Source organism: Phascolarctos cinereus, unplaced genomic scaffold (genome assembly GCF_003287225.1).
Source record: "Phascolarctos cinereus isolate Bilbo 61053 unplaced genomic scaffold, phaCin_HiC Scaffold_4;HRSCAF=312, whole genome shotgun sequence".
Lineage (NCBI taxonomy): Eukaryota > Metazoa > Chordata > Mammalia > Diprotodontia > Phascolarctidae > Phascolarctos > Phascolarctos cinereus.
Window position 1 is genome coordinate 673,974,743 of NW_027555847.1, and position 247,028 is coordinate 674,221,770.

Sequence of the window (247,028 nt, forward strand, 5' to 3'; positions counted from 1 at the left end):
GACAGCTCCTTGCTAAGCGTGTATTATTAAGCACAGACTCTGCCCCAGGCTCCAAGACCAGAAGTGGCTGCTTAGCAGAGGCCAAGCTGCATTTATTGGGGAAGGGGAGCGGGGAGGTGTTCCCTTCCTAGGAGTTTCTTAGACAATGAAATCACAGGTTTGGTTCCCCCGCCCCCACCCCACAATGTGCTAGTGCTGGAAATACAGACAAAACTACTGACACAGGTCCACACAGAGTTAACACTGACAAAAATGACCTGGTGGTATTTAAAGTATGTCATGGGCCATGCAATGTATGCACCATCTGGGACAGTTGAGGGCCCCCAGGGCAGGAGTTCCAGGGTGGAGAGGGTTAAACTCCCCAGAAGAATGTAGCATCAAAGCCCAGAGATCTGGAGGACACAGCAGCAGCCAGGGCAGTGGCCAGAAAGTAGCCGGGGCCGGGGCAGGGTAAGGGGAGGTGAAGCAGGGTATGGGAAGATAGAATGGGCCACTCACTCTCCACTCAGGACAGCATGGGCCCCACTGGCAGTTCCAAAGTGGAGAGGGTTAAGTATCCCTGAAGGCTGTACCAACAACCCCCCACCTCTGCAAAGAAGAAAAGGAGGCACATTCTCATGTCTCTTTCCCAGGGCTGAGCCATCATCATTGCTGTTCTGGTTCTGCATTCACATAACTCTTCCCATGATTCTCTGAATTATTTACTTTATTGTTTCTCACAGCACAACAATATCTCATTATATCCACACACCCCGGTTTGTTTAGCCATTTCCCAGTGTGTGAAGGGCAGTGACATGTTGGGACCGGCCCACGCTGGCTCTCAAGAACCAAATGTTCGATTTTTATGCCTTAAAAATCAGCAAACAAGATAAATAAGGTTCAATTTGTTGGTTGTCTAGACTTAAGAAAGTGATAGACAAAGTATTAATGCATATTGTACTTAAAAATGGGTCCTGCTGTACCTTCCTTCCCCCAGAAAGTCAACATTCAAACATTGACCAGCACACACCTGTGGAAAGCCCATCTTTTTTAATATCAATAGTTTGGTTATATGAGAAATGTGCACGGTGAGTGTGAGCTGGCTGCAATACAAATAATCAATCAACTGACAAATATTTATCAAGCACCTTTATGTGCCAGGTACCATGCTCGCTCTCTCTCTCTCTCTCTCTCTCTCTCTCTCTCTCTCTCTCTCTTTCCCTCCCTCCCTTCCTTTATGTCTCCCTCCCTCCCTTCCTTTATCTCTCTCTCCCTCCCATGCTCTCTTCATCTCTTCCTTCCTTCCCTTCCCTTCATCTCTCTCTCTTTCTCTTTTTCCCTCCCTCCCTTTCTCTCTTCCTCTCTCTCTCTCTTCCTTTCTCCCATCCTCTCTCTCCTTCCCTTCCCCCCCTTCTGTCCTCTCTCTCTCTTTCCCTGTGAGTGCAGAGTGAAGCTCAAGGAACTTATATTCTAATGGGGGAGAAGTATATAGAAAAATATGTGCGGCATAAATATGAAGTTCTATAAACATATATATATGTATGTACATACACGCTATAAACCTATATAATTGTGTGTATGTATGTGTGTATCTATATATTTGAATACATATGAATATATACATATATAAATACATATGAATATATATATATAATTATATATAAGGTCAGTTGGGAGAAGGGGCATTAGAAGTCAGAGGGAATAAGATAAGGCTTCATTCACTGGAGTATGAGTAAAGGTTGGCATCAAGAAAATGTATTCTCAAAGAGAAGCAGGGCTGACCGCAAGAAGTGGGTGAGGGATGGCAGAGGGATGGCAGAGGGATGGCCTCAGTGCTTCTCTGGAAGCCTCACAATGAAAGCAGGGAAGTCTTGTAGATTCATTGGAGGACATGGAACAGAATCCCATCGGAAGGGTGGGTATGGCTGAGATCCCATCTGCATCATCACAGGAAATATCCAAATGAGTGAAGTCACAGATGTATTTGAGTGTTGAGTATTTACAGAAGATGGAAGCCAGGCTAGGAAATGGAGGATGAAGAAAGAAGCCTCACAATGCATGTTCTTAGAAAAAATAACCTCAAAAGCTAAAGCTCAGAATGAATGGAGGCTGCTGGGGAAAACTGAGAAGCACGAAGGGATTTTTAAAAATCTTTGTGACAAAGAGAGGCAAGGGTGTGTAGTAAACAGAAAGCTAGCCAGGAAGATCTGAGTTCAAGTCCTCTCCCCCTGCATCTGACACGTGTATGTTCATGTGTGACCCTAGGAAAGTCATTTAGCCTCTCAATGTTTTAGATAAGACCGTAAATTATAGAGAGGATGCTGACCTGCATGGGTAGAGGGAGTTTCCCACCTGAAAGTTCTCCAGTTCTAAGAGGAGAATCATTGAAGGGAGGGGGCACTACTTGGGATGGATGACATGGTGATATAAGAGAAAAGGACAGAGCTGCTTAATTATTAGTCTGTTTTTCCTTTCTTTGCCAAGAAAAATGACTGGCAGGCTGAAAATTACCCGAATAAAAACCCTCAACAGGGAGTAAATATCCAACATTAGTGAAGAGATAGCCAAGATTAGTGAGAGACAGCACAGTACAGTGAAAAACACTGACTCTTCCAGTAGAGGGACTGAGTTCAAATCCCACCACTGATGCTAATTGCCTGGGTGACCTCGGGCAAATCACTTGACTGCCTTAGAGGTGTTTCTCATCCGTGATAGCCTGAAAGAAGATAATGAGACCACCTTTCCTATCTTGGTTGGAGAGAAGCTGGAGAATAGAGAAACAAAGAAGATGAAGAGGCCTTCTTTCTTGAAGGAACCGTTTTTAACCTTTAGATTTTGAAGATAATTCTGGAGAAGAGACTTTGATTGATATCTTGAGTGAAGTAATTGGTATGGGACTGTTCTCAGAAGTGAAGAGGAGTCAACTGTCAATACAATGAGAGTTTGAGGTGGCTTTCATTGTGATAATTCTTAGCTAAAATATCATAAATAATTATGATATTTTTGTCTTATTATTGAGTTTGTAGTTAATAAATTATATATTCATTGTCTTTTGCCTCTTTCTTGAATCCCCAGAACTTAGCACAGTGCCTGGCACATAGTAGGTTCTTAATAAACGTTTTATTGAATATATTGAGTTGAATTTAATATTTATTTAATCCTAAAAGATTAAAGGACTTAATAGAGTTATATGAGTAACTATTCTCAAATTAAACTGCAAGCATTCAAACTCTATTGCAGAAAGCTGGACTGGCCACATTGTTTGAATGCCAAATATACACTTGCCAAAAAGACTATTTTATGGAGAACTCACACATGGCAAGCGCTCACATGGTGGTCAGAAAAAATGATACAAAGACCCGCTCAAGGTCTCTCTTAAGAACTTTAAAATTGATTGTGTGACATGGGAGACACTGGCACAGGACTGCCCAGCATGGCGTGCCCACATCAGAAAAGGTGCTGTGCTTTATGAGCAAAGCAGAATTGAAGCAGCTCAAAAGAGACGTGAGATGCGCAGATTTAGAGAACCCACCCCAGGTGTTCACAGGGACTATTTGCGCCCCACCTGTGCTAGAGCCTTCCGAGCTCATATTGGGCTGATCAGCCACAGTCAGACACACTGTAACTTGACTCTAACAGTGATGTCACTTTGGTCCTCTACAAGAACCAGGAGCCATAACCAACACAGCTATCAGGAAAGAAGATTTCTCCAATTTGCTAAATGACATTATTGTTTGCACAGGCTGGAATGTTCGTCTGCCTACCCTTCACAAACAGAATCCCCAGCTTCCTTCAAAGCATAACTCAGGTCTCACCTCCTACAGGAAACCTTTCTTGATCCCTCCTTCCCCCACTTGATACCACTCTCTTTTGAAATGACTTTGCCTAAACCCTGTATCATTTCTGTGTTTGTATCCCTAGCATCTAGCAAAGTGCTTGGCACACAGCAAGTGCTTAATAAATGGTCGTTGAATTGAACTGAAGATCTAGGAGGTGAAGTAGTTATTAATTTTGGAGGGGAGATTTCAAACCTGTCTCTCCTTCCCCCTCAAGGTGAAATCACATTATAAAGTAGATGTTAAGAAACTCTCAATCTCCAATCTCACAACAATGTAATCACTTACAAACTGTTCTCTGTGTCAAGAAGGGATCGGTGGGGTTGGCTAAAAGAATCAGTCACACTCTTTAGGTATATATAAGTGTATACATACATATATTTTAATATATTATATATTGTTATATATAGTTACGTATATACACATGCACACGTATACATGTATGTATTACATACATGAATGTATATATGCATGTATATATGTGCGTGTGTGTACACACACACACACACACACACACACACATTCATTTAGCAGTTTGAGAGTTGGAAGAGTTCAGGTTTGGGTGGAGACAGATCCCTTTGACAGTACCCAAAAACACCAAGTGGAGAGAAGACTCTTGCCCCTGAACTAATCATATTATTGTAACTCCTGGACAAGTAGAAAATATTCCATTCAGCTTGGAGCAGACACATAAATTATGGATGGACACACCTACTCCGGACAGTCACTGGAGAAAAGAAGCAGCTTCCAGAAGTGTGACCTTACTCCCAGCAAAGAAGAATACCAAGTATAGATATGAGGCAACTGAGTGTCACAGTGGATAGAGCACTGGCTCTGGGCTCAGGAAGACTGGAGTGCAAATCCAACCTTAGATACTTACTAGCTAGTTGTGTGAACCTGAAGAGTCAAGTAATTTCTGTCTGCCTCAGTTTCCTCATCTGTAAAATGAAGGTAATAGGGGCAGCTAGGTGATGCAGTGGATAGAGTTCTGGCCTTGGAGTCAAGTCAGGAGGACCTGAGTTCAAATCCAGCCTCAGACACTTGACACTTACTAGCTGTGTGACCCTGGGCAAGTCACTTAACCCTGATTGCCTCACCAAAAAAAAAAAAAATGGAAGTAATAATAGCACCTACCTCCCAGGGTTGTTGTGAGAACCCCATGAGATAACATTTATAAAGTTCTGATTGGGAAATAGCCTTTTCCACCTCTAAGTTTTTCTGTTACAATACTAATTCATATTTCTGTAGTCCTTTACAATTTACCCAATGTTTTCCCAGTTACAATCCTATGAAGTAGATAGGATAAATATTATTGTCCCCATTTTGCATGTAAAGAAACCTGTCCAGAAAAGGAAAGTGACACAGTCACACAGTAGGGGGGCAGAGACAGAATTTAAGCCCAGATTTCTGGCTCCAAGGTCCATGCTTTTATTCATACGATGTTCTATATTTTAGGGGCTCTTTTGGCATTGACAGTCTCTGTTTTACACCCTAAGAATTCTTTCACCTCTGACATTCTATATTCTAAGGTTATTCCCTCTTGTGACACTTTGTGATCTATATTCTAAGGGCACTTTCTAGCTCTAATAGAGAAAATAGATATTTTCTATTTTACATGGACCCTATGTGCATTTTGGGGGAGAGTATGTCCCTGCAGCTTGGGGGAGCGTGGGGGAAATATTTCACACAGACTGTTCTTACTATAGCATCTTAGTGATGCCCAATGAAATGCCCAATGGTGGGCATTTTACTAAAGACTAAATAAGTCTACTAGCTGATTGTTCACGGGACACACCACTAGTGGAGGCTAATGGGCTCTAGTAGGAGACTGTTGTAGTTGTTTGTTCAAGGTGACCATTAGGAAGACGATGTCTTGATTTGCAAATGAATTGGATTTAAATGAAGCAGGGCTGTGCAAAGTCACCAGCCTCACTTTCTCCTCCAGAGCCATCTGAGTCCAGCAGCCAGATATAGATCAACACTGGACATGGCCCCACAACACCTTGGCCTTTTTTCTCTAGTAGTAGGAGTAGCCAACCAAAAGGTGAACTCTGGAACCTGAGGATAGTCATTGCCTTGGGGACCCAAGTCATAAATTCAAGTGCAAGTTATAGGGGAGTTGCGTCCAACTCTTTCCCAGCCTTAAAAACAACAACAGGGAAGCTAGGTGGCTCAGAGGATAGAGCGCTGGCGGTGAAGTCAGGAGTACCTGAGTTCAAACCTGGCCTCAGACCAAATACTTGACACTTACTAGCTGTGTGACCCTGGGCAAGTCACTTAACCCAAATTGCCTAAAAACAAACAAACAAACAAAAAACAACAAAACACAACAACAACTCAGTGGACTACCATCCCCTCAAGCTATCATCTTATATCTCTTATCCCTTTGACAGCCAAATTCCTAGAAAAAGGTATCTATCCCTGTTACCTCCCCTTCCTCTTTCTCCTTTTTCTCTTCTTCCTCTTTCTCAACCTCTTACAATCTGACTTCAACCTTTACTCATGACGAAATTGCTCTCACCAGAGTTACAAATGACCTCTTCATGGATATATCTGACGGATTTCTCAGTCTTCATATTTCTTATCCTTTCTGCAGCTTTTGACACACTGTTGACCAACCTCCCCTGCTAGATACTATCTCCTCCCTGGGTTTATGACACTGCTCTCTCCTGTTTCTCCTTTGACCTGAATGACCATTCCTTCTCAGTATCCTTTGCTGGATCTTCATCCAGGTCACACCTTCGAATTGTAGGTGTACCCTAAGGCTCTGTTCTTTTCTCTTCTTTTTCTATGCTCTCACTCCTCAGCTCCCATGGTTTTAAGTATCATCACCCTGCAGTTGACTCTATCTCAGTGATCTCATCAATTCCCATGGGTCCAATTATCATTGATATGCAGATGACTTCCAGATCCATATATCCAGCCCTAGTCTTTCTCCTGGGCACTAGTCCTACATCAACAATTCACCACTGGGCATTTCAAACGGGATATCCTGTAAATATCCCAAATTCATTATGTCCAAAACAGAACTCATTATCTCTCCCCCTCCCCACTTCCAAATCCATCTCTCTTCTGGACTTCCTTATTTCCATCCAGGGCACTGTTATCCTTCCTGTAGCTCACATTTGCAGCCTCAAAGCCATGTTCCACTCTCCATTGTCCTTCAACTCCCCCCTGCCCTCGGCTGTTAAGTCTTGTTGATTCTATTCCTGCAGCTTTTGCCTTCATCCTTTCACTCCACTCCCAGGGCTACCCTAGTGGCTTCACCTCCATCACTTCTGCCTCCTAATTTTCTTCCCTGTCTCAAGCCTCTCTTCTCTCCAATCCATCTTCCACAGAGCTGCCAAAGTGATTGTCCTAAATGCAGGTCTGATGATGTCACTCCCCTGTTCAAAAGACTCCAGTAGCTCCCTATTTCCTTTAGCATCAAAGACAAAACTCCTCTGGTACGTGAAGCCTTTCACGAGTTGGTTCCAACCAACCTTCTTCAACTTCCTGTACATTACTCCCTTTCATATGTTCTATGGTCCAGCCAGACTGGCCTTCTTCGTGTTCCTCACACCCAACCCTCCATCTCCCAACTCCATGCTTTTATTTTGGTTCTTTTTTTTTTCGAGGCAATTGGAGGTTAAGTGACATGTCCAGGGTCACACAGCTAGTAAGTATCAAGAGTATGGTCTGAGACCAGATTTGAACTCAGTTCCAGCTCCACGCTTTTGCACTGGCTGTTCTCCGTGCTTGGAATGCACTCTTTTCACAGTCCTGCCCCTCAGAATACTTTCGTTGTTGCTTGGTCACGTTGAGTCATGTCCCACTCTTCGTGACCCTATATGGGGTTTTCTTGGCAGAGATACTGGTGTGGTTTTCCATTTCCTTTTACAGATGAGGAAACTGAGACAAATGTAATTAAATGACTTGCCCAAGGTCACACAGCTAGTGTCTCAGGCCAGATTTGAACTCGGGAAGTCTTCCTGACTCCAGGCCCCCCCACTCTATCCACTGTTTACCAACCTCTATCAACTTCACTCTAGCCACTGCATCACCTAGCTGCCCTAGTTTCCCTGGTTTCCTCCAAAGTTCAGCTCAAGGACCATGTTCCACATGTATCCCTCCTTATGCAGTGCCTCCTCCTTCCATACACATTACTTCATATGTATTTACAAACTTTAAAACCCTACATAAGCTATCATTATTATTATTATGTGTATGATCATATGAACATGTTGTCCTTTGATGGAATAGATGGCTCTTTGTGTAACTAACACCCTAAACAGTGCTTAGCGTATGGTAGTGGCTTAATAAGTGCTTGGGGACTGAGTGAGTGAGTAAGTAGGGGCTGAGGTGGCCCAGAGATGAGAAGCCTTGGGGTGGGATTGGGGAGATGACATGGTACCTGCATTCAGGTATTTGTAAGGGAGATTACAGGTGCTGTGCCTGGCCCCAGAGAATAGGACAAGTTTGCTTCTTGCTCAACGTTAAGAACTTTCCAACAAAAATGCCATCCCACACTGGAACACACGGCCTTGGAAGGTAGTGAATTCCTATTCCTTGGAGATATTCAAGTGCAGGCTGGGGGATTTCTTATCCAGGACAAGCCAGGCGAGATGACCTCTGAGACCTCTTCCATTTCTGAGATTCTGGGGCTGTCTAGACTGGGGAGGGTATTGGGCCAGGAGATTTTAGGGGTTTACCTGTCTCCATTTGGAGCAGAGCCTGGGCTTTCATGCAGGGGTTAGGTGGGGAGAGGATTCTTTCTCTTCCTATTATCACCTTCTTCCAAGAGTCTTAGTTTCCCCAAACTCAGAGGAAAGGGAGAATACAAACGGAGAGAGCAGGTGGCAACTAGGCCCAAGTGGATCCTTGTAGTCACGGTATTAATGGCCTGGCCCTTCTTCCCATTAGCTTATGATTTCGTAGTCAATGAGCCTAGATCGAGTGATTACTGTTGTCCTGCTATGGGGGAGACAGTAGAAATTAATAGAGTGCAAAAGAGAGGGACAGATTGATCACTGGGAATGGAGAAACAGATGAACGGATGGACAGAAGGCTTCCGGATGGACCAGGGAGATGAATGGGAAAAGGGTATAGGAGAGGGGCAATTAGGCAGAGGACAGATGGACCAAGGAGCAGGATGGAAAAACAGACAGATGGAGAGGGAGGGATAGGAAGAGGAAGAATGGACAGACAAACAAAAGGATGACAGACAGACAAGACAGAGGAGCAGGGCAGGACACCTAGGGGTGGACAGACAAAGTGGTCAGAGGAAAGGGACAGGAAGATGAAGCACAGACAGGTGAACAGTGGAGGGAGACAGACTGAGGACAGATAGACAAACCAACAGATGGGGGGATGGTGCCTGGAGGGGCAGAGGAGGTTTCTTCTGGGCTTGGCCGCTCCCTCCCTCTCCTGCCCTCTGGCGCCCCTGCGTAGGCACGGCTGCACTGGAGGAGGCTGCGGAGGGGAGGCGGAGCGCCTGGGCAGCCGGGCGGGCGGGCACGGCGGGCGCCGGAGGATGCAGTCTCCATGGGGCTGCTGTGGTTTCTCTCTTTCCTCCATTCCACCTTCTTTGGGGACGAGGTAGGAGCTGCCAAGGCTTGGGGTGGGGTGGTGGGGTGGTGGGAGATTACTGCGGAGGGTGAGGGGGGAGGGCTGTATTTTTCCTATCCTGCCCTGCAGGATTGGAAAGGGAGGAGATTTAGGGGGGAGGGCAAGGTCTGGGCCAAGAGGGAGGGTTAGGAATAAAAAGAGGGGAGAGAAGTTTGGATGCCAAGGGGATAGGGGCATAAGGATTAGAGGATGGGGAGGGAGGAAGAGTATGGCGATGAAGGGCCAAAGGGATGTGATGGGGGAAGGAGATAGGGAGAAGAGGGGTGCGGAGCGGGATGGGATGGGAGAACAGGAATGGGGTCTAGGGGTGCCTCTGATGGAGGTAGCTGGTGTCCTTCAGACCTGACAGGGTGTGCAGATTCGGGGGGAGAACCTTCCTGGAGGGGGGCGCTGCGGTGAGTCCCACAGAGAGAGGGCGGGGCCCCTGTGCCCCGAGATCTTTTGGGGAAGGAAAGGCTTAGTTTGGGGGTTGGGTGGAGGAAGAATGTGAGGGAATTTGACGAGGTTTCAGGGCTGGAATGTGGGGGCATAGTTTGAGGGGCTTTAGGGGACTGGTTTGGGGGATAATAGGGGAGGGTTTCAAGGAATTGGGCTTGGGGGAGGATTTTAAGGGGAACAATGCAAGGGAGGGTCGAGGGAGGGTTTTAGGGGAAAAGAGGGGGACATTTTTCAAGCCTGGATTGGAGATTGGAGCTCAGTGTGTGGATTCTTTTTCAAAGAATTATCTAGCCATTTCTGATGCTTCTAGCCCCTACCACCTTGAGAGGTTTGGGGGGTGGGGAGGAAAACAAGGCTGCTGCAGAGATGAGGCTTCACCAGGCCTTGGTGCTAGGGCGGAGCTGGAATGGACATCTGGGCCCCCCAGGCCAGAGGCTGGCACCAAAGGCTGGCACCACAGCCTGGAACCAGCCGTGGGAGAGTCTGTCCCCAGGAGGCCTGGTTCTCCATTCCTCTTCTACCCCAGCCTTCCCTACCGCTCCATCCCTGGCCCTGGCACTTCCCCAGCCAATTGGCAAGGGAGGCCCTGTCCCCATGGTGACCGTTGCCAGGGAGCTGCTTCCTCTGTCTTTGGATTCTAAGTCCAAGGCCTTGCCTTGTGGGAAGGAGACGTGCTAGGGGCTGATGGGGGCATGTGGAGGATGGAAACATCTCCCCCCGCCAAAGCGTCTCCTTCCCCAAACCCAGGTCAGACTACAGAGCATCACTTTCTCCAGAACATCCTCCTATATTCCTGAATCTTGCTTGGCAATCTGGCTTCTTTTCCCTACCCCCTCACATCCCTTACAATACTTCCTGAGTCCTGGCTGCCCTCAGTACCTCCAGCAGAGAGAGGCCAGCACATTCCCTCAGAATCACACAGCCCAGTCTGGGAAGAAACCACAGGGGAGTCTCTGGGAGCAGCCTACTACTTCATGGATAGGTCGCTGGTGCTGCGGCCTCCTAGGGAAGAGGGGTGGCCGTAGGCTGGGCTTGTAGGATGAAATTCTGGGTTCCAGGGGAGCAGACAGCCCAGGACCTCTATGCCTTCTCCTCTCCATCAGGTCCCTCCCTAAGAGGGAGGGTAGGCAATGGGTGACAACTCATCTTGGGAGTAAGACAGAAAAAAGACACCTTGAATATTCACATTTCTCTCCATGGTTACAGAGTGAGAGGGGTTGGGGTGTGAGGTGGGTGAAGTGCTGAGAGACCATCTAGTCCAAACTCCTTATTCTGTAGGTGGGGAAACTGAGGCCCAGAGAGGGGAATAACCTTCTAAGTCACACAGTGAGGGAAAGGAGTGAGGACTAGCATCTGGGCGCATCCTGACTCTCAGTCCAAGAACTGATGCATAGCTCTCCTTCCTCTGACCCCTCCCAGTACTTCATTTTTGCCTTTCCCCGGCTTCCAGGCGGCCTTTCCGGATTACAAAGTGCCTTTAACACATGATCTCATTAGATTATCACCTTCCTCTGGGAGACACATTGTGCAATTGTTATCATACCCATTTTACTGAGGTGAAAGCTGAGCCTACATAACTTGCCCAAGTCTACATAGATACTAAGTGGCAAAGCAAGGAAATGAACCTAGGTTGTTTGGCTCTCAGGCCTGGACTCTTTCCCTAAGGATTGCCTTGTGGCCCTTATGATACTACGTAGCTTATCTTCCCTACCAGGCTGTGATGGGAAATCTATTAGGGCAGGGACCTCAGTTTTCTTCTCTGGAAAATGATGGCATCAGACCAGATGATCTCTCTCTAAGATATTTCCCAGCCCTGGCATCCTGTGTTCTAAGGGCCCTCCCAGCCCTGACATCCTGTGTTCTAAGGGCCCTCCCACCTCTGACCTTCTCTGTTCTAAGGGCCCTCCCACCTCTGATCTTCCATATTCTAAGGGCCCTCCCAGCCCTGACATCCTGTGTTCTAAGGGCCCTCCCAGCTCTGACATCCTGTGTTCCAAGGGCCCTCTCAGCTCTGACCTCCTGTGTTCTAATAAATAGTTTTAGAACCGATTTGAAGATCAAGTCATGGGTTCATAGATTTTTAGCTAGAAGAAATCTTACGTGTTATTGAGTCCAACTCCCCAGTTTTACAAGCAGGGAAAGTAAGAGGCCCAGAGAGGCTAAGTGATTGTCCTACATGACAAGTAGTAAGTGATGGAGCCAGAATTTGAACCCAGATTTTCTGGATTATACAAATTTGATACTTTTCCAGTCCATCAGTCTGTTTGGAAGACACGCCAACCTCCCCCTGCCACCAACTGTGTTTAGCCCTGGGCTCATTCATTCACTCTGAGCATGTAGACATGGTCATTGCTCCCCACAAGAGAATGTAAACTTCTCAAGTAGGGCTGGAGTGTGTATATGTATATGTATGTCTATGTATATATGTATATGTATGTACATATGTATAAATATGTGTGTGCGCATATGTGCATATATGTATAAACACACAAATATATAAAAATGTGTGTATGTATAGACACAAATGTGTGTGTATATATACACATACATATACACACACACATATAGTCATTGTACCACCAGCACCTCACACAGTGCCTGGCACATAGGAGGAAGAAGGAGAGGGAAAGGGAAGCATTTATATAGTGCCTATATGTCAGGCACTGTGCTAGGTGTTTTACAAATATTATCCCATTTGATCTTCTCAACAACCCTAAAAGGTAAGTGCTGTTACTTTCTCCATTTTACAGCTGAAAAAACTGAGGCAGTGGTTAAGTGGCCTGCCCAAGTAACACAGCTAGTAAATGTCCTTAGAGCCCTTGAGTCCCACCCCCCCACAAGAGAGGAGACTGGAGCCCAGAGAAGTGAACTGATTTTCCTTGGGTGGCACAGGTTGTAAGTGACAGGTGGAATTTGAATTCAGGTCTTCCTGATGCCAGGCCCAGTGCACTATCCATTGTGCTACCTGGCTGCACTTAGGGAATGCTTCTTGAATTGAACTGTTTCTCAGTAAACAACTTACTTTGTCTGTGATAAAGAGGAAGAGCACTGGTTCTGGAGTTCTGGAGTCAGGGGTCCCACTTCTGTATGGGACCTTGGGCAAGTCAACTAATTTCTTTAGTCCCCAGTCTCCTCACCTGTAAGATGAGGAAGCTGGATTCAAGGGCCTCTGATGACCATCCCATCTCTCAATTTCTCTCTAACACAGACTCATAGTCTGGATACAGAGAAAGGCCCCCACATGCATAACAGAGCCAAGAGACAAACAAACAAAATAAAACTGACATTGAATCAGATGAGGAGTGGGTGGGCTGTTATTTGCATCACTGAAGGGAGAACCCGCATGGATGAGATCACAAATCCATCGGAGCATGGAAATAACTGATATTTCTATAGTGTCTGATGGTTTGCCAAGCCCTTTCACACTCTTTCTCTCCTACAGCTATATTTTACATCAAGAGGGCATTTATTAAATATTTGTTTATCCTCATGACCAAAAAAATGTTACTCCTATTTTTCAGAAGAGGAAACTGAGGCAAAGAGTAATGAAGTGACTTGTCCAAGGTCACACATATAACAAAGCTCAATTGGAAGCCTTAGTCTTTTGGCTACAAATCTGCTGCTGGTTCCACTGAACCCCAGCTGCTTTCCCATACATATGGTAATGAGACAAACCTTATTTCAAAGACTGACCAGGATAGGGCTGGGGTAGTTTAAGGAGGGCTTTCTAGAAGAAGTCACTTGAGCCAGGGAACATCCAATAAAGGCAGTTATGCAGAGACACCAGCTCACTCCAACCCCACCCTAGCCCTACTTCAATTGAAGGAAAGGCAGGTCTGCTTCCCATATCTCTGGGATGCTTTGAGAATGATCCTGCCACAAAGGCAGGGGGCTGAACTAGATGATCTTTCAAGGAGCAGGGTCCAGGAGTGCAGCTTGAGAGAAATAACCACAAGAAATAGAAATGGCCACCATTCCCACCACTCTTAAAAATGTACTTACACAACGCAACGCAGGCACTGGTGAACTGCTGAGGCTCTGTCCACGGTGCTGATCTCTACATAGTCGGCTGGAATCCTGAAATAGTAGGCTATAGATTATAGAATGTCAGTGATGGACTGGACCTTAGAACACATCTGTGGAGGACCTTAGAAAATAAAACATAGATTACCAGAGTTGTAAAGGGTCATTAGAATATAGATTATAAAGTAACCTTAGAACATAAAATGGTAGAGATGGAAGAGTCCTTAGGATATAAAGCAGGGAATGTCAATGCCAGAAGAAACTTTAAGACATAGAACATTCTATGGAAAGAGCATAGAGAGGAAAGAACTTGGAGTCAGAAAATCTGGGTTTAAATCCTATTTCTCCACCTACTGTGTAGCCATAGTCCTTCTTTGGGCTTTTTTCTTTATGTGAAAAATGGGAACAATAATACTTATCCTATCTACTTCATAGGATTGTTATGGGGAAAACATGTAGCAAATTGTAAATCACTGCAGAAATAAGAGTTAGTATTATAACGGAAAAATCTCAGAACTGGAAGGGGCATATGTAGAACATATGTAATCAGAGCTTATTGAATAAATGAATGAATAAGGAGGACTTTAGAGCACCAAACTAGGATATATCAGAGCTGGGACTAAAGAAGATGGAAATTTATGATTTGATGGACTCTTAGAGACAATTTGGTCCAACCACTTTATTTTATAGATGGGGAAATCAAGGCTAAGAGAGAAGTATGATTTGTCCAAAATCATACCATGAATTGATGGCAGAGCTGGGAATAAAACCCAGTACAGTGCTTCCTCAAACTGCCCAGTCTGCCCATAGGGAAATCTGGGAAAAGGAACAGCAGGGAGGAAATCATATTGAGGCATCAAGGGTCCCTTTGGGAGGGTCTGGTCAATGTGTCATCCCTCCCACAGGCTGGAGTGAGAGGGTGACTGGTTTCAGATTCATTAATCCCTCAACCAGCCCCAGGTGGCCCATATCTGAGCTCCAGACATGATAGATGTGCTGGGAGGTGACGTCTGTCAGAAAATGTTTATTTGCATCAACCCATCACTTTGCTCATCAGAATGGGTTGGGGGCTGAGGCTGAGCTCTCAGGAAGGGGATGGTTTTAAAGCCTTTTCAGTTCAGTCAGAGACAAAGGCTTCAGGAGGAATCAACAAGGACTGACTTGGATCTTTGAGGTCTTCCCTTGAGGGGAGGTAGTGTGAGTTTCGGTTCTGGCACTAACTGTGTGACCTTGGGCACTTAAGTCCCTTCTCCCACTCTGGGACCTCAGTTTCCCCATATATAAAATGAAGAGAGGATGGATTTGAGAATATCTAAAGTCCCCTCTAGCTCTGATGACCCCGATAATAAGATTCTGATCATTAGGCTCCATAAATTCTAATCTTTGAAATTGACTTTTTAAGGTCAATCTTTCAAGTTGACCTTTGACTTCAATCTTTGACTCTGGTCTTGGAGATCAATCCTTGAGGTCCATTTTCCATTGGCTGATTTTATATGCTGAGTTGATGGGGCTACTCTTTGTCTGGGTGCCATTGATTGGCAACATACCTAGACCTCAGAGATGTTCTGACTGAGACGGGAATTTGGCTTCCATCTTGTGAACTCAGTCTGAAGTGTATGTGTATTTCTGTCCTGTAAGCACACATCTGCATGTATAGACCTAGGCATTGTACCTATGTGTGTACTGTTCTGTGCCTGCATGTACACGTGCTTAGAGAAGTGTGGTCTTTAGGAAGCTGAGGGCTGTTCTGGTTTGGCAAAAGGAAGGCAGAGCCACTGCCTGGTGATTCAGAGGGGCAAGCAGAGACAAAGGGACAGAAGAAGCAGGGAAGAACTTGGGGGCAGACAGAACAACAAGACGTTGCAGGAGAATCTGGGAATATTCTTCTCATGTACAATTCAGCATAACACTGCTTTCCAAACACATATACCTCTGCCCCAGAGCCAGCTAAGGAGAGTAGGGGACACATCTGTGCATTTTAAGGGAATACTGGTAAAAGTGCCCTGATTTGAGAATCAAGAGGCCTGGATTCAAGTCCTGTCTCTGCCACTGAATGACTGTGTGTAGCCCTTAATGAGGCATTTCCCCTCTCTGGCACTCAGTTTCCTTATCTGTAAAAGGAGGGGGCTGAACTGGATTATTTCTAAGGCCCTTGCTGGCTCAGATATTCTATAATTTTTCTTCTCAGGGCACAGGCTGATGACTGGAGCCTGAACACAGAAACTAGAGGTTCTTAGCTTCCAACCTAGGGACTTTCCAGTCTGTCTATCTTAAGAACCTTGCTCATCCACTCCTGAAGCATCCTTGGGGTTCAAAGCAGAGGAATGGCTGTGGACTCCCTTGTTGTGCTGGGGAGTGGGTCAGGGAGGGTCTTTGAGAATAGGGAACCCCAGCTTCTCCCATCCATGGACACCATTGATCTTTTCACTTATCTTTTACAAATCCTATCATAATTCAACATGTTCACTCAGAACCCAGATTCAGATAACTTGTGGGTATAATCCTAAATCCTAAGTCTTCCCTATCCAACCTTAGAGGCTCCTTCTTACTCGTAAAATCTTAAAATTGTAAGACTTTCTTTTTTCTTTCTTTCTTTTTTTTTTTTGTGAGGCAGTTGGGGTTAAGTGACTTGCCCCAAAGTCACACAGCTAGTGTTATGTGTGAGAGGTTGGATTTGAACTCAGGTCCTCCTGACTTCAGGGCCAGTACTCTATCCACTGTGCCACCTAGCTGCCCCCTAAGAATTTCTTTTTCTAAGATTCTGTGAGTCTAATATTTTATGAATCTAAGCTCCTATAACTCTACCTTTCTATGATTATTTCATTTTAAAAACCTAAAATTTGATGATTTTAAGGTTTTGTGAATATTAAATTTGGATTCGATGATTCTAAGAGTCTGATTTTCAAGTTTATGATTCTATGATGCTATGCCTCCAAGCTGAGAATCTAAGATTTTTATTTTATGATTCTGTGATTTTAAGATTTTTGATTCTGTTAATCTCTGACACTAAGATCTGGTGATGCTAAGATTGTCATTCTGTGAATCCATTTTGCCTGAAACTAAGGGAGTGTGTCCTGGGCCCCAACCCCAACAATCTTACAAGGGGATTCTTTATCTGCAAATTAATATTTCACCACTGTCCCTACCCCTCCTCCCTCTGGCCCCCATTCAGGTTTCAGAGCTAGTACCATCATCAGATTCACAGCAGTGGGGCCATAGTACCCAGAACAGAGGCAGCAGTGGCTTCTCCTGATGATGGTGAGAATGGTGGGGTAGGTCCCCCCTCCCCAGAGCTGCCATTGGCTGTTGCCATGGTTCCAGACAGTCTTCTCAGGCCTGCCATTGGCTGCCAGCAGCCAGCATCCCCGCATCCCTCCTCCTCCTCCTCCTCCCCCCTCCTCTGCTGAGATTCCATCCAGTGCTGGGGATGTGGCTGACAGACTGATCGGCCCCAAGCCCAGGCCCTGAGCAGGGCTTTGTTTCCGGGCTGAGCCTACAGCAGAGCTACTGGCCCCAGGGAACACACCATCCAGCTCAAAGTTCTGTTGACTGGCTTCAGGGCTTGGAGCTTGGGGCCCAGGACTTGGGATTTTTGGCCACTCATTCGCAGCTGGCCCTGGGCCTGGCTCTGCCCCTTCTTCGCCATCCTGGGGATGAGCTCAGGGAGACTGAGGCGGCCACAGGCGACCCAACAAGTGAAGTAAGCGGAGACCCTTCATTTGTCTGTCCCTTGCTACTGTCTCTGTCTCTATCTCTGTCTGTCTCTGTGTCTGCCTTTGTCACTGTCCTCCTCTTTGTCACTGTCTCTCTCTCTCTCTGTCATGCCATTGTCACACACACAATCCATGCATATCTGGATGGATATCCACAGTTTATGCACACCTGGACACAGATGGAACTCATATATACCTGGACGCAGACACAGAGGTCGTACACACTTGGATGGACACAGACACACACACACACACACACACACACACACACACACACACACACACACACTTTATCTCTTTCTCCAGTACCTGCTTTCAGAAGCTGAACAGATCAACAGCCCTTTTTTTTTATCCTTTGTGCTGATGGAGAAACTGAGGCACAAGGAGATGGGAATTTGTGCCTTCACAGAACCATGGGTAAAGGACTTCTCTCACTCTCTGTCTCTCTCCTTCTTAAAGGATATCATCAGCACTTTCTTGGATCCCACCTGGCCCAGCTGAACCCCACCCTGTCTTCCTGTCCTCTCACCTGCTGAGTTCATATTTGCGTTTAAAGACTCCGTCACCTTCCTCCTCCTCTGTGTGTGTGGGGGTAGGGATCTCTGCATCACCGCATCCAAACCAGTGGAAGCTGGACGTGAGGGAATGGGCATGGGCCATGTTGAAGGAGTAACCGATTCAGTGGGAGACCTCTCCTCCTAACCTAACCTAAGGTCTGGCACATATTAGGTGCTTAGTGGATGCTTGTTGATTGGCTGAGGTCTTATTGGTTCTGGTGACAGTCCCAAAGTTGGGTGTGAAGAGGAGGAATGGGTGGAAGGTTTGGGGAGCAGGAAGAATGAGGGTTCCTAGATCAGGAGTGGACAGGATTTCCTTCACCTCTCCAAAACCTGGGTTAGGCAGGATGAGGTCCAGAGGGCTCCCAAGTCAAGGGCATGGGGAAGATTTCCTTTTCTGTGGCCCCAGGCTGGACAGTCAATGAAGCTAGGTGAGCCCCTAGCAATGGAAGTGGTTCTGAGGGTAGGGAATGGACTAGGACAGAGTCACGGGTCATTTCTGGGTCTTTAGCTGCAAGGTTGTGCCCAGAGAGGTCCAGGGGCTAGAATGGGCCTGTCTGGAAATTCTTTTTGTTTTGTTTTGTTTTGTTTTTTTAGGCAATTGGGGTTAAGTGACTTGCCCAGGGTCACACAGCTAGTAAGCGTCAAGTATTTTGGTCTGAGGCTGGATTTGAACTCAGGTCCTCCTGACTTCAGAGCCAGTGCTCTATCCACTGCGCCACCTAGCTGCCCCCCTGTCTGTAAATTCTTAAGGATCTAGTGAAGGAGAAAGAAGCCCCTTGAAATTAAAAAAAAGGTCTTGAATCTGGTATATAGAAGCCTCTGTCCCACGTGGGCCCGTAAGCTGCTCTCTGTTCCCTGGCCTTAGGTTGTACCTCTGACTCAAGAGACGTCACACGGGCCCTAAAATGAACCCTAATGATCTGGTCAAGGTGTGGCCCAGGTGAGGGAGCATGGCTGACTGCACAGCCTACCCAGGCCAGGGGCCTCCTCAGTGCCCCTTCTGTGGTAAATGAGCTAAGGTGAATTTATCCTGCTCTCCCAATGAAGAGAAGCCAGTCCACCTGACCCATTCTTGCCTTTGTGCGTTGCTTTGTGCATGCCTCCACCTGGACAACTCCTCCTTAGTAATAGCTGGTATTTACATAGTGCCTGCCACATGCCAGGCACTGTGCGAAGCACTTTACAAATATTATCTCATTTGGTCCTCACAACAACCCTGGGAGATAGGTTCTATTATTGTCCCATTTTACAGTTGAGAAAACTGAGGCAGGCAGAGATTAAACAGCTTGCCCTGGGTCACACAGTTTGTATGTATCAGAGACCAGATTTGAACTCAAGTCATCCTGACTCTGGACCCAGCTCTACATCCATGCAACACCTAGTTGCCCCTGACATCTTCCTGGAAGTTCAAGGCTAGGCTTAGGGGCTACCTTTTGCAGAAAATCTCCCTGGTTCCTCCCAGTCCCTCTCTCTCCCTCATCTCTTCTTTCCTGTCCCCACTCCTTTTCCTCTCTCTCTCTCTTTCTGTCTCTCCTCCTTCCCTCCCTCCCAGTCCTCCTCTCTTTCCTTCTCTATCTCTCTCTGTCTCTCACTTTCTCCATCTGTCTCTTGCTTGCTCGCTCACTCACTCTGACTCTTTCTGTCTCTCCCTCCTTTCTCTCTTGCCCTCCCACCTCTCCCTCTTTTTTCCCCTCTCTCTCTTCGTCTCTGTTCTGGTCTCTGTCTGTGTCTCTTCTCCTTCCCTCCTTCCCAGTCCTCCTCTCTTTCCTTCTCTATCTCTCTCTGTCTCTCACTTTCTCCATCTGTCTCTTGCTCGCTCGCTCACTCGCTCTGACTCTTTCTGTCTCTCCCTCCCTTCTTTCTCTCTTGCCCTCCCACCTCTCTCTCTTCGTCTCTGTTCTGGTCTCTGTCTGTGTCTCTTCTCCTTCCCTCCTTCCCAGTCCTCTTCTTTTTTCCTGTCTATCTCTCTCTGTCTCTCACTTTCTCCGTCTGTCTCTTGCTCGCTCGCTCACTCACTCTGACTCTCTCTGTCTCTCCCTCCCTTCTTTCTCTCTTGCCCTCCCACCTCTCCCTCTTTTTTCCCCTCTCTCTCTTCGTCTCTGTTCTGGTCTCTGTCTGTGTCTCTTCTCCTTCCCTCCCTCCCAGTCCTCCTCTCTTTCCTTCTCTATCTCTCTCTGTCTCTCACTTTCTCCATCTGTCTCTTGCTCGCTCACTCACTCGCTCTGACTCTTTCTGTCTCTCCCTCCCTTCTTTCTCTCTTGCCCTCCCACCCTCTCTCTCTCTCCGTCTCTGTTCTGGTCTCTGTCTGTGTCTCTTCTCCTTCCCTCCTTCCCAGTCCTCCTCTTTTTTCCTTTCTATCTCTCTCTGTCCCTCACTTTCTCCATCTGTCTCTTGCTCGCTCGCTCACTAGCTCTGACTCTTTCTGTCTCTCCCTCCCTTCTTTCTCTCTTGCCCTCCCACCCTCTCTCTCTCCGTCTCTGTTCTGCTGTCTCTGCCTGTTTCTCCTTTCAGACCTTATCCTACCTGGTATTACACGTGTGTGCATCCTAGTCTTATCTTGTCCCTTCTCCTAAACTAGGAGCTGCACGAGGGTGAGGAGAAGTTTTGCCCTAACAAATAGTGGAAAGGGCACTGAGCCTGGAGGCCGAAGGCCTGAGTTTGAATCCCAGCTCTGATAGGTATTAGCTAGGTAACCTTGGCCAAGTCATTTCCTTTCCTCTGGGCCTCTGTTTTCTCTTCTTTAAAATGTGGCTCCTAATACTTGCACCCTTGCCTTTGCACCTGCTTGGCATGCCTTCCTCCTTACCTATGCCCCATGGCTTCCCTGCAGACGCCCCTCAGATCCCAGCTTCAGTAGGAAGGTTTTGGGATCCTATCAGTTGTATCTCCCTTTGGAAATCACCTTCCATTTATCCCGTTTCTATCTTGTAAATAGCTGGTTATTTGCATGTCCTTTTCCCCTGTCCCCCTCCATTACAATGTCAGCTCTTTGAGGATGGGTGCCGTGTTTTCATGTTTCTTTGTGACCCCAGCACTTGGCACAGTGCCTGGAATATAGTAGGTGCTTAATAAGTGCTCATTAACTGACTACCTCACAGTGTGAGCACAAGAAAAGAGCTTTGGAGGCCATTAAGTGTCAAAGGAATGGAAACTATTTGTTACCAATTAATAAAAATCGTAAGAGTCTCCTAAGCGCCTTGAATTTACAAATACCTTTCTGAACAACACTCAGTGAGGCAGGTAGCACAAGTACGATTGTCCTTTTTTTACATATAGGGAAACTGAGGCCCAGAGAGAGGGTAGTGATTTGCCCAAAGTCATGCAGCTAGGAAGTGTTAGGGCCAAGACTTGAACCCAGGTTCCCTAACTTCCTGACAATTAGAGCCAACGCAGAGTGGCAGCCTCTGGAGGTGCTGAGCTCCCCCTCCTTGTCTGATATGCACTGAGGGATTTCTTATGCATGTATGGCTTGGATGAGATGTCCGCTGAGGTATTGTGTGATTCTGAGACTCCAGATTGAGGCCACTTTGCCCTCCACGGAGCTGCTTCTCATCCTAGTCCAACTTGAGGAGGCAACACTGAGTGTCTGGTGACTGACTGGTTGATGGATTCGTGGGGGTGGGGCATAGGAGGGCAGGGGAGGCCACGGGCCCTAGGACTCAGAGGAGCCATGGCTGAGGTCCCATGGTAGGGAAGGTTCATGTGAACGGGTCACAGATTGAGCTTAACCGGCTAGGGCAGGGCTGCTGGTGGAGACGTGGAGAGAGTTCTCAGTGTCGCTTGGAGCTGAAAACAAAGACAGGGAGAGAAAGTATGAGCAGGGAACAAAGAGGGAAATGGAGATGGAGTCAGAGCCACAGGGGGAGGAAGGAGGAGGGGAGAAGGAGCAGTGGAGCTTAGAGGACAGGAGAAGAGGAGAAGGCTGAGAGGCAGAGGCAAGAGGAGATAGAGACAGCCAGAGACAGACGGGGAAGAAGTGAGAGACACAGTGATGGAGAGGAATACAGAGACACAGATGGAGAAAAGAGACACACAGAGAGAGGGAGGCAGACTGAGACGGACACCGAGAAAGGAATGGGGAGAGAAAAGAGATAAAGACAGAGATGGAGAATGGAAAAAAGACAGACATGGGAAAGAAAAGAAGCAGGGAGTGGGCAAAGAGGGTCAGAAGAGAGGAGGACTGAGTGGTGATCGTCCAGGAGAATGGAGGAAAGGAAACCATGACTGAAAACAAATCGAGGGGGGGAGGACAATAAAGAACTGAGGAACCTGAAGGAAACAAAGGGATCGGGGGGGGGGGGACAAGGCTACGCTGGAGTTGGGCCAGGATGACCAAGACAGAAAACTCTGGGCTTGAGGGGGGCAGCTGGAGACCAACCCCATGTCTCCCCACAGGGATCTCGGGCCATCTGTCCACCAAAGCCATGGGTCTGTCTACCTGTCAGATTATTGGTCCATGTATCTGTCAGGTTGCCCATCTCTGGCGCCAAGCTGTCTGTCCCTGATTCTCTCTCCTTTCTTGTCATCCCAGGCCAAGCTGCCCCTCCAGTGGGGGCCCCTGGAGGCTGTCAGCTCCGCATCCCAAATCCTCTGCCTTCCCTACTCTCCCAGATCCTCTCCCAGGCCAGTAGCTATCACCAAAGAACCAGAGAATTTTAGCGTTGGAAAGACCCTCACGGGCCATCTATTTCAATTCATATCTACAAGGTGTCTCCACTAACATACACCCAACATAGGAGACAGCTCAAATCAGAAGGAAGTGTTTCCTTGTATCAAGGCTTTTTTTTCAGCTTCCACCCATTGACCCCAATTCTGCTCTCTGAGGCTGAATGGAACAAATCTAATTCCCCTTCCACATAACGGACCTTCGAGTACTTCAATCAGCCAAGCAAGCAACCATCAAGCTTTTACTGAGTGACTACTGAATGCAAGGCACTGTTCCAGGCACTGGTGACACAGACAAAAATAAAACAATTCCTTCCCTTGAGGAGCTTACATTCTATCAGTAGAGATAATATTATATAAATGCATAAAATGTATAAAAAATAAGGTCATTTGGGGAGGGGAGGAGGCTGGAGAAGCTAGGGCATCAGGAGAAGCCCCATGTAGGAGGTGGAACTGATGGAAGCTAGGGATGGTAAGAGGAAGGGGTGAGGAGGCAGTGCGTTGCAGGCTGGCATGGCCGACAGCCTGACCAAAGGTCCAGAGGTGGGAGATGCAATGTTGTAAACAAGGAGCCACGAGATTGTCAGCACAGCTAGACCATAGGACACATGACATACACAGAACACATCACTTCCTGTCGAGTGAGTGATGATAAGCCTACAAAGGCTGGTTGGAGCCAAGAGGGCTTTAAATATCAGATATTGGAGTTCATTTTTAGTCCAAGATGTAACAAGGAGTCACTGGAATCTATCATTTGGCAGCAGAATGGAGGAAGGATTGGAAAGGGGAAGAGACTGGAAGCAGGGAGGACAATTAGGAGGCGACTGAAGTAGTCCAGGTAAGAGGTAATGAGGACCCAGGAGGTTAAGTGATATGCCCTAAGTCATACAGATTGTATCAAAGGGGAGATTTGAACCCAGGACCTTTGACTCCAGAACCTATGTTCTTCCTACTGTACCATCCTGTCTCTCTCAAGACAACCAAGAAAACCAGTGTTATAAAAACTCAGAGAGGAGACAGTATCCAGGAGGAGAGGGTGATGGCGTGTGAGTGGAGAGAAAGGAATAGACAGGAGAGATACTACAAAGGTTGTTGTTCAGTCTTTTTTCAGTCATGTCCAACTCTTCATGACCCCATTTGAAGTTTTCTTGGCAAGGATACTGGGGTGGTTTGCCATTTCCTTCTCCGGGTGATTTTATAGTTAAGGAAACTGAGGCAAACATGGTTATGTGATTTGCCCGGGGTGACACAGCTAAGTGTCTAAGGCCAAGTTTGAACTCAGATCCTTCTGACCCCGGGGTTGGTGCTGTATCCATTGCACCACTTAGCTGCCTGTTGTTGAGTTGTTTTCAGTTGTGTCCTACTCTTTGTGACCCCATTTGGGGTTTTCTTGGCAGAGATACTGGAGTGGTTTGCCATTTCCTTCTCCAGCTCATTTTACAGGTGAGGAAACTGAGGCAAACAGTCAAGTGACTTACCTGGGGTCATGCAGCTAGGAAGTGTCAGGCCAGATTTGAGCTCACGAAGATAAGTCTTCCTGATTCTGAGCCCAATGCTCTAACTACTGTGTCACCTAGATGCCCCACAATAAAAGTAAAATGGACAAAACTTGGCAACCAGTTGGAACTGGAAGGTGGGGAGAGTTAAGGATGGCTCTAAGGATGGGCTGACTGGAACAATGCTGGTGTCCTGGACAGAAACAGGGAAGTTCTTTCACAACATGACTAATATGGAAATATGTTTAATATGATTGTACATTGTAACCTATATCAGATTACTTGCTCTCTTGGGGAGGGGGGAGGGGAGGGAGTGAGGGAGAAAAATTTGAAATTAAAATTTTACAAAAACGAATTGTGAAAACTATCTTTACATGTAATTGCGAAAAATATTGTTAAGTGCAAAAAAAAAAAAAAGAAATAGGGAAGTTCAGAAGAAAAGTGGGTTTGAGGGAGAAAGAATAGGTTCTTGTTTTAGACTGAGTTTGAGATGCCCGTGGGACATCCAGTTGGAAATGTCCAATAGACGGCAATACTCTGGCAAAAGTTCAACTACCAGTTCTCAAGGTAGGGGACGGGGGATTATGTGCAATACTCTTTTGAGTTTAATCTGCATCATTAATATTTTTTCCATTCCTGAGTCTAGAAACAAAATTGTAAATCAAGCCCTGGTTTGTAGTGTTGGCTGATTTCTGGGTATAAATGTTCATATGAAATTTTAACAATCAGCTCTTACAAGCTGGTACAAACCGGCTCTAGGATACCTCTGCCAACACGTGATGTAAGAATAGAGCTCACTAGAGAAAGGAGGGATGGATACTTAGGTCTGTGAGTTATCTGCATAGACATGATAATTAAGCCCATAGGAGGTGATAAGGTTACTAAGAAAGTGTAGAGAGAGAAGAGGTCCCAGGACAGAGCATTGGACTATATACACAGTCAGGAGGCAGGGTGATGAGCCAGCAAAGACAGTGGGAAGGAGCCATCAGATAGGTAGGAGGATCCACTTAATATCATTCCCTCATTTTACAGATGAAGAAACTGCCCAGGGAGGTTAAGTGATATGCCCCCAAGTAACACAGATAGTGTAAATGGTGGGATTTGAACCCAGGTCCTTTGATTCTAGAACCAACAGGGAGTTATTTCCACTACACCATCCTCTTTCTTAGGCAGCCAGGAGAGGTCAGTGTCATAAAAACTCAGAGAGGAGATAGCATCTAGGAGAAGAGGGTCCTTGACAGAGTCTTGTGCTGCAAAAAGATCAAGAAGGATGAGGATTGAGAAAAGGCCATTGGATTTGGAAATCAAGAGACCATTGGTAGCTTTGGGGGGAGTGGTTTCTGTTGGGTGGTGAGTTCTGAAGTCAGGTTACTTGAAGACAGCCATCTTCTCTTCTTCTTGAGTCTTCTTTTCTCTAATTCATGTTTTTCCCAGTTTTCCCCAGTTCTTCCAATTTATCCTCATACAACATAGACTCGAGGTCCTTCTTCAATCTGTCAGTCATTCAGTAAATATTTATTAAGCATTTACTATGTGCCAGGCACTGTGCTAAGTGCTGGAGATCCAAATACAAATAAAAACAAAGACAGTCCCTCCCCTTAAGGAGCTTATGATCTAATGGGAAAAGACAATGCATGAACAGAAGCTGAGAAAGGGAGGAAGGGAGAGCAGGGGGAAGGTAGCAGGCAAGGAGGCATGATGGAAAAAGTCCAAAAAAGTCAAAAGCAGTGTAGCTGGTGGGAAATTGGAAGAAGACTGCTGAGCCCTGTTAAATACCCTCTAGCCATAGCACTGCCCTCCAGTCAGAGGCTGACCTCCTCTGGATATTCTGGATTATCAATGTTCTCCTTTCTCTGTGGTACATAAAAGGAGGGAATAAGCACCATTTATACATCAAGAGCTTTTTAAAAATCAATATTATCTTGATCCTCACAACAATCTTGTGAGGTAAGTGTTACTATTATCTCCATTTTACAGCTGAGGAAACTGAGGCAAACATGTTAAGTGACTTACCCAGGGTCTTACAGCTGGTAAGTGCCCGAGGCCAGATTTGAACTCAGGTCTTCCTGACTCAAGGCCCAGTGCTCTAACCAGAACTGGATGCAATGTTCTAGACAAAATCTGACAAAGGTCAAATACAGAGAAATTAACACCTTCTTATTCCTCAGAAGCTTTTCTTAATGTATCCCAAGATCATATTAGCCTTTTTTTTTGTCTGCCACATCATACTGCTGATTCTTATTGATTGAGTTGCCAATCCGTTAGGATCCCAGGATCTTTTTCAGAAAAAAAAATGTTGTCTAATCATGCCTCCTCCATTCTGTACCTGTGAAATTGATTTTTTGGACCTAAGGGTAGCACTTTACATTTGTCACTATTGAATGTCATTTTATTAGATTTAGCCCAAGGCTCTAGTGTAAGAGCCTGTAAAGATCTTTTTGGATTCTGACTCTGTCACAGTGTATTAGCTATCCCTCTCAGCTTGGAATCATCTGTAAATTGAATAAGCATATCATCTTTGCCTTCATCACTGATAAAATTGCTAAGCAGAACAAGTCAAACACAGATCCCTAGGATATTATACTGGAAATCTACTGCAAGTTGACATTGAACCATTAATGACTAGATTTTGAGGCTAGCCATTCAACCAGTTATGACTCTATAATCCACATATCTCCATCTCCTCCAAAAGAATAGTGTAAGACACTTTTTTTAGAAGCTTTGCTAAAATCAAGGTAAATGAAAACCCCAGAATTTTCCTTATCTCTTAGTTTAATCCTCCCGTCAATACTCCTAACCTCAAGGAAATGAGGTTCGTCTGGAAGGACCTTTTTGAGGTCACCTTGCTGGCTTTTTATAATCACTGTTTCCCTTTTTAGATATTTGCCAACCATCTCTAAACAATCCATCCTAGAGAGTTCCCAGGAATCTAAGTCAAGCTCACTGGCCTGTAGTTTGCTGACACTGTTCTTTTCCCTTCTTCGGACACTGGGGCCACATTTGCTCTACTCCCATCCTGTGGGACCTCTCTCATTCTCCATGAGCTTTCAACTGTCACTGACAGTGGGATAGCTGTTACCTCAGCCTGTTCTTTCAGGATCTGAGGACGTTACTCGTGTGGACCAAGTGACATGAACTCATCAAGGGCACTTAGGTTTCTCTTACTATTTCCTTACTTATATGGGGGCATCAAATGATAAAGTTATACCAGATCATAGCCCTTCTAGCTCTGATTCTCTGATCCTGCGATAGATGGACGGTGTCTAGAAAGTCAGACTCTTGAGTTTCCCTTGTCACTCCCAAACTTATCTTCAATCTGTGTCTCCCCCACTCCTCATCCTGTCCCAGGTGCTGGAGGAATTAAAGATGTCGGGGCCGGGCCCAACAGCTTCCTATGAGCAGCTGGTGAGGCAGGTGGAGGCCCTGAGCCGGGAGAACACCCACCTGCGGAGAGAACTCCAGGATAACTCCAGTCATTTGTCGAAGTTGGAGAATGAGACCTCTGATATGAAGGTATGACTAGGGGGGCACAGAACCTAGAGAGACAGGGACATTGGGATGAGAGAGATGGGGTCACAGACACAGGATATGGAAAGGGGGCCATGGGACATCAAGAGCTAGGGACACAAGGATATGGGACCCATGGGCTAGGGTTGGGGGGAGCAGACCATAGGATTAAGGGCTATAGAGACAGAGATTATGACTGAGTGGTGGCAAGGCTAGGGATTGGGGGAGGAGATGAGGTGGGTCTGGGACTGGGATCTGTTGAGGTAGGAAGCTGGAGATGGAGTGTTAAGGAAGTATAAGTTGAGTTGAGATACGGTGAGAACAGTTCTGGGAGCTAAGCAATGGGGAGATGAAGGGGGGAAGATCGTATAATGGAATCCATTGCTACCCACCCACCCCACCCCCGCCCCAGTCAGATTTCAACTGCCACACTGACAGGCAGCTATGTTGGAAAGAACAGTCCATTCCTTCCTCTCTCTGGGCCTCAGTTTCCCCATCTGTAAAATAACAATCCCAGGTAGCAATCTTCCTTGCTCCCAGGGGCTGTGGTGGGGGTGGAGGAGTGAGCCCTCACTCTGGAAGGTGGAACCTGACCGACCTGGGGTTTGCTTTCCTTCCTAGGAGGTGCTGAAGCACCTTCAGGGGAAGCTAGAGCAAGAAGCCCGAGCAATGGTATCATCTGGGCGGACTGAGTTATTGGAGCAGCTGAAAGGTAAGGGGGAGGGGGAGGGAACCCTGGGGCTCCATGTCTGGGGGAAAAGCTACGACAAAGCTCCTGTCATCCTGGAACATCCAGGCTAGTAGGAGACATGGGTCGGGAAATGGGTACAGTGTGGAGAGCTCTGGATTGGCTCTGAGGAGACCCAGGCTCCGACTCTTTTAATTCATCTACTCACTTAGAGATATTTCACTCTCTTGGCCTCAGTTTCCCCATCTGTACAGTGAGAGTTGGAATATGTAGTCTTTTGACCTAGTTCTAGATTCTATGATTCTGTGACTGTGGTTCTAACCTTGAATGAAACAAGGAAAGGACAGAGTGCTCAATCAATCAACAAGCATTCATGAAGCACCTACCGCATGCCAGGCATTGGGCTAGATCCTAGGCACACAAATATGAAAACAAAACAGTCCCTGCCCTCAAGAAGCTTACATTCTACTTGGGGGAAACATGTATGTAGGCAAACACAAAATATACACAAGCCAAATACAACCCATTTTTTTTTCCGGAGGGGAGAGGCACTAGCAGCTGAGTGGAGGGGTTGAAACAAGGTCTCATGTAGGAGCTGGTGTATGGGCTGAGCTTTGAGGGTGGTGAGGTGGTGAGGGCCTGAATTAGGACAGTGACTGTGGAAGCGGAGATAAGGGGACAGATGCCAGAGATGTTATGGAGGTGAAATAGAGACCTGGAAACTGTTCCCATGCTAATGATGTGGGAAAGTTAATAATTGAGGAACATGCTGATAAATGCTCATGAATCTGGATAATGATGGAAAGGATGGTAGTGTCTTCAGCAGAAATAAGAGGCTTAGGTTCAATTCTATTTCAGACATGTTGAGTTTGAGGAACGTCCATTTTGAAATGCTCAATAGACAGTCAGTGATGCTAGACCAGAGCTCATGAGAGACACTATGGCTGGAAATGTAGATCTGGCAGTTGTCTGAATAGAGATGTAATTAAACCCATTGGAGCTGATGGGAAAGAAAACATGGAGAAAGAAGAGAAGAGGTCCTGGGAGAGAGAGTCTTGCAGTACAGCCACAGTTAGCATGGATACTGAGGAGGGGGACTGAGAAGGAGCAGTTAGACAGTTTAAGGAGGAAGAGAATCGAGTTGAGACAAGTTTCAAGAAAACCCAGAGAGGAGAGAGTATTCAGAAGGTGGTCAGCAATGTCAAATGCTACATGGATCAAGGAGGAAGACTGAGACACAAGTGTACAGGGATCCTGAGATTTATACAGTTGGATAAACTCAACTGATGGCTTTATATAGTTCAGCCAAGTGCACATCCCCAAGGTGTAATGTCAGGGGATTTGGTAATTCTATCTCAAAGACTCGATCTGGTAACTTTGGAGAGTACTTGTGATGAGGTTGGAAGATAGATTTCTTTTTTTTATTATTATTTATTTTTTGATTCTAGATTTCAAGGTATTGAGAAGCGAATGGTATTAAACTAACAAAAACAATCCAAGTAGGAAAAGTGAAGCAGTTGACTGGGGGGGGGGGGAAATCCCTGCATCAAGTATCTCTGATAGAGGTCCGATATTCAATATATGTAGAGAACAAAAGTAAATATATTAGGCTAAGAGCCATTCCCCTAATAGATGCATGGTCAATCAATCAACAGGTTTATTGACTGTTTGCTCATTGCCAGGCACAATGCTAAGTGCTGGGAATATAACAGCTCTCCGAAGAAGAATTACAAACCATTAGCAAGTATGGAAAACATTGCTCCAAATCGTTTATAATAAGAGCCTTGCAGATAGAAAGAACTGAGTGAAGTGAACAAAATCAGAGGATGTGGAAGCAGTGAACCTAAAGAAAGCTTTTCCTAGGAGCTTGGCTATGAAAGGAAAGAGACATATAGGACCATGGGGATGGTAGGATCCATTGAAGGCTTTTTTTAAAGGATGGGGCCCCCTGGACACATATGTAGACAGTAGGGAAGCAACTTGTAGATAGGAAGAGACTGAAGATATATTACTGTGAGTATTGGACAGAAATATATAGGGTTTAAAAAAATTTTTAAATAATATTTTATTTTCCCCCAACTACATGTAAGAACAATTTTTACCATTTAAAAAAAAGTTTTGAGGCCCCCCTGCCCGGGCTTGTGCTGGCTGCAATCAGGGGTTCCCTGGGGTGCACACTCCACAACTCGGGCTCCAGCCAGGCTCGAGGTTCTGCCTATCTCAGCCCATGGGGGTCCCACCCCCCCAGCTTGACATGCCTGTGGGCGTGTCGTGGCCCTTGTACCTGAAAACGGTCGCAGCCAGCATGGAGGCCATGCTGGCGGAGGCAGAAGTGGTGCACAAGTACTACTGACCCAATCTGACTATACCTAAAGTCCCCCCAAAACGTAGTGAACTCAAGATAGCTTCTGGGGCTGAAAACCAGAGAAGAGCAAGATCAGATTTGTCAGCAGCAGGGGTCTACATGGTCAGCATTTGATACGGGGACTTTTATTGCATTTTTATATATGTGGACAATCAATTTGCTTGTCCCGATACCCTCAGGGTTCTCCATGAACATTAATAAATTCAGCTGTGTTTGTGGTTTGACTTGTGTGACCTGAGAATTATTTGAATGAACTCTTCCCAGCCTTTGGAATGTAATTTGGAAGCTATATAAAACATTTTGGAATTTAAAAAAAAGTTTTGAGTTCCAAATTCTACCCCTCTCTTCCTCCCCTCTCCCATCCCTGAGACAGTAAGCAATCTAATATAGGTTATACATGTGTAATCATGTAAAACATTTCTGAAAAATGTGGTTTTAATCCCAGCCCTGCTATTCATTAGTCATTAAAGTCATTTGGGCCTCAATTTCTTTATCTGTCAAATTAAGGAGTTTGACTAGATATTTCCAGCTTCCAGTCCTATGACACTTGTGTGATCCTGAACAAGTCTTTTTTCCTCTCTGGACCTCTGTTTTTCCATCTGTTCAATGGGGAGAATGATCCCTACTCTCCCTACTTTCTAGGGCCATGATGAGTTGCAAGTAAGAAGCCATTGCTTGGATCCTGGGTGCAGGGAAGCTCACAGCCCCTGCTTACCTTCTGTCCTGGCCTCTCTCTCCTCTCCCAGCCCTGCAGATGGATATCACCAACCTGTACAACCTCAAGTTTCAGCCCACAGCTCTCGCTGCAGAGCCAGGCAGCCAGAACCGGAGCCGGAGCCGAAGCCCTGAGGGCAGCCCCCTGCACTGTGCCGCCCCTGCACCTGCTGTTCCCGGGCTGTCCAAGAAAAGAGAAGAATCAGGAGAATTGAGCAGGGCCACTGTCCGGCTGCTGGAGGAACTAGACAAAGAGAGGTAAGAGGGAGCAGGGAAGATGAGGCCCTTCAAGAGTGTTGACCAATATGAACAGCCCTGGAATCAGGAGGCCTGGGTTTGAGTCCTGAGTCTGCCACTAACTCGGTGTTCTGCCTTGAGCAAATCTCTTCCTTTCTCTGAGCCTCCTTGCTGTGTGACCTTGGACAGGTCACATATCTTCTCTGGGCCCCAGTCTCTCCATTCAGACAATGTGAGTGGGCAGCACAATCCCTGTCCCTCTGAGTGTTGTCATGGGAAGGGTCCAGGGCTCTGGGAACATGCTGGAGGTCTTTGGGAGAAAGAGGTGATTCAACATCCTGCTTTTTATCTCTTCTACCTCTCATCTTGGAGGGTGGGAATGAGTCAGGAACCTCTCTGGAATTTATAGAACCTTTGCATCAACTGCGAACAGCACAGTGACCATTTTTCACTTTAGTTTTTGGTCCCATCTACCCCCTCAGTATCTGACTTTATTTGCCTTGTGTCCTATTTCTTCTCTCTTTGCCTTATTTCTCTCTCTCTCTCTCTCTCTCTCTCTCTCTCTCTCTCTCTCTCTCTCTCTCTCTCTCTCTCTCTCTCTCTTTGGCTAGGCAATGGGGTTAAGTGACTTGCCCAGGATCACACAGCTTGTAAGCGTCAAGTGTCTGAGACCAGATTTGAACTCAGGTCCTCCTAACTCCAGAGCCGGTGCTCCATCCACTGTGCCACCTAGCTATCCCCTCATTTCTCTTCCACTATGAGTTTTCTGTCAAGTCGATTCAACTCAACCATCATTTTTATGTGTGCCTATTGGAGCCCCAAAATTGATGTTGGGGAATATATTCAAACAAGAGAAGATCCCAGACCTTAGGCACTGTACAAGGAGCCCTAAGCTTGGAGCCAAGAGACTCCAATCCTTTACTAGCCATGTGACCTTGAATAAGTCAATTCCCACCCTTGAGCCTCAGTTTCTCTATCTGCTAAATTAAATTAATGACACTTGACTAAAACTCACTTCCTCCCGGGCTTGTTGAATGGAAAGTCCTTTGCAAACAATGACACAGACAGAGAAGAGAGCTAAGGTTGTTACTGGGAGATTAGTGAGAGAGAGAGAGAGAGAGAGAGAGAGAGAGAGAGAGAGAGAGAGAACACTGATGGCATCCTCTCATCTATGTCCTTCCCATCTCCCACCAGGTGCTTCCTGCTGGCAGAGATTGAGAAGGAAGAACAAGAGAAACTCTGGTATTATGGGCAGCTCCAGGGCTTGTCCCAGCGACTAGATGAGCTGCCTCGGTCGGAGACGGTGAGGGGGAATGGGGCAAGGTGGAGGGTCCAAGGGTTTGAGTTCTACATCTGAAGAGTTGGGGAGGGGACTTGTGTGGCTGGACTGTTCAGCTGTCATCTCTGGGAGAGAGGAGGAATCCCCCTCCAGCCCTATGGTCCACCCTCACCACCCCTCCAGCTTTATTTGTTTTTTGGTAGTTTTAATTCTATTTTCAGTTTTGAATGCTCTCCCTTCCTTCATGCGTTGAGAAGGCAAGAAAATCTAAACCCCCTACAAATATGTACATTCATGCGAAATAAATTCCCAGAGCATCCATGTAAAAAAATAAAGAGAAAAAAAATCTGCTTCAATCCATTCTGAGTCCATCAGCTGTCTATCTGGAGGTAGATAGCATGTTTCATCATGAGTCCTTTCAAACTGGGGTTGGTCATTGTGTTGATCAGAGTTACTGTCTGTCACAGTAATTATCTTTACAATATCGCTGTTGCTGTATAAATTGTTCTGATTCTGCTCACTTCACTCTATATCAGTTCATACAAGTCTTCCTAGGTTTTTCTGAAACTACCCCCTTCATTATTTCTTACAGCATAACAGTATCCCATCACATTCGTAACTTGTTCGGCTGTTCCCCAGTTGAGGGGCATCCCTTCAATTTCCATTTCTTTGCCATTACAAAAAGAGAGGCTATAAATATTTTTGCACACATGAGTCCCTTCCCTCTTTCTTTGAGCTCTTTGGGGTATAGACCTAGTAGCAGAATCCCTCGGTCAAAGGGTATACACAATTTAATAGCATAGTTCCAAACTGCTTTTCAGAATGGTTGGACACAGCCCCACCAAAAGTGCTTTAAAGAACTCGTTTTCTCACAGATCCTGCCGCGTTGTCATTTTCCTTTTTTGTTATATCCCTTTCAGTTTTCCATGCAGACAGACCTGATCCGGCAGCAGCTGGAGTTCGAAGCTCAGCACATCCGAGCGCTGATGGAAGAGCGATTCGGGACCTCGGACGAGATGGTGCAGAGGGCTCAGGTGGGGACCGGGAACCTGACACTAGAAAGACCTCCCTCCACCTTTATAAAAACACACACGGTCAGGGAGAGCTTTGGGCTGAGGACTAGAGGTGGAGGGAGGACTAGACTGAAGAGAGGGCGCAGAGCCAAGGACTGGGACTGGATTGAGGGCAGTGATGGAGCCAAGGATTAGGAGTGGGGCCAGACGCAAAGACTCGATTGAGGGCACTGATGGAGCCAGCGCCTGAGGTCCGAGTCACGGACTGGGGCCGGCTGGTGGCAGGGCGTGAAGCCAGGGGGCGGAGCCGGGGTTGGGGGTCGCGCTTGCTTGGAGACGGACCCTAGCCCAATATTTTAACACCGTAGATCCGAGCCTCTCGCCTGGAGCAGATTGAGAAGGAGCTTGCGGAAGCCCAGGCTCAGACCCAGACCCGGGAACGGGCGCAGCAGCCGCAGCCAGAGCACCAGGTACCTCGGGGTGGTGACATCCGGGCTCAGGAGACGCCTGCCTCACCTCCCCACTCCAGTTTGGTCACCACTGTGCTCTGGGTGCTCCCGAGTCCCTGGGAAGTGGAAGTGAGGGATGGGGGGGGGGAGGCCAGCCCCAAAACCGTTACCTCCCATCTTCCCTAGAGGACAAGCCGAACTATGAGGGAGGCACAAATGAATGAGATCTAATGGTGGAACTGTTGGCATCATAGGGGCGGAGAGGAGAGGAGAGAACCTTGGGGCAGGAACTGTAGGACAGGGAGCTAGGAACATTTCAAGTTAGCCTCCTTGCCCTCTGCAAGGGGTGTGTGAGTGTGTGTGTGTGTGTGTGTGTGTGTGTGTGTGTTCAATTTGATAAGCATGTTTGTGTGCCTACTATATGCTAGGCACTGAGCTAGGCACAAGGGCAAACATGAAATAGACTTTGTCCTCAGGGAGCTTACACTCCACTGCAGGGAAACACCATGAACTCAACATGTAAGTAAATAGGAAATATTTTTTGAGAAGCCAGTCAAAGTAACTGAGGAAATCAAGAAATGGTAGCCTGTGGGAGGTGTCACTTGAGCCAGACATTAAAGGGGACTGAGGGTTCCAAGAGACGAGAGGGAGCCTTGGAAGGAGAGCTTTCCAGGCCTTGGGGGGCAACCCAGGGGGGAGGTGGGATGGAAGGGGAACCAGGAGTGGGTGAATTTGCCTGCAGTGTTTATGAGGGGGAGTCTTGGGAAATAAGTCTATAAAAATAGCTTGAAACCAGATTGCAATGGCTTTAAATGCCAAACAGAAACTTGCATTTCCTCCTAGAGGCGACAGGAAACCACTGAAGTTTCTTAAACAGGGGAATGACAAGGTCAGATGTGTGCTTCTACAAGGTGTGCTGGAGCCAGCTAGACAATGCGAGCCAGTTGTTAAATGTTCATTTACACCTCTAAAATCGGCAACATCTACCAATCAAGGCTTGATTGACTTTTATTGATTGTCTAGATTTAGGAAAGTGTTTATATACATATATATATATATATATATATATATATATATATATACACACACACACATATATACACCTATATATACACCTATATCTACATCTATGATTTGGCAGCTGTATGGAGAAATGGAAGGCAAGAAGCCCAATTAGGGGCTGTTTGGATAATTCAGGAGAGGTGATAACAGCCCAGACTGGAATGATGCCTTTTATGAGTAAAGAGGAGATGGAAATGAGAGATTTTATAAAGGGAGACTGGACAGCTGGTCGAGTGTGAGGGCTAAGGGAGAGTCAAGAGCTTAAGATGATTCATAGGTTGTAAACCTGGGTGCCTGCAGGGGTAATGGTGCCCATAATGGAAACAGAGGAGCTAAGAAGAGGGGTGTTCTTTTTTGTTGAGGGGAGACAATGAATTCTCTGTTGGACGCATTAAGTTTCAGTTGCCAATGGGACGTTGAGGTGGAGATATCCATTGGGCAACTAGTTGGTGATACAGGTCTGGAGCTCAGGAGAGAGATGAGAGCTGGGTATATAGATCTGGGAGTCTTCTGTGTAGAGGTGATAACTGAACCCATGGGGTATGATATGATGAGAGAGAGACAGAGATGAGAGACAGACAGACAGGAGAGAGAGAAATGGGAGAGAGAGACAGGAGAGGAGGGGGGAGATGAGAGAGCGAGGGGGGGAGGAGAGAGAGAGAGAGAGAGAGGGAAGGAGAGGAGAGGAGAGGAGAGGAGAGAGAGAGAGAGAGAGAGAGAGAGAGAGAGAGAGAGAGAGAGAGAGAGAGAGAGAGAGAGAGAGAGAAGAAAAGAGGGCCCAGGACAGAGCCCAAGGCATACCTATATTAGAGGGCAGTACATGAAACAAAAGCTCCCTTCTTCCCACAGACCTTGCTAGGGGCAAAGCCAGCAGGAGCAGAGGGGGATGGGGAGGCAGAAATCCCCACACACCCAGAGGATGGAACCAGCCAACTCAGCAACAGCAAGGTAAGAATTGAAAAGCCGTGCCCACACTTCCAAGAGCTGGGACAAAGAAGACCTGGGTCAAACAGGGGTATGTGGGCTTGGTTGGTCTGGGGATGGTGCAGCAGGGGTGGTTCCAAAAGGAATCATCCCAAGATGGGGAGAGGGGATGGATGGGTTCTCAGGGCATCTAGGTAGGGATGAAGAGCAGGGCTTAGGGATCTAGGAGGTGACAGAGAACAAGGGTCCCCATTGGAGACTGAACACGTTCATCACCACCACAGGTGGAAGTGGTGTTCTGGCTACTGTCCATGCTGGCCACGAGGGATAAGGAGGACATGGCACGGACCCTCCTGGCCATGTCAAGCTCCCAGGAGAGCTGTGTGGCCATGCGCCGCTCTGGCTGCCTGCCGCTCCTGCTGCAGATCCTCCATGACGCTGACCGTGAGGCGGGCCCCGCCGAGGGGGCCAAGGATGCCCGCATGCGGGCCAACGCAGCCCTACACAACATCATCTTCTCCCAGCCTGATGAGGGCCAGGCCAAGAAGGAGATGCGAGTGCTGCACGTGTTAGAGCAGATCCGCTCTTACTCTGAGACCTGCTGGGACTGGCTTCGGATGCAGGGCCGAGATGGGGGCCAGGGCCCTGAGGGGGGTGCTGGTGAGTGAGTAGGGGGTGGGAAGGGAGGGCCTAGAAGGGGAGGTACCTGTTGGAAAGAGCCAAGTGATCTGGGTTCTCGTCTCATCCTTATCATTGACTTGTCCTGCCTTAGACACTCCCTTGCTGTGTGACCACAGACAAGAGCCTGTTTTCTCATCTATAAAATGGGGATAATAACATTTGCCTCTCCTCCTCACAGGATCACTTTGGGGAAAGCATTTTGCAAGCCTTTCTGTGCTTTAGAAATGTCAGATATAATTATTATTGACTTGAATGACTTTGCATGAGTCACCTCACCTCTCTAGGCCTCAGTTTCCACACCTGCCTCTGAGCATTGGGTGACCTTCTCCTTCCTCTTTCCCTCTCCCCCAGGGCCCGTTCCTATTGAGCCGCAGATCTGCCAAGCCACATGTGCAGTGATGAAACTCTCTTTTGATGAGGAATACCGCCGGGCCATGAATGAACTTGGTGGGTATAGAGGGAGGGAGGAAAGGAGGGAGGACAGTAGATTCACTGCTGAGTACTGGGAGAGACTCCAGGGAGATCTGTCAGCTGTTCTTTGGGAGAGGCCTTGCTACATGCTTGGTGAAGGGGAGGGGTGGGGAGAGGGAGGCCACAGGGAAGAACTGGGCTCCTCTCCTCTTCTTGGATTCAGTGGATGACACCCATCCTCACCTACACTCATGCAGAAGGATCTCTTAATGTACTAGGAGTGCAGAGAAAGTGCTATGAGAAATTTGAAGAGGGAAGGGTCATTTTCACCTGTTCAGTGGAGGAAGTAGGTTCAGCAGAATCCTAATCAGGGTAGGGTGGAAGGGGCTTTGTCCCAAGGTGCCAAATTTAGAGGGAGCTGACATTACCAGTGGTCTGTTAGCCAAGCAGAAATAACCAAGATTAGCACCAGTCAATCAACAATCATTCATTTAATGTCTGCTTATGAGCCAGGCATTGTGTGAGGGGATGGGGATACCAGTACAAGGACTGAAATAATCCCTACTCACAAGGAGAGATAAGAATTGATAGAGATAGGTAGATAGATGCACATGGTTTTATCTATCAGTCTATATAGATAGATATAGATGGTGTACTTATCTATAGATATGTACATATAGGTATATATGTATGCAGGATAAATATAAAGTTAATAAAATGCAAAAAGATGCAATGCCATTAAACACAAGGTAGTCTGGGAGGAAGGGAGGACACTAGCTTGTTGGGAGGAGCCAGGAAAGGTCTCCTGCAGAAGATGGTGCCTGAGCTACCTCCCAAAGGAAAAGGGAGGCACGCCAAGGCAGGGGTAAGGACAGAATACATTCCAGGCATGAGGAATGGCTATTATGCAGGCACAGAGAGAGAAGATGGAGTGTTATGTGGGAGGGGCAAAGAGAAAGCCAATGCAGCCCTGGATCACAAACTGTGGGAGGGGGAGTGAGGTCCACAAGCCTGCAATGATAGCTTGGGGCCAGACTGTGAAGGGCTTTAAAAGCTGAAGAGGGTTTATGTTTCATAGTTAAGATGCGATAGGAAGCCACTGGAGTTGACCAAATAGGGAAATCACAGAGTTAGATCTGCATCTGAGGACAATTACTTGGGTGGCAGGGTGAAGGGTGAACTGGAATGGGGAGAGATTCAAGGCAAGGAGACCAGTGAGGTGATTGCAACAATAATTGAGGTGAGAGTAACTGTGTGAATCTGGGCAAGTCACTTAATGCCCGTCTGCCTCAGTTTCCTCATCTGTAAAATGTGGTTAATAATAACCTACCACCCAACACTGTGGTGAACGTGGGAGGCTATGTGAGAAGGGAGAAGGAGCTGGATGTGAGAGGTGTAGTGGAGGTAGAAATGGTAAGATTGGGGAAAGGGAGAAGTCAAGGAGAATGATAAATCTGGGAGACTGTAAGGATGGCGATACCTTTGACAGAAACAGAGAAGCTAGAAGGGGAAAATATAAGAAATTCAGTTTGGAATATGTTGAGTTAGAGATGTCTCCGGTACATTCGTTTTGAGATGTCCACTAGGCAATCGGTGATGCACAAATGAAGCTTAGATGACAGATGAGGGCTAGAAACACACACACACACACACACACAAATACTCACATGCATACATACACACATGTATATACACACATACACATCTATATGTGTGTTGTACAGATGATACACCATGTAACTGTGTATATGTGTATGGACAGCTAGGTGGCACAGTGGATAAGGTGCTGGGCTTGGAGTTAGGAATACCTGAGTTCAAAATTGGGCCTCAGACACTTACTAGCTGTGTGACCCTGGGCAAGTCACTTAATCCAGTTTCCACATCTGTCAAATGAGCTGAACAAGGAAATGGCAAACCACTCCAGTATCTTTGCCAAGAAAATCCCCAATGGAGTCACGAAGAGTCAGAAACTGGCCTCAGACACTTGACACTTGCTAGCTGTGTGACCCTAGGGAAGTCACTTAACCCCCTCAGACACTTGACACTTACTAGCTGTGTGACCCTAGGGAAGTCACTTAACCCCGATTGCCTCACCAAAAAGAAAAAAATAAAAGTAAAAATAAAGAGGGGGAGGCTTGGGCATGTCTGAAAGCAGTAAGGAAGGAACCACTTGATAGGGAGAAATTGAAGATTAGAGATATGAGGGGGGGATGATTGAGGGGTTAGGAGCAAGCACACTTATGGAGCCTTTGGTCCTAACCAGGAGAAGCCTTTGTTAGATACACCCTAGGGAAAAGGAGGAGAGTGTGGGAGATGCCAAGGGGCTTTGGAATGAAGAGAGTGGAAGAAAAGGGAAGCCAGGCCAAATGACCTCAGTTTTTTTCAGGAAAGTCTAAAAAGGGTCTTCAGCTGGGGTGGGGGTGGGGAGGAGGTGAGGAAGGTTTGAGGAGGGAAGAGAAGGCTTGGAATAGCTTCTGTGGGGAATGAAATAGAGAATGGAATAAGGAGGAAGAAAAGGACTGCCTTGCTGTGGTAAAGACTTAGTTGAGCCTTGCATACCATGCATTGGGCATGTGCCCAGTTGGTGTGGCAGCAGCTTGTGGGTAGGATCAGAAGGAGGCCGGGGGAGGGAATAGGGTTTGGGGACAAGATGATGAACCAGTCTTGGACGTGCTAAGTCTGAGAGGAGGGCAGGGCCACCAAGGGGGATGCCCAGCAGGCGGTGGTACGTTATGCTTTGCCCCTGAGCGGGAGCTCAGAGATCATTAAGGGGAGGCTGGATTGTCAGGGTTGTGCGCAGTCAATTCCTGCTCAGCTCCTGGCAGGCTATGTCTCCATGCCCTTGGACATCCCTTCTGCTCCAGGATTCTATGGCAAGGCTGAAGGGAGAGATAAAGTTGTTTTGGCTCTAGGCTGGCAGGCGCCATTACTGGTGTGTGATGTGGGTTTGCTGTTGACATCCTGGAAACCTCTGCCCCTGAGGGATGGTGTCCTTGTGAAGCAATGGGAGGGGAAACATCTGTGGGCATGACTATGTTGCTGTGTCACTTTATTTGGGGGGCGGGTGTTAAATGTAAGCATGAGGTCAGCGTTGAAAACCTGTAAGTATTTCTGCCTCAGCTTTAGACTGATGAAAGCTGTAGGAGTTAGGAGACAGGATGGGTTTCCCTTGAGACAAGATAGTGGTGAGAAGGAGGAATTCAGGCTAGGCCAGGCATGCAACGGTGGTAATAGGAGAAGCAGAAGGGATGGTCCCTTACACACCCCAGGGGGCAGGGAGTGAAGGTAGATCAAGGCAAAAAGACAGAACAGTGCAGGAGAAATAGGAAAGGTTCAAGTTCCAATTTTATTATTAACTAGCTGTGTGACCTTGGACAAGTTGTTTAAACTGAGTCTCAGTTTCCTGATCTATAAAATGAGGATGATAATACCTGCACAATGCTACTGAGGTTCTAAGCCCTAAACACCTAGGCCATGCTCTGGTGGAGCCTGCTAAGAGAGAGTGCATGATGGAATGGGAAGAGCCCTGTACTTAGAGTTGGGAGACTTGGGTTTGAATCTTGGCTCTGATGCTTACTGGCTTTGTGACCCTGGGCGAGTTGCTTAATGTGAGCTACAGTTTCCTCTTCTATAGAAGGGGCTAACAACATTTGTGCTCCTCACCTCAAGGTAGGATGTGGAGGAAAGTGCTTTGTAACTCTTAACAGCATTGTAGAAATGTAAGTTATCTTTACTGTAAGTCAAGGCCTGGTGGAACCATTTGTGTTTAGCCCAGTTAAGTACATACAGGCATATCACCAGAGGCTTGGCCATCATGGCGGGGGGAAGTTTTTTTGGCCACAGCAACTCCTTTGATGTCTTTTAAGGCACAGAGAGTTTGGGATCTTCATTGTTGGCCAGAGGCCTACCACATAAGACTTATTGATGATGAAAGCATGATTTGTTTTTTTTTCCTGGTTTTTGTTTTTGTTTTTTAAGAAATAATAAAATAATAATAAAAGAAGACAGAGACAGAATGGGACAGTGGAAAGAACCCTAGGCTAAGAGTCAAGATGCCTGGGTTCTAATCCCCTTGACCTTGAGCAAGTCTTTTTTCTGGGCCTCAGTTTCTTTTATAGATCAGCTTCCTGATCTATAAAATGGAAATAATAACCTGTGCATACCTCAGAAGTCGCTTAGAATGTAAGCTCCTTGAGAGTAGGGACTGTTCAGGGCAGCTAGGTGGTACAGTGGATAGAGCACAGGGCCTGAAATCAGGAGGACCTGAGTTCAAATCCAGCCTCAGACCAAACAGTTGACACTTACTAGCTATGTGACCGTGGGCAAGTCACTTAACTCCAATTGCCTTTAAAAAAAAAAAAAGAAAAAGAGATTAGGGACCGTCTATTTGTACCTCCAGCACTTAGCACAGTGCCTGGCACACAGAAGGTGCTTAAGAAATGTTTATCGATTGATTTTCTGGTGCCTCCCCTTGCCGTGGAGATGACTGAGCTCTTAAAGTTCAGTGTATTTGCCTAAGTTCCCATCCAGGGCTGCTCTGAGGAAAGCATTTTCGTGCGGCCTGCTATTGTCCTCGCTGAGGAACACGGCTGCCAGGCCTCACCTGGGGGTGTGACAGCTCTCTTCTTGCAGGTGGGCTGCAGGCTGTCGCAGAATTGCTGCAGGTGGATTATGAGATGCATAAGATGACCAATGACCCTCTGAACCTGGCCCTGCGGAGATACGCGGGCATGGCCCTCACCAATCTCACCTTTGGCGATGTCGTCAATAAGGTGCGTGTGCTTGTCGGGGTTTGGCTGGGGGGGGACCTGCCCCAACCCCTGGCCCAGGACTCCACTACTGAGAGGGGAGTACAAAGGGATAATGTGGGAGAATTTGATGTCGCCATCATTCTAACCCTGCGAAAGGCTAGGGGCACCCTTGGGACTTCCTCCTGGGTACCACAGGATGGCTTAGCACTCATCCCAAAAAACCAACCAGCTATGCGACTCTGGGCAAGTCCCTCCCCCTATCTGAGCCTCAGCTTCCTCATCTGGAGAATAAGGGGTTGCACAGGAGTGTCCCTGAGGCCACATGTGGTCCTCCAGGTCCTCAAGTTCGGCCCTTTCACTGAATCCAAACTTCACAGAAATCCTCTTAATAAAAAGATTTGTTCTGTATAACTTGGACTCAGTCCTCAGTCAAAAGGCTGCACTCAAGGACCTAGAAGGCCACATGTGGCCCTGAGGCCGCATGTTCCCCGCCCCTACGTGACTAGATGATCGCTAATGTCTCTGTGGCACCTCCAACATTCCACATACTACGTTCATTCACTAAACTGTAAGCTCCCTGAAGGTAGGGACTTAGGTTTTTGTCTTTCTATCCCTAGCACCTAACAGTGCCTGGAACTTAGTAGACTCAAGTGTTATCTCTTGCTGAATTCTATGGTTCTTTCCGTTTTTGAAGGCAGCCATCGCTGGTATGGACATGGTCTGGAGTCTGGGGTACCTTTCCATGTCCTCTTTTTCCTATAACCCAAATTAGTTCCAGATTATTTAGCCTCTGTTTCATAGAGGATGAAACCAAGGCTCAGATAGGGGAGGTCACGTACAGGTCAACGACAGAGCCAGGAGTAGACCCTGGGGTACTCCCCTTGGGGATTGGGGATCTAGGAGACCCTACCCCTGAAGGTGAATTAGAATCCCTGGGTGCACATAGATAGTACAAGCCCAAGATAATAGCAGGAGATGCTCTCAGACTGGACTTTCCTTTGATGTCTAAGTAAGACATCACTGAAACGCCCTCTCCCGTTCCTTGGCAGGCCACACTGTGCGCCCGGCGGGGCTGCATGCAGGCCATCGTGGCCCAGTTGGCCTCGGACAGTGAGGAGCTCCACCAGGTAGGTTGGTTAAACTCTCTGGGCCCAGAGCCAGAACCCAGGGGAAGGCAACGGGCAGCTGTAGGTATTGGGGATTGGATGGGTCTAGGCCCCCAAGGAGGATGTTAGCCCGGTGCTAGGCCCCATCTCTGTCCTTAGAACTCTTTTTCGGACAGGTTTCCAGTTCCCTCTGCGCCTTGGTCACCCTTCTGCAGGCGCTCTAGTTTGCCAGTGCTCTTGCCCACGTGGGATGTCCAGAACTGAACATAGTACTGTAAACTCTTATCAGGGCATTAGCTATTCATTCTCATTTATTCTGGACACTGCGCCTCTGCTTGCATTAACTTTTTTGATGCCAATTCATATTGTTGACTCATATTAAGCTGGCAGTCCACTTAGATCCCCAAATCTTCTTTTAAAAAATTCTAAATTTAGGAGCCATCAATAAAAACAAACATTTTAATATGTGAACAAGAATAAAAAAACACAAACCTTCTAAATTTATTCTCTGTAGTTTTTCTTTTAAAAAGTATAGGCCCCAGGTCCTTTTTTTTTAATCTAATTAGCCACATCTCTTCCATCCTGTTTTTTGCATCATTTTTTTTTTTGCTTTAACACATAAGCCCAGGACTTTACACTCTTCTCTTTTGAATATCCATCCTTCTCTATCCCTGTCCTCCAGGTGGTGTCCAGCATCCTTCGCAACCTATCCTGGAGGGCAGATATCAACAGCAAGAAGGTCCTACGGGAGGTGGGCAGTATGACCGGGCTCATGCAGTGTGCTCTTCGAGCCACCAAGGTGAGCCCCAGACCAACAAGGTGGCACAGTGGATGGAGCGCTGGGCCTGGAGTCAGGAAGATCTGAGTTCAAATCCAGTCTCAGATACTTACTAGTTATGTGACCCTGGGCAAGTCAATTAACTTGTTTTCCTCAGTTTCTTCATCTGTAAAATGGGGCCTACCTTGTAGGGTTGTTGTGAGGATCAAATGGGATCATATTCATAAAGCACTTAGCACAGTGCCTAGCACACAGTAGGTGCTACGTAAATGCTTATTCCCATGGTGACTTGTCCGACATGACCTAGCTGCTTCTGCCATCTAGCCCCTCAGCAGTGCTAAGGGTGGTCTGTCCCCACTCCATGCTTCAAGGGAGCATCCAGGCACTGAGAGAAAGGTGAAGAGGAAAAGGTTCCTAATATGAGGACCCCTTTTGAATGACAAAAAAATTCACCCCCCCAACTACACACACACCAGTAGCTATATTATAAGTATCTGATGATTGACAAAATAATGGATTTGAATGGATTTGCATTTTGTTGATCACATCAGCATCTCTATATATTTGAAAAAGTCATACTTTATGCATGAAACAGATGGAAAGAAAGTAGATCCCCATTGCCAAACCAATCCTAAGAGTCTCTTTCCAACCCTATCTCATTCAGCAGACCACCAAGGTGTTCATTTTTTGCACTGACCATAGGGTACAGTGACTTAAACAAAGTGTGTCTTGGGGGAGGAGGGTCAGTGGGCCATTGAAGGCTGTCCTCCCTGTGGTCTCTCTGTCATCTCCCCCTCTAATCTCTGTTATCATTCTCACCATTGTCACCCTCTCCTGCAGTCTCAACATTACGGAGTCTAGCTAGCGCTAGAGGTTGTCCCACTTGGAAGAGGCCATCCCAGACCTAAGGCTAGAGGCTCTCCCGCCCAACTGTCTAGGGATTCGCCTCTGTGCACTTAGTAGAGATTCTGTGAAACCTCTTCTGGAATGAGGACCCCTTCTGAGTGACAAAAGGCTCCATTCCTCTTCCCAGCTCCCCAAACCCAGCAGGGGCTGTGCTCTGAGTATCTGTTGAGAAAAATGCACAGTGACAAAAGGCAGCTGTGAGTTCTGTAGTGTTTTTGAACAGATGCATATTTTATTAAACACAACAGCGTCCACATACATTTGAGAAGTAGCAATACTCTGAGATGTGTGAGGCACATTATTTATTCAGCCGGCAGAAGAAGTGTACGCTTGTGTATTATACAGTGACTGTGCAGGTTTTCTTGGTGCTAATTAAAGGTAAAAAATAAATTAATTTTAAAAAAAGGTAAAAAATAGTGGCACACGTGGATGAGCTTGCATGCACACACACATAGGTATGCGTATATGTACACATATATAATACATATATGTACAACATATACCTATATAATACATATCTATACATCTCTACACATATACATATATATACATACACATACACATACATATATAATATATATATATATATGTACACACATACATATAAACCCCTCCCTTGAAATAGAAAATGCTGGGGCCTCTACTGTGGAAGCACTGATCTAGTTAAACTTCCTTATTTTACAGATGAGGAAACTAAGCTGGGGTGGGGGAGGGGATACTTGCCTAAGGTCACCCAGCTAGTTAGTGGCAGAATGGGACAGGGATTCTTGGCCTTCCCTGTCCCCAGCTCCTCCTATTGCATCACTCTGACCTCCTGGTTACCATCTAATCCTACGATAACACACACATTTACTAAATACTTTCTATGCTCCAAGTGCGGAGGGATAGTTATAAAGATGCTGTTTATCCTGTATGTGTCTTGTATGTACACAGTTGTTTACATACTGTGTTCCCTCTCCCCTCCCCCACCATTAAATAAGAGCTCCTTAATGGCGGAGACCATGCTTTTTGCCTTTCTTTCTATCCCTAGCACTTAGCCCAATGAGCACAGAGTGAGCATGTGATAAATTTCTTGATGATGATGAAGAAAAAAACCACAGGTCTTACCCTCAAGGAGCAATCTTCTACAGTCATCTCTGTCCCTTCTTTCATCCCTGTTTCTGCCATCTCTAACCTCTTCTTCCATCCCCATCTCTCCAAGTCAAACCTTGTCTTGATTAGAGAAGACACAAGGTCACACAAAGCAGGAGAGAAGGGAATAGAGCAAGAAAAAGGATAAACAAGAATCCATTCCAGGGAAGCAGTGGTTGGGAGTGGTAAGGAAGGAGCCCTCGGTCCCAGGAGTGGGATTGGAGGTTGGTGTGGCTGGGAGAGGATAGACTTGGGCATGAATGAGCTGGTACAGTCTCAGAGGTGGAAGGTGGTAGTGCCAGATGAACAGGGAATGACTTCAATTCTCCCCCTCCCAGGAGTCCACACTGAAGAGTGTCCTCAGCGCCCTATGGAACCTGTCGGCCCACAGCACAGAGAACAAGGCCGCCATATGCTTGGTGGATGGAGCCTTGGGCTTCCTAGTCAGCACTCTCACCTATAAGTGCCAGAGTAACTCACTAGCCATCATTGAGAGCGGCGGGGGCATCCTCCGGAATGTGTCCAGCCTCATCGCCACCCGGGAGGACTACAGGTCAGTCAGCTCTCTCCCTCTACTCTTACTATCCCCTCCCTCCCCTATGCTGCCTGGCTCCAAAATTCTAGGACAGCGAGCTGCTGCTGGTTTGGAAACCAATGCTAACATTGCTTAGAAACAGTTTTTATTCTCTTAGGTGGGTTAACCCTTCTCCTGGTTCATTCTGGTTCCCATTCCATAACAGCCCAGGTGACATTGTCATAAGACTCTCTGAGCTGAAAGGGATAACTGAGGACAGGTAGCCCAACCTGTCCCATAAGTGCACGTCTACTAGGATTCAGGCCTCCACATGGAGATTTCTGGCGAATGGGGTGATCACTACCTTCAGAAGCAGAAGGATCTATTTCGGGATAGCTCTAATCACTAATCTGTCTCCCTGACCCATTGTTCTAAGCCCTGGGGCCAAGCAGAAAAGGTCAGACTCCTCTTCCTCTTACTATTGCTAGTTCTCATTTAAACAGCTCTTTAAGCTTTACAAAGGGCTTTTCTCTCAGAACGCCCTCTTCCCTAAGCCATCCACATGGTCATCATGGCATGTGGAGATCATCCAGTCCGGTTCCCTTATTTAAAGCACCTGAGGCCCACAGCCCAAAGTCATAACAGGAATCTGGAAAATTCTGACTCGACAGATTCCCCCAACAAATGGGCCTGGGTCATGACTCCAGGAAGGTGGCCTATTTGGAGAGTTCTCTCCTCCAGCCCCCTTGTGGACTCCCCACAAGCCTGAAGCTGGGGAGGTGTTTAATGGGGGTCCCCTCCCTTATCTCCTCCCTCCAGGCAGGTGCTCCGGGACCACAACTGCCTTCAGACGCTCCTCCAGCACCTGAGGTCCCACAGCCTGACCATCGTGAGTAATGCCTGCGGGACCTTGTGGAACCTGTCAGCTCGCAGTCCCCGCGACCAGGAGCTGCTGTGGGACCTGGGGGCCGTGAGCATGCTGCGGAACCTGATCCACTCCAAGCACAAGATGATAGCGATGGGCAGCGCCGCCGCCCTGCGTAACCTGCTCACGCACCGGCCCCTCAAATACAAGGACACGGCGGCCGTCATCTCCCCAGGCTCCTGCATGCCCAGCCTCTATGTACGAAAGCAGAAGGCCCTAGAGGCCGAGCTGGACGCCAGGCACCTGGCCGAAGCTCTGGATACGATGGAGAAGCAGAGCCTGAAGGGTCAGGTTGCCAAGAAGCCCCCGCTACGCCACCTGGACAGTCTGGTCAAAGACTACGCCTCCGATTCTGGTTGTTTTGATGACGAGGATGTGCCCGCCCTGGCCCCCGGGGTGGAGGTGGGTAATCCCTCCGTCCTCTCCATGTTTCTCAACAGTCCTTACCTGCAGGGTCAGGCCTTGCCACGCATGACGGCCCCACGCCGAGGTCCCGAAGCAGAGAAGGAGGACGGCAGCAGCGGCAGAGGCAGTATGGATGCCAAGAAGGGGGTGATGGATGGGACCGCGGCGGCGGCTGAGAAACTGGCCACCAAACTCTCTGTGGCCGTGGCCAAGATCGATAAACTGGTGGAGGACATCTCGGCCCTGCACACCTCCTCAGAGGACAGCTTCAGCCTCAGTTCGGGTGACCACGGGCTGGACTGGCCCTCAGGGCCCGGGGAGGTCCGGGAGGCCAGGGCCCAGTCATGCTCACCCTGCCGGCTGCCTGAGGCAGGGAGGAGGGAAGGGGTAGGGAGGGCCCACCCGCTCCTCAGGCTGAAGGCGGCTTACAGCAGCCTGTCCAATGACAGCTTAAACAGCAGCAGCACCAGTGACGGCTACTGCCCCCGAGAACACATGAATCCCTCCCCAAGGGCCTCGTTTGCCAGCTATCGAGAGGAGCTTCAGAGGTACCAGCAGCGCCCCAGCCGGCTGGACCTTAAGAACATCGTGGCTACCCAGCCAGACAGGAGAGAGCCCCCTTCTCAGGAGTCCGCTGCCCCCCAAAGGCCAGAAACCCAGGATGGGCTGCAGAAGTCATCCGTATTCCCTGGGGAGTGGGCCCTGAGGAAGGAGTCAGAGTGGCCCAAAGACAGGGAGGGCAAGCTTGCCACTGATTCTCACGTGCACACCATCAAACTGTCGCCCTCCTATCAGCATGTGCCTCTGCTGGAGGGTATGGCCAAGGTCGGTGCTGTTCCCTTTCCCAGCAACGGGGCCGGTCCAGCAGCCAGGAAGCAGGCCTGGTTGCCCACAGGGACCCTGAAAGGCACTGAGGGTCTGAGCAGGATCCCTGAGAAGCTGCCAGCCCCAGCCCCACCTGCTCCGGCAGCAGAAACCTTACAGAAGTATTCCGTGGAGGACACACCCATCTGCTTCTCCAGATGCAGCTCCCTCTCCTCCCTCTCCTCAGCCGACCATGGCATGGATGGGAGAAGCCGCAGTGAAGACAACGGGCTGGACAGTGACTCTTCCCTGGAGATCCTGGAGGAGCCCGGGCCCGGCGAGGGAGAGGATGACGGGATGGAGGATTGGAGGCCCCGTGGGACTGCCTCCCTGCCTGTGGCCATCCCTGCCCCACGGGGCGACCAGGCTTTCTTGTCCCAGGCCCGGGGGGATGAAGGCGCCTCTCCCTCCCGACAAGAAGACATGACGCCCTCCAGTTCCTCCGAGAACTACATCCAGGAGACCCCCCTCGTCATGAGCCGCTGCAGCTCCGTCAGCTCCCTGGGCAGCTTTGAGAGCCCCTCCATTGCCAGCTCAATCCAGAGTGACCCCTGCAGTGAGATGGTGAGTGGCACCGTGAGCCCCAGTGAGCTTCCCGACAGCCCAGGGCAGACCATGCCCCCCAGCCGGAGCAAGACCCCGCTCCCAGAACGGGAGACCAGCCAGTTCAACCTGCAGTGGGAGAACAATGTCAAGAAGTTCATGGACATCACCGACTTCAAGGAGCGCTTCCAGCTGCCCCCAGACCTTGACAGCACCATCTACTTCACGGTGGAGAAGCCGGACGAGAACTTCTCCTGCGCCTCCAGCCTCAGCGCGCTGCCCCTCCACGAGCACTACGTGCAGAAGGACGTGGAGCTCAAGCTCTTGCCCCCTTTCCCTGAGCGCGGAGGTGGACTTCACTTCGCTGGCCACGAAAAGCGGGAGGATCCTGGGCGGGAGGAGCGGGTGGAAGGACCCCGTGGGGGCCGGCCCCGGCTGGAGACCCACTCCGAGGATGACCTGGAGATCCTGAAGGAATGTATCAGTTCGGCCATGCCCTCTCGCTTCCGGAAGGTCAAGACAGCCCTGGTGCCGGGCTTGTCTGCGGGTAAGAAGGGACTACACGTGCCCGTCTACATGCTGGTGCCTGCGCGTGCCCACGCCAGCATGGCAGCCAGGACCCCTCGGCCTTCCCGCAGCCTGTATAAAGAGGAGGATTCCTTCACGGACTCCGCCGAAGGCACACCAGTCAACTTCTCCAGCGCCACGTCACTCAGTGATGAGACCCTTCAGTATCCATCCAAGGACAGCCAGGGGCAGCGGGCTGAGAGGAGGGAGCCCGTCTCTCGGCGGGTCACCTCCAGCCATTCTACTCCAACCAAGATGGCGGCCGCCTACAAGCACAGAGCAGGAGGGGCCTGCCTGCCACTATCAAGCAGGGGCAATGAGCCGACCCGAGGCTCTCTCAAGAACCTGCCCAACCTAGAACCGACCATTAGCCGGCCCAGGAGTGCCCACTCCGAAAGGGACGGCCGTTCCAGGGGAGACAGTGCACATCCACACGGGGGTCACGGGGATGTTGCCTTTCAGTCTTTATGTCACACTACGCCCACTGAAGAGGCAGTTTACTGCTTCTACGAGAATGATTCCGACGATGCTCCTGAGGGCCCAGCCCGGAAGGCACCAGCAGGAGCCCGGGCCCCAAAGAAGGAGCATCGGGCTGGCAAGAAAGAAACAGAGCCCCAGCCCAAAGCGGGGCCACCATCCTCCGTGCGGCCCCAAGCGCCTGCCAAATCCCAACACAAACTGATTGCCGATGAGACCCCACCCTGCTACTCCTTAAGCTCTTCCGTGAGCTCGCTCAGTGACCTGGACCTTTCAGATAGGGATGGCGGGCAGCCACACGGCAAAGGGGGCCTGCCCCACCTTCAGACCCACAAGCCTGTACATGCCAAGTCCCTGCCATCAGCTCCTGGTCGGGACAGTTCCCCCAGCTCCCCGAGCCTCAACTCCGATGAAGATCTGCTACAGAGGTGTATTGGCTCGGCCATGCCAAAGAGACAGCGCCACACAGCCCGGCACCGTAAGGCCGAGCGAAAGCCCAAGCAAGCGGTCCCCAAGGCCGCGGGCAGCAAGGAGCGAAAGGCTGAGTTACAGAGGGAGCTAGGTGAGGAGGTAGGCTCAGACCGAGCCTCGGACCTGGACAGCGTGGAGTGGCAAGCTATTCAAGATGGTGCCAACTCCATTGTGACGTGGTTGCACCAGGCAGCGGCAGCAGCAACATCCTTCTCCAGGGAACCCTCGTCTGAGTCTGACTCTATCCTCTCCTTTGTGTCTGGTCTGTCAGTGGGGTCCACCTTGCAGCTTACCCTTGGAAGGGAAGAGCAGAAGCGAAGGGGGAAGGAGACTGGAGGAGAGGTGGAAAAGAAGGAACAAAATAAGACTGCTGAGGAGTGCAAGAAAGGAGGGGAGGCCCGGACCCTCAACCGCCGGATGTCCCGGGGCCCGGAAAAGCCAGCCAGTGCCCAGAAACCCGTGTCCAATCTTCCAGCAGTGTTCCGGGGTCGAACAGTCATCTACATGCCCACCCTGGCCAAGGGTACCCCCAAGCCTCGATCCCCTCCAAAGAAAAACGTGCCCAAGACTGAGCCCCCTGCCAAACCCCTCACTCTCAGTCAGCAGAGGTCCCGGAGCCTCCACCGGCCAGGGAAAATCTCAGAGATGGCCGAGTTGACACTACCCAAGAGGAGTGCCACACCCCCTGCCCGGGCGGCTAAGACCCCCTCCTCTGGCTCTTCCCAAATCTCCACCCCTCCCAGCCACCATCCAAGAAGTCCCCGCCCTCTTCCCAGATAAGTAAGCCAGTGCCAGCAACTGGGAGTAAAGCAGGCACCAACAGCCCTCAGGCCAGAGCTCCAGTGAAGGCTCTAATCTCCAGACAGCACAAAACCCAGAAATCTCCTGTGCGGATTCCATTCATGCAGAAGCCAGTGAGGAAGACGTTCCCAGTGAGGAACCGCCAGCCCATCCCGGAGGAGCAGGGTGCTGGAGGAAAGGCAGGTGGGAGGCTCAATCTGGTCCGGGTGGCCTCAGCCCGATCCAGTGGCAGTGAGTCAGACCGCTCTGGCTTCCTGCGACAACTGACCTTCATCAAGGAGTCTTCTAACCTCCTCCTGCGACACCGCTCTGAGGCCACAGTTCCCCTTCCCCAGAACAACTCACCACGCCGAAGTCGTCCCGGCGTCCCTGCCGTCTTCCTCTGTTCTTCTCGTTGTGAAGAGCTCAAAGCGGCCAAAGCCGGGCCCCAGCCTAGGCCCAGAGCCTCACCAGGGGAGCGCCTACCCCGCCGGACCAGCTCAGAGAGTCCTTCCCGCTTACCTGTCAAGATCGCTGCACCCCCACCTGAACCATTCAAGCGCTATTCCTCATCCCCCCACATCAACGTTGTCAAGAGGCCTGGCAGTCCAGCCCCGACCCTTCCTCAAGGGGCTGAGGCTGGGGGTGGGAGGCGGAGGAGTGATGGAGAGGCCAAGCCTCTCCCTCAGGTAGGTGCAGGGGAGGGCCACGATGCACAGTCAACAGCCACCAAGGGTACGTGGCGGAGGATTCGGGACGAAGACATACCCCGCATCCTGAAGAGCACGCTCCCCTCCACTGCCCTGCCTCTCATGGGCACGGTCCAAGAAGACAGTCCAGGTCCCCAAAGGAAGACCAGTGATGCTGTGGTCCAGACAGAAGACTTCTCAGCCTCTAAAACCAACTCCAGCACCTCACCAACCCTGGAGAACCGGGAGCCACCCAAGAACGCAGTTAGCGTCCCAGTCAGCGCCGTGCAGGTCCCCTTCATTGGCAGTGATGTGGATGGGCTGAGCTCCAAGGTGGCCACTGCCATCTCCTTCGCCCACGAGGGGCTGACGGCCCCAGCCGGAGGCTTCCCCTCCAGCCGCCACGGCTCCCCCAGCCGGGCTGCCCGAGTCACCCCCTTCAATTACATCCCCAGTCCCATGGTGGCCCCGGCCATGACCGACAAAGCCGTGGAGAAAGCTATCAGCCTCCAGGGTGAATAGAACCTCATCTGGCCTCTCTCCACCTCTCCCTGTCTCGACCCCTCCAGTCCTAGCCTGCTTAGGCCTCCCTACACTAAGACTCTGGTGGCAGCAAGCTGCACCCTTGTGGAAGATGCCTGTGTACAAAGAACTAGTTCAAGAAGCTGCTTTCTTATTTCATACTCAGCCAAGTACAAGAGAAAATTAGCTTTCAAAGATGAGTGGCTCGAACCTGGGGATGGAGACTGGTCCACTAATCAGTAAGTCTCAGAACTGGAATTGCTGGCCTCATGTCTGATGAGGCTTTCCTCCTTCCTCTATGTCTCTGGTCACAGCCCTGTTGCCAGAAAACTTTCCTTCCTGGAAGGTGGAGATAATGGATGACTTTTTTTTTTTTACCCACTGTGGGGAAGAGTCCAAATCTGGATATGGGAGGGTTCCCCTTCTCTAACATACAGCAATGTCATTTAGGGGGTCTTCCCCCACCATGAGGGGAGAGACTTTTCTTGGGAAGGAATAGATGGTAGAAGTAGGTACGGGAGCTGGTACAGAGAAGAGACTAATACTTTGGAGTGTAGGAAAAAACAATGGGAGGAAGGGAGTTGGAGAAGACACCCCAAGGGCTCCAGAGTCAGTAGGCCCAGGGAGAGAGGGGTGTCTGAGGAAAGCCCAGAAAGCTGGGGGCATGGAGCATGCTGAATGACTTTCTTCTAGGCAAGAGACTGTTCACCAGCATGCTGCCCTCTGGCACATCAGCAGCTCTGTGCCCCAAACAGAACAAGACCCCTGGCTGGGACCGCTGCCTCCCCATGCCCAAGTAAAAAGCCACCTTTTAGCCAAGCCTTAATGCAGATCTTTCTGCTGCATGCTTTATCTTGTATACCCAGCACTAATAACCAGTTATAAACATCATATAGATGAATTGCAGCTTGTCAACACCATGGGAAGCCCAGGAAGTAGACTTCCAGAAAGGGGGAAGCCCTGGGGAGGGCTGGAGAGGGAGCAGGCATAGAACCCACCAGATGGAGAAGAGCTGTAGGTGGCAGGGCCAAATGCCTGTAATTAATGCCACCCAGTAATTCAGTAATGACTAATTTGCTGAGTTTTGTCTGTGTTATATAAACCAGCTTGGGGATGGAGCTGAGGAGGATCTGAGACAATGAGAGAACTGCACCTTATTTAATAGGGAGGTGAGAGGGTTACCCCAGAAGCCCACAGCTAACCGATACCACTCCCTTGATGTCCCTAGGTAGGCCTAGGTAGGGGGTGAAAGGATAGGAAAGAAGACAGATGTGTATTAGTTCTGTTACTCTGGCTTTGATCTCTTCCCCTGGGCAGCTGCTTTTAGAACAAAAAACTACAGGTGGCTCTTTCCTTTCCCTTAGCTAGCATGCACCGGCTCACCTCCAGAGTCCTGAGGTGACTGACACAGGGAGGACTGCAGTGTCCCTGGAAGGAAGTCCAGACTTTAAGAAACAGCCAGAGTAAAACTGACTGTGCTTTTAGCAGGTGGAATGGCACTCTGACCCATGAGCTGCTGGAACAGAATTTGAAGGCGCTTCTTGAGGAGTGGGGAGAGGCTTACACTGAGCCTTCCATAATCTCTTGCCTCGTCCCCAGCCTGGCCTGTTGCTGAGATGGCCAGCTGGGTGGAGGAAGATCCATCTGTGGCTAGAAAACTAGCAGGATGGTCAAGCCTCCTCCTTAGCACTCGCCACATGCTAACTGGTGAACTGACCAGCCACTGGGCTCTCTCAGAAACTGAGCCACGGGAGGGACCAAAGAATACAGATTATGGAGAGAGGCCCAGACAGGGATGGGAAAGCGAGGGTCTGCTGAGCTGCTTCAAGAGCAAGCTCTTTCTGTTGTAAACCGCACTTTAAAAGGATTGTAAAGAGCAGAGCCAATTGCTCATATGTGATAGTTTTGGGGACGTGGGGGTACGGAACCATCTGTTTGGTTGTTTTGGGTTTTTTTTTAATGACTTTTTGTGAAAAATACAAAATTGCAGGAGTCTCCCAGCAGGTTACTTTAGGGAAGGACGTAACACCCCTTGAGATGGCCCAGTGTTTTCTCCAGGAAGTAAAATTTGAGTTTCACAGATGGGGGAGACAAACTGCCTCTTGGAATTTGGCCAAGCCAAGCCTCTGGGAAGAATGTCCTGATGAGGCCAGAGAACTGATTGGTTTCTATTGGGCCCCAGAGGGCAGAGATCTAAGAGACATGTGGAAGGTACAAACAGGTCGATTTTGAGCTTGTATAAGGAAGCATTTCCTAACATTTAGAACTGTCCAGAAGTGAAGTGACCTACCTCAGAAAGTGGTGGGGTTTCCCATCACTGGAATTCTTCAAGAAGAGGTTGAATGACCACCTATCAAGGAAGCAATAGAGGAGATTCCTTTTTAAGCTATGGGTTAGACTATATCAAGTCTGAAGTCCTTTGTAGCTGAAATTCTATGAACGGATGTGAAGGGTCAAACAATTAGCCGAACTACTGAGGAAGTAATCTCCCCGTGTGGCTAGCGCCGGTCTGCTACTGCGCTGAAGGTCCAGGGTAGAGAGGGAAGAAATCAGGATCAGAGGTATCAACCTATACTGTGCTATATGATGGATGTGAGGAGGGTCAGGTGCAGGAGAGGGGAGAAGGCAGAGAATGAAAGTGACAGAAGACGTTTGGCTGGTTTTGCTAACTGAACTGTGGCTCTGTATGGTGGTGACTCACCCACCGGGAACTGGACTGAGGTCACAACTTACTTCCTACAGATGCCATGGAACAGCTAACAATCACTGAACTCTGGCCCACATTAACTAGGAGATGACTGAATTCTTCTCGAGCCAGACAGTACATTCGTCCCCCTCTCTGTCTCCCTCATCCTTGGCTTTGAAAAAGCTTGATCTGTCTACTCATTGTGTATTCCAGAGGTAGGGATCCTTGAAGAAACACCTTCAAATATTTCAGTCTAGAGCCCTGTTGGAAGGACAGTGCTTCCTTAACCACTCAAGTTTAGTCTAGGAAGTAGAGTGTTTCCAGTCAAAGTATTTCCATTGGAAAGAGCCAGTAACCTCTTTCCCAGTGGAACCCTGGGTTCCAGAAACAGCTGCTCTTTGCAAAACTGTTTTAGCTGTTTTTGCAAAGAACTACTCCTCACGGAGCACAATGTAGACTCAATCTATGTGAGACCTAGGGCAAGTCCTTTCCTGCCTCCTAGTTTCAGTTATCTCTGTAAAACGAGGGGGTTGGACTAGATGATTTCTAGGGTTCCTTTTAGCTTGGATGTTTTTTGATTCTGGGGAGAAAAGAATACACTGAGCAAGTAGGTTGATAACCATTAGGCAAGTAGTAGGGCATATGGAGTCAATTGATTCTATTAACCCTGGTCCTCTGGGGGAAGGGAAACAGTCTCCCACTGAACTTGATCGGTAACAGGTCCTTATTTGCCGAGTCTACAAAAGGAAAATCTAAATTGAAAAGCCTGGAAAACTCCTCTTTCTTGCTGACACCTCTTCAGTCATCCTGTGGCAGGCCACTCAGCCGAATTCATTCTTGGCCACCATTTCAAGGGACCGTAGGACAAAATCAAACGCTGGGAGCCTTGGGACTGCACTTTAAAAGCCACCTCCCAGCCTGGAGCTGATCGTATTTGGGAGTTGCGTCTCCCACATCTCCTACGGAGAGTTGAGTCAATATTCTCTTCTGCCAGGAAGGCTCTTATTGAGGGAGGAGCCGACTCTAAAAGGCTGTAATAGACTCAGAGCTGACCCAGTTCACATGGATTTGTGGGGTAGCTCCCAGTTGCCAGTGTTACAAGGAGGTTTGACATATGTTATGTGCAACACATGTGGGATTGGAACCAAAACACAAGGAGTGATTTCATCCTCATTTTCCTTTCTCACAACACTGAATGCTTCAGCCTTGTAGGAATAAGAGGCGGGGATACTTCTGCAGGGACCCTCCAAGCCTGGCCCCTGAAATTAGGGGCTGTTCTCCAAAGATGCTTCCAGTTCTGTGTCTCCCTTCAACAGAAAGAATATGGTGAAGTGACAGGCTTGTTCCCCATTCAGCAAGGACAAGACAGCTGGGTTATCTAGAACCTGTCCTACGCAATCTGTAGCCAGAGATTAAAGCAAATATGGTGGAGAGAGAAGATGCCTAGTTTTAGTGAATGTTGGAGCTGGCCATCAGACACTTGCCTGTTATTGGATGTAACATTCAAATATAAGATGTGTTTGAGAGTGAAAAATACGTCCTGGAAAGTTTGCAGACTGAAAAAGGTGGAGAGATGCTGTTAGACTGCTCTCATTCTAACAGGCAAACTCTGGATGGGAAAGAGATGGTGTATCAGGTGCTCACAGCGGGCAGTTAACCCAACCCACAACCTTCTGTCCTTCTAGGAAAGACATTATGAGATTCTGGAGGAGGGGACTCAGCCCAGAGGTCAGAGCTGTGCCTGACCCCCCCTCCACCAATTTGCGAGGTGATCTGGGCAGGTTGCTTCACCGCTCTGTGCCTGCTTCCCCCACCTGTGAAATGGGGAGAACCTCTGCCAGATCTACCTCCCAAGGGAGTGAGGATCGGCTGGTCGGCTGGACACATGATGGAATGTTGGGAGATCTACACAGGATGGTGTTATTCCATAGCGTAACTGGTGCTACACTGCAGGGCATGCATTTGGTTCTAACTCTTTTGAGCAAAGGCTTAGGAACCTTCTGCTTCCTGTCACTTGTGCTAACTTGTCCTAGGAGCTGCACCGAAGCCAGTCAGGACACAGTCCCTCCCTTCCCAGCCTCTGGGGCTTGGTGACCAACCTGAAAGTCCAGGCACTCATGGAAACTATCAGGGGGTGAATCCGGACAATTCAACTTGTTTTTGGAGGGAGTGTGCTGATATGAAAGAGCAGGCACTGCTCCCTCACTGGGGTCAGAGGGAACAGTTTCCTAGTCTCTGTGTTTGATTAGCACCTTATGTGACCTACAGAGGCAGGGGCCAAAAATGGGGCTGAAGCTTTGAGAATATCCGCACAGCCAGGCCTCCCCAAGTTAGCTGCCTGCCCTGCCCAGCCCCAGGACTTTGCCAACCACAGTGACAGGGTCGGTCGCCTCCCCTCCTTCGCCCTCATCCTTCACACCGCATCAGCTTTGTTCACACCATCCTCCAGCCAGTGGGGGGAAGGGGAGGGCAGGAGGATGTCACAGACACACTATGGTTTCCTGGGGTAGAGAAGAGGGCAGTTTGTGGTAGTTGAACAATTGATATCCATATACCTGTCAACTAGGGCCAGAGGAACCAACTGTCATATGCCAAACACAGCTATCACTTAAAGCCTTTATCCCACTGTAGGGATGCTATCTGTACCACTCAGCTGTTAACCTGGTTCGCTCCTTTATGCTCTCAGTGTGAGAGTGGATATGTGTGTGTTCCTGCTTAAGCGCTGCCGTCACCAAGGGATTTGAACTGGGGACTCAGAGGGGCAGGAATCGTGCATCGTCAGAAGCGATCGATTCCGCTGGGCCAGTCTTCACCAAAGTTCAACACTTCTACCATCGTCCCCTCCCCGTGCAATCTGCTGTTGGTGGCGTGACCATCCCAAAGGGGAAGGACTTAACCTTCGGGAGGAATGACCCTTGGGGTGGCCACGATGGGGGCCCAACATCAGCCTGCTTTTCACCAGCTGCTCAGGAGCTGCTGTGCTACGCCTGACAGTGCTGCCTGATCAGCAAAGTTTAAAGAAAAACAGCCCCGCTCCGATCTATTCCCAGCAGGGTACTAGATTTAGGGCAACACACACACATCTTCCTGAAGCAACAGGAGCAGACGCCGTTACCTCATACCTCTAATCTGTCACCACGTCCATTCAGTGTGTACGTACCACCCCAGTTCTTCGCCACAGACCCTAGTTCTGTTCTCATCCAGTTTGTGTGATAATCCTTTTCAGCCCCCAGATGAAAGCTGCCTTTGCCCATCTCATTCAACTGGTTTCCAGCCCATCCTCTCCAGTCTACTCACTTCCTGCTCCCCCTCACCTCCCTAGCATCTGCACTGAGGGTCATTTTACTGGGACTCTGGACAGTATTAAAATGAAGCGTGTAAATATTAAGTGTCCCCCCCCCCTTTTTTTCCACTAAGATAAAACAGAGTCATTCGTCTGGCTCAAAGGTGAGACAGGAAGATCAGGCAATTGACTTGTAGGGCACCGTTAGCATCTTCACTTAATAAACTAAGCTGTTGAATTGCCTTCTGGGACTGGACCATGTTTCATTTCTTTTCTTTCCATTTGGGAGGGTGAATCTCAACTCCTGGAAAAACTGGTGGACTCTTATAATAAAGGGTGAGATCATTGAACACTTGCAAACGTAACTCTGGAAATGGGACTTACTTATTCCACTAGAGGGAAGGGATCAATTAAGTGGACAAAGGGGGAACCAGATTATGTCATTTAGATAGCAGGTACAGCAGAAAAGACTACAGGATTTGAAATTAGGAGAAGTTCGATTGGCTTCCAGCTCTGACACCTTCCAGTCGTACAGCCTTGGACAAGCCCCTCGAGGTCTATGCACCCCACTTTGGAGGGCGCTACCTCTGTCTTCATGTAGTCCCTCACTCAGAAAAGGTTCCAACAAATTCACAGATCCACAATGGTTATTAAAGGGGGTGGAATTTAACAAGTCTTTGTCTATTACATATGACATACAAGGCACTATATTCCATAAATTTCTGAGGTTAGTGCTATGGAGCCAACCATTCCCTTTCATATCCCAGACCATGGAAGCCCTCAGTGCCAGACTGAACCTGGCCCTACAGCCCCTCTGAGGATAAAAAAGCTGGTGGTCACAGGGCTTAAAACTGGAAGAGACTCCAAAAACCAGCTGGGGAAAGCGGCTAGTGCTAGAAAGCAGGAATTTTGATACCTTTAGAAAAAGTCAAGAATATACGTTGTACAAAGCCTAGCTGCTGTGGAAAACCTCTTACACTAGAAATAAAAGATTTTACAGCTGGAAGGGTAACCTTAAGAAGGAAATAAGTATTCATTAAGTGTCTACTACTCGTCAGGCACTGAAGTAAGCACTTGAGAAATATCTCATTTGCTCTTCCTCAACAAGCCTGGGAGGGAGATGCTTGCCTCCAATCCAAACTCCATTCAGCCTGGGTCTGATCATGTCACACAACTCCTCCTCCTCCCTAGCCCTAGCCCCCACCTCAATAAACTCCAGTAATTTCCTATTGCCTCCAGGATCAAATACAAAATGCACCGTTTGGCGTTCAAAGCCCTTCATAATAATCTAGCCCCCTCCCATCTTTCCAGTGTTTTGTTTTACTCCCAGACTGGTACTCTCCAATCCAGTGACCCTGGCTTCCTGGTTCCACAAACAACACACTCCATCTCTTGGCTCTGGGCACTTTCTCTGGTTATCCCCCATGTTTGGAACCCCTTCCTCCTCTGCTGTAACTACTGACCTCCCTGATTTCCTTTTAAATCCCAACTAAAAACCCCAACTTACATAGGAAGCCTTTCCTGACCTCTCTCAATTATAGTGCCTTCCCTCTGTTAATTACTATCTCTCTGAGTATAGTTTGCTTTTTATATATTTGTTTGCATACTGTCTCTCTCACTGGATTTGTGGGCTCTTTGAGGGCAGGGCCTGTCTTTTGCCTCTTTTTATATCCTCAGAACTTAGCACAGTCCTTGGCCAATAATGGGTATTTAATAAATGTTTATTGATTTGTTATTATTCCCATTTTACAACTGAGGAAACTGAAGCAAACAGAGGTTCATTGCATTGCCCAGGATCACACAGTGTCTGAGGGCATATCTGAATTCTAGTCTTCCTGACTCTAGGCCCAGCGCTCTATCCACTCTGCCACCTAACTTAGCCCTCTTCCCCCATTTTATCAAGGGAATTGTGGCCCATAGAGGTTAAGTGATTAGTTAAGAATTTGAACACAGGTCTTCTGAGGTAGCTAGTTGGAGCAGTGGACAGGCTCTGGGCCAAGAGTCAGGAAGACCTGAGTTTAAATCCAGCCTTTGACACTTACTAGCTGTGTGACCCTGGACAAGTCAATTAACCTCTACTTGCCTCAAATTTCCTCAACTGTAAAGCGGACATTGCAATAGCACCTATGTCTCAAGGTCATTGTGAAGATCAGATGAGACGATCTTTATAAAGTCCCTGACATGCAGGAGGTGCTTAATAAATGCTTGTTCCCTTTCCACTCTAACCTCTCCACTATACTTTACCACCTCATGCATTCCCCATCATAGTCTCTACTTTTTTCAAACCGGGGAACTTGCTGTCTCCCTGTACCTCTGGGAGGAGCTCCCCTTACTTCTTGTCATACTCTCCCAGAAAGCCTTCCCTGAGCCCCCAGGTCCTTCCCTTGGGCTGGAAATAATCTTGCCCCATCTCATCTTGGCCCTTCACACTCCTCTTACACACTTAGGAAGGCAACACAGCACGACGGAAAGAGCGCTGAACTAGGAATCCAAAGAGCTGGAATCAAGTCCTGGCTTAGCCACTCACTACCTGTGCGATCACAAACAGGTTACACACTCTCTAGAAGCCTCAGTTTTCTCATCTGTAAAATGAAAATAACAGACCATTTTCCTCACAGGACTGAGAAATCACTTTGTATACCGTAACTCACTCTACAGCTTTAAGTTATTACATCAGTTATATCTGAGCTTATCAATACCCCTACAAAACTAGTTTCATTTATCCTGCATTCCCTCCATTCCCATCAGAGGAAACAACACGCTTAACCGAATGTTTGTTGAATGACTACTGAATTCAAAATATAGCTTTGCACTAGAGTGGAGGTATGGTACCACCCCTCCTGGTCCAACAAGATTCAGAGTACTTCTTTTCACTTTCATTGCTGGCTCCTTAGGGACCATGATTTCAGGCAAAGCATTCATTTGAACTGAATTAATTCTGTTTCAAAGAAACAACTGAGAAGTCCCAGTTACAAAGAGAAGGGTTTCTATTCACCTGCAGCTCAGAGAGTTCCAAATGACAAGCATCAAAATGGCCCTGGGGCTCTGGATCACCCCTTCACAAGCCATTTTATTACCATTTATTTTAAAGAAGATGAAAAGGAATTTTCAGGTGTACCCTACAAAAAAAGGGCAAGATGAAGGATAGATGGTGAGTTTTTAACTATTCACTGGCCCTGAGGTTATAGCTGAGAGAAATCTCTGATGTTTTAGCTGTTAAAGCTGATCCCAAATTCCAGCTGCTGCCTTCCAGGAGGGGAAGCAGACAGTGAACTCCAGGCTACGTTCCAGATTTTCAAAGAGGGTAAAAAGCATTCACCGGCCCTGAAATCAGAAACCCAATGTTAAAGTCCAGCTCTGACACTTGCTGGCTCTGTTACCACAGGCAACTCACTTAATCTTACTTGGCCTCGTTTTCCTCCTCTATAAAATAGGGACAGAAATACCTAACTGCTTACCTCAGAGCTGCTTTGAGGAAAGCACTTTTTGGTAGAGTACATTGTACGTAGTAGGCATTTTGAAAAGTCTGTTGAATCAGTGTTTTGTTGAATAGGTGCTGTCAGAATCAATCCTAGTTCTCATCTGTAAAAGGCAGGGAGTTAGAAGAAGCGACTTCTAAAACATCTCCCTGTTCTAGATCCATCATCCTCTAAACTGAATGTCTAAGCATTAAGTGCAAATTAATTGGGGGAGTTGTTGAAAACAAGAGACTGAGCCAACTCTCTGTACAAGCTACACCCCCTCCATGACAGGGAAAAATCAGTATGAAAATCTTCCTCAATCTCCTCCTGGCCTTCGGGGGTGGGGCCTGAGGAAAAGAGGAGGCCAGGCCAGTGTCTGGACAATTTCACTTTAATGGAGGCAATGAAATCAACAAAACCACCAGAGGCAGCATGCAGAGAAATGACTAGTCAAAGTTCTAAAAAGTAAAAGGCATGGATTTAATAGGACTTTGAGGCCCATGTATAGAGAAACAGGAGAGAGTGGGAAGAGGCTGTGCTGGCAGCACCAGATGACACTTTGGGGATAACTAAGTGAATGTGTTCTTCTCTGGTGATCTGGCAGCGTCTCTTAGAAGAATCATCCTTGGAGATAATGTCTTCATTGCACCACCTTCATCATGTTCCAAGTGGACTTGGTCCTCAGTTACAGTCTGGTTCAGATTCTGTTCTAGATACCCTTAGGCACTCAAATTTGTCCAGGTCAATCCTGACCTCCCCAGGTGACCCCAATGGTTGTGTGCAACAACTGGCTTCAGTTCCCGATAGGACATGTGAAGCTCTGTGGGGCCTTCTTGTCCTCCTTAAAGGGCCAGAGGTAGATGTCATACTGCAATATTCCTCCACCCTTCCCCCAATGGAGATGGGGCCTCAAGTCTGAAGGGGCAGGTAGGCTGAAAGAGAGAAAAGGGTGGAGGAAAATCCAGGGGGCCAGAACTGGCAGGCAAGCCTTAGAAAAGCAGCTTCTAGAAAAGCCTGTGTCTCTGCAGACACAGAGGTCCCGAATTTCACTTCCAAAAACACATCAAAAAGCACGAACGACATCAACCTGAGGAGGCCACGCCAGGAAGATAGCTGGAACCCTGTGCATCAGAGAGGGTCCTCTGCTTCATCTCTAAGATGTCTTGCTCAAGGCTGTCCCCAGACTGCCGCAACTCCTCACACTTCTGTTTCAGCAGGCCACAGGCCAGCTGGAGCCGATGGTTCAGGGCCACATAGGAGCGACTCTGTTGGTACTGCCGTTCCCTTTCTGCCTCTGGGTCCTCATTCTCCTGAATGGCAGGAAGCTCTGAGAAGGAAAAGGGAAGGAGGGAGAAAAAAAGAACACAAGTCCAGTTGCCTCTCAACTACCAGTATAGTGGAAATGGGAAGAGTATAATACCAATCTGTGAATAAAAACTATTCCTACATCTTTAGCTCTGGAATGTGTCATCTGGAAGGGCCCTTATAATTATGGAATAAAGCTGGGAGGAACCTTAGAATCCAGAATGCCAGAGCCAGTGGGGGGGAGGGTAGGTGGGACTTAGAACCCACAATGTCAGAGCTGGGAGGTTCCTTAGAACCCAAAATGTGAAAGCTGGGACGGTCTTTAGAACAGAGAACACAGAATGGTATGGCAGAAAGGACCTAAGGATACTGAATGACACAGCTGGAGACTTTGGAGATCAGTTTGATATGAGGAATAAGATATATACAACTATAGTAGTAGGTACAATGTGATAAGGACCATAAGGCAATATGATACAATCAACCGAACAATAAAATAATGGGAGTCTGGGCTGGATTCAAGGTCCAGTTCTACCCCTTAAAAGCTGCCTGACTCTGTGCAAATCACTTCCCCTCTCTGAATCTGTTTCCTCCTCTGTAAAATGAAGATAATTTCTGCACTCCCTACATCACTGGGGGGCTATGAGGAAAGTGCTCTAGAAATGGGAACTGATTATTATCTTCAAGACCACAGATTTCACCTCCTCCTAAGTATTTAACTAAAGCGGATATTCAAATGAGTCTAGGTTTTTTTTCTCAGAAGCCAAAATGACAGAAGTGAGTAAGCAGGATGCTAGACAGCAGGAGGAAACTAGCATGGGATTAATTAAAAAAAAACACACACACACACACACACATACATATGTAAATATAAACATATATATGTAAATATAAACATGTATGCACACATGCAAAGAAACGGACAAATCACAAAGTGGATAACTGGACAGTAAAAGTTGGCCAAACTACCAAGCTGATACTACTCAACTGGAATGTTCACACACTCCCAGGATCAAGCTGGGCTGCACATAACAGGGTTGCAGGAGTGATGGGGACTTACATTACCTTCTGTGGCTTGTGGGGCAAAGGAGGTGAAAACTGGATCAGAGGGCAGAGCACCATGGACATCCTCCAGGATCTGTTCAACTGTGGGCGGAGATGGTCTTGTGGGGAGGACCACTCGCTTTCTGGCCTTAGAGGTCATTAGGAAGAAGGCTAAGGGAGAAATAGAGGTGAGAAATTAGGGGAAAACTGCACAAGGAGTAAGAAAATAGATAGGGAAAGAGAACAGGGTGGGAGGGAAGGCCAAGTGGAAAAGCAGAGAGAATCACAGGAGAATTGAATCTATTAAGAGATCCATGATCTAGAACCTCAGGCGGGCCACCACATTTGGTGCCAGGCTGCATGGTAGTCATTTTCCCCATCTTGGACTTCCTATGAGGCAACATTAGATAGTAGAAAAAGCCCTGGGCTTGAAATCAGAAGACCTGAGAGATTTCACCTCCTCAAATGGATTTCATTGAGGGTAATATTCAAATGAATTTACAATCTTTGAACAGTGTTCAAACCCTAGTTTAATGATACTCTTTTTTGCCCTCTACATATGTCCTTGATTTTATCCCTGTCTCCTCAAATCTACCCTAGTCTAAAAAGAGAAGTCTCCCTCCCCCATTCTGCTACTTCCTCCAGCTATCTTTCCATGTCTCTCCGCCTCCCTACCTCCTGTCTGCACAGGTTTTGAAGCATCTTTCTTCTAAAGCCCCACTCTTCTCTGCACCTTCAGTAACTCTCAATTCCAACGGGGTAAAGACTGGCTGACATTCAGGGTTTCCATAATGTAAGCCCAAGCTACCCATCCCATGTCACCTTCCACTGTTCCTCCTAACACACCTACCAAACATGACCGCTCCAATCCAGCCAGAATCAAGCATTTATTAAGCACCTACTATGTGCTCCGCCCTATACACTCATTTACACTATTTCTGACCAGATGGCACTTTCCTATCTCTGCACCTTTGCTCATTTTGTCCCAGGTCTACAAGGCCCTCTCACACCCCTCTATCACCTTTCTTACTTAAAAAATATTCTTTTTTACATCGGTGAACTTAACACCAAACAAAAAGGGCTGCAAATCTCCATTATATGCAGCTTGCTTTTCCTTTGAAATACATAATAAATGCCACATGTCACTTTTAAAGCCAATATACCTGCGTTGATCCATCTGGGGTCTTTCCTGGCTCTAAGTCAGTTTTTCCCAATCACACCAGGCAGTGCCTCCAATTCCCTCATTTCACAGATAAGGAAACCTGCCCAACTCATCTGTGTTTCTCCAAAAGGATAGCCTCACAAAGGGTCCTGCCCATGAGATAAGGTAGGTAGGTAAGAAAAAGAGTGACAGGTGGGAAGATGGAAAAAATTGGGGGAGGAGGAAAGAGGGAAGTGGGGAAAGGGTCAAGTAAAAGAAAATATGAAAGTGGGAAAATCAGGGAAGTCAGAACGTTGCTCCCTCTCCCAAGAGAATTGAGATCAAGGAGTACTCTTTCATCTTATTTTTGTAAAGTCAATGCCTTGAACATAGTAGGAGTTTATGTTAAATGCTTCTGGGATTAGATTGGAAGTGTTCCTGCCTCTGTCCACCCCCTCTCCCCAAACCATCCAATACACTGCTACCTAAACAGTATTACTTATGCACAGAGAGAGCTGTCATTACTCCACTGAAAAATCTTCAGTGGTTCCCTGTTATTTGGCTGACCTTGTAAAGTTTAAATTACTCTGCCTCAAATTCAAAGCCCAAAACAATCTGGCACCACTATACCTTTCAAGTTTTATCCCATCAAGGGCTAGTTCATGGATTTTCTTACATACTCAGCACTTAATACAATGTCAGTCAGTCAACTAGTATTTAGTAAGCAACAGCTACTATGTACCAGGCAGTATGCTATGTGCTGAGGATACAAAAACAGGTTCAAAAAGAGTACCTGTTTAATGAACTCACAAGCTAATTAAGGGGAGACAATATGAACACAACTATATACAAACAACAGATATACGAAGGATAAATTAGGAGGTAGACTCAGAAGAAAGGCAAAAGTCTAAGATTAAGGACTCAGATTTAAACTGGGACTTAAAGGAAGCTGGAAGGCAGAAATGAAGAAGAACATTCCAAGCAGGGGGACAGCAGGAGAAAATGCTTGGAGTCAGGGAAATGGAGCATCTTATGCGAGAGAGAGCAAGGAGGCCAGTGTCACTGTAGTGCATGCAGGGGAGTAAGGTATAAGAAGACTGGAAAGATGGGAAGGGGAGCAGCTAGGTGGCGCAGTGGACAGAGCACTGGCCCTAAAGTCAGTAGGACCTGACTTCAAATATGGCCTCAGATCAAACGCATTTGACATTTACTAGCTGTGTGACCCTAGGCAAGTCACTTAACCCCAATTGCCTTAAAAAAAAAGAAAGAAAGAAAGAAAGAAAGAAAGATGGGAAGGAGCCAGTTCATGAAAGGCTTTAAAAGCCAAGTAGATTTTTTATTTGACCCTGGAGGGAACAGGAAGCATTTGGTATTTTATTGAATAGGGAAGTGATATGGTCAGATTTGCACTTTAGAAAAATCACTTTGAAAGCTGAGTGGAGGATAGATTGGAATATGGAAACTTGACACAAGGAGATCAATCAGAAAGCTACTGCAATACCGCAGGCCTCAGGTGATGAGGGCCTGCATCAGGGTGGTAGGACTGTCAGAAAAGAGATAGGGGCATATACAAGAGATGTCACCCAGGGAGAAATAAGATTTGACAACTGACTGGATATAGGTGGTTAAGTGCCTTGTACTTCACATTTGTTGACTGAATCCTGGCCTCTTTTGCTGAATTCTCTAGAATGCTTCTATCATCCTTTAAAACAATTCAAAGGCCCCCAACTAGGATCAAAGATTTAGAGCTTGAAAGGACCTTAGAGGTCATCTAGTTCAACTCTTTCATTTTAAAGATGTGGAAACTGAGGCCCATAAAGCTTCCATGACTTGTCTAAGGTCCCACAAGTTGTAAAGCCAAGACTGGAACCTAAATCCTTTAATTCTGAATTCAGCCCTTGTCTGCAGCAACCACCTTTTCTCTCAGACTTCACATAACCCTTGGTTGACAACTTTTTTCAGCACATTTATATTTTATTAAGCTGTATTACAGCCATCAATCAACAAGCATTTCTCAAGTGCCTACCACGCGCTAGGCTTTGGGGACCACCCTGATGTAGGCCTTGCCTCAGGTCTTTCCATATTCCAATTCATCCTTCACTAAGCTGTCAAAGTGATCTTCCTAAAGTACAAGAGTTTTACAATCAGAGTCCCCCTGCTAGACTGTGAAGTCTCTGAAGGCAGGGGCTGTATCTCATATAATCGTTCTTCAGTCCTTTCAGTCTTATCTGCCTCCTCCTGACCGGATCTGAGGTTTTCTTGGCAGAGATACCAGAGTGGTTTGCCATTTCCTTCCCCAGCTCATTTGACGCATGAGGAAACTGAGGCAAACTGGGTGAGGTGACTTACCCAGTGTCACACAGCCATAGGTGTTTGAAGCCACATTTGAACTCAGATCTTCCTGACTCCAGGCCTGACACTCTAGCCATACGCAGCTTAGGGACCCCTAACATATAAAAACTTCTCCCCTAAATCTCTGCATACAGTAGGGTAATGACTGCATTTGCAGAGATTAGGGTGGCCTCAGGACAGCTCTCCCGGTGGGGAAAGAAAGGGAGGGACAGAAGGAGAAAGAGGGGGAAGGAGCAGCAGGAGGAAGAACGGAGGAAGGTGAGGGAAGGGGTGGAGGAGGAGCAGGGGAGGAGGGTGGAGGAAGAGCAGGGGGAGGGCGGAAAGGATGGCGGTCCTCCCCTTCCCCCTCCAGCCGCACTTCACTAAGATTATGGGGATGTCGCTAAATGCAGCTCATCCCCCTCCCCATCCCAGACCAGCATCTGGTCCACGGGCTTGTGGGAGGCCTAAGGAAGCCACTTCCCTCCCCTCATTCTAACACTATGAAGGGGAGGTCGAACACAGGACTCAACGAGCGCCTCACCTGAAGCTCACGCTCCAGCGTCAGGGCAACCGCCACGCTGGCCACTTCCGCTTCCGCCGCCGCGCATGCGTCGGGAGTCGCAGGGCGAGCGCGCGGCCGCCCGTTCTGGCCCCGCCTCCTCTTCCCTACTCCTCCCTTCCCGCTGGGCGCGCGGCCGCCCGTTCTGGCCCCGCCTCCTCCTCCTTGCTCCTCCCTTCCCGTTGGGCGCGCGGCCGTCCGTTCTGGCCCCGCCTCCGCCGGACGCACGCTGGGCGGTTTCCGCCTCGCCACCGCCTCTCGCCCCTTCCCCCCATCTCCGAGGCCGGAGACGTGACGCTCTGGCCCCGCCTCCTCCTCCTCCCTTCACCTTTCCTCGGGCACGCCCAGGGTTGGCGGCCGGGCGCCTTTCCGGGCCCTCCCCCTCCCTTCTTCTCCCCCTCGGGGTCTCCTCCCATCCCCCCACCTCCCTCTCCCCTTGTGCCCCAGCTGGGGGGGAAGGGGGAGAAACAGTGGATTGTGTATTGGGGAGGGGTGGGGCAGAGTGAAACGTAAGCTCCTTGAGGGCAGACGGGGCGTACCCACCAGGGAGGTTCCTAAGATTGTAGATTTAGAGCTGGCAGGGACCTCCGAAGCCACCGAGCCCAAAGCCCCCATTGTACAGGTGAGCAGACTGAGGCCTGGGAAGGTGCTACCTAATAAATACCAGCCTCCCAGCCTCAGTTTCTTCATCTGCACAATCTGCAATTGTGCAATAATAATAGCACAAGGTTTTTGTGAGGCCCGGTTGTAATAACATATTTGCAAACCTTAAAGTGAAATATAATGACTATTGAAAGAGTAGTGATCAAACCACTAACTACGGATGAACTGAAAGCTTGCAGGTCTCCATCCTGAGCTGCCCCCGAGATCCTTGAACACAGCACTTAGGAAGAAAGCTGCAGCAGGAATCCAGAGGATACAAAATAGACCCAAACACTCCTTTATAGAAGGGTGCAGAATGGCTCTGACACAAAGCCCCACATATAGAAAGTAGGAATGAGTAAACAACAACAACAAAAAAGAATCCCACCATAAAGATATTGACAGGGATACCTGAGGCAAACAGGGAAGAAGAGAATGGCTCCCAAACGCAAAGACTCAAAGAAAAACACTATTTGGACACGAGTTCAACTAGAATTCCGGGGAGAAATAAAGCAAAAGTTTAAAAAAGAAAGAGATCATTAATAAAATTCCATTACCTCACAATTAGGAAAACTGAGGTCCAGGAGGGGAGTAACTCTTCCAAGCCGAGGCAGAGCCAGGACTAGAACACAGGTGTCTTGACTCTGTTCTGAGCTCTCTCTCCCCCTGTAATGGATCACACCATCCCCTCTGTCTCCATAAAGCTTTCTCCTCTTAGATGCTTCCCCCATATACACTCCCAGCTGCTAACCCTTTAAATAATCCCAAGTGCCTGGCTGAGGATGAGGAGCGGGCTCAGCTGAGCTGAGCTAGATTGAGTTTTTAGGTGCTTTCCAGTCAAGCAGCCTGCTAACTAGGTTTCTTCTCTCTTCTGTTTTGTAACCAGCTACTATGACTGTCCCTATCCCTTCTTCCTCTCCTGTTTCTCCTTGGCTAAAACCTGGATGCTTTGGGCAAAGCTAGTTTGCAGTAGGCACTAGACTAGCTTCTTTGGGGTGCCTAGTTCCCCTTCTCCTGGGCTGTGGTACCTAGCTGATGAGGCTACTTCCTCAACACAGATTGTCCCCAGGCAATGGAGCGACAATGCTAGTCATTTAAATTATACAGTGCATTTATTATCCAGGGAGAAGTCAGGACACCTACCTTCCAGTCCTGGCTTTGCTACTGAGTGGCTGTGTTTTCCCATCTGTAAAACAGCAGGGAGAGAGTGAATTAGAGATTTCTAATATCTTTTCTGCCACTTTATTTTAAGGGTTCCTTCAGTTTTAAGAGCCTGTCAAACATTTTTGGAACCATGGGACCACCACTCTCCTATTCCCTTCAAGTCCCCTAATTATGTCCCCCAATTATCCTTCAGCTCCTCAGGCCCCACCTGACCCATGATTCTTCGTTCTGGGAAAGTGACATTCATGTCTCCCCAACCATTGGGAGACCTTGATGTCCTGGAAGAAGACAGATGGCCTTGTGTCAGTCTATGCTGGCCACTCCAGAGAACAAGGGAGGCTTCAAGGCTGCTAGAGAGAAGCCGGATGTGTGAGGCCAGTACTCAAGACGCCAGTGGTGAGGTGCATCTCCCCAGTCAGGGGCAGTGCCAGGCATTAAGTTTGGTCCAGGAGTCATCAAGCAAGAGGAAGTGGGCAAAGGCATTTGATGAAGAAGGTAAAGGAGTCAGGTTGAAGTTGGGGTAGGGAAAGGGGCCTTGACTAAAAAATCAGGCCTTCTGGGGAGGGAGGCTGGGGCTATCAAGGAGAAGGGGCACCCTAGGCTCCCCCCTTCCTTCTCCACAAAGGCCTCCTTTTCCTTTAGCCCCCCAGGTCCCTTGGAGTCAGCCTACAACCCCAAACCCCTATTTCTGTGCTCTACCCATGGAGGAGACCTTCCCCTGCCCCCTGTGAGTACTGTGCTGCTATATGCCTCAGAACCTGAGCTGGGGCAGGAAATGGAAGGAGATCCCCTATGACATAACAGATGACAGGAATGTAATTGGGGAATATCTTTTAATTTGACTTTTTATTAATGTATATGGTTTTTTTTAAAGTATTGATACATTTTGTTGTGACAAAACAGACTTTTCAACAAACCCTCTTAAAAAGGATGTTCCCTGAGAAACAGTTTGTCAGTTAACAGAAAAGAGCTGTGTTCTTTAACTGTGACAGTGGGGTGCTGACACTGACCACTGCAATCCAAAAAGGTTTTGTTTTTGTCTCTCCATGTGAACATCATTTACTGTTCTGAATTTATTGTGAGTTTAGTGTCCTTTCAGCCCTGCTATCCCATCCCATGTTTCTATTCTTAGGTTAGAGACAAGAATTGGGTCTGGGACTTCATTGGTGTAGGGAACTACCAGGTGAGGTCACTCCCTCCATCAGTGTTAGTCAGCACCTTCTCTGCAATTTATGGTCTTAGAGAATTGCCTAGAGCATGGAGAGATTAGAGTTAGAGTTAGTCATTTGCCCAGGGTCACTCAACCAGTGTCTGTCAGAGCCAAGACATGAACCCAGCTCTTCCTAGTTCCAAAGCCTGCCTTCTATCCACCACATGTCCTCTCTAGTCATTTCTTACTGCTTAGTAATAGCCCAATTAAATGCATATTCTATTTGGAGGGCTGGGCTTGGAAGGAAGAAGGCTTGGGTTCAAGTCCTTCTTGTGATATATACTAGCTCTGTGACCTTGGGTAAGTCACTTAAATACTATGTGCCTCCCTAGGATAATTCTTTAGGACTTATGAAGTCATTTACAATAATAAAGGGAATTCCCATGCTAAGCAGTGCCCATAATGCCTAAATCATAGATCGTTAGCTTATTCACATACCATAATTTATACAGATTTTCCCCAATCGTTGGACACATAATTTATTTCCATTTTTAATCATAAATAATGACATTATGAAACTGTTGATCACTGAGGTTGCAATCCCTGATAAATGACTTAATATATGATCACTAGAATTTGTATCCTAACAGGGTATTGCTTTAACCCAAATAATAGAATGCCCTAATGGTGGAATTTCAGTCAGAGTGATTGTTTATTAAAGAAGGTATTTTGGGGGTTAGAGGGTCTTCCCAGCCTGAGGGTCTGAGAAAAGGAATGAAGGCAGCTGCCCAGTCTTTCTCTGGCTAGCAGAGCAGACCTACTGAGCTTCTGTTTCTCCTCTAGCAGCTCCCTCACCCCCTGTCCTCTGTACCGAAGGAGACTCTGGCCTCGGAGGCTAAATATTCCTCCAAAGACCCGGAGCATGCCAGATAGCACATTGGTCCTGGAGTTGGTATGTGAGTCAGGGCCCCTACCCTTTCCCTTGACCCCGACCTCGGCCCCAGTCTCGGCCAACCCTTGTCTCTTCCCTGTCACTGGCTAGAGCTTAGGCACCGGTGGGGGTGGAGAAGAGCAGAGCTCCTTCCCTTCCTCCAGCCCAGTTCCCTCCTCAGGATGACACCCTGGTCTCTTGCTCCCTCCGGGCTCTGCCCAATGCCCACTTCTCCTTCCCTGTGAGTTTCCAAGGTATGTATTACAAGGTGAGTCGTTTTGGTCCCGGGGGGTGGTTGTGGATGGGTTGGAGAGAAGCCCTTAGGTTATTGATCCCTGAACCCTGGAAAGTCTGAGGTAGAAGGGAAGGGAGCTCTCCTGTTGCCTGACAAGTGGGCAGCTGGGCCTGACCACTACTTTTGGCTGGCAAGGGAAGTGAAGACACCCTAGCCATTGCTTCCAGTGGGTACCTGTCGTTGGTCCCCAGGTGCAGGGCAGGCTGCGGCCCCACACCCATGAATTCCTGGAGATCCTGAGTCACTTCTTCCAGGTACCTCTCCCTGCCTCCCCCACCTCATGGGTCACACCCCACTCTCTGTAGTCCAGGCTGACAGAGGGGGAGTGGAGTGGGATGGGTGAGTGGGTTCTACCTTCTAGTTGGAGGGGAAAATCTGAAGGATCTCTGGGCCTTCCTAAGGATTATGGCTCCTTGGCCCATTTCTGGGAAAGCTGAGACCTTCAGCCCATCCCCCTCATAATTCCCTATTCTCCACCCCCCACCCCCACTCTAGATCATGATCTTCACCACAGCTAAAAGGGACTACGCAGAGCCAATCGCAGATCTCCTGGATCCCCACAAGAAGCTGATTAGGTGAAGCCATCGGCTCCCCCCGCTATTCTTTGACCCTTTCACCCCATCACAGCCTGACCTTTTACCCAGAAAGAGCACTGGGCGTGGCAGTCAGGCAGGACACTAAGGGTCTCATCGTGTCTTGGCCACTGACTGGGGTGTGACCTAGGGCGAAGGACTGCCTCTGTTTCCCCATTGGTAATTGGGGGCAATCACCCTTCCCCTCCTGGCCCAGGATGAGGTCGTGAGAGTCCTCGAATAAAGTGGCATCCAAACAGAGGGGAGTTTGACAGTCAAAGGGTGAGGACGAGGGTTTTGTTTGGACTCCAGGGGCCGCCTTTTCCAGGATGACTGCATCTGCCTCCAGGGTCACTATGTGAAGGATCTGAAGGTGCTGGGGCAGGACCTGGCCCGGACTGTGGTCCTGACTGATTCCCTCAAGGCCTTCCCTTACCAGGTGACAACCTTCCCCTCTCCTCCCCCCACCATCGGGGATAGATACCTCTGCGCGTAGAGTAAGGCACAGTAATGGAAAGAGTCCTGCATTTAGACACAGAGCACAGGATTTTAGAGTTAGGAGGGACCTCCGAGGTTATCTAGTCGAGCCCCAACATTTCACACATTAAAGAAACTGAGGTTCACAGAGGGAGAGAGGCCGTTAGGATTGAAACCCGAGTCTCCCGACTCTAAATTCAATGTTCTTGCCACTACCCAAAGGGCCTGCATTTGAATCGTGGTGTAGCCACTTATTCCCTCCGCCATCCTGGGCAAATCAGTTCCCCTCTCTGGGAATCGGTATCCTTTTTACATGAGCAGGTTGATAGGGATGACAGTGAAGAGGGGAAAGAGTGGTTTGATTGTTAATGGTTTAATATCAATGTAGTAAGAGGCCTGTGGCGGAGGGTGCCAGGGATCTGTGCTGGGCCCTGTGTCAGTAAATCCTAGAAGCACTGATTAAGCACTTACTGTGTGCGAGGGCACTGTGCTAAGTGCTGGGAGTACAAAGAAGGGCTAAACACGGGCCTCTCAAGGTGCTCACAGTCTAATGGGAGAGAAAACACGCACACAACTATGTGTGTATCTTACTTAGATGGAGGCCTAGGTAGCATACTCATCAAATTTTAGAGGACCCAAAGCATGGGAGATAGAATGAGGATCCAAAAAGATCCCGACAGGCAGGCTAGCAGGGCTGGGGGATCCTCAGCCTCCAGGCCACAAAGGGCCGTCCTTGAGGCCCTAGAGGGCCACGTGTGGCCCCACCCCTGCCAGAGCAGGGTCCAATTCGATGACGTTCAGCAGGAAAAATACACTGGTACAAGATGGAGGAGGCCTGGTTAGGCAGCACTTATCCAGGAAGGATCTGGGGGGGTTTAGTGGGCTGTCAGTCAGGCATTTATTAAGCACCTACTATGTGCGAGGCACTTTTTTTTTTATTTAAAAATTTTTTTTTCCATATGCTTTTGAGTTGAAAATTTTTTCTCCCTTTTTCTCCCCCCCAACCCTCCCCAAGACGGCGCACAATCTGACATAGGCTTTACATTTACATACCCATTAAACATATTTTCACATTAGTAAAGTTGTAAGTAAAAATTAAAACCAACAGGAGGAACCATCAGAAAGATGAAACAAAACTCGACAGAAGGTAAAAATAAGTGAGAGCGATTTGACTTCCATAGTTCTTTCTTTGGATATGGACAGCATTTTCCATCCCGAGTCCTCTGGAGATGTCTTAGATCCTCGTAATGCTGAGAAGGGTTCAGTTTAACATTCTTAGTCATTGCATAACGTGGCTGCTATTGTGTACAAAGTCCTCTTGGTTCTGCTCACTTCATTCAGCATCAGACTGTATAAGTCTTCCCAGGTTTTTCTGAAGTCATCATTTCTTATAGCATAGTAGTATTCCATTACATTCACATACCACAACTTGTTCAGCCACTCCTCAATGGATGGGCATCCTCTCAATTTCCAATTCTTTGCCACCACAAAAAGAGCTGCTATGAATATTTTTGTACATGTGGGTCCTTTTCCCATTTGTTTGATCTCTTTGGGATATAGCCCTAGAAGTGCTATTGCTGGATCAAAGGCTATGCACATTTTTGTAGCCCTTTGGCCATAGTTCCAAATTGCTCTCCAAAATGGTTGGATCATTTCACAACTCCACCAACAATGTATTAGCATTCCAATCTTCCCACATCCTCTCCAACATTTATCATTTTCCCGTTTTGTCATGTTGGCCAATCTGATAGGTGTGATGTGGTACCTCAGAGTTGTTTTGATTTGCATTTCTCTAATCAATAACGATTTAGAGCGTTTTTTCATATGACTATAGATGGCTTTAATTTCTTCATCTGAGAACTGTCTGTTCATATCCTTTGACCATTTATCAATTGGGGAATGGCTTGTGTTCTTATAAATTTGTCTTAATTCTCCATATATTTTAGAAATGAGACCTTTATCAGAAAGACTGGTTGTAAAAATTCTTTCCCAATTTTCTACCTTCCTTCTAATCTTAGTTGCATTGGCTTTGTTTGTGCAAAAACTTTTCAATTTAATGTAATCAAAATGATCCATTTTGCTTTTCATAATGTTCTCTATCTCCTGTTTGGTCATGAATTCTTCTGTTCTCCATAGATCTGATAGGTAAACTATTCCTTGTTCTCCCAGTTTACTTATGGTAACTGAGGCACTCTTCTAAGCAATGGGGCTACAGAAAGAGGCAAAAGACAGTCCCTGTCCTCAAGGAGCTCACAATCTAATGAAAATTCAGTATGAGGTAGCAGTGTGATGCTATATGAGGCAGCAGAAAGGAAAAACAAACCTCATGTGTCCTTGGGCTGTGTATTCTGCCCTCATCAGAACTCACCTGCAGTATTGCACCACCATCCAGTTAAGCTGGAGAGAGTCCAGAAGAAGACAGGTAGAATGAGGAAGGGTCTTAAAGCAATGTCTTGTCAGTTGAAGGAACTGGGCATAGATAGCCTGGAGAAGAGAAGACTGAAGGGGCACACAAGAGCTGATTTGAATATTTGGAGGGCTGTCCTGTAAAGGAGGGAATAGTTTGTCCTGTTTGTCACCAGAAAGTAGAATCAGAAGGAGTGAGTGGAAGCTGAAAAGAGGCTAATTTAGTCTGGAGGTCACTGGGAACTGTCTAGAAAGGAAGGTGACCTGGCCCCTTCTCCCTGAAGGTCTGCAAACAGAGGCTGAACAACCTCATGTCCTGTATGAGTATGCAAGTTGGAGTGGACAGCTAGTGACATCCCTTCTAACTCTTAACTTCTGTGACACCAGAATTTGTCCCCAAAGGGCAGTTCTAAGACTTTTGGTACATCACAGAAAAACTCTGGAAGACAAAATATCCATAGCCAGGCTCTGTGGTAGGAAAAACAAACTGGAAACAAAGCAGATGCCCATCAAACGGGAGATGAGTACACAAATGAATGTAAGAAGAAACAACAAAGATAAGAAATTCAGAAAAATGGGAAGACCTAAATGAACCCATGTAGACAGAGGGAAGAAGAACAATGCCCATGTTGCTGATGCTAATGAAAACAACACTAAAGCACTACTGAATTCATATTAATTTCAGTGCCCAGTCTTTGTTCTACAGAAAAGAGGAGAAAGCATACTTCTGTCCTCTCTGCAGAAAGGTGGGTGGCTCTGTGTGTCAGGGCGGGGAATCTGCGGCCTTGAGGCGACATGTGGCCCTGTAGGTCCTCAAGTGGGGCCCTTTGACTGAATCCAAACTTCACAGAACAAATCCCGTTAATAGAAGGATTTGTTCTATAAAACTTGGACTCAGTCAAAAGGCCGCACCCAAGGACCTAGAAGACCACGGGTTGTCCACCTCTGAGCCTCTAAGGGCACCTAAGGGGTGCCAGGGCAGCTAGGTGGTGCAGTTGATAGAATGCCCAGTCTGGAGTCAGGAAGACTCACCTCCTTGAGTTCAAATCTGGCCTGAGACACTTGCTTAGGCTGTGTGACCCTGGGCTAGTCACTTCATCCTGTTTGCCTCGGTTTCCTCATCTGTAAAATGAGCTAGAGAAGGAAACGACAAACCACTCCAGCATCTCTGCCAAGAAAACCCAAAATGGAGTCACAAGGAGTTGGACATGACTGAAAAATGGCTGAACAACAGGGCTGTCTAATGAGGAACGTATCGTTAGCTTTTTTGGGTGGTTTTGTTTAACTCTGTCTTGGCTCAGTGGTGTAGTGGAACTTTTTGAGTTGTCTAGGGAGTGGGTGGGGTGGGTAAGAAAAATGAAACAAAATATAAAGGAGTTAGATTAGCTCTTAATCCTTGCTCTTTACCACAATGCACCCACCCGCAGACAGAGCAGGAATTTGTTGCCCTCTAGTGGTCATAAGGAGGAAATTGCCTAAACTTAGACAGTGGGAATTATTAGATGGAAGGAAGATGTCCCATCCTTTGCATGTCTTCCAGATGGACAACCAGCTCCTGATTCCCCGATGGAAGGGGGACAGTGAGGACCAGGAGCTGTCTAAGCTTCTGCCTTTCCTGGAACGTCTAAGTGACTTGGTAAGGAAATAGTGGGGAATGGGACAGAAAGCCCCCACTGAGTACTTGGCCCAACTTCTCCCCCCTCCCCCTCTCCACTTATTGGACCTTCTATCTCATAGGTTCCCAAAGTGGGTGACACCATCCCCTGGGGGCACTGGAACAATCCAGGGAGCCGGTCGAAGTCTCGGGTGCAATTGGGGGGGTGGCATTGAATAAAAATAAGGGGCCAGCGGAAGCATAAGGAAAGAGAAGAAAAAAAAATTTGGAAAACCCATTCATACATGTTTCATCTGTTGTGTAACGGAGTTAAAGTCGTTGTGATTACGTTATTTTCCAAAGAAACACACAAAATGCAAGTTATAATAGATCAGTGGTCAAATCTGCCAACAGGTCTTAACAAACAAATGTTGGCAGGCTGGTGAAGTCCAGCATGCATCAGCAGGAATATGTGCGTGTAATGATTTGTTTATAATACAGTACTATGTGGTTACATTATGTCATCAAAATTTCAATGCAGGGGAAAAACCCACAAATATACAATAGATTATTAAATTTAAGATGTCATTTAAAAATATATTTTATATTTTTTGAAATGACACAGATTAAAAAAAAACATTAAAGGGTTAAAGAAAGTAGATTGCCGGGGAGGGCTAAGTAATTTTTTTTTAAAGGGGTGGTAGGCCAAATTAGTTTGGGAACCTCTGTTCTATCTTCTCACTGATTCCCTAATACTCCTGTGGAGTGCCCTACCTCCTCCCCAGTCCTTATCCTCCATCTTGTCATTGCCTCTCCCCTGTACGTTGTCACATAGGATGATGTCCGACCAGAGCTTTGGAGCCTCCACCCTACCCTGAGCACAGAGGAGTGAAGCAGGCCTCCCTTCCCTGGGAAGGTATGACTCCCCCCCTCCCCAACACACACATACCTCTGATATCCATCTGGCTTTGGGGGTGGGAGTGCTAAGGAGGTGGAGAGAAAACAAGTTTTCCTTGGATTTGATTGTGCTCAGCCTAGGTTCAGGTCCAGGGCTCCAGTGAAATTAGGTAATGAGACAGTGAAATCAGACACCTAGGCTAAGAAATGAAATCTACTGCCTTATCTTCTGTCCCTTTTCCTGTATTTTCTTAAGGGAACACAGGCTGGGGCTGGGAAGCTGTGGTGAATGGCAGTGGGGACTGAACCAGTGCTGGGATTTTCACTCCCATACCACTCCTTGTTTTGTCTAAGCTAGCAAACACGGCAGAAGAAGGTGTGTGGCTTACTGTCATTGGGCTGTAGGTCATAGGATATATTATTGGGTTCAGGGTCTTGTTCTGTGATGAAGCAAGGCTTCTCAGAAAGCTTGAGGTAGAAGGGCTTATAGAAACATAAAACCGTATCGGAGGTGGAAGTAGAACTTAGTGCCACCTCTTCCTTCTTAAAGAAAAAGCTAGTAACTTGCCCAAGATCACCAGGCTCTTCCAGGACAGAACCAGACTTGAGCCTAGGGTTGTCTCAAGGGACACATTTTTTCCATCAGGGTAGGGGAGCTACCCCTGGGCCAATCGTGGCCTCTAACCCCCAGCCCTGATTTGTGTTGTCCACTACAGGTGGATGCTGAGTTCTGGGGGCTTTCAGGGGTCTGGGACATCAACAGGAGCTCCCTGGGAGAGGACATCAGTTGCATTTCACGTATGAAAAGACTGAGAAACTTTAATAAAATGATTTTACCACTCCAGTGGCTGAGGTGGACAAAGGGCCTATGGCAGAGGAGAGCATTATCTGGGCTTATGGGGGGCAGAGCAGCACGAATAATGATAGGAACAAATGTTTTATGTGAGTGATCTCATTTAAGCCTGGCCCCACCAGGAGCAATGGGTTTTGACTGGCCGTTTTACTGAAGAGGGCTCTGCACTTTGGAGAGGTTAACTGCTTTGCCCCTTCAAGTGTCAAAGGGGGTTTGATTGGATGTCTTCCTGACTCCCAAGCCATCACTCTGTCTAGTATGCCACTTTGCCAAGGCAGGTGCTTTGGAATCGGTCCATAAACACTCATTAAGCACCTAATGTGTGCTAGGTACCATGCTAACCCTAAGAGGCAGTTTCTACCTCAACCAGTTTTGTAAAAGGGAATGCCCTTGAGGAGTAAAAAGTCATCTCTCGAGAGATGACTTTTTACTCCTGCTTGATACTAAGACTAGGCGACCCCCAGCAATCTGGATGGGCAGGCCATCTCCAGCGGGACCATGCTGGTTGGTTTTCTCTGTCTTGAGCTGGGTCATCAACTCTGCCGGAGGGGCACGAGGACAGGGGCTCATTTACTACCCCACCCCCCACTAAGAACTTTACCAGAACAGATCCTGCTTACACTTTGAGCAGAAGTTAGGTCTCTTGGTTGGACGGGGTCCCGCCCAAGATTGAAGAGCAGTTCCTGGAGGGCTGGGACAATCTCATCAGTCTTGTCCTTCAGAGACTGACTTTTTAACAGGGGCTGGGTCTTGAATGAAGAAATAAAGGAGAAAATCCTGGATCCCCATTAATAATTGGTTATTAATATAATAGCAAAATAATTCACTCACAAAAAAAGGTAATAGACAGTCCGTACCTTGAAGATCTCCCACTCTAATGGAGGAGGTAAGATCTGAGCTTCCTGAGACAAACACACAGCCCTTCAGTATCTTTTCTGGGGCTCAGTGGTCTTAGATTATTTTAAAATAGTATTTTATTTTTTCCAATTACATGTAAAGAGAATTTTAACATTCATTTTTTAAATAAAATTTTGAATTCCAAATTTTCTCTCTCCTTCTTTTCCTTCCCCCTTCCCTAAGACAGTAAGCAATTGGATATAGGTTATATATGTGCAATCATGTAACACCTATTTCCTTCAACCTTCAATTGCAATATTAGTCATATAGCAAAAGAAACAGTTTGTAAAAAATATTAGTTTGTAAAAGGAAAAAAAAAACACAAAAATAGATAAAGCAAAAATGGTGTGCTTCGATTTGCATTCAGACTCCATCAGTTCTTTTTCTGGAGGTGGATAGCATTTTCCACCATGAAGCTTTTGGAATTGTCTTGGATCCTTGTATTGCTGAGTTAGGCTATTTTGTGTAGGTGTTAGGACTGTTGTCCCTTTGGCTTCCCCAACCTTAGTGAGTCAGGAGCTCCAGACCAAGCCTTTTTAGATCTGACAAGTCTCTTAATCACCTATGGGGTCAGAGCACTGTGCTGAGTCAGTGCGGGGTAGGAAGGGGAGGTGCTTGCTGTCCTGGAGCTCACCCCATCCCACTGAGATAAGAAGCTTACCAGCTGAATATAGAGGCAAAAAATTTTAAATTAAATATTAGCAAATAGATTATAGCAACTTTTCACAAGAATAATACACTATGACCTGGTAGGATTTATGCCAGGAATGCAGTACTGGTTCAATATTAAGAAAACTATTAGCATAATTGTTCATAACAACAAAACTAACAGAAACCACATGATCATCACAATAGATGTGGAAAAAGCTTTTGACAAAATACAACACCCATTCCTATTAAAAACACTAGAGAGCACAGGAATAAGTGGAGTCTTCCTTAAAATAATAAGTAGTGTCTACCTAAAACATTCAGCAAGTATCATATGTATAGGGACAAGCTAGAAGCATTTCCAATAAGATCGGGGGTGAAACAAGGATGTCCATCATCACTGCTGTTGTTCAATATCCTACTGGAAACGTTAGCTCTAGCAATAAGAGAAGAAAAAGAAATTGATGGTATTCGAATAGGCAAAGAAGAGACAAAGCTATCCCTCTCTGCAGATGACATGATGATATACTGAGAGAATCCTAGAGAATCAAGTAAAAAACTACTTGAAATAATAAACAACTTTAGCAAAGTTGCAGGCTATAAAATAAACCCACATAAATCATTAGCATTTCTATGTTTTACCAACAGAGCCCAACAGCAAGAGATAGAAAGAGAAGTCCCATTTAAAAATTACTGTAGACATTATAAAATATTTAGGAGTCTACCTACCGAAACAAACCCAGGAACTCTATGAACACAATAACAAAACACTTTTCACACAAATAAAGTCAGATTTAAATAATTGAAAAAACATCAGTTGCTCATTGGTAGGCTGAGCTAATATAATAAAAATGACAATTCAACCTAAGCTAATTTACTTATTTGGTGCCATACCAATCAAACTACCAAAAAATTATTTTATAGAGCTAGAAAAAATAATAAGATTTGTTTGGAAGAATAAAAGGTCCAGAATATCAAGGGAACTAATGAAAAGATGCAGGGGAAGGTGGCCTAGCCATTTCAGATCTTAAATTGTATTATAAAGCAGCAATCATCAAAACTCCTTGGTACTGGCTAAGAAATAGAGTGGTGGATCAGTGGAATAGGTTAGGTATGCAAGACACAGTAGTCAATGACTATACTAATCTACTATTTGATAAACCCAAAGACCCCAGCTTCTGGGATAAGAACTCACTATTTGACAAAACTGCTGGGAAAACTGGAAAAGAGTATGGCAGAAACTAGGCATAGACCAAAATATCATACCATATGCCAAAGTCAAATGTGTTCCTGAATTAGATATAAAGGTAGATACTACAAGCAAACTAGGAGGGCAAGGAATCGTCTACCTATCAGATTTATGGAAAACAGAAGAATTCATGACCAAATAGGAGATAGAGAACATTGCGAAATGCAAAATGGATAATTTTGATTACATTAAATTGAAGAATTTTTGCACAAAGTCGATGCAACCAAGATTAGAAGGAAAGTAGAAAATTGGGAAAGAATTTTTACAACCAGTGTCTCTGATAAGGACCTCATTTCTAAAATATATAAAGAATTAGGTCAAATTTATAAGAATACAAGTCATTCCTTAACTGATAAATGGTCAAAGGATATGAGTAGGCAGTTTTCAGATGAAGAAATTAAAGTCATCTATAATCATATGAAAAAATGCTCTAAATCACTATTGGCCCATTGATTAAAGAAACGTAGAGCAAAACAACTCTGAGGTACCACATCACACCTATCAGACTGGCCAACATAACAAAGCAGGAAAATGATAAATGGTGAAGATGTAAGGAAAATTGGAACACTAATGCATTGTTGGTGGAGTTGTGAACTGATCTAACCATTTTGGAGAGCAATTTGGAACTATGCCCAAAGGGCTATAAAAATGTGCATACCCTTTGACCCAGTAACAGTACTTCTAGAGCTGTATCCCAAAGAGATATGGGAAAAGGACCTACATGTACAAAAATATTTAAAGCAGCTCTTTGTGGTGGCAAAGAATTGGAAATTGAGAGGATGCCCATCCATTGGGGAATGGCTGAACAAGTTGTGGTATATGAATGTAATGGAATACTATTGCGCTATAAGAAATGATGAGCTGGCAGACTTTAGAAAAACCTGGAAAGACTTGTATGGTCTGATGCTGAGTGAAGTGAGACGAACCAGGAGAACGTTGTACACAGTAACAGTCACATTGTGCAATGACTAACTTTGATAGACTTAGCCCTTCTCAGCAATGCAATCTAAGACATCTCCAAAGGTGTGCTATTCACATCCAAAGAAAGTACTATGGAGTTTGAATGTAGATCGAAGCATACTATTTGCTGGGGTTTTTTTCTTCTGTTTTGTTTTCTCTTTCTTGTGGTTCCTCCTATTGGTTCGAATTCTTCCTTACACCATCACTGATGTGAAAATATGTTTAACAGAAATGTATACGTATAGCCTATATCAGATTGCGCACTGTATTGGGGAGGGAGGTAGGGAGGGGAGGGGAGAAAAATTCAAAATTCAAAAGTTTATGAAACAGTGGATAGAACACCGGCCCTGAAGTCAGGAGGACCTGACTTCAAATCTCAGACCAAACACTTGACACTTACTAGCTGTGTGACCCTGGGCAAGTCACTTAACCCCAATTGCCTAAAAAAGGGGGGGAAAATGTAAAAAAAAAAAAAGCTTATGGAAGTGATTGTTGATAAATCAAAATAATAAAAAAAAAGACACTTTCCAGCTGTAATGTGCAACATTACATGATAAGCCTATGGAAGAGTTTCAAAACAAGGGGCTTTACGAGGTCCGGCGGGAAAAGCCATTTGTGTATGCGTTTTGACTGGGGCAAGGTAAGGGAAAGCTGCTGCCTGGAGGAATTAACCTTTGTATTGAGCTTCAAGGGGATGGTAGGCATTAATTAACTTAGGAGGGTTGGGGTAAGAGGTCTAGGGAATATTACAAAGAAATGAAGATGGGAGTAGTCCATTCTGACTGGAGTATAGAGTGCAAGAACAAGGTGATCTGTTTTCAATTCTGTCTCTTCCCCCTTGGCATCACAGTCCATCCAAATACACAGACAACTGCCACGTTCCATCCCTCCCCCCAGGACCTTCAACCTCCCTTTGTAAGGCAGGGTGCCCAGTTCCCTTCATCATCCTAATCACCCTTCTCTGGATGCGCTCCAACTTGTCAATGTTTTTCCTAAAACATGGCGCCCAGAATTGAACAGAGTCCTTGAGTAGTCTGACAGGAGCTATTGTGGACGCTAGAGCCCCTCTCAATGTAGTATAAAGCCACAGTGGTCTTTCTGGCTACCATATCACTCAATTCATCACACTGAGTTTGCAGGTGACTAGAACGACCAGATCTTTTTATTTTTAAAAGTTCTCTTATTATTCATTTAATAATCATAATGAAATTTATAGCTGCTCTTTTTGTGGTGGCCAAGAGTTGGAAATCAAGGGGATGCCCATCAACTGGGGAATGTTGAACACCTTGTGGTATACAATTGTAATGGCATACTACTGTGCTATAAGAAATGATAAGCAAGCTAATTTCAGAAGAGCCTGGAAAGACTTATATGAACTGATGCAAAGTGAATTGAGCAGAACCAGGAGAACATGGTACATAATAATAACAATACTGTATAATGATCAATTGTGAATGACAGCAATACATTGATCTAAGACAATTCTCCACAATGAACTGATCAAGTCTGAATGCAGATCAAAGTGTACTGTTTTTCACTTTCTGTATTTTTTTTCATTTTTTTTCCTTTTGGGTCTGTGTCTTCTTTCCAACATGACTGATATGGTAATATGTTTTGCAGGATTGAACATGTGTAGCATTTGTCAAATTGTCTACTATCTCAGAGAAGGAGGGAGAGAGAAAATTTGGAGCTCAAAAAATTTTTGAAACAAATCTTAAAAATTGTCTTTACATGTAGCTGGAGAAAGAGTGAGCAGGATACTCTTAGAAAAACTTGGGAAGACTTATATGAACTGATGCAAAGTGAAATAAGCAGAACCAGTAGAACATTATGCATTTTAAAAGCAATATTGTACAATGATCAGGAGTGTTTGGAGTATTCAAGGACTAGCACCTCTGGTAGAAAGACTTGCCGAGCCCTTTTCAGGGCTATTCATATACCTTTGGTGTCTACCTGGCTCTCAACTCTCACCTGTAGCATGCACAGTGGCTACACCTACATAAACTGTTCAGGCAGACAAGCTAAACCAGGCTGAGGGTAACTGCTGGGCCTTAAACCTATCAATGAGTTAGTGGGATGTCTGCCCCAGGCACGTGAAGACTGTCCCTGATGATGGATGCATGAGAACAATTTGTTCCAAGCGGCTAAAGCAAGCACTGTGGAGCACTAAGAGCTTGGTCAGACATCTAAGATGCCAAGGTCATCCACTGTATCCCAGGCCATCGGCAGCCATCTTGATTTTTGTCTTGCCACTTGACTTCCATGAATCTGAAAGAGAAAGTGAAGCTGATGACTTTGTGCCTCACTTAAATCCAATTTATCGGTAAGTCAGGACATCACCCATGATATCACTGGTCCTCTTCAAAAACAAAGGACAAACAACAACCACGATCCATTGTGTTGACATAGCTATTCTTAGCAATACAGTGATGCAAGACAGTTTCGAAGGACTTATAATAAAAAGTGCTATCCACATAGCAGAGAGAAAGAACTGATGGAGTCTGAATGCAGACTGAAGCATACTTTTTTAAAAATTTCATTTTTCTTGTTTTTTTAAGGGGGGGTCTACATTTTCTTTTGTAACATAGTTAATATGGAAATGTTTTCCATGGCTGCACATGTATAATCTATATCAAATTGATTGCCTTCTCAAGGAGGGGGGAAGAGAGAGAGAGGGAGGGAGGAAGGGAGAGAAAATTTGGAATTCAACATTTTTAAAAAAGCAAATGTTAAAAAAATTTATATGTAATTAAGAAAAAAATCATAAGCAAAACTTCTCATAAATATATAGAATTAGGAATTCAAAAATTTTCATGAATGTTTCTTTAGTATTTGACAAAATAGGAGCAATCCTGTTCTGTGTATTCCTGAACCCACTGCTTCAAGGCACACAGAGGCAGTTAGGTGATGCGGTAGAGAGGGCACAGGGCCTGGAGTCAGGAAGACCCCAGTTAAAATTTGACCCCACACACCAGCCATGTGACCTTGGGCAAATCACTTAGCTTCTGTCTCAGTTTCCTCAACTGTAAAATGGGGGTCATAACACCTATCTCCCAGGGTTGTTGAGAGGATCAAATGAGATAATATTTGTGTGTTTTTATTTTTAGATAATACTTGTAAAGCACTTAGCATGGTGCCTGGCACATAGATACTTATTAAATGCTTATGTCTTCCTTTCGTTCTGTGGGCCCAGCCTTACCCACAGACTCTTTTCACTGGCAGCATTGTGGCCTCCACAGACTAGTAGCAAAGGCACAGGTTGGAGTCACGACACCTGGGTTCTCAGTCCTCGGCTTATCCACTGGCTCCGTGTATGACCTTTGGCTAATCACTTGCCTCTCTTTGGAGCTTAGCTGTAAAATGGGGATAATTGTACCTACAGGAACTCCCTCCCTCCCAGGTAGGATCAAATGAGAACCAATCATAGGACCATAGGATTTAGAACTGGAAAGGCACCTTGGAGATAGCAAAAGTGAGTCCTAGAGGGAAGTGATTTATCTAAGTTTATCCAAGATTGATCTAGTCAGTGTGGAGAGGCTGGATGGCTCCCAGTCTGGTGTTTGGGGAACTGTCCAGATGGCACTAGGCTTGCAATTGGGTACTTGTGCCTTGTACAGAGGAGACTTTTTTTTTTTGGAGGCAGTTGGGGTTAAATTACTTCCCTGAGTTCAGATTTAAACTCAGGTCCTCCTGACCCCAGGGCCAGTGCTCCATCCACTGTGCCACCTAGCTGCCCCCATAGCAGACTCTTAATAAATATCAATATATTATAAAATGTGATAATATATGTAAAGAGCTTTGTGAACGTTAACGGACTATACCAATGTTAGCTATTATTTTTTGAACTGAAAGCGCCTGATAAGATAACAGATGGGAAGTCCACATTGGAGAGATTTTGGAAAGACAGGTACACTAACGCTCAGGTGGGGTAGCCATGAATTGGTCAACCATTCTGGAAAGTGATTTAGCATTGTGGGAAGAAAGTGATTAAAATGTCCATACCCTCTGACCCAGAGATTCCATTATGAGGCACACAGCATCTACAATCCCTACAGCACCTTCCTCTGGCTGCTGTCCGGTTTGTCAATGTCCTTCCTAAATATGGCATTCAGAACTGAACGGAGTGAGAAAAATGACAAAAAGAACCATCTACACAGCAAAGGAGAGCAGCTTTTTTTTCATAGTAACAAAAAACCGGAAGCAAAGTAGATGCCAGTAGATTAGGGAATGACCAAATAAGTTATGGTACACGAATGTATTTGAATATTACTGTGCTGTAATAAATGATAAATGATGAAGAGAGAAGCATGGAAGATTTAAATGATGCAGAGTGAAGCAAGCAAAGCCAGGAAAATAACATACCCAGTAACTACCACAAGGCAAATGAAAAGAACAATGAGATGAACAAAACTGAGCTTCAAAGCCCTAATGGCCAAGCTTGCCGCAAAGGAGAGCTATGAGAAGTTGCCTCCTTTGCTTCTTTGTAAGAGTAGGGGATTGCAGGTGTAGACACTGCATATGTTCTCACCCTCCCTCCCCAATATGTGGGTTAATTTCGCTGAATTATTTTTTTCTCCTCTTTTTTTGTTCTTTGTCATGAGGGATTGCTGGGTACCAGGAAGGGATACATTGAGGAAGTAGGTGATGTAAAAAACAAAAGATCTCCATAAAAATCAATTTTTTAAAAAAGTGCTTTGTAACCCTGAAAGTACTCAAGATCTGAATATCATTACCTCTCTGGCTCCAACACTGAAGTTCTAAAAGAATTTTTAAAAATGCCAGTGGCCAGGATGTCATAAATCTGAGCTTTGCTGCTGATGGCAGGCATATGCTTTTTTTCCCCATTTGGGCCCTTGAAGCCTTCATCTGTAGACCCAGTGACAACCCCAGGCCCAACACACACAGTCACCCTCCCCCCTCAAAAGGAAGAAAGACGACAAGCTTTGTATTAATCTTTATTAGCAAACAGGAAGCCAGCCCTCAAACTGGGCCCAGGTGCCTTAATCCCTATGAGTCCCCCTCCCTTCTACTCTGCAAGACCAGGGAAAGAGAACTCAAGCCAAGGGACAGTTCCACCTTGGCTCCCAAATACCAGGGGAAGGGGAACTGGAGTCCAGGCAGAAGAAGCTCAGCAGGTTCATCGGCCCAGAAAATCCAGGTACTAGGGCACAGGGGATAGCACGTGGAGGCCCCCCTACCCCCACCCAGACAATCTGTGCTCCGGCCGCAGCGGAGAGGTCTAGCCGCAGCTGAGAGGTCTAGCCAGGGGAGGAGCCGTCACTGTCTAGGTCTGAGGCTGAGTTGGAAGCTGCGGCCATGCCAGGGCTAGTCGTCCGGGAGGGCAGGTAGGCTGGGCTGGGCCCAGGGCCAGCCCCGGCCTGGTGACGGCTGCCTAGGCTCATCCACAGCAGCTGACAGCTGAAGTAGAGAGTGCAGAAGAAAAGGGGAATACCACAGGCCGTGGCCAGGATCACCAGCGTCTTCTTCTTCAGCTGCTCTGGCTGCGCCGGGGGGTAAAGAGCTGGTGAGCTGGGACAGTGACAGACGTAGCGAGGGGGTGATTGGGGGTGGGGAGCAGGAATGAGTCCGCTTGTCCAAGATGTAGTGGGGTGGGCAGGCTGTACAGGCATGGGCCGAATGGCCTTGACATGTATAGCAGGAAGGGTGGCAGCTGGCACAGATCCGGACCTTGGAGGCAGGTCCAGCTTCCGAGGTCCAGCCCCTGCGAGTCCAGTTGAAATATCGAGGAGGGCAATAGGAGAGGCAGATATGGCCCAGGATGTAGTAGGGGCTGATGCACTCTGCAGGAAAAGTGGAACGCAGAGAGATAATACAACCAAACACACTAACAGTAAGATGAATGAGGCAGCCACAGGGATAGATTTGAGGGATCTAGTGATGTTTGCTATATTATTCAGGGAGGCTGGGTCATAGAATCACAGGATCACAGATTTATAGCTAGAAGGGACTCTAAAGGTCTGTTATTAAGTGCACCCACCCCTCCCTCCTCAGGCTGAGGCACAGAAAGATTAAATGATTTGCCCAAGGTCATGCAGCTAGTACCAGGTCTTCCTGACTTTATACCCAGTGCCCTCTCCAATCCACTAGACTGGGCCATAGCCGCCCCTGTTCCCAAAATCTCCCCCATGGTCTGAGGTGTCCAGGTACCAGGGCCTGTCACTTACCTTGGCACAGCCCCTTGGTGTTGAGGCGCAAGCATTCACTGGTAACCTGCGTGCTCAGTTTCCGGGCCAACATGTCCTCCTCAGTCCCATACAGAATCAGAGTATAGCTCTGAAGGGTCCCTGGGCAGTGTGAGGTGGGGAATGGGGTGAGGGGAGGCGGAGAGGATAATGATTATAGTGGGGAGACTAGGGGTGGGAGTATCTTCGCTAAGAGCAGGAGGAAACCCAAGCCTCAAGGGCAGAACCTGGAGAGGTTCTAGAAAGCCATCCCCTCCCGTCCCACCTCCCCTCTCTCCCCAGGCCTCACCAAAGTTATAATAATAGCCTTTGTTCTCCAGTTCCAGGGTCCAGATGCCCTGTGGGTTCTCATCCCAGAAGTGTGTGGACATGAAGACCCAATTCTTATAACCCCGGCTGCTGGTGTCATAGGGCCTGAAGGAGGGAGAATGAGCTGCTTTGGGGAGAGCAGATGTGGAGAACACCAAGGTTGGAGGACAGCAGGGTGGCCAAATGGATAGAGCTTTGGCCTTGGAGTCAGGAAGGACTCCAGTTCAAATCTGGTCTCAGACACTTGTTAGCTATGTGACCCTGGGCAAGTCATTTAACCTCAGCCTCAGTTTCCTCATCTGTAAAATGGAGACAGTAACAGCGCCTACCTCCCAGGGTTGTTGTAAAGATGAAGCAACATTTATAAAACCCTTTGTAAACTTTAAAACACTATACAAATGCTATTATTACCAGGAAGAGGTCTGGGCAGTGTGGGGAGAAGGGAGGGGACCAGGGAAGTTCTAAACTGCAGTCAGGCCCTTATCATCTTGCCTGAACTATTTTAAGATAACTGGTGGAGAGCAGTTTGAACTGCTTCTAGAATCTCTCCATCTCCACAGGCTGCCTAAAGAATCTTCCTGATGCATGACTCTTACTTATCCTGTTACTTGTTTCAAAAAACACACAAAACCCCCAAAACTGTTAGTTCCACACTGCTGCCAGTTCAAGTATAAATTCCTGATCCTAGCATTCAAGGCCCTTCCCCATCTGGCTCCAGCCTCCCTGGTCTCATCTCCTCCCCTTCCTGTACTCTACAGGCCCATCAAATTCGACCAGGCCCTCCCTTCTCCATTCTCTTCCCTATATCTCCCCTTGAAGGGCTCCCTCCCCTCCATCCCCATCTCCATCTGCTGAAGGGCCTCCCTTCCTTCAAGGACTAAGTCAGGTGTGGTGTCTGCCAGGAAGCATCCCTGATTCCTTCAGGTGCCACAGCCACAGAATCACAGAATTTCAGAGTTGAAAGAGGCCACTATGTGCCTCTGTGGCTAAGGGCACAGACTTGGAATCAGAAAGAATGGAGTTCAAATTCTGCCTCACCATGTGACTCTGGACAAAGTTACTAAATCTCTCAGCCTGTTTCCTTTCCATTCCATTCTCTACAAAATTGCCAGAATAATCTTCCTGAAGCATAGCTCTGACCCAGTCATTGCCTGCTGAAAAATCTCCAGTAGTTTCCCTAGGGTAAAGTACCAACCCCTAGGGTTGGTCCTTAGAGCCCTTCTCGATGTGGCTTCAGCCAGTCTTTCCAGATTTATGTTACATCCCTCCCTTTGACCCAATCCAGTCTGTATTCTAGCCAGACTTGCCTGCTCACCACTCCCTGTATGCGATATTTCATGTCCTTTCTCTATGCCCTTGTTTCAAGCTGTCCCTTTGTGTCTGGAATGTGTTCCCTTCTCCTCTTAGAATGTCTAATACCCTCAGAGCTCACCCCCAGGGCCACCACCCACGACAGGTTCTTCCTGATCCTTTCTCCCACCCCCACTCCCCACCAGCCCCAAGTGCCTCTCTCCCACCTTGAAATTGCCTCGTTTTTTACTTTGTATATGTTCATATTTAATATATATGTCCTCAAGGTTATGTCAGGATAAAATGAAATCATATTTGTAAAGCACTTTGCAAACCTTCATGTGCTATAGAAATGCTAGCTTGACTGGGATTGAAGATACTGTTATCTCCCTCAATAGAATGTAAGTTCCTTACATTCCCTTTGTACATTGTTTTTGTCTTTGCATTTCCAATGCCTGGTAGGCACTTAATAAATGCTTCTTGACAGGTCACCCAGCTTTTTACTTAAAGAACTCGTACAAAGGAGATTGGAACTGAATCAGCCTCCAGATAGGGTCTGCTCAGAGCAACCCGCTGTAGGTCAGATTCTGTATCACACCTCCTTATTCCTATTTGCTGTGCCTCTCAATGCAGTTAAAGATCATATTCTCCTCTCCCTCTTTTTAGAAATCAGGACAACATTTGCCTTTCTCTGGTCCTTGAACACCTCTCCCATTCTCCATAATCTGTCCAAGGTCCCTAGCAGTGGCTACACAATCCAATCTGCCGGCTGGCTCAGTTCCCTGCCAAGGTCACAGTTGACTTGGGCCAAGTGGGTTGAACTCATCAGTTATTTGTCCTTCCTCTCATTTTCTGTACATTGTCTTTTATGAAGTTCGTTAGTCAGTTGTCTCATGTAGACACATTACTTTCTAGGTCCTCCAACTTTTCAAAGCCAGATCTCCCCCTTTGCGTTGATCTCCCTTAAGTCAGTGTTGTATTTGACCTCGTCCTAACCCCATCCCCACCTTTAACCCCTGTTAGAGCCTCAGCTCCTTGAGGGCAGGACCTCTGTCCTATTTATTGTTGTATCCCCTGCACAAGGACGATGAATGGGAATTGAATTAAACTGAGACTGAGCTGACCTGACTGCCACCAGGGTGGAATGTGTGCCCATGGGGCTGGTGAGCGTTATCTCCAGGTCACCTCGGCGACTGTAGGTGAGTGACAGCTGTACCTGGACATGCTCCAGGGAGCGGATGTGAAGTTCTTCCCCTTGGCAGGCTGACACATTTCGGCTAATGTGCATCTTCGGCTCAATGGGACTGCCCAGAGATGGAGTTGGGGATGAGAATGCAGGGGTCATATGGAGCTGAGACCCTCTTCACCCTGGGGTGGGGCCAGAAGCAGGGGAGCATGCAGGAAAGTGACCGGGACCCAGGGCAGGCATTGAGAGACTCAGAGAATGTCAGAGTTAGGTGGGTCCTTAGAACACAGAATGTCAGGGCTAGGAGAGGGATCTTAGAACACAAAGTGTCAGAGCTGGGAGAGGGAGCTTAGAACACAAAGTGTCAGAGCCTAAAGGGCCTCTAGAACACAGAATGTGAAAACTAGGAGGGGCTTTAGAAGAGATAATGTTAGAGGTGGAAGGGGAGAATCTTTAAAACCTATCTATTCCAACCTTAGCACCACCAAGCTAATATAGCAAGTCAGTGGTAGAACCTAGGCCTCTTGACTCCCAAACTCTTTCCACCATGCTTCTTACACTAGATTTGTGTTTTAACAGGATGAACAAGAAAGGCCTGGGGGCACTGGCCCTGGAAAGAAAGGAGGGAGGGAGGGAAGGAAGGAAGGAAGGAAGGAAGGAAGGAAGGAAGGAAGGAAGGAAGGAAGGAAGGAAGGAAGGAAGGAAGGAAGGAAGGAAGGAAGGAAAGAAAGAAAGAAAGAAAGAAAGAAAGAAAGAAAGAAAGAAAAAGAAAGAAAGAAAGAAAGAAAGAAAGAAAGAAAGGCAGGCTTAGGGGAAGATAATGAAAAGCATGAGAAGGGAGCCAGACGAGGACAGCAAATGGGAGGAATAGTCATTTAGGGGGTCAGGAGGGTCACAGGACCACAGGGCAAGGGGAGAGATGGGAAGAAGGCAGCAAAGGCCACAGACTCCTACCACCCTTTACTACGCTCAGCACAGCACAATGGAAAGCGTAGAGATGCTGAGTCTGACGACACGGGTTTGAGTCTCAAACCTGCTCTCTCTCCTAGCTGTGTAACCTTGAACAATCCGGCCCTATTCTGAGCTTTAGTTTCTTCATCTACAGAATGAGGGTCTTGGACCCCTTCCAGCTCTAAACAGTCGTTATATAAAGCACAGGGGCTAGGGGTGCATGTCAGGGAGGGGGGGTGGGAAAGCCGGGGAGGGGGGCCTCACGTGGGAGTGCTGACGATCTTGATGGAACATATCAGCTGGGGTTGGGTCATAGTCCACTTCTTGGCCAAATCCACCAGCAGCCCACCATCCAGCAGCCCATAGCCATAGTGGTGGCTTACTGTGGGGAGACAGGCGAGGGACAATCTGTTTCTTGGCCCTGGGATCCAGGGCAGGCCCTCCGGGGCCCCTCCCCCAACCCCTCACCTCTGCGTCCCACTCCGTTGGTGGCCCAGTCCTCAGCCTGCAGTTGGGCTGGCTTGGAAGCCCTCACCACTAGATGTTGCATGTCCCTCCAGGTAAGGAAAGGGCTATGGATGAGAGGACAAGGTCAGGCATGGGGGAAAGGAAAGGGAAAAACTGAGGTTCTGAAAGGAGACAGGGGTAGGAGGGACAAGAGACAGGGCTAAACTGGAGGAAGAAACTCAAATAACATGCGATATCACAGGTGGGAGGGCCCTTAGAACCCAGGACGTCAGGGCTGGGAAGGGATCTTAGAGCACATATGTCAGAACTAGTAGGGATCTTAAAACATAGAATGTCAGGGCTGGAAAAATACAGAATGTTGGTGGTAAAAGGCTTTACAGATCATTTGGTCCAACCCTCCCACTTTACAGATGAGGAAACTGAAACCCAGGAAGGGGCAGTAACTTCACTAATGCCCCCTGTGAAGGAAAGGCCCTTTAGGGAAAGAGGTGGAGGTGATGAAGTACTGACCCAGCCAGGATTCACCTACTTGGCCTCCAGGGCAAGGGCAATCATGCCAGCAGCCAGTGGGGCGGAGGCTGACGTTCCTGTGTGCTTATCTGTGCATTTATGGTGCAGGTCTGTGGTCACCTGGAAAAAGGTGGTTGGAGGTGGAGGGTGGAGAGGAAAGCTGTGCCACCAACCACAGATCCCCAGGCTGGGGAGGCCTGGGGCCGGGCAAGTAAGCAGGTAGGGGCAGCCACTAGGGGAGCAAAACAGCTGCCATGGAGCGTGCGTGTGTGTATGTGTGTGTGTGTGCGCGCACGTGCATGTGTGTGTGTATGTGCGTGTGCGTGTGTGTGCATGCATGTGTATGTGGTGTGTGTATGTGTGTAGTGTGCGGGCATATGTGTTGCATGTGTGTGCTGTGTGCATGGCATGTGCATGTGCGTGCTTGTATGTGTGTGTGTGTGTGTGTGTGTGTTGTAGCGGCACGGGTGGGGCGACACTCACGATCTGCCGGTCGTTACTGAGGCCGCTGCTGAAGGTGGTGGTGAGGGTGGAGGCGCATGCCTCACTGTACCAGGGGACGAGGCCATGCTGGGTCGTGCTGCCCACGGACAGTGTGTGGATGCTATTGGTGTAGCCATCGCAGTTGCAGTTGTCGAAGTGAAGGCCGCCATTGCCCGAGGCCCACACAAACAGGGTGCCCAGGTTGCTTCGACCCTGGAAAACAGGTGGGACTGTGGAGTCAGTGGCATTGAGGGAAGTGGGGGACGATTGGGACATGGGAGAAAACGGTCACGGGATTTCCACCTGGAAGGTACCTTGGAACTGTAGCTCAATACCTTCCTCTTCCAAACTTCCAAATCTGGAAAATGGGACCCAGAGAGAGGAAAAGATTGGCCTGAGGTCACACCACTAAGTACGGAACAGAAGCCCAGGCTGTCAGAGTGCAGAGCCAGTGTTCAGCCCTATACACCAGGCTGCCTGGGCCATCCTTGTCCCCGAGGGCGAGGAGAGGTAGCAGGATCTCCCCTTCTGCCTAAGGAGTAAAGCAGGCTGCAATTGCACAGAGCACAGCAGAGTCAGGGGGGACAGATTGGGATCCCTCCCTGCTGAAGCTTCTCATTCATTCATTCAAAGAGGGGAGAAAGCACAGAATGGTTGAAAAAATAGCGAATCACTGAGAGGGTGAGGACCTGGGTCCACATCCTGGCTTTGTGAACTGTACAGTCAAGTCCCTTCTCCTATGTGGGCCTCAGTTTCTCTCATCTGTGAAATGAAGTGTTCCTAGAAGAACACTTAAGGACTCTGCCGGCTCTAAATATGATCCTATGACCTCTGTGAATCTGGGGGAATCATGTCATCATTTTACTCCTCTGAACCTCAGTTGCCCCATCTGTAAAATATGGGGGTTTGACTAGGTCAAGGAGCCTTTTTTTTCCATTTAAAAATAAGTTTAATTGATGTGTTTTGTTTTTTTAAAAACCACCATAATTTCCTCCAATATTCTTTCTCCCTTCCTTCCCAAGAGCCATCCCATATAACAAAGTTACTTTGTTATAATATAATAAATATTTTTAAATACAAAAAAAAGGAAAAAAATCAGTATAAGGGATCGATTCAGTGATAAAGTCCAAAGAATTTATGCAGCGCACAATGCCTGTTGACTACTCCCACCTCTGCAGAAGGGTGGGGTTGGAGCGTCTTCTCATATCTTGTAGAGGGCCGATCTTAAGAGTCTGATAAGGGTTTAAGATCCAAGGCAGAGTTTGACCTCTGCCCAGGCTTTTACCCGAAAGGGCTCAATGATTAAGAGGTACGGCTCTCCAATCCCTTCCTGATTAGGAGGTTCCTGAAACATTCCTTCTCACTCTTTGAACCTTAGATTTACACATTCACTCCTCTATGCAGGTGGCACCAAGGCACCTGGGAAAACCTTGGAATTTACAACCCAATCTAGGCACCCTGATAACGAGGAAATGTATGTTGTCACATCCTCAGCAGATGTTCTGGGGAGTATCTCACGGGGAGGACTCTTTGCAGTTAGGCTAGATTTCCTCTATATGTCCTGTACCCTCAGATGAATAAACGGAGTCAGTTTTCTGCTCCTCCTGGTCCTACTTCATGTCTTATTTCACGCCTCTCTGTTTGGTGGACAGTCTGGTTGCGGGCAACAACATCCCTTCTTTCCAGCCAGGTTCACTCTTCATAATTTTGCAACATTCCCTTTTGATTGTTCTGGGGTTGTTCTTTTCCATTTCCACTGCTGTCGTCTTGTGAGCCTTGTTTACCTGGTTCTGCTTACTTCATTTTGCATCAATTTGTGTAGCTCTCCCCATGTTTCTCTACACTTACCATATTTCTCATTTCTTACAATATAGTAATATTTCATTACAATCCTGTACCGCAATTTGTTTAGCCACTCCTCAGTTGATGGGCTATTTTGTTTCCAATCTTTGCTATCACAAAGAATGCTGCTATAAATAATTAGGTGTATATGGGCACTTTCTTCTTACCTGTAGCCTCTTTGGGGTATTAGCCCAGCAATGGAATTTCTGGGTTAAAGGGTATGGACACTTTAGCCTCTTTGTTTGCATAATTTCAAAATGATGGAAGTGATTTATAGCTCCACTAACAATGTACCAGTACGCCTACCTCCCCACAACCCCTCCACCATTGACTACTCCCATCTTTCACCTAGATTGGGGATCATGGACCCCTTTAGCAGGGAGTATGGTGAAGCCCATGGACCCCTTCTCAGAATAATGTTTTCAAAGGCATAAAATAAAACACGAAGGATTACAAAAAAAATTGTATTGAGAATACCGTTATTAACAAAAAATTGTTTTTAAAGTTCATGTACCCTTGATTAAGAACTCCTGGCATATTTGATCTCCAAGGTCTCTTCTAACATTCTGTGTTAATTCTGAGTTTTATCTACTTAGCCAAACTCCTTGGCCATAGGATGGCCCAGCTGGTCCAGAGGAGAATGGTGAGCAGAGCCACAGAAGACCTAGGTAATACTGTCATCGTTGTCATGACTGACAATGGACAAAAGAATGATGACAATAACATTTCTGTGGGGTTCGAGGTTTACAAAGTTTACACAGCCTTCCTCACAACTCTGGGTGGCCAATAGGCATTTATTAGCCACATGACTTTGAACGAGTCTCTTGAAAGAAACGAACCTCAACTTCTACAAGATGGAATTTGTTGTTCAGTCGTGTGTGACTCTTCACGACCCAGTTTGGGGCTTTCTTGGCAGAGATACTGGAGTGATTTGCCATTTCCTTCTCTAGCTCATTTCACAGATGAGTAAACTAAGGCAAACAAGGTTAAGGGACTTGACCAGGGTCACACAGCTAATAAGAGTTAGAGGCAGGATTTGGACTCAGATCTTCCTGACTCTAGGCCCATCACTCTATCTACTGTGTCACCTAGCTGCCCCCAAGAAAGAACATTATAATGCTATAGTATCAGAAAGATAGGATTTGGATTCCAGTCTTAACCTGTGTGAAATCATAAAGCTCATTGTGCCATTTTACAAGAGAGGAAATGGGCTCACAGAGATTGGAGGAACCAGGTGATACAGCGGGTAGAACTTTGGACCCGGAATCAGGAACATGAGTTTAAATTCCACCTCAGAAGCTTGGTAGCTATGTGGCTCCAGAAAAGTCACTTAACCTCTGCCTGCTTCATTTCTCTTACCTGTAAAACGGAGATAGAAGAGTACCCACCTCCCAGGGGGGTGTTGAGAGGCTAGTATTACAAAATGTTCTGCAAACCTTAAATTGCTATATAAATGCTGAGTATTATTATATTAAGTGAGTCCCTCAGTAGCCCCAGCCTTACATTTGCCTCTGTAACAAACCCTTACCCAAGGACCTGGGGAATAGAGTCTTCTATCAGGAGAAGAGGTAGCTCTAGGATGGGGCCAGCCTCTTGGGGAAGAGAAGACTGCATAGGGCCCAGAGTCAGAAGAACAAGGGAGTAAGGAACAAAAAGCCTGCTGGGTGGTATATGAATGCAATGGAATACTATTGTGCCAGACTTCAGAAAAACCTGGAAAGACTTATATGGACCGATGCTGAGTGAAGTGAGCAGAACCAGGAGAACGTTGTACACAGTAACAGCTACGTTGTGCGATGACTAATGTTGATAGATTTCGCCCTTCTCAGCAATGCAAGAATCTAAGACATCTCCAAAGGTCTCATGATGGAAAATGCTACCCACATCTAGAGAAAGAACTACGGAGTTTGCATGCAGATTGAAGCATACTTTTTGTTATTTTTTTCTTCTGTTTTGTTTCGTTTCCTCCTTGTTATGGTTCCTCCTATTGGTTCTAATTCTTCCTTACAACATGACTAATGTGAAAATGTGTTTCATAGGAATGTATATGTAGAGCCCATATCAAATTGCATGCTGTCTTGGGGAGGGAGTGGGGAGGGAGGGGGAGAAAAATTTAAAACTCAAAAGCTTATGGAAGTGATTGTTGAAAACTAAAAACAAATTAATTTTTAAAAAAGTCTGCTGGGAACTTGTCCATCCCCTGCTATTACCATGAGCTATGAGGAAGACAGGCTTATGGGAAGGGCCTGCTTCTCAAACAACCCCAAGTTCATTTTTCATCTGACAGGCGTCCAAATGACCATACTGTGTTAGGGTCTGGAGCAGGGGTGTTCTGTGAAGTTTGGATTCAGATCGCACTTGAGGACCTCGAGGGCCACGGTTCCCCACTCTTGGTCTGGAGGATTAAATTGGGGGAGAAGCTGGACCTTTCTGAAGGAGATGAATCATCACGATTGCCTTTGTGTCCACACTGTGCTTTCTGCATTTTCCACAGCGTGAAATGAAGGCTGGCGGTAACCACATGCGCTGTTACCTTGAGTGCTTGTACAGGACCTAGGATTCCTTTTACCTTCGTCTCTAGAGGCCTAGACCTAAATTACATTCTGAGACTTCCCAGAGGGAACTCTGGGTGGGAGCAAAACAAGCCCAAGAGTGATGATTTGGAGAAGTCCCCAAGATTGAACACGGTGCATATATAAGCTCAGAGCCTGGGCCACAAGCTACATTTCGAAGGCTCATCCAGGATAATCTGGTCTCTGCCGACAGCAGAGGTCGCTAGACTCCAGAGCAATCTAAGTGCTATTTACTTGGTGGGTGGGGGGGTAGGGGTGAGGAGGTGGTGAAGCTTGGTATTTTCTTTTTATATTTTTGTTATTTTATTTTTGCTTTTCCCCTATATTTCATGGTTGTAGGCTTTGGGGCGCCTGCATATTAGCACCAAAGCAGCTCCTAAAGGAATTGTGAACGACCATATTTTGGGGGGTGAGAGTTTCCAGGCCTCCTCTACTATGGAGGGTCAGCATCCTCATTTGTAGTGAATTGGGGAAGATTAATTAATTATTAGTTATCTATTATTTATTAATTCATCTATTAATTTAGGAAGATTTAAGAACTGAGTATCATTAATACTGCGGAGGACTCCTTGCCAGGGAGAAAAGCAGTCAGGGAAGAGAGCGGCACTCAGTCATGTTCCCAACACCAAGGAACCCCCCTCCACCACGTCCCCTCAGTCCATCCTGATCCCCTGAATTACTGGTCCTCTCCCCTCCTTGAAAGTACCCTATTTTTGCGTCATATTTCCTTCCTTGTGTAGCTGTTATACCCCCTCAGTGCTATCCCCAGGAGAATGTAAGCTCCTTGAGGGCAGGGATTATTTCATTCTTGTCTTTGTGTCCCCAGTTTCTAGCAGAGAACCTGGCACAGCGAATGTTCAGTCATGCCCATCGTTGTGACCCCATGAAGCACAGTACATCCATGGGGTTTTCTTTCTTTTTTTCTTTTTTTCTTTTCTTAGGGATTTTATATTATTTTATTTTTTTCCCCAATTGCATTTAAAAATAATTTTTAACATTTATTTTTTAAAACTTTGAGTTTTGGGGGCAGCTAGGTGGTGCAGTGGCTAGAGCACCGGCCCTGAAGTCAGGAGGACCTGAGTTTGAATCCCGCCTTAGACCAAACACTTGACACTTCCTAGCTGTGTGACCCTGGGCAAGCCACTTAACCCCAATCGCCTAACAAAACAAACAAACAGACAAACAAAAAACTTGGAGTTTGATTTCTCTCCCTCTCTCCCCTACCCCTTCCCTGAGAGGAAAAACAATTTGATATAGGTCATACATGTGCAATCAGGAGTCTTTGCCAAGAGTTTTTTCTCACCATTTCCTGCTCCAGTGGATTAAGGCAAACAGAAGTTAGGTGACTTGCCCAGGGAAACACAGCTAGTAAGTGTCTGAGGCTGTTCTGAATTCAGGCCTTCCTGACTCCAGGCCCATCCCTAGCGCTCTGCCCACTGAGCCACCAGGCTGCCTTTTATCAAGGTGCTTATTAAATACTTGTGAAATTGAGTTGCCTGAGGTCTCATAACTAGCAAGTTGGTGGAGCCAGGATTCAAACACAGTGCCGCAGGATCCCGGGCCAAGGTATACCTCCCATATCAGTACTTGTGCTACCTCCCTCACAAGGAGCGTGACGAGGACCAGATGCAACTGTGGCCCAGAATGCCATTTGTCGCCATGAGTGATGCAGAGCTTCCCAGGACTGGCGCTGGAAGGGGCCTGAGTGGCTGTCGCATCCAAGCCTGCTCCCCTCACTCTTTACAAGTGACAGAACTGAGGGCAGCTGAAATCACGTGCCCAACGGCCACCCAAATAGTATGGGGCACAGCTGGGATTTGAACTCAGGCCGCTGACTCCAAATCCAGCCCTTTTCCATGCTGCCCCTATGCTGTAAAGAGTTCTTAAAAATAGCAAGGATGTTAGGATACATCTCTTATTTTGCGAGTGCTTTGTGGTTTACAAAGAGCTTTTACTTCCGCAGTCCAATGAGTTAGGAAGTGTATTATCCCCATTTTGCAGATGAAGAAAGGGGCTCACAGGGAGGACTTGTTCAATGTCCCATGACTTGTAAACATCTGAGTCAGGACTCAACCCCCCGCCCCTCCAGGACTAGCTCTCCTCACGTTACACTGCCCTGCATCTCCAAGGAAAAGGAAAAGGAAAATGAGGGTGACTGAGTGATCTTCGGGCCGGAACTAGAAGGCAAATCTCCTGACTCTGAGTCTGGCATTGCTTCTGCTTTGGTCCTGCCACCTGTCAACGGCTGGGTACCATAATCTCGAGGTCTGACTGTTAGGCTGTAAGGTCCAGGGCAAGAATGGCAGGACAGCTGGGCAGAGTATCTGCCATAGCATAGCTGTGTGGTCCTGAACAAGTCACTGTCTCTGAGCCTTGATTCCCTTACTCATAGAATGGGGGCATTCCCCACAAGGTTATTGGAAGCAAAGCACTTTGCACACCTTGAAGAATGATAGAAATGTGAGCTTTAGAAAGACTCACCCACCATCTATGAGAAGACCCCTTGCCTTACTCCTTTGCAGAAATTGGGGGTGAGGGGAGCAACCCACGGGTATGGAACATTGCATGTATTGTCAGATTGTTTTTTTACGAGCTTTTCTAAATTTTTGTTTTCTTCTTCCTCTTTTTCTTATAAAGGATGGCTCTTTGGATGGGAGGAGGGAGAGAGATACAGGGGGACATTTAGGAGTTGTTAAAACAAAAGATATCAACAAAAATCTAGTTAATTTTAAAAAAACCAGCAGCAGCAGCATCTCCCCCTACTGGCCCCTTGCAGCCAGTAGGTTTTAGGTAACTGTTTGTGGAGACCTTTCCTCTGAGTCTGAATTTAGTTGCAGATCAGGACAGCTCTGAACTGCAAATCGAAGGCTTGGCCTTGGGTGTATCTGGAGGGAGAGGTGCTGGAAAAAGCATCCCTAGAAGCCATGCCCATAGCTGGTACTCACCGTGTTGACTCCCAGGGAGAAGGCCTCTCGAGTCAGCACCCCAGGGCCATCCACTGTGCGCCCGTCGTCCTCGGGACCCCAGCTGGCGCTATAGATGTGGATATGCTGGGGCTGAAGGCTCAGGGACTGGGCCTCTACAATGTCAGTGACGGGGCCATCCAGCATTCTCACACCTGGGGATGAGGGTAGAGAAGCAGAGGTGGTGGGGACTGGGGCTTCCCACGCACTTCACAGGGCTCTCTCCAGCCCCAGCCCTGGCCGGGATTTGTATTCGAGACTCAGCTGCCTGTAGGACTCCCTAACCCTGCCAACAGCCTAGACTCCTGGAGTGGGAAGGGCATCTAGAACATAGAACATGAGAACCAAAAGAACATCCTGTGATGTTTTAAATTTAAATCTCTCAACAGTTTTTGCTGCCGACACAGTGACATTCTCTTCTGAGAAGACTCAGGCACATTCCGGAAGAACTGGGAAACTGGAATGCACATGTTTTCTGTGTGTGTGTGTGTGTGTGTGTGTGCGTGTGTAAATCCTGTGTAATTTGGACCATATCCAGCTAAAACTCAGGTGTTTCCTGGTGCACTCTCTGAGAACCACTGACCTAGAACATCAGAGCCGGGAGGGGCCTCACAACCAGCAGCACAGACGATCTGAGCTAGAAATGCCTTTAGATCGCCTGGAGGGGCCTCAGACCATTTCGTCAAGTTCCCTTCCTCCCTTCATAAATAAGGAATAGGAGGCCCAGAGGTTAAGTGACTTGCCTGAAGTCACCCAGGAAGTAGAACTAGATTCGAACCTATCTCTTTGAGACTCCAAAGCCAATGCTCTTTCTATGGTGCTGTTGTGAAGGTCCTTAGGGTAGCCACAGAAGACTGACAGAGCTGGAAGTTCCCTTAGAACATAGAACACACAGGGGCAGCTAGATGGCGCAGTGGATAGAGCACCGGCCCTGAAGTCAGGAGAACCTGAGTTCAAATCTGGCCTCAGACCAAACACTTGACACTTCCTAGCTGTGTGACCCTGGGCAAGTCACTTAACCCCAACTGCCTAAAAAAAAAAAGAACATAGAACACAGAATATAGAACATCAGAACTGAAAAAGACTTTAGCACATGGGAAACCAAAATCAGAAAGAGCTTTACTTATTTAGCTCTAGATCATCTAGCTCAAGTCCTTACAGATGGAGAAACTGAGGCCTGGGTCAGTAAAGGGATTTGCTTTAATCACTCCAGGCGTTGCTAACAGAGCTGGAATTAGAGGCCAAATCCACTGACTCCTAGAGTCTAGGCTCTTTCCAGTACCTCAACTTTATCCCTGTCTCCACTAAGGATAACGGTAACACTGAGAAGCCCATAGTCTAGTTAGGGAGACAAGAACACGGGAGGCAAGAATTCAAGAAATGAACTGTATGGCCCATCCTGGAGAAGGCAAGATCAGCATGGGCTGGACTGGTCAAGGCAGGCTTCCTGGAGGAGGTGAGTTAGGAGCTGAACTTTAAAGGACAAGAAGAATTCAAAAAGTTAGGGGCATGGGGCAGTATTCCCAGTGCCAGAGAACCATATGAGTGGAGTCCCAGGAGGTAGGAATGAATCTAGCATATTCATGGGCTTGATGGGCCTAAGGGGTGAAGGAGAGAGAAGAGCTACTGATGAGCTTGGGAGATCAGGAAGATGGTGGTGCCATTGACAGATGGAAAAATGTCTCATGTATTGAGAAGAAGGGGGCTGAGATGGGGAAGAGACCATGTATTATATCATGTCATCCAAGAATCATTGGAAGAAGCCAAGCAGAGTTATCTTTAGGGGAGAGAAGGTTTAGGGAAATGCCCTTCGGGGAGGTCTTTGAGAAGAAGCAGGACAACACTTGTTGGGTATGTAATAGTCAGTAAGTCAATACATATTTTTTGAGTGCCTACTATGACCTAGGTGCTGTGCTAAGCACTAGGGATACAAATACAAAAAAAGAAAGACATGGGGAGGGAAGGGGTGAAAAAGTCAAAACTCAAAAGCTTATGGAAGTGACTGTTGATAAATCAAAATAAATTAATTAAAAAAGAAAGGAAGGAAGGAAGGGAGACAGTCTCTGCCCTGCTTACAATCTAATGGGGGAGGGGAGACCACACAAAAAGAAGTTGAAAGGTTGGGATGGGGAGGGTGAAGGGAGGGACCCAACATGGGGGCAGGATAGTCCACCATGGGAGGAATGGGAAGAATGAGGGAAATGCCCAAGCTGAGTTCCCTCCTTAAACAGAGGTTTGGCGGTTATGGCCCCACTTTCCAATCAGAGGGACAGAGGATGATGAGATCTTATAGGATGATGAGGATGAGGTCATCCCAATAATGAGCTTCCTGGAGGGTGGGGGAGAAGACAAGTCCTAAAGCAGAGCAGCTGGGTGACAGGGGAAGGTTGCTTTTGTGTGGGGGTTAGACTAGGTGGTTACTGAGATCCCTTCCAAGTGTCTATTTCTATGTTTCTTGAGACTTGTCTAGCCTGAAGTATTTGAAGGGCTGTCATATGCAAGAGGAATCAGCCAGTCAGCCAGCACCTGTTATGTACCAAGCACTGTGTTAAGTGCTGGAGATACACAGAAAGGCAAAATACAGTCCCTACCCTGGAGAAGAGGACATTCTAATGGGACAGACCCATGAAACAATTAAGTACAAACGGGAGAGATTTGGGATAAATTGGACATACTCAAGAGAGGGAAAGCACTAGAATTAAGGGGGAAATGGGAAAGGTTTCCTGTAAAAAGTGGGAGTTTGGCTGGGACTAGAAGAAAGGAGGGAGAGCATTGCAGGCATGGAGGACAAACAGCGAAAGTGACCGGAGCTGAGAGATGGAGCATCTTTTTCCAGGAGTGGCAAGGAAGTCAGTGTCACAGAATCCCAGAGCGCATGAAATGGAGTAAGGTGGAGGGTACGTGTGTGTGGTGGGGCAGGGGAAGGCAGGTTAGGAAGGGCTTTGACAGCCAAAAAGAGGACTTTATATTTGATCTTGGAAGGGATGGGGAACCATTGGAGTTTACTGAGTAGGGGGATACCACGGTTGGACCAAATGGAGGATGAATGGGAGTAGTGAGAGATTTGAGGTAGGTAGACCCACCAGTAGGCTCTGGCACTAATCCAGACGTGAGGGGATGAGGGTCTGCACCAGAGGGGTGGCACCATCAGAGAAGAGAAGAGGAGCATATTCAAGAGATGTTCTAAAGGTGAAATCAGTCCACCTTGGCAACAGCTTGACTATGGGGGGCTGAGAGAGAGTAGGGAGTCCAGGCGGACTCCTAGGGGATAAGCCTGAGGGACTGTGAGGATGGTGGTGCACTAGATAATAACAGAGGAGTCAGGAAATGGATCAGACTTGTTCTTCTTGCCCCAAAGGGCAAAACTAGGAGTCAGCAATGGAATTTCTAAGGAAAAAGATTTCAGCTCCATTGAAGGAAAAAGGAATGAGGATTCAGTAGGTAGGGGATTCCTCATCACAGAGGTCTTTAAGCAGAGATTAACCAGGGATTCTGGTTAATGGTGGGCATTCACGCTTTGGGCTGTGTTTGGACAAGATGACCTCAAGTTCCTTCCAGCTCTGAAATACGGAGAGGTAAGGGGGAAATGATGGGCTCTCCAAATACCTGAGAGGTGGTTATGTGGGAAAAACAAAGAAGGCTTGTTCTGGGGGGCCCCAGGAGCATAACTAGGAGCAAGATGGGAAGGTATAAGGAGGAAGATCTCTAAGAGCCACGGAAAAACCAGAGACGTTCAAGGTCAAGAGTGTTGGGGATGGGAGAGACTGCGGCTTTAAAGAGGGGTGGGACTGGATGCCTTCTGAGAGGCCCTTCAAAACTTCTATGATTCATTGATAAGTAATTTCCCCTTCTCTAGGTCTGTTACCTCTAGGGCCCTCTGGCTCTGACATTCTGATTTCTAGGAACTGCCCTCCCAGCCCTGACATCCCGTGTTCTAAGGGCCTTTCCAGCTCTAACATTCTGTGTCCTAAGAGTGCTCTGACATTCTCTGTTCTAAGGCCCCTCCCAGCTCTGACATTCTCTATTCCAAGGCCCCAGCCCAACTCTGACATTCTGTGTTCTAAGGGCCCTCCCATCCCTGACCTTCATTTATTATCTTGATCACTAGCTTTTTAGAACCAACTCCACTTGCCCAGTCTACTACTCGGAAAGTGGTTCCCACTCCTGGGCACCAGAGCCTGGGGATCCCTCTTGGACATTGATACACTGAGCCTCAGTGCCAGTTCCCCGCCTTGTGACAGAGAGCAGGGCCCTGGCATGGATGCCAGCACCTCTCTTCTAGAGGAGGAGTGGGGTACTAATCTCATGACTGCCACCAGAAACATACATTTTTGCAGGAAGGGCCCTTCAAGGGATTCTAGTTCCACCTCTGGTTGGAAGTCACTTCTGAAACAAGGATGCCACCGCCCTTGTGCTGCCTTTCTGGGTGCCCCCGCCAGCCCTCATGGGGTCCCCACCTCCAATCTTGGCCTTGTAAGCCACACCCACACCACAGATCTTGTTGTTGGCAACAGCGGCCACTTCTCCAGCACAACGGGTCCCGTGCCTGGGGAGAGGGAGAAAGAGCGGCTTGGGGAAATTCTCCTTCCCTCCCCACCACTGCAGCTCCAAGGAAGGGACCCCCTGTAGCCCTCTCCACCAGCACACAGGCAAGGAACTCACCGATTGTCATCCATGACGGTGTATCTCGGCTGTGGGTCAGGGTCATTGTCATTGAAGTCGTAACTGGCCAGGGCGTCCTAGATCGAAGGATTATAGCACTTGGGGGGAAGGGACCTTAGAGACCGTCTAATCCACTCCACCCCCACTTTACAGATGGGCAAACTGAGACCATAAACATTAAGTTCCATGCCAAGGTCACATAGGTAGTAAGTAGCAGAGTTGGGACTTGAAATTCCTAACAGTGAGTACCATCTCAAAGTGGGATGGTCAGCCTTGGGAGACCTCGGGTTTGATGCTCACTTGAGGTCTCCAAGTGAAGGCCGAATGACCATTTGTTGGGGGGTGGCGCAAGGATTCTTGGCCAGGTATGGGCCGATTTCTCTAAGGTCCCAGGGCTACCCAGCAAACGCAATGGGATTTGAACCAAAATTATAGAATCAGAAGATTTAGAGCTGGAGGGGACCTTAAAGGTCCATCAAATTCACTTCCATGTAACCAGCATTTATCTGTCGTGTACTCTGTGCCAGGCATTTGTTGGGTGCTGAAGCTACAAAGACAGAAGTGAAGTAGACCCTGCTCTCAAAGGGGAAAAGCAACACGTACCCCGAGAAATACAAAATAATTTGGGGCAACCTGAGGGAACGCTAACCACCGAGGGGAGCTCCCAGGGGTTCCTGCAGGAGGCTACCCTTGAGCTGTGCCTGGGAGGGAGTGAGGGTTTCCAGGATCTGGTGGTGAGGAAGGAGAGGGCTCCAAGCATTGGGAAGAGAGTCAGGACACAAAGACATGCTGATGGGAGGCGGAACAGCAGCTGAGTATATGGTTCAATATTCTAATTTTATAGATAGACACTAAGGCCAAGCAGGGGAGGTGACTTTCCCATGATCACACACTTAGTAAGCAGAAGAGCCTGAATTCAGACCCAGGTTCTGATTCTCCATCCTGCTTTTTACCATCCCCATCCCTCCCTCTGTCGAGTTCTTGCTATGTGTGAAGGTTCCCTTCCAGTTTGGTCATTCTGGGGGGGGGGGGAATCTAAGAATCCCAACTCCCCAAACCCCTTCCTGCCCCCCCACTCCCACCCCAGGGCCCGGCACTCACATAGTTAGCCTGCAGATCAGGGTGGTCCTTCTCTATGCCGTCATCCAGGATGGACACCACAACCCCCTGGCCCGTGTAACCTTTTTTCCAAGCCTCCAGGATGTTCAGGTCAGGCTGGACTTGCTTGTTCTAGAAGGGGAACCTCAGAAGGTCCCTGCAGGGGACTTCCCCAGCCTAGGGGCCCCCAACTCCCAACAGTGGAGACTGAGGCTTAGGGGAAGCCTTGCTCCTCACCTGGCCCCCTTGATCCTTATCCAGGGACTCTGGAGCTCCCCACACCCCCAGTCCCCACTCTTCTTACCATGTACCACTGCTTAGAGAACCAGGGGTCCGTGGGGAGCACAAAATTATCTCTTTTCACCCGGCGCTTCAGTGTTTGCTGCTCAAACCAGTGGACCTGAAAGAACACTAGCCCTGTCTTTCCCACTCAGAGACATCAGCCATCTAGCCAGGATGTTCTCCAAGCGCTCATTTCTTTATTATTTGCCGTGGTACTAGTTTATCGTTCAGTTGTTCCAATCCTGTCCGACTCTTTGTGACCTCATTTGGGGTTTTCTTGGCAAAGATACAGGAGTGGTTTGCCATTTCCTTCTCAAACTCATTTTACAGATGAGGAAACTGAGGCAAATAGGGTTAAGTGACTTGCCCAGGGTCACACAGCAAGTAAGTGTTTGAGGCTAGATTTGAAATCAGAAAGATGAGTCTTCCTGACTCTACTCTATCCACTGAACACCTTAGCTGCCCCATTGTTCTTGCTGCTAAGTAGAAAGATTAAGGTGAATAAAGCTCAGTTCTGGCACTGAGAAGCTCTGGGCCAACGTGGTTTGAAAACATGACACCAAGGATTAGGCTAGCAAAGCATGCCCACGCAAGGCAGAAGCACAAACAAAGAGATGAGGGATTGCATCTCAAAGTCAACTGGAAGAGGGGAAGGCTTGAAGAAGGAGGTTGGCATTCACTATTCAAGGCTCTATTTGAAAAAGCAAAAAATTGGAAGACAGCTTCTGTTTCCAACAATTGGAGAACGGCTGAATAAATTCTGGCATATCACCACAGGTGAATGGATCAGCCTTGAGAGGTAGAAAGACCCATTGGGTTCAAGGTCAGCCTCTGACATACACGAGCTGCATGACTATAGAAGGGGCACAAAAAAAAAAAAGAAAAGAAAGAAAGGAAAGAAGAGGGGCAGCTAGGTGGCGCAGTGGATAGAGCATGGGCCCTGAAGTCAGGAGGACCTGAGTTCAAATCCAGCCTCAGACACATAACACTCACTAGCTGTGTGACTCTGGGCAAGTCACTCAACCCCGTTGCCTAGCCAAAAAAGAGAGAGAGAGAGAGAGAGAGAGAGAGAGAGAGAGAGAGAGAGAGAGAGAGAGAGAGACAAGTGGCAATGACTGAACCTCTTCAGTACTGCAGGCCACTCTGAGACTAAGTTACAGAGGAGCTGCTGATCTGTGCCAGTGAAGGGAGGGTCCACAGCCCAAGCTCCCAACACTGATGAAATCATGAATCTGGACCAAAAAATAACGTAATGAAACGTTGTAATAAATATGAATTGTAAAGGAAATATGAGGCAACGCAAATCAAGGTCGGCAACATTTATGTCGTGCTGTAAAGTCTGAGATGTATCTTACATATGTTATGCCATTTGACCCTCACAACGACCCTGGGAAGTAAGGGCGATTATTATCCTCATCTAATTAATGGGGAAACTGAGTCTGATGGAGGTCACACAGCTAGTACATGTCTGAGGCAGAATTTGAACTCACGTCTCATTCATTTTTTTTCTTGGGAGGGAGGCAAGTGGAATTAAATTACTTGCCTGGGGTCACACAGCTACTAAGTGTCTGAGGCTGGATTTGAACTCAGGTTCTCCCAACTCTAGGGCTGGTGCTTTATTCACTGTGCCACTTAGCTACCCCTGAACTCAGGGCTCCTTGACTCCAAATTTTATCTGTAGTCTATCCATTCTGCCACCTACCTGCCTCAATGACTACATGCAAGCCTTATAGGAAAAAGAGTGGGGGGAAGATTTTTGTTTTGTTTTCTTGAAGAAAAAAAAAAGCACTCTGAAAGCAAAGCTTCAGACAAATCTGGAAGGAGATACAGAAAAAAAAAAGATCATTTTTGTTTATTTGATGCTTGTTAATATATGAGGGTCAACCTTGTTAAATAGGATAGGGGCCGGAGCACTGCTTTCATCAGTATAGGGACAAGATGCAAATTGGTCATAGAGAGTCCTCAGAGTACCAAGGTTAAGTGACTCACTTGGCCAGTCAGGGTCCAAGGCAGAACCTGAACCCAGCACTCTCTGGCTCCAACATCAACTCTCTATCAGTTACCCCACACCACCTCTTACCTTGTTAAATGCCAAGTGGTTTATGTAAGATTTTATGCATTACTTTATATTTTTAGGTTTTCATTGTCAGTTACTAAATTTGTAATATTTTTCTAAAGAGCCAACCAAGTGAGCTGTTGGGGTGGGGCAGAGCAAAAGTGGAGACTCACATACCTTGTGAGGCTAACATAAGGAAACCCCCTGAGTCTTGGGATGGGTAAGGGTAGAAGCCTGTCATAGGTGGCACAGTGGATAAAGCATTAGACTTGAAGTCATAAAGTTCTGAGTTCAAATACAACCTCAGACATTTACTAGCTGGGTGACTCTGGGCAAGTCATTTAACTTCTCTCAGCCTCAGTTTCTTCACCTGTAAAATAGGGATAATAATAGCACCTACCTTCCAGTGTTATCCTGAGGATAAAATGAGATTTTATGTATATATATATATATATGTAAAACTCCCTTTACAAACTTTAAAGCACTATACAAATGCTAGATATTATTAGGTATTGTTATCTTGGAAAGAGTCCCAAATTGGCAGGAAACCAGGGCTCCTGTTATGGCTCTGTCATCATCACACGGTAACTTCAGGAGAGACAACCTTCTTGGGATTAATTTTCCTACTATGCTTGATACAACAGAAAGAATCCTGAACCAGGAGGCTGGGGACCTAGGTTCTGGTCCAGAGGAAAGTGGCTGGAATGCAGAAGGGATTCAAAACCAGGCCTGTGAAGGAACGTTTACCCAGAAGAGCTTGGGAGAATGATGGCTGACTTGAAGTCTCTGAAAGGCTGTGATGGATAAGAGGGATTATATTTGTTCTGCTTGGCCCCAGAAGGCCAAAAAAGGAAGTGTGGGTTTCCCGCAGGGGGTGTGCTGGTAAAGGTTTAACAGTCAGGCTCTCAGAAAATACAAGACATCTTTTAAGGTTAATCTGCATTATCAGCATTTTTTCCATTGCTGTCTCAAGTCTAGACGACCAACAAAATAGTAAGTCAGGCCCTGATTGGCAGTGTTAGGGGATTTCTGAGGCATAAACGCTCTTACTGAAGAGGTAACTGGTTCCAGAGAGCTGGTTAGAGCTGGTTCCAGCACACTGCTGGCTTCAGGGAGACAGACTGAAGGTCAACACAACAAAAAACTGCCTAATAATGAGAGCTGGTCCAAAGTAGAATGAAGCGGCTCAAGAAGTAATGAGTTCTCCATTGCTACCAGCCTTCGAGGAGCAGGTCAGATGACCAGCTGTTGGGAGGGTTAAGATTTGGCAGTCCCCTGATTCTAGTCTGCCAACTTACTCACTGACTTTGGACTATTTGCTGTTCCTCTCTGGGCCCACTTCCTCAAAATCTCTGATGTCTTTTGATTTTAAGAGTATAAAATAATAGCCTCCAACACAGCCTCCCTCATCCCCAGGAGAGGGAGCAGGTAAAATGACAGGGTCAGAAAATCTGGGGTTTTCCTCTCACCTTAGGGTCTTTCTTCAGCCTCAAGCTGTGGCCCCAGTGCTGGCTAAGGGCTCTCGAAGCCACACCCCGGTGCTGGAAGTGGTAATAGTGCTGGCCCTGGATGACCTGCAGGGACAATGGCCACGCCAGGGGCTGAAGGAGCTGGGGCCTGTGGAATGGGTCCCCCAGACACCATGCCATTGAGAGGCAGCCTGGCATCACCCCACCCCCTGGTATGCCATCACCCCACACCTCCTGGAGCCTGACCCATGTTGAGGGGCCCAACTTCCTGAGGGCGCCCAACAGGGTCTTTGCTTCCCCGCCCAAGTTGGCCACACAGTTGACTGCCTGGGACATGGCAGGGGCAGGGTGGCAGGTGGGATGGGGGGAGTGGTGTTTGATATTTCTCTGTGACTGATCTGGGAAGGGAACAGTTGGGGAAGGGAGCAGTAGGAAACAGCGGGACAAGGCTGTGTCTGAGGGACAATATATATATATATATCTCCATTTCTGAGTTTACAGGGATGATGCTGTCAAGTAAATGATGATGTAAGAGCCATGTGTGTTTCTGGAAAGACACTGCATGTGGAGCAGCCTTCTGTGGGCCTCCAGATATGTCCAGCAGGAAGCTGGGTGTATATGTGTAGGAAACGAGGAGATGTGCGTATGTGGGTGTTTATGCATGCACACGTAACTTTAGTTCAATAAATATTTATTAATTATCTAGTCTGTTCAAGGCCCTTGCTAGGTTCTGCAGAAACAAAGCTAAAAAGCGACTGGGGCTTTGCCTTCAAGAAGCTCACATCTTACTAACTGGGGTACCTCACATGCACAGCTAAGTACGAAACAAGGCACGGGGGTGGGAGCAGAAGAGAGATCCAGGCAAAGTGCTCCAGGATAACTGGATGGCTGAGAGAACACTTGAAGCCGGGGAGTCCAGGGAGGGAAGGTTTCATGGAACACCACAGCATTACTGCTCTAAAGCTAGAAGGGGCCTTAGTCCCAACCTCTCATCTTTGCAGATGGGGAAACAGACCCAGAAAGGGTAAAAAGACTTTGCCCAAGGTCACTCAGGTGCCAACTTGAGCCTTCAGGGGAGATAAGGGTTATAAAAAGCAGATCACTTATCCTCTGCCTCAGTTTCCTCCTCTGTAAAATGAGAGGGTTGGACTGCATGGCCTCTGAAGTCTGCTTTGACCATTCTCCTGGACAACTACAATGGCCTCAGTTTTGTCTCTGTTACTCCCTTACTCTGTAACTACCAATGGCTCCCTATCGCCTCTCAGATCACATATAAAGTCCTTTAAAATCTGGCTCCAACCTACTTTTCCAACTTTCTCCCCCATTATTCCCCTTCCTGTCCTCTAGGGCCCCCCTAAAAGGCATTCATGCTTCATGTTCCACCTCCCTTCTCCATGCCTCAAATGTCTCTCCCCTATACCTAGAATGCATTTCCTCTTCACTTCTACCTCTTAGAATCCAGTTTCCTGCAAAATTTTGCTCAATCAATACTATCTACACAAAGCCTTTCCAGATTCCCTCTGGCTGTTAGCGCCCTCTTCCCTAAATTTACCTTGATTTTATTTTTATCTATTGTATACATATTTATTTATCCAAACTTCTCTCCTGATAGAATGTCATTGTAACCTTTGTCTGTACAGTGCCTAGCATGGTACCTAATAATTGCTCCTCTATCTCCAAATCCAAATGTTTTTTTTTTTAGGCAACTGAGGTTAAGTGACTTGCCCAGGGTCACACAGCTAGTAAGTGTCAAGTGTTTGGTCTGACGCTGAATTTGAACTCAGGTCCTCCTGACTTCAGGGCCGGTGCTCTATTCACTGTGCCACCTAGAGGCCCCAATTTTTTCCATTGTATTTTGCTGCTATGCTAGGTTCTGGAGATACAAAGAAAAAAAATGGAAAAGAAATAGTCTTTATCCTCAAAGGGCTTTCATTCTACTTGGGGGTGGGAAGAAATTATGCACAAATAAGCATATAGATGATCTCTGAAGAGAAAGAAGAGATCCATTCCAAAAATATGGTGGCCTTCAAAGACCAGACAATAGTTCACTCAGACTAGAACATCGAGTGTACAAAAAAGAGTAATATGCTGGAAAGGCAGCCTGGGACCAGGATCTGTCTAAAGAGTTTCAGGCTGGGCCAGCTAGGTGGTGCAGTGGATAGAACAACGGCCCTGAAGCCAGGAGGACCTGAGTTCAAATCCAGCCTCAGACCAAACACTTGACACTTACTAGCTGTGAGACCCTGGGCAAGTCACTTAACCCCAACTGCCTTAAAAAAAAAAAAAGAGTTTCAGGCTAAGTAAGGTGTGTGCATTTTAGCTTATGGACAACAAGGAAGCTTTGGAAGGCTTTGGAGGAAGGGAATGACTCCATTGGATCGGTATATGAAGAGGATGATTGGCAGTTATGTGGAGGGTGGGATGGAGAGCAAAGACCTTGGGGAGGGAAGCAATGAGACACCACTTAGGAAGGTACTACAAGAATTTGGATGGGAAGTGATGGGGGCCTGAACTAAGATGGCAGCCACGTAAACAGGAAAAAGAGGTGGCAGCAAAAATCTCTTAGGGAAGACAATAGATTCCATTCTGGTTTTGATTTTTTGGGGTTTTTTTTAAGGCGACTGGGGGGTTAAGTGACTTGCCCAGAGTCACACAGCTAGTAAGTGTCAAGTGTTTGGTCTGAGGCCACATTTGAACTCAGGTCCTCCTGACTTTAGGGCTGGTGCTCTATCTATCGCACCACCTAGCTGCCCCTATGGATTCCACTCTGAACATGCTAAGTCCAGGATGCCAGCAAGGCTTCCAGGTGGAGATTCCAGATGGGAGTTCATGGGGTAGGACAGTGGAACTGGATCCATAGATGTGAGATAGCTGTGTGTGTTCTGTCTTCATCTGCCTCACCCCCTCCCCTGATACCCATTCACTCCCCAAGCCCTGGGCAGTTTGGCTTCCCTTCCCATTGCTCTACTGAAACAAGTCTCTCCGAGGTTACTAATGACCTCATTACCACTGAATCCAATGGCCTTCTGTCAGACCTCAGCCTCCTTCATCTATCTCTATTTGGAATTTGATACCGTGGCCCACTCTTCTCTCTCCTCCTCCCCTGGGTTTCTGAGATACTGTGCTCCTGTGATCTCCTCATAGTTACTCACATGTGTGTTGCACATGAAGGTTTTCAGAGCACACAAGCCCAGCAGGAAGGCAGAAATGTCATAGAACAGCAGCATCTTATAGTGGCAGAAGGGCCGAACTTGGAGTGAGGGGAGGACTGAGACCAAATTCAACCTACGACACCTCCTAACTGAATGAGCTTGGACTAGTCACTTCCCTTCTCCAAGTCTCAGTTTCCCCATCTGTATTTACCTCCCAGGATCATTGTGAGGAGCAAACAAGAAAGCATATTAAAGTGGTTTGGTTTTTTTTAAACAAACCCTTAAGTGCTACGTGTGTCAGCTATTATTATAATAATCCTTACTTCACAGATGGGGAAACTCAAGCATTGGAGAACTTATGTGACTTGCTCCTGATCATGTCCAATCCAATCCAAGAAGCATTTATTAAACACCTACTTAGACCATATATTTAGAGCCAGAAGGGACCTTAGAGTCCACGCCCTCCTTTTACAGAAGGGGAACAAAGGTCCATTGAGTCATGACTTGCCCAAGGTCAGAGAGGTCACAAGGAACAAAATCAGGATTCAAACCCAGGTCCTTTGTCTCCCAATCTGATATTGTTCTTTCCACAAACCATTCTGCTTGTGCTAGGCTCTGGGGGTACAAATAAAATGGGGAGAATAATCTCTCTGTCCTCAAAGGGCTTACACTCTATGGGGGGGGTGGAGAGAAAGTATGCACACAAATAAGTACACAGATGGTCATCTGAAAAGAAAGGAGAGAAGATGGCAGAGTGAAAGCAATGACTCGCTTGAGCTCTCCCCCAAACCCCTCCAAACACCTGTACAAAATGGCTCTAAACAAATTCTAAAGCAGCAGAACCCACAGAAAGACAGAGTGAAACACATTTCCAGCCCGAGACAACCCGGATGGTTGATCAGAAAGATATATCACGCCAGGCAAGGAGAGGAATGCAGTTCAGCATGGGTGCACAGGCAAAACAGGCCTCAGCAAACCTGAAGCAGGCCTCAGAGGACTGAATCACGGGCAGCTGTGGCAGTTTCCAGACTTCTCAACCCACGAATGCCAAAGGGAACAGTAGGAAAAGTCTGTGACTGTGGCGAGAGAGAAGCTCAGTCCCAGCCCCAGTCCTCGCATGCCCCAGGGCGGTGGCTGCTTGCAGAGCTTCCAGACCACAGACTGAGTGGGAATCGAGGGGCTGCTGGTGCTGAGGCAGGATTCTTTTGCTTTGCCTGTGCTTGGATCTGGGTCACAGTTCTGGGTGGCAGTTATGGGGCGAGGAGGAGCATTGGTGTGGTGGAGCTTATGGTGGTTCTGCAGAGGAATCCTCCTCACGGTTCCAAGGCAGAAGAGAGTGCTTATGGTCATTCATAGACCAGAGCCCAGGCCAGGAAAGCAGTAAACACCTCGCCCTTGATCATAGCACCTTGGAAGAACTGAAAATTTACAGGTCCCTAGAAGTATCTCTGAAAACTGCTGCACAAAACACCCAATGCTTGGGACAGTACATTCTCCACACTGGAAGCAGACCCCTACCTTAACAAAGAGTTTAAAACTCAAGTAATCGGTTGGGGATCATGAGCAAACAGCACAAAAAAAGTCAGACCATAGAATCTTACTTTGATGACATAGAAGATCAAAACATACAACCAGAAAAAGACAACAAAGTCAAAGCTCCTACATCCAAAGCCTCCAAGAAAAATATGAATGAGTCCCAGGCCATGGAAGAGCTCAAAAAGGATTTTGAGAATCAAGTAAGAGAAGTAGGAAAAATTGGGAAGAGAAATGAGAGTGATGAAAGAAAATCAGAAAAACAAGTCAACAGCTTGCTAAAGGAGACCCAAAAAAATATTGAAGAAAATAACACCTTAAAAAATAGACTAACCCCAAATGGTAAAAGAGATCCAAAAAAACAATGAGGAGAAGAATGCCTTAAAAAGCAGAATTGGCTAAATGGAAAAGGAAGTCCAAAAGCTTGCTGAAGAAAATACTTCCTTAAAAATTAGAATGGAGCAAATGGGAACTAATGACTTCATGAGAAATCAAGAAATTGTAAAACAAAACAAAAAAAAATGAAAAAAATAGAAGACAATGTAAAATATCTCATTGGAAAAACAACTGACCTGGAAAATAGATCCAGGAGAGATCATTTAAAAATTATTGGACTACCTGAAAGCAATGATCAAAAAAAGAGCCTAGACCATCATCTTTCAAGAAATTAGCATGGAAAACTGCCCTGATATTCTAGAACCAGAAGGTAAAATAGAAATGGAAAGAATCCACCAATCACCTCCTGAAAGAGATCCCCAACGAAAACTCCTAGGAATATTATAGCCAAATTCCTGAGTTCCCAGGTCAAGGAGAAAATATTGCAAGCAGCCAGAAAGAAACAATTCAAGTACTGTGGAAACACAATCAGGATAACACAAGATTTAGCAACTTCTATCTTAAAGGATCAGAGGGCTTGGAATATAATATTCCAGAGGGCAAAGGAGATAGGATTACAACCAAGAATCACCTACCCAGCATAACTGAGTATAATCCTTCAGGGGAAAAAGTGGATATTCAGTGAAATAGAGGGCTTTCAAGCATTCTTGAGGAAAAGAGAACAGCTGAATAGAAAGTCTGACTTTCAAATACAAGACTCAAGAGTAGGATGAAAAGGAAAACAGGAAAGAGAAATCATAAGGGACTTATTAAAGTTGAACTGTTTACATTCCTATATGAAAAGATGATATTTGTAACTCATGAGACTTTTGTCAGTATTAGGGTAGTTGGAGGGAAAAAATTATATGTAGATAGATAGATAGATAGATAGATAGATAGATAGATAGATAGATAGATGGCACAGCACAAGTTGAAGATGAAGGGGTGATATCTAAAAAATAAAATTAAGGGGTGAGAGGATTATACTGGGAGGAGAAAGGGAGAGGTAGAATGGGGTAAATTATCTCACATAAAACAGACAAGAAAAAGCTTTTACAGTGGAGGGGAAGTGGGGGAAGGTGAGAGAGAATGAGTGAATCTTTTTCTCATTGGATTTGGCTTAAGGAGGGAATAACATACACATTCAGTTGGGTATGGAAAGCTATCTTACCCTACAGGGAAATACAGGGGAAGGGGATAAGAGGGGAAGGAAATGATAGAAGGGAGAGCAGACTGGAGGAGGGGGTAATCAGAAGCAAACACTTCTGATGAGGGAAGGGTTAAAAGAGAGAATAAAGGGGGGTTAATCAGAAGCAAACACTTCTGAGGAGGGACTGGGTTAAAAGAGAGAATAGAATAAATGGGGGATGGGATAGGAAGAAGGGAAATATACTTAGTTTTTCATAACATGACTATTATGGAAGTGTTTTGCATGATTACACAGGTATAACCTGTATCAAGTTGCTTGCTTTCTCAATGAGGATGGGTGGAGGGGGAGAAAGGGAGAAAATTTGGAACCCAAAGTTTTAAAAACAAATGTTAAAAATTGTTTTCACGTGCAGCTAGGAAATAAGATATACTGGCAATGGGATACACAAATCTATCCTACCCTGCAGGAAAATAAAAGGGGGAGGGGATAAGAGAAGGGGGGCGGAGATAGAAGGGAGGGCAGATTAGGGGAAGGAGTATTCAGAATGCATGCCATCTTGGGGTGGGGGAGGGGCAAGATGGGGTGAAAATTTGGAATTCAAAATCTTGTGGAAGTGAGTGTTGAAAACTAAAAATAAATAAATTTTTTAAAAAAGAAATGAAGCAGGGAATGGCCTCTTAAAAAAAATCATGAATAGCTACGTACAGACTGAAGCACAGAGACAAAGAGGGGGAATGATTGGAAGGGCAGCTGACTAAGGCAGCTGTTGGAGGGGGCAATCAAGGCACAAGCAGAGAGATTGCTTCTAGTAAGGAAAAGGGCCATCCCTCTGGCAAGAGACGGGCAAAGGAGGAGAAAAGAAGAGATGATGACAAGAGTCTTGAGAAGTAAAAATGGGGATAAGAGAGAGCTCATGGTAAAAGGCCTTGGTTTTCTCGGTAAAGTATGAGTCCTCAGAAATACCACTACTAGGCCTATGACCCAAAGAGGAATCAAAGAAAGAGGAAAAGAAGTCATACAGACAAAAATCTTTCTAACAGCTCTTTTTGTAGCAGTAAAGAACTAAAACTTAAGGATGTACCAATCAGTTGGGGAACAGATTATGGTATAATATAGCAGGTATATGAATGCAATGGAATTCTATTGTCTTGTAAGAACTGATGAAAGGGATGGTTTCATAGAAACCTGGAAAGACTTATGTGAACTGATACAGAGTGATGTGAGCAGAACCAGGAGAATAATTTATACAATGACAATAATGTAAAAACAAACAACTCTGAAAGACTAAAGAACTCTTAACCACCAATCAATCAGATTCTAAAGAGCCTATGATGAAGCATGCTACCTACCTCCTGAAGAAGAGGAGATGGACTTGGTGCAGAATGAGACATAGTTTTTGGACGTGGCCAAGGTGGACATTTATTTTCCTTGACTATACATATTTGTTATAAAGCTTTTGTTTTTCTTCCCTTCCACTTCCCTCCAGGGTGGGAGGAAAAAGGAATGGGAGGCAGGAGGGAGAAAAAATAGATTGTTAATTGAAAAAAAAAACCTTAGGTAATAGACTTCAAGGGCCTCTGCTGAGAGGGTAGGGAGGAGATGGAGTTAAAGACTTGAAGAAATAAGAGATTTAGAAGAATAGCTTTGGGGAGCTAAAAAAATGAATCAATTATGGAAAGGCTAAAAGGATTACCATGCAGAAGTGAAGGCCTAGATTAGAGAAAATATTTTTTTAGTGGACCCCTTCAGCACTGGTTGAGGGATTTCTTCCAATATCATTCAACAGCATAGGAGTAAAAGTGGAAGAGGCAGATAGAGGGAGCAATCCAGAGCTAAGGCTGGGCAAGTTAGGAGTATAGAGAGGACTAGGGATTCAAGAGTAGTGGGCTGTATAAGGCTGGACTAGTTAACCATTTGGTCAAGATTAGAAAGGGAGGAAAGTGAACTTAGAGTAAAGGGGAGGGCCTAGGAAAATAATGAAGGATAGGGGAACTGGTGGAGGTAATGGTTAAGATGAATAATAGGTTTAGCACAAATCTATTTTCCTTGACTATACACAAGGGAGGACTTTAATTTGGGGGTGGGGAGAGTGAGGGGAAATGATAACAAAGAAGAAGAAGAAGAAGAACAAAGAAGAAAAAAGAATAACAGATTGGATATTGGGGGCGGGGTGGTGAGAGAGTAAGGAGTCAAGGAGGATATCTAGGTTTCCAGCCTGGATAACTTGGAGGATAATGGTATCTTTGACAGTAATGAATTAATGTTTCGGACATATAGAATTTCAGAGGTCTATGGGGGCATGCGGTCTAATAGGAAGTTGATGCAAGACTAGAGGTCAGCAGCGAGATGTTAAGTTTGGACAAACAAATCTGGGAACCCATAAGCATAGAGGTGATAATGGAATCCATGGGTACTAATGAGATTGACAAGTACAGGGTACAGAGATAGTACAGAGGGAGAAGAGAGTTCAGAACAGAGCCTTGAAGTGGTGGTGGGGGTGGGGGTGCCCTATCAAGCATGACTTGGATAAAAATCCATCAAAGAAGATGGAGAAAGAGCAATCAGATAAGTAGGGGGGAGAACCAGAAGAGGGTGACAGGCAGTGTCAAAGGCTGAAGAGAGGTCAAGAAGGATGAGTACAAAGAAGAGTCCATTCAATTTGTCAGTGAAGAGACCATTCATAACTTCGGTGACAGCAATTTCAGATAATGATGAGGTCAGATGTCAAATTGCAGAAAGTTAAGAAGACAGGCAGAGGACAGGAAGAGGAGGCACTGACTGTAGAAAACTCTCAAGGCGTTTAGCCATTAAAGAAAAGATGGATATTACCCCTTTTTGCAAACTCTTCAGTCCAATCAGACTGGCCAACTTGATGCTTCTCAATCAATCAAGTTTTTATTAAATGCCTACTACATGCCAGATGCTAGGCTAGACTCACACACCCAACACTCCTGGGTCCTCTCTGTACCTCTGTACAAGCTGTCTTCCTTGCCTGGAAGGCCTTTCCATCTCACCTCCACTACTTGGAATCCTTGAACTTTCCTCAAGGAAGCTCAAGAGACTCCTAGATACCTTTCATTTACTTTGTATATTATCTACTATGTAGAGCAGCTAGGCCTGGAGTCAAGAAGACTCATCTTTCTGAGTTCAAATCTGGCCTCAGATACTTGCTGGCTGTGTGACCCTGGGCAAGTCACTGTTTGCCTCAGTTTCCTCATCTATAAAATGAGTTGGAGAAGTAAATGGCAAACCACTCCAGTATTTTTGCCAAGAAATGCCCAAAATGGGGTCACAAAGAGTTGGACACAACTGAACAACAATCTATTATGTATCTAGTTATTTCCATGGTTGTCTCTCCCATTAGAATGTAAGCTACTTAAGGGCAGATTTATGCCTTTGTATTCTGTGCTTAGCTATTCTATGCTAACAATTTTAATGGCTTAATAAAAGCTTGTGGACTGAACATCAAAGAGGCAGAGGTTCCTGAATGAAGGAGGTTCTGGAAGTAGCAATGCTGACCTCTCCCCACACCCAGCACATCAGTGGACATGAGAGAGGGTCCTTTTCAGCCCTAGAGAATGTAGCCAGAGGTGCATTGCCTACTGGGGAGAGTCAGGTTTCTGTGAGTACACGAGAAAAAGGTCTAAGATAAGAGGCTGTTTTTAAGTGATGGAAAGATAGCTCACCTAGCTACCCTCCCCAGCAAGGCCATGACTGGTACATTAGTGTCTGTGATGGGCCTGACTCCCAGGTCTAGCTAGAATTCCACATGGCACCACGTTGCCTCATGTGAAGGCCTCCTTTGTTTCCACTTAATCATAGGCATCCCTGAAGGCCCCAACCATGGCTCCCTTCTCTTCATACACTCTAACCATTGGCCACTGTGGCCACTTCAATGTCTCTCATTATCTTTTTTTTTTCCTTTTACATATTGTTATTTCTTAATGCTAGAAAATTTCCCTGCCCCCATAAATGTCTTTTTAATGTATTAGCAATGGAGCCTCAGTAGATGGCAACACATGGATGAATAATTTTCAAACATCGGTAGGGTTAAAGTTGCCAAGTTTGCCAGGGCAAAGAAGGGGGAGGAAGCCCAGATTTTTCAATTCACCACTATGCAGATGGCAAGAGCGCTAGCTCTGGATCTGAAGTTTGCTATCCCACAAACCACATCCTTGTCTGCACCTCAGTTTCTTCCTCTCTAAAATTTATTTTACAGTTGGTCCCTTTCAGCCCTAACTCCATTGTTAATACTAAGATTTGCAACTTGACTGCCTGATACATTAAAAGATAAATATTTACAAGGATAGGGGAATTTTCTGACACCAAAAAAAAAACCCCAATGTATAAAAGGCAAAAAAAAAATAGATAATGGAAGGAAAGAAGTGGTCATAATTGTCAGTGGTTAGAGCTTATGGAGACAGACTTAGGAAGATAGCAGACAGTCATGAGTCTGGCAGAAGAGCTGGCAGGCCAGTTTAGCTGGAATGCAGTTGGAATACAGAAGGGAGTGATAACTCGGGTAAGAGGCCAGTTCCTAGCAAAGTTTTTCTCCAAAGTCCACCTGGATGCCCCAATACTTCAAACCCTACCTGGTCAAAACTAACCTCAACATATTCCTTCTGTCTCCCTGCTCCTGGTTCTCAGTACCTTTTCAAGCTCAGTTGTTTCTAACTAGGCAGCCTGGCTCTTTCTTCTCCACTCTGCCACAGGGTACAGGCATCCTAGCTCTGAGCCTCCTTATCCTATTGATTTGTGAGCAATTTTATCTTATCTCTCAAAATTCTCTGAGGTCAGGGATTGGTTTTTTTTTCCCTGTGAGTATATCTTATCCCCCTAAATTCCCTAAACCAGTATCTTTTAAAAATTCATTTGTTGCATAGCTAGGGTCCAGCACGGAGCTGAATGGCTTAATACATTGTTTACTGAGAATGACAAAGTATAATGGTGTCCGGCAGAGTTTGTGCCAGTGTTGGGGGGAGGGGGTAGCCGGGGTGGATCAGAGTGTGTATGGAGAGGGCAGTGCAAGGGCAGGATAGTGGGGGAAGGGGACGAGACTGTGCCTGGGGGTGGGGGTGGAGTGTGGAGTGAGATGTGTCCCAGTAGAAGGCTTGGGAAGCTACCACCTGAGCTCAGGGAGTAAAGAGGGCGGCAATCATGCCCTCGGCAGAACGACACCCTAGAGAGGCTCCCCGGGTGTCCTACCTGCCCCAAGTTGACAAAACCGAACTTGCGGGCCAAGCGCTCGGCCTCCTGGCTGCCCCCAGGTAGCAGCACAGCCCAACTGCTGACATAGATGGGGACGAAGAAGTGGCCCCGGCGACCCCGGCCCGTCCCCGGTTCCTGTCTGGACCCCTCTAGGGAGATGGACATTAGAACCAGGGTTAAGAGCAGGGCAAAGACCAAGGTCAGGGCCAGGGTCAGAACGAACCTCAGCTGGGTCCAGCCGGGCCGCATGGTAGCCTGGGGCCGGGGTAAAGCCCCTCCCACCGGACAAACTGCCTCTCGGGCTCCAGGGGCGGTGTTTAAATGCTCCCTCTCCCCGCCGCCACCCCAGGCAGGAACGGAGCAGCCCCGCCCCCTGGGCGCCAGAGCGAAGCAACCTCCGCCCCCTGGACGCCTCTTTCCAGCTCCATGGCAACCCCTTTGCCCCCGCCCCCCCGGGTGGGGCTTCATTCCCAGGGGGCTGTGCGGCCGCCGAACTACTGCCTAGGAGTGGAGTGGTCGAGGGGGCGGGAAAATGGAGCTTTGCGCCCTGGGGGGTCGGGGAAGACTGCCGGGAGGAGGGGATGCCCCAGGTGAGTGGGAACGGGATATAAGACCTTCTTTTCTCTAGTTCCTCTAAGTCTACCGTTCCTCTCCCATGCTCATTCTGAAACTTGAAAACCGGGTTCGAGTTCTGGTTTTGCCAGTCTCGCTGTGTGATCTTGGGCCAGTCATTCCCCGCTTTTGATTCTCCGTTGCCTTCTACTGTGTGATGAGAGGGTTCCTCACCCCTGCACTGGATTGTGATCCCTAAGCCCGAAAAGGTCTTTCTAGCTGGCATTTAATTAGTGGCAAAGAGGGTGGCCTGAGCCTCGTTGCGGGCTTCCTCGGATTTAAGTTGATTCAGCCGCTGAGTAGCAACTGCTCGAGTTTTTATTATACTTTACAGTACCCATGGATACTATGCAGTATACATGCAAATACTGAAAACCCCATTTTAAAGAGTGACAAACTGAGACACCGAGAAGGAAACTGAAGTGACCAAGCCCAAAGTCACACTGCTTTGCTAGTTCATCAGTCTCCATAAACCTGCGCCAGATATTGTGTGCTAAGCACTGGCGTGATAAAGGCAAATGACAGTCTGTTCTCCAAAGGCTCACATTCTAATGAGGGAAACACCACGAAAACAGCTTCGTACAAACAAGCTGGATTCAGGATAAGTCGGAGGTAATCGACAAAGGGAAAGCACTAGAATTTAGAGCGATGCGGAAAGCTTCCTGTAAGCAGCGGGATTTTTAGCAAGAGACAGCTGGCATTTGACTGCCCCGCTCTAATAGGTCCATCTGATCATTTGCCAAATTCTGTGCATTCTTCTCCTCCATCCCTGTCTTCATCATGGCCCTGATTCGGACCACTGTGTGGTCCAGCTGAACTGCCCTATTTGCTTGTTAACTTCTCGTACAGTCTTTTGCTTTGGCGGTTGTACAGGCTGTCTTCCTAAGCCTCGAACGCCCTCCCTCCTAAGCTCACCCTCTTGGTCACCTCAAGTGCTTCCTCCAAGCTGAGGTATTTCCAGATCCACCCCCCCCCCGGAACTAGGGTTCCTCTCCTACCCCATAATGTTGGATTTATAATGTATATATTTTGTATATATTTTCATTTGTGTCTTTATGTCCCTAGCATAGTGCCTGGCATATAGTAGATGTTTAATAAATGTTTATAATTGATTGATCTCTTCTAACGTCTTAATTGATCTCCCTGCCCTCCCTCCAATTTATTTTTTACACCAAACTCAAGATAATCCATCTATCTAGAGTCCAAATTTGACTAAGTCATTCCCCTGCTAAAAATAATTTTCAGGGGGCAGTTAGGTGGCTCGGTGGATTGAGCATTGGTCTTGAAGTCAGGAGGACCCGTGTTCAAATGCAGCCTTAGACACTTACTAGCAGTGTGACCCTGAGCAAGTCACTTAACTCCATTGCCTAAAAAAAAAAACCCAAAAAACTTTCAGTGGCTCCCTGTTGCCTAACATACAAATTCCTCACTCTCCACAATCTGCCTCTAACCTACCTTTCCACATTCATTTTACATTCTATTATTCCTCTTTAGGTGCTCTACATTCCAGCTAAACTGTACTGTTGCTTCCCCAAGCCCAAAGAGCTACCATCTCTCTGGGCTAGCTCAAATCCCTCCCATTCCCCTCCCCCATAGCTGGAATGCATTTCCTCTCCATCTCTGCTTCTCAGAATTTTTGCTTTTCTTTAACGAAGGGCTAGGTTTAGCTTCCAAGCTTTCCAGGCAAGCTTCCCACTGAATTTTACTCCCCGTTAAAATAGGGCACCACTCCCTTTCTTGTATTATTTTTATAATAACGATGATAAAAGGTAATATTTATTACATAGTGCTTTAAAGTTGGGAAGAGGCTTTGCCTGTATTATCTCATTTGGTCTTCATAACAACCCTATGAACTAGTTCTATTATCCAAATTTTACAGATGAAGAGACAGACTGAGGGAAGTTAAGTGACTTGCCCAGGGTCAGACAGCTGGTTAGTGGACCTGTATCTTCTACTGCTTTAGAACACAAGCTCCTTTGTGGGCAGGAATTGTGTACTTTTTATGTCTGGCCTCCAGAACTGAGCACTGTGCCATACACAGAAGCACTTAATATTTGTTGAATGAATGAATGAATGAACTAGGTTTTTTGAGTCCAAATTCATGGCTCTTTCCACTACATCACATTGCATCGAAACATTTATTTTGAGCTCCTACTGCATGCAGAATACTAAATGAGACTTCTTCATGGATCTCAGAGGGAGGAAAAATTTGGAATGTAAAATGCACTGGGGAGGGGAAGCATGAAACTGACTGGCAGAGGTACTTCTGCCTGAGGTGTGCGACAAGAAGTGAGTTTAGAGGCCCAAGGATTAGTTAGGAAGAAGGGGGAGAGGGAAGGGAGAGGTGGAGAGGAGCCTAGACTGGCCGGGGTCTGGGGGTGGGAGGGACGTTAACTCGCGTAGGAGACCTGGCAGGTGTGGGCCTTCAGGGGCTGCCAGAGAAATAGAGGATGTTGCGCTCCAGGTCTCACCTGGCCTCCTCCACCCTCTCCAGTACCAGTCTCCTCCGCGTCCCGGTTCTCTCCCAGGCCCCGCCCCCTCTTCCCTCCGGTCTAGCTCACAGGTGGGTGGCTCCGACCTCTAGGTGAGAGGAGGGGCAGGAGCGTGTTGGGAGAAAAGTCCCGCCTCCTTTGTCCGTTCCGCGCTCTCATTGGCCAGTGTAGGCAGGCTGGGCCGACCGAGGCCCCGCCTCGATTTTCTGTCCAATCCTATATCCAGGGGGCGAATTCAGGTCGGCCCCAGCAGTTGCAGGACCACGAGGTGGGAGGGAGGGAGGGAGGGAAGGGGAGGGGACCGAGGGACTGGAGGAGTGGAGGTCCTGGGAACCTGGAGAGGGAGACGCCACCAGCACCGCTGCAGAGCAGCGGGCGAGCCCTGGAGGTTGCCCCTCGGACCCGGGCCCAGTCATCCTACGCCTTCTTTCTTCACCCCTCGGTCCCTAGAAACATGGGTAGCTTGAGGCAGCGCTTCCAGAGGTTCCTGGAGCAGAAAAACATTATCACTGATGTCCTGGGGAAGCTGGAGGAGATCACCGGTATCAAAAAGTACTATCTGGCTACAGGTAAGGCCCTCCGGAGTTCTCTTCTCCAGATAGAACCTTAGCGTTCAGAAATCGAAAACCTTCGTCTCATTCCTCATATTGCAGATGAGGAAACGAATGCCCAGTGAGATAAAGGGACTTCCCCAGGTTATGCAGAAAAGACTAGAACCCGAACCTCCTAGTTCCTGGTAGGGATCTTTATGGAAACAGTTGTACATCTTGCTACCCTTGATAATTTTTATTCCCTGTCCTCTCTTCACCATCTCACAAACTTCCCCTCTCCCCCACCTTCAATTAACTGGCTTGGAATGTCATGGATTGGGGGTTGATCTGCTGCTACTGTCCCACGGAGGTAGCTGGAAAAGTTCCAGCATCACCCCCAGATTCCAGTACCACCCAAGGGGGCAAGTGGGAGGTAGGGGAGTATTCCCTTGTATTTATAGGAGTTGGAGCTTGAAGAGACCTATTCTAGTACTCAGGACCTCAAATCACACGACTGTAGAATATTAGATCCAGAGGGGAACCTTAGAACACAGAACCACAGAAGTGGGAAATGATCTGGGGCCATCTAGTCCAGCTGCCCCTCTGTTAATGGAGGGGGAAACCAACCCTTGCCCAAAGTCACACAAAGGCCAGAAAGATTGGGGGAGGGGAGGGGAGGGCAGTGCCTGAGGCTAAAGCAGCTTAGGCGGGGGAAAAGGTGGACCTGAGAGGTGGGGCGGGTAGGTGGCTACCAATAACTAGCCTTTGGTCCATTATGGAGCAGATTAGCCTCCTAAGGACACCTTCCTCCCAGACAGGACTATTTCTCTGTTCTCAGGACCCTTCTAGGAGTTTCCTGGGCCCATCTGGGGAGCCTCGCTTGGTGGGGGAGGAGTATTACATCATCTTGCCCTTTGATATCCCCCAGCTCTTGGACTTTGAGAGTGCTGTGCCAGGCACATTCTGGGAGAGGCCATGTTGAAAGTGTGGCTTGGGCACTCGTAGGTCCACTAAGCCTGGGGCCAGGCTCTCCCTCCCCCTGGTTGGGGGGAGATCCCCAGATTATCTCTTTCTGGTCCTTCCAGTTGCTTGGTCTGCTCTGGGGCAAGGGGGAGGAGGTGGCTGGCAGCGTGGGGCAGAGCACAGAATGGTTCTGCTGCTTTTGTGCAAGGCCCTGGCAGACAGCCCTAGGGGCCAACAGCCTGGGAGGCAGGGCCAGCAAGTTCGAGTTTGATCCCTGACTAACTAGGCTAAGGGTGATTCCAGTTCATATCAGCTTTGGGGAGCGTTTCCAATATTCCCCCCCTCTCCCTCCTGGTGCCTCTGATACTTAGTGTAACCCTGACTGACCCAGCTTTTAATTAAATTTGTAAAGCTCTCAATTGAGCTTCTCTGTAGGTGGCAGGATGGACAGACCATGGGGCCTAGAGTCAAGAAGACCTGAGTTTGAATCTGCCCTCGGACACTTACTAGCTGTGTGACCTTGGGCAAGTCATTTAACCTCTGTCTGCCTCAGTTCCCTCATCTGTAAAATGGAGATCTTAATAGCACCTCTCTGCCAGGGTTGCTGTGAGGATCAAAATCGAAAACATCTGTAAAGCGCTTTGTAAATTAAAACTCTATATAAATGTTAGTAGCTACTTGTTATATGTAAATTCATAGATTGTAAGAGCCAGAAGAGACCCTCATTTGGGGTTTTCGTGGCAAAGATACTGGAGTGGTTTGCCATTTCCTTCTCCAGCTCAGTTTGCAGATGAGGAAACTCAGGCCAACGGGGTAAAGTGACTTGCCCTGGGTCACACAGGCAGTTAGTGTCTGAAGTTGTATTTGAACTCTGGTCTTCCTGACTCCAGGCTCAGTACTCCATCCAGTGCCACCTAGCTGCCCTAGAAGAGACCACATTTACTTATCTCTGTACAGGTTTCTTTATCTAGTAGAATGGAAGCTCCTTGAGAGCAGGTTGTTGAATTAAATGGAATATAGTCCAACGCCTTCCCCCCAGTTTTCAGAGGAGGAAAAAAACTGAGACCCAGGAAAGTGAAATATCTTATTCATGCTTACCCATCTCCCTCAGATGATCACGATGTCGATGAGGATAATAGTAATAACCGAAGAAGGTATAATGGCTAGAGCACTGGACTTGTAATCTGGAAGACTTGGCTTCAGTTGCTGCCTCTGATGCTTAATAATGGTTAACTGTGGCCAGCTGTGCTCACCTCTCTGTGTCTTCTATGAAACAAGGGTAACTTCACTGGGTTGTTGTGGGGCTCAGATGAGATATAACAAGTATGTAAAGGCACTTGGAAACCTTGTTCAGTTTAGCAAGTTTTTTTTTTTCCCAGCCAAAGACAAGGTTTATTAAAGATCCTCCATATTAGTGAGACTCTTGAAGAACCTGAGAGTCCATGAGGTATTGGCTAGATTCTAAGAATCTGAGCCCATAGCAAGGTTTTTAAAGTGCTTTGTTATACTTGGTTATTTCATAATCAAACTTCAACCTGCAGTGAGGCAGATGTTATCCTCCCCATTTTACACATGAGGAAACTGAAGCTCAGAGTGGCTTGCCTCTGATCACCCAGATAGCAAGTGGCAGAGGGGGCATTTGAACCCAGGATGTATTCACTCCAAGCCTAGCCACTCTTTTCAGTACCCCAAGATACTGAGGTCCACCTGTTCCACTTAGAGATGAGAAAACTGTAGCCCACAGAGTAGGGATGATTTGTGCAAAGCCATACCCTCAGTCATCAGGACAATTCTGCAGCCAGGCAAAAGTCACTATTTCACTCCCCACAGAAACTATTTTCTTTCTTCAAGCCTCCTGACTCCTTCCCCAACCTCTTCACTGAAGACCTTGCTTCTTACATTTCTGAGAAAAGTGAGGCCATTTGCCTTGATTCCCCTCCTTTTCTTTATTTAAACACCACCACAACTGACACCACCTCACCCCCCACCCCCACCCCTGCCCCAGCCCTTGACATCATTCCCCACTCTTGCCTCTTTTTCTCCAGGCTCTGACAAAGAAGCAGCCCTTCTCCTTGCCTGGGCCAACTGTTCTACATGTATATTTGATCCCATCTCCTTCCATCTTTACCAGCAGGTTGCTCCTTCAATTGTCTCCAGCCTCTTCCTAATTTTATATCTCTTCCTATCTTCTTGTTCCTTCCCTGCTGCCTTTAAGCATATTTGTCTCCCCATCCTTGAAAACAAAAACAAAAAACAAACAAAAAAAACTTCCCTACACCTTGCCATCTCCTCAAGCCTATGATATTATATGTCTCATCTCTTCCTCAGCCAGACCCTTAGAAGAAACTGTCTACGTTCCTTGCCTTCACGTCTCTCTTTTCTATCCACAGCCCTTTGCAATCTGACTTCTGCCTCATCAGTCAACTGAAATTTCTCAGTGCAAAGTTAGCAACTATCTTCTAATTGCCAAAATCTGATGATCTTTTCTCGACTCTCATCCTTTTTGGCCTCTGTGCTGCATTTGAAACTGTCACCCAAAGCCTCTTTGAGTTTTTGTGATGCTACTCCCATCCTGGTTCTTCTACCTGTCTGAACAAACCAGGGGTGGGGAACCTTCTCAGACTTCTTTGCTCTATCATCATTCGTGTTCTGTCCACTAATTGTGGGTATTCCTCCAAGGCTCTGTCCTGAATCCCTTTTCTCTTTTGTTTTTTTTTTCTTTTCTTTTTAGGCAGTTAGGGTTAAGTGACTTGCCCAAGGTCACACAGCTAGGAAGTGTCAAGTGTTTGGTCTGAGGCCGGATTTGAACTCAGATCCTCCTGACTTCAGGTCCGGTGCTCTATCCATTGTGCCACATAGCTGCCCCCTGAATCCCTTTCTCTTGATAGACTCTGTGTGATCTCGATGAATCCCTCGAGCTATCTATTGCCCATTTCATATCCTGTAGACATCCCAAACACAACCCATCCAAAACAGAACTGATTCTCTTCCCTCCCAAACCCACCTCTCTTTCCCATTTTCTATCAAAAGCCCCACCATCCTCCAGACTTTCATGACCTCAGTTATCATCTTTGATTTCCCACTCTTCCCACATATCCATTTAATCAATCCCAAATCTTGTCATTTCTATCTCCACAGCATTTCTAGAAGCTGGCCCTCTTTCTCAGACAGCTCAAATTCTTTTCACCCCTTGCCTAAAGACTATTGCAAAAGCCTGCTGATCAGTCTCCCTGCCTCAAATCCATCTCCCCTCTAATCCATATTGCACACAACTGCCAAAGTGATTTTCCTTAGCCCAGATCTGACCTATTTAATAAACTCCAGGGGCTATCTCTTGCCTCTAAGATGATGATATCTATTCCACTCTAGCTTTTAAAGCCCTTCACAGCCTGGCTCCAATCTATCTTTCCAACCTCATTATATATTAATCCCCTCCCTCCACAGGTCAGCCAAACTGGCCTTCCATGGCAATCCACTCATCTCCTTTCCTTTACGCTGACTATCTCCTGTACTTGGCATTCACTCTCCCCTCAGCTGCACAGAATCCTTCTCTTCTTTTTTTTTTTTTAACCGAAGACAAGGTTTATTAGAACAGCCATCATATTGGGCAGACTCTTAAGGAATCTGAACATTACTGAGCTATTGGCTAGATTATAAGACTCTGAGCACCTTAATAGAGACAAGATGGACCTTATATACAGAAAGACTGTGGGAGAGATCTAGAAGTGGCAAGTAGTCTACAAGGACTGTGAGGTAATAGAATGCCAGGGACCTGGACCATGAGGTCAACTAGGATTAAAGGTGGGAAGTGGCCGGGGGCCTTGGGGAGGTAAAACAGTGGAGGGCTAGGCTAGGTTAAGGATAAACAATTGGGAGATTTGGCTTTAGCCTCTGTGAAAGGCCAGTTGATGGGATTATAGCTTCAGGCGAACTCCAGAGATTTGGCCATATAGGAAAGTCTAGGGTTTTTCTTTTTGGGGTCCAGATCCCATCCTCATCATTCCCCCCTCAAACAAATGGGACCCAAATTCTTTTGGGGTAAGGGGTGAAGGTCTCGGCTTCTGAAACTGCTTCCTGCTGGCAAGGGGCGTAGAGCTTTCGCTGCCTCAGGGGGGTCCCAAAGAGGAGGTTGACTGGTACCAAGCACAGGCTGCATCCAGGGAATGATGGGGGGACATTGGCTGCTACCTGCTGTTTGCTACCAACTGTAGGTGAATGGTCTGTAGTCTGGAAGACACTAATCTGACAGAAAAGACTGCAGGGCCCAGATATGACAGGATAAAACATCCTTAGCTCTGTTTGGATTCAGATAATTTAGTTTTCCAACTGTGCAGTATCAGATCCACCTCATAGCCAGACTCAGGAAAAGCCAGGTGGGTGACATTCCTGTTCAAAAGAACATAATGGGGAAACTGAGCCAGGAGGATCCCATCTTAGACTGAGGCTAAAATTGTCCTCTCAGCTTTTCCCGATGCTGACTTCCCACCAGTATCACATTCTCTCTGAGTAGCTTGTGGAATTTCTCTCGGATGGTGAATTACTGATTATCAGTGGCTTATTATGATCCATCAGACAACTCAAAATAAAATCCTATGAGCTTTTACCTCAAATAGCAAGTTTCACTAATCACAGTTTAGGAAAAACTTTTCCAGGATTATATCTCAAACTTTGTCCTGGTGTAAAAAGCCAATCGTTAGAGATTATTTCTATATACTTGCAAATTCTCAGCAAGGCAAAACCCAAACATGCTTTTTGGCAAATTTACACATTAAAACAATAACCAACAACAGCCGAATTATTTTAGTGGTAACCAAATTATGAAAAGCTGCTTGACATAACTGATACAAAAAGTTCACCAATTTGAAACTTGAAATAAACCCATTACCAATCGGGTGACTTCAGTTTTGTTAAATGCATTTCCAAATTACTTTACACAGAGAGTCAACATCTCTTCATTAACAGCTAAAACTACAACTTTAAAAGAGCATGCTTACCCAAGTTCAGAGGCTAGCTTCTTTACCTTGAGCAGGATGTGCCGAACCTGGGTGGGTGATGCTTCCAGGCAAAGGTTGCCCCAGGGCCTAAGGCCACTGCCAAGGGGGCCTGTGTGAATTGGGGGGAAAGGGGGGTATGAAACTCTCCTCTCCTATGAGGGATTAACAGATAACCTCTGACTCAAGGGAAGGGAGTAATTGCATTGTACAGTGTTTCAAAACTACTTAACGGTCATTCACAAAACTTCCAGAATCTGCTAAGATATGTTTAGCTATTCTAACATTTTGCTGTAACCTCCATGAAGGAGGATCTAGGGGTTTAGAGGGAAGGGAGTAAGTAAGCCTCAGGGAACCAAAAAGCAACTGCAACTTTCCCAATTCCCTAGCCAAAGAGGATTGACAGAATTAGGCATACGCTTCCATATAGGGCAAGAACCAGATAGGGTCCTTGTCCTCTATGCTGTAGAAGGTGTACCCAGGTCCATGGCCTTGAACTGAACCAGCGGACCTAAAGCCTCAGAGCGTCAGGCCAAGTGCAAGACAGCCTCATAACTGTCTGCCCGAAAAGTGCCTCCAAGCCTTCCTAGGTGCTTGGAGAGCGACCCCAACTGCAGGGCAAGAAGAGAAGTAGGGGGAGGCTTACATACCTTCCAGTCTTGGCTGGAGAAGAACTTGGGGTTAGGCAGTTTTCCCCATACAGGCCACCAAAATGTTGAGGTTTAGGGGTTTAGGAGTGATGGGACCCCAAAATCACAACACATGGGTCCTGTCTGAAAGAATCCAACCCAAGCCTTCTTTCAGCCAAAGACAAGGTTCATGAGAACATCCATCATATTGGGCAGACTCTTAAGGAATCTGAACATTACTGAGCTATTGGCTAGATTATAAGAATCTGAGCCCCTTCTCTTTTTCAGGACGAAGCTCAAGTACCATCTTCTCCATGAAACTTTTTGTGACTTTTTTTTTTGGAGGCAGTTGGAGTCAAGTGACTTGCCTGGGGTCACACAGCTTGTAAGTGTCTGATGCCAGATTTGAGCTCGGGCCCTTCTGACTCCAAGGCTAGTGCTGTATCCACTGCACCACCTAGCCCAGCCCCGTAACCCCTTTTCATCAGCCCCTGCACCTACCAGCTGCTATTGCCCTTACCTCCCTAACTACCATGTGTTCTGTCCATATTTCACAGAATCCTAGACAGAACTGGAATGGACGTTAGAGGTCACCTAGCCCTTCCTCATTTTATAGCTGGAGATGAGATGCAGAAAAGATGAAATGACTTGCACAGAGTTAGTTAGTTAAACAGGTAACCGAGAGCAGAGCTGGCATTTGAACCCAGGTCCTCTGACTTCAAATCCAAACCTTTCTTCCATGGAAAAACCAACAGGTATATGTCACCCTTGCTAGAACCCAGGCTTCTTGAGAGTAGAGATTGCTTCATTCTTTGAGTGTTGGTAGCCTGAGTGCCTAGCACGGTACTTGGTGAATGTTAATCGTGTTTGTTGAGTGATGAATCACAGAGGGAGTAGACACCATCCCAGGTCTCCTAAGGCCTAGCCCTGTGTTCTTTCTATGCCTTCCTAGATTCTCCTGTCTTGGCATTCTATTCGTATTTAAATAGTTTGTTACCGGGAATGTTCATTCCCTCCACTGAGGCCTTTGGGAGCTGACACTTAGTACCAGCCATCGAGCTTTTCAGCTTTGATCCAAGCTGCCATGGCCTGTCCATTGACAAAGTCTTTGAAAACTTGAGGCTACTGCCTCATGATGAGAATATGGAGTCATTCAGTAGGAAACATTTGTAAAACGCTTGCTTGGTGCCAGACTCGGGACAAAGTGCTGGTGATACAAGGAAGGGCAAAAGCAATCCCTGTCCTAAAGGAGCTCGTGTTCTAGTGGAAGAACCTACCTGCAAACAATAATGTACATAAAAGTGTTATCCAGGGCAAATCTCAAAGGGAAGAGCACCAGCAGTGGGGGAGACCAGGAGAGGCCTCCTGGAGAAGGTGCAATTTGAGGGGAGTCTTGAAAGAAGCCAGGGTGGCCTGGAGGCAGAGTGAAGTTGGGAGAGAGTGTTCTTAGTACGAGGGTCAGCCAGTGCTAAGCACGGAATCAGGAGATAGAGCAGCTCGGCGTTTGTTGATCAGACATTTCAGTCATGCCTCGCTCCTCGTGACCCCGCAAGATACTAGAGTGGTTTGCCATTTTCTTCTCCAGATCATTTTACAGATGGGGAAACTAAGGCAAACAAGGTAAAGTGACTTGCCATTTTTAAGTGTCTGAGGCCCGGATTTGAACTCAGGAAGATGAGTCTTCCTGACTGCAGGCCCAGCCCTCTATCCACTGTGCCACCTAGCTGCCCTTAGCTAGGTATTGCTAATCAGCAAATATGTGGAAGGAGAGTGAAGTATAAGACTATATGGGAACTATAGGGAAATATATGGTGAGGGGATAAAGGGCTTTAAAAATCAAACAGAGCCTTTCATATTTGACCTTAGGAGATTTTAGCAGGTCCTTCAAGACCTGAGTTCCCCAAACCTCCCACAGCTCCCCTTGTGCCCACCCCCAGCTGAGAACTTTGCCTGATATTTTACTGAAAAAATTGAGGTCATCCACCCAGAGCTTCCTCTCCTCTCTTCCTTATCTCCTATGACTCAGATGCCTTCTGCCCACCCCCCCCCAACCCCTCATGGAACAGTGGTCTCACTCTTTATCAAGGTCAGCCTTTCTACCTGCATGAGTGATTTCCACCGCTCCCTCTGTTGTCCTCACTCTCACTTATTTTCAATCTCCCTGTCTACTGACTCCTTCCTACTGCCTACATACATGCCCATGTGTCCCCTGTCCTCCAGAAACCCTCACTTGATTATCAATCTCCACTAACTAGCTCCCATATCTCTCCTTCCTTTTGCGGCTAATCTCTGTGGAAAGCCTGTCCATAACAGGTGCCTCCACTTCCTCTCCTCTCACTGTCCTCTTAATCCCTTACAATCTGGCTTCTGATTTTATCATTCCACTGAAACTGCTGTCTCCAAAGTACCCACTGATCTCTTAGTTACCAAGTCCAATGGCTATTTCTCACTCTTCATACACCTTGACCTTTCTGCACCCTTGTATACTGGCAATCACCCTCTTTTCTAGGTTTTCAGGACACTGCTCTCTCCTGACCGTTCTTCTGCTTCTCAAGACTATTCCTCCTGGGGCAGCTAGGTGGCACAGTGGATGGAGCACTGGCCCTGGAGTCAGGAAGACTTGTGTTCAAACAAATCCAACCTCAGACATTGACACTTACTAGCTGTGTGACCCTGAGCAAGTCACTTAACCCCATTGCCTAACTAAAAAAAAAAAAAGCTATTCTTCTTTAGTTTCCTTTTGGGGTTTTCATCCAGGTCACATTTGTTAACTATAGGAATCTCCCAGGGTTCTATCCTGAACCCTCTTCTCTTTTCCCTTTAAACTCTTTCACTTGGTGATCTCATCAGCCACCATGGATTCAATTATCATCTCTTGCTGGTAAATTCTCAGATCTTCTTAGCTAGCCCTAACCTCTCTGCTGGCCTCCTATCTCAAATCTCCAGTAGACATCTTAAGCTCAGCATGTCCAGAGCTTAATTCATTATCTTTTCCCCAAAAAAGCCCTTCCCCTTTCCAAACTTCCCTCTTCCTGTTGAGGACATCACCATCCTCCCAGTCCTCCAGGGTTACAACCAGGGTGGTCCTCTTTAATTCCTCCCTATCTCTCACCCTTCCATGTTCAATCAGTTGCCAAGACCTGTCAATTTCACCTGTGTAATAGCTCTCCTTTGTGCCACCTTCTCTCCTCCGACACTGCCAGCATGTTGTTACAGGCCCTGTTGCCTCAATCCCTGGACTATTGCAATAACCTGCTGGTTGGACGGCCTGCTACAAGTCTCTCCCCACTCTAAGTTATATTTCATTCAACCACCAACATGATTTTTCCTAAAGCACCAGTCTGACTATGTCATCTTCCTGCTCAGTAAACTCCAGTGGCTCCCTGTTTCTTCTAGGATAAAATATAAAATCCTCTCTTTGCCATTCAAAGCTCTTTATAACATAGGGCCCTCCCTTTCCAGTTTCTTTATAACTTATCCAATCCTATGTACTCTTTGATCCAGCAACCCTGGCTGGCCTCTTTTGCTATTTCTTGAACAAGACACTCCATCTCCAGACTCCAGATATTTTCAAGCTGTGTCCTCAGTGCCTGGAATGCTCTCTGCTCATCCCTGCCTCCTGGCTCCCTTCAAGGCCTAGTTAAAATCTCACATTTTACTGAGTCTTGTCTCTTCCCACCTCATAATGGGCCTTATTAGACCAGAAGCTCTGTATGGACAGGAATTCATGCCTCTTTTCCCCTCAGAAACTTCCAAGGGATAGGTGCTCAGCAACTGAAAAAAATGAAATTCCTAAATTCCATTTGAGAAGGAACCAGTCTCTTTTTTGGAAGAGCCCAGTTCAACCAAGAGGTCAGACCCCTCAGGCCTAACCTTCTGAGAATCTTTGTTGTGAAGCTACCAGGTACCTAACCCTGGATGCTGGAGAGGAATTTACATCAAGGATCAGATTTAATTAAGTCAATTGCTGAGTGCTTGGGGCCTTGGTTTATTTTCAATACATGAAGGAGTTGGACTAAGGGGGCGGGGGTTTCTCTTAAACTTTTTTCTTTTTGCTGTCTGGATCCTTTGGGCAGTCAGTCTAGTGAAACCTATGAGTCCCTTCTCAGAATAATGTTTTTAAATACTGTAGGATTACCAAGGAAAGCAATTATGTTGACAATTATCAAGGTATAAGTTCACAGACCCTAACTTAAAAGAATCCCTGCAGCAGCTACGTGGGGAGCTAGATGGCACAGCCAGTAGAGTACCAGAGCTGGAGTCAGGAAGACTCCTCTTCCTGAGCTCAAATCCAGCCTCAGACACTTACTGGCTGTGTGACCTTGGGCAAGTCACTTAACCTCAGTCTACCTTAGTTTCCTCTTCTATAAAATGGGGATAATAATAGCATCTACCTCCCAGGGTGTGGGAGAATAAAATAATATTTGTAAAGCACTTTATAAACCTTAAAGTGCTAAATAAATGCTAACTCTTATTATTTTTGATTATAAGGATGGATTCTAAGGGTTTTTGCCATCCCTGACATTTTGTGTTCTAAGGACCCTTCCAGCTCTGTTACTCTAACTTCTAAGGTCCCTCTCCCCCTTTTGACATTCAAATTAAGTTCAACTGACGTTGGTGGCTCAGTGGATAGAGCATTGGGCCTGGAGTCAGGAGAACCTGAATTCAAATCCAGCCTCAGACACTTAACTAGCTGTGTGACCCTGGATAAGTCCACTTAATCTGTTTGCCTTAACCCACTGGAGAAGGAAATGGCAAACCACTCCAGTATCTTTGCCAAGAAAACCTCATGAACAGTATGGTCTATGGGATCACAGAAGAGTCACAGGCCTGAGCGTGAACAATAACAAACATGTGCCCTGTGCTGTGCTGGGGATGCAAAGATATAACTGCAAACATGCCTGCCCTCAAGGGGCTTCCAGTCTGTTGTTCTAGGAGTTCTAGAATTCTCTTTGCTGGGAATGAGTCTTTCAGACTTTCTAGGGGAACTGGTTCCACTTCAGCCAGCCTCCTATGCCCTCAAGGGACCATTCTGGATTAGAAATGCAAGTGTCTGTTTAGTTTATTAATATGAAGCCCTGGAGCAAGGCCTCATTATCTCTGAGGGCAAGGACACTCTCTGGGGTGTTTTAGTTAAGTCAATATCACTGGCCACTCCCTGACTGATAATATATCTCTGCCATTCTTTGCTTCATTGCCCAAGGAGACCAGCAGACCAGCTGGTCCTGGACTGGGGCCCAGAGAGCCATCTGGCCCTGCCTTGCCCACGTGGGCAAACTGTTCTTATTGGCACTTAAAGCTTTAGTTCTGAATTCGAAAGAAAGAACCAGTCTTAGTGTCAAGGATTGGAGCCTTTGAGGAGGAGGAGGAGGAGGAGGGGTGAGGAAGAAGGGCTCTGACCAGCTAGCTACCAGCTGCTATGGCAGATGTGAGAGCTTGGAGTGGTTAACCTGCCCCCTTCTGGGTTTTCATTTCCTCATTTGTCAAATGAGGAAGGTGCTTTGTCTTATAGTACCGTCCATCTCTGACACTGTAAGTTGCCTTATGGGAACTTTGAGTTTGATGTTCTGTCTTCTCATGGCGGGGGGGGGGGGGGTTCAGTGCTAGACTCTAAGTCAGGAAAGATCTGGGTTCATGTCCTGCCTTTGACACTACCACTGGTGCTACTATCACTGCCACAACTAATTATAGTTCCCCCCCCCAAATATACTATACTTCTATACACTCCTATGTCGTACACACACAGATCCCATGCCTTCTCTGTCTGTGGCTCTCTCTTTCTCTGTCCCTTCCCTCCCTCCCTTTCTTTGATCTTTTTTTTTCCTGAACTTTTTTAAGGTTTGCAAAGAGCACACAAGATATAGATAGACAGGATAAATTGGGGGTTGTTTCAGAAGGAAGGCCCTAGAATTAAGGAAGATCAGGAAGGCTTCTTATAGAAGGTGACATTTTAGCTGAAACTTGAAGGAAACCAGGAGGTGATGATGAAGAGAGAGGGCATTCTAGACATGGGGGACAGCCAGGGAGAATGCCTGGATCAGAAGGATGGTGGGTCTGGTGCAAGGTGTGCGAGGGTCACTGGATCCCAGCGGGCGGGCAGAGGCGTAAGGTGTAAAAAGACTGGGAAGGAGAGGAGGGAGGAAGGACTAGGTTATGAAGGGCTTTGAACACCAAAGAGAGGACTGTAGATTTGGTCCTGGAGGTGCTAGGGAGCCAGTGCAGTTTCCTGGGGACAGGGGCAGGGTGACATGGTCAGAGCAATGCTTTAGGAGAATCACTTTGGTGCTGACTGGAGGATGGTTTGTTGTGGGGGAGAGACTTGAAGCAGGCCATTGCAATAATCCAGGCATTGAGGAGATGGGGGCCTACACCAGCGTGACAGCCTGGTCAGCCAGGGGCATACACTAGAGATGTGACCAAGGTGAAATGGTTAGACCCTGGCAGCACAGAGGGTGTGGAGGTTGGGAGCCTTCATCTTAAATCCTTTTCTTTCCCAACTCCCTCCAGGTGACAGAACCTCCCTGCACACCCTTTCCAATACTGGCCGCACCTTCACTCTTCTCGACTCGCTAGTCAAGGCAGGGCAGTTGGGATATTCTCAGCACTTCAGGTTCAATTTCTCCCTGTCTAACTGGCTTATTTCCTACTGCCTGCAAACATACCCACATCTCCCCTATCCTGAAAAAATCCTCGCTTGATCCTTCCGTCCCTGCTAACTCTTGTCCTATATCTTTTCTGCCTTTTGCAGCTGACTGCTTCCACTTTCTCTCCTCTTGCTCTCTTGTTAACCCCTTACAATACAGTCTGGCCTCCAGCCTCATTCCACCTAAACTGCTCTCTCCAAAGTGACCAGTGGCCATTTCTCGATCCTCATTCCCCTTGATCTCTCTGCTGCTTTAGATGTTGTTGATTACCCTCTTCTTCTTTATATTAATCTCTCTAGGTTCTCCTCCCCCTACCTATCTGACCACTTCTTTCTGTCTGTTTTGCCAGATTCCCTTCCAAATCATCTCTCTAACCACAGGTGTCCCTCAATATGTCTAAAATGGAACTCATCATCTTTCCCTCTAGCCCCTCCTCTGTCCTACCTTCCCTATTACTTTAAATGCTCCCAACCTAGGAATCATCCTGTATTCCTCACTATCTCTTCCCCCTGTCCCCCCCCCCAATATTTAATCCATTGCAAAGGACCTGTTTATTTCACTTTTGCAGCATCTCTCAAATTTGCTCTCTTCTCTCCTCTGACCCTGCTCCCATTTGGACATACTGAGTTGAACATGTTGACCGAATATCTAATTGTCTTAAAGGCAGTTGGAGATGTAAGAATGGAGAGCTGCCAAGAGATTGGTGCAGGAAAGGTAGATTTAAGAGTCATCAGCATAAAGATGGTAATTAAATCTATGGGAGCTGATTAGATCACCTAGTAGTATAGAGGGAGAAGAGATGAGGGCCTAAGACAAAACCTTTAGAGGGACACTTACGGTTAGAGGGATGATCTGGAAGGGGATCTAGCAAAACAGACTGACAGGTAGGAGGAGAAAGAACCTGGAGAGAGTGGTGGTGTCTGCCTTGAGTCTCTCCCCACTCCAATGTATTCTCTTTCAGCCATCAAAGTGATTTTCCTAAAGCCAAGATCCAATTCATGTCACACTCTCCTCCTCCCCTCTTCCCACTCACATTCACTCCAGTGTCATCCTATTATTTCCAAGAACAAATACAGAATGGTATTGGTTGGCACGTAAAGCCCTTCCTAACCCAGCCTCCTCCTACCTTTCCATGTACACTTTCTGTACTCTGATCCAGTGATACTGGCCTCCTTCCCTGAACAAGACCCTCCAACTCTGTCTCCAGGCATCTTCTCCAGCTGTCCCCCCTGCCTAGAATGCTCTCCCACACTCTCACTAATGACTTCCCTGGCTTCCTTTAAGTCCACCTTCCTTCCCCAACCCTTCTTAATGATAGATTGATTGATTGATTGATTGCTCCAAGGACTCTCTCCCACCCCTGACTTTAAGAGTTCTCCCAACTTTAACATTCTCTGATACCCCTTATAACCTTTAAATGGTAATCAGTGTGGGGTGTTGGGCATCTTAACGTAGCCATCTCCTTTCTGTACTGACCTCATATCACTGGGCAAAGAGAGAGAAACTCAAATCTGCCCTTCTGACCTCCTGTGTGGGAGCCAAAAGGCTTGAGTCCTTCACAAAACTGGCTGAGTCTCTTGTGATTGGCCAGCAGGGCTGAGTCTATCCCTAATTGGCTCTTTTAGCCTCTGCAGACCTTCCCCCTCCACCCTCCACCCAGGGCTTTGCACCAAGGTGACTGGGAATTAGGTGGGACTTGGGGATTTACACCCTGGAAGCCTGCTCTAAGGGGCTTAGTCACATTCTTTGCATCTGTGGAGATTTCCTTTCCCCTGGGGCTAAGAGAATCTTCATCTCAAGGGTTGGGGGAAGATGGGGAGGGTATCCTCTGGGCTTTTCTTCCCTTCCAGGTCCTCACCGTCTGGGAGCCAGAGGGTCACCCTGCTGGGGAGAAGGGATGAGCTGATTGGGTCTTTTCTGCCTGGGCAATGGAAAAGGAAAGGCTTTACGAAGCCTTTGTTGATTGGTTTCTTTCTCCTAGTACAGCCTCTTTGGTAAACAGTTGAGGTGGTTCACTGGCCCTGGAGCCCTCTAAATGAAATGAGAGGGGCAGCTAAGTGATGGTGCAATGGAGCACCAGTCCTGGAGTCAGGAGGACCTGAGTTCAAATAAGGGCTTGAGACACTTGCTAGCTGAGTGACCCTGGGCAAATCACTTAACTCCGACTGCCTCCAAACAAACTAACTTTAGTTTTGGAAAATTGGGGGGAGTGGGAGATTGGGAGCTGGGAAGGAGAAGTGCTTTAAAATGTCCTGAGCGGGAGGGGCCGTTTCTCTAGTGCTTACTGAGTGCTAGACACTACTAAACGCTCTGATCTCATTTGATCCTCACCACAATTAGATACCATTACACTAGATACTATCATGATTCCCATTCTGCCGTTGAGCAATCCAGGGTTGCATAGCTAATAAGTGATTGCGGTTGGATTTGATCTCGGAAGTTCCTGCTTCCAAGCCTGTCTCTCCACAGTGCCATCTTGATCATCTGTTTGTGCTCTAATTGGTTGTGGGGGCTGTGGCCAGGAAAGATATCCTTCCTCTTGGAATCTCTCACCTTGGATCTCCCAAGCTGGGAAAGCTGCGAGCTCTCAAGTTTTGGGGGGAGGGGGGCACATCTATAACAAGTGGTCTTCTAGGAAGTAACTGAACCAGGTTTTCAACTCTGACTCCAGTCCTAGCGTAGTAGTTATCTCTGCTGAGCATGAAGAACTGGATCCTAATCCCACCTCCTTAGACCCTTACCACCCGTGGGAAGCTGTGGCTTCAGTTTCTTCTGCAAAAAGTGGACAATGAAAGAGTCTGCCATCAGGCTGTTGTGAGGATTAGAGGACTATATGTTAGCTATTTATTATTCATCTAGGGCTTTAGAGGCACTGGAGATGGGAAGGCAGAATGTAGTTCCTACCCTCAGGGATCTTTTACATTCCACTGGGGATGTGCTTTCCTCCAACTGTGTAGGTAGCAAAGGAGTAGATTGAACCTCAGTTTCCTCATCTGTGAAATGGGCATAATAATAGCTACCTCGTGGGCTATTGTGAGGATCAAATGAGATGCTGTCTTTAAGATGCCACGCAAATATTAGGTATTATTTGGATCATTAAAAACACTGAGTCCCCGAATGGAATCTTCTCTACTCTTCCTCCTAGTCAATCTAGGATTCGGCTCCTTGTTCCATCTGTAATCGCTACCTAATAAGTCAACAAGCATTTATTATCTCCTTGTGCAAGACCGTGTGCTCAGTGCTAAGGAGACAAAAATAAAAGTACCTGCCCTCGGGGCATTCTAATGAGAGAATCTATAAATCAGAACTTAGAAGATAAAGAGAGAGTTGATTGACAGTAACCTTAGAGCTAGGCAGCCCAGCTGGGCCTGGAGTTGGGATCTGAATTCAAATCTCCACCTCAGACACTTGTTGGCTGTGTGACCCTAGTGGAGTCATGCAATTTCTCCGAGCCCCATGTTCCTCCTCCTCATGTCTAAAATGCATTAAGGCAGCTTGGGCTAGGTAGTTCAGTGGATAGACCCAATTTCAAATGTAGCCTCAGACACTTCCTAGCTGTGTGACCCTGGGCAAGTCACTTCACCTTGTTTGCCTCAGTTTCCTCATCTGTAAAATGAGCTGGAGAAGGAAATGGCAAACCACTCCAGCATCTCTGCCAAGAAAACCCTAGATGGGGTCACAGAGAGTTGGACAGGGCTGAAAATGACTGAACAACAAATCCCCGCATTCATTGGTGATGAATACAGGTCACTCAAAAATGCTGGGAGATTTGTACCATTTTTCTTCATTTGTTATCCTTCTGGTTTCCTCTAGAAATCCTTTTAGGACCATTAGTTAATTCTCCACCAAACTCTCCTTCTCTATCTTGTTGCTTATCATCCTCCTCCAGGGCATTTTGCAAATGAGTTTAAACCCCAGTGGTCCTTGGAGACCATAATCTTTCCCTTTGGTCTGGAGATCTGGTCAATTGCTTTATCTCATTTTAGTAGATCAGGCTAGAGCTTTTGTGACTCCCTATAGTATGATATCCTTCTTGGAAGGTCCTTTTCTCATTTTTGATGTTTCTTTCGACTCTCGTTCTTATGCGTTGATGATCCGACTGCACACAGACCACTAGCTAGCTGATAAGCTCCTCCATTGGTCCTTTCCTAGCCAAAATTTGGAGAATTTGGTGCTCACCATGTCTAGGGCCCATAAGCGCCATTTTGGGGGGGGGAGGTACCCTTGTACCTGAGCAGCTTACACGTCTTTCCCCTTAATCCTATACCATATTTTCTGACAGTTTTTGATCTCCTCCCCTGTGCCTACTTTCACATTGAAATCGCCACATAGCTACGTATGAGCATTTTGACATCATCTGAGGAGCTTGTGAGGTTCACTGTGGACTTTTCTCAGTCTCTTCCTCCTTAGCAGCAGAAGGCCCTTAAATTGCAGTTCTTTTCACAGTCTTCTTTTTACTTCTAACCACTCCAAGGCAAGGTGACCACATATGCTATGAAATTTATTTTTCAAAATTTAATTTTTTCCCTTGAGAAAAGAGTGAAACTGCTTCATTTGTCTCTTCGCGAAGAAGCTGTGAGCCTTCTTTCCAGATAGTGGCAGTCTTCTGGTCAATCGGTCAGCAAGCATTTATTAAGCGCCTACTATGTGCCAGGCACTGTGCTAAGTGCTGGGGATAAAAAGAAAAGCAAAAACAATCCCCGCTGTCTAACAGGAGAGGTGATAAGATTTAGTGCATCCGCCAATTCTGTGACAGTATTGCTGGTCTTCGAACAAGGGTCTCTCATTTGAGCCACCAATAGTTATCTTAATCTTTATAGGTGGTCTTAGGAATCCTCTGTTCCCTTTTCTGCCCTGGTCACACAGGGCAGAATTTTGTAATTTTGCTGCCAAACTATTGGTGATCACCCCCCGATGAGGTGTCTTTTGGCCCTTAAAGTGTTGTGGGGGGTGAGTAGCGCCTCGCCCAAATGAGCGAGTCATAGAGCTGGGGTCTGAATCCAGGTCTTCTCACTTCAAATCCAGTATTCCTTCTACCTTATTGTGTGGTGGGAAGGAGATAGAGCTATCTATAGCTGGCCTGTTCCCTAAGGCATTCTTCCCTGCTAACCTTCATTCCCCTTCCCCCCACCTCCTCGTCTTATTTTCCTGCAGGTTCCATTGCCTTCCTGGCCCTCTATCTCATATTTGGATATGGTGCATCCCTGCTCTGCAATCTCATCGGATTCATCTATCCAGCATATGCTTCGTGAGTGGGATCCCTCACCAGGGACTAACCCTTGGCTAAGCAAGGGAATGGGCATGGCTGGTCCAGGCTGGTTGAGACTCCATGAGTTCCCCCAGAGGGTCTTCGCATTATCTGAGCCCTTAAGCCAGAAGACTGATCAGCCTGTAGCAGATTAGAAACTGCCCTGGAGTGGGTGCTTGGGAAAGGGAGGAGGAAGAACAGGGGCCCTTGCTCTAAAGGAATCCCAGATCTTGGGAGAAAGACAGCAGGCTGGCCAGTAGTCTAGAGTATTCAGAGAAGGGTCAGCCCTGGCTGGCTGGCTGTTTTCATGGCCCTACCTAGAGAACAGCCTCTCTGAAGTCTAGCCTTACTCTGCCAGTGACTTTTTCCTTACAACTCAGATGTGCCCTACGGCAGAACTAAGTGGAGTAGTTAGGGCTAGCTGGGTAACCAGGTGATCCAGGGAGGGTTCCTGCAAATGAGAACTGTTAAGTGAATCAGGCTTCTAGAGGAAAGGATAGATGGTAGATTGGGAAAAAAAATCCAAAGACCCTTTGCCCCCCTCCCCTATCTGCTTCCTCTCAGTCCCCTCCACCCCAGGGCCTTCCCCCTTAGACTTCTCTGTTGAGGTCCCACAGTCCAAGCCTGCGTGGTAGGACAGGGTCCTTGGCACTCATTCCCTGCTTTTTTTTTCCTCCACAGCATCAAGGCCATTGAAAGCACCAACAAAGAAGATGATACCATCTGGCTAACCTACTGGGTGGTATACAGCATATTTGGCCTGGCTGAGTTTTTCTCTGACCTCTTCCTTTTCTGGTTCCCCTTCTACTATGCAGGGAAGGTAACCAACCAGTGGGCCTAATGGGGGACTTTGGGTGGAGGAGGATAGGGGTTTATTCCTGTTCAGAGAGTAGAAGGATGGGGTGGGTAGGATCTCCAAGTCAGCTGTGACAGATGGGGGGGAGATCTGATCTCTGACCACAGGGAGTGCCTTGTGTGAGGTTGGGCCACACCAACCCTTGCCCTTGCTTTGTCCAGTGTGCCTTCTTGCTATGGTGCATGCTTCCAGCAGGCTATAATGGCTCCCAGATCCTGTATCATCGCCTGATACGGCCCATCTTCCTGAGGCACCAGGCTTCCATGGACAGCCTGGTGACTGACCTGAGCGAACGCGCCCTGGACGCAGCGGCCAGTTTGACCCGGGAAGGTGAGCCCCTTCCCTGTTCCGCCTCCTCAGACACCTCTGGCCTCTTGCTTGGGCACTCTGGCCTGTGCTTCTGCTTGCTTTTCCTTACTGTCTCTGTCTCTGCCTATCTCCGTTTCTGCCATGCTCTCGGGATCCAGTCCTCCAGGTCTTGGCTCACAGCCGAATGGTGCTGACCTCCCAGGTGGTTCCTCAGCTCCCTCCAGAGTCTCCGTACGTAACTGACCTTCCCCACCCCACACCAAGGGTGTCGTAGCCAGGATGGGGGTGGGAAGGGGAAAACCAGGAGGGAATTCATGAAAAGAAGCTTGTGGTATGGGAAGGAAGGGGTCTAGCCCAGGCAGCAGGAGGACTGCTTCTTGTCTGAACTAACTCACTCTGTGTTCTTGGGCAAATCGCTTCTTGCTTATTTCCTGCTCCGGGCATTTAAGAAGTGGTGGTGGTAGGGGGTGGGAGTGGAGGGCCCCTCTGTTTGCAGCTCTGGGCCAGGGGAGGAATGAGAGGTCTCTATCCTATCCCAAGCACTGCTGTCTGTGTTGGAAAGGCAGGATGGGCCAGCCCTTTGGGGACGAGCCCTGGACCTCAAGGATGGAGAGGGCACTGGGCACCTCAGCTTGGGACCAGTTCTCCAATTTTGGTGCTGGGGGGGGCAGGTCCCTTTTTTCCTGTTTGGCTTGTGATTGGGGGCAGGGGGCAGCAGCTTCTCCTTTCTGAGCTACATCCCCCCCATTCCTCTGAGCTTTGGCCTCCTCACCCCTTTCCTTTCTGCCTTTATTACCCTAAAGCAGTGTTTCCCTTCCTCTCCTAGTCCCCACCTCCGCTTCCCTGCCAAGACTGTCCTTCCCATCACAATTTCACTTCTGTATCTATTTCCATCACTGTCTTCCCCTGGTCTCTATTTAGCACCCCTATCACAGCCTATCCCTTCCCTCTTTCTCAAAGTCTCACCTATGTCCCCCTTCCCCCAGCAACCAAGGCAGGCATGATTCACCCCCAGAAGAATAAGTGAAGAGATCACTCCTGAGCCAGAGGCTTCGAATGACTGGACACCTTCCTCCCAGCCCCCTCAGCATCAAGGGATCCTGGCCCATGTCTAAGCAGCTGACCCCTCCCAGTTGTATGTCTCTAACCAACTCTACCCTCTTGGGCTTTAGGACATTAGAGAAGTCTCCCCAGGCTGGGAGGGGTGGTGGGCCTGGTGGGGGACCTCTGTCCATTTAGGTTCTACCAGCACCTGGCCCTGCTGGTACTCAGACTGTTCTAGTATACCATTAACCTTCTGCCTCTTGTCCCCTGTACCACCACTGGCCTCCCATAGGATTCTTGATGTGTCCTGGCTATTCCAGCTGCCCATAGAAAAAAAAAAGTCCTTCACAGGCCCAATTTGCTTGACCTTAAGTTTTTTTGGTGTATTTGTTGTTATTGGGGGGCAGGGGAACAGGGAGGGGGCGTGAGGGGAGTATTAATTGTTAGAAGAATCTCAGCTGTTGTAAGTTGTAAGTTAGAGGCTAGTCCAAGGTGCTTCTAGCACCTTCACGTTCCATATAATGTTCCATATTCCAAGGTACCTCCAAATTCCAACATTTTGTACTTTAAAATACTTGGTTCAACTCAGCCAGCAAGGATTGTCCCAGCCTGTGTAGATGAAGTCTAGGCTGGGAAAGGATTGTTCTACATTTAGCCACTAGAGGGTACCATGGTCCCATCCAATCCTCTACCTATGAATTATTTCATAGTCCTGCCTTCTGCCCCTGCTGTGGACCAGAAGCATGAGCTTCAAAGATATGAGGAACCTTAGATATCTCTACAATCAGGGTTAAATGATTTGCCCAGGGTCACACAGCTTGTGTATGGCTGAGGCCAGATTTGAACTTGGGTCCTCCTGACCCCGGGTCCACTCTTTATTTTTGCAGTTGGGGTAAACACTTTTGTCACACAGCTAAGAAGTGGCGGAGGCAGCATTGGAGGGGAAGGGGAGGAGACTAGGGCATTTCAGAAGCCACTGAAAGCATTGGGGCAGACGAGCATCAGCCATGCTATAGAGAAATGTTCTAGGGACAAGGGTCTAGTCCCAGCCGCTAGACTGGCTGAGGCAAGTTTTTTCTGAAGAATGAGCCTTTCCTCCAGGGAGCAACTCCATCAGGGCAGTGAACAGCATGTGGCTCTAAAGCCCCCAAACAGCCTGTGGGTGTTTGCTGTGCAGGCCCAAGATCCTTTGGTGCACATTCTGCCTTTGGCTTCCGGGCTAGCCTCAGGAAGGGAGGACTCTGGTTATCCAGTAGATAGCTCTTACCAGCCCTGCGGCAGGGGGTGGCTTGGGGCAAGGATGCCTGGTGAGGCAGCCCCTGGCCTGGCCTGGGGCCCCACCTCATCTGCTCCCCAGAGACCATCTATGGAAAGAGCATAACAATTTGTCCCATGCTAAGGGAGGGGAGCTTGGGTAATCCAAACACTAATAATCCCCTACATCAGAATTTTTCTTTAAGTGGTTAATACAGTGTGGGTGGATTCCCTCCACCCTTACTCTCCAAAATTATCTAATCCTCCCCCATACAGAGAAATCTTTGCCAGATTATCCTTTCCCCTGTCAACAAGGGTATCCACATGTCTCCGTATCTAGCAGGAGAATGGGCTCCTCCCCAGAGACAGCTGCATGAGCGGGAGAGTGTGGCATGGTGGAGAAGAGGGTGTGGGAGGAAAGGGACAGGCTGGAAACCTAGAGAGAAGTAGCGTATTGTGGAAAAATCAACACAGGCTAGAGACCAGGTTCAAAAGGAGAATCTACAAAGGGTAACCAGAAGTTACCCTTTGGGGTTCTCTGGGATTCAGAAGTCTGTTTCAGTGTAAGTGTGAGACTTCCTCCTAGAGGCAGCTAGGTGATGCAGTGGATAGCTGAAGCCAGAAAGACTTAAGTTCAAACCTGGCCTCAGACACTGAGGTTTGTGACCCTGGGAAAGTCACAAACTTCAGCCTCAGTTTCCTCAACTATAAAAAGGGGATAATAATAGCACCTACCTCCCAGGGTTGTTGTGAAGATCAAATGAGCACTTAGCATAGTGTCTGGCACATTGGGTCACTATATAAATGCTTCTTCCCTTCTTTTCCCCATTAAATGTAAGAACTTCCCTTTGTAGGGCTGTGTTGGCATCTGTTGGGGTTCGTTCATTCCACATTTGTGGCAGACTCTCCATGGACAAAGGGCTATCTCATCTATTTCACCATTTCACTTGGGATCTTTTTTTTTTTTTTGAGGCAATTGGAGTTAAGTGACTTGCCCAGAGTCATACAGCTAGTAAGTGTTATGTGTCCGATCCTCCTGACTTCAGGGCCAGTCAACTATCAACTGCCCCAGGGATACCTCTAATTGTTAGAGAAATGTTCCATAGGGAACTTCTTCCGACCAAAGCAGATATGCTGCCCATTTATGATTTTAATACATACATGCCAGGGAGGCTCAGAGGCTATCTGACATCAAAATGTCAAAGACAGAATCTGAACCCAGGTTGTCCGGTCCTCATCTACTCCAACTTCTGCCCACTGGGGCCAAGCAGAACAAGGCTAAGCCCTCTTCCAGATGATAGCCAAAATCAAATATTTGAAAGGGTGATATCAAGTCCTATTGGTTCCCCAACCCAAACACTGGTGTCGAGGGAGATTATTTCCATACATAGGGCAAGGTCCCCGCCATCATTGACATCATTCACAGCCCAGCCATTGAGACGTGCCAACAACAATGGTGTGCCATCACAAGGGTGGATCACCCCTCTGAGAAGCACCTCAGAGAAGTATGAGACAATGAGTCTGAGGGGGAGGGAGGAGAATCGAGGACGGTTTCCCAGAGAAGTTGGCAACCAAGTAGGGTTTTAAAGCATTGGCAGGATTTCAACAGGTCTTAAGACTTATGTGCTTCTTCTGTGACTTCACATGGATCATCATTTGCCTTCTTAATGGGTGGGGGAGGAGCTGGAGAGAAAATTGGGGACTCAGAAGGAATGTCTAAAAAATAATTTATGTGCCATACACCCCACCAACATTTGTGTTGCCAAGGCACGTGTCCCCCCTATATCCTACATTAATTATTAAATCTAATTGAGTCTGTCAACATCCTCCCTCTATCCCTGTACTCCCTTTCAAACTATCCTGGTTCAATCTCAATCTCATCTCAAACTGTCCAAGCAGTCTTCCTTGACTCCAGTCTTGTGATGTCTCTGCTCAAAAGGGCCCCTCATTCATGGTCTTCCACAACCTGGCTCCGACCTACTTTTTCCAGTTGTCAGATTGTCCCAGCCAATCTGGATGGCTCCCCATTCTTATGTCCTGTTCTCATCTTGCCCTCTTCCAGCTCTGCCTCAGTTCACCCTGTCTCCCATTCCTAGAGAGGCTTCTTTTCCTCCTCTCAGTTTCTGTTAAAATATTAAAGGCTCAGCCCAGGTAACATTTCTTCCCAGAATCCTTCCCTAATTCCCCAGGTCAAGATGACCTCTCCCTCAAATTTCTCCTGGCACTTTGCCTGGTTTACTCTCTTTTCCCATGATCTCATTCTCCCTCATCAAAATGGTGTAAATGTCTTTACCCCTATTAGATTGTAGGCTCCTAAGGAGCAGGGTCTGTGTATCCATCCCTGGCCCCAGCAGAGGGCCTTGGACATAGTAGGTGCTTACAAAGTGTTTCTTGAAGGAATGATTGAAAATTGAGTGTTGATTACATTTGGATGCCTTGTGCCTTTGACTTGATCTGCATCATATGCTGTATCCAAATTGTGTCACTGTATTGTACTATATGTATAGGTGCCCATGGGAGAGAGATCCACTCCTTTGAGTGAGTGAGTGAGTGAGTGTGTGTGTATCCATCCCTGTGGTACCCTGCAGGCTGGAAGCCTGGAGAAAATTCACGGTCCAGAGGGAAGCCACAAAGCAGAGGGAGTCCTGGTCCTCATAGTTCCTGCCTTCTCCTGAAGGTGGGGTAACTACGGCACCAGTGTAGACTGGGCTCCCCTATGCCCATGACCCAGAAGAATCCCCTTGGAACGCTGCCATCCTGGACAGCGTTATTGTAGAATGGATCTGCCCTTTCCAGGGACTCTTGATAGGCCCAGCCTGGTCCTCTCTTGGGGGCAGTCCACTGGGCTAGGCATGGCCCTCTCCAGAGGTTAGGCAGATAGCCTCAGCCTGCTGGTGGGGCCTGGGGACACTGTTTGGCCACCTTCTGGATACGGGCATCTTCTCTGGGAGTCCAGGGCCGGGCATAGCCAGCATGGGGCAGCAGCAGCCGGTCCAGTGTGCCCTCATAGTTGATGTGTCGCTGGGCAGCCACCAGGTACTCTGCTCGAGGGACCAGCAGGGGGCAGGGGCAGGCCCCGGGGGCCCAGAGGAACTCCCTTCGCTCTAGTGGGGTCCAGTTCTTGTAGGAATGTTGCACCTGAATGTCATACCGGGTCTCCTCACCCACACGGAGCTGTGCCAGGACCCGGGCCCGGAACACTGCAGGTATCAGCAATTGCAGACTCAGGAAATTGGAAAGTGGTTTACCCAGCCCCCTTATTAGTAGAGAGCCTCGGAGAGGGCTCAGGATAACCCAGCAAGTCAGCAGCAGAGACAAGGATAGAAAGAACCCAGGGCAGGGCTCCTTCCTCTCACTTAGAATCTTTTCAGGACCTGATACATGTCCTGGCCCAAGCTCTTCATTGTACAAGAAGGGGAAACTGACACCTAGAGGGGTGTGCGTGATTTGTCCAGGCTCACACAGTGAACCAGTTGCGTAACTAGAATTAGAACTCAGTTCAGACTCCTAGTCCAAGGTTGGCCTGTGGGCAGCAAAGGGATGGAAGAGGAGACAGTTTGGTGCAAGGAGAGCACTAAATTTTGAATCAGAGCATTTGGGTTCAGACCTCAGCTCTGTTTATTCCTTGTGTGACCTCGGACAAGTTAACTTAACCTTGTTTTCTTCCTCTGGATAATAAAGGGGGTATAACTAACTGATGTCTAAACTTCTATGGAGTCTATAAATCCAGGAGGCTCAAACCTGAAGGTGAGAGGAGCTGGCAGTTGCGGTGGGAATAGGAAGTCTGGGGCCAAGAGAGCTCACGGAGGGAGGGGAGATCTTACCAAAGTCGCTCCTGCAGTAATGAAGCAGACGCTGGCTCCGTCCCTTGGCACCTGGACATGGCTTGCAGCTCTCTATAGATGGCAATGAAGTAGTTGGGGTGGGAATGGATCTTGGTCTCATCTTGTAGGGAAGGGTATTCAAGAAAGAGGGCCTTCCCTGTTCTCTCACTTAGGGAAAAGAGAGACCCACCTGTTTCAATGGGCTGCTCCCGAGGTGGAGAGAATTCTGGAGAGAAGGGGGCTGGCCGAGTCCAGGCTGGGGTAGCCTCCTGGGACCCCACCTCCACCTCCCGAATCTGTGGCTGCCTTAGAGGATTCCTGTGGCTCTGCAGGGCATAATAGGCATCCCTTGGCAGCCAGAGCTCAAACTCAATGCCTGGGTTGGGCTCTTGGAAGAGAACCTAGGGGAGCAGAGAGGCTCAGATTCCCATTTATACCCTGTCCCAAGCACCAGCCTCTCCACTCTTGGGGCAGTTTCCCAGCTGTTTCCTCCCCAGATCATCACCATTCCCCACTTTCAACCAAATCATCCTTCCTAATACCTATAAGGCAGACACTCATTCTGTAATCAAAAGCAGTAGAGTCAACCCACCAAGCAGTATGTTAAGACCACAGTACAAAGAAAGAGAAAACAAGCCCAGCCCCCAAGGATCCCGAGTCCTAGTAGTTTCAAGGTCAGTACCATGGACAGAGCCTGGCCTGACTCCTGGGTTCAAGTTCTGACTCCTCCATTCATTCACTGTGTGATCTTGGGTTTCCCCATCTGTCTAATGAAGGGGTGGGGCCAGATGGTTTGTAAATTCCCTTCTAATCCTGAGAAGCAGATACAAGGCCTGGGCTTGAATCCAGACTCCAACACTTGCTGGCTGCCCAAACCTAGAGAATTCTCTGAGCTTCTGTTCCCTCCTCAGTCAACTGGATATAAGATCCCCCTGCCCTTCCTTTCAGAATGGCTCTGGCTGTAAGACTCAAAAAATAGCAAATTTCAGTAGAACTTTAAGATTTGAAAAGGAAAGTGGAAGTATCATCCCCATTTTATAGATGAGGAAATTGAAGCACAGAGGATTTAACCCATGGTCCAGGGCTCTCCATGCTCTAGGCTCCCAAACAGTCTCATGGAACATCTCACTAAATGGTCACATTCTCTTTTGACCATTATGCCCCCACCAAGATCTTGCTGTCTTTGAATATATTTGATATATAGCTCGTACCATTAGACTGTATGTTCCTTGAGAAAAGCGACTGTCTTCTGTCTTTCTTTGAACCTCAACTGAAAACAGTGACTAACATAAATATTAGTTGACTGCCTGCCTGCCTAGGTTTCTGGCAAATGTAGGTAACAAAACCCCTTGTTCCCACACAAGCACTCAAGGTAACAAATGGTTTCAGGTCCAGCATAACATTTATTTATCTCATAGAAAATGCAACAATCCTGGGAGGGGAGGACTGGAAATATCCCCATTTTACAGATGAGGGAACTGAAACACAGAGGGCTTAAGTCATTTTCCAAAGACCACACAGCTAGTAAGTGGAGGAGGCAGGGATTAAACACAGGTCTTCTGATTCCAAACCTAAGATTGTTTCTGTAATTACCCACTGCCTCCTACGATATTTCAGCTGACCCATAATAGTATCTTTCATTAGATCCTGTGGTAACATTCCTCCCACACCTGAGGCTACAGTAGCCCACAAATAACTTCCCAGGATTGGTCCCTGCCCTCACCCTGGATTTGCAATCACCTGCAAGTGGAGGTCTTCACCTGTGGGCCCAGCTGCCCACAGACTCTCATCTCTGTCATTGGTGCGGCTATAGTGGACCTGGGTCCCGGCCACCTGGAAGGTCCCTGGCCAGTCAATGGCCCAGTCTCCATTGAAGACATAGCGCCCATCACTGCCCATCAGTGCTGGGTGGTAGGGGAGGGAAAAGAGTTCAAGGAGTTTGCTAGAAGCCAAGTCAGAACTTTGTATAGGGCTCAGGTCCCCCTGCCTCAGTTTCCCACGTCCAGTAGGATGCTAGGAGATCCTTCAAGCCAGAGGGAGGGAGTGGGGTCAGTTTAGCCAGAGACTCTGGGCTGGGTCTGCTTCTCTGGGAGTCCCTATCCATTAGCCCCACCCTAGCCAACGAGGTAACACCCCCAGATTTTTTCTTTACCCTCCATCCCAGCAGGGCCAGGAAGCCCCAGGCTCCAGGGAATGGGAGGACTCCTGGCTCTCACCCAGATAATTGCGGCTCCGGTCAGTGACTCTGATATGCCGGGCACCAATGGGAATAAGGGTCACATTCCAGTAGCCATATGATTGACCTGGTAGGAAATGGGATGGGAGGCAGGGGAGAAGATAAATGAGCTTCAAAGCTTTGACCTTGCTGCCCACCCCCAAGAGTCATGAGCACACTTGCACTCAGGGTCCCAGCCATGTGGTCTACACATGTGTGAGTGGCTATGCAAGCCTGTGTGTACTTTGGGGAGCATGCATGTGGGTAAAGTGCAGTGGAAACAGCTTTGTTCTGGGCATCAAGTCATGACCCACTAATCTACTATCTGAGCTTATTCTTCTCCAGCTGGGCTTTCTATCAAATGGAGGAGTTGGATTTGATGGTACCTCTCAGCTCTGACATCCCATTTCTAAAGCCTCTTCCAGCTCCGACATGTCCCCTCCACACCTACTCTGACATTCTATGTTCCAAGGTCCCTCCTGACTTGAGTCCTTAGCTCTGAAATGTTCTGTTCTATGTCTGAAGGTCTCCCCTAGTACACTCTATGTTCTAATGCCACCTCTGTGGGCCTCAGTGTCCTCATCTATCAAATAAAGGGGCTAAGCTAGATAAAGTCCCTTCTGATCCTACATCTCTGATCCTTCTGGCTCAGAAACACTATGCCTAAAGGTCTTTTCCCATAGCTCCTAGCTATGTTCCAGAAGCTAGAAGGGACAGGCAGGACAGGCAAGGAAGACATCTGGGAACTCTGGATCATGTAAAGCCTAGGGCAGGAAGGACCAGGTAAGGGAAAGAAGCAGAGGTCGGGGAGCCCAGAAAGGAAAGATTCAGCCCTCAGGGGCAGTTACCGGAGGGTGGAGTGGCCTCGCTGAAGACATGCTGGATGAAGAGACAAGAGCTGTTTCTGCCACCACATTGCCCACAGTTGTCCTCATGGTTCCCGGAGCCCAGGACCCCATCACAGCCTGCAGTCTGGGAGACATAGGTAGTGAGGGAAACCTGGCTCAGGAATGCCACTGGCCTTTGTACCTCCACAGGGCTAGGGACTTCAGAGTTACCCTCCCTTGTGCCCATCCCAGGAAACAGCCTTGGGCTGTCCACAGCTTTCCAGCCCCCCTCTACTTCCCCTGGCAGGGCACGGTACTGAAGGCCGAAAGGGCTCCCTGGGTATTTGTGGAAGAGGCCAGGTTGAGCTGGGGAAGGAGGCTCTCACAAGGCATCGGCCATTGATACAAAGCCCATCAGAGTCCGGGCTGCAAGGCGTCCCATCCAGCACTCGTCCAAAGGTATAGTAGAAAGTGTGGCCCTCCGCCAAGCAGTTCAGGTCACACAGGTTGGGAGCTGGCAGAGAAGAGGATGGAAGTTGGGGAGAAGGCCCCTAACTGCATCCTCCCAAATGCCCTTCCCAGAAAGTTCTCCCTAATTAGTCTTCTCCATCATTCCACATCTCCTTATCAATAAGGCTTAGGTCCCAGGCTTAAATCAGGTATGAATCAGTTTCACAAGTTCCCTTTTCTAAATCTTATGAGGGGACATATCCCCAGGTCCTCTCAAATTGAAGTCTCTCTGAGGGCAGCAGCTCCCCAAGGGCAGGACCCGGTTTCTCCTGTCTCCAGTTCAAGGTTCTGGCTAATTATTCAGGTACCCACTCCCAGACCTAGGTAGCCCTAAGCTGCCTGAGCAGTGAGGCTCAGGAGCGAGGAGGTACCAGAGTATCCCAGCCTTGGGCACAGCCACTCACCTCCATAGAAGGGGACCCACTGGTAGATGGACTGGTCACCCAGAACAGGCCTGCTGTTGTAGAGGGCACACTGCAGCTCCCTGAAGGGCATGGCACCAGAGGGGCATTCCTGCCAAGCAAAGCAGGAAGGGAAGGCTCTATCACAGGGAAGAAAGGGCAGTGCCCTTGGCCTGGAAGATCAGAGGCTGTTGGGGAGAAGGGGGAAGGGTTGGCCCTGTGGGATTAGTGGAAGAGGGTGTTTCGGAGAGGAACTGGGGAAAGGGAAGTTGAGGGGATCAGGGCAGGAATATTACCAATAGCACCTGAGGAACTCAAGGGATTGTGCACCAAGGGAAGGAGGAAAAAGTGGGATTGTAGGCAACACTGAAAGAATCTTGACAAAATCGTATTCTTTAAAGAACTGGAGATTGCCGGGATGCTCATCGGTTGGGGAATAGATGAGCAAGTTATGGTATGTGAATGTGATAAAGTACTATTGTGCTGTAAGAAAGACGGAAGGGTAGGTTTTGCATGACTTCACATGTATAATTGATATATTGCTTGCCTTCTCGATAGGTGGGGGAGAGGCTGGAGAGAAGGCAAGAATCAGGAACTTAGAATTTTAACAAATGAATGTCAAAAGCCTCTGTCAGACTGCTTGCCCTCTTGGGGAAGGGGGAGGGGAGGGAAAGGAGGGAGGAAAAAAATGTAGAACTCACTATCTTATAAAAGTGAGTGTTGAAAACCATCTTTACATGTAATCGGAAAAAAATAAAATACTATCAGGTGGGGAGAGGAAATGAATGTTAAACAAAGTATAATTATTTTTTTTAAATAGGGAAAAAATGATGAAGGGGATGGTTTGAGAAAATGGTGTGTTGCGACAGAGTATTTAGAGGATGTGAGATGTTTGGAAAACACACTTGGAGCTATAATTGGGTAGGAGGAACATTAGGATAGAATCTTGCCCACAGAGAGGAGATGGAGTGCCTGGTGTCCCTTGAGCCTGGGTGTGGGGGTGCACAGAGGGCAAAGGGAGGGAATCAGATTCAGAATCACAGACTAGGAGAATCTTAAAAAAAAAAAAGCAGAATGTCAGAGCTGGGAGGGATTATCAAATAACCCCTCATTTTACAGTAGAATCAAGGACAGAAAATGAGACGTCTGGCCTGCCCAAAGTCACAAAGCAGACCAGAAGCAGAGCTGGGACCCAACCCTGGGTTTTCTGACCCCAGTGCCCTTTTCACTGTGTAGCTGACTTCTTCTCTTGGGGAACCGAAGCTGGGAAGGTGGGGTATGATTAGCGGGAGGAGGGCATAATATCATCTTGTAATTGGGAGTATCTGGAGGCTTTGGGAGAGAGGGGACACTGGTCTTTGGGACTCACAGGGAGCCTGCATAGACGGTACTGGTGAGAATCTCCCCCGCAGGCATGTTCTCGGGAAATCCTGCAGGCAGAGTGGGGGGGAGGTCAAAGGCTGTCACGAAAGAAGCAGCAGTGCCTGGCTTATAACACCCTCCCCCCACTTCCTGCATACACCGCTCCCAGCCTAGCCCCACATTCCGACAGGATTAAAGGGCTGTGCGCCTGGGATGGGGCGTGGGGGTGCTCAGTGCCCAGGCCTGCCCTGACCCCCCCCTTCCCATCGATCCACACCTTCTCATCCTAAGCCCTGGGGGAGGGTAGAGTGGGAGGGGAAGGCAAATGCCTCAGTTCCCCCCACCTCACTGGAGGAGATGCAGAGCTACTTGGGGAGGCCTGACTCTCCATGCTCCCCCAAATCCCCTAAGCTCCCATCCTCTCCCAGGCCTCCCACGGGAAGTACTCCTCCTCGGCTCTCCCTTCCCCATCAATCATCCAGAGGGTCTCACCGCACACATCTCCGGCTGCGCACTGAAGCCCCCTGCCCACAAGTGCTGGAGCAGCCACTCCAAGCCCCCCAGGACGTCCACTCACTGGACTCAGGCCTTCCCTACTTGGAGGAAGATGGCTGTTAGATGGGCCCAGGAGTCCCAGCTCCAAGGGGGTTTCTTCTGGGCCCCTTTATGGGATGGAGCCTGGAAAGGAGGTATGAAGGCCCCTTGGGGCCCTGTCCCCCTAGGGGGGGCCCCTCCCTCTGTCAACATGGCCCAGCCCCAGCTGCTTCCTCTGCCCTATGGGAGGCAGGCAGAGCTCCCAGAAAGCAGCTCCAGGGTGCTGGGTGCCATTTAGTCCGGGCCTGTTCAACCAGCTTCAGTCCCAGCCCCCATGGGGATGTGAGGGGGGACAAAGAGGGGAAATGAGCAAGGGTAGGGCTCCAGAGGCTGGTGGGATGTGAGGAGGTGGGGTCCAGAGGAGTGGATATCAGCAGGTGAGGTGGGGGGCACGTCAGGGCCTGGTAAAATTGTGGCTGTGGCTGTGAATGGGGAGGGGCTGCAAAAAGGAGGGCTGACCCTCCCCCCCCCAAACCTAAAAATGCTGATTCTAGCAAGGGCCCCTGACCACCCCCAACTTGCTTCCCCTGGGCCAAATTCCATGGAGGGTAGAGGCTAGAGATGCGGGGGTTGAGTTTCTAAGGCCTGGAAAGAGCCCATAAACACAAGAGTAAGGCCAGCTTGTAACCTCTGGCTGGAATCCCCCTCCATTAACAAGGCACACACACACACACACACAGAGTGAGCTCCTCCCTCAAATGCAGCTGACCTTCTGCACAAACCCTCCCATCCTCAGCTTTGAGGCCTGGACCACACTTGGGTCTGTGGATTGGGGGGGGTGGGGGATCCCTCAGTAACACACGCACATCCTGCTCCCTGTGCTATGAGGCTGCTATTCTCCCCACCCTCAAAGGTCATGAGGGAGGAGCTCCATCCATCCCAGTGAGCAACAGAGGATTGTAGGAAAAGGCCCATGTAGCTTCAGTCAGGGAAAGTGCCTCGAGCCCTGAAGGAGTCCCAGGCTAGGACTTCCTCTGCTGTCCCTTTCCCCCAGGGGGTTGGGGGCTGGGCAGCAGTTCCCAGAAGGGGTAAGGAGGCCAGAAGAAGGCGGCTATAATCAGGAAGGTGGCTGGGGCTTCTGGGACAACTAGGATGTCAGACTCAGGTGTTGTTTCCTTTACCTGAGTCCTCCCCTCCAGACCACAGCATAGGTATATCCAGATCAGAAGCAGGACTTGTCGAGGTCTGGGCCTAAGAGCAGCAAAGGGTAAAGTTTAGGGGCCCCAGGGGGCCAGGAGAAGGGTCCTCTATCTGTCTTACCTTCCCAACTTAATAACAATAGCTAGCATTTATATATTGGCTTTAAGGTTGACAAAGCACTTTACACATATTATCTCATCTGACCCTCACAATAGCCTTGGCAGGTAGGTGCCCAATTTAAATAAAAATAATTTTAATTTAATTTCCCAATTTAACTAATGAGGAAACTGAGGCTGAGAGACTTAACTGAGGTTAAGTTACTTGCCCTGGGTCACACAGTTAGAAAGTCTCTGGGGAAGGATTTCAACTTAAGTCTTCCTGAGTCCAGCATTCTCTCCTCCACCCTTCCAGCCTTTCCCCATCTCCTAATCTGCTTTGTTGTTGTTGTTTCATTTTTCTGCTCTTTGTGACCCCATTTGGGGTTGGTTTGCCATTTCCTTCTCCAGCTCATTTTACAGATGAGGAAACAGGCCATCAGGGTTAAATGACTTGCCCAGGGTCACACAACTATTAAGTGTCTGAGGCCAGATTAGAACTCAAGAAGAGTCTTCTTGACTCCAGGCCTGGTGCTCTATCCACTACACCACCTAGCTGGCCCCTAATCTGCTACTCACTCTTGATATGGCCTTGGAAAAAGCACTTCCCCACCTCCTGTTTCCAGGGGGTTCCCCATCACGAGAGGTCTGCCATGAGAGTCTGGATGACCAGTTGCTGGGGGGGAGAGTCCTGTTCAGCTATATGCTGGACTAACTGCTCTCTGTGGCCCCTTTCAGCTCTGACCTTTCGGGATTCTGCAACTAAATGACCTCACAGGCCTCTTCCAGCTAGCTCTGAGTGCCTTGTAACTACTTCCGGGATCTGTCTTTCCTTGGCTAGGTATATGCCCTCCACCAGCCTGAGCCAAAACCCCTCTTTAGGATAGCAGATGATTTTTGAGAACTGCCATGCCAGGAAAATTCATCAGATGGCCATGACAGTGATGAACTGCTCTGAGCTTAGCTGGGCTGGTCCTCTGTGTCAAAGACTCTGTCCCTGGCCTGCACTCTACACATTTCTTGGAGGTACTTGACAAACATTGAATTTTTCCTTTTGTGATCTAAGATCCCTCCCAGTAGACACTCTATTCAGGGGAGAGGATCCTGGGGCTTTGATGCCACATGTGGCCTTCTAGATCCTTGGGTGAGGCCTTTTGACTGAGTCCAAGTTTTAATTTTTAAAAAATTTAAAAAATTTTTTTAAATTAATAATTTATTTTTAGTTTTCAACATTCACTCCCATAAGCTTTGGAGTTTTAAATTTTCTCCTCCCTCCCTGTCTCCCTCCCAAGACAGGCATGCAATTTGATTTAGGCTCTACATATACATTCCTAGTAAATATATTTTCACATTAGTCATGTTGTAAAGAAGAATTAGAACCAATAGGAACCACAAGAAAGAAGAAACAAAAAAAAAGAAGAAGAAAAGAGCAAATAGCATGCTTTGATCTGCATTCAGACTCCATAATTCTTTCTCTGGATGTCTGGATTATCCATCATGAGAGTTTTGGAGATATCTTAGATTCTTGCATTGCTGAGAATTGAGTCCCAGTTTGACAGAACAAATCCTTTTATTAAGGGGATTTGTTCTATGAAGTTTGGATTCAGTCAAAGGGCCGCACTTGAGGACCTAGAGGGCCACATGTGGCCTGGAGGCCACAGGTTCCCAGCCCTGCCACATCCTACGCTCTAAGGTTCCCTTCAACCATTCAACTATCAAGCATTTACTACGGGCCTACTACGTGCCAGGCATTGGGCACACAAAGATGAAAATGACGCAGTCCTTATCCTCAAGAAGCTTGCATTCTATTGGAGGAGACAACACATATATCATACATATATATGTATACACAAAATAAACATGAGGTAATTTGAGGTTGAAAGCATCAGCAGCTGGGGGATGGGGTCGGGAAGGGCTTCATGGTGGTAATCATGCATGAGCTGAAATTCTGAAGGAAATAAGGGATTCCAAGAGGCAGAGGTGAGGAAGGATGGCATTCCAGGGATGGGGAGCAGCCAGCGCAAAAGCATAGAGGTGGGAAATGGGCTGTGATATGAGAAAAATAGCAAAGAAGGCTGCTCAGGATGCCTAGCTAAAGCAGAATTATAGAACAAGGCTGGAATAGTAGGTTGGAGCCAGGTGAGAGGACACTTTAAAAACTGAACAGAGGAATTCAAAAGATAACGGGGGCGCCAATTGCATTTATTGAGAAGGGGGAGTGACATGGTCAGACCTGTGGTTGAAGCGGGAAGAGACAAGGCTGGGAGATCAATCAGGAGTTTACAGGGCATGGTGTTTTGAGGATCACCTTCCACCCAGAGTCAGGATCATGGCTTTAGGGATGAAGGAAGTCATCTAATCCAACTTGAATTTTTCAAAATTAAATGGTGGGGCAACTTGGTAGGCTAGTGGCTGGAACACCAGCCCTGGAGTCAGAAGGACCTGAATTCAAATCCAGCCTTAGACATTTACTAGCTGTGTGACCCTGGGCAAGTCACTTGACCCCCTTGCCTCCCCCAAAAAAATTACACGGCAGGGCCAGAACCAAAGTCCATTGACTCCAAATCCAGCACTTTCCCCACTACATAACACTGATTTGTGGGTTCAAGTCTTGCCTCTCAGTGCCCTGGGCAACCCTCTAAATTTGTTTTTCAGTCACGTCAGACTCTTTGTGACCCCATTTGGAGTTCTCTTGACAAAGATACTGGAGTGGTTTATCATTTCCTTCTCCAGCTCATTTTACAGATGAGGAAACTGAGGCAAAGAGCATTAAATGACTTGCCCAGGGTCACACAGCTATTAAGTGTCTGAGGCCAGATTTGAATTTAGGTCTTCCTGACTCCAGGCCACTGTACCACCTAGATGCCTCTGATCAGGAGACCTAGCTCTAAACCCTGGCTCCAGTATTTACTACCTGAAGACCATGAGTGAGGCACTCTATCTTTCCTGGACTCAGTTTCCTCATCTGTAAAATGAAGGGGGGATAGTTGGGGTGGCCTTGATGGTCTCTAAAGCCCCAGCTACAAATCCTACAAACTGAGGCTGAAGGGGAAAGATCATTATGGACCTGGGGATTGGTTAATTTCCACAAATACTTATTAAGTACCTACAATGGGACAGGCTCTGAGCAAGAATTAACAAACAAGACCCTCCATCTCCGGGCTGTCCCCCATGCCTGCAATGCCCTCCCTCCTCCTTTCTGACCACTGACCGCCCTGGCTTCCTTTAAGTCCCAGCTGAAAGTCTCACCTTCTACTGGAAGCCTTTTCCAGTCCCTTCCCTCTTCCAGTCATTTCCTATTTATCCCATATAGAGCTTACTTTGTATACATTTGTTTCCATGTGTTCTCCCTCATTAGACTGTAAGCTCCTTGAGGGCAGGGGCTATCTTTTGCCTCTTTTTGTATCTCCAGTGCTTAGCATAGTACCTGGCACATAGCAGATGCTTAGTAAATATTGACTGATTGATTGATTGATTGACTGATACAAAAACAAAAGTGAAAGCTCCTACCCCTGAGCTGCTAGGGTTGAAGTCAGAAACACCTGGGTTTGAATTCTACCTCATACAGGGTAAATCACTTATTCTCTCTGAGCCTGTTTCCTTATCTGTGAAATAGGTACGATAATAGCACCTACTTCACAGGGCTCCTGTAACGGCTGTTGTAAGGATCAAATGAGATAATGTGTGTAAAACACTTTGAAAACCTTGAAGTAATATATGAATACAAGCTATTATTATCCTCATCCTTATCATCATTCAGCTAAGGGATACCTAATGTAGGCAGATCAGTAAATGCAGGATCTTGAGAAAGAAGAGAGGCTGGGATTCAGGGCAGGATACCATGGATGGGGGCCTTCCAGGAGCCCCAAATTAACCCCCACACACACACAAGATGGATTTGTAGTTCAGTTATTCTCTGCCCTGAGTATCAAGTACACATGAGCACTGCTGTAAAAATCTGTGACTTCTAACTATATGAACTCAGGAAGGTGTCCTACCCTGTCTGAGTTTCTGTTTTCTCATCTGGGGGAAGGGGGCAGCACCTTGTCCTCATCAGCAACACCCTCATCCTGACTGTGACCCCCCACCCCTCCTGGCTCCCATATACCAATGTCCCTAACCCCTTATCTCTGAGCACAGGCCTGGCCATTTGATGTTGACAGGAAAATAAGCAGCTGCCTGCATCTCTCAGTGGGGAGAGTGTTTGGATGGTAGGGAAACTAGGTGGAGAAAAGCAGGATTGGGGTGGACGTCCCAGATGGGGAGGTCAGTGATCAAGGCTTGCCCAAGCTTGGCAGCACCCACTGGGCACTGGGCTTCTTTATGTAACTTGGGACTGGTCTGGCAGCTACATCCAGGCTCCCCTAGGAATTGTATCGGGGCTTACAATTGTCCTCCCCAGTAAGTACCAACAATCCCTTAGTCTCTGGTGGCAAACAGCACCCCTACATGACTAGGAAAAAACCCAGCTGTCAACAGCACCAAAGGATCACAGAAACATGGAATATCAGAACTGAAAAGGACCTGTCATGTGACAGACGGGAAAGCTGAATCCCAGAGATGGAAAGTGACTTGTCCAAAGGCACGCAGTGAGCAAGGAACACTAGGGCCTGCCCTCTCCACTGAGAAATCCACAAACAACAGGGCAGACCACACTGGAGGTGTGGCGAATCCCTTCTCTCTTCATTTTCTATTGACTCAGTCTCTACTCTCAGGGACTGGAATTGTTGATTGTGGGAAGGATCTCAAAGAAACGAGGCAGTGTTCTGCAATGGAAAAAACTCTGGTCTTGTCCTCAGGAGACCTGGCTTCCCTGTGGACTAAGTCACTTCCACTCTCTGGCCCTCAGTTGCTCCTTCTATGATAGAAAGGGCCTGAGTTAGACAACCTCTTAATAAGGTCATTCCTTGAATTCTCTGAAGCTACAAGAAGGTAGTTTGACTTCAAGAGCATCCTTTTGGAAAATAACCCATCGAGCCTTGGGCGGGGCCAAAGTAGGGGTGGGGGTAGCGGAGGCCAAGGGAGGAATGAGCTAGGGCTGGTGTATGACTCTTTGAACACCCACAGAGAATTCCCAGGGGAAAGGAGGCAAGACTCTGGGAGCTGGAGTGGGGGAAGGAGCAGAGAGATTACCCATCTACTCCTGGCTGAGTGCCTGACTTTCCGTGAGAAGAGACATTGGCCTGGGAAATCCTGGGTTCTCCTTGCTTATCATGCCTCTGGGCCCAAGTTCCTATCTCTCAGAACATCTTGGTTCTAGATGAACAAGTGAAGAGAACCCACCATCCCGGTTCCCCTAAAAGGAAGGGCTTTTGAGAACCTTGTAGGAAAATACTGTTGATATCCTCAGAGGGACAAGGAATATAGCCTGGAATGGGGGGTGGGGGTCTGCAATCTAGAAAGAGGGGATAGGCTGACCCCTGGGGCAGGTTTTGATAGTTTAGGAAGGAAGGGCTTAGAGGGGAGGAGAGAAAAGGTGGGTGACAGGAAATGAGGGGGATGGAGGTGGGGGCTTAGGTTTGGTTCCTGGGCTAGTTGAAGGAATTGGTCAGAGGGAACTGCCACCCTAACTATGCCTAATCTCCTCCTCGTCCTGCTTCCCAGCAAAATTTTAGGGGGATGGTTATAGAGGAGTTAATTGTTAAAAGAACCTGGGTCTAATCCCAGATCTGCCACTAGGCATATGTGTGACTTTGACTAAGTCCCCTTTTCCTCTCTCTGGGCCTCAATTTTCCCATCTTTTGAGACGAGGAGGTTGGGCTAAATGACCCTTTCAGCTCTGACATTCTATGTTCTAAAGTCCTTTCCAGCTCAGCCATTCCATGACCTAACTTCTGAAGTCCTTCCCCGCCCCCCTCAGCTGTAAAGTTCCCTGAGACCCATTTCTTCATTGAGAGGATGGGGACACAGCCTGTTCCCCTATACTTCTTTCGAAGGAGTTTGGGGGAGTGGGGAGGTCCAGGGTTCAGCACACTGTTGGGAGGGTAAGGGAAGGGGGAATGGTCCCCAACCCCATCATTCCCTCGGTGGGGGGAACCCTTGAAGGGTCCAGGGACTTACCAGAGCTTCCCGGCTGGGTATTCAACCCGAGCCTCTTGGGTCCCCACAGGAGGTGGCATCTGGGGGGGAGGGCGCGGTCGCGCGTGGGGCTGGACGGGCCACCTCTCCCTAACCTGAGCCGTGTCTGAGAAGCAATCCCGGCCGGGACTGGCGAGCTGTGGGGTGCTGCCCGAGCAGCGGCCCCTTCCACCCAGGGCCGGCAGGAGGAGGGAGGCGGGGGCGCCTTCGGGGCCCCGCGTCCTCGAAGGCCCCCACCCCTTCCACCCCACCCAGGTCCCATTAACCCCTCCAAGCTCATCCTGAGACTGTGGGGCTCTTGGCTCTGTTAAGCGGAGCTGCCAGGCACCTCAGGGGTTAAACATGTGGGAGTTGAGGAAGTGGGGAGGGAAAGGACCGCGTTCCCTTGGGCTCTGCGGCAGGGGATTGCTCTGGCAGGTGCGGAGCTGTGGGCACTGGGGTCTCCCCAGCGGGGGAGCAGCTTCAGCCTGGGGACCACCCCCTCCCCCAGCCGCTCGGTTGGGGCGGGGAGGGGCGGGGCCGGATTGCCCTTCGGAGTTCGCTCTCTGGGCTCCCGGAACCCAAGAGCAGGAGCTGGGGGGGGGTGGGAAGGGGGACAACGGAGGGACATGGAGCGGCATGGGGACAGGGAGAGTACTCATTCTCGCCGGCTGCCCCGCCTCCCAGGGGCCGGGGCCGGAGCCATAGCTGGGGCCCTAGGCGACGTGGAGCCCCAATCTGCCGGGCCGTGCAGTGACCTTGGGTATCCCCACTGTCCCGGGAGGGGCGGGGCGAGGGAGGGAGCCATCATAGTCCCTCCCCTCTCCTTCTCTCCTCCTCCTCCTCCTCCCCTCTCCCAATCTCATTTTTCCTCCCCCCAATTACCATCTCCATCCTCTGCTCTTCACCGCCCCCCACCCCGCCCCGGGCGTTGCTATTTCTGCTACTCCTGCTCAGGCCCGGGAAATGTGAGCGCGGGGTGCGGTGCTCCCAGGGGGGAAGAGAGAAGGAGATAGGGAAGGGTGAGGCCAAGCTCGCCCCCGCTTCCCTTCTGGAGCTCCGAACACTCAGGGTCTGCAAGAAGGGCCCTGGAGATCCTCGAGTGGTCCGGTCTCTTCGTTTTACAGATCGGGAAACTGAGGTCCAGAGCAAGAAGCCCAGCTTGCCTTGAGTTGGACCCAGCCTGACGCTACCGAGAGATCCTCCTTCCTACTCGTCCTCTCTGGGGACAGTCAGCCCATCCCCAGGAGTGACCCGGACACCTGGGTCCACGGAGCTGAGCCCCTGACCCCAGTTAGCTACTTACTAGACCTCCCCTGCTCCGGACTTGGACACCTGGGTCCTCAGTCTGAATACAGGGACCGGGTAGGCCAAAGCAAGTAGGAGCCCTCAACACTGTGACCCGAGGTGTCCCTGCGAGACCGGAGAGCTCAGGATGCCGCTTCCAGCAGCTTTAGACAAAGGGGGTTAACTGAGGGGAGTGGGAGACTGCGGAGAGGAGGGAACACCACACAGCGACCTCTGCCGGGCATGGCCCTGGTCGCCGAGCTAACGGGGGGTGTTGGGGGGGAGGCTCAGAGGAGGGGGAGAAACAGCCACGAGAGAGGTGGGGACCGGGGCTGGAGCCACGCTAGGACGCCACTGCGCCCTGCCCTCCCCCGGGGCTGGGTAAACAAGGAGATCGGATGTCACGGGCGCGTTCCAGGGAACTGCCGTCATGGGGATGGGGGGTAGTAGAAAGAGACTTCGGGGATTGGGGAGCCCTCCCCTAGCGCTAGATCACCCCTAACCATCTGTTAAGCTTCCTTCTCCTGCTCACGGGCCCGCACCTCCAGACTCCTGTCCTTGTCCCTGAGCTCTCTTGGACCCCTCCCCTGTTTGCAGATGGTCCCTTTCCATATCCCAAACCCCTATCCTATCCCTGGGCCACCAATCCCACCCTGAGCCCTGATTCTCATTCTCCCACTCCTGCGCTCCCATCCCTGCATCCTTAGGGAGGGGGATTCAACAAGGGAGGATGAGGATACAAGAAGGAGGGACAGTGGCGTTGGACGGATTCAAAGAAGAAAAGGTGGAGGGCTGAGTGGGAAATTGAGCAAGAGCCCCTAGAAATAGGCATTGAGGAGAGGCCCCAGGAGGGAGGGGGATAGGGTGTGCAGTCCCCTGCTCTCACAGCCCTGGTGTGAAAACAAACCCTGGCCTGGAAATCCAGACACCTTGGTTCTAGTGCTGGCTTTACCAGTGGAATCATTGAATGCTAGAATTGGGGAGAACCTTATTATAACATCAATGGTTAAAGGTGGAAAGAGCTGTTAGGACTCAGGAACCATAGAATAATAACAATTTACATTTATGTAACACCACCCGCCTTACATATATTTCCTTATCGGGTCCTCAAAACAAACCTGTGAGGCAGGTTCTATTATTGCCCCATTTTACAGATAAGGACACTGAGGCCCAGGGAAGTTGTGATTTGCCCATTGCCATAATAGCTAAGTGTCAGATCCGGGTCTTCCTGACTCTTAACTCCATTCATCACATTACAAAATCACATCATTCTTCAAAAGAGATACAAGAGACCTTATCTAGCCCAGCTTCCTAGTTTTATAGATGGGGACACAGCTCAGAGATATTAAAGGTCTTGTCCAGGGTCACAGAGCAAATAAATGGCAGAAAATGAAGACCCAGATCTGAAGATCCCCCAGTTACTGCCCCAGAATGCTGGTGATTGCTCCTGAGGACAATGGGCTTAAAAGGGTAAAAATACTTTGGTGTCCCTGCGGAGCCATGGGCTCTCAGACAATGCCCTTGGCCCTGCTCCCAGCTCCATTGGCCTCTCTTCCCTCCCCCCATCCCCCAGACCCTGTGTTTCTTATCTACTTTTTTTCCCACAAAAATCAATCCACTTTATTAAAAACGCTGTTGGGAGAAATGCTGCCGGCGGTTCCATAATGCTGTAGGCTTGAGAGCCATTAGGGGGCACTGCTTACTTACCGAGATCACTCTGGAAGCTGGGCACTTCTTATATGAAATTGGAAACTGGTCTTTTCCTGGAATCTTAGAACCACATCAGAGCTAGAAGAGACCAGCCACTCAGCCCCTGATGGCACCATCAGCTTTTACTTAGTTTCTCTGAAAATTTTGATTCTATCACTCACTTGCTTTGTTACCTTGGTTAAGGCTCCACATGTAAAATGAGTGGGCTGGATAGGTGAACTCAAAGGTCTCTTCTAGCTCTAAAATTCAGGAGAGTGGTCTGAGAACAAGGCTTGTGGTCAACAGCCTGTGGAATTGGGCAGGTTCAAAGTGTTGATCAACAAACATGTATGAAACATCTGCTATGTTCCAGGTACTGTGTTCCGTACAATGACAAAAAAGCAGTCACTGTTCTCAAAGAGCTGTAGAGGAGACAACACGTACAGGTGTGCTTTTTTTAAAAAAAAAATTTTGGAGGCAATTGGGGTTAAATGATTTGCCTAAGGTCATACAGCTGGTAAGCTTCTGAGGCCAGATTTGAACTTAAGACCTCCCAACTCCAGGGCTAGTGCTTTATCCACCATACCACCTAGGTACATACAGTTTTTACAGACTTCTGCCCCAAATAAGGAAGACCTTCTTCAGGATCGTGGTCATCCCACATGGAAGGGATAGCATAGATGGTCCCCCAGCTGACTTCACTGGCAGTTAAAGGATTTAGAGTGGAGAAAGACCTTCTGACCATCTGGTACAATGCCTTTTTTTTTTTTTTTACAGTTGAGGCATCTGAGTCCCAGAGAGGTCTTTCTTGCTTGTGGCCACACAGGTTATAATCGAAGCCCAAATGTAAACCCAAGTCCTCTGACTTTAGAGGCTGCTAAGTGGTTTATGGATAGAATATTGGCCCTGAGTTCAAATCCTGAGTGGAACACTTACGAACTGTATTACCCTAAAAAAAGTAATTTAACCTTTCTGTGCCTCAGTGTTCTCATCTGCTAAATGAGGGGACTGGGATGACCCCTAAGGTCCTTTCCAGTCCTAAATCTATGATCTTCAGAGTCCAGACCCTAGCACTCTTTTCCAGGGCACCACATTGCCCATTTAGCTAAGTCCACATATGTCTTTCCAGCTTTCTCTTCTGTGGGGCTCTAGGGTTTATTTTCCTTATAAACAGCCCTGTGGCGTTCACAGGGCAAGTATTATTAACTCCATTTGACAGATGAGGAAGCTGAGGGAAGACAGAAATGGTTTGCAAGACTGAGCATTGTCCCTTTCCTCTGTGTTCTTGCATTCTTCACCGTCTGCCTCCCTCAGCTGGCACTTCATGCAACCTAACTTGGATTCACTGAATGCATTTAAGTGTTGGGGTGAGGGGACCCTGCATATTCCTAGGTGTCACTTGGAGACTGAATGGGCAGCCACTCCCAATATCCTCCCTTGCTAGGAAAGAATGGATTCCCCTCAGCTAGCAGAGGATCTGAAGGCTCAGGGCTCACCATCCCCTTACCCCTAGGGAGAGGCATGCCTCAAAGCTCTAGGACAAAGAGAAAGAAGACTCCCTGCAGCCTAAGCATTTCTACTCCTGACCAAGCAACTATACTGATTTCTCAGATGAGGAAACTGAGGACCGCAGTTGGTGGGGAAGGGGACTTATAAGCACCTATACATACAGAGGACACACATGCAAACACACATAGTAACATATGCCCAACATAACCCTATTATACTCAGGGCACGCCCTCATATGCGCAGTCACATATACACAATATGTGCATATATGCACGTTCACATAATTAATCTTATATATATAACAGAACTCAAGTTCACATGCCTATACACATACACATATATTGCTTTGTTTATACACATACACAGGAGGAAGCCACATACACACAATATCCCCACTCACAAAGACACGCATATCCAGACCCAAAACTGTCATATATACACACAACACAGAGAGCGACACATTTACATATTTACTGGACACACGTTCACACATCCCGGACATACGCTAAGGCGCACAACTGCGCGCGCACACACAGATTTACCTACAGAATCTCAGACACACACAAACTCCCACACACAATCTCCTAGCATCAGCCGTGTGCGTGCCTGGCTCGCCTCCCTCCTTCCCCCTCCCACACCGCCCCCCGCCCCCTTCAGGGCTCTCACCCTCCTCCGATTCCCCCTCCCTCCCATCTTCTCTACAGCCAATCACCGAGGGAGGGAGGCCCGGAGGCCTGGCCCCAGGGGGTATATGAACCTTCCCGGGGACTCCCCCAGGCATAGTCAGAGCCTGGGAGGGAGAGGGAGAAGTAGCTGGAGAGGGAGAGAAGGAAGGAGGGAGGGAGAGGGAGGGAAGGTGGGTGGGAGAGCCCAGCTGGGCCTGGGCAGGGGCTAGGGGTGTGTAGGAGGGTGGGGATGGAGCTGAGAGTCCCCAGGAGGCGGGGGGCCCAGGAGCCTGTAGCCTCCTTCCTCCGGGACCCGAACACAGGGCGCATCTACAGGCGGGGGCGACTGCTGGGCACGGTAAGGGCTGAGGGGAGGGGCAGTCCTGGGCGCCTGGGGACACTGTACTCCTGGATCCCTGGGGGTTAGAGAGGGGAGAATGAGGACAGTGAGGCATAAATGGGGGTAAAGCGGGAAGGCAGGGGAAGTCCTTCGAGGGGAGGGGAGGCGAGGGGAGGGGAGCCAGTGTCCAGAGGGGTTAGCTCTAAAGTGTCTTCCAGCTCTAAATCCTCACATTCTGGCTGGCCCACTTTCCTAGACTTACTTACTTAGCTCATCTGTTTCCTTCTCCTGGGTCTGTCTTCACCCCTAGCCAGGCTGCAGAGTGTGTGTGTGTGTGTGTGTGTGTGTGTGTGTGTGTGTGTGTGTGTGTGTGTGTGTAGAGGAAGGATGATTGATACACGTGTAGGTGGTCAGCTAAAAGGCCCAAGCCCACAGCTGTCCAGGTAGGGGACCCTGGGAAGACCTGTACAAGTATAAATGGACAGTGGGGGAAGTGTAGGGATTAGTACTTGTGCAAACGTGCTCGTGTGTGCATGAACCCTCCTCCTTTCCCCTGCCCCTCCCCAAGGATGCACCGGCTTGAGGTCAGAGGTTGGGGAGCAGTTGAGGCCGGGTCCTAGGAAGGGTCTGAGTGACTGGTGTCTAGGATGTTTACAATGTGTCTCATGTCTCCTGTGACACACAGGGTGCCTTTGGCAGATGCTACAAACTGACGGACATGTCCACCAATAGAGTCTTTGCCCTCAAGGTGGTGCCCCGGGGAAGACTCAGTGGGCTGGACCAGTGGGGGAAGGTGACACATTCCACCCCTTTTCAGAGACTCCGAACCTTGATCCTTTCCCCCAACCCTATGTCTGGCTCCCATCCTCATCCCTGATTCCCATCCACAATCCTAAATCCTTAGTTCCCTATCCTTGATCCCCATCCTTATCAGAGGTATTTCCATCCCTAATACACCCATCCCAATCCCTGTTTTCCCCATCCCTGATTTCCATCGTCCCTGATTTCCCCTGTTCCCATCACTGATCTCTCCACTGACCACTTCCATTGTTCACTCCCCATTCCCATCGCTTATCTCTCCTATTCCTGATACCCCATTCCCATTACTAACCTGCCCCTTTTCTGACTCTTCATCACTCATCTTCCTATGTATTCATCAATCTCTGATGTTCCCTATCATCCTCACCACTGACTACATTCATCCCATCACTAAGCTCCTTCCTCCCTAACTTGCCCATCCTTTATTCCCTCACCACTGATCTCCCTTCTCCGTGAATCCCCAACTCCATCCCCATCACTGATCCTGTTTCCGTCCCCGACTCCCCTTCATTCTGTCCTCATCCCTGATCTCCCCTCTCCATGAATCTCCCAACCCCAGTGTCATCCCAGATCTCCATTCCTATCATTGATTCCTTTATTTCCATCCTGACGCCCAGATCTTCCTCATCCCTGACCTCCAGGTTCCCAGCCTCCTCAGTTCTTCCCCCAGCCCCATCATGCTTCCCTTTCTGCCCCACAGAGGGGGCCGCCTTCTCGCCGGCAGGTGGAACGGGAGATTGAGCTCCATAGCCAGCTGAGGCACCGGAATGTGGTTGGCTTCCACGGGCACTTTGCTGACCGGGACAACGTCTATTTGGTGTTAGAGTACTGCAGCCGCAAGGTGAGGGCCTCCTCATCCCTGACCTCCCAGGCCCCTCTCTTATCCACCTCATCACCTCCTTCTCTGACCCTTCATCCTGAGCACCGACATCTCCACCCCTGTCATTGGCTTCCTGCATCCCTGACCCCCATCCCATCTCTCCAACCTCTCCCCCAACATTAATCTCTCTCGTCTCTGATTCCCCCCTCCCATCAAATTTATCTTTAATTCCTGTCTGCTGAAGCAGCGAGGTGATACAGTGGTGGGGCACGGGGCCTAGATTCAGGAAGACCTGAGTTCAAATCCAGCCTCAGTGTAACCTTGGGCAAGTCACTTCACCTGGGTCTGTTCAGTTTCCTCAGCTGGAAAAGGGGGATAACAACAGCACGTGCTTTGCAGGGTTGCTGTGAAGATCGAATGAGACAGTGTTTGTAAAGTGCTTAGTACAACGCCTTGCACGCAGTGGGTGCTACGTAAATGCTTATTCCCTTTCTTCCTCTTCCACCTCTAGCGCTGGTCCTCCCTTAGGACCTAGCCAGAGTGGGCCTCCCCAAGGCTGAAACTCAGCAGAACCTGGGTGCCGTTCCAGCTCAGCCACTGATTCCCTGTGTGAGCTTGAGCAAGCTCTTTCTCTTCTCTGCGCCTCAGTTTCCCCATCTATAAAATGGGGGTAATACCCTGTGCCCTTGGACTATTGTGAGGAAAGAGTAGATAGACAGGCCCTTAGGCTGGGGTGAGAGGGTAGGTGGGAAGGTACGGAAGAGCTCCTCACCATATCCAACCTTTTCCTTCCTTCCTTCCTTCCTTCCTTCCTTCCTTCCTTCCTTCCTTCCTTCCTTCCTTCCTTCCTTCCTTCCTTCCTTCCTTCCAGTCCTTGGCCCATGTCCTGAAGGCCCGAAAGACGCTGACTGAGCCTGAGGTTCGCTACTACCTACGGGGCATTGTGGCTGGTCTGCAGTACCTCCACCAGCAGGGTATCATCCACAGAGACCTCAAGCTCAGTATGTGGAGGGGAAGGGGCAGGAATAGGGGTGGCTGAGGTGGAGGAGGGGAGGGAGCCCCACATGCTATCACATACCATTACACATGCCATAAGATACACCATCACCCACACTGTCACACATGTACATACATACCATCACACGCCTGCATATGCCATCACATGCTATCACCGTCACCCACGCTGTCACATGTATATACCATCACACACCTGTACATACCATCACACATCCCATCAGATACATCATCACCCACACTGTCACACACGTGTACATACATACCATCACGCACCTGCATATGCCATCACATGCTATCACCGTCACCCACACTGTCACACACCTGTACATACATACCATCACACACTTGTACATGCCATCACATGCCATCATACATCTCATCAGATATACCGTCACCCATGCTATCACACACATGCACATATAATCACATGCCTGCACATATATCACACATCACACATCCCATCAGATACATCATCACCCACACTGTCACACATGTACACACATACCATCACACGCCTGCATATGCCATCACATGCTATCACCGTCACCTACACTGTCACATATATATACCATCACACACCTGTACATACCATCACACATCACACATCCCATCAGATACACCATCCCCATGCTGTCACACACACACACACATACAATCACATACCTGTACATATATCACACACCATCACACATCCCATCAGATACACCATCACCCACACTGTCACACAAAGGCACACACCAGCACATACCTGTGTGCACCATCACACGCCATCTCACTCAATCCCTTCCTTCTGCAGGTAACTTCTTCATTACTAAGAACATGGAGGTGAAAGTTGGCGACTTGGGACTGGCCACGAAAGTGGGGCCTGGGGGGCACTGCCATGGGTAAGCGTGTGTGACTGTGGATCAGTGTCTGGGTGGTTATAGGTGTGATTTGCTCGTGTGCCAGTGGAATTGCATTTGGGGTCTTGTGCCAGTGTGGGTTGTCAGTGTGTGGCTTTGGGTGTGAATATGAGTGTGTGTGAGTGTGTGTGTGCGTGTCCCTCTCTGTGTGATGTACGAGTGTGTGCTCACATGGCTGGGTTGCGTGCTGTGAGGGCTTCTGTCTTTTTCCCCAGGGGGCTCTGTGGGACCCCCAACTACCTGGCCCCAGAGGTTGTCTCCCGAAAGGGCCACTCCTTCCGGTCAGACATCTGGGCTCTCGGCTGCATCATGTGAGTACTGAACATATGGGGTGTGACCGAATGTCTGTGCACACGTGCATGTGTGCACAGCTGCAGATGCAGGGCTGCTAGGGGCTCAGGCAGGGTCCGTGGCAGGCTCATCCCATCAGAATCCCTTCTTTACCCCAGGTACACAGCACTGACGGGCTTCCCCCCCTTCAAGGCCAGCCCACTGCCTGAAATGTATCGGAACATCCGCGATGCCCACTATCCTGTGCCCGCTCACCTCTCCCCCAATGCCCGAAGGCTCATTGCCCGCTTGCTGGCCCCCAACCCCGCTGACCGGCCCAGCCTCGACCAGGTCCTGGAAGACGACTTCTTCACCCAGGTCAGGACCACATACACGGGGGCATGGGCTCACACATGCCAGTCGGGTGAGGTCCTCCCTCCTCTGCAAGGGGCTGAGGCCTGAAGGGACCCACATATTCCTGCTTGTGAGTCAGGCCCTTTCACTTCCCTTTCTGAGTGGTGCAGTATCAATCAATCGACACCAAGCATTTATCAAGTGCCTACTACGTAGCAGAAGCTCAAGAAGAAAGACTAGCCTTGGAATCGGGGGAGCCCCAAGTTCAAATTCTCCTTCCAACAGTTGGCTGTGGTTGAATCACATCCTTTCAGCCTCAGTTTCCTCATCTGTAAAAAGGGGAGAGCAGTGGTTGTGCTACCTCCCTCACAGAGCTCTGAGGCTCAAACAGAGAATGGTTGACATATACCTGAAGACACCGTACAAATGGCAGCTGCTGTTGTTATGATTATTATTGCTGTTATGTCTCTGGGTTTGGGGAAAAGGGAAGGGAGAGGTGACTGTGCATCTCTTACAGAGAAGGAAGTGGAGGCCCAGGGAAAGGAAGACTTGGCCATTCACAAGGCTAGGATTAGAGCTGGAAGTGACCTTAGAGACTGTACTCAAGTCCCTTCATTTTACAGATGAGGACACTGAGGCCTAGAGAAGGGGAAAGGGCTGTAGTGTGAAGATCTAGAGCTAGAAAGGTCCTCGGAGGACATCTAGGTCAGCCATCCCACCTTACAGATGAGCAAACCAGTGCCTAGGCTGGGGAAATGCCTGCTTGCCCAGGATCACCCAGGTAGTAAGTGACTGAGGCAAGATTTGAACCCGGGTCCTCTTAACTCCAGAGCCAAGGCCTCCCTACCTTCTGTGGGGAGAGATTTTTTTTTTTGAGGCAATTGGGGTTAAGTGACTTGCCCAGAGTCACACAGCTAGTAAGTGTCTGAGGTCAGATTTGAACTCAGATCCTCCTGACTCCAGGAGTGGTGCTCTATCCACTGTGCCACCTAGCTTCCCTAGAGGGATTTTTCTACTATATGTTGTTGACTTTACTCTGTTACTTCACTGATGAGTTCTCCCCCCTTCTTTCCCCTGCAGGGCTTCACCCCAGACCAATTGCCTCCAAGGTCCTGCCACACAGCACCCATCTTCACCATCCCCCAACCCTTGGACAAACTCTTTCAGAAGGCCACCCAACTGTTCCTGGCTGTGACCCAACGCCGGGCCCCACGTGAGTCGTGTGGGTGTGGAAGAAGAGGCAGGAGCCTGCATTTCCAAGGCCAGTCCCCGTGCCTAGCGGCCAGGGGCAGGTCAAAGACACCACCCTCGTTCACCTCTTCTCTCCCCGCTTCTCGCTTTCCAGGATCATTTGTCCCAAAGATGCCAACAGCCCCAGCCCCAGAGGACCCCCTGAAAACTCCCAGGGAGGCAGCCAAAGAGGTGAGAGGTCCAGGAGTCCTGCCTGGGACAGGAGGGTGGGGGCAATGTTGGTCACATGTGGTCCAAGGGGGCTTCCATCCCTTATTCTTTCCATGACTCTTCCCATTAACAGTCTTCAGGTTCCTTAGTTGTAAGATGAGGGGGTAGATGGTGACCCCTAAGTTTCCTTCCTGCCCTAATAGTCTCTGCTTTCTCTGACAGTCCCTGTTCTAAGATCTCTTCCACCTTTGACACCCTATGTTTTAAGGGCCCTCCTGACATCCTGGGATCTAAGGGCCCTCCCAGCCCCGACATCCTGGGTTCTAAGGGCCCTCCCAGCCCCGACATCCTGGGATCTAAGGGCCCTCCCAGCCCTGACATCCTGGGATCTAAGGGCCCTCCCAGCCCCGACATCCTGGGTTCTAAGGGCCCTCCCAGCCCCGACATCCTGGGATCTAAGGGCCCTCCTAGCCTCCAACATCCTGGGTTCTAAGGTCCTGACATTCCATGTAAGAGTCCATCATTGTCTAGGGTCACAGAGGAAAGAGAAGAGAGTTCAGGGCAGATTTTCAAAGGGAGTAAGACAGGAACTTGACCTCAAAGTACTGGATGGGGTTTTCAGCCACAGAGAGCCCAGGCCTGGGAGCTAGGAGATCTGAGTTCTAGTCCTGGCTCTGTCACAATTTGATGTGTGACCGTAGGCCAGTCACTACCTTGCTGAATGTCAGTTTCCTCACCTCAAAATGGAGGGTAATAACACGTGGATTCTGCCTGAAAGGATTGTCCTGAGGAGGGAATCTTGTAAATTGGGAGGACGGGCCTCAGGCAGCTGGGTGGCCCGGTGCATAAAGTGCTGAAATGAGTCAGGAGTACCTGAGTTCAGATCCAGCCTCAGACACTAACTAGCTGTGTGACCCTGGGCTGGTCACTTCACCTCTGTCTCAGTTTCCTCAGTTGTAAAATGGGGATAATAACAGCACCTTCCTCCCAAGACTGTTGATCAAATGTGATAATAATTGTAAAGCACTTAGCACAGTGCCTGGCACACAGTGGGTGCTTAATAATTGCTTATTTGTTCCCTTCCTATTCATCGTTTAGGGCCTTTCTCATCCTCCCCACAAGGCTGAAGCTCCTGAGGGACAAACTCGTCCCCAAGTACCCTACCTGGAGACCCCTATCCACCTGCTCCTACGGAGAAGCCTTAGGGGGAGAAGCCTTAGGGGTCACTTGCCGGGCACAGAAGGTAAGCTGGCACTGATCCCTTCCCCCTTCCCCCCTAACATTTCTATTGCCCAAACCTGTGGAAAGGGGAGGAGATGGAAGGAAGGGAGGTGGAAGAAGGCCTTGTCTGCAAGGATGGAGGCTTGGGAAGGGATATCTGGGGAGGGGGAAGTGGGGAAGAGGGGGAAGGATTCCTTGGTTCTCTTACCAGCTCTGCCACTGACATGGCTTGTGACTTTGGACAAATCACTTAATCTCTAGGGCCTCAGTTTTCCATCTATAAAATTTTATTTTATTTTTTTTTTATTTTTAGGCAATTGGGGTTAAGTGACTTGCCCAGGGTCGCACAGCTAGTGAGTGTCAAGTGTTTGGTCTGAGGCCGCATTGGAACTCAGGTCCTCCTGACTTCAGGGCCGGTGCTCTATGCACTGCGCCACCTAGCTGCCCCTCCATCTATAAAATTAACTGAACCTCAGATTCCTTCCAGCCCTAAAAAAAATATTCCATGCAGTTCTGTGACCGGCCAGGGCCACAGCTGGATTGTGCAATCATGCTTGGCTATCGTAGCTAGTAGAGAACAAAATCTTTGGTGCTTGTGGGTTCTGAGACTCCCCGAGGATGCTAAGCTGTCTCAGAATCTCACAAATAGAAGAGATCACAGAGGGTGTCTGATCTGACACCTGCCTGGGCAGGAACTCTCTCTACAACGTTCTTTTTTTTTTTTTTTTTTTTGGTGAGGCAATCAGGGTTAAGTGACTCGTCCAGGGTCTCATAGCTAGGAACTGTAAAGTGCTGGATTTGAACTCAGGTCCTCCTGACTCCAGGACTAGTGTTCTATCCATTGCACAACTTAGCTGCCCCCTACAATGTTCTTGATAGTGGCAGCCCACTCTCCACTTGAATACTTTTAGCAACAGGGAGCTCATTATCTATCTTTCCTATTTTCCCAGAGTCCCCAGGAATCCCAGGTGATGGGGCTGAGGTGGTTACCAGGCTCCTGCAGAATTGCCTGGACTTTATGCCAGCAGGTAGGCGCCCCACCCCCAATCTCCATCCGCCTTCCTAGACACAGACTAAGGGTCTGGGTTCAGGCTCTGCAACTGATCTACTGAGTGACCTCGGGCCAGCCGCTTACCCCAGCTGGGCCCCTCTTTCCTCCACTGTAGGATGAGGGATGTCCGACATCCTGGTTAGCCCTAAGTCCTCATTCTTTGGAGACTTGCCTCCCTCTTCCTCTCTCTGCCAAAGCTTTCGCTCTGGTGCCCCTGCTCTCGGGATGCTGCCTGAGGGGACAATTGCTAGCTTACCTTGTCCTCCGTGTGTTCAGGGGAGCAGGACCCACCCGGGCGGCAGCAGCCGGTACTGTGGGCCACCAAGTGGGTGGATTATTCTAACAAGTACGGCTTTGGCTACGAGCTCTCCGACGGCAGCACTGGGGTCCTTCTCCGGGATGGCACCCACATCGCTCTCCAGCCGGCCCTGGGGTGAGTCCCTGGCCCTCGGGTCCATCGGGGGTGGGGGTAAGTCTCTGCTCCTCTACCTGCTGGCTCCCATTGCTCGTCCCCTGGGAAGGGGCCTGGTAACCTGAGATCTTTGCCCCCTTGTCAGCCTTACATCTATTCTGGGCCCCCTCCCACAGGTGCATAAGCTACTCTCCGGTTCAGGGTGAGGTGGTGACCTTTACCTGGAGGGATATTCCTGACTCCCTGGCCACCAAAGTGGCGGTGCTGCAGCTCTTCACCCGCTACATGCAGCGGTGGCTGTTAGAGGTGAGGCTGGGTCTGGCGGGCACAGGGAGGCTCTGGTGCCCTTCCTGTCTCTCCAACCCTTGGCTCCTTTACTCTTGTCCTCCTTACAGGGTGGGAAACTTCCTGCACAGCCCAGTCTGAGCCCTGGCCCTGGCTTCTCCCTGCTCCACTTCCTCAAGTCGGACCAGGCCCTGCTCCTGCTCTTCAGCAATCAGACAATGCAGGTAAGGATGTCAGGGGGAAGGAAAGGGATGCTAGGTAGCCTGGAAGGGTCTGGGACCAAAGCCCAGCCCCAGCCACGGCTGCCCTCTGTCCCTAGGAAGGGGCTTCTAGACTCAGGTCCCCGAGATCACACAAACTACTAGGAAGTGTCGGGGGTAGTAGAGAGCACCCCAGGCAAGGAGTCAGCTCTGCTAGCAACTAGCTGTGTGACCTCGGGCAAGTTACTTGACCACGCTGGGACCGTGTCATCATCTATAAAATGAGGTTGATATCCAGAACGCTTTCCTACTCTAAGACTCCCCCAGCGAGAGGGAGCCTCTGAGACATTATCCTACTGCAGCATGGGATGGAGGGAGAGGCGAGGAGGGGTCCCTGTGACCAGCTGGTGCCTAAACCCACGTCTGTCCTTATCATCAGCTTTGGGCACCAGTTACTCGGGCAAGATACAGAATGGAAGGGTTTACCATCCTTTGTTGCCCACCCCGGCCAGGTCAACTTCTACCATGACCACACCAAACTGCTCCTGAATTGGGCCGGGGAGGAACCCCTGCTCACCTACATTGACCAGGAGCGGCAGGCCACCTCCCATCCACTGGGCGTCCTGCAGCGCCACGGCTGCAGTGAGGCCCTGCGTCAGCGCCTTCGCTATACCCTCCACCTGCTCTGGACCTTCTAGCGCCCTTTCCTCGACCCTCTGGGATACCAGGGGAGGAGGCAGGGGTCTGCAGGGTGGCCGCCTGAACCCCGGCGAGGAGAACAAACCAGAAAAGCCACGTGAGGAAAGACTGCAAGTAGGGAAGATGCGGGACTCAGAGACGAAGGGGGCAAAGGGCACAAGAGGTACAGAGGGCCATTGGCAGGATGGGTGGGGATGAGAGATCCAGGGAGAAAAGAAACCAGAAGAGCTGAGGAGAAGGGGCTTGGACACGGAGAAGAGGAGGCAGGCAGAGGGCTTGGGGTGGGCCAGGTGGAAGGGGGATTTGAGAGAATTCTTTGGAAGCTTCAGAGACTCTCTCGGCCAGCCCCTTCATTTAACAGATGGGGACCTTGAGGCCCGAAGAAGGGAAGGGACTTAGCCAAGGACACAGAGAGTGGAAGACCCAGGACTAGAACCCAGGGCTCTTCACTCTCATTTTCAGTCCACTGCCCCATTCCCTACCCCATGCTGCCCAACTTCCAGGAAAACCAGCAGCAACTGAGGCTGGAGTGAGAGCCAAAGGGATGGGCAGAAGCAAAGGCAAGTGGAAGGAGAGCTGGAGCAGTTTCCTTCGGCCCCCATGGACCCATTAAGGTCAGAGCTGATGTCAGTTCGGTACCAAGATCAAGCTTCAAAAAAAAAAACAACAAACCAAGATGAAATTTAACAGGCATAAATGCAAAGCTCTGCTCTTGGGTTCAAAAAATTAACTACACAAGGACAAGATGGGGGAGATGCAGCCAGAAAGATCATGTGAAAAGGATCTGGGGATTTCAGTGGACCACAAGGTCCATATGAAGCGACACAGACGTTGCAGCCCCCAAAGCTTTGTCCAGTCCTGGGTTGTAGAAGAGAGAAAAAAACATTGAGAGGGAAGAAGGTGGGAGACATGCCGCCCTTTACTGTGTTCAGACATTTAGAGGACAGCATTAGGGAGGACGTTGGTAAGTCGGAGTGCAGCTGAAGGCTGGACAGCACACTGAGGGCCCTGAAAATTATGTCGTACCAAATCAGCTGAAGGAATTTGGGGATGTTAGCCTGGAGGAAAAAAGATGTGGGGGATGGGAGAGACATGACGGTTTGGGTTTTTCCCCAAATATCTGAAGGTTTGTCATGTGGAAGAGGGATGATGTCCCCTATTTGAGACCTGTTCTGCCTGGCCCTGGAGGTCAGATCTAAGATCATTGAAAGGAAGTTGCAGGAAAGAAATTTAGGAGAAATCTGTCCGACAAAGAAACAGACTGCCCTGGGGGTAGGGGCGCCCTGTCCCTGGAGGTCTTCAGACTTCCATTTATTGGCGATGTCATCATAGATTCATACGGCACGGAGGCGGCCCCGTTTGATCTTACGGCTGATTAAATACTCAGTGTAGGAGAGGGAATGATGGGACAGGTGATCTGCAGACTCCCGTCCCTGCTGGATTTGGCCCGGGGTAAGGTAGGCAGGCACAGGCCAAAAGCGCCAGGTGGGAGCCAACGTGGCCTGAGGGCATCTTGCAAGGTGCCCCTTGTGCTGGACTCGGTGTCTCCTAAACGGTCTTTTTCATTAAAGGAAAAAGCTGAGATTGGATCCTGTTCTGTGTTTGGGAGGGTGGGAAAAGGTGGGAAAAGATGGGAAAAGGTACTGCTGGCCGGGAAGGAGAGCCAGTCACAGGGAAAAGAGTCGTTGGCATCTCTTTGAACCTGTGGGTCCTTTTACATCCTGACTTCAGTGGTCAGGGTTCAAAGGAGCCCAGAGGATCTAATGGGGTCCCTCTAGTCTTTGTGATTGGCCTAGTCTCAGTAACGGGGAGGGGGAAAGAATACTGGATTTGGAGTCCAAAGACGGTTCTCTGCTTCTCCTACTTATGTAACCTTAGGAAAATCCTTTTCCTTCCCCGAGCCTCAATTTCCCTATTTGTAAAATGTCTCTCTTAGATGACCTCCAGATTCCTTTCCAGCTCTAAGATCCTATTATCCTAATATAGGTGTTACATGGCGGTTGGGGGCAGGAGGAGGAAGAGACAGTCTACAACAGGAAATTCCACTTGGCAGCCCAACCCATACATACTCCCCTCAGTTTTTGCCCACAGGAGTTGGAGCTGGCCAGGGAGCAAGGCCAGCAGGGGGAATGCTGTGGAGGTCAGGGGGTGTGAAATATTAATGAGACCTTGCTGGATTTTTCAAAAACCCATTCCATGAGAGGGGAGTCAGGGCCAAACCAGGGCTTCTGAGCTCAGCCGCCGAGCTCTGCAGGGATTTCTCCAAAGGTTTTTCTTTCCCCCGCCCTGGTCCCGTCCGCGCCAAGTCAGGGCTTTTAATATCTGTCTGGGCTGGAAATAGCCATATAGTCAGGGCCTGAATTCCTGACTTAGCTGGGCAGCCCCAAGCCGTCTGAGATATAGACAAGGGTAGGGTAGGGCTGGCCTCAAAGGTGACCCTTGTGGGTCATGAGTTGGTCAGAAGGCTGAGAGCAAAGTAGCCTGTACTCTCCACTGGGCCTGCTAAAGGGCCTTCAGTTGTCGCTCACTTGTGTTTGTGGACATCCTGGGATGCTTCTAGATTCTAGAGCCTTCTAGTGGCTTCCCGAGACAGATTCCAGTAGATGAACCAATGGCCTGATCCGGGGGTAGAGGAGGGGGGCACGGAGAATGATCATATTCTTGTAATAGAAGGGGACGGAGTCTCAAGACCATTCCAGAGTTGTCCCAAATGCAAATCCTACTCGTTAACAAAATAGATGACAAAAAGGTGTTTTGGGAGGGTTGGTCCTTGACTTATGAGATACAGCTTTAGAAGTAGAGGGGATCATTTCTTGTCCAAAGGGGCAGGAACAGACCTCAAACATACTTGAATTGCCTGTTAAAACCGAAGGGTGGGGCAGCTAGATGTCGCAGTGGATAGAGCACCAGCCCTGGAGTCAGGAGGATCTGAGTTCAAATCTGACCTCAGACACTTGACGTAACTAGCTGTGTGATCCTGGGCAAGTCACTCAACCCCATTGCCTAGCCAAAAATAATTAAAAAAAAAAAAGGAAGGGTGTGATGCAGGGAAGCCCAGGCTCTCGAAGCCTTTACCAGCAGAGCCCAAGATCTGGGAGCACCTCCCAAGCTGGAAATACTGGTTTTGTGCTTATGTGCTTAGTCAGAGGGTCACTCACCCAGGCACGAAGTGTATATTCTGCTGGGGAATCTGGGTCTCAGGGCACGTTTTATTTCAACCCCATCAAGGGACCAAGATCAAGGCCAAGGCAAGAGAGGGTAATGATCTGACTTGGTGAAGGGAGGATTCAGGACCTCCCGGGCCTACCCAGACGAAACCACAGATGCTCAAAGCTGATGTCCAACCGTCCCGAGATTTCTCCCAGCTCTTCTACAGCTGTTATCCATTTTGCCTGGGAACCAGATTGCCATGGTGATTCCTCATAGGACAACCACTGATGGGTCCCAAGGGACTTTTCCTGCTCTTTGCATTTCAGGGTTTTCCATACTTTTACTGCTGGGGTCTGGGGAACGCTATCCTTGATTCTCTTTTTTATCATCACCTCATGAAACAGTCTTAGAACTGGGCAGCCCCTCTGTGATCATGGCGTCTTATAAAGAGCATTGGGGTAGCAATAAGATCTGGTTTCAACCTGGCTCTTCCACTTACCAAGTGACCTTGGGGAAGTCACTTAGCTTCTCTCTGGCTTTATTTCCTCCATCTGGAAAATGCTGGAAAATGGATATAATGACCCCATTGATGCAGACCTCAGGGATGTTGTGATGATCAGAGGAGAAAGGAGATGCTAAAGTACATTTGTAAACGAGGTGTTGAGATAACTGCATGCTATTCTCACCACTCCCTGCAACCCCTTCATTTTACAGTTGGGGAAACCAAGGCAGAGAGGGAACTGACACCTGTATTACTAACCGACTGAGCTTACGGTAAAGATCCCGTAAAGGGAATATGTGTAAAAAGGTCTTGGTAAAAGCATGCTAGGATTGAAAAGTAATGAGATAACATATTTTCACCAGTAAATAAATTGTCCATCCAAATGTGTTTGTCAAGTAGAATATTTCCCAGTGTATCATAAGCTGCTTAAGGGCAGATATTATTAGCCACACTTTGTTTCTGATCATTTCCAGTCAATAAATGTTTATCACGAAGGGTTCCCAGCTCACCCATAACAACATTTTTATAGTGCTTTAAGCTGGCTTACAAAGTACCTTCCTCATCCCTGAGGGAATGTAACACAAGTATTATTTCCCCATTTTACAGACTAGGAAATGGAGGCTTGGGAAGGTTAATAGACACAAAACTACTGAGTGTCCAAGTCAGAATTCTGACCCAATTCTCCGACCTTATTCATTCAGTTGAAGTTCCAATGCCTTTGGGTTCTCTCAAAAGCCAAATCTACCATAAAAAGGCAGGGGACGGTTTGGATCCTCCAAAGTGGGCCTGAGCTGTCGATTCGGTTCCCAGAGGGGGGCCAATGATTCTCTTTTCTCAGGACGGGACCAGCTGAAAAGCTCAGTCCCTGAAGGGTTACAGCTAGTCTCCCCCCTTCCCCACCCCCATCCCAGGGAAGCTCCAGGTTCTCCTGTTACAGGCTGGCCCTACAGGAGGTGGGTCAGGAGGCAGTAATAGTAGAATCCACTCTCCTCTTGTTCCCTAGGGGTGAAAAGGTGGGGGGGAGGAGATTGCACTTGGACCACGGGGATGACTTCATAGAGACCAATAAATCCAGAGTGGGCTGAACACAATACATCTGACCCATGCCAAGAATGTGGCTGCACTCGCTTCTGGGAGCATAGTACATGTCTGGAGTATTTGAGGGCTGAGAGAAGGAATGGAGGGGAGACAGCAGACAGTGGTGCCCTAGGCTGGCTTAGAATAGCCATGGTATTAATACTGGACCGTGGCACATTATGGCCCCCCGGAGTCTGGGGACGCCGAAGGACTCATGGAATCGTGTTCCTGGTTATTCCTGGGCCCCAGCCAGGCGCAGTTTTTGAGAAACGGCATTAGAGGGGCCCCAGTGGAGGCAGACGGAGTTGGGATGAGGCAGGAGATGGTCTGCCAGACTGGCCTGACTCCTGGAGCTGAACGCCCCCCAAATCAAGGCAGACACCCAATAATAGGAGAAACTTACAAAAAGCCGGTGACTAATGCCTGCCACCTGGAGGTGAGGAAAGGAATGACATGAGCCATGGTACTGGGATTGGAGAGGTAGTCCAACCCTTTTATTTTGTAGAAGACAACACTCGGGTCATAAGAGGCTAAGTGATTTGCTTAAGGGTCCATAGGTAATAAGTAGAACTCCAATTCAATCCTTGGTTACAAGTCCAAATCTTCCATTAGAGCATGTACTCCCAAGTAACCAAAAAGTCACTTGTTAGGCAGGGAAAACCAGAGAATTAAAAAGGGCCTCCAAACACGGAACGGCGAGAGACCATCTAACCTAACTCATTTTAGAGACAGACAGGTCACACCATGATTACTCACTTCATGGCAAACCCAAGTGTCCTAGTCTCCAGTTTAGGGCTATATCCATGGTACCATACTCCTTCCCTCAACTCCCTCAGGACCCAGCAGAGCTCTCACATAGCAGGGACTATGACAAATGCCAACAGCTCCATTTGGCTCTCTGTGAGGAAGATGCAGGAGTCATTTTAAGGAGCTGTTCTGGGCTGGGCCTAGCTACAATCAGACTGACACCTGGGCTCTGGAGAGAACCAATGTGGGGAGGCCGAAGTGCAGACAGGCACATTTTATGGAAATCAGTGTGGATCCTTTTGTAACAGGCTCACAACCTAGGTTATCACTTTCAACTCCTCGATCTCCCTGCTCCCCTACCTACCAGTATCCGATCTGTTGCCAAGGCCTGTTCCTTTTACCTTGGGGAGATCTCTTGAATAAGCCCTTTCTCTCTGACACTGCCACCACCCTGGTACAGACCACCTGCACTTGGACTATTGCAGTAGCTGCTGGTGGGTCTGCCCACCTCGAGTCCCTCCCGACTCCAATCCACCCTCCATTCAGCCACCAAAGTGATTTTTTTTTTTAGGCAATTGGGGTTAATTGACCAAAGAGATTTTCTTAAAGTGCAGGTCCCACCTTACCCAATAAATTCCACTGGTTCCTTATCCCCTCTAGGATGAAATATAAAGTCTTCTCTTTGGTCTTCAAAGCCCTTCATAACCTGACCCTCCATCTCCCCCTCCCTGCCCCATTTCCAGGCTTCTTATGCCTCACACTCAGCCATGTACATTTTCTTCAATCCTGTACCACTGGCTTCTTTGCTGTTCCACCAAGACACACTATCTCTCAACTCCCAGTATTTTCCCTGCCTGTCCTTCATGCCTGAATGCTCTCTCTTTCTCCCTAGTCCCAGATAAAATCCCACCTTCTGCAGGGAGCCTTTCCCAATCCCTCTTTAAATTCAATTTTATTTTCAAGTACAAATTCTATCCTTCCCACAACCCCCTCTCCTATTAAGAAAGCGAAACAAATAAAACCCATTACAAACATGTAAAGTCAAGCAAAACAAATTCCTGCATTAGCTATGTCAAATATATGTGTATATATATATACACACACACACACATACACACACATATATATATATATATATATATATATATATATACACACATAATATATATGTTTCACTCTGAGAGGATCACCTCTATTTGGACGTGAACAGCATGCCCAAACCCTTTTGATCTCAGTGCCTTATCTCTGTTGACGATCTCTGATTTATCCTGTATGTAGCTTGTTTGTACATAATTGTACATATGTGTCATCTTCTTTATTAGACTGTGAGCTCCTTGAGGGCAGGGACTGTCTTTTCCCTTCCACTATATGCCCAGTGCTTAAGCACAGTACCTGGCAGATAGTAGATGGTTAAAAAAATTTTTTTTGACCCACAAGCCTGCAAAATCATATTGGGAGCAGGGCGGAACAGGTGTGGAAATAGCATGTATTTCCCAGTCCTTCACTGATTTCCTCAAATAAGGGTACAAGAGAATCCAGGCTCACGTGTTAGTGTGCTCACCCCATCCCCTGCTATGTGGGAAAAGTACCCCAACCAGGAGGCTGAAACTTAAAGAAACACTGCTCCTTTCCCAAAAGATCCTTTTAGAAACCACTTTTTATTAGTAATAAGCACTTTGCTGAAACACAACCGGCTTAACAAGCCAGTTTGACCTGAACCATTACAAAAATCTCAAAAGCAACATTCTTTGAGGGAAAGGCAGGGGCTGGGGTGCAGACTGACACTTGACCCCCAAGGGGAGGGTGGTAGGTGGGAAGGGGCCAACTGCACACCCAGAGACAGATCCTTAAACCCCATAGTGCTTTCTGTAGAATGTGAGCTCATAGAGGGCAGGGACTGTTTGGTAATTGTCTGTATCCCTAGCACAATGTCTTGCATAGTAGATGCTTAATAACTGCTGAGTTGAATTAATAAGAGGACCTTTTTGGTGCGGTTGGAAGTCTATAGAGGGGCAAGTTTTCCCAGCCTCAGTGTCACATTCTCTCTCTGTAAGTTGATTTTAACTGTCTCCATAAAGCTGGTGCAGTCACGAGGCTTTGGAGGGTACGTCGGGGCAACTAGGCTTGAGGCTTCTGGTTATGGGCTACTTCCTTTTCCCACCCCAGAAAGACAGAATCCATTCAGCTTCAGTGCCGAGCCTGGTACCAGGCTTGCATGGGACAGTGAGAGGCAGTCATCAGGGGGAAGCAGGTTCTGCCCAGTAGTTACTTTTGAGAAAGATAAAGGGAACACAGACAAGGGAGAGGAGCCGGGCACCTTCCCAGCCTGGCATTCCTCACTATACCACGCGCCTGTTTCCTGACCAGGCAGCTGCTGTACCTGCAGCAGGGGGGAGGGGCAAGGGGCACAGTGTGCAGCCACATTCTCTTGCTGACTTAGGGCAGGAGTAGAGCCCAAATGAGACAGACCAGCAGTCTCTAGCCCTGCCGTGTCTAGAGGCTGGGGTGAAGATGATAAGATGGCAGACAATCCTTTCTCGATGAGCGGAAGGCCTCTGGGGAGCCCAGGCTGTCCAGTGCTGACTCAGCGGCCTCACACCTGCCTTAGGTATTTTAAGCCATCCCCAACTGAGCACGTGTTTCTCCTTTGGGATTCTGCTGAGTACCTGAGCTGGGCTTTCAGTACAAGCGACATACGTCAGGGCATGGAAAAAAGCTTTTAAGATGCTGGAAGCAAAGGCAAAGAGAAATGAGGTCAGGTAGAGACAGCAAAAGACCCTTTGTGAAGAGGCCTAGGTCCCTGGGCTTTGGAGAAAGGGTGACTGGAGAGAACACTGGGAAGAGGGGGCCACATTCACCTCCAGAGGCTCGAATACCTCTAAGCACTAAGACATGAGCTCCTGAGGAATGAGCAATATGGGCACTGGGCTGGCTAGGCAAAGCAGGCAGGAATTCAAAACCTGTGACCTTTCCACATTCCTTATCCTGCCACAGGAGACAGGGTAGAGCAAGAGCTCCGTGCTGGGGGCACAGGGTGGGTTAGGTTACCAGGAAGGACACCACCCAAAATCAAGCCCTCGCTGCTCCCCTGAGGACTTCGTAGAAAAGGAGTAATTCTGGGGTTCAGTCATAACTTGGACAGACAATGCATTCTTTGCCGGCTTAATTAGACCAAGGATTAAGAGGTGGAAGGACCGACCCTTAAAGATACAGTCCAATCTTATAATTTTGCAAATGGGGAAAACCGGTGCAGGGAGGGGAAGGGACTTGTCCACAGTCACACGAGTAACAGTCAGGATTCAAACCCAGTGATCTTCCTGTGACACTAGCTCTCACAGCTCCGCCTAGTACACACGTAGCCTCTTGAAATGGCCCCTCCCACGTGTTTCCAAGCTCATTGGCAGCCGGCTGGCAGGGTTCTAAAAGCAGCCAAGAACCTCAGATTCCTTGTTCGCTTCCCTGCTTATGACTTTTGATATCTACATCGTTAAAACAACAACAAAAACCAGCAGCTGGGCCTAAGGTCACAAGCCAGGAAGACCCACTTGGCCTCCAGCCTTCCCTGATGCCATGTGGCAAGGCAAAGATCAATTAGCTGCATTTGGATGAATCAGAGGCCACTCACTCACTGCTGGGTCCAATAGGGTCTGGCTGGTAGAAAAGGGTGGTAGCTGGACAAAGGAAAAGATAAAAGATCTCATCTCCTGACACCAGTGCAACTGCCCTGTGGAGTTGGTATTTTGGACCAGAGGATTGTAGACTTTACAGCATTCAGCTGTGGTAGCCATAGAATCTAAAACTAAGCACCTTACTTTTCTGAGATAGTGAAAACACCAGCAACACCAGATAGTAACCCTTCAGACCTGCCCTTACTAGCTCTGGCTAAGGAAAATAAGGTATCTGTCCTCCTGGTCAAGAGTTTAGGAAAGGCCAGTGTAAATTAGGTACAACAGTCTCAAGGTCTGGCTGGGCACAAACAGCCTCTAAATGGTCCCACCCTGGTTTAGGAGCTGGGTGTGAACTGGTGACAGACAAGGTGGGGAGGAGCTGGGAAAGAGGGGCACAAGACCCCACTCCCACCCCCTGGTCCATGGGCAGGGGAGAGGCAAACACTCCCTTGCCCACCTGGAGAGCTCAGTACTTGACTTTACCGGTGGACCTTACTGTGGCAGACGGCACTGTCAGCTGTTTCTACACTGGGGTCTGCTGAGACCAAACAAGAGAGATGCTTAAGCAAAGTCTGGAGGAGTCGTGGGAGCTCCAAGCAAGTGACTGAAAAACCCACAGTAAAGAGAGGAAGGCACCATACTTCACAATCAAGAATAGGGGGCTTACTACCAAGGTATTAAGAAGTTTCTAATTTAAATCAAAAGATTAAATAAAGTCAGAGACTAAATCCCCATCTCTGGTCATTCCTTGGTAAGGGGGAGGGGGACAACAAGGCCAAAGCCTGGGTGCTACCATGGCCAGCTAAAAGTTACCAGGCTCACAAAGGTGAGGGATTTATGGTGTCGTACCTGAGGCTGACGATCTGGGGTCATTAAAATGTAATTATCATTAATTGGTTCAGTTAAAGGCAGGAGGACACTTGGCTGCCAGGACCGGGACTTGACTTCTCCCTGAAGGGGTTTCTTCGAGAGGGGCCTCCCCAAGCAGGATGACTATACAAGACAGTGTGCTGAGAAGCAGATGAGGCTAAGACTTCTTCGAGGAACTAGGGCATTTGGACAGGAACATTCAATAATCATTGACTTGCTGACTATTAGGATGGGGCGGGGGGAGAAGCTTTAAAGATCACCTACACCAATGTGAGGCCCAGGAAAGTTGGCCCAAGGTCACACAGTGAGTCAGGGGTAGAGCTGGGATTTCTGCTGGTCCAGCTGCAAGAGCAGGCCAAAGAGGGTGGGGAGAAAAGAGGGCACTTGATTGCCTTTAGATGGAAATGGATTTGGTGTGGCTTGGTCGCTGTTCCTTAAACAAGGCCCTTCGTCTCTTTGCTACAGATCTTTTCTCTGGTTGTTTCCCTTGTCTGGAACACTCCTCCACCTCTTCTTTGCCTCTTGGCTTCCTGCAAGTCCCACCAAAAATTCCACCCTCTACACAAACTCTTCCCAATCCCTCTTACTTACAGGGCTTCCCTCTGCTGGGTTATCTCCTATTTATCCTGTCTGCAGCTTGTTTGGACCTAGTGGTTTGAATGTTGCCTCCCCCATTAGACTGTGAGCTCCTTGAGGGGAGGGTTTGTCTTAGGAATGTTTAATAAATGCTTATCCACTGACTGAGGGCACAGGAGCAGGCAGTGTGTCAGGCCTGGAGAGCTCATGCCTTGATTTATCTGACACCCACCAATTTAAAGCCTGCTCCCTTTTAAACAGATACTCCCTCCCATTTCGAAATCAAAGGCACTGCATCTTCCTCGGTTTTTGCCAGGAGCTCCCTCTCTATCTCTGCCATCACACCCTCACAGCCTGAAAGCTGTGCTCCAGTCTGTGCTTGTCTTGTTCACGTGGGCTGAAGGGTGAAGAGTGGCCAAGCACAGGAAGCAGGCCTGCAGAATCTCTGCTGGGATAAAAGGGGGGAGTCACTTAGACCAAGTTCTTTCCAAACACCTTCTCCTAGACAGCTCCAACCTGACCCCACTTACTGATCAGGTTATCGATAAGCTTCCTCTAGGTTTATTATGTGAGCCAGGCAGCAAACACACACTGAGATGCTGGCCCCAGAATCCCGGAGTAAAGGTTGTACAAAGCTCAGGGTGAACTTTCTAAGGCCCCTTGGTTCCAGTTAGGAGAACAAATCACTCGTTTCACTCACCAGCTACCGCACACACAACACACTCACCCCAGCCGTCAATTCCCTGAGGTCTAATCAAGCCTCCACCAAAACAGTGTATGATAAAACCATCCCCAAAAGACTAAACCATGATTTCTGCCTTAACAACCAATGTTAAACTAAACCATTTCAAGGTAGAAGGAGGGAGAGAGGGAAGCAGAGGACAGACTCCCTCTTTCACTCCACTTTAAAAAAAAGATTACAGTTATAGTTTCAGTAGAGAACCTGATCTTGGTTACCGCGGGATGGGATGGACAAGGGAAAAAAATATCAGACCATATGGCCAACACAAGAACTCTCCAAACATCTTAATGTGACTGAGCAAAGACCCTAAAAAAAGGGACTGGAAGGTTTAAAAGTAGAAAGCAAAACAGGGCAGATTTGGGACGGGGTGTCGAGATACCCCTTCATCCCACTCCCTTCTGGGAGAGTCCCTCTGTTCTCTCTCTGTTGGGAGTTTAAGGCAACAGGGAGGCCAGCAGAAGGTTATGTCCACACTTGCTCAGTCCTGAAGAATGGAGATGCACGAAAGAGCTCCCGTGCCTCCGAGGCTGGCCCATCAGCAGGCAGAAGGCAGTTAGCTGCTGTCCGGCACCTTCAGGCCTTTGCTCAGGAGGAAGGCATCTTGCTTGGGCTGCCGGCCGAGGAACTGCTGCAGCATGCTGATAGCATCGACAGAGCCACCTGGCTTCAGGATGCAGGTCCTGTAGTCCATGCCAACCTGCAGGAGGGATGAGGAACACAGTGTGGAGAGATACAGTGGGCTACAGGGGTCATCTAACCCTCCCCCCTCCCCTGACCTGGGATACCCTAGGCCGTATTGGGAGGCACAGAATCAAATGGGGAGCAGACAGTCCACTGTCCTCTGCCCATCATCAGAGGCCTTCAAAGAGAGGCTACGAAGATGATTCCTACTCAGGAATGGGCTGAACGAATGAAATGATCTCGGAGGCTCCTTCCTACATTGACAATCTTAGCAAAAATCTCTAGCTCAGCTCCCCAGCATAAGATCTTAAAGCTGGAAGGAATCTGAAGTCCAGCCCCAGTTTTCAGGCAAGTATAATATGATTTTACGGAAGAGTAAAAAGACCCAGAGAAATGAGGCACCATCTGTGGCCCTGGGCAAGTTACTTAACCCCTAGGAACACAAAGGAGCCCAGATCAGGCCAGTGGCAAGAACATTATAATTGGGAAGGAAACTGAGGTATAAGCGTGCCCCTGTGGTCACCCCTCAAACACTGGATCCCAGGAGTCGGGGCTGTCCTATTCTCACAAACACTCCCCAGCCCCAGGCATTGGAAGTGACACCAACTAGGGACTCATCCTGGCCAATCGCAGGTACTCAAGCGACAAAGGGGACGGCTCTCAGCCATTCTCCTATCACCAGACATAACCAGTGTGCCCTGGCCACCAGCAGCCCACACGGACAGAATGGTGGCTCTAAGGAGGTGGGGAGGATGTATAGGGAGAGAGTGAAAGAAAGGCCTGGGTACCAGCAGGGCAAAGGAAGATCTGGGCAGACGGCTAGAGTGGGTATCACTGGAGAGCTGGGAGGCAAGGAAAGCGAACATCCAAATGGGAGGTGAGAAGCTTATCACAATCAAACAGCGTCTAATTCAAAATGCTCTCAGAATCTCAGTGGTTGGAAGCCCAGCCAAATACCCCCAGTCAGTGGTCATCAAGTCCCATTTTGAGGAGCCCAGGAATGGAGAGCCCATGACATTTGGATAGCCCTTATCATTAGGATGGGTTTTCTTTACATGGAGCCCAGCTCCGCCTCTCTACAACTGTCCCACATGGCCCTAGGCCAAGAAAGGCTGTCACATGACAGCCCTTCACATCCTTGAAGATGGCACCCATACTGCCTACATGTTGCATCTGGCTGGTGCTGGGCCCAACCCTTAGATCCAAAGGTCTCCAAGAGGGAAGGAGAGCCTACAGCCCTGCCCTACAAAGCTGGGGAAGGTAGGGGAGCCTGATTTCTCCCAGCAGTGGAAGAGACTTTGCTGAAAGAAGAAACCCAGGCTCAGGTAGGCTAACAAAAGGTGCACTCAGAGGTCTTTCTTTGGGATTATACAAAGCTGGGCCTGCATGGATCTTTAGGGGGCACACTGGGAGGCAGAGGGAGAGGGCAGTAGACGAGAGTTCTCCAGAGACATCACTTCTCTCTGCCTATCGATGGGACTGAAGGGGACCAAGTAGACCGGAAGAGAATCAGCAGAAACCAGTCCCATGAATGAGATGTTTTACCTTACAGTTGAGGACCCCTTCCATTTTGAAGCGTGTGTGGAACATGTCCATGGAGTATACCTCACTCCAGAGGTAGCCGTAGTACTGGGCGTCATAGCCTCCTGCCAGGTGACCAAAAGTGGCTGGCATGTTAGTACCTGGAGAGCAAACACAGAGTGAGGGGAAGACCTCAAGTTCTCCCCTTTCCCTGAAGTACTGAAATCTCCACAAACTCCTACTGTGTGCAAAGCACTGTGTGCTGAGCTCTGAGGAAGATGCTTCAAGGAGCTGGGATGCCTGCAGCATCAGCTTTTCCTCCACTGACACCAATCCCAACTAGGAAGTGGCTCTCCGGAGCCTGACCCCAGGGCCACCAGCGTGCAGAGGCTCTCTGAGCACTGCTGGACTGGCCCTCTCTCTGCCAAACCCACAAAGCACCAGAGGAAGCACCAGAGCAGGACTCCAGCGGAGTCAGTAATTCAACAGAGAAAAGGGGCAGAGATGTGAAGAGATAACTAAAATACAAGGGGGCAGACCAGTTCAGGAGCAGGACAAGCCAAGCGCAGGAAGGATCACTACCAACTCTGTGTAGTAGGGTTCGTGGATTGACGGTCTGCAACTTGGGGAGTAGCGAGACAAGGCCAGAAATGTAGGGTGATGCTAAAGTAGCTCTCTCTGTGGGCCCTCCTGCAGAACTCCTTTTCCTTGTGAGGTAGCCCCAGGTTAACCCCTACCATCTCAGCTGAACACTCCACCAAAGGAAGTCAAACCATCTGTGCCAACTGGATCAACTACAAATTTCTGTTCTCTAGTCTTCACTGGGCCCTCACTGTTGCATGGCAATCCTTTCATTCTGACCTGACTCTCTCTTGCACTCTACAAAGCAGCTGCTCTAAACCTTCTCCCCACCCCACCCCCTTCCTCAGGAGAGCACCTCACTTCCTGCTTCACTAAGAAAAGAGGCCATCATGAACTCTGATTAAGCAGAATGGCCAGTTTTAGTCCCGGAGAAATGATGATGAAATGCTTTCTTCCTCTTGGTAGGGAGAGGTAAGGGACTATTGGGATGGTTTGTTTACCTTTTTTTGGGTTGCTAGGGAAAGTTTCAGTTGGGGGTGGGGTAGCTTAGGAAATGACTGACAGCAGAATAAAGAGCTTAAATATTATTTAACAATCATTACTAAAAAAAAAAATAAGAAAAAAGTTGTAAAACAAGCAGTTGTGAGCTCCTTCCTTCCACACTTTAAAACCCCTCTTCATTATCCTCTCCTTGGCTCTTCTCCCAGAAGGGATTTGCCCTTGCCTCTATAAACTTTTCTATCTATGCCCTTAATCTCATCTCTTCAAGGAAAGACTATCTCTTCCATCCCCCTTTCTCTCTCACTCTTTCATCAACCTCTCCTTTTCTCCTGGGGTCTTTCTTGATGCTTACAAACATACCCAAGTCTCCCCTATCCCTAAAAAAAAGTGTTCATTCAACCCCACTATACCTTCAAGTTGTCATCCTGTATATGTCCACTCAGCTCCTAGAATGGCCATCTATCCTCATTAGCTCCACCTCCTCTGCTCCCACTAAGTCTCAATCTCTTGCAATCTGCCTTTTGGCCTCAACATTTGACTAAAGCTGCTCACTCCAAGATTACTAATGCTCTTTAAAAATTAGTAGTATTTTTGTTCTTAAAAAATCATCATCACTTCCCAAACACTTATTCCCTCCTTCCAAAAAAATAAATAAAAGAACCCTCCCCTGTAAGGAAGAAATGGAGTTAAACAAAACAAATGAACTGGGCATGTCCGACATCGGCCTCGTGGAGCATCTGTCTTCCATCACTTCTTGGCATTCTTCACCAGCAGTCCTCTTAAGTCATAACTGGTCACTGCCACAAATGATCTCTTAGACTAAATCCACAGACCTTTTCTCAGTTTTCAGCTTCCAATCAAGTGCTTTGCTGTCTGCTGCTGTTACCGCTCCCCCACCTCCAATGTGCTCTTGCTGCTCTGACAGCTTTCTCAGACTCTTGTACTGCACCGTCATCCATGACCTACTCTGCCCCAACCATGGATGTCCCAGAGCCCTTGTTTTTTCTCTCTTCATACTTAAGCACCTTCTTACTGTTGGTGATTAGCTCTCCTGGCTTCAAACAACTTTTCTAGACAGATGATACCCAAAGCTTTATACAGAGCTCCAACCTCTCTTCTGGGACCCAGCTCCCCATCACTAACAATGGAAAGGCATGGACCCGCTTGGCAGTCTGGTGAAGCCTATGGATCCTTTCTGAACAGTGTTTTTTAAATGCATAATCCAATATTGAAATAGTTATTGAAATGTTAAAAAGCAAACTTATGGACTTCATGTAATTTGTCCACAGAGCCTAAACAAAGAAAATCTTCTCTAAGAAATACTCACGTCGATGAAGTGACTAATGTATTGAAGTCCTGACCAGAATCACACAGGAAGAGACGACATGGCAGAGAACGCCAATGCTGCCATCGAAGCCACTGGTGGCTTCGGATCCCTCCTCTCCGCCCTCCATCCTTCCAGAGGAAGGAGACTCATATTAATCTGGATCTCTCACCCCAGTATTCAGTCACTTCCTGTCTTAAAATGTCAATTTCACTTTTTGTAATGTTTGATGCTCTTCACACCCAGTACCTTCTGATGCTATTCTTGAAGCAGTCATGACATAGATTCTTCTGCATAGTCTGTAAGCATTTCACCTCTTTCTCTCCTTTCTTACCCCTAAACCTGGAGGCCCAAAGTAGCTTCAACACTTTTTTTTGCCATCCTTCCTTATGGCCACTTTGATATTGAAGTCACCTAGCTGTACGCCCTTCCTTACCTCTGCCTCTCAGAACCCTTCAACTCAGATATCACCTGCTCCTCGAAGTTCCCCATGGATTCAAATATTACGATGTAGATCATTACAAAATCTGCACATCCAGCTCTCATCTCTCTCCTAAGCTCTGGTCCCCTCCTTACATTCACATACATAATCATTGTAAAAACTGTTCTCCTGGTTCTGCTCACTTCAGTCTGCACCAGTTCATGCAAGTGTTTCCATCACATGCCAAACTCGAATCAATGGGCACCCACTTGGTTTCCAGGCTTTGCTAAGACATAGAGTACTGGTATTAATATTTAGTATACAATGGACTTTCATGTTTGGCTTTAACTTCACTAGGGTAGGTATATGCCCAGTATCTGCACAATTGCAAGTTATTTTCCAGAACAGCTAGATTACTTCATAATTCCACCAACAGTGCATTCGTGCATCTGTCATCCTACAAGCCTGCCAGGACCGACTGTTCCAATCCTTCATCATGAAGTAAGGTGAAACCCTAGAGCTGTTTGAATTGTATTTCTCTTCATAGTGATTTCGAGCATGTTTTCATGTGATTATAATTTATAAATCTTCATTAAAAAACCGTTGTTTCCCAGGAGAACAATGTAAAGACAAAAACCTTGTTTGAAAGATTTAAAAACTTTGATCAATGCCATGACCAACCACAATTCCAGAGGACCCATAGTGAAACCCACTCCCTGCCTCCTGACTAAGAGTGACTGACTCAAGATGCAAAGTGAGACACGTTTTTCTGGACACAGCCAATGAGAGGGTTGGTTTTGCTTAATTATACAAAAGGTTTTTTTGTTTTTTCTTTTTTTCCTGGGGGTTGGAGAAGAGGGAGAGAAAGCATATTTTTGTTAACTGGAAAAAAGTGTAATTAAAAAAGCAGTTGGTCATTTCCATCCTTTGTCTAGTCCCCCCTTGTTGGATATCTTCATGTGGATGTCCGTAGGTATCTGAAACGCAACATGTCGGAAATAAACTCCTTATTTCTTCCACTAACCCCGTCCTGCCTAACTTCCCTATTCTGTTAAGAACCCACCATCCCCTCTGGTCAGCCAGGTTCAAACGACTTCATTTCCCCTTACTGTCCCCCCATTTCCAATCAGTTTTCAGACCTTCTCAATTCTGCCTCCACACCCCTTCCATTCAGAATGACAGAATCTTCATACAGGCTGTCACAGGACCACGGATTTAAGGGCTGGAATGAGCCATTGAATTCAACTTATAGATGAGCAAATTCATACGCAGAGAGGTGTTGCCCAAAGTCCCACAGGAAGTAAATGGCAGAGCTGGGATTCAAACTCACATCCTCTGACCCTGTCCCCTGCTCTTGACTCACTCCCCATCCCACAGGCCCTCATCACCTCTCACCTGCACTAATGTAATAACCTCCTCATTCATCTCTAATCCATCTTCCACACAGCTGCCACGTTAACATTTGTCAAGCACAACTCTGACCAGCTCAAAAATCTTAACTGCCTCTAGGAGAAAATATTCACTCCTCTTGGGGCATTTAAAGGCCTTTCCCTCCTGAGCTGACATTATTCTCCATCACGTGTCCAATGTACCGAGGTTCTCCCTGGTACCTGAAATCTCCTTCTTCATCTCCACTTCTCAGAACCCCTGGCTTCCTTCGCACCTGCTCCAACGCTGCTTCCCATAAGAGGCCTTCTCAACTACCCGCCCCCCCTGTTATTAGTGCCCCTCCCCCCTAAATTCCTTTACGTTTATTTGTCTTTACTTATCTGAATTCACGCTCTTCTTCTCAGTAGAATCTAAGCTTCTTGAGGGCAGGGACCATTTAGTTTCTATGTATCACCAGTGCCTGACCCATAACAGGCATTTAATAAATGCTTAATTGAATTAATCTGGATCATGAAAGGGACCCTGAGAATCATCCAAGTGCAATGCCTGTTCCCATTTTATAGAAGAAACTGAGGTCCAAAGAGAAGAGACTTGTCCTAGGTCACAAAGGTGGTAAAGAAGCAAGCTGCTATTTGAACCCAGCTCATCTGACATCAAGCCCACGTGTTTTTCTACCACATCTCTCTGCCACTCCCTGACCGGTTTCCAGGCAGACTTTTCTCTGCCCTATCCCTAGCCAGGGATCCCGGTCCCCACCATGATCGCTCCACTGCTGCCATCTGGTGGTCACTAGCGGGGCTACTGCGCTGGACTGAGCTCTCTCTCCTGGGGTGCCGGTTTGCGCTGATGCTGGTTTGTGGCACCACAGTCATTTCCGGGGATTTGTGCCAGCCCCCCCTCCCCCGCCATCACCCCACCCTAACAGCGACCGCCTCTGTCAAATCCAGTACCTACTACCTAGCATCCCTCTCCAGGGACCCCTGCCCTCTGGGTCATTTTTTCAATTGCTCTGGATCCAGTATAGGTCACTGCGTTAGTGCTTACATTCACATAACCGTAGCCACCACAGATATGGAGGAGAGGATGGCGGCAGGGTGGTGTGGTGGACAGAATCTTGGATCGAGGTCCAAACCTGCTCTGGACACTTACTGGCGATGTGACCCACTCACTACAGTCACTTACCCTTCTCTCTTCCATACCTTCTTCATTTATGAAGTGAGGATAAACGACAGCAGCATTTCTCTCAGAGACGCTGTGAGACTCAGGGGCAATCGTGTACGTACAAGTGCTTTGCACCTTCTAGCCTGTGAGGTTGCCAGCTGGCGCTGCCCTCGCGGGGCTGCTTCCTTTACTGTTTCAATTCAGACAAGCCTGTCCAAGGTTCTCTGAATTCCTCAGACTACCTTTCCTTCTAGTGCACTGACATTCCCATAGTACAGTCTGTGGGCCACAGGCACACCTTTGGCTTTGGGTGTTCTGCTTCTCTGGTGCCGTTTTATCAGGTCAGAGGATTCAGAACTCCTCTGAAATGAGGCCCAGAGGCATTAAGTGACTTGCCCCAAAGTCACACAACCAGTAAGTTGTGGAGGCAAGATGTGAACCCAGGACTCACGAGACCCAACCCTGTGTCCTTTCATTACTCCATAGATCTGTTGGGCAAGGAGAGAGAGTGGAAAGGCGGCTGTGTCTGGGAGCTCACTCCTACTCACTCCCACTTCTAAGACATCCTCTTGTGACTGCCCCCAGCGTCCAGCATGGGACAGTCTGGAACACAGCAAGTGCTCTGCAGATTGGGTGATCTCTCATGAGCTGATCCAGGCCTCATCTCCAGAAGCTTTTGGCCTGATGAACCCCCTTGGTGATGTGCCCATTCCCTAAGTCAGGGGTCAAGGCCACAAGTGGCCCTCTAGGTCCTGGGGTATGGCCTTTTGACTGAGTCCAAGTTTTACAGAACAGATTTGTTCTGTGAAGACTCATGTCTCATCATCTCAACTCCCAGTCACGCTATGACACCTCTCAATGGTAACCAGTGGTCCAACCAGCCCAGCAATCTGTCTGACAATGTCAGCAAGGGAGAGGGTTTGGGGAGGGGGCGCCAGCTACCCTGCCTTCTGACATTTTTTAACATTTAAGGAAAGAAGAGGCTAGAACACGATGCCCCTCACTCCATAAGGGACTATGTGGGACACAGCTGGGCAAACGGGAAGCCAGAGGATGGCTCTGCTCTGGCTTTGCATTTTCCTGGTTTTTCTCACGCTCGGATTAGTCTCCAAGCTGTGCCCGGGTTCCAGCTTCAGTGTCAGCAGAGGAGAGATACAGTGCTTGTGTCTGGCGCTGGAAGATGCAGGTGGCAGACCTGCTCTGTCAACTGCAACATGTACAGATCTGGGCACGTCCCTTGTCCTTACCGGGCCTCAGTTTCCTCATCTGTAAAACGAGCATGCTCAGACTACAGATGATCTCTACAATCTCCTTCTAGCTCTGACAGTCCACATTCTAAGGAAGAGCCCCGACAGTCAATGTTCTAAAGTTCTTCTCTAACTCTGAGGTTCTAGGATTCTAGGCTCTTGCCTCCCTCAGCTACTCTGACCCAAACTTGAAGTCGACAATGCTCCTTTTCTGTGCTCTCCAATGGAGAGGTGCTTGCTTCCTCTCCAATTTAATTTCTGGATAATGCCTCCATCTTGGAGTGACATCCATGCCCTACTACGGAAGCGTCACCCAGGAATTTCTGTAAACCCTTTTGGACCCTGGTTCTAACTGTGGCCCATATAGGTCCTCAGGGGTCACTGCTGAGGTGCCCAACTCTGGTGAGCTCATGGCCATCAAGAGTTAGTACCTGGGGTGGCGGGAATCCCTAAGATCTCCTGGCACAGCTGGGAGTACTCCTCAGCTGGATCTGCTTTTGTCTGGGTATGCAGGGCCTGGTCCACCTTGGCGAGGACAATTTGACGCAGGTTGAAGAGACCTGTTCAGGAGAAAATACCAACTCGTGAAATACCGTTGGGCTGCCAAGTGGCTCCATAATAACCTTAGTAGGTCACCCCATCACTGCCACCTTAGAAACCTTCAGCGTTCCCTCCAGAGGGTTTGCCCTGGAGCCGCTCCTGGTTCGGCACGTGCCACCTCTAGCTTAAGAAGAATCCAGAGGCTACCACTGGCTTTTTGATATTATAAGTAGCACTTCAAACATCGACTTATTTGTTGCCTTCGGATCACACGGCTCCTTTGCAGAAATCATAGGCAACGTGCTATAGGCAAAGAATGATGGACTTGGAGTCAGCCACCCAAGGTTCCAGACTCAGTCCTGCCGTGAACCTGACACTGGCTTAGTCCCCTCTCTGTTTTGCATTAGGTTTGCTTTAGAGGGCCCTCTTCCAAATGAGCTTAAACATCCACTCCATTCCACAGCCCTCATACCCACACAGTCACACATGTAGAATGGGGATGGCTGAACACCAAACCTGTATTTGCCTGACGGGACTTGATGAGTTTCTCCAACAGCTCCTGGGGGATGGGCTCTCCTGTCTTGTAGTGCTGGGACATGCGCTGCAGAGGCTCTTTCTCCCACACCCAATTTTCCAGCATCTGTGATGGTGCTTCTACAAAGTCTCGCTCCACATGGGTCCCACTGAACATGGCAAACTCTGCCTGTGAATGCACAAGGTAAGGACCATGGATTGCTGTGCTCTTCTGCCCTGGCCAAGGAAATCTCCACATTCTATTGTCTACTTCTCTTTCTGGAAGGACCTTACTGAAGCCCTTGCGAGGTTAAGTGTATATGCCATCTACAGTCCCCAACTTCACCCATGGGAGGAATGTCAACAATAGGGACAAATGGGTGCTTGGTATCAGTCTGGGGAATACTATCCATTTGGCGCTATTCCCAAAATTTCTTTAGATTACAACATACCTGTAAGTGTTTAGGACACAGTGCTTTATGGTCTTTCTATATATATATATGCCAACTGTCTGGTCCATGGGTCCAAATTCCGTGAGCTAAGCATGTTTTTTTTTTCCATCTTAAAATAAATTTTAACTGTATTTAAAAATGTAAAAACCACTATGAGCTTATGGGCCACACAGAAATAGACTGGGGGCTAGATTGGGCCCCCAGGTCGTAGTTTGTGGAGCCCTGATCTAGTCATTTACTTTCCATTCCAAACTCTTTCTCCAGACACCCACGTTTCTTAAATTGTTCTAGACTAAATCATCAGAGCCTGCAGTGTGACCCTGAAGACCTCACTAACCTCCATCTTGTCCGTTTCCTCAACAGTAAAACCAGGGGCTGACTAAGAGTCCCTAAGGCAAGTTCTGCTGCTAAGACAAGAGACCTGATTCTAGGCTTAGAAAGGCTCTTGAGACTCAGTTTCCTTGCTGGAAAGCTGGGAGAACTAGACTAGATCGCTAAGATTCCATTCTATGCCCAATTTTACCTCCATCACAACTTTACCCTTCTCCCCTTCGCTTAAAAACTCCACCACATCTACTACAGAATGGCAGGGGAGACGTCTCACTTCCTGCTCCATTCTGGCTCAGGACCCCTTCCCTTGACCTCTTCCCGCACAGGCTCAGCTAACTGGCTAAACTAGTCTTAGCTCAGGAGACCCCTGATTCCCAACCCCAATGCCAGTCTTGCTACTGGCATGTTATGCTTAAGCTTCCTGCCTGTATTCTCTGCCTGGGTTTCTGTCCTCTTGTTCCCTAGTCTCTGATGCCTGACTGACCTACTGGGATTGACCCCGGGTCCACATAAACCTGCGGGAGCCACCTGCTCGCTCCTCTAATGTTGAGCTATCAGAGCAACACGCTGTAACGAGGGTGCCAACCTCTCCCTTCCTATGGCCACCTGCTGACAGCACACAAGTAAAGCTTGCGCTTCATGCGTCCTCAGTCCTGGCTTTTATGCTGCAACTCCCAAGCTGAGTCTGTTGGAAGAAGGGGAAGCACGGGAGCTGAGTGGCAGACCGACGAGGACTCTGGGGAGACGGGTTACCAGGGAGGCTGTCTCTGGGAAAAGTTTTCTGAACTGCGCTGTGCCACAAGTGGCTTGATGTCTCTGTCAGTTTGTCATTCACTAAAGGGCATGACAGGCCTATGGCCAAGAGGACTCCAGTCACCGATGTCACAAGGTCATGAATCACTACCTCCTTGACAATACTTCCAAGCCCTTCTCAGAGTCTGGGGTCACCAAACCCTGGCGGTCAGTGGTTGCAGGGTCCAGAGAGCTAGCCTCTCCACACTTGACCCTTGGCTTGCACACACCAGTCACACCCCGTCCCCTTCACCCTGAGTCTGAGACTGCAGTCCTCCTGGTCACGGGGCTGTCGCGCGGCCACGCCTCTCTGGAACTTCACCCTTACCTGAGAACAGAGCTGGTGCATCACGTGCCCGAACTCGTGGAAGTACGTCTCCACCTCATCATGCTGCAGCAGGGAGGGGGCATCAGGGGTAGGTTTGGTGAAGTTGGCCACCATGGCTGCAATGGAGATCTGCCGGCTGCCGTCCTTGAGGAGGCAGCCAGGTTGTAGGCCAAAGCAGGCTGCGTGACCGTACTTCCCTTCCCTATAGACAGGGGAGGGAAATGAGTCAAGGTCCAGGCTTCGGGATCAGGGGTGGGTGGAATCTCCTTCAAAGGCTTGGTCACCCACTAGGGCTCAAAGAGAAACGACGTAACATGGGGAAGAAAGCAGCTGACTAGGAGTCAGACACACCTGCTGCTTGGCCCTAGCGCTTCTCCTCACTGAATGACTTTGGGCAAGTCAGTTCCCCTCTACTCTTCAGTCTCCTTATCTGTAAATCAGACTAGAAGAAAATGCTTAACTCCTAGAATCATAAAAGCCTAAAGGCAGAGTAGAGTGAGGAGCCAAATATAAGAAGGGATAAATATAAAGCCATGTACGACCAGACTGCAGGGCCCCAAATCAGGAAGACCCTGAGTTCAAACGTAACCTCAAACACTTATTAGCTGTGTGACCCTGGGCAAGTCACTTAACCTCTGCTGGCCTTAATCCACTTGAGAAGGAAATGTAAAACCACTCCCGTATCTTTACCAAGAAAACACCTCGGATCAGTATGGTCCACGAGGTCACAAAGAATCTGATATGACTGAACAATAACATACACAGAGTGGGGAAGTAACGAAATACAAAATTCAGGCTGGGGGGGGGGAAAGACTTGGAAGTCTTAGTGGACCGCAAGCTCACTACCTGCCACCATGTGACCTGGCTGGCATGGAAGGTCACGTGACCTCTCAAGCCACCTTAAAAGGAACCTAGTGCCGAAATGAACTCATGATGATAACCAACCCCCCCCAAGCATCCCTTCCTGGGGCCAGACGTGGACACAGCCAAGACGGAGTCAAACCCTGTCATACAAAGAACCATGGAAGGAACTGGGAATGTTCAGCTAGGAAGCAGATGTGTTAGGGGGAATATCCTCACTGCCACCAAATATCTCATGGGCTGTCAGATGGAAAGGGGATTAGTTGTTTTGCCTGGTCAGAGAAGGAGTGCTAAGTGGAGGCAAAGCTGGATTCACTGAGAGAAGAACTCCCAGACATCAGACCTGCCTACTTAGGGACATGATGACCTTCCTGTCACTGGAGGCCTTCACGAAGAGGATGGAGCATCACTCTTCAGGGATGCTGTAAAGGAGCATTTAGCCTTCTAATTCTAAGATCATGAGGACATGCTCAAGGTCACAGAGGCAGTAAGTGGCAGAACTGGAACTGAAATCCCATTTCCTGTCTCCTGGGTCCTTCCCACAATACCACCTCGCCTCCCCGAGGCTTAGGGGGCCAGCAGGGAAAACATTTCCAAATTTCTTCTTGCTTTTCGAAATGGACACTCCACCCTGACACCACACCCTCCCTTGAGCCCCAACAAGCTGAGAGACAACTCTCCCTGAGCATTCCAAGTCCCATTGTCCCAATGGTTTTTCAGGGAGCCTGAAATCCTCACAGATACTCACCGGGGGTACAAGTCCAGGTAGAATTTCCCTATCACTTTGCCTGAGTCGACATCCCTCACGGAATACAATTTCACATCCTCATGCCACACCTTGGCATTCTCTTCCAGTTCAAAGGTCAGTCCCAGGAGCTCTTGGTATATGCCCAGAAGGCCCTTGGTGACCACCTGCATCGGGAAGTACTCCTTTAGCAGGTTCTGGTCCACATTATAGCGGGTCTCCTCCACCTGGTTCATGTAGTAGCGCATGTCCCAGGCATTGATCTGCTGGTCGAAATCCAGGGCCCGCTTCTCACATTCTTTCTTTTTCAACTCCAAAATGATGACTCGCTCTTCTTCCCCAAGAGGCTTCAGTTTCTGGGCCAGTTCATCTGGCAAGGAAAACAGCATTTAATGACGATGGGGTTCACAGAGCACTCTCCTCACCACAGTCCTGTGGGGTAGCTTTGGACAAGCACCATGAAGCACAGATGTGGCAAAGACTGAGGTTCAAGCACTCACTTCCTAGCTATGACCTAGGCAGACCCGTCAGTCTCTCAGAGTCTCAGTTACCTCATTGTAATATGAGACAGGTGGATAAGAAGATCTCTCTATGATCCTTTATAGCTCTAAGGTCTAGACTCGATTATGCCAGCTTTACAGCTAAGGAACCTAAGCCTCCCCGGGATGAAACGTCTCCACGCGCATCCATCCAGTAAGTGTCAGAGCTGGAACACCACAACGGATGCCATCCCTGCTCAGCGCCCAGCACTCTTCCCAATACCCCACATGCCACAGCCCCCCAGATTTTCAGAGCTTTTACATAAGTCATCCCATTCAATTTGATCACCACAACAACCCTGTGACATAAGCAGGGTGGTAAGTATTAATGTCTCCATTTTCTAGACTGAGTAACTAGAGCTGAGAGATGCTATGTGACCTGCCCAATACCACAACCAGTCGACAGCAGACCCCCAGTGCAGAGGTCCTCAGCATGCTGGAAGCCCTGGCTGGACGAGAAGGCGGCGGGCATTACCTAGGAATGTGGCGACATCTTGACTTGTTTTGGCCATATTCATCTCCAGGACGTAGTCGGCATGAGTGTTAAATCCTAGCAGGCTGGACTTCTGAGCCCGGAGATCCACTAGCTCCTGGAGGATGGCACAGTTCTCCTAGGAGAGATCAAAGAGCATGCACGGTAAAGTCCTCCTGAGCCTGTACTGGGGGACTCCCAAGGTCCATGCCTCCCAACCACCAGCGGGGCCCACAATCACAGCATCCTGCTGGCAAGAAATGAGGGCAGCTAAGACCTGAGGGTTCAGAAATGGAGGAAGGCCAAAGGCTGTAGAGCCTTGAGAAAGAGCCTTCAAGTCCTTCTAATCCAACCTCCTCAGGTTAGAGATGAGGAGACAAAGGCCTAAAGACCTGGTAGTACTAGAGCTGGGGATTCGAACACAGGCCTTTGTGTAGATCTCTTATTTTCTACTTTGTGTTGTTGTTTACTTGTTTTCCATCATGTCCAATTCTTTCTGACCCCATTTTGGGGTTTTCAGGACAGAGATGCTGGAGGGGTTTGCCATTTCCTTCCCCAGCTCATTTTACAGATGAGGAAACTGAGGCAAACAGGTGAAGTGACTTGCCCAGGATCACACAGCTAGTAAGTGTCTGAAGCCAGATTTGAACTCAGGAAGATGAGGCTTCTTGACTTCAGGGCCAGCACTCTACCCACTATGGCATCACCTAGCTACCCTTTTCTACTCTATACCCTAGTTATTTGTATTTGTGTTTTAGTCTGCTACCAGACTGTAAGCTCCATGATGGCAGGACCCTCACTGTAGCTAAGCTTTTTTTCCCTTCCTCATTGCTAAATGTTTGTTGACTTGCAAAACAGAAATAGTTTAGAGGACCTTAATGCCAAGAAACACAGTATGTTTGGGAATAGTGTGACTGGTGTGACTTGAGGAAGATTAGTATAAGAAGGCGAGAAGGTAGAAGCAGAGTGGGAAGGGCCTTGAATGCCAGGCTAAGGAGCTAGATTTCATCTGTAGCCAAGAGCCACTGAAGGTAACAGTAGGGGAGTGATGTCGTCAGGAAGGTTAACCTAGCAGCCAGTGTGGGATGTATTACAGGTGAAAGAGACCAGGGACGGTCTGCTAGAGAACTCTGCACAAGAGTGACAGAAGTAAGGGGCTGAACTAGGGTGGTGGCTGTGGGAATGGCAAGGAGGGGATGGAGGGAGACACGTCGTGAAGACAGTTCTCTGGTGACTTGACTAGATATGAGGATACGAGAGAATGAACAAAAGTTTCCAGGCCCTCCTGAAGGAAGCCCTTCCACAAATAACCAGTGGTTAAATAAGACCTAGATGATTCTTCTGCAATGACCAAAGCCAGATGGTGCCTCTGTTGTTTCTTAAAGGAGAGTGAGCTCATTTGCCCCAGAAGGTAGGGCTTCTAAGGGTTACCTTTGCCAGAGGAATCTGCATTTTAAAGGGGGAACCTGAAGAGAGACAGAGGCTTACCTCAACAGGAATACCCAGCTGAATGGCCCATCTGAGCCACTGGAGACGAAGCACAATGAGGAGTGCCAGGTTCCCTTAGCCCCAGTCAGACAGGACTATAAAATCCCAAGGCTTTGGCAGGTCAGGGTATTCCTGCCAAAGTGGGCCCCCTCAGAAAACACCTTAGGGGACTGCCTTCAGCACCCCAGGAGAATGCCAGACTCATTCCCTGCTGGGCATTCACAGTGATGATCTGAATCCCCATAAGGTCAGCCCCGGTCTTAGACACACGGAAGGCAAAAGAGGATGAGGGTGAAGGTAAAACAAAGAGATCAGAACCCCTGCCGCTGAGCTGGAAGAGCCCCGGGAGCTCTCTTACCTCCTTGCATCTACAGTTGAAAGCCTCTTCAACCTTCCTCCTGGTCTCAGGAACATAACACTTCTTTAGGAGAGGAAAGTAATGAGGGTACTTGAGAGTGACCTTCAACTTATCATCCTTGGTCTTTTCCAAGGAGTTCAGAAAGTCCTCGGGAAGACCGCCTGTGGAAACAAGGGCAGGGAGAGGTAGTTTATTTAAGAGCCAAAATTCTATCCAGCAGGCATAGGGGGGAAGGGCTCATTTTCTCTCTGCTTTAGGAAAGTGAAGTGTGAATGACAGCATACTCCAGTGGGAGAAACAACAGGCATTAGGATCTGCCGTTCTGGCTCTGCCCCTGACTTGCGGGACTGAGGGCGTCAGCCTCGGTTAGTTCTCCCCCTGCAACCTGAAAGGCACTTGAAGGTAATCAGTCATCTCAAGAACACTCCTGCCTTGGACTTCTGAAGGGAGTCTCCTGCTCTGATATTCTGTGTTCTATGCCTGCCAGGGAGACGAGCATACCTAACTGGGTTAATATTAACCTAAAATGGAGAGGAAAGGCCACCGCCCTACCACGCAAAGCTGAAGATTACTAGAGCTGAAGAAGAGGAAGGAGTTCAAAAAGCAAATGCCTTCAGCAAAACTCAGCTTAGGGGTCACAGGAGCCCTTTGGGAAGGAACTCCCTCAGCACCAAACAACACAATCACTTTGTACTTCCTTAGTATCTAACCATAAGAGTGCAGGTCATCTTCAAGGTATCTGTTAGAATGTAAGAGCCTCGAGGGCAAGAACTGGCTTGTTGTTTGGTTTTTGTCTTTGCATCTTCAGGACCAGGCACAAATTTGCATCTTCAGGACCAGGCACAAAGCCAGGTACTGAGGATACAGAGACTGTCCTCAAAAGAAGAATCGCAAATTATTAACAATCACACAAAAAATGTTCCAAATCATTAATAAGAAAAATGTAAATCAGCAAATTGACAAAAATGACAAAAGGTGAGAACAGTCAATGTTGGAAGTAAGGCTTGTGGGAAGATGATGCATTGGTGGTGATGACGATGGGATCTGGACCCCAAAAAGGAAAAACCCTGGACTTTCCCACATGGCCAATCTCTGGCTTTCACCCACGCCCAATCTACCTCCAGATGGCCCCAGCCACTTCCCACCTTAATTCTAACTAGACTACATTCTCCCCTGGCTATGTGGTCCAGGTCCCAGGAGTTCTGTTCACCCCAGCTTACTGGCCACTCCCATCCAGATCCTCTTTAGACCCCTCCTCCAGTCACCCCAAACTACTTGAACACTCCTGGATCCCTCCCACAGTCTTTCTGTATATGAGGTCTATCTTGTCTCCATTAAGGTGCTGAGATTCTTAAAGAGTCTGGCTAACATGATGGATGTTCTAATAAACCTTGTCTTTGGCTGAAAGAAAACTTGGGTCAAATTCTTTCAGTCAGGACCCCTATGTTGTGATTTTGGGGTCCCAGCACCCCTAAACCTCAACAGTGGTGGAGCTGTGAATTAGCACAATCTTTTTGGAATATTACTATGCTGTTAGAAATGATGCACGTGATGTATAAGGAAGCATGAAGAAATCCATATGAAATGATGCATAGCCAAGTCAGCAGAGCCAAGAAAACAAGACACACAGTAACAATGGAAATGAAAAAAATAGCTACCATCAAAAAAATCACAAGTGAAAACAGCAAAATTATAAAGATCAAGCAGGACTTGACTGAAGAGACCGGAGAAGACCCCTTCCTCTCCAGCCAACTGCAAAGATGGGGAGTATACAAGTGCTACGCACAGCACATACTTCTAGACTTTTACAACTGTGTTGATTAACTGTGCTGATTTTTTCCTTTTCTTTTTTTTTTTTAACTTTAAAAAGTACTATTTGTTGACAAAGCAGGATGCTCTCAGAAACACCTGGGAAGACTGACATGAACTGATACAAAGTGAAATGAGCAGAACCAGGCAACCACTGTACACAGTAACAGCAATACTATATGAGAATCAACTGTGAATGACTTGGCTATTCTCAGTAATATAATGATCCAAGACAATTCTGAAGGATTTATGATTAAAAATGCTATTCACCTCCAGAAAAAGAACTGATGGAGTTTGAATGTAAATCAAAGCATACTTTTTCTTTACTTCCTTTATTTTTCTTGTTGGGTTTGTCTGTATTTTCTTTCACAACATGACTAACATGGGGGCAAAAGTACTATTTGTTATGTAGAATGGCTATCTGGGAGGGAGGGAAGGAATACTGGGGAAAACTACAATGGTGTAAAAAATTAAGACATCAATAAAAACTTTTTTTTTTTTGGTGAGGCAATTGTGGTTGAGTGACTTGCCCAGAGTCACACAGCTAGTGAGCGTTATGTATCTGAGGCTAGATTTGAACTCAGGTCCTACTAACTCCAGGGCTGATGCTCTATCCACTGCACCACCTAGCTGCCCCTAAAAAGTTGTTTATAAAAAGTAGATGCCCATTGATTAGAGAACACCTAAGTAAAGTGTGGTTTAATGTAATGGAATTTTGTAATGTAATGGAATATTACTGAGCTCTCAGAAACAACAAATATGATGAATACAGAGAAGTATGGAAAGACCTACCAAGAACTGATGCCGAGTGAAGTAATCAGAGCCAAGAGAACAACAGACATAACATAATTGGAAAGAACAATCCCCCAAAACCAACACTGCAGAACTGCCAAAAGCAAGCATGGTGTCAGAGGAGGCCCATGAGAAGACGCCTGCCCTCATGCCCTGCAGAGGGGAGAGGTCCTAGGAACTAGACGCTGCACATGTTGTCAGATTTTTTTTTTTTATGTATTGCTTTTCCCTTCTTTTCTTTAAAAAAATCATTCTTTGTAACACGGCATGGCTCTATGGGAGGTGGAAGGAGAAGGGATACAGAAGAAATTTAGACAATATAAAAACAAAAACTATCAATAAAATTACTTTAAGAAATAATTCAAGGCCCCCCTCCAGGAGCTCATAGTCTAGTGATATAATCTATAACTCAAATACCTGAATGATGTAAGCACACTAAGCTTAAGACGGAAGTCCCACACATGAGAGGACCTGACTGTCCCCAGCTGGTCACACACAAGCCTTGGCCTGCGCCCCAAACAGAAGAAAGCAGGCAGCCGGTACCCTCGTTGCTTTCTTAGTATCCTTCTACTCACTTGGAACACCCAGGTCCATAGGAGCTCTGGGGCCAGCTAATGATAATGCTGCACCATCCCTCCCTTCCTGGTACCCTCCTCTCCCCCCGACCCCTGCAAATACTGCCAGGGGACCCTTTCGTTACCCAGTTCCTCTCGGGTGAATGGCAAGAAGGTAGTGTCCTCATTCAAGTTCTTGTTGAAGTCGATACAAAGGAGACTTAGCTTCTTTTTAATGTTTTTTATTTTCTAAAGGGGAGAGAAAGAAAGGAAGTAAGGGGTCAGGAAGAAGGGAGCCACAGGGAAAAAGGAGCCATGTAGGCTCTAACTCTTGAGGCAGCTCCCCTAGGTGGCCCTGGTGTTCTCACTGGTTGCACCTGCCAGCCCTGTGACGAGAGCAAGGACAAAGGATAAAGAAGGGAAGGGAAGGGAAGAGAGAGAGAGAGAGAGAGAGAGAGAGAGAGAGAGAGAGAGAGTGTGTGTGTGTGTGTGTGTGTGGTGTATATGAAGTACACACTAAAATAATGTCACTTGAAAACATACCCTCTCAACAAGTGCTCTGCCCCACCCCACTCTCTTCAAAGTAGTTACTTAAAGAGACTTTAGCCACTTACTCCAAAGAGATTTCTCTTTGGGGATGAACCAGCTTTCATAGTCTGTGGCCCATCCTTCTAAATTTATTTATGAATAGAAAATCATCATCTTTAGAGGAGAGATTTCATTTTTGCAGAGGGCCAAAAAGTCACACGTAATGACTAAGCCAGGGAAGCTGGGGCTACCAAGCTTGAGGATACTATTTCTTGTATTAAAAATCCAGGTGTGAGTAAAAAGCAACAAAGCTGATTTCTCTTTGTGTCTTTTAGGACTCGGCTCCAAAGGCAGCTTTGCCAGAAATGGGTGGGGCAAAAGGGGGGGAGGGGAATGCTGGGGAAGGGTGCTGCTCAAAAGTACAAACGGCTGAAGATCCAGTAACAAGCATTTATTAAGCCTACTTGGTGTTCCTCACCGACTCACCCCCTCCCCCAGCTCCCTCCTCCAAACCTTTGCAATGGATGTCCCCAGGCCTCGAATGTTCTTCCTCTTCACCCTGACCTCTCAGAATCGCTGGCTTCCTCAAAGACTCAGCTCTAAGGCTACTTTCTGGAGGCCCTGCCCAGTCCCTTGTCTCTAAGATTACCCGCCTCTCTATTCTCTATCCCCTATGCACATGTTGCTGCCTCCATTCAAATGCAGGGGCCTGCTTTGCTTCTTTGTAGAGCACAATGATGGGCCCTTAGTAACCTGAGGCACCTGGCACCAGGTCAGGCAAATATGAGACAGTCCACACTTACCCTCAATAAGCTTAGAACCTTTGAGGGAAACACTATGGACAAGCTGGCAGATACAAAACATACATAAAGTAGATATAAGGGAATTTCACGCAGGTACTGGCAGCTGGGGGTGAGGGGGTGAGAATGCATTCAGGGCTGGTGGGTCAGGAAATGGCCCTTGACCTGACTCTGAGATTCTAAGAGGGGGAACTGAGGACGAAGGGCATCTCCACACATGGGAGACAGCTTGTGCAGGGTTAAGGAAAGCAGTCTGGCTGGACTGAAGGTGACGCTTTGATCACTGCTGCCCATCAAAGGCGATGGCTTCAGAAAGAAATGGCAGATCTGGAGAATGAACAGCTGGCTAAGAAGACAGTATCTGAGAATAGGACTGGGATTTCTGGACCACAATTAAAAACAGAAGAACAGAACATAAGAACGGAAGGCCCCTAGCCAAGAATGGAGTGCATCTAACAAGGGCTATTAAGAAATTATTTTCCTGGTGATTCACAAATCTAATTAAAAGGGCATTAACTTGTAAAATTTTCACAAAAGAGAACATAGGAGAAAACGCCTCGATCCCCACCTATGCAGAAGGGGTGGGGAGTCCAGAGATGTGGAAGAATGTACTTGCCAGATTTTTTTATATATATATATATTGATTGGTTTTGCTGATTGTTTTTCTCTTTTTCCTCCCCCCCCCTTTTTTAAACTGATATAAAGGACAGCTTTCTGGGAGGGACTGGGACACAGGGTGAAATCTAGGCAAAGTTATCAACAAAAATCTAATTCTAAATAACTGCCTTGGTATGTCCAGTAACCTAGATACCACAGGCAATGACTACAGTTTAGGAAGAAGAGTAGAAGAGATGTCCAGAAATTCACAGACACAAAGTGCAAAAAAAAAAAAACAGTCAATAATAAAACCCATGTTTATTCACAAATGTATAAAAGTACAAATAACTAGCAAGGTGAACTAGACGTCCTCAAATAACGGGCCAAATTTCACCCATAAATATGACTTAAACTTTGTAGGATGACACTCCAATACACAAATATGGCTCTGGAAAGGTGTACTATATATAGATCATGGGAAACTAGCCTGGCGTGTGAACCAAGAGCCATGGTTGTATTTTAAGTAATGACACTCAGAAAAGAAGTTGCAGAATATGGGAAACAGATCAGACTGCTATCATGGAGGTATAAGAAAGGAATAATGGAAGACTTCAGCCACCCCAATCACATCTGTGGAGTTCTCTTCAATCCAAAGCACAGCAAGTAATAATTCACTGATTTGTCCTAGGGATTTCACCCTTCAGATAGTGGAAAAACCAAGAACCACAGTATCTACTCTGCAACGCCTACCAACAAGGATAAGCTGGCTGCTGAATTGGAAAAGATGGGAACCTTACAGGGTTTGGGGATGGGGTGGGGAACCTGCAGACTCAAGGCCACATGTGGCCCTCTAGATACTCAAGCGCGGCCCTTTGAATTCAAATGGATTAACAAGAGGATTTGTTCTGTAAAACTTGGACTCAGTCAAAAGGCTGCACCCAAGGATCTAGAAGGCCATATGTGGTCTCCAGGTCTCATCTCTGTCCTAGGAGAACAGGGTCAGGAAAGCTAAATCTCAGATTGAACAGAAGCTGCTTAAGAAATCTAAGGGTTAAAAAAAAAAAGCTTTTTAAAGCTATATTGGAGCAAAAAGAAAGGTCAGAGAAGGGATACAATCAGTGCTTGGGGTAGATGAGGTGATGGTGACAATGGAGAAAAGACAGACCTTAACGCAGTTTTATTTTGCTTGTTTTGTTTCCTGAGGAGAATTACCTTTGCACTGCAAAGGCCAGAATGAAAAAATGGCTAATAGGGAACAGATATTCAAGACAGGGCAGAAGGAAGAAAGAGAATGCCTCCGTTCTGCCCCGATGAGTTTGAGTTACTGTATTTTGATGAATTATACCCCTGGCAGGGGCCTGAAAGAGTCTGGAGGTTCTGTGATGGCCAAGTCCCTGTTGGTGATTCTCTGAAAGATGGAAAAAGGGGAGAAGTGTGACAAGGTGAGAAAAAAGCAAATGTCCCAGTTCTTTGCCACAATGCCTACTTGGCATTGTGCTTTTCTGCCTTTTCACCAATGATAGGGTTTAAAGCACACCAGCTAAGTTTGTTAAATTTTCAAGTGATGCAAAGCTGGAAAAGTCAGTTATGCCACTGTATAGCAGAGTCAGACTCCTAAGGAGTTTGAACAGTTACAATATTTGGTTGAATCAAATAAGATGGAATGCAGGAATGAAGAGAGAGGCTAGGCTTGGGATTTTGTCGGTATGAGCAACTTTTGGGTGTGGAAATTCCTTCTGCCAAGGCAGGACAGCATCTTCTCTGCAACCTGGAGCAAGACAGGTTAAGTGACTTGCCCAGGGAGACAGAGCCAGTATGTCAGATAAAGGATTTGAACCCAGGTCTTCCTGGCTTTGAGGGTGGCTCTCTAACAATTACACTAAGCTCTCTATAAAACGGTGACATTTAATAGGCATAAATATATAACCTTACACTTGATTAAATAAATTAACACCACAAGTAAGAGATATCTAGCCAATAAGCCTAGACAGAAACTTATCTGAAAAAGATTAGAGTATTATAGTTGCCCACAAGCTCAATATAAGTCAAGGGTATGCTCCAGCAGTCAAAGAGAGCTAATGAAGCTACTGGAAAAAGAAGAGAAGCAAACTGTCTAAAACTGGGGAGTGTCGTGACAGTGCCAGCATATTCTACTCTGATTGGATCTCCTTGGGAGGACTGTGTTCAGTTCTGGATGCCATATTTGGGAAGGACATTGACCAGCTGCAGAAATTCTCAAGAAAAGCAAGCAGCAGGGTGAAGGGCTTCAAAATCTTGCCCCACGAAGATTAACAGAAGGAACAGGGGACATTTCACTGGAAAAAAAGAAGACTTGGGGGGAACATGATAGCCGAGGGGCTGCCTTAATTAAGAAAGATTATCCTCAGAGGGGAGAACCAGGTACAATGGATAGAATTAAGAGAAAAGCGGATTTAGATGATTTCAGGGAAAACTTCCTAACAACTCATTCATAACATGAGATAGGCTTTCTTGAAATAGAGTGGTGCCCCAAAATGTTTATAGCAGCATATCTGAGGATCCAAGAGACCTGAAAACAAAGCAGGTGCTTTGGGGGCACGGCTAGATAAAGGGTGGTATGTAAATGTAGCAGAATATTGTTACTTCCGAGAGACTTGGAAAGATGTGAATGAACCTATACAGAATAAATGAGTCATATGCTGTTAGACATGGTCACTGTGCCCAACTGTTTTGCTTAACTGTAAGAACAGAGGATTCTGTGAGGGTTACTAAGAAGTCACAATGAGGTTTTTAAAAAGCATTAATAAAAACACTTCCCTACCAAATAACAAAGACAAAGGATTCTCCCTCCCTAGAAGTCTTTAAGCAAAGGCTGGATGACCAGTTGTTGGGTACGATGTAGAAGGGGTACAGTATAGGCCGTACTTAATGGCTACTGAGCTACCTTCCATCTCAAAGATTTTACTCTGAAATTCCATGCCAACCCTTCAAGGGAAATAAATACTTGTAAGGAAAATGCTGACGTGGATGAATACATTACTACCTTTTAAAAGTTAGTTTCCTTACTCTAGTATGGTTTTTAAGAGTAGAAAAAAGGCTGACTGTCACATCCCCAGCTACCTCTCAGATAAAACAGGATGACTACCTCTGCTCAAACAACGCATGCAAATCTGGAAGAGACCTTTGAGATCAGCTGAGGTCCAGAATGAGGAAGGGATTTGTCCAAGATCACAAAGGGAGCTACTGGTAGAGAAGAAACAAGATTTCCCATGAGAAGGGCCTCCTGAGACAGCAGGACGGTCCCCACCAAGGCACCCAGTCACAAAACACCAATGCAGGAGACTGCAAGGGGCTGCCGATTTACGTGCAAGATGAGGAGGAGTAAGCACGTGCCACTGAGGCTCCCATGGATTCTTTACCAGGGAACCCCAAAGAGCTGCTACCAATAATGTGACTTAATTTCAATTCAGCCACAGCTTGTACCCGTGTGAACACAAACTGAGAGCTCTTACTTGTTGAGTTTCTTCTGGGAGGTGCAGTCCATTCCGTTTTCCCAGTTTAACTAACCGATCCAGGTATCTCTTGGCTTCTGGCCTCAGTGAGTCTGCCGAAACTTTCTCCTAGGAAAATGAGAAAACCAAATTGCTTAAAGATTACTTCAAAGGACACTATTTCAGAATTACAGAATGTTAGAACTGGGAGGGACCTTGGAAACCACTGAGTCTAATGTTACCCTTTTACTTTACAGATGAGGAAAATAAGCCTTAGAAGGGGAAATGACTTCACAAAGCCCTGGAATTGGAAGAGACCTCAACGATCATCTAGTGAAACCCATATTTGAAGCATGAGCCATTCCACAACACCCCAATGAGTCAAAAAGCCTCTACCTGAATACCTTCAGTGACAGGGAGCTCACTGTCCCACGGTCTCCTCAGGGCTGCTCATTCCATTTGGCAACAGCTACAGTGCTTACATTTTCCCTTAAGTTTGGCTGAAATCTGCTTCTTGGTAATTTCTATACTCCAAGATCCTAAACCCTGAGGATAAGCAGAACTAAGAGCTTAGTATAATGAGTCTTTCACTATTGTATCTATTAAGGGAACTCTCTTCAGGAAGCCCAAGAAGGAATTAAGTTTTTTAGCCCCCACATGGCACTGCTAACTCTAGAACTTTTGGTCCACTAAAACTTCCAGATCTTTTTCAGAACTGCCTATCCATGCCTTTCTCATCTCATACCGGTGAAGCTGATTTTCTATACCTAAGTGCAGGACTTAACATTTATCCCTATCGAATTTCACCTTAGTAGATCCAGCTTAATGTACTAGCCTGTCAAGATCCTCTTGGAGCCTGATTTTGTCATCTGCTTCCTTGGCGCTGTCGGCAATTTCAATGAACAGACACCTACGCTTTTATCCAAGTCACTGATAAAAATGTCAAGCATCACAGGACCAAGGACAGATCCCTGGGACACTCCAATGCAGATCTCTCACCCTCCTGACAATTACTCTTTGAGTCTTGCCATCCAAAGAGTTCTGAATCCATCTAGTTATATCGCTGTTTAACCTATTTCTCTCCATCTTCACCACATAGTATGAGATGCTTTTATTAAAGGCTTTGCTGATACCTAGGTAAACTATATCCACAGCATTCTTCTCATCTACTTAGTTATTCTATCAATCGAAAAAGGAAATGAGGTTAATCTGGGATAACCTCATTCTCGATGAAGCCATGCTACCTCTCTTGAATTACTATGTTTGCCAACTACCTTTTTAATAATCGGTTTAATAATCTAATCTTCCCAAGAACCAAAGTCAAGCTTGGAGCCTATAGTATATAGACTGTTCTCTTTCCTTTTTATGAAAATAGTAAATACAATTGCCCTTCTTTAATCTTGTGGTATCTTATTCCCTGATAATTTTTTCCCCTCCTTTTGAGATTCCCTATCTTGCTCAACCTGGAATTGCAGCAGCCACTTAGGGGAAGGCTGAATGCCACTGCTGCTCAGCATGGAAGTTTGCATCTGTGGTTTCCAAAGTGGGCTGGTTCACCCTTCCTTAGCCAGCCCAGTGGCCCCCTGCTCCGGGTAGTTTATCATATCGGTGCCAGACTCAGTGAAGACCCTTGGATCAGCTTTCGACTTATGGCACCTGAGAACTTCCAAGCTCAAGTGATCCACTAGCCTCAGTTTCCCTGACAGTAGCAGGGATTACAGGCATGTGCCAACACTCCAGCTTTCTGTGATCTTTCAAGCATCCCTGAGAGCTCAGCTATCACACCTTCCAGTGCTTTCAGGAATGAGGACACTGTTCATTTGAGCCAGGGGCTCTCTTACTAGCACTTTACTTAGCTTGGGTATCAACTCCCTGCCAGTCATCAGCTACCACCATCCCTCTAATGGAAACGAAGGCTTCCTCTCCCCTTTGAGCCTCCTCTGTCTTCCAATATAGCAAAACCAAACCAAACCTTTTTGTTATCCTTAGGTTCCTTTGTCAGTCTCAACTCAATTGGAGCTTTCTCATTCCTCAGATATCTTCACAGAACTCTACCATGTGTTCATCTCCTGTGACTTGGCTTTGATTCCTTTTCCATATGTCCGATTGGTGAGTTCCCTTGTGCACACATTGCCTTTTCTGACAAATCCCATTTGTCCTCCTCATTGCAATTATTTCCCTCTATAGCTTCAGAATTTCATTCCTGTCCATCTCTTATCCCCCGAGGCTGGCTTTCCCTTAAGCATTTTCATCCATGGGATCTTACCAACCTTTTCCCCAAATTCTTTGAAATCTGCTTTCCTGAAATCTAGGATGCATGTCAGACTATATCCAGATTTCTTCTACTCTCTCACAAACTCCAGGTCACTTAGGAACCAGAAGGGTTCCATCATTCCGCCACCCAAAACCAGTTCCTTCATTAGTAAAAATCAGACCCAGAACTCCCCCTTTGAAGGATGAAATTATGATTATAGCAGGTCAAGCAGTTAGTAGATGCTCTGCTTTTGGTGGAGACCTCCAGCAGGTGTCTTGATATCTGACATCCTCTACCATTGCTATATCACACCTCTGTGCCAGACTTGTTACCTGTTTCCCAAACTCCTCATCTATTTCCTCCTTCTGTCCAGGTGATCTGTAGTATACTCCAAGCAACAAAACCACTTCTATTTCTGCCTTCTTAGACCTTTACCCAAATACTTTCTATAATGCTTTTCCCCACTGGTTCCTAGATCTTCTCCTATGAATACACCATTTTAATACACAATGCTCCTACCACATTTTACCTATTCAATTTCTTTTTTTCTTTCTTTCTTTTTTTTTTTTGGTGAGGGCAATTGGGGTTAAATGACTTGCCCAGGGTCACACAGCTAGTGAGTGTTGTGTGTTTGAGGCTGAATTTGAACTCAGGGCCTCCTGACTCCAGGGCCAGTGCTCTATCCACTGTACCACCTAGCTGCCCCTTGATTTCCTTTTAATACAGTATACACACCCATAGCTATGGTCTAGTCACAACTGAGTCCTACCAATTCTCAGTAATAACTAGGAGGTCAAATTTGCTCCCTCAAAGCATAACCCAGGAGAGTTCCTCTTTGGGCATCTGTGTATAGACATTCGAGATATGAGTTCTCCTACTACTGGTCATTTTCTTGGCCTTTATTTCTTATGCACTTGTAAGGATACCAAATGCTACTTCTTCAACCTTCTTTGTGGCTTCTCTCTACGGTATCTAACTTGGGGGACATACTTAGCCAGTCTTCCTCCCCTATCCTTTATAGTTTAAAGCTTTTTTAATTAGATTTGCAACAAATCTAACAAATACTTTATTGTCTTAAAATAAAACTTTATTGATGTCTTTTGTTTTTACATTGCCTATTTTTTCTTCTGTATCCCTCTCCTTCAACATCTTCCAGAAAGACAGCCATTCTTTATAACAAAGAATTTTTTAAAAAGAAAAAAGAGGAAGAAAAAACCAACAGAAGTAATCAAGACATCCCAAAAAATCTGACGATATATGTAACGTTGCATACCCTTAAGCAAAAAGAATGGGGGGGGAGGGGAGGCAGACGTATATCTCTCTTTGATATGATCACCGGAAGTGAGTGCTATGTATTTTTTTAAGTCCTGAGAGGGCCTCTTACATTTTGAATACATGCCCCAGGAATCCAACAGAAAGGCATCTTCTTTGTCTGAGGTCAAACTCATTCTTTGTAACTTTGCAACTTTAATTTCCAACTGTTTAGTGCTTGTTCTATTTAAATTGCTGTAGTCACCACATATGGTTTTCTTGGCTCTGCTTACTTCACTTAGCATCACTTCACATAAGTCTTTCCATACTACTCTGCATTCATCATAGTTATTTTTTACAGCTCAGTAAAATTTCAATACATTCACATTTAGTCAGCTGTTCCCAAGTTGATAGGCATCGACTTTCTTTCTAGTTATTTGCTACCACAGAGTGTACTACTATAAATATTGGGGTGGATATGAAGCCTTTCTTTTTTATCAATAACATCCTTGAGACATGGGCCTAGCAATGGAATTTCTAGTTAAAGGGTAGTGACATTTTAGCCATTTTTTTATTTCCAAAATTCCAAACTGCTTTCCAGGACAGTTGTACTAATCCATAGCTCAACGACCAACTGGACTATGCCCAGCTTTTGTTATCTCTGCCAATTTTCTGGGTTTGAGATAAAACTTAGGGTTGCTTTGATTTGCATTCCCTCATCAGTGATTTGTAGTTATTTGCTGACATGACTAGTAACACTTTGCAATTCTTCTTTTGAGAACCGACAAGACCTACTCTCCCCAGCCTTCCTTAGGTATATTCCATATCTATCCAGTGGTCTGTTAACCCTATATAGTAAGCCATGATCTAGAAAGCCAAATCCCATTCTCAGGCGCCACCTTCTTAACGAGCTATTCATTTTCTAAATTGATTTTTCTCTTCCTCATCCCTTGCGTTCAACAGGCAAAAGTGAAGAAAACACAGCTTGGATCCTTATGGTCTTCTGTTTCTTGCCCAAGTATTTCTTGGTCATTGACAATCTATTTAGACATCTTCTGGAAGTCATTTACGACAATGTGAATCACCAGAAGTGAGGGCAATCCACTTTGAGTCCTGAGAGGTCCTGTTGTGTTTTGAATACAAGCCACAGGAATACAAAAGACCTCCCTTGTGGTCAGGCTGGCAAAAGCTGCCTCCATACTCCTAAGCAAGGAATCACAAACAACTCTGCCCCTTCCTGGAGCATCTCCTTCTATCTGATCGTGTCTGAGGTTCTTCTATATCATTCTTGGGAGGACCAGAGGCTTACTCCTCTCAGAGCACCCACATTCTCCTCCTTTAGCAAGGAGTAAAGTATCAAACCTCTTTTTAAGTTCTCTTCCTTCTCTGTGTAACCCTGTTCTATTCGCTAACATCTTGACAAGGATTGAGTCTTCCCTTCCCCTCCTTCACCCCAGAACTTCCCTTTCCAATGAAACCTTGCTTCAGCCTCCTTTAGGACCCTTCCCCCTCCCTAACAACCTGGAGCAGAGAGGTGTTCTATTCCTTTCACCTTCTCTTCCAGGAAGAAGTTCAGCCCACGGTGGGGTCACCAGTAACAGCTGTTAAACTGTGTAGGAGGAACTAATGAAAAGAAATGCAAGGGAAGGTGGCCTAGCTGTTCCAGATCTTAAATTGTATTATAAAGCAGCAAACATTAAAACTACTTGGTACTGGCTAAGAAATAGAGTGGTGGATCAGTGGAATAGGTTAGGTACACAAGACACAACAGTCAATGACTATAGTAATCTACTATTTGATAAACTCAAAGACCCCAGCTTCTGGCGACAAAAACTGCCGGGAAAACTGGAAAATCGAGTATGGCAGAAACTAGGCACAGACCAAAATCTCACACAATATACCAAAATAAAGTTAAAATGGGTTCATGATTTAGATACTATAAGCTGATACTATAAACAAACTGGTAAAGCAAGGAACAGTCCACCTGTCAGATTTATGGAGAACAGAAGAATTCATGACCAAATAGGAGATAGAGAACATTGCGAAATGCAAAATGGATAATTTTGATTACATTAAATTGAAGAGTTTTTGCACAAAGTCAACGCAACCAAGATTAGAAGGAAAGGAGAAAACTGGGAAAGAATTTTTACAACCAGTGTCTCTGATAAGGGACTGATTTCTAAAATATATAGAGAATTAAGTCAAATTTATAAGAATACAAGTCATTCTCCAGTTGCTAAATGGTCAAAGGATATGAACAGGCAATTCTCAGATGAAGAAATTAAAGCCATCTATAGTCACATGAAAAAACGCTCTAAATCACTATTGATTAGAGAAATGCAAATCAAAACACCTATCAGACTGGCCAACAAGACAAAATAGGAAAATGATAAATGTTGGAGAAGACATGGGAAAATTGCAACAAAAATTCATTGTTTGGTAGGGTTGTGAACTGAGCCAACCATTCTGGAGAGCAATTTAGAACTATGCCCGAACGGCTATAAAAATGTGCATACCCTTTGACCCAGGAATAGCATTTCTAGGGCTGTACCCCAAAGAGATATGGGAAAAGGACCCACATCTACAAAAATATTCATAGCAGCTCTTTTTGCGGTGGCAAAAAGCTGGAAATTGAGGGAATGCCCATCAATTGTGGAACAGCTGAACAAGTTGTGGCATATGAATGTAATGGAATAATATTGTGCTGTAAGAAATGATGAGCAGGCAGACTTTAGAAAAACCTAGAAAGACTTGTATGGAGTGATGCTGAATGAAGTGAGCAGAACCAGGAGAATGTTGTACACAGTAACAGCCACAATGTGTGATGACTAACTTTGATAGACTTAGCTCTTCTCAGCAATACAAGGATCTAAGACATCTCCAAAAAACTCATGATGGAAAATGCTATCCACATTCAAAGAAAGAACTATGGAATTTGAACGCAGATCAAAGCATACTATTTGCTATTTTTTCTTCTGTTTTTTTTTGTTTTCTCTTTCTTGTGGTTCCTCCTATTGGTTCTAATTCCTATTTACATCACTAATGTGAAAATATGTTTAATAGGAATGTGTATATATATATATATGTGTGTGTATATATATATATATATATATATATATGTGTGTGTATATATATATATATATATAAAACCTATGTCAGAATGCATGCTGTCTTGGGGGAGGTGGGAAGAAAGAGGGAGAAAAATTTAAAACTCAAAACTGATTGCTGATAAATCCAAATAAATTAATTAAAAAACTGTGGCAGAAACAGAAACATCACGTACTCGATATAAGTCACCCAATGATTTCTTTACTCTCTATAATGGTTGAGAAGTGGACACAGTCTTCCAGATAAGGTCTCATGAAGGAAGGTAGGACAGCATGTTCCTCATTGGCTGACCTCATTCTCAACACTTAGACTTTTTTTTTTTTGGTGAGGCAAGTGGAGTTAAGTGACTTGCCCAGAGTCACACAGCTAAGTGAGTGTTATGTATCTGAGACCGGATTTGAACTCAGGTCCTCCTGACTCCAGGGCCAGAGCTCTATCTACAGTGCCACCTAGCTGCCGCAATACTTAGACTTCTACTCAGGTAGATGAAGACCACTTGGCATCAGAAGACTTGAGTTCAAATTTTGCCTCAGATATTTACTAGGTGTGTATCCCCCTGAAACTTAAGTCAGCCTTAGTTGCCTCCTAAAATGGGTATGACCGTACCTCCCTCAAAGGGCTGTTATGGAGATCAAACAAAATAATGGATGTAAAGTGGAACGCAGACAAGGAATGAGGAGTCCAATGATGGATGCAGCACCCATCCTCAGTCACCACCTTCCTGTGTCTCTTTCTCCATCTGCAAAATGTGGTTAATCACCACTGCTGCCCACCATTGTTCACGTGTAAGTAATTCTGAAAAGCACAAAACGTGTGGTGAAGCAGACGAGCCAGAGGGCGTGGATCTGAGGTCCAGCTCCGCCACTGTGGGACTGTGGATCGAAGGCAGAGCCCCAATCCAAGCTGCTGACTGGGGCTGATCATAAATTTCCACTGCCTTCCTGAGTAGAACGCTTCACCCAAAGGTGAAGCTCCCATGATGCAGATGCATCTGATCTCTCCTGCAGCCTGGGCAGCTGATTTCTGTGGACTGCTAAGTCAGCTCAATGGCTTCTCCTCCCTATCTTCCGCTATCAGCAAACAGACTTTATGGCAATGGGAGAACTGAAGGGGAAATGGCACTCTTCCATTAAGTGCCTATGCCAGCTGTGGCTCCGCGTCCTTTCTGAGAGGACCAGTTAGCACTGTCCTACCCTGGGGGAACAGGTGAACAAATGATCTGTCTGTGAATGGAACATTATCACGTTGTAAAAAATGACAAAAAGGACAGTTTCAGGGAAACCTGGGAAGATTTATGGTAACTGTTAAAGAACAGTTCACGCGATAACAATACTGTGAAGAAAAAGAACCTTGAATGACTTAACAACTCTGATCAATACAATGACCCACCACTTTATCAGAGGACCTCTGATGAAATACGCCTTCTTTCTCACCGAGGGCAGAAAGACAATAGACTCAAAAGGCAGAAGGGGGCAAACGTTTTCAGACACAGCCAACGCAAAGTTTACTTTGCTTGACTTTGCATATTTGTTGCAAAGGGTTTTCTGGGCAGGGAGGGGACAGATCAAAAGGGAGCAGTGGACATAGTATTGCCATTTTAAAAAAAGAAAAAGAAGGGTAATTGAAGCATTTTTTTTAACGCACAGAAAAGAACAGAAAGTAAAAGGAAAAGTGGGACAGCTTTTAAAGTTGTGTGTTAAATTTATTATATACTTTTTTTTTTTTGGTGAGGCAATTGGGGTTAAGTGACTTGCCCAGAATCACACAGCTAGTAAGTGTTATGTGTCTGAGGCCACATTTAAACGTAGTTCCTCCTAACTCCAAGGCCAGTGGTCTATCCACTGCACCACCTAGCTGCCCCTATTATATACTTTAAAAGAATAGTTACCTGTACACAACAGACTCATGGTTTCATGTACAATACTCTTCTCTCATGCTACTAGATATGCGGAAATGCCTATTTTACTTGGTGTCTAAGTTCAGAATAATTGGGTTTTGCTGTTTTGTTTTGTTTTTTTAAGCTGAAGGGAAATGTTATTGCATTCAGTTCACACGCCAGCTATACCCTTTCTGGATGGACCTGATGAGCAGTTCTCTTCCCTGGCTGAATGGCTGAAAAAAATCAAAGTCTAGGAATGGAATGGACTCGTACTGCACCAAATATGAGTGACTGAGAGAAACCTGGAAAGCCTTATAGGAAGTGACGTACAGTGAAGAAAGCAGAACCGAGCTCAAAAGCTCTCAATAACCCTAAGAAAGCAGTGTCACTGTGAGCGCACTGGAGCCCATCTTTCCCGATTACGGACACAGTGTGCTCTGGGCTGTCCGATACAGTTGTTGCTTCGGTCTGCTTTGCTTATGGGCTCCTCTTTGTTTCCAGAAGGCTTAGATGGTTTCAGGAGGGAGGAGCCAAAGGAGAAATAAGCGGCCTGAAACTTCAGGCCACAGTAAGATTACAAAGAGTCCATGCTCCTCTGGTACTCACCTGCAGCCAGACAATCCTCTGGTACACATCCTGTCTCATGCTCATCTCCACATCAAACTCAGAGAGCTTCTTGTCTGCCTCAGTACTGGCCGTTCGGATATCTTTGGAGGGGGAGACATGTTGTGGGAAATCCAGAATGTTTCTCTGAACTGAAAATAGGTCAAGCAGGGAAAAGTATGTCAGGACGGGCAAGCGGTCAAGCAATAAACACCAATTTTAAACCCTCCTTGGTGAGTCACAGAATAATTATGAGAACCTCACCTGATCCTCCCAACAGCCCTGAGGCAGACAGGACTGGTGTCATTTTACAAATGAGAAAAACAAGAAGTCCTACAGCAGATGTGCAGGAGAGCCAGGGCTAAACCCCTGGCTTCCTGACTCAGAGCCCAGGGGTCTTTTCCACCACACTGCCGGCCATCCCAAAGTGGCAGCACCAGAGCCAAGTCAGGTGGTCACTTGGCAAGTAAGTCATGGAGGGGATTTTTTTTTTCAGGGTATGGGTGAACTATGTTTCCTTTGAGGTCTCTTCCAAGTCTGAGATTCTGCAAAAGGTCCCAGCATCAGCAAGAATCCAGATTCTCTGCTCTGGAACACTGAGACAGAAATAAAAGGAAAGCGTATTTCTGCTCGCAGAAGAAAAACATCCCAGCAACTTGAGCTGTCCCAGAACGGAGCAGCCTGCCGGAAGCAGGTCAGTCAGGTGTTAGTTAATTCAGCTCAGTAAGCATCTATTATGCTACACCCTGCTCCGCCCCTGCCCTCAGGGAGTTTACATTCATCTGAGGGCAGGGCGTGGGCAGGAAAACAACATGTAGCCACAAGAAAATGAAAAATATCAGGGGAGGGGGAGACCTGGGATTTCTTTAGCACCAGAGACCCCAGTGAGGAAGCACCTCCTACGCAAGCACATCTGCTCTGGGACCTCCAGCCTCCTCAGGGAGCTGGCCTACCCACGGAGAGGTCACATGACTAGTGACAGGTCACGTGACCACTGCAGTGACACCTCCAGGACATGGACCAGGAGAGGCCCGGAATATAGAATGCAAGAGGGTGAGTTCAGGCAAAGGCTAAATAGCTAGTGGACTAGTGGAATTTGCTACTGGAAATCATTTGGTTCAACCCCTTCATTTTACATATAAGGACATTCGGTGACTTGCCCAAGGTCACACAGAGAGAAAGTAGGAAAGCTGGAATTCAAATCTGAGACCTCTCATTCCACATCCGGCCGTGGTTCCAGCATAAGATGCCACGTCTTCTACTCAGCCTGAGGAATTCTAGCGTTAGGCTGTGGCTGAATTTGACAAGCTCTACGGTCTCTTTCAGCCCTGGAACTGTATGATGCTACAGTTACAAAGCCAAGCTGGCAGACAGTCTTATCAGATTCTTCATCTGAGATTTAAGGGTTCTCATCAGTCCCTACAATAAGAACATTTACAAACAGAATAAAAAAAGGGCCCCGTGTGAGGGGAAGGGGAAGTAGGATAAATCTGGAAATGAAGGATATCAATAATACCTTTTAAGGGGAGAGACAGATGGGTGGGGAACTAATAGCAGGCTGTCTTCCACGCCCTTGTTACTGAATTTATATTATTAAGTTAATTGGGTGAGGGGGTGGAAGGTGACAAAGAAAACAAGAAAACAGAAGATGGGCAGATCTGGCAAAAGAAACAGCAAACAATTCCCTGAAATAGGTAGGCTTGGAGAGGTGAAAAAAGACTCAAGTTTCAAGGCTGTAAAGTGAATTGGCTCTCGGGTGTGAGTCTGTAATTCAAACCAGTTTTTAGTTTCCTGGCTCTTAGCTGACGGGGCTGACAGGTTTTATCTTTGAACTCTGCTCAGCTAGTTTGCACTGGGTAGGAGCCAATCACCAGCAGGGCCACGACCTGGAATCTACCTGTGTACTCCACTTCCACGTCAGCCAGCGCCTTGAGAGTGCTCTCATAGGACACTTCTTCAAACTCCTGCGATCCCACCTGATCGTACACGCGCTTGGTTTTTTCAATGAGTTCGTTGGTCAGATTTTCAATCTGCCCCGCTGTCAAGTCCCACCGTAAGTGGTTTGTCACAGAACACGGAGACATATTATCCAGGACATCTCCTGCACAGCAACGACAGAGGAAAACAAGGAGCTCGTGCTTGCTGACACCCTCATGGCCACCCAGACACAACTTTGGAGGCCTCTTAGAAGACCCAAGGCTCACCTTTCCATAGGTGGTAGGGAGGGAAACTGAGTTACAAACTGTTTCTCTGGAAGTGCAAGAACCAAATTTTCTATCTCTTTGAGCATCATCTTCCCCCACAGTACACAAAATAGGACCTAAGAGAATGAGGCTTCAAATACCATCAGACACTTATAGGACACTGACTTCAGTTCACAGCACTGTCAAGGCCAGGGGTGAGGAACCTTGGCCTCCAGGCCACATGTAGCCCTCTAAGTCCTCAAGTGCAGCACCCTACTGAATCCAAACTTCACAGAACAAATCCCCTTAATAAAAGGATTTGTTCTGTAAAACTTGGGCTCAGCCAAAAGGCAGCACCCAAGGACCTAGAAGGCCACGTGGCCTCCAGGCCGCAGTTTTTCCACCCCTAGCCTAGCGCTGAGAATACAAGGGAGTATGAGACCAAGCTAGCTGAAGACGTGGAACAGAAAAAAATACAGCCAAAGAGAAGCATTCTCTTCCTTTTATGATTTCATAACACTCTATCCTCTTCACATACACTTACATTCTAACTTTTATTTCAACTTGTTTATGTTTCTCTCTTACTAGGCCCCTGCGAGACTATAATCCCCATGAGGGCAGAGACTATCATTCGTTTTTTGTATTCTTCCTGGCACGGAGTCCAGTGCTCAGCAGAGACGCTAAATAAACGTGCACTGAATCAAAGTCCTTTTCTCTCCTGCTAATCAGATGCCAAGTCTGGACAGTTCCACTTCTATTACATTGCTTACTTCCCTTATTTGTCCCCTCCTTGTCTTAAAACATTTGGAGAAGTATTGATTCTCATTCTTTTTTTTACAACATGAGTAATGTGAAAGTGTTTAATATGAATGTATATGTGGAGCCTATATCAAATTACATGCTGTCTTGGAGAGGGAAGAGTGACACGGATAGGAGAAAATTTAGAACTCAAAATCTTATGGAAGTGAAAGCTGAAAACTAAAAATAAATAAACATTTTAAAAAGAAAAAAAAATTGGGGAAGGGGAGCAGAGGACGGGGATAAGTTTTGTTTTGACACAACAGACAATCCCAAACAAACTCTCAGTAGTGACTGTAACTGATGGTATACATCTCTTTCCACTTTGAAGTTTAACAACAAAAAGGATGTGTTTCACCTCAATAGGAGGGTAGTGACACTATATTTGGGTCAAGTTTTGTAGCCGTTTGGTGTTGTTTTTATTTACATTGTTATAGCTATAATGTATGTTGTTGGCTCTGATTTCTTTCCCTTACTACATGGGTCTTCCCAAGGTTCCCAACCTTCTGTATTTCCTCCTTCATTCCTATAGCTGTCATCCTAGTTTAGGTCCTCATTACCTGGACTATTGTCATTGCTTTCTAAGTGGCTTCTCTCCCCACTGACCTCTTCTCCTTTGGAACAAATAATCTTATAGATCCATTTCTCTGATCAGATCCCTACTCTACTCAAAACCCTTCAGCACCAAAGCTGCTCACGGAATAAAATTAGGGCAGCTAGGTGGCACAGTGGATAGAGTGCGGGCCTGGAGTCAGCAAGATTCATCTTCCTGAGTTCAAATCCAGTCTTGGACACTTACTAGTTGTGTGACCCTGGGTAAGTCACTTAACACTGTTTGCCTCACTTACTCATCCATAAAATGATAGACAGAAAGAAATGGTAAACCGTTCCAGTATCTTTGCCAAGAAAACCGCAAATGGGGTCATGGAAAATTGGACAGGACTGAAAAACAACTTAACAACAACAGAATAAAGTATACATTGTTTCTCCGGACATTGCCGGCCCTTGACGATATGGCTCCAACCTAACTCCAACTTTACCTTGAATAACAGAACGTAAGCCAAGCTAGTTCCACTCCCTCTTCTCTCAGCTTCTCTCACTTGCCTAATGTTGCTCACACTTTCCCCATCTTTCCTGGAATGGATCCCCTACTCTTTCAGCTCAAGTACCAACTCTACCCTGACCTTTCCAGCCAAAAGTAATCTCTCCTTTCCCAAATTTCCCATAATGCTCTGGACTTCTCATTTATATTTCACCACCATTTTGCCCTGTATCATTGTTATTTGTGTACATATTTTACTGTTCTATTGGAGTGTAAGCTCCTCAAGAACAAGGACTTTTTCACCTCTTTCTTCACTGTATCCAGCCCCTGGCCCCTGAGTCCAATGTGCTAAGGCATAGAAGGATGCTATCTTGCAGAATGAGAAGCCCCAACTTTTGCACTCAAACACTGGAGCAGCATGGAAGAGTTTGGAGGGACTAGGAACCCCAGATTCATATGAGCCCAGGTAACCAAGGAATCCAAGTCTAGTAGAGTAGGAAGCGTGGGTCTAGTGATTAAATAAGCAGCCCTAGGCCTTACTGGGGTGACCTGACTTCCCAACTGCCAGACAGCACCTACATATGGAAGAGGGAAATCTGTCTTTTTTTTTTTTAGGCAACTAGGGTTAAGTGACTTGCCCAGGGTCACACAGCTAGTAAGTGTCAAGTGTTTGGTCTGAGGCTGGATTTGAACTCAGGTCCTCCTGACTTCAGGGCCAGTGCCCTACCCACTGCACCACCTAGTTGCCCCAGGAAGAGGGAAATCTGGTTGAGCAGAAAGCTCCAGTTTCCCAAGAGCATGCTGGTGCCTAGGGTTCTTCAAGTATAGATTAGAGAATGCGCAACCCCAGCTTTTCCTGAAAGGACCTAGCAACGGAAATAGAAGAGGAGAGGGCTAGTGGGAAGAGGAACTCCAGGCTCTTTACCTAGACACTATAGTATGAGAGGGAAGTCTAGTAGGACACAGAATATCTGCCTCTGCTGAGGTAAGGATCCAGGCTTTTATTTTCAAAGCCCAAACCTATGCCTGATACTCAGGATTAGAGGGCATGGTGCCTTCTGAGAGGACCCAGCACAGAGAAATGGGATGCAGAACCTCAGGCTCCCTGAGAAGACCAGGTAGTCCAAAGTTATGAATCTGTAGTCAGAGGACTTGAGTTCAAATACAGGTTCTATCACTTCTTTCTCAATTACTCCCTGCCCTCTAAACTGTTGGTGCCCTCCCTTAGAGATAACTCTTCATTTATATCAGATAGATAAATGATAGGCCGATAGATACAGATACCTATCTTATAAATACAGTCATCTGCATGTTGTCTACCCGAAAAGATTGTGGTTTTGCCTTTGTTTTTTTCTAAAGTGCACAGTACCTGGCATTTACTGAGTGCTTAATATGTTTACTGGCTGATCGACTAACTTGCGTAACTTAACCTGTTTCCTCATCTGTGAAAGGAAAATACTAGATAACCTATAAGGCCTCTTCCAATTCTAAATTTATGATCTTTTGAGAAGTATTTAGAGGTAAAGATGAGAAGATCTGGTAGAATTACAATACCCCAGCTTTGGAACTGGAAATGATTTCAAGAGACCATCCAGGTATAGCCATAACATAGCTTTAGGGCTTGAAGGGATTTCAAGGCCATCTGGGCCATCCACCTTTCTACAAATAAGGAAATTTAGGCCTACAGAGGTTAAGTAATATGCAAGATCACAACAGTGGTAAGTGAAAGAAGGATTTGAACCCGGGACCTCTTGACTCCTAATCCAATGTTCTTGGCATTAGACCACATTACCTCTCCTCCCCACTTTATAGATGAAGAAATTGGGGACCAGAGAACGGATCTGTCCTACAGGTAATAAGTGGCAGAATCCAGACCTTCTGCGTATAAACCTAAAGCTCCGGTCTACTACACCTCTTTGTGAAGTCATAGAACCCAGGCTCCTCAGCTTTCAGTCCCTGCACCCAGGATTATAAGGAGGTCCTGCCTGACTGCTAGTTACTAGGAAGGGAGATAGAATTTCAAGCAGCCCCAGTATTACAGGACTCAGGCTCCATGGCTCCCAGTTCCTGTATCCAGGACTACCACCCTGGCTGATGGTCCCTCGGATAGAAAGGAGGGATCTGGGGAGCTAAGCAGCCCCAATATTATAGGACTCAGGCTCCCCAGCTCCCAGTCATTGCGCCCAGGAATATAAGGTGGCCCTGGCTGAGGGTCCTTGGAGTAGAAAGGGGTGGTATGGGTGGCCATATTCCAGGCCGGGGCTCCCTGCACCCAGGACCACAAGGTGGCCCTGGCTGAGGGTCCTTGGAGTAGAAGGAGGTGGTATGGGGAGGACCTATATTCCAGGGCCTGGGCTCCCTGCACCCAGGACCACAAAGGCGCCCTGGCTGGGGGTCCCCCGGGGGGGAGGGGTGGTCTGAGGAGCTGTATTTCAGGACCGGGCTCCCAGTCTCGGCCCCCAAGGTCGCCCTGCTCCCTCCCTCTTAGGAGGAAGTGCAGTGGCGGGAGCGGTGTGGACAGCAGCCCTCGGCCGAGAGGGAGCGTGGGGCCGTTCCGCGGACGGGAGCGCAAGAGCGGTACCTGTGGGGGGCGCCATGGCGGCGGCGGGGCTCCGGCTGCAGCGGTACTCGACGGGCAGGTAGCGCTGCCTGTGACGGAAGGTGTTCCGAGGGCTCCTCCTCCACGGACTAGAGAAATAGACCAGCCGCCCAGGGGAGTTTCGGGAGCGTGGCGGAACCATAGAGGGGAGGGAACAGAGGGACAAAGAGCCAACCTCCTCCTTCCGCCTGGAGCCCTCTAGGACCTGGAGGACTGAATCTTCGCTCGGTCTTCTGGCTCCCAAGCCTCGTAGTAGTGGAAGAGTTTCCTAGAGGCCGCCTAGGTGTGCCAAGCGCGCCCGTTACCATGGAAACCTCGCAGCGCGTCCTTCTTCCGTGCTGCCGGACTGGGCCAGCGCTGCTGTCTCAGTTCTTAATGGGATCCCAGGATTGAAGCCGGTGAGGCCCACAGAGGGCAAATCACTCTGAGGCTCATTGGTAATGTCTTCCCCGTCCACACTCAAACATCACCTCTAGAAAGCTTCCCCAATTCCCTTCTCTCCACCCATCCTCCCCTCCCCCCACCCCAGTGAAATTGATCTCTCCTGCAATTTCCCTACATTTTATGAGAAAGACAGGGATACGTAGGGAATACAGAACCAGCCTCAGCATGAGAAAGACCCGGGTTCAAGTCTTTCCTCTGACACACACTAGTTGTGTGATCTGAGACATTCATTCACCTTCTCAGTGTCCCAGGCCACACCCTTTGACTCTCAGACACTAACTCTAGCTGTACGATCCTGGGCGAGTTATTTAACCCTATTTGCCTCAGTTTCCTCATCTGTAAAAAGGGGCTGGAGAAAGAAACTGCAAACCATTGCTCTATCTCTGCCAAGAAAACCCCAAATGCGATCATGAAGAGTTGGACACAATTGAAAGGACTAAACAACAACATATAATTTGCTGATCTCCAACTCCCTGTCGGAATCTGGAACTGGAAATGCCCTAAACATCTTATACCAAACATGTCCAAAATTGAATTCATTATCACTCCCCTTCCCTTGTATCCCAAATCCTCCTCTCTTCAGAATTTTTTTTTAAGCTATTGGGGTTAAGTGACTTACCCAGGGTCACACAGCTAGTAAGTGTCAAGTGTTTGGTCTGAGGCCAAATTTGAACTCAGGTCCTCCTGACTTCAGGGCTGGGTGCTCTATCCACTGCGCCACCTAGCTGCCCCTTCTTCTGAACTTCCTGATAACTCTAGAGAGTACCACCCTTCTTCCAGGCATTCTCTGAGTTCATGTGGGGGGGGGTAACTGCTACCAAATATATATTTATCACAATGCAGAAGTTATAGGGGTAAAAACCTAGGTTTTATTATTATTCTCAAGCATAGAGTCAGTCCTCAGAGAAAACCTGAACAATCATTAGCATTCTAACAAGGTTTGGGGGTCTCTGGAGTGTTCAAGGAAGACAAGTACCTCTGGTGGGAGGACTTGCCAAGCCCTTTTCAGGGCTGCTCATGCATCTTTGGTGTCCACCTGATTCACCCAACTTCCTACCTGTAGCTGCGTCCTTGGGACTTCTGGGATCTTATCTTCCTTGCAGCTATATGTTGTCTTCCTCAGTTAGAATATGAGCTCCCTGAGAGCTGGGACTGTCTCCTTTTTTTCTAATTGTACCCTCAGTGCTTGACACAGTAAGTGCTTAATAAATTATTTCTTTCATTCATTAAAAAAAAAAAAGAAAAAAAGTTCGTCTCTCATTGTTCACCAATCAGAGCTGATTGCCACCTGTCAGGAACACCCACTCTTCGAAGCATGGCCATTTAAGTGTCAAGAAGCCACCACAATCATTTTTGGTACAGGAGAGATGGCCAAATGACCAATCCTTTTATTAATTATCCACTAGCAATAGTTAACAAAATGATTAATTCAACAGAAACTATGTCTCTAGAACTTTTTATACATCACAGTTTATTATTCCTTCTAGCTATCTTATAAAAAGGTTTTGTAGTTTGGTTAGTATGTCACTAAATCTGTAAATTAATTTAGGTCGTATCTTCATATACATAATATTGGTATAGTCCAATCATGAGCAATGGATATGCCTCTAATTATGTATATCTTCTTTTATTTCTGTAAAAAATGTTCTGCAACAGAAGTCATGAATGGGTCTCAGCACATTGACTTCCAGATATTTTATGCATTTTTTATAGTGTGACACCTCTGGCCTACATGTGTATTTGATATGTACACCTATCTAATCCTTAAAGTTCTGCTGTGTAACATTGCAACCTATGTTAGCTTGAGCGTTGGCTTCTCTAAACCTAAAATAGTGTATTACTATATTAATTATCCAAAAAGAGAGTGCAAGAACAGACCTGTCCACCAGGTGGTGGTATAAGCAGGCCACCAGCTAAATGAACCCATCAGAGTTGCTCTCATGCCATCCCCCCAAAGGCTACAGCACCCCAATTGGCCTCTAAAGGACAATCATTTTACAAAAGCACAGACTACTCCACCTCCTGGTGCTGCGAAGTCATTTATTTTCCCCAGGTCAGCGTTGGTTAGAATCTAAATTTGGACTAAGGGATAAGAAAATATCGCTCAAAATTATTTTTTAAAAGTAGAATCTATCACTTTGCCAGATTTATGAGGATCAAATGAGACAATAATTGGAAATGTGCCTGGCACATTGTAAGCGCTCTATAAATATTCGTTATTATGCTATTCCCCTACATTCATCAAACATAGTTACTTTACTTATTGTGGTTACATTTGTTGTTGTTGAATTATTTCAGTTGTGTTCAACTCTGGGTGACCCCATTTGGGGTGTTCTTGGCAAACATCCTGGAGTGGTTTGCCATTTCCTTCCCCAGCTCATTTTACAGATGAGGAAACTAAGGCAAACAGGGTTAAGTGACTTGCCTAGATTCCCCATTTAAGCTCTAAGGATTCTTACCCAAAGAACCAATCTCACAGATGATTCTCACGTTCTAGAGCAAGTCTACATCTCCATCTCGGGATTCTAGGGGTGTCCTTAAGGAATTAGAGGTGATTCTCTAATGCCATTGGCTTGAGACCCCTCGTTTGTGTGTTCACCAAGATTATCAATTGATGATGATGATGATAATAATTGGCACTCATATTGTGCTTTAAGGATATGCAAAGAGCTTTACATACATTATTTCATTTGATCGTCATTACAACCTTATGAAATAGGTACTGTATTGACCTCTGGTATCAAGGTGATAGAGTAAGGCAGGAACTCCCTGGAGACTTCACAAATTCTCCCCCAAACAACTTGAAAACTGCCTTAGAATCAATTTGAGAAGGTAAGAGAAAGCAGCTTACCATTCAGCAGGTAAAGTCTATCTCACTGGGGTAGGAAGGGAGCTTGGTCCTAGAGCAGTGGTAATCAGCCTCATAGCAAGGGGCCTGCAGCATGGCTCCCAGCCCCAGATCTCCAGGGCAATCCACCGGGGAGGCCCCATGCTCCTATGAGCCAGCAGCTCCTGAGGCAAGTCAACAGTCTGTGCGGCACAGAGGGGTCCCACCCCCAATGCACCAGCAAGGCCTCATCCACTTTGCTAACCAGAAGTGAGACCTTGACACTGAGGCCAGTCAGCAGTGAGACCCCACTATTAGGAGCTATTTTGCCCAATTATACACCAATAAGTTTGATGCTCTAAATGAAATTAATGAATATTTACAAAAACATAAACTGCCTGGATTAACAGAAGAGAAAAGAGAATACTTGAATAACTCAATGTTAGAAAAAGAAATTGAATAAGCCATCAAAGAACTTCCTAAGAAAAAATCTCCAGGGCCAGATGGATTCACAAGCAAATTCTACCAAACATTGAAACAAAAATTAATCCCAATACTACATGAACTATTTGGAAAAAATAGGTGAAGAATGAATCCTACAAAATTCCTTTTACATCACAAATATGGTGCTGATACCCAAACCAGGATGAGCCAAAAGGGAGAAAGAAAGCTAGAGAACAATTTCCCTGATGAATATTAATTCAAAATGTTTAAATAAAACACTAGCAAGGAGATTACAGCAATATATCACAAGGATCATACACTGCAACCAGGTGGGATTTTTACCAAGAATGTAGGGCTGATTCAATATTAGGAAAACTATCAACATAATTGGCCATATCAATAACAAAACCAACAGAAATCGTATTATTATCTCAAAAGATGTAGAAAATACCTTTGACAAAATACAACACCCATTCCTATTAAAAACACTAGAGAGATAGGGGGCAGCTAGGTGGCACAGTGGATAGAGCACTGGCCCTGAGGTCAGGAGGACCTGAGTTCAAATCCAGCCTCAGACCAAACACTTGACCCTGGGCAAGGCACTTAACCCCAATTGCCAAAAAAGAAAAAAAGAAAACACTAGAGAGCATGGGAATAAATGGAGCTTACCTTAAAATGATAAGTAATATTTATCTAAAACCATCAGCAAGCATTATATGTAATGGGGATAAGCTAGAAGCTTTCCCAACACCATCAGAGTGAATCAAGGATACCTATCATCACCATTATTATTCAATATTGCACTGGAAATGATAGCTATAGCACTAAGAAAAGAAAAAGAAATTGAAGGAATTAGAATAGGCAATGAGGAAACAAAACTATCACTCTTTGCAAATGACATATTTATTGTATATGGTATACAGATAGTGTACTTAGGGAATCCTAGAGAATAAATTAAAAAACTAGTTGAAATAATTAACAACTTTAGCAAAGTTGCAGGATATAACATAAACCCACATAAATCATTAGCATTTCTATATATAACCAACAAAGCCCAGCAGCAAGAGAGAGAAAATGAAATTACATTGAAAATAATTGTAGACAATGTAAAATACTTGGAAGTCTACCTACCAAGACAAATCCAGGAATTATATGAACATAATTAAGAAATACTTTTCACACAAATAAAGGCATATCTAAACAATTGGGAAAATACTAATTGCTCATGGATAGGCCAAGCCAATGTAATAAAAATTATATTTCTACCTAAATTAATCTATTCATTCAGTGCTATACCAATCAAACTACCAAAAAACTATTTTATAAAGCTAGAAAAAAATAACAACAAAATTCATCTGGAAAAACAAAAGGCCAAGACTATCAAAGGAATCAATTTTTTAAAATGTGAAGGAAAATGGTCTATCCCTACTAGTTCTCAAACTGTATTATAAAGCAGTAATTATCAAAACTATCTGGTACTGGCTAAGAAAGAGAGTGGTGGATCAGTGAAATAGAATAGGTACACAATACATTGCAGTATATTACCATAGTAACCTAGTATTTGATCAACCCTAGAAAAATCCCAGTTTCTGAGTTCATTATTTGAAAACTGCTGGGAAAACTGGAAAACAGCATGGCAGAAACTAGACATAGACCAACATCTCAGACTATATACCAAGATAAGATCAAAATGGATACATGACTTACACATAAAGAATAATACTGTAAGCAAATTAGGAGAGCATGGAATAGTTTGCCTGTCAGATATATGGAAAAGGGAAGAATTTAGGACCAAACAAGATATAGAGATCATTACAAAATATAAAATAGATAACTTTGATTATATAAAATCAAAAAGTTTTTGCACAAACAAAACCAATGTAACCAAAAGTAGAAGGAAAGCAGAAAACTGGGGAGGGGGGGGAAATTTACAAGAAGGGGCAGCTAGGTGGCACAGTGGATAGAGCACCCTTGGAGTCAGGAGGACCTGAGTTCAAACCTGGCCTCAGACACATAACACTTACTAGCTGTGTGACCCTGTGCAAGTCACTTAACTCCAATTGCCTAGACCAAAAAAAAAAAAAAAAGGAAAATTTACAAGAAGTATCTCTGATAAAACCTGATGGTTTTACTTCTTGTAAATTTTCCTTTCCTTCATTTCTCAAACATATAGAGAACTAAGTCAAATTTATAAGAATACAAATAATTCTCAATTCATAAATGGTCAAAGGATATAAACAGGTAGTTTTCAGATGAAAAAATCAAAGCTATCTATAGTCATATGAAAAAATGCTCTAAATCACTATCGATTAGAAAATGCAAATTAAAACAACTCTGAGTTACCACCTCACCTATCAGATGGGCTAATATGACAAAAAAGGAAAATGATAAATGTTGGAGGGGATAGGGGAAAACTAAGACACTAATCCAACCATTCTGGAGAACAATTTAGAATCATGCCCAAAGGGCTATAAAACTGTGCATACCCTTTGATCCAGCCACACCACTGCTAGGTCTATATTCGAAAGAGATTTTCTTAAAAAGAGAAAAGGACCAGCTAGTACAAACAAATATTTATAGGAGTTCTTTTTGCGGTGGCAAAGTCTCCAAGAAAGACATAGCTTGGGCATGAGTTCAACTAGCATTTCTAGAAGAAATGAGGAGGATGCTGACTCGTTGAGACAAATTGTTAAAACAAAGTCAAAAGACTAACAAAATAGAAGAAAATGTAAGGTAGCTCATTGCAAAAACAACTGATCTGGAAAACAGATGAAGGAGATAAATTTAAAAATCGTTAGACTAATTGAAAACCATGACCCCCCAAAAAAGACCTAGGCAGCATACTTCAAGAAATCTTAAATGAAAGTTGCCCAGATATCCTAGAATCAGAAGGCAAAGTGAAAATAGAAATAATCCACTGGTTACCTCCTGAAAGAAAACCAAAATGAAAATTCTCAAGAACATTACAGTGAAAATTCAGATCTCACAGGTCAAAGGAAAAATGCTACAAGAAATGCTACAAATACTACAGAAAGAAAGAATTCAAATACTGAGTACATATATTAAGGAGCACATGAGAGTGGAGAGTTTGGAATGCTATATTCTAAAAGGCAGAAGATGCAACCAAGAATAGCTTATTCAGCAAAACTGAGTAACTTAATCCTTGTTGTTAAGTCATTTTTCATCTGTATCCCACTCTGTGTGACCCCAATTTGGGGCTTTCTTGGCAGCTCATTTTACAGATAAGGAACTAAGGCAAATAGGGTTAAATGATTTGCCCAGGGTCACATAGCTAGTGAGTGCCCTGAGGCCAATTTTGAACTCTGGAAGACGAGTCTTCCTTACTCCTGCCCTGACATTCTATCCACTGAGCCACCTATGGGCTCTATTAGAGGTCATAGAAGGAGTCTAATTAGACAAAAAGTATGGGATGGTTTGTTTGTTTGTTTTTAATCTTGAGGATCTTAAAAGAAGAATGGAGAGGGAAGACAATTGGAATTCCCTGGGGTGCCTAGAAGGGAGAGCAAGGATGGGGAAATTAACTCACATAATTTGAATGTGCATACTTAGAGGAAAGTGTGGGAAATGCAAGACAGGAACCTCACTTTCATCTGAACTTGAGGAGGAGGAGGAAAGAATACACATGTACATTGAGTTGTACATTTATACCCAGCTGGGTACAGAAATACATTTGACTCAATTGATAAGCAGAAGAGAAAGGGGAGAAGGGAGGATGGATTAGTTCTAAGCAAAAACTAACAAAAAGTAAGGTGGATCCCGAAAAGAAGTTTGACAGAAAAGAGAAAAGATGAAAATCCGACTGGGCTCTGGATGAGGGGAAAGAGAAGACGAGCAGGGGACAGAAATGTATTGTTCCAAACCTAAAGCATTGGTGCTGAACACACTCTTCTCCCACCCTCTTCTTCTCCTTTAATAAAATGGGAGGGGGAGAGAAACAAACAGAAGGAAAGATATAAGAGAAAAGGAGGAAGGAAAACACAAAATTAATGGTCATAACTGAATGAACAAACAAAACCAAAGCAGCTAAAATTAGAAGAGAAACAGGTTAACAAAAAAAGGTCTTTTCAGTTACGTTTCTCCAATAAAGGTCTTATTTCTAAGATATATAAGGAACCGATTCAAATTTATAAGAATAAAAGCAATTTCTCAATTGATAAATGGTCAGAGGACATGAACAAATAGTTTTAAGAAGAAATCTAAGTTATCTTTAGTCATATGGAAAAACAATCTAAATAATAATAGAAAAATAGAAATGAAAACAAAGAAAAACCAAAAAAAAGTTCACATTTTACACCCTTCAGATTGGCAAAGCTGGCAAAAAAGGAAAATGACCAATGCTAGAAGGGCTGTGAAAAAACAGATATGTTAATGTATTTTTTGATGGCGTTATGACTTGATCAAATTATTCTGTAAAGCAATTTTGAATTATACCCCAAAAGTTATTAAACTGCACATAACATTTGACTTAGTGATAACTCTACTAACTTTATACCCCAAAGAGATTTTGTTAGTTGGTTTTTTTTAAGGCAATTGGGGTTAAGTGACTTGCCCAGGGTCAACAGCTAATAAGCATCTGAGGCCAGACTTGAGCTCAGGTCTTCCTGACTCAAGAGCTGGTACTCTATCCACTGTACCACCTAACTGCCTCACCCCCAAAGATTTTTAAAAAGAATAAAAGGATCCACATGTCCAAAAATATTTATTGCAGCTCTGTTTGTGGTAGCAAAGAATTGGAAATTGAGGGAGTGCCCAAATGAGTAATGACTGAACACCTTATAGTATATGAAGGTGATGAAATGCTATTTTGCTGTAAGAAATGAAGTAGATGGTTTCAGAGAAACCTAAGATTTGTAGGAACTAATGTAGAGTGAAGTGAGTAGAACCAAGAGAGTAAGTTCTTTCTTTTTTTTTGAGGCAATGGGGGTTAAGTGACTTGCCCAAAGTCACACAGCTAGCTAGTAAGTGTCTGAGGCTGGATTTGAACTCAGGTCCTCCTGACTCCAAGGCTGGTGCTCTATCCACTGTGCCACCTAGCTGCCCCCAAGAGTAAGTTCTCTAATAACAATAACATAAAGACAAACAACTTTGAAAGACTTGGGAACTCTGATTAATTCAATGCCCAACCATGATGAAACATGTTGATAAAGAGGTTGATAAAGATTGAGTGTAGATAGATATTTTTTAAAAAATACAGCCAATGCTAGAATTTGTTTTGCTTGACTATGCATGATTTTAATAGGAGTTTTGTTTTTCTTTCTTTCTCAATGGGAAGGAAAGGGGTGGTAGAGAGAGAAGGAAGATTTTTATTCATTGAAAAAATAAAATTTAATTTAAATAATCCCCCCAAAGTCTGTCATACATTGTCCACAAATGTATACAGAATCCAGAAGAAAAGCAGGCTCAAATTTAGAGAGCACATGCGACGAATGGTTAAGTCATAGCTCTAGTTGCTGGAAGTCCTTTCTTTCCTGAGGCAGTCACAAAGTTCCCCTTAGACAGAGTATATAGCTTCTTTGCTGGGCCCCTTGTAGAGCAATAAGTATATATCCAGGTTGCTCTTGGCTCCTAGTGAAGACACTGCTGTCAGCTGATATGGGGGATACTTCTAGGATATTGATGGGAAGATAGAAAGTCCAAAATCCTGTGGAATCTTCAAAGTTTGCAAGATCTTCCTGTGTCCAAAGGGGTGGGGAGAAGAGGCATAACCAAGGCCTCTCCTTCCCTTGAACCTCCATCTCCCAGAAATTCCTCCTCAGGAGTTTTACTGGAAGGCCATGCTTACTCAAACCATTCAAAAGTCTCTGGTTCCAAATTAGCTTGGAGTCAAGAAGACTTGAGTTCAAATCCAGCCTCAGACATTGACACACTGTGTGATTCTGGACAAATCACATAAGCTCTCAGCCTCAGTTTTCTCATTTGTCAAATGGAGATAATAACACCTATCTCCTAGGGTTATTGTATAGTAAGGTTGGGCTGGAGCATTTCTCATATACAACCAGTGAGGTGTGACTACCTTTCCTTGGACTATCTGAACAGGATTCCTATACAACAGCACTCTCTTTTCAAGGATTTTTGTCAATTATAGTCTAAAGCTTATTTTTGAGATTGATCAATTGGGCATTTTATAACTGACTTTAAATGGGTGAGGTAACTCCATTAAGTAGTGTGGAGGCAGAACAGACATTTTCTCCACTAGAATGAGCCTTAGCATATGCTCAGTACAATGATGAAGTAAATCAATCTTACTTTTGAACAAATTTATTGAGCATAGAATAAAATAAAAAATAAGTAGACCAAATATTATATTCACCCAATCTTCTCCAGAAATTTCTCATCCACAGGCCATGGGAGAGGAATAAGTGGAGAGGGGTGTGTGTGCATGTGTGTGTGTGTGTGTGTGTGTGTGTGTGTGTGTGTGTGTGTGTGTGTCCAGGATCAAGCTCCAAGTGTAGACTGTATCAAGAGAAATCAGGAAAAATGCAATAGAAAAAGAAAGCGGGAATCAGGAGGACCTGAGTTCAAATCCGGCCTCAGACACATAACGCTCACTAGCTGTGTGACTCTGGGCAAGTCACTTAACCCCAATTGCCTCACACACACACAAAAAAAGAAAGTAGTCCTCAGAAAGCTATAAGAATGAAAAGAAATGACTTCCAGTCTCTCTTGGGCCTTTCCTACTTTTTAAATGCATCAATCCCTTACATTTTCAATGGTGGAGGAAGGAAGGAAATGTCTCTTCCTTCCTTCTCCTTCATGAAGCTTAGCTAGTAATAGCGTCCTGCATACAAGTCATACAAGAGAATATGTGCTTGTCTAGATGAATCTGGGACAGGACCTTAAGACCCTAACTTCCTTTTCTATTTTATGGTTTATTCCATGAGCCCAGGTCACCAAACTGCAGTTCTGCGAAATAGGTTTTTCTAGTCCTAATGGTAACCTGCTATATTTGTATGTGAACATGTATTCTCAGAGTAGAATATATAGCTCCTCAAAAGCAAGAATTGTTTGGTTTTTAAAATTTTGTTTCTCAGTACCTAACAGTACTTATTACATAGTAGGTACCTAATATTTATTGAATTAAATTTTTAAGTATTAAAATATTAACATTTGCTTGGTCATACAAATGGCAGGATGAAGGAATGAATAAAACATTTATTATGTTTCAAGTGTGTTTCTTATAAACAACATATTGTTGGATTTTGCTTTCTAATCCATGCTTCTAACTTCTTTCATTTTATGGGTGAACTTATGCCATTCAAATTCGCGTTATGATAGTTAATTGTTTTTTCCCTCCATTCTATTCTCTTATATTTTTTTTCTTTATACTCTTCACCTCTTTACGATTGTTCATTCATGTTTACTTTTTTATGTTTCTCTTAATTTCTGTGCATACACTTCAAAATTTCTACATAGCTCTGGTTTTTTCATCAAGAATGCTCGGAAATCCTCCATTTCATTAAAGTGCATTTTTTGTTTTTTCCCTTATTTGTTAGCATTACACTCAGTTTTGCTGGGTAAGTTATTCCTGGTTGTAAGCCTTCTGGAATGTTGTATTCCAAGCTCTCCACTTCTTTATAACTCCTGGGTGATTCTGACTATGGCTCCTTGGTACTTGCATTATTTATTTCTGTCTGCCTGTAATATGTTTTTTATTTAACATGGAAACTCTGGGTATTGGTTACATAATGTTCCTGAGGATTTTCATTTGCGGTTTTATTTTTTCAGAAGGTAGCTGGTGGATTTTTTCTGTTTTCATTTTGCCCTTTACTTTTAAGAGACGTAAGCAGTTTTCTTGCAAGATTTCTCGAAATATGATGTCTAGGCTCCTTTTTGGTCATGGCGTTGAGGTAATCCAATAATTCTTAAGGTTTTTTTCCCACTTTGATCTATTTTCCAAGTCAGGGTTTTGGTTTGGGGTTTTGCTTTGTGTGTGTGTGATTTTGTTTGTTTTTTTGCACCTTACTTTTTTTCTTTGTTTGATGTTTTGACTTTATTTTGATATTTCTTGTGTCATGGAGTCATTGGCTTCTATTTGGTCCATTCTAAATTTTTTTTTTTAGGCAATTGGGGTTAAGTGACTTGCTGAGGGTCACACAGCTAGTAAGTGTCAAGTGTTTCATCTGAGGCCGGATTTGAACTCAGGTCCTCCTGACTTCAGGACCGGTGCTCTATCCACTCTGTCACCTATGCCCCTGGTCCATTCTAATTTTCAAGGAATTTGTTGCTAAAATAACATTTTGTTCCTCTTATGCCAGACTGTTCTCTTTCCAATGCTTTCTTCTATAACTCTCACTTCTTTTCCAATTCTATCCTTTAGCACTCTCATTTCATTTTAAAAACCATTAAAAATTCTTTTTTGACGCTCTTACCTCGCCTCTTCCCAGTTCTGCAGTTGAATTTGTGTCCAAGCTGTGTTTTCCTTTGAGGCTTTGCTTGTAGGTAGATGTTTTGCAGTCATTCTCTTCTAAGTTTGTTGAGCATCCTTGTCACCATGATAGCTTTTTATGGTAGGATTCTTTGTTCATTGTCCAGCCTCCCTCCTGACTTTAGACTTTAGGGCTGGGCTCCATGCTCTTCTGGAGGGAATGGCTGGGTTGGACTTGCTGCTGCTTTCTCAGCGTGTTGAGTGTTGTGTTATTCCAGGATCTCAGTGGCAGCTCGTATTGGGATCCTCCCAAAGAGGTCTGCTCCACGGTAAAATCCGATCACTCCCCATATTAGGAGCTTTTCAAATTCCTTGCCTCCGTTAAGGACGAGCAAGAAGAATGCTGCTGGGCTCAGTCACTCTCAGCTGGCTGGGAATGTCTGCTGCTTCAGAGTGACTGTGATGCTGGCTCCTCTTTGATATGGAGCTTTTGATTTGATTATTCCTCTGCACACTTCAAAGTGGGCTAAGAGCTGGAATTGAGACCCTGTTCTGTTCCTGATGCTTCCTGCTTCTGAACTTATTCCTCTCGGTACACGTCCTAGGAGCTGGAACAGCTCCTTCTCCCAGAAAGCCATCCCTGGGAGTAGATCTCCTCCTCGGTTCACTCAGGATCTGTGACTTGGAATTGGATAGTTGATGACAAAGCTGCTAGATGGTACCTATTCCAGTTGTGGTGCTCCTGCAGGGGTCTAGAACTTCCTTTTCTTTCTTTTCTTTTCTTTTTTTTGGCCTCTTCTTGGGCACTGGAGTGCTGGTGTGTTCCTGGCCAGACCCAATCCCCAGTGTCCACAGACCTCTTAGTCTTTCTCTGTAGGTAAACCTAGGCAGGAAAAATGACTCTTTTTTTTTTATTCCCACATCATAATTGACTCTGATGTTTTCTAGATCTGTTTGGAGGAATTTTGGATGAAGAAATCACTATACTCTTTACCTACTCTGCCATCACCTTTTTCTCTATCTCTTTTTATTTTTTTTCTCTTTCTCTTTTTAAATGGAGTGGGGGATGTCAGAGAAAAAAATAGATTTTTGTTAATTAAAAAAAACACTTTACAAAATAGAGAGATTAGAGGGGCTACAGGTGTGAAATGTTGCATGTGCTTTCATATGAGGTAATAATGTTTGTTTTGCTTAATTGTTTTACCTTGTTACCAGAGAATTCTCCTGAAACAAGGGATAATCCGGTAATGTTAGTATTCTAAAAACAAAACATGTCAATAAAACAAAACTAAAAAGAAACCAATTTATTCAGTGCTTACTATGTTCCAGGCTCTGAGATACAAATACAAAGACAAGATATTTCTTGCCTTCAAGGAGCTTATATACTCCAAAAGAGTGAGATAATACCTTTATGGGAATAGTGACCAGGTAAAGGAATACCCGGAAGGGTTGGGGTGGTTAACAGGGAAGGTGAGTTGGTTCATAGGGCAGTGAGTTGACATGTCCTTTCTGAGTCAGTGCAGTGGTAGTATGACAGTACTGATTTGATTACTGAGCCTAGAGATGCAAAGTGGGTCAGGCTGTGGAGGATAATACAAAGCCAAGTAGTGCCGCACATGACAAAACAGCTGGGGATGGGATGTGAAGACTGGTCTTGTCTAGTCTGGTGGTGGGCTAGATAAATTTGCATTTGCTAATTTATCAATCCAGTTAACTTAGCCCAGTTGCAGAACTGAATTTGTGATGAGAGTCCTAGGGCTAAGTAAAATGATTTATTAATGACAGTAACTGACATTGAGAAAGTGTTTTGAAGCTTGCAAAATGATAATTTACATGCATCATTTGATTTGAACCTCATAGCAACCCAGAGAGGGAGCCATTATCTCCATATTATATCTGAGGAAACTGATAAGAAATTCTTCGTCCCTACACAGTCACCCACAGCTAACAAGTGAGGAGAGGGATGTGAGACCACCTGATTCCAGGGTTTAACTGCTCTTGGCTCTGCTGCTTAATACAGGGATGTCTGCTGACTTCCTTTAATTTGGCTTTACAAGAAGTCTGTGATTTTTTTCCCCCCCTACAGATGAAATCACAGTCAGCCTACCCTTTGGTAGTCTTGGGTTGGTTTTCACTTTTTCCTCAGAAAAGGGGGAAT

At 47.1% G+C, this 247,028-nt stretch overlaps 8 protein-coding genes and 1 long non-coding RNA gene across 15 annotated transcripts; 4 read left to right on the top strand and 5 right to left on the bottom strand.

Moving 5' to 3' along the window:
- Window positions 1-8,999: 8,999 nt before the first annotated feature.
- APC2 (APC regulator of Wnt signaling pathway 2) lies at window positions 9,000-53,607 on the top strand. Its single transcript, XM_021008987.2, is given in 16 exon segments — window positions 9,000-9,392; window positions 27,666-27,830; window positions 28,446-28,536; window positions 31,624-31,849; window positions 33,023-33,131; window positions 34,028-34,141; window positions 34,489-34,590; window positions 36,481-36,579; window positions 36,840-37,215; window positions 37,588-37,683; window positions 42,280-42,419; window positions 43,448-43,525; window positions 44,187-44,303; window positions 46,658-46,872; window positions 47,653-51,821; window positions 51,824-53,607. Coding segments are annotated over 16 exon segments (7,404 nt in total). The 5' UTR covers window positions 9,000-9,338; the 3' UTR covers window positions 53,077-53,607.
- Window positions 45,435-51,158, bottom strand: LOC110223442 (uncharacterized). 2 transcript variants are annotated; one of them, XR_002328699.2, is made up of 3 exons: window positions 50,936-51,158; window positions 46,296-46,400; window positions 45,435-45,556 (listed from the first exon to the last, which is right to left on the bottom strand). It is a non-coding gene; the product is annotated as an uncharacterized LOC110223442 (long non-coding RNA). The 2 variants fall into 2 exon arrangements; XR_002328700.2 differs by lacking the exon at window positions 50,936-51,158 and adding an exon at window positions 48,206-48,634.
- A 9,274-nt stretch (window positions 53,608-62,881) lies between the features above and the next one.
- On the bottom strand, window positions 62,882-70,181 carry CUNH19orf25 (chromosome unknown C19orf25 homolog). Of its 4 annotated transcripts, none has more exons than XM_021008967.2 (3): window positions 70,089-70,181; window positions 64,877-65,026; window positions 62,882-63,833 (listed from the first exon to the last, which is right to left on the bottom strand). In XM_021008967.2, exons 2-3 carry the CDS (start codon window positions 65,013-65,015, stop codon window positions 63,589-63,591), a joined length of 384 nt encoding a protein of 127 aa, XP_020864626.1. In that variant the 5' UTR covers window positions 65,016-65,026; window positions 70,089-70,181; the 3' UTR covers window positions 62,882-63,588. The 4 variants fall into 4 exon arrangements, with proteins under 4 accessions (XP_020864626.1, XP_020864624.1, XP_078010223.1 ...); XM_021008965.2 differs by lacking the exon at window positions 70,089-70,181 and adding an exon at window positions 68,872-68,979; XM_078154097.1 differs by lacking the exon at window positions 70,089-70,181 and adding an exon at window positions 68,346-68,842.
- A 154-nt stretch (window positions 70,182-70,335) lies between these two features.
- LOC110223423 (CTD small phosphatase-like protein 3) lies at window positions 70,336-80,786 on the top strand. The gene is made up of 10 exons (XM_021008959.2): window positions 70,336-71,190; window positions 71,338-71,422; window positions 72,692-72,797; window positions 72,958-73,044; window positions 73,263-73,325; window positions 73,567-73,646; window positions 73,956-74,082; window positions 78,067-78,162; window positions 78,956-79,036; window positions 79,734-80,786. The coding sequence occupies exons 1-9, from the start codon at window positions 70,911-70,913 to the stop codon at window positions 79,010-79,012; spliced, it is 981 nt and encodes a 326-aa protein (XP_020864618.1). The 5' UTR covers window positions 70,336-70,910; the 3' UTR covers window positions 79,013-79,036; window positions 79,734-80,786.
- An 8,086-nt stretch (window positions 80,787-88,872) lies between these two features.
- On the bottom strand, window positions 88,873-123,837 carry PCSK4 (proprotein convertase subtilisin/kexin type 4). Its single transcript, XM_021008956.2, is given in 16 exon segments — window positions 88,873-89,137; window positions 89,139-89,425; window positions 89,810-89,929; window positions 90,117-90,241; window positions 92,551-92,730; window positions 93,828-93,945; window positions 94,032-94,135; window positions 94,561-94,661; window positions 95,025-95,237; window positions 102,385-102,557; window positions 106,860-106,948; window positions 107,065-107,141; window positions 108,166-108,294; window positions 108,467-108,562; window positions 111,970-112,074; window positions 123,385-123,837. Coding segments are annotated over 16 exon segments (2,424 nt in total). The 5' UTR covers window positions 123,637-123,837; the 3' UTR covers window positions 88,873-88,882.
- A 2,939-nt stretch (window positions 123,838-126,776) lies between these two features.
- Window positions 126,777-148,077, top strand: REEP6 (receptor accessory protein 6). 2 transcript variants are annotated; one of them, XM_021009055.2, is made up of 6 exons: window positions 126,777-127,060; window positions 145,403-145,496; window positions 146,178-146,316; window positions 146,514-146,682; window positions 146,820-146,892; window positions 147,648-148,077. In XM_021009055.2, exons 1-6 carry the CDS (start codon window positions 126,946-126,948, stop codon window positions 147,682-147,684), a joined length of 627 nt encoding a protein of 208 aa, XP_020864714.1. In that variant the 5' UTR covers window positions 126,777-126,945; the 3' UTR covers window positions 147,685-148,077. The 2 variants fall into 2 exon arrangements, with proteins under 2 accessions (XP_020864714.1, XP_020864715.1); XM_021009056.1 differs by lacking the exon at window positions 146,820-146,892 and having other exon boundaries at window positions 126,780-127,060.
- A 2,012-nt stretch (window positions 148,078-150,089) lies between these two features.
- Window positions 150,090-166,215, bottom strand: ADAMTSL5 (ADAMTS like 5). The gene is made up of 12 exons (XM_021009079.2): window positions 165,988-166,215; window positions 159,814-159,883; window positions 158,591-158,691; window positions 158,106-158,166; window positions 156,740-156,848; window positions 156,212-156,339; window positions 155,847-155,970; window positions 155,000-155,086; window positions 154,524-154,687; window positions 152,974-153,184; window positions 152,784-152,855; window positions 150,090-152,159 (listed from the first exon to the last, which is right to left on the bottom strand). Exons 1-12 carry the CDS (start codon window positions 166,044-166,046, stop codon window positions 151,843-151,845), a joined length of 1,503 nt encoding a protein of 500 aa, XP_020864738.1. The 5' UTR covers window positions 166,047-166,215; the 3' UTR covers window positions 150,090-151,842.
- A 5,169-nt stretch (window positions 166,216-171,384) lies between these two features.
- Window positions 171,385-182,494, top strand: PLK5 (polo like kinase 5 (inactive)). The gene is made up of 15 exons (XM_078151824.1): window positions 171,385-171,492; window positions 172,160-172,267; window positions 173,018-173,134; window positions 173,985-174,114; window positions 174,927-175,014; window positions 175,248-175,343; window positions 175,482-175,680; window positions 176,737-176,869; window positions 177,002-177,078; window positions 178,156-178,300; window positions 179,229-179,306; window positions 179,606-179,762; window positions 179,918-180,047; window positions 180,137-180,250; window positions 180,739-182,494. The coding sequence occupies exons 1-15, from the start codon at window positions 171,385-171,387 to the stop codon at window positions 180,922-180,924; spliced, it is 1,866 nt and encodes a 621-aa protein (XP_078007950.1). The 3' UTR covers window positions 180,925-182,494.
- A 3,624-nt stretch (window positions 182,495-186,118) lies between these two features.
- THOP1 (thimet oligopeptidase 1) lies at window positions 186,119-233,000 on the bottom strand. 2 transcript variants are annotated; one of them, XM_021008859.2, is made up of 13 exons: window positions 232,752-232,999; window positions 228,045-228,248; window positions 226,151-226,299; window positions 217,074-217,181; window positions 211,804-211,906; window positions 208,503-208,663; window positions 206,660-206,795; window positions 205,649-206,015; window positions 204,040-204,241; window positions 202,141-202,327; window positions 201,516-201,644; window positions 194,484-194,620; window positions 186,119-192,954 (listed from the first exon to the last, which is right to left on the bottom strand). In XM_021008859.2, the coding sequence occupies exons 1-13, from the start codon at window positions 232,909-232,911 to the stop codon at window positions 192,811-192,813; spliced, it is 2,187 nt and encodes a 728-aa protein (XP_020864518.1). In that variant the 5' UTR covers window positions 232,912-232,999; the 3' UTR covers window positions 186,119-192,810. The 2 variants fall into 2 exon arrangements, with proteins under 2 accessions (XP_020864518.1, XP_020864519.1); XM_021008860.2 differs by lacking the exon at window positions 228,045-228,248 and having other exon boundaries at window positions 232,752-233,000.
- Window positions 233,001-247,028: the final 14,028 nt, after the last annotated feature.

Excerpts from the sequence above, each read along its gene's own strand:
- CUNH19orf25 (XM_021008967.2), bottom strand. The coding sequence starts at position 65,015 with ATGACCTCTAAGGCCAGAAAGCGAGTGGTCCTCCCCACAAGACCATCT. Across the intron at positions 63,834-64,876 it reads TGCCCCACAAGCCACAGAAG|AGCTTCCTGCCATTCAGGAG; the intron begins GTAATGTAAGTC and ends TTTCCTTCTCAG.
- LOC110223423 (XM_021008959.2), top strand. The coding sequence starts at position 70,911 with ATGATTCTTCGTTCTGGGAAAGTGACATTCATGTCTCCCCAACCATTG. Across the intron at positions 71,191-71,337 it reads AAAGGCATTTGATGAAGAAG|CCCCCCAGGTCCCTTGGAGT; the intron begins GTAAAGGAGTCA and ends CTTTTCCTTTAG. Across the intron at positions 73,647-73,955 it reads CCCCACAAGAAGCTGATTAG|GGGCCGCCTTTTCCAGGATG; the intron begins GTGAAGCCATCG and ends TTTGGACTCCAG.
- REEP6 (XM_021009055.2), top strand. The coding sequence starts at position 126,946 with ATGGGTAGCTTGAGGCAGCGCTTCCAGAGGTTCCTGGAGCAGAAAAAC. Across the intron at positions 145,497-146,177 it reads ATCTATCCAGCATATGCTTC|CATCAAGGCCATTGAAAGCA; the intron begins GTGAGTGGGATC and ends TTTCCTCCACAG. Across the intron at positions 146,893-147,647 it reads CAGCTCCCTCCAGAGTCTCC|CAACCAAGGCAGGCATGATT; the intron begins GTACGTAACTGA and ends CCCTTCCCCCAG.
- ADAMTSL5 (XM_021009079.2), bottom strand. The coding sequence starts at position 166,046 with ATGCCACCTCCTGTGGGGACCCAAGAGGCTCGGGTTGAATACCCAGCC. Across the intron at positions 159,884-165,987 it reads TACCCAGCCGGGAAGCTCTG|GCCCAGACCTCGACAAGTCC; the intron begins GTAAGTCCCTGG and ends TGCTGCTCTTAG. Across the intron at positions 155,971-156,211 it reads GTATCAATGGCCGATGCCTT|ACTGCAGGCTGTGATGGGGT; the intron begins GTGAGAGCCTCC and ends TATGTCTCCCAG.
- PLK5 (XM_078151824.1), top strand. The coding sequence starts at position 171,385 with ATGGAGCTGAGAGTCCCCAGGAGGCGGGGGGCCCAGGAGCCTGTAGCC. Across the intron at positions 176,870-177,001 it reads GACCCAACGCCGGGCCCCAC|GATCATTTGTCCCAAAGATG; the intron begins GTGAGTCGTGTG and ends CTCGCTTTCCAG. Across the intron at positions 180,048-180,136 it reads TGCAGCGGTGGCTGTTAGAG|GGTGGGAAACTTCCTGCACA; the intron begins GTGAGGCTGGGT and ends TCCTCCTTACAG.
- THOP1 (XM_021008859.2), bottom strand. The coding sequence starts at position 232,911 with ATGGTTCCGCCACGCTCCCGAAACTCCCCTGGGCGGCTGGTCTATTTC. Across the intron at positions 217,182-226,150 it reads AGAGGATTGTCTGGCTGCAG|GAGAAAGTTTCGGCAGACTC; the intron begins GTGAGTACCAGA and ends TCATTTTCCTAG. Across the intron at positions 211,907-217,073 it reads TCCCAGAAGAAACTCAACAA|AAAATAAAAAACATTAAAAA; the intron begins GTAAGAGCTCTC and ends TCTCCCCTTTAG.